The sequence below is a fragment of the Panicum hallii genome, chromosome 5 (assembly GCF_002211085.1).
Source record: "Panicum hallii strain FIL2 chromosome 5, PHallii_v3.1, whole genome shotgun sequence".
In the NCBI taxonomy this organism is placed as follows: Eukaryota; Viridiplantae; Streptophyta; class Magnoliopsida; order Poales; family Poaceae; genus Panicum; species Panicum hallii.
Genome location: NC_038046.1, coordinates 56,375,972 through 56,595,221, shown reverse-complemented (window position 1 = coordinate 56,595,221; position 219,250 = coordinate 56,375,972). Strand labels below are relative to the sequence as shown.

Genomic DNA, 219,250 nt, shown 5'->3' with positions numbered 1-219,250 from the left:
TGGGACGAGAGCAGCTGCGCGCACCGCTGCCACCGCGTCGCCATGGCCGAACTCGAGCCTTTTCCTACGAACCACTGAGCGAGTTCTTGCCGAGGACGCGAACGGCCCGCAACTCCTTATAGGCACGTAGCGATGACTCAAGTAGACCAAATTCCTCGTCACGAGTCATATTTCTCCTTCTGCTAATTTAAAACCGCGCGCCTGATCGCCCTTTCTGAAAATTCGAAGTCAAATTTGTAGGACCGTCGATTTTTTTTCTTTCTGCTAATTTTAAATCGCGCGCCTGCTCATCCTTCCTGAATTTGAAGTCAAATTTTAAGGACCATACGATCTTTACAGATACCGATGAACAGTTCGTCTTCGTCATGAGTACGGCAAATAAACTGCAGTACTTGCTGCTGGCTCTAATGAAATTCGCTCAAGCTGTGCCATGGCGTGGAATGGAAACGGGACAAGTCTGATCTCTTGTCTGCTTGCTCTGTAGCAGGGCTGTAGAAGGCAAGAAGATGAGCAGTGAGCCGGTGATTGTATCCTGTTCCTGTGACTGTAACACTGATCGTATGGTTTACCTAATCTGAAGAAAGCATGTGCGAGGATTCACATTGTTCTGCATGAACCATGGAGCGGAAAGTTCGTGTCCAGAACTCGCCAAGGATGTTCGGATCCTGTCGCTATACATGTCTCTCGTTTCTCTCCGATGAGGACACGGACTGCGAGTGTTCCGGTAGCCGTGGCGTTGACCGGGCCTAACTTTATCGAAACCTAGCTCACCGGGCCAGTTATTCCGATTTGAGGATATCTTCACAGCGGAGGAAAAAAAGGCGAGATACATGGTTGGAGGCTTGGAGTTATCGAGCCTTTTCTTTTTAAGAAGAGATGGCCACTTTATTTCTCGCGAAATAAATCATAGTATCACGGTTTAGAGCTCAATAAGAATATTCTAGCATCAGCAAGCCTAACTACCTTTTTCTCAAAAAAAAAAAAGCCTAACTACCTAACACACACTAACTTTTAACAGGTTCTTAGCTAACCCTCCCTCTTATGGGCCATTGTTTCCAAATGCGGCCCACTGGACGCCTGTGCTGGGGACTTTGAGCCCAACACCTGCCTCAGGAGTAACAAGGACCTCTTAAGTTCCTCTAACTGGAGAATGGCGAAATAGATGTGCTTTCTAGCCCAAAAACAACGACCAAAAATTTAAGCAAAACAGCTCGATAAGGTACAGAGAACCCATGTAAATTGCTCCTCGCCAGCATGGCCACGGGAAGATAAAATTGGAGGCTCCAATCGGACCAATCCCCAACGACAATCTCAATACAAGAGACGATCTCTGACACAGCGAAGCCATTTGTAACTTCTACTGCTACTACGTGCTACTGAAGCCTCTGAACAAATCGCTGTTACATTAGCAGTTCGTGCCATGCAGGTTAGTAATCAATTACAGAAGAAAAAAAGTATTTCCAAGTCCTGAAAATATTATTACACGGCAATCCATGTAGCCTAGCAGCCATGCCAATTGCCAAGCAATATGTTACAGAAACAGGCTGAAGCCACCAGGCGCCTGCAAGTCATGGCTCTCACGTCTCACCCCTAGCAAGCCTTCCCTGCGCCACGGCCCACGGGGCAGCTCGGCCGCCAGCCGCGGCGAGGCCAGCGCGCCGACGCCGTTGTCCTGCAGCGCAAAGTTGCCGGCGTAATCGTCGCCGTCGACCGTCGTCACGCGCGCAGGTCTCAGTCTCTCTCCTCTGGCCCTCTCTCTCATCCTCTTGCAGGGACACCGGTCATCAACTAGGAGGTTGAAGATTCAAATGCTGGGTCCCTGTGTTTTGGCTTTTGCTTCAGCTTCTCGGGCTCTCGAACGGCACAGGAAGGAAGCGAGGCAGCTTCTTCGAGGCTGTAAAGCTGCACAAGATCGGCTCCCTGGTCGATTGCGCGTTCTTGGAAGACTGTCAATGCAACAGCTTACTAATTAAATTAGAGAAAATTTCCCCAATACCTTTGGAAATATATAACGTATCCCTTCAATACCATCAAAATTTAAACCATCACTTCAATACTATTGAAAATTTAATTTCATCCCCTCAGTGCCATCACCGTTATATCACATACTAACACCGTTAAACCAGATCTGGCACATGTTGCTATTCCGTTTTTACCCTCTCCAAACTTATCCATGACACCGGCGACCTGCACCTCCGGGTCCCAGCGCCGACCGCGCTCCCTGCTCGCACGGACGCAGCGCTGCGTCAGGGGCACGCGCACGGCCCCTCCACACGCGAGCCGCCGCACCGCTCCAGGGAGCACGGGCGCTGGCCCTCGCATCGGGCGGCTCCATGTGGGGCAGGGGTGCCGCGGCCCTGAGGTGGAAGTGCATCATCGTTGGGGCTGAGGTGGAAGTGGAATTGATCAATCAGTTGATCCGGGTAACAGCAGAGGGTGGTGGTGTGAGGCGGTGAGGGTCAAGATGGTGGCCGGATTCTGCCGTATGATCTCCTTCCCGGCGCCTAAGTCCCCCATGCTACCTGCGACCTCCCATCCTCCCGCGAATCGCGTCCGCAGTGCACGCCGCCGCCACCGCCGACTCAACCTCTGCCGCAGTTTTCTCTAGCGTGTCCTGCTTCTCCATCGCCGCTGCCACGGCGCGCGTCGAGGTCGAGGCCACGCCGTGCTGGATGCCCTCAGCCGCGAGGTTCGGCAGCACGCCGTCCGCCATGCCCAGACACGTTATCGTCACCATCATAGAAGGGAAAGCAATGGCACGTCGTCGCCCGTTCAATGCAATGGCATAGAAGGAATAACGATATGAATATTTCATCTCTCCCCAGTAAGGGTACCATTAGCTTTTCCACCTCATTTAATAGTCATGTAACAGCGCAATCATAGCAATGACTCTGAAGGGATGATATTAAATTTCCAGTGGTACGAAGAATTTCTATTCTTTTAGGTTAGGTTTAACCCGGGATCAACATACCTAGTGTTTTGGTTGGAAAGGATGGATCCGACCCAATTTTTTATTCGGTTGCGGAGGTTGAAAGGATTAGAATGGATGGAGATTTCACACCGTTAACAAGGATCACTTGTTCAGCCAACTTGCTATTTGTAGGGCCCATCTGTCATACTCTTCTTTCTCATCTTTCTCTCTTCTCTCTCGTTCCGCTCTTCCTTCACGTGAAAACTGCTGGCTGCCCTTGGTGAAATTCATCATCCATGTTGAGTCCCAGCTCAATCAATTGCAATCGGAGCCCCTTGATGTCTTGTGAACCTATTTGACTACTCATCTTCATAAATCCATGGAGAGACGAGCTGAATCGAGGAGAGGAACAGATTGAGCAGAGAGCGGTTCATTGACAGTAGTTCTACGCGTCGCCCCACCACCCGGCTGTGGCCAGCACCGCGCCACCCCTTCCCCTATCCCGGCCGCGACCTGGCTGACCGCCGCCCCTGCGCAAGCCGTGGGCCCTGCGCCTGCCGCTAGAAGAAACCATTGTGACGGATTTTCTCACAGATATGTTAATGGCCTATCCGGGCTTGACTTTGGGCCTAGATTCTATGACAGATTTTTGTCATAATAATTATAATTGTTAATGTAACTTTGTATTTCCAAATACTAAGATAAATATAAGGTCGTGTCCAAATTTGAGGAGCATACGAGTTTGAAAATATTTGGGGACACGAAAACTATAATGTTTGAGTTGAAGTATATGAAACTATGTAAGAGATGTGTTCTATTTATGAATAATGTATACTTCAATTTTTGTAAAATATTATCAAACTTTTATGAAAAGCTTATATATTTATAAAATGATTCTATGAGAATTTACAAATTTTTCGGATGAGATTTATGTATTTTTATTATTATTTTATAATAACAGTGCATGTATAACTTTGAATTATCATAGCAGACATTTGAAATTTTCATCGATTTTCAAGATATGAGCTATAATAAAACAGAGACACTTAAAAAAATTTAAGAAAACTTTTAAATATTATTTGAGATACATATAGTTCAAATTTTAATCAGTTTCAATAAACTTGCAGAAAATCATTTAAACTGTTAAAAATAGTAAATAAGTTAGAAAATTATTGAAACTTCCAAAAGACTACTTGTGTGTAGTTGATTACATATACAAAATAAGTTGGTGTATATAAAATAATTATTTGTGTGTGTTACTTTACAGTAGTGCAATAAAATGAAAAAAGAAAATGTTTTAATGCAAATGTTTTTTAATTGAATTATTATCTTCTCCAGGCTATTCTGGTGGTCATGTGTCAACTTTTGGGTCTGTAGTTGTAGCTATTCTGGTGCTTCCTGTTTACATGTTTAGAATAAATTACTAGAACTCCTTTTCTATGGCGAGTACTGAAAAACTATACTGGTAATAACATAGTTCATATTGCATATGTGCAATATAAGTTTCAGATTATGAAGTCATATCACTATGCTTACTGTCATTATTAAGTCATATACCTATGATTATTTTACCTGCAAGTAAAGTGTTTGACGAAATGCATCGTCAGCAGGCAAAAAGATGGCAAGTCAGGAATATGCCTTGAGATCCAGGTAATACTCTCCTCTCCTTTGGTCCCTCTGCTGTCCTGAAACTCTGATATGTTCTTGTAGAGAGTAGAGATTAGAGCTCTGGAAAGCTTCTTGCAGTGCACTGTTCCTGTGAGATATATGATTTATGAGTGATTATAGATGCGGTCAGTATTTGGGATCTTCGTGGATGGATCCATGTGGGATAGATTTTGGATAATTCCATTTTGCACTTGTGCTAGTACTCTGGCATGCATTTGAGATGTTGGCAGAAGTCTTGGACAGCTTCAGCTTGGACTGAGCACTGATAATGCCATTTGTTTGTCGTATTTTGCATGGACATGCATGGTTTTTTAACATGATCTGCTCAAAGTAACTTTTTTCATGTAAAGTTGATAACTTTGAGATCCATTAGTAACTTAGAGCTATTACTTGCTGTTATAATTTGATAGTAGTCCATTGATTCACAATTCTTTTTATCGCAAATATTGCCGACCGTAAGTATTTGACATTTTGACAATGTGCTCTTTTCAGGCTAAGGATCATATGCAAGAAATAAAGATGATCTTTTATCTCCATTTTTCTATGCTTCTAAGTTTAAGTTTAAGATGTAATGCTAGATGTGTCGCTGGATGAAAACTTGTACATGATCTATTGGATTTGATTGTCTTTTTCTGTTTACAAAACTTGTACAAAATTATGAAGATGACATTATGGGGTTTTTTTTGCTAATCTTGTGCTAGAATTATAATGCTGAAATGGGCTTCGTGGGATGGAATTGTAATCTGCAATGGGCTGTGGTGGGCCAGAATTTTTATGGGCTGTGCAGTGGACTAGAAATGTGGCCACATCATCGTCCATGTATGCAGTCACGTCATCACCCGCCTAGGCATCCATGTCATCATCCACGTAGGCAGCCATGTGGCAACTGTTTGTGACTTTTATTTTCGTCACAAACACCAGGGTCTGGGCTGGGCTGCACGACCTCAAAGCCAATCTATGACTATTAAGAAACATCACAGATTGCTTCAATCTTTAAAGTTTTTTGTTAAACCGTCGATCAATTTAATCTGTGACGCTCAATCCATAATGTTTTCTAAAACCGTCACAAACATTCTTTTATGATGATTTTTCAGTGATCTATGATAAAATTATTTCGTCATAAATTAAATGGTTTCTTGTAGTGCGAACTGGTCGCGGCGTTATGTAACGCCCACGTTTTTATCTTATTTAAATTGTATTACCAATCACTAGCTTAAAAATCTTTTAAACCTTTTCCGCTGCTTGAGCTCAAGAAGCCCACCTCCCGATTTTCCGCCGTCCCGACATCGCGCGGTCTCTTCCTTTTTTCCGTGGAGCCGCCCATCCCTTTTCCTTTTCCACCGGCCCCGCCGTCCCGTCGCATCACCATCGTGTCGCGGTCGGCCGCGTACGCCTGCCCGGCCGCGATCGTCGGTGCCGCGCGCGTGTCCCCTCTTTTCTTTTCTCATATTTTGTTCAAATCCATTTTATTTCTCTCTTCTAATTCTCCCGCTTGCTTATTTAAATTGTTGAGTAACGCAACAATTTAAATTTCATATCCTTGCTTATTTATATTGTTGAGCTACTGAGTGAAAATTTAAAATAAAAAAATAATTTTTTTATTTATTTAAATGAGCACATGCGTGTTGCCTGCTCGAGCTGTGGCCCGCTCTTTGCGCGCACGCGCGGGCCAACGCACGACTCGCCGCTGCCCCGTTGCAGGCTGTGCACGCGCGCTCGCATCACGCCGCCTGCGTCACGCCAAGTCGGCGTGCGACCCGCTGCTGCGCCGGTCCGTCTCTGTCCCGTCCCCTCGCCCTCGCAGCTTGTGCCTTATCTCCGAGCATCCCGGCCACCATTAATGGTGAGATTCATGTACTGCCCGTGACCCTCCCGTGCCGGCCATCTCCCCTCTCCCTCTGGGCCTATAAATCAGCCCCCAAGCCGCCCCTCACTCCACCCACGCCGCCCCAGCACATCCCCTCCTCTACCTCGCGCTGCAGCTTGCCGCCGCCGCTCACCATTGCCGCCCACCATCCATCTCCATGGACAGCCCTCCGTAGACCGTCTCCGCATGAGGTGAGGGCCGAAATCGAACCCCCTCGGCCTCCTCTCTGTCTTCCCCTCCTCCCCGGGCATCGCCATGCACCAGGGGGCCGGCGCCCATGGCCTGGCCGCCCCCCATCCTACCGTTCCCCTCCCCCTCCTATTCTGTCTCGAGGAAGAAGAAAGACAGACTTGTGCATAACCCCTTCCACTTTTCTTTCTTATGCAGTCCGCAACCCTCCACCTCCCTCTCTCAAACATTTAATCAGAGCTCCTTCTATCTCTTTATTTCATTACAAATAGATCATCGTCCTTTTAAACCACTCCCTAAATGACCTTTAACTCATCAGTTCATGCGACATTATGTTCCGAATCATTCCAAACTCCACCACGCATCATCTCCAAATATTTTCTCCAAGCCTCGGGATCCACATCCAATAAATATAATAGTCTTCTCTATTTTTTAATCGAATCTCTCTATTTTTCTCTTTTTTTAAGCTCGTCAGCGAATTTTATTTTTATTGTGTGATTATTTGTGTGTCGTAGCCGACGGTGTGATCGAGGAGGAGCAGTACCGCGAGCCGGAGCCTGAAGATCCGTACCTCGAGGAGGAGCTTCTGGAAGGCTTTGAGGACGGCAAGTCCAATCCCATCCTTTGATGCATATTTATCCCAGTTTTATAAACACAACCTATTGGCCTGTTTTATAAATTGCATTGTTTTATTTCAAGATATGGTTGGATAGCCACCCCTTGATTGCTACGACTATTTCTTGATGACCTAGGTTAATGTCTATATAGGATTTGCTCTGTTGGAGGTTAACTACTGCTAGAGATTCTTAGGACCTTTTATTCCCTTTATTATATTTTAATTATGACCACAACGCGCTTTATCGAAAATAAAGGTGTGAGTGTTTTAAAAGATAAAATAAGATTTCGGGAAAATAAAAGAAAGATATAACCTGATGAGATGGACGGTGTTTCCTGTGTGAAATGCCACTGGTGAGCTTGTACCTTTGTGGTTGAGCATGGTTGGGAGATGTATGTCTTGTCAATGTAAGGATGAACTGAGGTGTCATCTTGCTTAACCCACTTATCGTACAACCACTCGACCGTTGTGTGGGCAACGGCTTAGCATAAACCCCACTAGTTGTTCTGCTAGCCAAAAGGAGAGCTGGTGAGTGACGGGAGTTCATGGAGAAGGAATACGATCTGTGTGAGTTATGTTCTGATTATGACTTTGTTGATAGGTCATTAACCCCATGGTTGCTTCCGTGTTGGCTAGTTAGATTCAGCTAAGGTGGGTAATGGCTTTGTTAGGATCCGCAGCGACACTAAGGTGTTCGTAGTGCGGTACCCTACTTGTGGGTAAAGTGTACAACCTCTGCAGAGTGTAAAATCTATTCGAATAGCCGTGTCCACGCTATTGGATAGGTTACGGCATGGTCACTTCAATAGACATTTTGGGATGGTTAGTTTTGTGGCGTGAATCGTTCTGAAAGTGTTCGGCAGTTGTGCCGTGAGCTACTGTGGATGTAGAGTCCGGTAGCATTAAAACTTGGATCCTTTACGTAGGATCAACCCTACTTATTATTCGATTACTACAGAAATATTTTAAGAAAACTCTTTTATCAAATGAACCCTTGCATGTGTAAAATCTTGCTTTATCGCAAACAAACCCTAGCCTTATCCTTGATATATCTTGTGCATGATCTTTATTATCCCCCTCCGTGGATGTGGTTGGACTTGTTGAGTATGTATGTACTCACTCTTACTTAGTTTTTACAGAGGAGAATCCGAACTTCATTCCTGAAGACGTCGAGTAGGTCGCCGTCCTGCACCCAACCTTGTCTGTGGTTCAGGGTCTCCACAGGAAGCTTACCATGGCGCAAGACTCTGATGTTATCTTAGATTTCGTTGGCACTTTAGTTTGACTTTTGATCCTTATGTTGTCCCTCATGATAGTGGTGCTTCATTGCTCGCTAACTCGACGGTTTTGTACGGTAATGAACCATCTGATGTAATAAATGTGTTATCAGCCTCCTGGGACTGATATTTGTATCACATTTAGTCACCTCTAATGAGGGGATGCTTCACGTTACCCCCGCCACGGCCACCGCTCGGTTCCCCGCCGCCCCTGCCGCGGTCGCCGCGCGGTTCCACGCCGCCCTGCCTCAGCTGCCGCCTAGCTCTGCATCGCCCCTCGCAGACGAACGTGAGACGGCAAATAAACATGAAAATGCCCTGCTTGGAAAGGGGATTTTAGGAAATAAATCCTTAGGATTTAGCAGAATAAACACTGGAAGTTCTAGAACATTTCCCCTCTTGCAAACCCGCATGAATTTGGAGGGATAGAATGAACCCGCATGTAGAGCGGATATTCCTCTAGAGGTCCGTCCCAACCCACCTAAATTTACATCCAAATATTGGGCTATCTGGGTTCGACCTGTTCCAACCCACTTCGACCCTCCAACCAAACGTATGCTAAAGCAATGGTCTAAATTTCGATAGCATTGAGGAATAAGTTAAATTTATAATGGCATTGAGGGTATCATGGCTTCCTTCGGTGCCATAAAATTTTACAAAATTTCCTCATTGCTACGGTTTCAAAATTTTATCCCTCCGTGCCGGTGCCAATTCCATTAGTAATCTTTTAGATTTTAACAGAACTTGAAGGGATGTAGCGTGATACCCACAGTGCCCGTATTTCAATTCCCCCACGCGCGGGGCGGGGAAGGGAAGGCCGTGTGCCGCGTGAGCTCCGCAAGCTCGCACGCATCCCATCCATGGAGCTAGCAGGGCGGGAGAGGCGGCGGAGGGGGTGCTCACCGTGGGCGGCAGAGCTTCAAGCAGCGGAGCAGCTTCGGCTATCGGAAAAACAGCGATTCGGGCTCGGGCAAGCTCGACCAGGGGCTGGGGTCGTGCGGCGAGGTCGACGGATGCAAGGGCGGAGCAGGCGGAGGTGGAGTTCGTGCGCGGCTGCTGCGCGCGCACGCTCTACCCGTGCCTCTGCCGTGCGGGGCTGGCCCCGCACGCGGCTTCCGTCCACTCCAGCCTCGCGCTGGCCTCCGCCAACCTCAAGCTCGCCGTCCTCTACCCGCTGGCCGCGCGAATCCCGCCGCCCGGCTCCACCGGGTTCTACGACTGCACCGAGGCCGTCGCGTCGGCCGCGGACCAAGCGGCGCGCGCGGCCAAGCGGCTGGGCGGGGTCGAGCAAGCCATGGGCCTTGAGGTGCTTTGGCGCGTGGACGACGCGCTCACGTGGCTCAGCGCCGCCATGACCGACGAGGACACGTGCACCGACGGCCTCTGGCCTTGGAAATCCGCGCCGGCGCCGGTGAGTGCCGAGCTGCGTGCTAGGGTGAGCCGCGCCAAGCAGTACACCAACATAGCTCTCGCGCTCGTCAACATGCTAGTTAGTAATAACCCAAGAAGTTTGCCAGATGCCGAAATCTTGGTTGCTTATCAGTTGTAACTTGCGATGTAACTTTCTCCCTTGAATGTTTTTTATAGTAGAGAATTACATTTGAGGTGCAAATGTGTCTTTTTCAGGTTACTTAACTGCAACATAACACCTTATAGACGGAATTGGTATTGAGGGGATAAAAATTTGAAGCCGTGGCATGGAGAGAATTTCGAAAAATTCTATGGCAAAAGGAAGCCATGTTAACTTCTTTGGTACTTAGGGAATTAGCTCAATTTTCTTCATTGAATGATGTGGCAATGCAATTTGCTGCTGCTTGGTGGGCTTAGATTGAGACATTGCGTGCACAAAATGTGCACGCATATTCAAAACATATGCGGCTGGCGCAAAGGCTTGTACTACAACAGTGAGTTTGGGGACTACTTCGCGCGTTGGTAACAGGTTGTTCGCTGCTCGCCGTAAAGTTTGCTAGCGGTGGCCACCGTGCCGGGGTGCCATCGGCCAGAGGGAAGTCTAAAAAGAACTGAGAGAGAGAGAGATATATATAACTCGACGGTGGCGAGCACGGCGGCGATGGCTGCTCGAGCACGGAGAACTCGATGGTAGTGAGCGCTTGCACACGGCGCCGTAGGAGGCGATGGAGAGAGGCACTGACAGACGAAATGGCGGCGGCTGCTTGATGGAAAGTTCGCTGGCGGTGGCCACTGTGACGGGGCGTTCGCGCTGAGAGAGAGAAGCAGAGCAAGATGAAAAGACAATAGAAATAGAAATATCGTTCGCTGCTCGCCGTAAAGTTCGCCGGCGGTGGCCATCATGCCGGAAAGTTCGCCGGACATGGCGGTACCATCGGCTAGAGGGAAGTCGAAGCATGTGTTTGGTTCGAAGGTTGAAATAGGTTAAGATAGGTCGGATCTAGACGAACCCGTATTTGGTTCTAAATGCACAAGGATTGAGTTCACGTGCAAGGAGAATATATCCCTCGGATGCGGGTTGAGACGATCCCTCCGAATTAGAGGGACCATCTCAACCCACTTTGACCCCGTTACGTGCCGTCTCGCGTCCGTCCTCAGGGGCATGGGCGAGGCCGAGCTCGCGGGCGGAGACACGCCGCCGCTAGCGTGTGGGGCGGGTGGAGGCGCGGGCGAGCACGCCGGCGCAGGGCCGGGCAGAAGCCGAGGCACGCCGCGGCCGGCTGAGGGGGCGGGCAGAGGCACGGGGCCGGGCGGAGCTCGCCGGCGCTGAGCGAGAAGAGGCACGGTGGCGGACGACTGCGACCGGCGCTGGGCGGGAAGAGGCATCGGGGCGGACCTCGGCGGTGCAGTGGCTCGGCAGAGGAGCGAAGCGAGGCGAGACGGAGGAGCGGGGCCCACGGTGGAGACAGGGGAGGGCGGCGTCGCGAGCGACAGCGCGGCCAGCAGGAGCTCGTGAGGGCTGCCGCGTCCTGCCCGGGAGGAGGAGCGCGGGGCGGAGCTCGCAAGGGTGGGCGGCCGTGTGGCGAGCGCGTGGGAGCGCACGAGCGGCAGCGCGGCCAGCAGCTCACGGGGGTGCGCGGCCGGTAGGGGCGAGTGCGCGCGAGGCAGGGGCGGCGAGGAGCAGGGAGCTCAAGCGGCTCTTAGGTAGAGGATGAGCACACGAAAAAAAAAAGGATGACATGTGGGGCCCGCGTATGGCTGTTGCTAGCGGTGTGAAATTAACATCCATTCCATCCCTATAAATCTCTCCAACCAAACAAAGAACTGGATTGAATTCATTCCTCTAACCACACATGGTTTGAACCCAACAATGGACCAAACCCATCTCCAAAACAACAAATACGAGCCATGTGCTCGCAAAACAACAAATACGGGCTGCCGGAAGGGAATACAAACGGTTGAAAAAGCGACGCACGAATCACGGCGCACAAACGTATGGTCCGCGGTAAAGAACGCCCGGCGCACGTGCGCTATGTGGTATTTTCGGTCCGCAGCGAGGTGTACAGTTGGAAGCCTGCCGTATGGACCAGACCAGTCAGTGCCTGCTAGCTCCCTGCTGGATGATTCTTGGCAACTTGTCTGTGACATGGATTCCTCCGAGAGCAGCGTCGTCCCGGGTTTTCAGCTCCTTCCCAGGCTTGGGGACAATTATTCACCCTTCCAGTTCCAGAAGCTTGACAGATCTCATCCCCACGCTAAGCTGTCATCCTACCGATGATGATACCACTTGCTGGTTCATGGTCAAGATGAAGCATTATTTTGATGCCGATCGAGGCCTGGGTGATTGCTGTAGACATGCACATGCATGTTGAATAACAGACTACAAGGGGTTTTGCCTACCTCAACAGCCAGCAGGATATCCAAACAAGATGGTGTGAGATGAGATCGCTATAGAAACACGACAAGGATGTTGCTACGTGCTGGTTGAGGACGTCAATTGTACACACTAGCTAGTGATCGATATATCTGATTAAATATTTGGCAGTAGTGTTGATGTAGCATTACCCTCTCGCTCTAGCTCAAGACGGCAAACCCCTCTAGTTATCCTTAGTCGTCGTCACACCCAAACAGTGAGCACAATATCAGGATCAGCTGCTGACCAACAAAAGGAAACGAGCAAAGCTCTGCTGTCCAAGTTCTACACATGCATGAGCTCAGTTAGGCACACGTAAAATTTGCACTGCATTATCACATCACGAGAACATGGATTTAAACGCAAGCTCCCCCTCCTCAGGGTCAAAATGCGCCTCAACATTCATCACCGAACTCGCTGGATTCACTTCCACAGGCCTGCTAAGCAGCTGCACTCCTTGCTTCCAGTACCTACTCTCTGAGCTCGACATCCACACGTAATGGCAGGAGGGCATCAGATTTCGTCGTGAATTCCAGGTTACATTGAATAGATATCAATGAGCGGTACCATATGGCTTTGCATAATCTTTACCTGGTCCGGTGCTTATCACAATCGAATTTTTCTCCTCAAGTACCCAGTCAATCCAAACTGCGAAACCATGACATATTCCATCATGGGCAAACTTGATCTGCAAGGTGGTATGAAAGGAGGAGTTCACAGACTGAAAAAAAGGCAGAAAAGTAGAAAATTACATATGCATTTCAGCCAAGTCTGCATCGCAGTGTATGATTAACTTGTTCAGAAAAAAAAATTGCTTCCATACTTGCCAAACAAGTGAAGAACGTCATTTATGTATCAATATGCAGCAGCAACAACAAAGCCTTTTGTCCCAAGCAAGTTGGGGTAGGCTAGAGATGAAACCCAAAAGGTTTAAGGATAAGAGAAACACAAAAGGGCACAAGACAGAAGGTAGAGTTAGGGGTAAACAGAAAAAGAAACAAAGGTCATGGTTTAGGCATGTTGATTGCTAGTCTCCAAGCGCTCCTATCCATAGCGCATTCCTTGGAGATATTCCACTCCTTAAGGTCTCTCTTAACCCACTCATCCCAAGTCAGTTTAGGTCGACCTCTACCTCTCTTTACATTATCGACCCGCTTTAGAACCCCACTACGCACCGGCCTCCGTTGGACATGTCCAAACCATCTCAACCGATGTTGAATCAATATGCATCTTTATGATTTTCTTATTATGTATCAATCCTGGTTTCACTACTAACATTGAACAGCAGAATCACACCCAAAAAGACATCAAGCGGACTGTGCATCAGGATCTAAATTACTGAAATCTCCTACACTCATTTTTCTCAATACTCACTAATTCAGCCAGAATACTCAGGCTAGTATTCAGATCTTGCAAATTTAAGTAACTAGCACAGCCAAAACAATCAATCATGATATACTTTATCCAGAAAGATTGAAATTGTACCTTTGTTTTGCCAAAGCAAGAATGAATAGGCTCAGAAAAGTTGAAGTCCATGAGAGAGTAGACTTTACTTAATTTCTGGAAATTTGACAGATTATCAGTTGCTTTTCAGTGAAACAATATTTGTTGTGTGGTTAGAATGTGGCAGTGATGGCACCTTGGTATAACCACATTGCCACACGTAATATGGCAGGCAAGGGCCTTGTTGCTCTCCAGGCAGATCACCACAGGCTCCAAAAGTATCATTAACAACCGAGTGATCAAAGCCCTCAACATCTTTAAGGCTGCAACGGCTCCTCCACAAGTCCTACAGTACAACAGTTATCAGAGAAAATAAAACTAAAAATTATTTGCCCAAGTGAAAATAATAGAGCTGAGAGAAACAAAAAGGGTGAATATATGATGGACTAACCGGAAGGGACATGGCACATAACCTTAATATTCCTTTACAAGGCATGATGAATGCATCCTCAGATATCAATGGATCAAGCAGAGTTCTTTCATTCCTAGAGTCAGGAAAACATGCTTCTTTAAAACTAGTGACAGACTGACAGTAAACAACGCAAAAACACAAAAAATAGTTTAAGATAAAATGGAAAAGCTTCAAGTTGCCCTTTGATGCGGACAGGAAAATTCCATATTGGTGAAATAAATTTGTTTCTCGACAAATCTCGTCAATATGGACGAGTGAAACTCTACAAGGTGGAGCACCCTGACTTCATCCAGTGCATACCAAGCCTCAAAATTTTGTCCTTCTCCTAAAACAGTTAACCCGGCTGGTATGGGTGGTTCTACAAGGTCGGTATATGCAACCATAACTAACCATGTGGGACTTAGACCACTACCTTAAGCCAAACATGGACCAAAATGGAAAATAAGTAAATAACAACTGGAAGCCATTAGATATGGAATGAAGCTTGATTTGATTGGTAATGATTAATAGGAGTTAAAGTATCTTACGAACCAGAAACGCAGATTTTGCCATGGCAGCATCCCTTCACTTCCATGGTAGAAAGGTTCGCCTACCACTAGATTAACCTAGAGCGATAAAGGATCAAAGGTCATTCATTATTCATAGAGACTATAATATGAATCTTGGAATTGAATGAGATGAGAAATATAGGACTTATAGCCTTTACCTTTTCATGCTTTAAGTCATTCATAGTTAGGGATGAGGCATTTTTACCAATGACTTTAATCCGGTCCATGGATAAATTATTTGCATCCGCAACAGCTCGAAGATAGTTGAAACCCTTGTCCCTAAGACCAGGAAACATACTAATAACTTTTGAAGATGGTAACAGAGAAGAAACTACGAGAGCTAGGAGCACGCTGTCATCAGCCACAATGCAGGTTGGAGAAGGCTTTCCACTCATCTGGGCAGAGAAACGTTAAACATGATAAAGTTAAGGCGAGGAGATGCACGTGATAGGATAGCTACAAATAGTTGAACGATAAAAAAGTCTACAAACTGGAAGGTTGTGTGAGCTTTTGAATGCTAGGATATCCCAATATTTCTTCCGAAGTTACATCGAGCAATCATAGCACAATGCAGAAGTTCATGGAAAAAACTAGTCGGATAAGAACATAATTACACCCAAGTAAATCGTGGGGTACTTACCGCATTTCTAACTGCACCTATCAATGCTGATCTCCAAGCTTTATCACCATAAAGTGCTATCCTTTCTGGCAACAATGTTAGATGGTCATTTTTGGGGCTTCTACTGCTTACTTGATCATTCATATTCAAGCGATATGAGATACTAGTTTGGTCATGGCTAGCTCTCAAAGAAAGAGTTTGATCTTTCATAGCAGGAGTCCCTGTCCCTTGTATAAACCAGACACACTGCTTCCAATGATCACACCAGTCGTTCATGCCTAGCAAATGAAATAAGGGGTAAAATGATGTAAAAAAAACTTAAAACATTCAAAGTACCCCCAATATATTATATTATTACCCTTCAACCAGGTTATTCAATTCCACTTCTAGAGAGATAAATGAACTAGGTGAAGTCTTGGAAGCTTCACATGGAGAAAATGCCAATTCAACAGTCTACTTCAAAAAAGATTTGTACATAAAAGAATCGAACAAAAATTGAGGAAGGAGATGTGGTGTAATGTCTACTCTAATAAAAAAACATCATATGCGAAATCACATCGTTTCTGCAAGATGATAGATTGCATCTGTACAATATGCAATACGAGTGTACCACCATGCAGACATAGTGACATGGTGCTTTTTTCAAAAAAAAATACAGGCATAGTGCCTACTGCATTTCAGCACTGTGTTGGTTTTGTGCCAATGAAAGTTAAACATCCTAAGCAGCAATAGATTACCAGCTCTACATGTTGGGCAAGGCATTCCAAGTATAAGAATCAGTCAACGGAATTCTGTTGAATAGATGCAGAACAAGAAATATCACACAAAGTGAGAACCACAATTGTTTTACAAACCATGGACACATTGTGGTAAATCCACACCACTCGATTGTCTCACCCATCGAGGAGCAGTTGAGTAAAAGACTGATCCAGCAGAATCCAGTTGAAGCACCCACCTGCAATAGAAGACAAAAAATCAGAGATATTTTAGGAGAGTAGAGAGACAACAAGATTTTGTGCTTACCATGAAATAATAGCATGAGCATGTCCATCAGCAGTAGCTTTTATCTCGATCTTTGTTTCATGATGACTATCTGGTCGTTTCCAAAAGTCAAATTCAAAAACTTTGAAGGGTTCTGACAGCTAAAGCAAATGAATTAGGAATTGGAACAACACTTTCATGCAACATGTGAAGGAAAACTGCCTACCAATCGTATTTCATCTGCCAGTGCATCACATTGCATCGCATGTTGTTGTGGCTTCACAGAAAGAATATTTTCTGTCCCGCTAGGAGTAAGCCGCACGCCATCTTCAGCATTTGCTTCACTGCTGTGCAGATCATGCATCTTCCACAAGAATGTGCTCTCAACTAACTAGGATACCAAACACCAACATGTTGACATTGATTTAACAGGAAGGAGTTATTGGGAAGAACTTATATGATATATTCAAAAGGCAGCAAGCGCTACTAACCACTCCATATGTAGTAGCTCCATACGGAACTGTCTTTGGATTTTTCACCAATAACTCGTCATGCGCGTGCTGTAGAGTAGGTATGAGACCCTCACCCAAGAGCTCAGAATCAAGAATTTCACTTACCTGCACAAACCGGAGAGGTGCTAAATCAATTGATTTCCTTAATTGTGTTTTTGCTACTATCAGAGCAGGGAAAATGGCATGACAGTTGAGCTGAGAGGGAAAAAAAGTGATTACCAGTATATCAGCTCGAGAATCAAGCTCAACCCCAACTCTGAGCTCATCTGAACGCTTGTGAAAGACTTTGACCTTGTTTTCCATGGCATTGGCTCTGAGCACCCTCCGTGTTAGTTTTCCCATTGGAAGGTAGGCCTCGCATGCCGACACGCTTCCCCTGCTGCCTTCACCTCCAACAGCTGCCAAAGCTCGCGCAGCCATCATGGACAGCAACCCAGTCCCAGCTCTGGATCCATACTTGGGGCATTAGCTTCCTTGGGAACATTTGGGGGCCGAAAGCAGTAAACGGAGGCAGACTCACCCGATGTCGAGGACGCGGGAGGTGGGGTCCATGACTGTGGCTTCGATGGCGTGGCGGTACGCGCGGTTGCGGGCGGCGTCGTTGAGCATGTCGAGGTAGGAGGTGGCGGCGAGGAGCTGCTTGTGGTGGACCGGCGCAGGCGCCTCTGACTCCGCCTCGTCGACGATGAGCCACTCGGAGTCGCCGGTGAGCGGATTGAGGCGGAGCTGGAAAGCGCGGGTGGGCTCGGAGGAGGCCATCCGGCGGCGGAGGAGCAGGCGGAGAGCGGCGGGCGGTGGGCGTGGCGCGACGCCGAGAAGGAGGCAGCTCGGCATCAGGAAGTAGTTGCTCGGCGGCGGCCTCAACTCGCGATGAGGATCAGATGGGCCTCGGCGCTCCAATCAGAGCCCAAATTAAACCAAACGAACTCCTACTCGGCCCGGTCCGGTTTGGCCCATTCACGGCCGTTCATTTTCAAACCAAGATTAGGGGCTCTCCCCTCCCGTCCTCGCATTCGCCGCCGCCGCCGCCACAACATATCTAGGGTTTCGAGAGGGAGAGATCAGCGCCATGTCGAGGGGCGTGAGATCGGAGGGGCTGGCGTGGTCTTCCTCCGAGTTGCTGAAGTTGCGCGACGAGCTTGAGGAGCAGGTGCCGGGTGACGGCGCCATGTGCCGCGTTGGCATCACCGAGCGCCCCCACAAACCCGAGCGAGCGGTGGCGGGTACCGCACCCCTCCTTAAAAATATTTTTATCCATCCTAAAAAATTTAAAATCTTTTTTGCAGTAGTGACGATTATATTTTGTGTGAGGAACACGGGTAGCCAAGTCTAATTGTCAACACTCTCCTAATCAATAGCTGTAATGTGCTCATGTCAACACTCTCCTAATCAATAGCTGTAATGTGCTCATGTGATGGTTAAAGCAAATATCTCAATTGGAAGTTGGAACAACCAATTAAATAACACATTCTGAAAATGGCAAACTGTCCAGATCAAAGATCTGAAATCAAACATGAATGTTCAGTAATCAGTACTGCATCCATTTTTTTAGTAGCCACTTCGCTTACTTTCAAATTCAGCTTTGCATTCTTACTTGGCATAGAATTTTGACCGGACATGTGCATCCATTGATAGTTTCAAGATCAACCCATTTTGTCCTATGAAAGCATTTATATATGTGGGTACGTAATTTTTACACAAAGTATTATGGAATTTTTGCATGGTGTTCTTCTATCAAAATTATGACCCATCCTAGGTTGTTTCTGCAACCAAAAAAACTGAAATGTAAAAATTCTCCTCCGATTATTTTGTTATGGAATGTGCATACTACCAAAAATCATTATTTTACAGGATCTATTAATTATGTTTCTGGCGCATTCAACAATGACATTATCTATCTTGTTGTTACACATTATTTTCAATCTCTTTAGCACATCGCCTAATTTATGGTCCTATATTTGTCAGTCCAAGAAAGATTATGTAACCTTATGCTCTGTTTGAATTATTCATAAACTCACCAGTAAGATTTTTCTAGGACAAGGTGCTTTACCTGTATAGTGCTCAAAGTACAGGAATGACATCATTCTAACATATTTTTTCCATTTTCCAGTAGGTACAACTGCACTGTACTTCCATGTCATGGTAGTAGGAACAACTGTTCAGAGTTGAGGCAGCGTTGCCTATCTTTTCACTACGGTATTAAAACCAACATCTTCCTACCCTGACTCCCTTGCTTTGCCATTCTGAATCCTCGGTTGCTTGCTGGTGTTCCTCTCCTATTTGTGAGTGTCTTCCTTCTCCACCTTTTCCTTTCTTCTGATCTTATGATTCCATTTTTTTCTTTACTCACCATTGTGAAGCAACATCTTACATGATCAGTAGCAGGTCACTATTGATTAGAGGCTTTCTGAATGAGCAGTAAATTACAGCATTGAGGAACATACTACAGGAAAGGTTAGTGCAGTAATTAGTGCAGCATCTATCTTATTTCATTCACCAGTGCTAAGTTAACATGGATTCGAATAATACTATTTCTACATGAATCTAACTCATCCCTCTCATATTTTTGGAATTTTATCCTTTTCCCCCTATTTTCTCCCATATTTTTTTTCACAATTGATGTAAACAATGGTGATCCGAGAAGTATTTTCATGGCACTAAAAGATGTAACATAACTGTTTTCCAGTAGAATGATTACTGGATAGTTTAATCATGTTGATTTTCCATACATGCACGAATTTTAGTCCTTAATCTTTATTGTTTCTAGAACCAATAAAACTATAGCGCATGGCGTCAATGATCAGTTACCATTCCAGAATAATAGTTGGCCTTTATCTTGTTGTGTTGTTCTATCAATGTGCCCTTAAATTTATTTTGCTTTGGTCACGCATGTCCTTTGGTGCAGTGCAGTTACTATCATTTTAATGTTAATTTTATGAAACATTGTAGGATAGGGCTTATACTAATGTATGTTCCAATAAAATGACATTGCAGAGGAGATATGGAGGAGGGGAATCAGGTTTTGTACAGGGATGCATACCTGGGAGAAGTTCAGAGAAATGCAAGGACACTGGAAAAAATCAGATTTCTAATGGTTGCTACTCTCTGTTGACTTGATCAAAATTTCCCTGTTTCAGCAATCAAGAGGATCTTGGAAGTTGCATATTGTGATCGAGGAGCAGTGAATGTAATTTCTCAGGGGAGCAGCAACTTTATGTTTATATTCTCCAATGACCTTGATGCAACAAATGCTTATGCAGAGCTACATGACAAGGTCATAGGTGACTTTCTAGGACCAATATTGCGGTTCAAGATATGGCACCCAGCAGATGAATTTGGATATGATGTTGCTGATCATCATGGCTACATCTCTATACAAGGGTTACCTCTCCACCTATGGAAGAAGGATGTCGAGGAACACATCTTGCATCCTTATTGTGCTGTCAGTGAAGCTGTGGATCATACAAAGACTAGGAGTGACCTTTCAACCTATGCATGCTTTGGTTGGAGTCAACAGAAAGTTGCAATTCCAAAGATCATCTCTTTAAAGGTTGTCAAGAAAATTGCTGTAGTGCAGCAGCAGCAGTTCAAGGAGGTTGCTACCTACAATATGATAATAGAAGCGGCTGGATTTCTGTGCGACCAAACAACATACTGCTTCTGCAACCTCGACAACATAAATACCAGATACTAGACTATATGATCCTGATGACGCCTAGTCATTTATCACTGAGGTGGACAGCAATCAAGATCTGCTAGAGGAAGTCAGCTATGGAATTCTTGCTACTGCATCCACAGATAACCATGGATATGGGCAGAGAGAAATGCAGGAAATAGCATCAAGCTATCTCGAATCCTATGTGAAGGTTCACAAAATTAGCAAGACACAGTTTATCATGCTGCCATCAGATAAGTGTGCTGCTCCAATTGTCAGTGGAGTTCTTCTCCAAATATCTGAATTTAAATTCCCAGCAGTAACTTTCAGTCTAGATCGATGGAGCGACAGTAATATGTCTGTTTTAGAGACCTTGCAGTTCAAAATTGATGTTACTTTAAATTGGATTCCAGCTCACCTATGTGTACCAAAAAATTTTGGTTTTCCTTTAAGACCATATTGTTCTATGGAGGTGTATGATGGTCCTCAGCCTATTCTGACAACATGTGAGAAATTTAAATGCACTGCTTGGACAAACGATGTCAAGAATTTGCCAAAGAGGATAATGACTGCTCTGTTGAGCAAATCACCGGAGAGAATTATACATCGACAGATCTTAGAACAACACAGATACTTATCGATGTTGTTATTTCATATAGGAATGAAATTGGGTAAGATCTGCTAATTACTATTCTTTACATGCAGACCTAATCTTTCGGTAGCACACCTTACAATCTTTAATTTTCAATCAATCTCCTCACGCAGCAATCTTCCAATATTCAATAATTGAGCTGGGGAACGTTGTTCTGAAAATACAAGGATCTTTTGTAGGTTAGCTAATACAATCTTTATAAATCTCATATGCAATATACCATATATTTTCATAGATTTGATAAGCAATGGCTTATGCTTTCTGAAAACAGGGATATGCCAATTATGAACAGGCAAGTAGAACTGTCAATGGCAACTTGGCTCCATGGCTTAACATCATTTGGCGAAGCAAGTGTTCGGAAATTCATTTTGATGGAATGACTGGCGGCTTGAGTTAACAGCTCACTATCATCTACTGAAAGCAGAATTCACGTGTTGATTTTGACGGAGCGACTGCAGTTTCCTCGACAGCTATGGCTTTTGTTTCATTGACTCTCTAGATGCCTGTTCTTGGAGTTTAGGAAAGAGTTATGTGTTTTCGACAATATTGTCCACTGTGTTGGCAGGTACCAGTATCCTGAGACAAAGAATGAGTAACGGTCCAATATGCCTTTTTCATATGTTATCAATTTTTCTGCTTTACAAACATCATTGACCCTTGCCATTTTACCATTTCTATGATGACGGATAGCGATGGCGGCGTGCATCAAATGTGTCATCCAGTACATCTGTGCTTTTACTTTCGTTTGGAATTTTGGCTGGCGGTTAGCGATCTATAACATGCGTGTGCAGTCACATAGAAATGTGGAAAAAAGGTCTGAAATATTTAAGGACGCTTAAACGGATAAACGGATAACTATTTAGTTGAACATTACACAACACATAAAATGATTCATGTGCATCCACCAAATGAAGGCGACGCGGATAAACGGATAACTATTTAGCTGAACATTACACGACACGTAAAATGATTCAGGCGCATCCACCAAATGATGACGGCGCGTGAGTGCACGCCCCAGCCACTAGTATCAGTTAAAGACTCCTCCGTAGAGAGCATAAAAAGTATCAAAGTCAGCATAGTCAGGGACTGAGAATAAAAACAAGACAAGTGGTGTTCTAGTTATAAGCAGATGGGGTTTTTTTTTGTCCGAGGACACCGTCAAAGCATGATTTTTGCGGAAAGCAATTTAGAGTCTGTTTGGATTCAAGTGTTAATGAATGAAAGTACTAAAGTTTAGCATCTTTATGCATTAGCACATCCAAACGGGCTAATAGGAGGGCTAAACTTTAGCCCACCTCTAAAAGTGCAAAAGGCATTAGCCAGTGGGGAGGATAAAAAGGTGGAGAGAGAAAGGAAAAAAGTTAGAAGATAAAGGATAAAAGTGATATTTTATAAACTTTAGTCTATTAGCTATGTCCCCAAATACGAGTGCTAATAGGTGCTTTAGTCTATTAGCTATGTCTCCAAACATAAGTACTGAATTTTAGCAATAGCACATTCAAATATTAACAATAGCACATCTAAACAGACCCTTGGTGCGGTGGACACTAATTTGTATTAAGAAATCAATTTTCTGACCTGGAAGGAGAGGACATCTCATGGAAGGACCAAAATACCCTCGATGCGGGTCCGCTCCCGCCCGTCTGCCCTCAGCACCCACCGCTTCTTCCTCGTCTCCATGACTCCACGGACCTTCCCGAGTCGTCGTCTACTATACAATGTGTCCATGTCCGCCGCTCCGCCATCTCCTTCGACCACCACTACGCGCTCCAATTCGACTTGTATGCCGCCACGCCATCCCTCCTCGCCGCCTCCTCCACGATGGGGGATCGATGACGGGGCGCACCTCCAGCAACTGCGGCATGCGAGCTTCTTCGAAGGCCGTGGCCTCCGGCGGCGCATGCTGCAAGAAGGCTCGCGGCCTCTGGCGGCACCCGCTCCAGGAGCACACGGACGGGCTCCGGCAGCCGCCGCCGCCGCAAGAGGACACGGGGACGGGCGGCGGCGCCCGCTGTGGGAGGGCCCTTGGGCTCCGGCAGCGCTCGTAGCAGGATATTGGGGACGGGAGATGGCGCTCACAGCTGGAGACGGAGGCCGTGTGCGAGCTTCGTCCTAGACTAGAAAGGCAGCGTTTGTTTAATAGGGACGATGTGTTTCAGAGTGTCCACCGGCCTAAAAAATCGACGAGTGCAACGTGCTCCCCGCAAAACTACGTAAAAGCAGATTTACGTAAAAGTTTTCCAGTGATTGTTAACAAGAAACCGTAACCATACAGGTATATATTGCCAGTCCACTAACCGTCCAGAGGGGAAGGGGCCGCTGACTCGCATTCGCCGCCGCCGCAACATGTCTAGGGTTTCGAGAGGGAGAGGTCAGCGCCATGTCGAGGGGCGTGAGATCGGAGGGGCTGGCGTGGTCTTCCTCCGAGTTGCTGAAGATGCGCGACGAGCTTGAGGAGCAGGTGCCGGGTGACGGCGCCATGTGCGGCGTCGGCATCACCAAGCCGCCCCACAAGCCCGACGAGATGAAGATGAAGGATACGGTGGTGGACGCCGGATCCAAGGAGGACGGGAAGAGGCGGAAGAAGATGTTCCCAGAGGTCGTCGATTTCTTTCTAAGTGACGAAATCGCCCAGTACATGTTGTGTAAGCCCTACTTCCGACCCAGAGCACTGAAAACCGCTTCGGCCTTATGAGAAAATTGCATATTCAATTTTGCTACTTCTAACATCGACTTCGCAAAAATACAACTCCAAATATGTGCAACTTACCATTAGGTGTATTTCTCTCTTTTTTATTTTTCTTTTCATATATTTGGGAGGTGAATTGACCATATTGTCCTTCTATATATTTTTTTTGCCCGCTCATCGTGTCCCGCGTCTGACACCGTCGCCGGGACCGCGTCCGCCTTCGACTTCGCGACGCTCTCGCCTCCACGCATCACCAGCGCCGCTCGCGCAGGCCACCTCGCAGGGATGCGCTCGCCAGGCTGTCGTCCGATGAATGCAGGTGCTGCTGCACCGGTGGGTCCTGCTCCGGCGAGGAAGACGAAGCCCACACGCGATCGACCAGATGGATGTCGCGTCCATTGGTTCCGTATCGACACATCAGTACCCGCCGCTCGCCGGAGCGCTGCTGCGCCCTGCGCTTGCCTACCTCGCAGTGGCATATGTTCCGTATCGACATATGTTCTGCATGTTCAGACTTCATATCGTTTGTCTCATGCATTGGAGCATTGCAGGTTTCAGGCATTCCTTTTCTGAATAGAAACCAGACCATGGGATTGTTTTGCAGGTTCAGACTTCAGATCAGCCACGCATGAGACTGCAATCGTTTTGGTTGTGGGCTGCCGTCGAGATATGAGGACAGAAATCCCTGCAAGAGTCAGTACAAATAAATCAAAATTAATCTTCCTGATTGATCGTCGTGAAGGTCGACAGGCACTCAGGCTCGTCATCTAGGATCTGGGGGAGGTCGAGGGACAAAGGGAGGCAAGAGACGCCCAGGACGCAACAGCGCTCCGGCGAGCGGTGGGTACTGATGTGTCGATACGGAACCAATGGACGCGACAGCCATCTGGTCGATCGCGTGTGGGCTTCTGACTCGCCGGAGCTGGACGCACCGGTGCAGCAGCACCTGGATTCATCGGACGACAGCCTGACGAGCGCACCCCTGCGAGGTGGCCTGCGTGAGCGGCGCTGGTGAAGCGTGGAGGTGAGAGCGTCGCGAAGTCAAAGCGGACGCGGTCCCGGCGACGGTGACAGACGCGGGACACGATGAGCGGGAAAAAAAAATATAGGAAGGCAATACGGTCAATTTATTTCCAAATACATGAAAAGAAAAATAAAAAAAAGAGAGAAAATACGTCTAATGGTAGTAGAATCAAGTTGCATAGGTTCGGAATTCTATTTTTACGAAGCCAATATTAGAAGTGGTAAAATTGCAAAGCGTGATATTTGGAATTCTAAATATGCAATTTTCTCGGCCCCGACTTAGATCGCAGAATCTCAGCTTTACTGAAGGATAGTAAGGTAATCGACGCGAACATCCTCCGGCAATACCGTACCAACGGGTCAGTGCCGGAGCTTGAGCTGATGTTAACTGGGGGCCAGCCAAGAAGTACTCAAAGCAGGGGTGGCCATTTTAATACTTAATCTGTGATTTAGCCTAATATCCAATTAGCTCTCTAAAGAATACCAAAATTTCTGGGGGTGGGGGGGGGGGGGGGGTGGGGGGGGGGGCGGCATGGCCCCGGCTGGTCCTCACTAAGCTCCGCCCCTGCAATGGGGTATGCCAATGCCCAACTGTATGCCACCGACGAGGAGGAACAAGCCGGGATGTCATCGGTGGTAGGAAGTTGATGCTGGCTTAATAAGTTATCTGTGTCTGCCTAAGTTGTAATAGAGTCTGTAATGCAGCTATCCTAAGTTCTGCTCATTTTATGATGCAATCATGTATCCTGGTGTTAATTATCGTACCCTGCTACTGGTGATTCAGATGTGTCAAAGTTCAAACTGGATGTAGCCACTCTGCTAAAGTTATATATGGTCAACTGAAATTGGTAGTTCTGTATTTTATTTAGTGTTGTTCCATACTGTACCTTGTGCTGCTTGAAGTTGAAATAAGAGATAATAGTCGCATTTTGATCGTGCATGATATGGAGGGGTGGATCCTTTATTTTTGACACAGCATTCTGTATGAGCACAAGGCTTCAGAAGTTTACCTGCTTGACTTGGAAGGGCAACACCAAAGGCAAGACTGGATGTGCTTTGTGATGCCAGTGACCTTGATCACACCCCGCTCCAACTAGTGTCACAGGCAACAGATTTCAGGTGACTAGCCTTTTTCACCTAAATTCATGATGATGTGATTGTTAGCAAACCAAAATACCTGATTTGGTGTTCAGATTTTACCACATAGCATGCATAAGAAACAAAAACAGTGTCTATCATTCAGTCCTTCATTTTGATCATATTTTCTTCTTTCTTGCATTTCATGTTTTGAATTGAAGTTGGTTGGTCAGTGACAGAAAGAGAAACTCAAGGTTTTAGTTAACATGATCAAGAGGATTTTGATTGTTTGTTTTAGGTACTTTGTAATTCTGATTATCTGATATGCTCATTTTTGCTTTGAAAGTACTAGCCATTGCTCTCTTCCTATAGCACAGGGTGACAAATTCTGAGGAAATAGCTTGAAGATGGCAAATGGTAAAGAATTTCAGGATCTATGAGGTCAGTTTTACCTCGTGCATAGTGTAGCAACTTTGTGCCGTAAGGCAATGTCTGGTAAATGAAAGTGAAATCTGTTGTGCATTGCGATAATGCTTCCCCTTGGATGCTGTACGGGGAAGCCTGTCCTCATGTGGTTCATCCTATTTGCAAGGTTTTATATAACTGGTTACATACTTTGCTATGTATTATTCTTCATTTAAATACTTAACGAGTGAATATTCAGATCTGAGAATTGAGATAATAGTAGTAGGCTGCAGAAAAGAGTAGTTGAGGATTTAGATATTTATATACCTTGCAATGATTTTGACCGTCTGAATGAAATTTGAGAGTTTCTATTTATGTGCTTTTTGCACAATCTTACTGAGCATCATTGGATGAATTGACAGAGCAAAATGGAGTTCAGTATAGCTTAATCTGGTTTGTCTCTTTTATCTCCATATCAGATGGTTATGGATCCATCCTTACCTGTGGTGTGTGCTGTTGTCTGTTGGCACTTCAGCATATATCTTTACGATAAAAGCTGTTGCTGGCTAGAAAAGTGTCACAATGTGTGATTCTGGAAGCTTGGTATAGTTCATTTTTCATGTTTCTCTTATTCCGGGAGGAAGAATATTACAAGGGCCTTTACTGGAGAGAGATGACTTTATGGAAGATTGAGGGTTGACTCCAGTTTCAGGCTGACTGTTGTTCCAAAATTTTGTGGCAAGGTCCTTATTTCTTGTGACTAATCCGTATTTACTCTCTTTTGTATGATGCCTTGAGCTCATATGATTCATCCTCTCTGAAATGGTTAGCAGGTATTGGCTGAAACCCGTGTTTAAAATAACAGGCTGTAGTGCCACTAATAGCGGTGTTATAGGTTTTGGGAAGGTGGCCACTAAGATATTGTCCATACTGCCGCTAGTCGCACTATTGCGGTGAATATCAGTGCTAAAAGATATAGCGGTGACATCTTTTTAGCAGCACTAAATGCTAGCAGGCTGAAACTTAGAGCCCAGTCAAAAAACAGCCTCCAGTCCGTTTCTATGTATACACTAGAAACCCTCTGGCGTGGCGCACCAGCTTGATTGGGCGCCTAAACTTATAATATTTCAGCCCACAGTTAATATTTTTTTAGATAATGCCACGGCTAATAATAACCTTGTTGCCTGGATTGCCTGAGCTGACCTTGCTCAGTGCTCAAGGCTTTGATAACATGTGCTCCTGCCTCCCATTTGAAAGCAAGTAGTTTAAAACTCGAAATGGAGTAGTGGAGAATATATTCAACCATTTTTGAATTCATTTGATATTTTATGCACCTCATCCATGTTCCTTAGGAAATTGTAGCTGGTATTGCAACTGGTGGTGAGCTTCTAATGGCTAATACTGCCTGCTCTTGCCTTGTGTGTTCTTTTAGTTTTAATGAACACGGTGTTGTCAACAACTTAACATTGCTACTATCCAAGGTTACAAAAAAAAAAACTATTTTGTGCTAGCTTCAGCGTGCTGAAGCGCTTGTCTCTTTGGGACTTGAGCACTCCCAAGGCGTCGCCGCCGCTTCGGCGGCGCGTGGAGGCGAAGAAAAGCGATGCGCAGCGCGAGAGCTGGAGTATGATTTGCAAGCGGCCGGGTGGGAGCTCGATTCGTGTGTGCAGGAAGATGAATAGTTGCTGCCGCCGGCAGGGAAAGGGGAATTCACTGGGCTAGGGTTAGAAAAGGAGAACAACTTGTGCAGGGCCACCGCCGCTGCTCCTGACCAAGGTCGAGCTCGTCGGCGACCTCGTCGTCTTCTTGCAGTGTCCCGTGACCCCGAGACCGGAGCTGCTCCATCCTCTGCATCTCGCCATCACCATCTGCCCGCTTGACCCCGGCACGGCAGCACCCAGCATCCTGCAAGGTGAGTTTCTTCCCTCTCCCTTCTCCCTACGCTGCTCATCCCCAGTCCCCCCTTCTCTACTTCTCAATCTGTTTTGTTGTCCAGAATGGTTGAACTCCTGATGTCTTGTCTGCTTGGTTCTTTGAGTTCTGAACTTCTGATATAGATGTGCTCATGTGCAATTGTGCAGTGCTTGTAGCTTTGTAGTTTGTGTAGTGCTGATTGGAACTGAACTGCCGAGTTGTATTTGATTATTTGTGCATCTGGATTGCAGATAACATTGTGTAATGCGATTAGTATCTTGCCTTGCCTCCGCATTGCAGCAAACTATAATATATTGCCCTTCCCTGCATATATATTGTTCCCTCTACCGATTGTTCCTCCTTGTACAGTTCAAAGATTGAATAGGATATAGCTATGCCTGATTGTATTTCTCTGAACTCTGATTATGGTATTGTTAATTGCTTTCTCTACCATTGTATGATGATTGCTTGCATGCTTTGGCTGCTTGCTTTGCACTTGTAGAATGGCAAGATCTGAGACAGGAGCCCAGTCCGCAGCAGTGGAGGAATTGTGTGTCCTCAAGAGGAAGTCTGAAGATGTAGGATGGGAGTATGGGGTTCTAGCTGATCCTACCAACATGAAAAGGCGAAGTGCTTGTTTTGTGGCCATGAGAGCACAGGAGGGATTTATCATTTTAAGTAACATGTGGCTCATGTTGGTACTGCTATGGCTAGTGCAAGAAAAGCACTACAGAAGCTAAAGAAAAGTGCAAGAAAAGCACAACAGAAACTAAAGAAAAGTGCAAGAAATCACTTGTTGATGCAACAAGGAAGTGGAGAGAAAAGACTGCTCATGAACTAAATCTTAGAGAAGTTTGTAATTGTTTCTCGGGTTGAAGGGGAGGCAGAGCAAGAATTTACTTGTGTAGGTGGCTCGAAGCCTCACAGCCAAATTGATCCTAAGTCAACACAAGCTGAAGCCTTGAAGCAACAGAAGTTAAACAAGGAACTTTGGAAACAGAAAGCACATGAGTTGCAACAATATGTTGCAAGATGGATGTGTACACGTGGTAATTAACTAATAACCTCTGCTGCCACTGCCATTTACTATTCTGTATTTCTATGTTTATTATCACTTTTCACTTTTGTTTGCCATATTTTGCAGGCATGGTAATAAACCAGCAGAAATAGGTAGGGTTATGAGTTATGACCCGTTAATTTAGCATGTGTAATGTAGCATTAGGTTTGGAGGATATAGTTTGTTAGCTTATCTCAGCGCATTGGTGGGTATGAAGCTGCTTAATTTTACTGGGTTTGATTTGTCCACTACATTGAGCAATAAACGTGTTGAGGTACTATTGTACTAATGGAAAAGTAAAAGTAACCTAGTGTGGTAATAGGTACATGTGGGGTTGGGCATGTGCATGTCCTGCAATTTTCTTTTGTTCGTGAAGTGTCTCCTTCACGTACATCCGGCTCCTAAGATGTCATGTCTCCGAAGGTGTCATGTTTCCTAAGATGTCATGTCACCTTGGAAGCTGGTGTCGAGCCGTTGTTGTCTGAGTTCCTGCATGCACTTCTCTTCTCTCTCGTTAAAACTGGTGGAGGGATGAAGGGAAGGAAATACTAGCTAGCTATGTGCCTCTGTCAATTTTCGAAATTTCTCATCTTTGCATTGAGGTTTTGTTGTCTGGGTCCCTGCAATTCTCTCTCGTTTTGAGCATGCAGAGGGGTCAACGCTTTGGAGGCTACAAATGCTAGGCTCATCCATAATTCCACACCGTCTACAAGTACAGTGTTGTCACACGGATTGGTATGAATCAAGCTGTTCGGTTGGCCAGTGGATGGCTGGGCTGCAGCTGCTACTGCAGGGCAGCCAGCAGCCGATCGGCAGCTGCAGCCAGCAAGCAGGCAGCAGCCGCATCCAGTCGAACTGCGTGATTATTATAAATTAAAGTTCGAAAATTCAAATTCTTCATTTTTTTAGTGCCTAATTCGAAATCTGCACAAAAATACAAATTTTTAATGAAACAGATATGGGCTAGATCATATATATGGCTGGCGTGGGCCAGGTATTGAAAAATGAGATGCACCAATTGTCAGTTCCTGAAGGCCTGGACCATATAGGCATATAGCCTTGGTGGCTTCTGGTCGAGGGTGGCGCCTCAATTAATCCATCATCTTGTGTTGAACAATGAGGAAAATACTTACCATCAGACCTGCAGCGGAAATAACAATCACATGCACAAGTGACATAACGATTTACGTGGAAAACCTGCTCAATGTGAGGAATGTGAGGAGTAAAAACCACGGGACCAACCGGTCCACTCCAACTTCCACTATTTGCAACAATGGGTACAATAGAGTCTTCTCTAGAACCTCTAGAGAATTACAACATCATCAACACTCTCATCAAGTTATAAACTTGGTCACAGCAACAATACTCACAACTGAAAGTAGAGCTGAAAGTAGAGGTATAACAACAGCTAGCAGAGAGAGCACAGATTCTGTCCCCTTCGGTAATCAGTCCATAACTCCCAAACTACAGCTCCACAGTGCACGAAATTTGGTGGGAAGGTGTACCACGGGTCCTCTAACTACTGACCAAATTTCAGCTCAATCCGACACCGTTTACTACCCCAAATCCTTCATCTACCACGACTGCTTTGTTTTGAACTGCAGCAACCCGAACTGACAAAATACCTCTCAAATCTGATGCTTCACTGAACCAACACCCAAACCAACTGATCAAATCGAAGTACTCTAAGTGCAGATCGAGCTCACCAAGTTTGGTGCCAATCCAAGCACATTTGATCCTCCAATCAACAGCTTGACCCCGGTAGGTTCCAAGCCACCAATCTGGACAGATTTGCCTCTCCTTCTTCTTTCTCTCTTGTCTCTTGTTGTGTGTTGTGTGTGTGTTAAAAAAAACATCCAAAGACAGCAGCTCCCCTGGTAAGAAGGTGCCAAGGGTTTTCTCTTCTCTCTTCTCTTCCAAGAAGGCATCTCAGCCATCTATTTCAGCTGAGATCAAAGGCTCACAAGTGCTGGACTCTGAGTTGTTGGGTTTCAGATTTCATCCTCCATGTGGAGGAATAACCCAACAGCGCCGCCGCCGTGGTGTTGGATGGCTGTGGCGATGCGGACGTCTAGGGCAGATCGACATGATGAGCGCCATGGATCGGACTTGACGAAAGCCAAGGTGGCAAGCTGCATGTTGTGCCAGAGGCCAGAGCTCAAGGTAAGCAGCACCAAGCAAGGCCATGCCAGCAGATTGCCAGTGCTTTGGGGGCAGCGCCATGAAACTCACGTATATAGGTTCTTGTTCATGGGGGCGTCATGGGTAGACCTCGATGATCGATCGGACGCCCAGGGCCGGTGTTATCTTGTAGCTGCTGAATCTGGCTTCGAGGAAGATCTTCTTCCACTCTTGCTCATCTCGCTCGATGCCGCTGGCGAACATGATAAACAGATCAAAGACGGCATGCATCTCCTTGTGCTTCATGTCTGACGATTGCGCTGCGCCAACTACGATGTCTATGATTATCACCTTTCCTCCTCCATCCCTCGGAGGAATAGCTTCCCTGCAATTCTTCAGTATCTTGATACATTCTTCGTCGCCCCAGTCGTGCAAGACCCACTAGGAGAGAATGGAAAAGACTTAGCTTTTTAGTACCGCTGGTCTAGAAATGATTCGTGGTTCCCAAGCATGTGCGTGTGATGTGTGTATTATTAGACACCTGAGCAGAAATGGAATAAACTCTTACTTTTATATTAAAAAAATTGTGGCACCGCAGCCCAAGGTCAAAATTAGGCCTGATTTTAAAGGCTCTGTGGAATTATTAGGCGAAACCAGACACTAGTTTTAGGCCCGAAAGAAATTGGTCCCGTTGGACTGACCCAAGCCGGTTTGGGCCGCAAAATGCTCATGTCTAGTTTAAGCCATCTTTTTACTAACTACAACTAGTTATTCACTTTTACATGAGCTTGGGATCGAGCTATAACGTGTCTTAGTTTCAAGATTAATTAATGATGTACCTTGAGCAATATTGCGGTCGCCGGTGGGACGCTCTCAAACATGTCGCCGACGACATACTGCACGCCGGTGTCACTGGGAGCCTCGGCGACGACACGGGCAACATCCAGCACACTGCATTTCACGTGCGGGAACGCCTTCGCGATGGCAAAGGCCGCCGCACCAAGTCCCCCGCCGACATCGATCAACGAGCTTAACCCCCGGAACACCTCCCCGCACTCCTCGACGGCGATGCCCATGAGGAACTCGCTGTCGGAGACCATCCCGTCGTTGACGAGCTTGTTGAAGGCCGGGTCACGGCCGCCCAGCTCCCAAAAGGCGTGGCCGTTCCTCAGCTTGAAGGCGCATGGATCCGGCAGCTCGCGCCGGAACCACCCGCCGAGCTCAAAGATGAGGAGACGACGGCCGGATGGAGCATCAGGGCGGTGATGGGGGCGAGGTTCCGCGAGCCGACGAGGAGACCAGACGTCGGCGTGAGCGTGTACACGAGCGGCTCGCCGCTGCTGCCACCGGGTGGAGCTTGCTGGGTGCCGAACACACCCGTGGCTGTGAGCACACGCATGAGGCGGCGCAAGCAGGGGATCTTGGACGGGTGGACCGCGGCCTTGGTGGCTATCTGGTCGAGCGTTGCGGCGCCGCCGTGGTGCTGGATGGCGTCGGCGATGCGGAGGTCCAGGGCGGAGTTGAGCGCCATGGACTTGACGAAAGCCAAGGTGCTGTGCCAGGGCTCAAGGTGAGCAGCAAGCAAGGCCTGGCCGGTGCTGGGGGTGAGCGCCATGGTTCGGTAGGCTGATGCACGCATCTGAGCCTTTTCCGGTCACCTCTGCGGTTGCTAAGGTACTGCATGCTTGCAGCAACCAGCCGTTGATAAAAGACGTGCGCGACATGTGCAGGTTATTGTACTTATGCTAGTACACACGTACTGCTGCCACTGACGTCTTTACACAAGCCACTGGAGGAGTAATCAGTGGGTTGTTGTGAGCTAGAATCTGCGAGCAGCGACTGCACCTTTGTTTCAGCCCAAGGCGCATCGCCGTTCTTTGGAGACACTCGTGTGGTTATTGTTTGATTGGAGGGGGTAGGTGCCGTGGGTATTTTGACCTCGAACTTGAATGCATTTTTCTCTCAAACCGTGACTCTGTTCTCGATTCCGATTGGACCACCATGCTGTTCAAAATAAATACAGGAAAATAAAGACCACGTATATATATATATATATTTTACTTCTTTCTTTAAAAAAATCAACATTCATAATATACTACCTCAACACTTTGAATATACATGTTTAGCATTCTTGGTCATTTTCATGTGTAATGTTAAACTGGTTTATAGGAATTGTTGAGCTAAGTTTGAACAAATGTTAAATCTAGTATTTTAAAATGTTGACTATCTTAGCTTAGCATTTTGAATATAATAAGTCACACAATATTTATAACAATAATGAATTGCTGAGATGATCAAAAACGAAAACAAAAAAAATCATATCCGCCACCAGGTGCACATGTAGGCTTAGGTGGACTGTGCGATGTGCCATCATAATTAAGCCAAACCTTTAGAAGAGATTGCTAAACATGAGTTGTATGATTTTTAGACTTGTTCCAAATCTCATGTAGCTAAAAGGTTATTCAAATCGCTGTTACATTCTAGTTCTACATCATCTTGTTTCAAATCTATCTCAAACTGTTATAATTTGGGCCAATGTGGATTGATAGAATTGATTATTCTTTTTTTTTGCACCAATGAACATGGTAATTTCTTACGAAAGGGTCTCAGTCTAGCCTAGTGGTTAGAGAACCTGAGTAGCATCAAGCAAATCTAGATTCAACTCTTCATGGGAGCGAATTAAAAATAGATCTGAATTAAATAAAAAGTTATATAAAAAATTATAGGTAAGAGCATCCCTTGTTGACTTCAGTTAAAAATATAGCAATTTCTTGACCTTTAGAGTGAAAGTGGCACCATTTTTAACTTTGCTTATATTAATTGTATATATGTTGCACTTTCACACGCGCTCTTTATATAGTTATTTTCTCAAGTCAAATAGAAATCAAATACTATTATATATATTATGGCAAAGTTCTTTGAAGTTAAGGACGGTGGGTGTTTCTTCGCATATTATAAAGTTCATTTCTAAAATTCATGTTGAGTGATTAATTCGATAGAAATATTGGAGGAATTCCACTTACAGTTTGGGGTTAACCTCGTAACTACTCGTGTCTATCATTTTTTTACCACATCTAACCAATGGTTTCTCTATCTTTCTCAACGATCCGTTTTCCAGCTGCATTTCTTCCAAAACCCCGTGTTTTTAATATTGACGTGTTGCTAATAATTATTTACCAAAGGGGCTCTGCGTAAACGCTTTTCATTTCTCATCTGAAAAGACGTAAACCGGTAGGAAAAGCGTAAAATGCAGACCCGTCACCGCTTTCGCTTCGCGCGGCCTGCCGCTTCCAGGAGCCAAATTTCCCGCTCGAAAAATTTCCCCAAAACAATCACACCTCCCTCGTCTCGCCCGCCCATCCCCCTCCCATTCCCAAGCTCACACTCCTGGACTCCGCCTCTCCCGCCCGAGCGGAGGCCTCTCCAATCTTCCAGGCCCTCCCCGTCCGCGAGCGATGCAGCCGCGGCGGCAGCAGCAGCAGTCGATCCTCTCGTTCCTCCAGAAGCCGCCGCGGGATCGCGCCGGCGCCGGGGAGGGCACGCCCCCCGAGAAGCCCCCGCGGCACCCCGCGGGGTCGGTTGCCGGCATCATGGAGAGGCTCGTGCGCCCACCGCCACCGCAGCCGTCTCAAGGGAGGTACGGGTTGACGATTCGTGGCTCTCGGTGCCGCTGTTGCGTCGGCAGTGGACGCGGGAGGCTAGGGTTTTGGGTTTTGGGCGTCGGTTCAGGCCCTTTAGTTGGGTTGCCGTGAGGCGCGAACTTGCTGGGCTGCGAGCTCAGGGTTTCGACCGATTCGTGTTGGTTGATGTAGATGGGGTTTTGATCAGCCCTTGCTGGGTTTACGCCAATGTGCGTTGTTCGAGTTGTTCTAGTGCGGTTGCCGAAGGATTTATCACAGTTTGGTGGTTCATCCGTTCGTTTTACTGCAGCTCTAATTGCGATTCGTTAGTGTGCTGTCCAATTGTGGGTTATGGTATACCATCTCACGCGACTCGTTTCTAATGTATACTTGCAACTTAGCTCACTTCATCTTAGCTGGGATTAGCCTTGAAGTATATCAGATTTGAGTTCACTACTGTGCTCTGTTGAGGCAGTTGTCCTCCAGTTTAGTGTCGGGCTTGCATTTTTGTAGGGCTTGCTTCAATTGGATGTCTAGTTTCTCATGGTTTAGCTCATGTTTTTTTAACGTTGGCCAGCTCATGGATTTTGATGCTGACTTGCCATTATCTGATGGATTGGATCAAGCATTTGTTTAAAAATTGCAAACACACTGCTCTGGGAATTTGTTTTGTTATCCTGATGGTGCTATTTCATCTTTCAGCAGAAATCAAGATGCTTCCCAGGTTGGACAGTTGGATGGGAAAACCTTGCCTGGGAGAAATCAAGTTCCCTCAAATTGGCGCTCAAGTGCATTGTTCTCTGGACCCTGCAATGGTCAATACAGTGGAGCAACCATGTTTCAAAAACATGGTTCGGGTATGACTCCCTCGCAGGAGCCCCAGATGTACCCATTGAGGTCCTCCACCGATGAATTTGTTCAAGCAAGCGCACTGCCAGAATTTGGGCTGAATCAAACTCCTCGTCAACAGCATCCAAAGAAGTTAGTCTCAGAGTCTCCTAATAATGGCTGCATTCAGGCTACATCCTCATTTGCAGACTTAGACTTTGACATACAAACTCCTTCACAGTTTTCCTCAAAGAAAATCTTCCTAGGGCCTGCTCATGGAGCTGATACACCTTTAACAGAATACGGTTCAGATCAAACTCATTTGCAGCATTCAGCAAAGAAGTTCTCATTGGTTTCTGCTAATGGTGAATATACTAGAGCAGCGACAACCTTTGTGCTAAATTCAAATGATATCCATACAGAGGAATCTTCAAAGAAGCTATGCCCAGAGTCTTCAGTCCCTTTGTATATTAAAGCAACAAATTTGTTTGCAGAACTTGAGGCAAATGAAAGTCCATTGAAGAATAACTCGAAAAGTTCCTCCTTTCTTATGAATGATAAACATATTGGAGCAACCGCTGCACTATTTCCAGATCTTGATTCTAGTCCTCTGAAACCAGAAACGCCAGCAACACAAGCAGTCATTCCTCGCCTGAAGCGAGTTCAAGAAGAACAAGGTGTGGCTGACAACAAACAAAGCTTTCCTTTGTGGGTCTCGAACAAGAAAATGAAATCAGCTCATTGTTCACCTGTTGAAAAGAAGGATCATGATGAAATGACAGATAGTGCGCGTAGCAAGTTTGAGTGGCTGAATCCATCTAACATCAGGGATGCAAATAGAAGGCGTCCAGACGATCCACTTTATGACAAGAGTACACTTTTTATTCCACCTGATGCATTGAGAAAGATGTCAGCATCTCAAAAGCAATACTGGAATATTAAGTGTAAATACATGGATGTTGTCCTCTTTTTCAAAGTGGTAAGATTCATCATTGATGATTCAATTCATGGCATGCTTGTTGAATACTATACTGTATTGACACATCAGAGTTTATTTCTGTGGTTAACCAATATCTCACAAAATTTGGTATCGTACTGAGCCATTGCCTGATTTTTTACGTAAGGAGTGAATTCTTTTCAGTCAAGGTTCACCATACTATTCTCCATTTGCTGAAAGTAACTTTAGCTGTTTTACTATGCATATTGACAGATATCAACATACACATTTATAGCTGACATTTTTATTATGATTATTTTTCCATGAAAGTTTCCTTGCTTTACTGTAAAGTTCTTCATTTATTCTTATACTCTCAGGCTGTCATTCCTCTGTTCAAATTTTGCCTTGCTTTGTACCAAAAAGTTACTCATATTGAGCACCCTTTTTTGTACAGCTAGAGATCACAATACCTACTTAAGTGTTTGATACCTTATTTCTAGGGAAAATTTTATGAGCTCTATGAGCTAGATGCTGAGGTTGGCCAAAAAGAACTTGACTGGAAAATGACAGCTAGTGGGGTGGGCAAGTGCCGACAGGTAAAAAACTTGTGTCCTCTATTGCTTATCATTAAATGCTTGATCTGAACGTCAGTTGTAATATTAGGCCTAAATTCTGAAGTATTTCATTTACATCCGACAGTTTTAAAATTTTTATGCTGTTCATTATGAAGTATATCACTCATATCGTGCTGTCTATATTGTTGTTTTTTTCATGATACCACGAGAAGCCTACCACAACTTACGTGGGAGTTGGACAAAAAGAATTGTCATTTTAAGAGTGCTGTGAGACTGATCAGTGTTCACATGTTAGGAACACGACCAGTTGCCTGCACTAGCCATTAGGTTTGGGTTTTGGGGGTAGGGGATAATATTTGGGTAAAACTGGGACCCTGGTTGTAGAGGGAGGGTGGGAAAGGCAGTGGCATTGCAGCACGATGAGGTATGACCAATTTGGGTTTGGAGTGTGGTGGCGGCCTGCAGCACAGCAATAGCTGTTGTGACAAGTCAGGGGTGTGTGTGTGTGGGGGGGGGGGGGCTGTGGCGACTGGCGACAGTAGTGGGTGGGAGTGTGGCGGCTGGCGGCAGTAGTGTGCCATCAGTTGCAGAAGGCAGCTGCAGGGAGTTTATGGTGTAGTTCATGTTCTGGCATGACAGGGAGGCACAAATGATTGGGCAAATGCATTCAGGCTGTAACAATGCACCATTTACTAGTGTAGTAATAGCCTTTCATGCTTTATACCACCTCATTATCATGATTATTGCCTGATGGTAATGGACATTAACTCTCTTTTTTCACATATGAAGGTTGGCATTTCAGAAAGTGGGATAGATGATGCTGTTGATAAGCTTGTAGCTCGGGGGTAAGCTCATTTTCTGTTCTGTTCTGTTCTGTTCTGTTCACTTCCAAAATGTTATAGTCCTTCAGGTTGATGATGCATTTTGTTCCCTCAAAAAAATTGTAACATTATATTGAACATCAGCAAGTTCATATTAGTCCTTAAGGTTGGTAATGTCAGGTCAATGTGTCTGTAATTTTATTGGTGTGGTAATATGAGTGACGTTCTCTGCACAATTGCCTCCTTATCGCTTTGATGTTAGTGATGTTGCTTTCAAGAAATTCAAATCCATTAATTGGTTTCTACAATGCATATAATTTTATTTTGAAGCTTATGATATGATTTGTAAAACATCTGTAATAGTGTTCCATTAATTTGTCTCTGCTTTTTTTTGGCTGATACAGTGAGGTTATCGCTCATAAGTCTGGCGTTGCTTTCCAGGTATAAAGTTGGAAGAATAGAGCAAATGGAATCTGCAAACCAGGCCAAAGCTAGAGGATCAAATTCAGTAAGTGTTATGTATTGTAACGAGCCCCAGTTTTTATTAGCTTTGAGTGTTGTATTGATTCTTCGCCCCTTAGCTAGTAGCGGAAGCAAGCATAATGTGTCTACCCTTTTAGAATCTGCCTCCAAAATTATCTGGTTATAGTTCTAGAGTGAGGGACACTCTTTTGTTTCAATGTGCATATGGTCATGTATACACTGACTCTTTGTCCTTCTATCCTTGCTGAGACAGGAAACTTTGTTTTGCTTATGACACAATTCTGGCATTCTGGATGTAATTAGTAGCTATATACCCTGCGCAACACAAGGATTGAACCTTCGCCAATTTAATTAAATTTGTGCTTATATTTGAAGGGCAATGTAAATCACTCTTACAGCCTTACAGGTGACAATATTGTAGCATATCATGTGATATTTTCTTTTTTTTTAAAAAAAAACTTCTGCTAGGTTATTGAAAGAAAGCTGCTTCACGTGTCCACACCGTCAACTGCAGTTGATAGCAACATTGGTACTGATGCTGTTCACCTTCTTGCATTGAAAGAGGTTTGCTTCTATTAACAAGTACTGCTCCTCTGATTTTTGGGCACCATCCTTTGCTGTAATACTTTGGAAGTTTAGCCGGTCCAAACAGAAAGTACTATATACTCTTGTAACACCAAATCTAACCATTTTACAGATTAAAGAACATTATTTCCTCATAAGAGAGAAAAATCTTGAGGTCTTAGAACATAATGATCCAATTATCTTTGCATATAAACTTGCAGCCAATTTGAAACCTTCTTGGCTACTACGATAAATATATTAAATCAGAAGTGCATATTGCATTTGCTGAAATAACATTGAGCTTCCTGTAAGATTTACTATTGCAACTTCTAATTTCATATTTTTCTAGAGTGTACTGACAGTTAGGTTTACTGCTGCAGTTTTTCTAAGTAGTTTGGCGTGGAATTTCAAGTAAAACTGAATTGCAAATTTGTAATTTAATCTCTTGAATTTTTCTTTAATATTCTTCATAGGTGATTTTGATATGATGTGGCCTTCCCTTTGTGGAACTTTCAGGTTACCCTATCTTCTAGTGGTTCTCGGGTCTATGGATTCGCTTTCCTAGACTACGCTGCTCTTAAAATTTGGGTTGGATCACTCCATGACGATGATTCGTCTGCAGCTTTGGGGGCTTTGTTGGTGCAGGTACTATATTGTAGCCTTTCTTGTTTGGTTAAATGGATGTGGAATCACTATTGATTATTATGCTCTTTTCAGGTTTCTCCCAGAGAAATAATCTATGAAACCTCAGGTCAGAAAATGCTTTGTTTTCAAATCCTTGTATTTGTAGGAGCTAATACCTGTTATATTTTCTTAGGCCTCTCAAAAGAAACTCATAAAGCGATAAGAAAATATGCCTCAGCAGGTAAATGCTCCTAAATGTAATTATTTTCATTTGTCTTCGTATGTTGTTTCTCTATAATAGTATTTTCTAATTAGTATGCAAGGTAACAGCCTAGCTGCCAGCGGATGATGACTTTTTTGTCAGATAGCAAGTTAATCAGACATTTGAGTTAGATAAGTTACAAACATCTTTCCTTAACTGCAGGATCTGTAAAGATGCAGCTGACCCCCCTACCTGGGATAGATTTCTCTGATATTTCACAAATTCAAATGTTAATACATTCGAAAGAGTACTTTACAGCATCAGCAGAGTCGTGGTTATCTGCTTTAGATTGTACATTGAATCGAGATGCAGTTATTTGTGCACTTGGTGGACTTATTGGTCATTTGACTAGGCTCATGGTATACTTATCTTACCTCAGTTCTTTCCTTCCCTTGATCACAGTTGTTAGTCATCCCAATTGACCATGCCATTAGTAACTGCTAGTTTTTTACTTAAGTTCATTCAAAATTATTCCATAAACTATCACATAAATTTTCCCTTCCTCCTATGTTGACCACTGAAAATGCGTTCAAGGTCTAATTCTACAATCTGAAAACAGTTACATGATGCCCTGAAAAATGGGGAAGTCTTACCATACCATGTGTACAAAACCTGTCTAAGGATGGATGGCCAGACTCTTGTGAACCTCGAGATTTTCAGCAACAACTTCGATGGCGGTTCATCAGGTAGGAGTGTCGATTCTACTTTATTTTTCACACTTGAGAACAATAGTTTTGTAAACAGGTAATTTTTTTTTTGCTGTATCTTTTCTTATAGAACATGCCATGCACGTATTTCATTAAGAATATGTATACCTTGTTGCAGGTACTTTATATAAGCACCTTAATCACTGTGTCACAGCATCTGGTAAGAGGCTGCTAAGAAGGTGGATCTGTCATCCACTTAAGGACATTGATGCTATCAATAAAAGGCTCGATGTTGTTGAGGCCTTCATCCAGAACTGTGGGCTAGGCCCTACTACACTTGTATATCTCCGCAAAATTCCTGATCTTGAGAGATTGTTAGGACAAGTTAGATCCACTGTTGGGTTACCATCTTCAGTCAAATTGCCCTTTGTTGGAGAAAGGATATTAAAGAAACGGGTTAGTGGTTGTTCTTCTGTTATCTGAGTCACAAGTTTGTTGCAGCTTTGAACTATCTTGTGCAGCCAAGTTTCAGGGTATTGTTGGAATGTAATTGTCTTAGAATATCTTGCAATACATTCAGTCTTCAGTTGGCACTTTATTATGCTGGAAAGGATCTCTTAAGTTGTTGATTATGAAACTTCTAAAATCACAGTGAATAGTTTGTGCATGCAGAAAATGTCAGTGAAGGCATGCATTTTCCGGCATGCTTTCATAACGGAATGATTCTTTGTCTTGTTCTCCTACTCTTTGTAATATGATATGAAATATTTAATGTTTATTTGTATTAGTCTAATTTCAGTGAGTCATTCTGTAATCATGAAGTTTGTATTATTTCTTTCTGTGAGCTGATTGGTTCATGCAAATTTTCATGGCGTGTTCCAGATCAAAACATTTATAATGCTTATCAACGGCCTCCGGAATGGACTTGATTTATTAAATGACTTACAAAGAGCGGATCATGGTGTCTCAGCACTTTATAAGGCTGTAGAGATTCCAGCATTGAGCTCCCTTCGTGAATTGATCCATCAATTTGAAGAGAACGTACAAAATGAATTTCCATATTACCAGGTAAAAATGCAATGAATTTCCCATGTCCATTAGTTATTTGCTGCTCACTTGTATATCTTCTGTCAGCACTCTACTTATTCTTTGATCTTGTGAGCTTTGGAAGGATCTTGATGTCAAAGATGATGATGGCAACACTTTGGCTGTTTTAGTGGAACTTTTTATTGGAAAGGCTTCGGAATGGTCTTTGGTGATCAATGCTGTGAGCACTATTGATGTGCTTAGGTCCTTTGCTGCAACGACATTGTCCTCATTTGGCGCCATGTGCAGACCACACATACTACTGAAAGACGATGTGCCTATACTTCGGATGAAGGGTCTATGGCATCCCTATGCTTTTGCAGAAAGTGCAAATGGGTTGGTACCAAATGATTTAACCCTTGGGCAGGATTTATCTGGCCTCAATCGTTTTGCGTTGTTGTTGACGGGTCCAAATATGGGTGGGAAATCTACAATCATGCGTGCCACCTGCCTTGCTATTGTACTTGCCCAGGTCTGTTTAAAAGCATTTTTTGTTCACATATGCTTCTGTCCATTCATGAGCTTATGCAGATATATAAACGAAGTTGCTTCTGCTCTGCAGCTTGGCTGTTATGTCCCCTGCGCATCATGTGAATTGACCCTTGCAGATTCCATCTTTACACGTCTTGGTGCAACAGATCGGATTATGTCTGGAGAAAGTACGTAACCATTTTAACAAATCTGTATCATGCCTAGCATGTATTACTGTTTCAAGCCATTGAGTTAGAATTGGGAATATACATCTGTATGTGGCAAAAGAGTAATATGATTTAGACATTTAGTAAATCATTGGATTATCAGTATAAAGCCTTTGGTGTATTTATTTGAATTGTTTTGACTCGTGAACTTGTTTAGTAGATCTGTTAATTTCTTTAAATTTCATGATCTAGTCCTATATATGTGCACAATTCAGTATACTTGGATGTGATAATTACCCTAATTTCATTTATTATGACATCATTTGCAGGCACATTTCTTGTTGAATGTACAGAGACTGCTTCCGTTCTTCAGAATGCAACTGAGGATTCTCTTGTATTGCTTGATGAGCTTGGCAGAGGAACTAGCACATTTGATGGATATGCAATTGCGTATGCTGTGAGTTTTTTCTTCCATAGTATCTCATCATTCATCACTATGCTTGATTTGCCTTGGTATGCTTTGACTTCATAATTTATGCTGTGGTACAAGGTAGTTTTATAGAAAACAACTTATTTCTAACATTAGATAATTCATATCACGACACCATTTCATGGCTGGTCGTGAGGTGTATGGTACAAGGTAGTTTTATAGAAAACAATTTATTTCTAACATTTGATAATTCGTAGAAGAGCCATGCTTTGTATTGTCAGTAAGATACAATATAAGTAGGTTAGGCAATAAATCCATGATCAAAGCTGCAATCTGCTCATGTTTCATGGGCATGCTTCTCTATTGCTCTATTTCTATTTTGCATCAGCTTTCCTGGCCTCAGATTCCATGTTCTTTGTCACTGGAAATTGTGGTATCTTACCACTAGACTACTTATTCTCTTTCCCCTGTTTTCACATCTCTAAGAATACACGGATCTACATTGTCTGTGATAACACTTTGTACCTTGTAACTCAGGTGTTCCGCCACCTGGTGGAGCGGGTGCAATGTCGTCTGCTCTTCGCCACTCACTACCACTCTCTGACAAAGGAGTTCGCCTCCCACCCTCACGTGAGCCTCCAGCACATGGCCTGCATGTTCAGGCCAAGGAGCGGTGCCCACGACAGCAATGGCGAGAAGGAGCTCACCTTCCTGTACCGTCTGACCTCTGGGGCCTGTCCAGAGAGCTACGGCCTGCAGGTCGCCACAATGGCAGGGATCCCAAGGTCAATAGTGGAGAAGGCATCCGTCGCAGGCCAGGCGATGAGGTCGAAGATCGCCGGCAACTTCAAGTCGAGCGAAGAGCGTGCGGAGTTCTCGACCCGCCATGAAGAGTGGCTGAGGACGGCCGTGGCGGTCATCGTGAAGGACGGGCACCTAGATGAGGACATCATGGACACGCTGTACTGCGTCTCGCAGGAGCTGAAGGCTCACTTCAAGAAAGCGAGATGAGCGTTCACCGGCACTGACCACTAATTATCGACGTTCATACCAATCTCAGTGCCATCTTTCGTATGTTAAATGTCGTATCTTTTCAATCCCTAGATGTAATATAATCTGCCTTTTTTATGGCACGAGTCTTGTACTGTCCGCTTTATATCATGTGTGCATATACATGCCTTTGTGGGTCAGCTAGTTCAGCAGGTAACCTGTGTCTTGGTCTGTGCCATTGTGTTGTGGCCTGGGTTTTTGTCAGAAATTATTAACTTTCCCACTAATTCACTGATTTTGCTGAAACTGACACCAAAGAACTGGTAAAGAACTAAATGTGAAAGTGCTGCACCGTGCTGATTTACTAGCATTGATGACGTCTCTTTCTTTTTCCTTCTAGTTTCAGCAAGCTGAAACCTGAGTTCCTATTAACTGTCCACCACAGGGTCGAACATTGTCTTGCTTAAAGTGGAAAGGGCCAGGCCGAGCCATATTACAACTTCAGAAATGCACTCTTATCCTGAAGTACTTTAGTCGGGTCTGGCTCCAGCCAGGCTGATCACACAGCTGATCCAGGCCTCCAGAAAAGTGTGCGGCTAGGACATGAACAGTCCGTGCATGGCAAGTTGTCCCCCCTCCCGTTCGCCCCAACCCAATACCCGACCATGCTTCTTCATCTTCTTCCCCCACACAGCATGCAGCCATGAATGCACCCATCCGAGCTCCGAGCACAGGTCACATGCCAAAAGGACGCAAGCCAATCCAGCGAGCTCATGCAGAGCAGGGCGGCGTCGCAGCTGCGTGCACTGCATCTGCATGCATGCGAGCCTAGCTTTGCGGCCTGGTCACGTAGATGCATGAGGAGTCCACCTCGGAAAGTCAAAAGGCTGCGCCAACCAACGCGGGCATTTAAGTCAACCCTCCCCTGCTCGCCGGCCACTCACCCGCCACACCGATTAAACCCCAAGTGGCTTGGGAGCCCCGGACGTCGCGTTTAAATACGCCCGCGCGCTCTCGCTTCCCCTGCGCACAGATCACTTGAGAGGCTTCTGTAGCTAGAGCAGGAAGCAGTAGGAGCCATGGCTAAGCTGGCTTCTTCTTCCATGGGAAACCTGCGAGCGATGGTGGTGGTGGTGGTGGTGTCCGTCGTCCTGTGGGCAGCGAGCACCGACGCGGCACGGCGTGAGCCCATGGCGTGGAGGCCCGGCATGATCGGTGCCGAGGATTGTGATAATAGGCATGGTAAGGGTGGTGGTGGCGGTGCTGGAGCTGGGATGGGAGGCGGCATTGGAGGAGCTGCTGGTGGTGGAATGGGAGGTGGTGTTGGAGGCGGTGCGGGAGGTGGTGCTGGTGGTGGACTGGGAGGTGGTGTGGGTGCAGGAGGTGGAGCAGGGGGAGGGATGGGCGGCGGCGGCGGGTTTGGAGGAGGAGGTGGTGTAGGCGGTGGTGCTGGGTTTGGAGGCGGGGCAGGTGGAGGAGGCGGTCTTGGTGGTGCCGGGGGACTTGGAGGTGGAGGTGGGGTAGGTGCAGGAGCAGGTGGAGGAGGTGGGCTTGGAGGCGGAGATGGTGTTGGAGCTGGTGGCGGCGGCGGATTTGGCGGTGGTGGGGGAGTAGGAGCCGCCGGAGGATTCGGTGTGGGTGGTGGCGCTGGTTTTGGAGTAGGAGCTGGTGCAGGAGGCGGACTTGGTGGTGGTTCGGGACTTGGAGGCGGTGGAGGAGGAGGACTTGGTGGTGGCGATGGATTAGGAAGTGGTGCTGGCGGTGGGTTTGGTGCTGGAGGTGGCGCAGGAGGCAGCCTCGGTGATGGAGCTGGAGCTGGCAGTGGGATGGGTGGTGGTGGAGGCTTTGGAGGAGGTGGTGGTTTCGGTGGTGGTGCGGGTGGAGGAATGGGTTTCGGTGGTGGGAAGGGCAGCGGCGTTGGAGGTGGAGGTAGCGGAGGGGTCGGCGGCGGCTTTGGAGGTGGCGCGGGAGCCGGTGGCGGAGCTGGAATAGGCGGAGGCATGGGTGGCAGCTTCGGAGCCGGAGGTGGCGCGGGCGGCGGGATCGGTACTAGTGGTGGCACCGGACTTGGTGGAGGAGGAGGCCTGGGCGGTGGCGGTGGGTTCGGAGGTGGAGGCGGCGCTGGTGGAGGGTTCGGTGGTGGCATGGGAGGTGGGTTCGGTGGAGGCATGGGCGGTGGCGCGGGAGGTGGGCACGGAGGAAGCGGTGGCACGGGAGGCGGGATCGGTGCAGGAGGTGGTGCAAGTGTTGGTGGAGGCATGGGCGGCGGCGCAGGAGGTGGGCACGGAGCAGGCGCCGGTGGTGGCGCAGGAGGCGGGTTCGGTGCAGGTGCCGGCGGAGGCATAGGCGGCGGCGCGGGAGGCGGCCACGGAGCAGGCGCCGGCGGAGGCATGGGCAACGGCGCGGTAGCCGGGCACGGAGCAGGTGCCGGCGGTGGCGCGGGAGGCGGGTTCGGTGCAGGTGTCGGCGGAGGCATGGGCGGCGCGCATGGAGCAAGCACAGGCACCGGCACTGGTGGTGGCGGTCATAAGGGTGGCGGGAACCACCACGGCGGGAGCAGCATTGGTATTGGCAGATCGGCAAGGGCGTTTGATCTCAACTAACAGCGCCGTGGGCAGCTTCCTTCCTTCTGCATCCGGTTTTGGAGGACTCCTAATTGATTGGTTCTTAGTTAATAATAAGAGGTGCTGATCACCATCAACCTTCTCTAGTTCTCCGTTCTTTCAGCATCCACCTCATCTCTTTCAGTTTTTTTTTTTGGTATCAGCATACCTTTCATCAATGTACTATTGCTTTATTCAATTATTTAAATCATCCTTCCTAAGTTCACATCACTTGCAACCTCTCAGTTTCGGAAACGTGGCATGGGAACGCGGCCCAGCCCAGCTGCGCGGCGGACGGCCTCTGTTGGGTGGTAAGGATATCATCGCTGTGGCCCAGATAATTATAGCAGGCCGCGCCCTGAGAGCCCAAAGAAGCGACGACGTGCGGCCCGCGCGGGCAGCCTCGATGCATCAGGGACCGGACGCATGGCCCCTTTGGCCCTTCCACGCACACGGATTGATTGCCTCGGTCCCCCCCCTTTCCTCTCTCTCCTGCGTCCAATCATCGAGCCCTGCCTGCCTGATTACCATGATGGGCCTGGGGCACGACATGATATGCCGGAATGATTAGGGTAAGCAGTGTCCGCCCTGATCCCACGGATTAAAGCCAGCACGGTCTCTGATCTGATCGACATGAACGAAAGCTACTAGATAGTACTACCACGAGTAGGTAATCGAGTGGGCATGCCTCCATTTTGACCGGTCGGCACATCAGTGATCAGTCCCGCCCCCGGCCCGCGTCTGCGAAGATTTCAGCGTGCGCAACCTTTTGGGAGTGATCGATCCCCATGAATGTACATGATCTATCATCACTGTAGTACTATCTATCGTAATCTATTAAGCTGGAGTAGAAAGTAAATTGCTCCACGATGAACACTCACTTTTGACACATGTTGCGATGTTTTCTTTTCAAAATACAGACGCAGACAGACACGTACACGACGTACACGCAGGTGTATACTCATCGCATGTGGGCTTCTTAGGTTGAATATCTTAGCAGCTCAATTTTTCCATGTAAATAAAATATTATATATATGAACGTACTCAGTGATAAATGAGTATGCGGAGATACGCACAGTGTTATACTGATGGTGAGAGTAGCTACATGTGAGTGTAAATAAAACTCATCATATATATATATATGCATGTATGCAAAAGGAAGAAGAAGAGAGAGAGGTTCAGCTACACAAAGTGTTGTTTTTTTTTCCGCTTCAAAGGAGACAGGTGTGGAAACGGAAGAAGCTACTATACAACTATACAAGTGAGGTTAAGGTCCCAACCCAAAAAATTATTCGATCGGATCGTAATGGCCCATGCTATGATTGTGACGTGGGCCTGCTTAGTACCCCACTACAAACAAATCACATAGGCTTTGGACAACATGTAGCCATTCCCATCGTCTTAAACAAAAGGGAGGCAGGGTAGGTCCAGGGTTTCTTTCCTGGCTAGTTAATTCCTGCATCAGGCTATTAGAGATTCTATGATCATAGTATAGATAGGGACGGTAAACAAGACGCAGCAGGAGGGAATATTCCACCTAAAAAACATGTTGGGTGCAATCAAAATCCAGCAATTAGATTATTCATGCGCGCCTCGTGTTAATTTAAAACCATCAGGCATTTCTTCATTTATTTCTTACACTTGCATAGATCCGTCATCTTTATCCTTTCCCCCATCTACCGTCCTTTTTATTCCCTTTGAAGCAACTACTCCATCCATTTGAAATTAAAATGCTTATTTTGTTTCACTAGGATAGTTTCTTTTTAGCAAAGATCACTTTATTAATTAATGTACATATGTTTCGACACAAAATTGATGCAACTTGTGTATTGGATAAACTCATTTATGCAATTACGCATCGCATAAGACTAGTTATCGGTCATAGCTTTATCCCAACAAATGAAATACGCCGTTCAAAAGAGAGGATGGGCACTTTGTGATCACCTCCCAAACAAAACAAAGCATGACAATTGAAAAACTCTCTAACCCAAGAATATGCCCTTGCAGGATCTTCTAAAAGTAAAAGACAAAGAAAAACGTATACCCAACTGATGCATGAGGGAACCAAAACAATGCTGCTGTTTTTTTTTTATTATTCGCACGACTTCCGAATGCAGTATAATCAAATTGGAGCATATATAAATAATACGCCATAGAATAGTGAATTTAAAATCGGCCCAACGGTGGTTGGAAACATATAGATTTTTTTTTTCCTTGCCAAAGACTTTCTTTATTATTGATGGTCGTAGTAGCTAGTAGCACAGAGTGCTCCGCCAGCAGACAAAAAAAATTACAAAGAATTGTTTACTCGTATTTTAACATCTTGCTAGAGACAAAATTATGCAAGCATCAAGAGGAGCAACGACCGACTGGCAATGGGCTCATCGGTCGCACGGCCACCACCAGCAGACACCTCGCCATTGTTTGCTTGGAACCTTGCACAGTCCAAAGCACAGTGACGTCTGGAGGCAACGCTACTTGGCAGTTCCCTTTCCCAAGGATTTTTTTTCCCTGCAAAATTACTACAATATTTGGATCCATATAGAAAAACTGCAGCACGTAAATAATTTCTCTGGCACTGTGCTCTGCCCCTGGTGCCATCATGCTACGCAGTTGCTGCGAGGCCACACCCTTCAAGTAGAATAATGGCCGCAATAAACCTCGCTGCAGCCGCGCATGGTCCACAATATTCCCCGGGAATTTTTAGTTTCTCGTGGAGCGCGCTGCACCCTCTTGCTTGCGCCACCGCAGGTCAACATTTACGGATTTACCCTCTCGTTCGAGTAAACAGTTCTCTGTAAGTCCCTGACAAGTACGAGCTCACAGGAGTAGCAAGCCTCCATCGTATAGTATGTGTTCCCATGATCTGATACGCAGTCACTTTCCGTCAAGGTCTCAGGGAGGGCAGTAATATTCTACTACTGACAGAGAGAGCCATGGACCTGTAACTCTGCAAGTGCACAGGCAGTAAAATAATTATGCACTTAAACTGCTTATATTGTCAGAAGAAGGCACCTGTTACAGTGCTGAAAACCTGAAACCTGTGGACTACAAAATTACTACTCCTCTGCTACCCTCTGATCGGGCCCCATCAGCTGCTCAACATTCCGGTGCCCTGTCCATTAGTCCACAGATACAGGCACGAGTCCACAAGACAGTGTGTGCTGTTACTCTTACTGTTACTGACTTTAAGCACCATTACGCCCTACGAATGCATGCAAGTTTAGTTGAGTTTAAGTTCACCTATGCTAGGGCGTCGTGTGACGAGCTGATACGTTAGCACGTCACGTGACAGACCCCCAGCTTTACCCGGGTAAAGCGCCTATTGCTTCCTGTGTGTTCATCTGCGTCACCTGACGGGAAAAGCGTGTACACGATCAAACATATGATCCAGGGTACCATCTACCGCTGAAGCTGCAGCAGGTCAGGAGTAAAAAGTGCTTTCAAGTTTTTCTAAAAAAAGAATATTTTTCATGCTCGCGTTGCTTTTGAGACGGAGGGTGTGGACAAACGAGCAACAGTGCGAGCTTCTCACGTGCCGCTTTCATTTTTAACACTGTTTCTGTTTTGGGTGCAGAAAACAACGCAACAACAACAGCTTAGCCTCTTATCCCAAGCAAGTTGGAGTAGACGAGAAATGAAACCCACAGAAAATAAGAATAAGAAACACAAAAAGCGTACAAACCAAAAGAAAGAGTTAGAGATTAAACAAAAAGTAATAAAGATCACGGTTTAGGTACGTTAATTGCTAATCTCCAAGCACTCCTATACACAGTTAATTTATTAGCGATATTCCACTCCTTAAGGTCTCTCTTAACCGTCTCGTCCCAAGTTAGTCTAGGTCTACCTCTACCTCTCTTTACATTATCATCCCGCTTTAAAACTCCACTACGCACCGGCGCGCCTCGGGAGGCCTCCGTTGTACATGTCCAAATCATCTCAAACGATGTTGAATCAACTTCTCCTCGGTAGGTGTAGAAAACAAAACTGATTTTTTTTTGAATGGAGAAAACAGAAGTGATTTGCTTTAGTTTCGTTCGAAAATTCCAAGACCAAACTAAATTTGTTAAAGGTGTCGTAATTAATTCTTTTTTGAAATTTACAGAAGAGCTCAAGTATTTGTACTGAGAGCCACTGGCAGGGTAGTGTGTACTCCATGCGAGTGCTGATGTCGGTAGAGGGCGCTACGTGTCGGCAGGCACGTGCGGTGGGGGCTCCGCCGTGCGGGCCGGTGCTCCCCGCCCGCCCTCGGGCCGTACGATCACCGGCGGATCTTCCTGGTAGGCCGTCAGATGGGCCTCGCGATCCGTGCGCGTGGGAGGGCCCGGCCCGTCCGGATGACGACAGGGAAAAGGACCTCGGCTGCTCACTACGAGGGCGCACACGCCCCAGCTTTTCCTTGTCCTCTTCCGATGCCGCCATGATTTCCACGAAAGCTCTCATCTCAGAAGGATGGGTTAATTCAAATCTTGTTGCAACAAAAGTCTACTTGATGAGTAATTAACGGCACGACACTACCCAAAGCTCGATTGTTTTTACGTGGAAAATTATTTTTTTCTTTGAAATGATGATGGAATGTTACAATTGGTGCAAATTTAAGCCCAACGAACTGTAGGCGACCCACTCCGGCAAGTAGATGACCTAGAAACATGCTTACCCTCCGACACAATAAAACCAAACTACTACCTCTATCCTAAACTACATTTCATTTTAATTTTTCTAAATAACTATATTTTACTATGTACAAAGACGTACGCTATGTTTAGATATATAGAAAAATTTATGTATCTGAAAAAATCAAAATAAATTATAATTTAGAACAAAGGAAGTAGTATATAATAAAAGAATCTTGCCAATTATAATCCGAAAATATTTGTATATATCCTAGGCTCCTAGCCCTCATATTGCTACGGAAAGTTCCAGAGCCTCAAGGGCAAATATGTGCATGCCCTTTTCTGTACTCATCAGTTGGAAAAGGCAGCAGGAATTTGCACACGCTTTCTTCTATCTCGTCAGTTGAAAAAAACCACGATCACACAGGAATACGTACCGGATTTTCTTTCTGAGAAATTCAACAAAAGTTGAAACCCCCAAGGAGGAAAGAGAGGAAGAAAACAAAACGGAATCCTTTCGCAGTGGGCCCCACCGGCAGGCCGGGCCTGGGCCAGTCACTCAGCTTTGTCGTCGTCAATGCCTGCCGGGCCATCCCTGTCCCTCCGCGTAAAAGCGAGACACTCCCTCTCTCTCTCCCTCGCTGCCGCGTGGGTCCCGCCCGCCGCACGGGAAAGATAGCGCTCGCCGCAGGCTACTCGGTGGGGTACGTGGCGGGTCACCGTGCCACCCGTGGTCCCGCGTATACATGACCGGGTGGAAGGATCAGATCAGGCACCATCGTGACCGTCCATCATCTGTTCTACGTCCGGAGCAGCCTGTGCTTCTGCCTTTTATTACTGAGTTTACTTCATATTAACACATATTAGCACATATTAGCAGAAAATCTGCTGTGTTTCGTGATCCCTGTTCGGAGAAGCTAAAGTTAAATGCTAAAATTCATTTAATTTTTTAAATTTTAGCTCAACTTTAAACTACCCTACTAGTACTTTTATTTAGATAAACTAGTGCTAAAGTATTTGGATCCAAACGAAACAACCCTAAATATGGCTCGGATTTTTTCAATTTTCATCCTCCCTATAACCGTGTCAGAGAAACTAGATCATGGACGGTGCTGCCGCTGCAGAAGATCCAGCTCGGAAAGCATGGGGAGGAGCAGCTGCGTCAAAACCCATCGGGATCTTCCGCGCCGGCACGCGCTCGTGACAGCAGTGGTGCTTCCCGTCGTTGCTCACTCTGAACGAAAACGATTGGGACGAATCATCCACTTCTTTGCCTGTGCAAACTACGAACCTGCAATACAAGTTCTGGAAGTTCAGAAAAAAAAAACAAGGCTCAGGTAGTACGGCCGGGACTGTGAAATGCGCACAAAGAGCCGGGCGCAGAGGATCCGGTGAGGTAACGGAGCTAACCGCCCAAGCATCGGGTGCCGAGCGTGAGGTCGAGTTGTGTGTGGCGTGGAGCTGCGCAGAGCACCTGAAAGCTTGCGCGCAGCTTGTCGGGGCCTGCGCCCACGGCCACTCGCTACAGTAAACCCAAGGCAAAACTCGATTACTTCCAGGTTTATGATTAAAAAGTGAAAAGTAAAACCACACCTCCAATTTCTCAAACCCCCAACATGATGATGCCACTCTGGGCCCCAGATTTTACAGCACCATCAGGACGGTAAAAAGAAGTTTCCAACCTAGCGTGTAAACCCCTGTCAGTTTCTGCTCTCCTCATCGCCGTCTCCGATCGCAGGCCGTACGCTGGTGGCCCCACGGAACAGTGTCCCTGAGGTGATCGCACGAGCGAAGAAATCAACCCGTCGACGGATCGAACCCGATCGACGTGCGGGCATGAATGCGCTGCGCTCAGATTCAGAGACACGGCGTCCTCCTGCTCGCCGTGCTCGAGCTCGCAACGGCAACCAGGCTACAGGGGGATGGAACCTGTGCGGCTGGCCGCGGGCCCCACCACCTCCCCCAGCACAGTGAGGCTACCACTGCCGCCCCGGTACTGTACCACCATCATACTAGGTGCAAAGACTGTAACAGTGGAACCAAAGCAAGGCCACTTTCAGAAAGTGAGCTCGCAAGAGGAACGGAAGGACTGAAGGAGGGACATGATGGGGGGGGAGTGTGAAAAAAGATGATGCCGAGTTACCGCCGGTGGATAAACTTAGAACCGACTTTTACACTTTCGTGGCAGCGACAGTAATAGTGACCGGCAAAACAAAAGCACGATCTGAATTCTGAATCAAGAACAGCTTTGAGATTCGAGGAGAAAAGCAAGTAAAGCTTACGATGCACACACACTGATCTCTCCCTTTTGCAGCTAGCTACTACAGTGGCGCGTTGGCATTGCTGAGCGCCAAGGAAAGAAGAGAAAGGCGGGTGGCGAGCCCTAAAAGTCCAATGATTGTGCGGCGTCGGATGCGTATTAGGAGTAGGTACGGTGGCTGATTGGTCCTTGATGCGGATTTATTCTCCTGCCCCCTCCAACCGCTCATGTGCGAGGCAGTGATTACGCCAACTAATAAAAGCTTGAGCCATTTTTGCAGAAGTGGTTTTGGTCAGTGGACGCAGGGATGAGCTATTGATCTGACGACGACAATGGGCAAGTCGATCATGTGTTTGGGGGAGGGTTTCAGTTCCAGGTTTTCAGCTAAGCGGAAGCATTCCGGAGTGATGAATGAAGGGCTGGGGGGTTCAGGTTGTTTGTGCGTGGAAAACGTCCAGGTTCATCGACAGGCGGAACCTACTCGCATTACTGCCACTCGCACGCCTTTGAGTTTCTGTTTCTAGCACATTCTTGGGTGGAAGCAAGATCGTCTCCGTTCAGGTCATCCGTGTCTGAGCTGCATAAATTAAAAGAGCGTGAAATGAACGCGGTCTCAGAGATCATAACATGGGCAAACAAACGCCTAGGTTCAAAGGACCTATAACATTTACAACTACGATCCTTGTTTTCTCTTTTCCTGCCGAGACTGATCAGAAATATTTATATATGCTTCCTCTTTTAAGAAAAATAAATCGATGGGAAAAGTATTTCTCTAGTACTAGACTGCTTTTTTTTTTTAAAAAAAGAAGTACTAGACTAGTAGTGGGAGTACAACAGCAGCCAGATTTTTTTTTCTTTTTTCCGAAGGACACACCAGCGTGAAACTGAAATGACAGGCCAGGGCTAGACGGGGTCCAAAGCAAGGCTACGGTATCGCAGCGCGGTATCCTACCACTGCGGTACTACACTGTACCGGCGTGGGGCCCAGAAGGGTCTCGTCGATGACGATGGGAGCTCAGCTCACGTCGTGCTGTACGTGCCAGGGCGTATATTTCTACGCGTACAGAGCGGGGCAACACAGTTAAAATGTTACATCTGCCTCCCTTTCTCTGACATCCATGAATGGCAGGCGGAGCTGGGTGGTGGTGTATTTCACAAGACAGACCCCCCCTCTCTCTCTCTGCGTCTCTGATTTTGATGCATGCAAAGGGACAGAGAGAGGAGAGAGAAGGGGGTATCGGTCGTACAAGTAGGAGTAGGACAGTGTGATTTTACTGCCACCGTGTTCCCTCCTCACTCCTCACAAGCTCGGCACCCTTTGCTTCTTCCCCTTCCCGCAGTTCCTCCTCTCCTCCCCCCTCGCACAGCGCCATTGCCGAGCGCGTGAGGAGGGAGAGAGGTGAGGTAAAGAGGCGAGGACCGGAGGAGCAAGACTGCTAAAGGCGAAAGAGGAAAAGGTAAGCGCGAGCTCGTGCGGGGGCTGCTCGCATTGCTCTGCTTGCTGCTCCCCGTTCCCTCGCCTTACTTCTTGCCGCTCGCGAGCTGGGAGCGTCGTGCTCCTCGAGAACGGGATGCCTCTCTGAGAACGGGAGGTTTCTATTGGTGGGTAGTTGTCGACAAGGGCGGTGCGATCTTGGACGTAGCGGGCGGCGAGATGCGAGAACGTTCTGTGGATTCGTCGGACGGGATGGGTTTGTGACCTTTTGCCCTCTTCTTGATCCCGGTTGCAGGAGGTTGGTTGGGTCCGCGGCGGCCGGCGATGCTGCGGAGGATGGTGTCCGACCCGGCCCCGGACTCCTCCGGCGGGGCCGGCGGCGGGGAGGCCAGGCCCCGCGCCGGCGCCGCGCTCTTCGCCGTGCCGCGGCTCTTCGTCGGGTTCGCCGCCAAGCGCCCGTCCGATGGGGAGTCGTCGAGGAGCCCGACGTCGCCGCTCGACCCCAAGGCGCTGCTGCTCCGGTCGCCGCGCTCGCCGAGGACCTGGGGCGCGCCGGGCCTCGTGGACGCCCTCGCCGGCGACGCCACCAACTGCCTCCTCAGCCCGCGCCTGCGGCTCAAATCGTACAGCTCCCTGCCCAAAGACTGCGGCGGCGGCTATTGGCACCCTGAGCTCGGCAAGACGATGTCTTGCCCCGCCCCGGACACCGCGGCCGCCGCCGGCATGTCGGTGCCGTGCAGCAGGTTCCACCACGGGGATCTGAAGTCTGGTCCTGAGGCCACCCAGTCGGATGGCGCTAACCTCAGCAACGGCAAGCGGCACTCGTTCGATCTCGGCAAGCTCCCGGGCCCGGGCTCGCTGCCGGCGTCCATCGCCGCCGGCGCCCCGCGCTTCATCGGCTCGGTCTCGGCGAGCGAGATCGAGCAGTCGGAGGACTACACCCGCATCATCGCGCGCGGACCGAACCCGAAGACGACGCACATCTTCGGCGACTGCATCTTGGAGCCCCACACAGTTGGGGACAGTGAAGAGGCCGACATGGAAGTCGAGGAAGGTGCTGCCGGGTGCTACTTCGTGGTCAAGCGCGCCGCGGGGGCTGCGCCGGCGGATTTCCTGAGGTCCTGCTTCACTTGCAAGAAGAAGCTGGAAGGCAATGACATCTACATTTACCGGTATGTCGATGCGATCACCATCTTGTTTTACGATTCTACTCAAACAACTGATGGTTCTATTTTTGCATCAGTTGGATCATTTGTGGGGAAAGCATTTCAGTTAAAAGAGATACTTTGCAGAATGCACATTTATCTGAATGGAAAAAAAATGCACCAATCGAGTCTCTGCACTGTTCATATGAGCGCACAGTTAATTCTTTTGGGAGAAGAGAAAATATTATTTTTTTGAAGATGGAATATTTAATTGAGCTGATCAACATGTCGAATCATCACTAGATTCCATTTCTTTTGGTTGGAGCTGGTTGCAAACTAGAACGATGATTAACTGAACAGATAAGCTTTGGCCCATCAATGCGCATTATTTGACTGAACTGAATAATTGTTCCCGGCATCAGAATTCAGAAAAGAACGAGCGACACTGAACAATTTTGCCGTGTGCCTTGCAGCGGCGAGAAGGCCTTCTGCAGCGCCACTTGCCGGGACCAAGAGATCCAGCTCGACGAGGAGGCCGAGAACAACACGGCGAGCATCTCCCCCCGCTCCTCCTGCTCCTCCATCCACGAGGACATCTTCATGGCCGGCATGACCGTCACGACGTGACCTCCGGTCCCCCACCCAGCCCACCGCACCGTCGCGGCGACGAACGCGCCGCCGTTTTTCCTCCTCGCACGGCGAGGGTTCAGAGACGATCGCCGGTGGCCGATCACCGGTGCGCGTCGCCGCCGTCATCATCAGCTTGTTGTTTTTGATTCAGCAACTGAAGAAACGGTGCGCTCATGGTGGGTCATCGCCGCTCGTCCTGGAAACCTTGAGAGATCTGGGCTTTTTTCGGAAAGAGAGGGGAGGGAGAGAAAGAGAGAGAGGCCGCCTGCCTGCCACTGTGGTTTTGATCCAAAGGCTGCTGGCTGGCCGGCCAGTGCCCCCATCTCACCCCTTTTCTTGCTCGCTTTTTTTTTCCTTCTTGCTTTCCTACTCGCAGCAGCAGTGACTGTGTCTGCACTCCGCGCATCGCGTTGCCACACTACCGTCTCCGAGATAATGACATTGAGCTGCTTTGAGTCATTTCCATTGCTCTTTCACTTTGTGCAGCGGTGGTACTGAAGCTGAAAGAAACCGAGAGGACGTGATGATGGTGCAACTAGAGTACTCGATTTCCATTTCCGCCTGAAATGAAAGGCATCTTCTGCAAGCCTCGGCCTAACCAAAACCAATGGGTTAAAAACTTGAAATCATGGAAACTGATGGTTCAAAAGCTTACAAGTTTTAACACTGAATTCGCCCTGGAATCAAGCTGAGTAAACTAGTAGTAGTAATAACTTGCACAAGTTACTGTTGGATTTGAAGAGCAGATTTCCACTACTGGCAAGGGCAATGGCGCAGGCCAAATTTCTCGCTGAATCACTGAATGAGAAGGAAGCGTCGCTGAAATCCACGAGAGATCCGATCCGATGATTGAATTGCAGGTACTAGCATTCAGGTGGATGGGCCCAATCTCTCCCCTGTTTTCCACAAATGGGCTCTGCTGATCGGGGAAGGCAAGCCTGGCAGAGCAGAGCAGGCGCCTGCGTTCGGAAGGCAAGGCGCGGCTCGTATTGAATTCTGAGCCGCAGGCGTCCATACCTCGCCGCCTTTTATGACGCTGCGCGCGGAGCAGCGTCCGCGCCTTTTATTTTGGATGGCAGGAGCCGTTGGATCCGTCTGTTCCTAGGCAAACCACGGGGGTCCGGGCGCGTCACTGCAGCAGCGTCTAGTAGGAAATGTCAGGCGACGGCAATTCTTACCGCAATTTTCGGCCCGTTTTGATCCACCGACTGAACTTCGATGCTTGTCACATCGGATATTTAACACTACGGATGTGATGTTTCATACTAACTACAAAACTAATTGTACAGATGGTGACTAATTCACGAGATAAATTCATTAAATCTAATTAGTTCATGATTTTATAGTGTTCTGCTACAATAAATATGTGCTAATGATGAATTAATTAGGCTTAATAGATCCATCTCGTAAATTAGTTATCATTTATGCAATTAGTTTTATAATTAATCTATATTTAATACTACTAATTGATTTCAAAACATCCGATATGATGGTAATAAACTTTAGTTGTCCGATCCAAACGGACCCTCAGTCAACAATTTGATGGCCCTTGCAATTTGTTGATGAGGACCTATTTAACATTTCAACTGGTGGCAAAATAGGAGGAGGGAAGTCGAGAGAATGGCTGCCGATTTTGCACGATAGGGTGGTGACCTTTTATTGGGTGTCGCTACCTTATATGTGACTGGAATCTGATTCATCACATAAGCCTCCCCTGGACTGACCCATGCGTCGCTGCTCCCCGTCTCTCCTTATTTTTTTTCCCTCCTGACACCGTCCCCTTGTCCACAGCCCCGGCTGACAGCGTTCACTGCCGCACCGCCAGCCTTCGACCCTGGTCTTCTTCTTGCCCCGCCGCTGCCCGCTGCCCACCGCCCACCGGGGTTCCAGCCCCACCCGCCCGTCGACGCTCCCGCGATGCCTCGCTTCCGCCACCAGCCAAACCGCCACCATCACCGGGCTACCGCCGCCCCCCAACCTCCCTCTCTATAGCCGCTGGCCATGAAAACCCTCACTCTCGAAAACCCGAAACCCTAACCTTAACCGCCGCCTCGACCACCACCCCGGCTGGCGGCGACCTCGCCGGCGGCCGCTCGCTTTGGAACACTAACCCCGGCAGCCCGAGTGGCGCGGAGCAAGCATCAACAACAGCGGGATGTCCGTGGTGGGCCTTTCTTAGACCTCTTTGTGATGGGTTGAATCGAGGTCGCGCACGTGACCTTGATTATTTCCGTACCATAGTGTGGGATTGAGCGAAAGGGAGAAGAAATCATATCTATTTCCGTTGGCGATTTGACAAACCAGTATCATCAACTGTTTAGACATCTGGCCCATAGCAGGTCAACTTTTCCCCCGTATTACATTTGCACTTATCTTACCATGGGAACATGTGAGTTTTCGTTCTTGTGGCCTCGTCAACCCGCCCGCTGTGTTCTTAAAATAAGAAAAACTCGCCCGTTCTGTAGTTTGTCCATTTTAAAAGTTAGAACCGACTGTGAGGCCCAACAGAGGCAACCGCAGGCCTAGTCTTCAACAGCCCACACTAGGTCCACTCAGAAAACAAAACAGCCTACACTGGGAAACTCTCTCAATGGCACTAGTGGGCCGGGGGCCCTCCCCGCCACGTGGCGGAATCCCATACTCACACTACGGATCAGCCTGCTCGTCGGACCTGTCCCCCTCTGGCCCTCTTTACGCCGAGGGCCGATGGCTACCCACTCGCTAACACCCCAAATCACCCCCCGACGTCCCACTTCCAGATTCCTGCGAACACTAAAGGCTGGGGGGCAGAAGAGTAACTTCACGCATCAAAATTGTCCTTCTCCAGTGGCGAGTGGCGACCCACCGGTCCACCCGTCCACCACCCGCTCGCTTTCTCCCCCCGTGCGCTTTTGCCTCCGTCTCCGGGTCTCCGAGATGGCTGACTCCTAATCCGCCTTCACCGCCACCGCTTCCGCCTCAGCCAGCCGCTTCCACCGCCTCCCCCGAAACTTCAAACGCGCCAGCACGCGGGAGGCCACCGCTGGGAGCTAGCTAGGGTTCCGTTCCTCCGACTCCGGGATGGGTTACCTCCTCCTCTCGCCGTCGCCGCCGCTCGCCTTCCAGTACCCCTGCTCCTCCTCCTCCTCCGGCGGCGCGGCCTGCCGCCGCCGCCTCCACGCGCGGCGGGGCGCGGCCTCCGTCGTCGCGTCGTCCGCCTCGACGCCCGATGGCGGCCCGTCTCCTTCGTCGTCGTCCGCGTCGGCGGACGCGTACGTGCTGGCGCGGCGAGTGGTGCTCCTCGGCGCCTCCGCCGTACCGCTCCTCCGCCTCCGCGAAGCTGCGGCCGCGCCCACGACTGGTTAGTGCCGTTATCCCTGGGACGGTTTGTGTAAATTTTCGTTTCGCGCCCAATTGCGGAATTGATCTTCTTAGCTGGGGTCCTAGTCCTATCTTACGTTGTGGAATCGTTTGCCAGTGAAATCCTTATGGAATTCTACTGATTGAGGTTAATGAATGTAAACTGTTCTGCAATATATGAGAGTATATCAAGTGATACGTGGGTTTCTGCAGAGGACATTACTATGGTGCTGCATTGTAGTCTATAGTCTTGTATGGATGCATGAGTGACGAGTTGTTCGGGTTTGGCTCGGATGTACTAGTGTACACATGCTGACGAAAATGAGGTTCTGCAACGGTTGTTCAAACAATGGGTAGAATAGTTTAGAAGATGCAGGGTATTGAGTACAACTGTAAGCAACTTTGGATGTTAGGGGCATGCATGAATGAAGAAGGAATTAGTAGATGGTAAAACAGCACCTGCAGTTGAGGTTGCTTCTGCAGAAATTCAAACTTTAAATGCAACTTTGTATCAGGTTTTACATATCAAAACCCTCAGTATTAGGTCCTCAATGGTTATCATACATCTGAGCATTGGGAGATTGGGAGAATCGCTCAGACAGTCAGACTGCTGAAAGGACCAAAAGTTTGGGAACATACACAAAAAGCTAAATCTGTCGATAAGTCCTGAAGCTAAATCCTACCCTTGTTCTATATAGCAACTACCCATTGCACCCTATCAAAGTTGGAGAGTGGATTTTGTGCATTAGAGGTTTATGTGCATAAAGCTGCTATGTTCTTAGATGGAATAGATCATGGAATTAACTGCAAAGGAATTAGAATGTTATTTTCTGTGCTGCAGAATCTAATTTTAGTAAGTTTTCAAATGGTTCCTAATAGTCATGCTCCATGTGGACTTCTTAATTTGATGTTCAGGCCCCCAGTCCTTTATATATTTTTTTTACCACGGATGTCTCGGGATATTCATAAAGCACAAACATGCAGTCTTGAATTAGTGTTTCTCTTAAAGCTTAACATTCAGATGGAAAAATTAAATCTTAAATTGGAATAGTTTACTAATTATCCACATTAATGTTCCTAGTGATTTGAGTTTGTTTATAGCATATGATCAGATGCCACCTTTTCTCACTTCCCCGCAGTTTATGGCATGTCATTATCCGAAGGGTTTATTAGAAGAAAGGGGATTGATGCCCCAAGGGTAGATCGTGAAGCTGTGAATTGCTACAAAACGCTCAAGATTGGACGTAATTCCATCATCTGTAGACCTAAGGAGGATAAGTTTGATGGTTAGAACTTCCTCTTATATGAGTAGTTTCTGTAAAAGTAGGAGTTATCACTACCACCAAATCTTTTGAAAACTGCCGCAATGTGTATCTTTTGGGTTTGTTATCTCATATGGACATTTTTTTTTGTCATACTGCACATTTCTCTTGACTGACTGTAACCGCACGAATGGGCTGAACTGTCCATCTGGGTATGTTGTATTCTTGTAAATTGGCACGGGATCACTAATGCATTTTGCTTTGAGATGAGATTGTTTGACTTAAAACTAAGTTGGCGGTGCTGCCTCATTGACATATGTGCATTACTACGTTAGTGAATGGAAACATTTTATGCATATTTGTGCTATAGTTTTTCCATGTCATTGAAGATCTTAAGATCTATTTATGAATGTGTGGTTATTAATGGTAATTGCTTTTGTCTGTAGAGACAAAGGATGTCTCAAAGCTTGATGACCCTCCATCTGAAGGGGAGAAGGGTATTCCAAAGCCTGACAACACTCAACTTGAAGGATCTCAGGCTGAAACTACTACTAATGAAGCTCGTCAGCTTGAATCATCCTTACAATCTGTGCAAGAACAGCCTCTAGGGAATCCACTGCTTGGCTTTTTGGGTACAGTTGGAGTCGCTGCCTCTGGTGTTCTTGGTGGGCTGTATGGCACTTCTCTACAAGAACAAAAGGCCCTGCAATCGATCATCTCCTCTGTAAATCATCTACAAACCTGCAATTAGTCTAATTTGTCTTTTTTGGTTCAGATATATTAATTTTTAATTTCATAGACTAAATGACAATCATCTACAAACCTGCAATTATACAAACCTGCAATTAGTCTATTTTGTCTTTTTTTGGTTCAGATATATTAATTTTAATTCCATAGGCTAAATGACAATCATGAGGCATCCCTGCTTGCACCATTTCTCCAAACCAGCGCATGATTTTATCTTCATATAGTCACCATTTTTGCATATATTTTCACTAAGTCCAATACGCTATAAATAGCTGGCATTTTCTTTATTGAACTTCTTATATTGTTAGCGTCATATGCAATGGTTTTTTATTTGTTACTTTATCTGCATCTACGTTATATGCTTGAGTGTCTTTTCTTTTTTAAATGCTCTCCATTTATTTGGCTCTTTGGAATTGCTCTACAGTATCCTTTTGTATTTAGGAAATATAAGCACTATGTCCCATGCAGTGTGCACACCATTTTTATTCCAAAATAAACATATCTGAAGTTGAGCCACTAGATTAATATGGACGTACTTCTAAATATATTCAAGAAGTCTGACGCTGCATTTCCAAACTATTTTGATCTCGGCATTGCCATTTTGTCAATGTTGTCTTTTAGTATGTCATGCTTTCATCAGCTGTTTTTTTTTTTTGTTACACATGTCTAGCTTCTTTAGTTTTGTATTGTGCGGTTTCCAACATTTGATGCCATCTCAAAGCTCTCCATTGTATATTTTGATAGCCTTAGTCAAGAAAGAAGTAAAGGAGAATTTTACACCAATTAGTCATATACACACATAAGGAAAGTTTAATGCGCCCACACTACTATTCTGCCTAAAAGTAGCAACACATAAATCTTGATCGTGTTAGTAAATGCTAATCTTGAACCACGTGAAATGAAAATTGGTTTGCTGTATTGTATCTTTAAAAATCTGAATAAGGCTTTGAGGCAAAATATTTAACCCTCTTAGCTGACCATGTTTGCCTTCCAAGTTCAAATTATGCCTCTATGATGTACCAAAATATTTTCTTTCCTTGCTCCAATGATTGGTGTTTGAGGGAAATCGGTGCATATGATATGTTTTGCAGGTTCAACTTGTATTTAATATGGGAGGTCAGAATCTTAAAGTGGATATTCAGGGAAAACTTAATGGTTATCAGTATTATCATTTCCCACCATGATTCTCAAGAAAACAGACATCTGTAAATTCTTTTGATACAACAAGCTGCCAAAAGTATTTCGAACACCTTGATGCTGATTGTTTTATTGCTAAAGTTGGTCTATAGAAAGTAGATATTTACCTAATATATTTAATGTTCTACTTTCTTCAGACGGAGAGCAAATTGGCTGAAAATGAGGCAGCACTTTCTTTGATGAGGGAAAACTATGAAAAAAGGTTACTGGAGCAGCAAGCAGCGCAAAAGAAGCAATCTTTGAAGTTCCAGGAGCAGGAAGCTTCTCTTTCAGATCAGTTGGCTTCATCAAAAAAGGCTTTGACATCCCTCAGTGAAGAATTCAGAAAGGAGAAGAAACTAGCTGAGGAACTTAGGGATGAAATACAGAGATTAGAGAGTATTATCAGGCAAGCTGGGGATGATAAAGATGCGCTTGAAAGTAGATTGGAAGAAAAGCAGGGAGAGATTAATTCTTTGCAGGAAAAAATAAGTTTGCTCAGCCAAGAAATTGATGATAAAAAGAAGCACATCAGGGAACTTAGTGCATCACTTTCCTCGAAGGAAGTTGACTACCAAAAGCTGTCCGCTTTCACTAATGAAACTAAAATGAGCCTTGAGCTTGCAAATTCTAAAATACAGCAACTTGAGGAAGAGCTCGATAGAAGTAAGAATGCTCTTGCTTCTAAGATATCTTTGATTGATTCACTCAATGCTAAACTTGAAACATTGAATTCTGAAAAGGAAGAAGCTGACAAAAAAATTAACGAGTTAATACAAGAGTATACAGACCTGAAGGCTGCTTCAGAGACAAGAGCAAGTCATGCTTCCAAGCTACTATCAGATAGAGATGATCAGATAAAACAGCTTGAAGAAAAATTGTCTGTTGCTTTAACAGACTCTAGCAAAGATCATGAAACAATTCTTGAGTTGAACAAGGAGTTGGATGCCACCAAAGCAATGCTAGAGAGTGAACTTGTGGCCACAGAAACTTTAAAAGAATCGATACAATCATCTGAAGAGGCTCTAAAGGATTCCAGAAATGAGGCTTCCAAGCTTTCCAAGGAACTTGAGGAGGCAAATAAATTGAATCAGGACCTGGTGTCACAGATTTCTGAACTCCAAGATGAGTTGAATGCAACTCAAGAAGGACTGACTATTAAACTAGGAGACGCAGAATCAGTAACTAAAGCTCTCTCAGAGGAACTGGCCTCAGTAAAGGAAATGGTTCAAAAGGGACAAGAAGAACTTGAAACCACCTCTAATGAGCTGGCATCTGTTGCTGAAGCTCGTGACAACTTAAAAAAAGAATTGCTGGATGTGTACAAGAATTTGGAGTCCACCACGCATGAGCTTGTTGAGGAAAGGAAAATTGTGACAACCTTGAATAGGGAGCTCGAAGCGTTGGCGAAACAATTGCAGGTAGATTCTGAAGCACGAAAAGCACTTGAAGCAGATCTGGATGAGGCAACGAAGTCACTAGATGAGATGAACAATAGTGCATTGTCACTGTCTAAAGAACTAGAGAGCACTCATTCTAGGAATGACACTCTTGAAGCTGAGAAAGAAATGCTATCCAAGGCTCTCGCTGAACAAATGAAAATCACAACAGAAGCTCAGGAAAACACTGAAGATGCTCAGAATCTGATCACAAGGCTTCAGACAGAGAAGGAGAGCTTTGAATTGAGATCTAGACATCTTGAAGAGGAATTGGCATTAGCGAAGGGTGAGATACTGCGCCTAAGGAGGCAGATTAGTACAAACAGGTCCCAGACACCAAGAACATCTGCCAGACCAAGAGCACCACCGGAGGCTAATGAGATCCTGAAGGAGCAAGCTGTGAATGATCATAATCAGAATACCAGTGGAGTAGTTGCTGGAACTCCACCATCTGTGAAAAGGACTGTAAGGAGAAGAAAAGGTGGCGCATCAACATGAGTGTTGGAAGCCCAAGCAAGGGCCATTTTTTTTCCCATGCGTTCCTCTTTAGTAGTCTGTTATTACTTCATTTTTTAAATCATAATCCTTTGCAAAATAGCATCAATAGTTATTCCAGTGTTATTACATTTGCCTTTTGTAGTATTTCAGTTACTTGATGTATTTTGTTCAAGCTTCTGGGAAACTGAGGGCCTGTATGTGTATAGATGAGTTACTGAACAGCCAACATAATGAATTCCAGTATCTGTAGTTATGCTGAGTGCTTCATACACCATATTATTGCTCATTTTTACACTGATCTTTATCCAAATTTTCTTTTGTCCGCAGCGAATGTTAACCTTTTGTCATCATTGATTTGAATCACAGTAGTATTACCTACGTGGCTACGTGGTACTTTGTATACTTTGGTTAACCTACTTCTTCTGATTAATCACCGCTCATTCAGTGAACCCGTTTCGGTATGCTGAAAACAGGTCTATTTGTTTCCCAGGAGATGCGAGTTCTGAAATCCGCTGTACTGCTGTAGTGGTATCACTCTTTCCAACTCTCTAAAATTAGCACACTTGTTGGCTATGCATTTAGTGTTTATGATTCTATGATTATATTCCTGGCATTGGGTCTTTAGATACTGAAATACCGAAAATAATATTATTGGCTGCTGTAGCCATGTGATTTAAAAGAGGCAAGGTGTCCCGTACTCAAAAGTCTACAGTAGGTACTTGACGGCACTTTATTGTATTCTGACAATTTAGTAGTTTTATTTGATCATTGCTTGTCCCACTTGATTTTGACACCATATATTCTCTTTTTGTTGGTTTTATTGTTAGAGTGTAAACCTTATGGAGATTCATAGAACGCTACTCCCTCCGTTCCAAATTATAGTTCATTTTGGCAAATTAAGATACATAATTTTTGCTATGTATGTAGACACAATATATATCCAGATGCATAACAAAATCTATGTATCTAGATTTTCAAAAAACGGCCTACAATTTGGAACGGAGGGTCTCTACACATTCTCAGAATATAGTATTACAAATGACTGTTTCTTCCTGCATTACATCATCAGCCATTCGTTCTCTTACCTATTTAATTAATCATGAGGACCATCTTCTTTAATTATGGCTCTACAAGCAGGACCAGGGTTTGAGATGGATGCATCACTCCATAGCAGAATTATTTTCAATTATGCACATGTTTGTTTTGTTATATGGTCCTTTCTGACACAAATCGTTATCCTACTTTCAGATCAACAAGTACAGAAGTTTTTATGATGTTCTTTGTTTTCCCCACGACTTGTAAAAAATTGACAAAGAATTCCAAAAGCTAAAATCGAACATAATTCTTGATATGCATACTGTGATATGTTCTTGCTAGCTGTAAGACAAATGTATCAAGGGAATGCAGGGATAGGGGCCCAAATCATTTGGTGCACCGTTGGGGTTGTAATTGGCTACATGGCTCTTGGGCATGGTTCATAAGCCAGTGTATTTTGGGACTGGGAATGAATAGGACAAAACAACCAAAGTACATTGAAGTGTGCTGGCCTGGCTTCAAAAATGGCTGGCACGATATGGTACATCGGTACTTTGCCAGGTTAGGTTGGATTTCTTTGCTCAATTATCCTGTTCCCCTTGGTCTCCTGTCTTGGCCTACTTTTCTTTGCTTCTAATTATTGAGCACTCGATTCCATGCCTTCATGTATCATGCATTTCATGCACACAGTCTAAGCTATATTGTTTATTAACGAACTAAGCTTACACTTTTTATGCTTTTCACTGCACCAGTTGTAGAATGTTACCAATGGTATTTTCTTTCAGTTTTGGGTAGCAATAGTCCACCCAGGCAGCTGACTTAACACTGCAAGAATGAGCATTTGCTTCAGACATGATACCTAATGTCGTAAGAACCTACCGATAAATTGTACTAGAAACTATTTCTAACTAGATCATGATGGGGTCCGAGTATTGCTGATTTCCAGTTCCTTGCCTTGGGGCTTCAGGTATTGGTTGTAGCCAAATTCATTATACTTGCTGTTAACAGGTCGTCGCTGCAGTTTTTACCCAATTTAACCACATCAGTAATCTTATGTCTTCCATAAACAGTGACATCATTTTATTTTTGATAAATAACAGTGACAGCATTGAACCTCATTTGGCTTACCAGCAAAACGAAGATTTTCTCCAATCTTGTTCAGGGCGAAGCTCAAGTGTTGCAAGTTACCCAATCCACCAGGGTTTCTCCTTAATAAGAAATTTCTTATTATATTTAAGCTAAACTTGAACATGCACCTGATTTCACGGAAACATTAACACCATGGTTGGTGGCAGGTTTATCTTAGTTTTGCATGGAAGCAGTATCGAGAGCTTCCAGTTTAAGCTGAGATTGATGGATATGTAGCACATGCATTTACCCTACGGCGACCACACTCCTGGATCAAGAAAGATACTAGAGGTAACCTTCTTTTCTTTTTGGTTATGTCACTGGGTGGATATATAACCATGATCTCTTCTCGGGCATTAGTCTTCTTTTAGGCCTATATTTGCTCCGCTGAATCTCTGAACCTGCGTCAAGGAAGATATTAGCATTATGGTGCTCCAGAATAGAGATGTGATGATCGGAGAGAATAACAAGGCAGCCGGCACTGTCACCGTGCCACGAATTTCTCACCGCGTGCTTCTTCTTCCAATTTCCAAAGCTGGCCTGATGGTAGCCCCGCGGGCTCCCCCGTTCCCCAACCAAAGCTTGCCCGGTGTGCCGGGTCCAGGGACAACAGCACGAGCCCAGCGGCCACGGCATCCAGGTCCCGATGGACCCAATCACCCAACGCGAGTTCAGGTAAGCAATGGCAGCGGTGAAGCACCAATACCTGCCATCCCAATTACTGCGGCGGAGTCCCCGTGGCTGCCTTCATTGATCGACCGGTACTAGGCCGGGCGATTGAATGAATGACGCTTCAGGCAGGGAGCGTGTACTGGTCCTGCTGTCTCCGTGGCAACTCCTCCTGCTCTGTTGTCGTAGGAAGAAACTTTCGCTTCTCGAAGAGTCAAATAATTTCAGATTTAATTAAATTTGCATTTTTTTAACGGAGGGAGCATAGTACAGTTACAGGTTTACAGCGGTGCCCGCACAAGTTTCTGTTCCTGCCCGGCTCGCCGGGGGCAGGGCAGAGGCGAGCCCCACGCCCCGTGAGGCCGTGATCCGCGCTGCCGCGCCGTGAGTCCGTGACCGAGCAGAACCAGGCTCGCCGCCACCGACGCCTGCTGGCCAGAGCCGCCGCTGCCGGTTGACGCCGCACCCCGTACCTGCTGGACCCGAATCGAGAACCTGTCGCCCTGTCCCCTTCCCCCGCGCGACGGGTCGCTGCCGCGTGCTCCAACCGCCGTGCTCCCGCCCGTCGTCGCGACGCGCGCGCGCATGTGCGCCCCGCCCGACCATTTATTTATGCACCCACCCGTCCATAGGGTTCGGACTCGTTCCGGTGCGCCGTCCCCGTCCGTCCTAGGCGCAGCGCGCCACGGCATGGCGAGAATTCCATGGCGCCTTGGAGGAGGGTGGCTGCTCCTGCCCCCGCGGATTCACTGCGACGAGAGAGGTCCTCTGCTCCTGTTCCGGATCGTTCCGTTTGCTGTAACTTTCTCAGCTGTAGCTTTCAGGCTTCAGGGTCGGGGACGCGCTGGAACGACTGTGCTGTGCCGGTGTGAAGTTCAGAGACAGGAATGGAACAGGATAGGGTAGCTGCGTTCGTTCGTCGACAGAGATGCTCCTGCGGCACGGAGAGCACGGTACGCCGCTTAAATGGCCCGCATTTGCAGCTGGGAGGAAGCCGTTGGGGCCTCCTTTTGCTCGCGCCTCCCGTGCCATGCCAAGTCGGTCAGCACTCGGTGCTCAGTGCTCCCTGTGTCCCCAGTCCCCACACACGCTCAACGGAACCCTCGTGCTCAGACGGCGGCCGGCGACGACGAAGGATTCTGTTCCAAAGGTTTCTTCCGCTCGCCGACGTGGACGGGAATCGAGTTCCGGTTCGAGCTTGGGGTGCGCAGGAGGTTACCGGATCGGATCGACATGCCGTGTCGGTATCGCGCTCGTCATCCTCGAACTTCCTGCTGGGAGCCAAGGAAATCCAGGGCAATGATGCGAGCGTGACGAGATAGGATACGATACGCGTGCCCCCCGCTCTTGAGCCTCGGCATGTCCAGCATCCGTCCGGTCGCGTATGTGGTGCTGCCAGTGCCATGCCGCCGTTGTCTTCCGATCGAAAAAGAAGATGGGAGTGTGCCCGGAGACGTACTGGAGTCTGGAGGGCGTCGCATGCGCGCCAGCGGGAGTGTGCACGCGTACAGCGTTCCAGACCTCGCGGCTCGTAAGCTGGCCCCGGCCGAATACACGGCCACCCTTCCGTCCGCAGGCGCCCTAGCTAGGCTAGGCTAGGCTCTACAGGACGTGCAAACCACCGCACGTCGAGCACAGCTACGAATATGGCCAAAAACGCAGGTACATTTTCATCCGGCTAGTATTAAAATCACTCTGTGCATCGTATTCTTCGATCCAAGGCACCAGACCGCACCGGCAACCGACTCAAGCTCTTCGATCGCACGCGCTCGCAGCCAGAGGAGCACCGACCTGCTACAACTAGAAGACGCGTAGGCGTAGGCAGGAGCGTATCTCAGCTCCCGTATACGTGCCCTGCCCGGCAGCAGTAGCATCGAACCGCGTACAGTTCAGGCCTTCTGGGGCACCCTGTCTCCACCAGTAGCAACGCGTGTACGTACGTTCCGGCCGGTGTACGCGTACGTTCCGGCCCGGGCCCACGTGCAGCGACCCAGGGAGGCCTGGCTTTCACTCGCGCCCGAGTCCCAAGGATGAAGATGATCGATGCGTGTGGGATTGGATTAGCTAGATTAGCTTTCAGCCCGCCCGGCGTCGCGTGAATGACCATACTGCCCTCGCAGGGTGGCACGCGGCACAAGCCTTCGTCTCAAAACTACCCTTTTTTTTCAGAAGTCGCATGGATAGATTAGATATGAGTAGTAGCTTTTTAAGATTTTTGTTCTAGCATCTACGGGAGAGAGAAAAAAAAATGTTGCATTTGGACGGTACAGTCTCCTCGATCCACCAGTAACGACAGCTTTGATGGCGTCTTGGTCTCGTGGGTCTGTCTCACGAGTCTCATCTGTACAGGTTGTGTATTGTATTTTGCCAATCAGTACGAGGTGTATTTTATATTTCATATCCCAACGTACTACTCCGGTTACTCGCTCTTCAAATTTAACATTTGCACGGTTACATTACACGCACGCATCAAACATTGTATTGTATCTTTAGACTAATGATTTCTTATACATGTGGAATACTCCTCTCTTTATACCAGTTTCTTGGAATTTCAAACGGAGGGATACCATAGCTTTTGTATTTGCATTCATATCCCGTATTTTGGATGATTCGGCCAGACATTTTCCTTCTCGGGGCAGACCCAACTGGGGACACGATGGTCAATCCCGTCCTGGGCCCCTGGCCTCAACTGCCCTGGCGGCCTGGCCGTCTCAGGCCGTGCCCCTCGCATCCCTCCCATTTTCGACCGCTTCCGAATTCTTTAAGCTACAGGGCGAGAGAACAAACGTACGTGCACAATAAACAAAATGCAATAGGGGCAACATCCTATGAATAAGGGTAGGTTAGTTTAGTATTGTGGTTCTTGTTTTATTTTATACTTCTGTTTCTCTATATACGTGGTTGGTTTGGGTCGTTGCATAGATGGCCTTGTTTAAGGTTCCCAATGGGCCTCTCTTAATGCCTCCTTGACCAATACGGCAATGTACTGGGTACAGTGTCAGTCCAGGCAGCAGAATCATTTACTAATATAGTACTTTTGTTTCTGTATTTGATATGCATATACACTTTGTTTTATTCATGTCACGTTTTCTGTTATTTTGTTGTACTCCCTCCATAAAAAAAATACAACTCTCGTCCCGAGAAGTCAAACAGTTTCAAATTTAACCAAATTTATATAGAAAATACTAATATTTAAATCTCTAAATAAATTTACTATAAAATATCTTACATGATCAATCTAATGATACTTATTTTATAATATAAATGGCAATGCTATTTCATATATGTGTAGTCAAATTCGAAACTGTTTAACTGCGTTCTTTTTTTTTCCGGAGGAATGGAGGGAGTAGTAATTTAGGATGCTCCACCAGCCCTAATATTTTTCTTGAGAGGATCCACCGGCCTATCCTATGGAACCATTTTGTTGCCGCGCTTTTGTCCTGATTGTTTCACAAGCATATTTTCAGCATTTCTAGTTACTTGCCAAAATATTAGCAAAGGGAGAGGAAAAAGAATCAAAGGGGCAGAATCGTATTTCCACCATCGTTTAACAGCATATTTAATGGCAACGGCACTCAAGGATAAAAAATAGAATCCAGAGCATAGAAAAAAAAGAGTCCCTAACTTTTAATGGCACGTAAGGGATGGGTGTATTTTGGATGGAATTTTCTCTAGATGCAACATCGGTTTAAGATTGGAGCTCTATCTTTAGTTGACTAATTCAATTTAACTGATTTTATAGAAAAATATGCTAGGATATGAAATACCAAAGAACTATATCATCAAGATATGTTTCATGATGCATATGATGAAGCTAGTTTAATGTTGTAGATATATGTGCATTTCAATATGCTTGGCCATGGCCAGATACGAGACAAACAAAAAACGACTTGTGAAATATTATATATCAAACAAATTAGTTGAGGATTTTGGTCGTAATCTTCACGGGAGATGCTCCATGCATGCATGCTGGCCCGGCCCCATGCACACCGGAATATTCCGTGCAATTAGCACCTTTTTCACTTTCCTACTAATCCTCTTTTCCCCCACGCGCTGTGACAGACGGTCGCTCTCTCTCGACCTCCCAAGTTTGAACTGGACTCGCGGATCTTTTGACACTGGCCATCCCCACGCGGCCACGCCTCGCGCTGGCACGATTTCTCGGACGCGAACCCGGAGACGAACGCGGGGGACCCCTAGCCGCTCACTGCCTCGTCCCGCCTCTCATAAACCCCCCGCCGCGCCAGCCTCTGCCACCCCTTCCCCACCCGCTACGCGTACGCGCCCACACGTACACTCCTCCTCGCTTGTCTTCTTCTCCTCCCCCCTCTCCTCTGACCACGGCCGCTGCGCGTGTTTATAGCTGTCTCCTTCCCACCTCCACCTCTCCCTCCTCTCTCTCTACGCCTCTCTCTCTCTAGTCTCTGCTCGAGTACGCGTCACTGCGCCGCACAGAGACAGGGAGATCGCCGCTGCGCCGGGGAGATGAGATGAGAGGAGCCGTGTTCCTGGCGGTCCTCGTCGCCGCCGCGGCCCTCGGCGCGGCGGCGGCGGCGGGGGAGGGGCGGCCGGCGGCGGTGGAGGTGGACCCGCGGTGGCGGTTCCCGAGCCGGCGGCTGCGGGACGCGTACGTCGCGCTGCAGACGTGGAAGCGGCAGGCCATCTTCTCCGACCCCCGGAACCTCACGGCCGACTGGGTGGGGCCCGGGGTCTGCAACTACACGGGCGTCTACTGCGCGCCGCTCCCCACGGCACCCCGCAGCCACGGCGGCGGGGAGCTCGCCGTGGCCGGGGTCGACCTCAACCACGGCGACATCGCGGGGTTCCTCCCGCCGGAGCTCGGCCTGCTCGCCGACCTTGCGCTGCTCCACCTCAACTCCAACCGCTTCTGCGGCGTCCTCCCACCCACGCTGCGCCGCCTCCGCATCCTCCACGAGCTCGACCTCAGCAACAACCGCTTCGTCGGCCCGTTCCCTGACGTCGTCCTCGACCTCCCCGCGCTCCGCTTCCTCGACCTACGGTTCAACGACTTCGAGGGCTCCGTGCCGGCGCGCCTCTTCGACCGCCCGCTCGACGCCATCTTCCTCAACCACAACCGCCTCCGCTTCCAGCTCCCGGACAACATCGGCAACTCGCCGGCCTCCGTCGTCGTCCTCGCGCACAACAGCTTCGGTGGGTGCCTCCCGGCGAGCATCGCCAACATGTCCGGCACGCTCAACGAGATCCTGCTCATCAACAACGGGCTGAGCTCCTGCTTCCCGGCGGAGCTCGGGCTGCTGCGGGAGCTCACGGTGCTCGACGTCAGCTTCAACGAGCTCGAGGGCCCGCTGCCGCCGGAGCTGGCCCTGATGAGGAAGCTGGAGCAGCTGGACGTCGCGCACAACCGGCTCACCGGCGCGATACCGCCGGGGATTTGCGAGCTGCCGCGCCTCAAGAACTTCACCTTTACCTACAACTACTTCACCGGCGAGCCGCCGGCGTGCGCGCGCGTCGTGCCGCGGGACAGCGACCGGAGCAACTGCCTGCCCAACCGCCCGGCGCAGCGGACGTCGCAGCAGTGCGCCGCGTTCAACGCCCGCCCGCCCGTCAAATGCGCCGCGTTCCAGTGCAAGCCGTTCGTCCCGCCACTGCCCCCGCCGCGGCTTCCATCACCGCCGCCGCCCGCGCCACCTCCACCATCACCTCCGCTGCCGTCACCGCCCCCGCCATCGCCGTCTCTTCCTCCAGCATCGCCACCGCCGCCATCTCCACCACCACCATCACCGCCGCCGCCGTCTACACCGCCATCACCACCGCCGCATTCCCCGCCTCCTCCCGCGCCTGTTCACCGCCCACCGCCACCCCCGGCCGCTCCACATTGCCCACCATGCCCCATTCTGCCCCCACAGCCACCCTGCACACCAACGCATCCATGGCCGCCGCCGCCACCGTCTTACCCCGGTCCATTGCCACCCACAGATCCTGTTCGATACGCATCACCACCACCGCCACCGCATTACCCCGGCCCATTGCCACATGCAGACCCTGTTCGATACCCGTCACCACCGCCTCCACCGCATCACCAAAACCCATGGCCATCAGTACACCCAGTTCAATATGGATCGCCGCCGCCCCCTCCACTGCATTGATAGAATCTCGAAGGAATGAAATTTGATGGATAGATGGTTTGGTTTAGCTCTTGCCCCTCGCCTCCTGCAATGGCTAACGGCTGCCAGATTTACCGATGTACGTGGTCATTGTCATGCTTAGCTAATGGTGTTCTTGGTTGATGACGACGTATGTGAAGAGAGTGTGGTAAGCTGGTTACAATTTTCTGAATTATGGTTTGTCGGTGTCAGTCCAGCCGTTGTTGCTGAAAGGGATTGGATTGAAGGCGATGGGTGGGACTTTGGAGCATTTAGGCTTGGAATTGGTGGTTAATTGGCTGTGAATAAAGAAGAGTTTGAGTGGGACAGAAGAGGATTGTAGCCTTGTAGGTGCAGGGATATCATATATCTGGGTGTATAGAGAACTTCAGTTCAGTTCAGTCAGACATAAAGTTTAGAACAAGAAAATTCAAGTGCTATTTGTTCCTTTTGTATCACAGCTATTATTGGTTTTTTATTCTTATATTATTTACTTCGATTCTTTTAACATTATCGTTTCTACTTATCTTTGTTTTCTGGGTTGTGTTTATTGTCTGCTGGATTTTTTGCGCCCCCCCCCCCCCCCCCCCCCCCCCCCCCCCCCTGACTTTCTGAAGGTGGTTCATTGCATACTGCGGAACCAAATCCTGAGTAGTTGAAGGAGGACCTGGTCCGCCCATTTAGTTTGAATGGCTTTTAAAACCTTCTGTTTCTTTCTCTTGTCGATCTGAATGTGATGGGTGTTGTAATGGGTTTATTCTAGGTCATGCTATTCTCTCAAATCAAACTGGTTCCAAGTCCTGCTACGTAGTAGTGCCATCTGATCTTGCTCCTGTTTTCTTTGAACAGCTTCCAGTGCATGCTAGAAACCTGATTATTAATTGGGTGTGCCCCATTGTTGTTCTGGTGAAAGAAAATCCATTCAACATCTGTGCTACTATAGATACCTCAATCACGCAGCAGACTTTTGAACTTTTCAGTTCAACAATAGGATTTTAAACTAATACTATATGTATTGTGAAATGGCATGTATGTTATCTTTCAAGTAGGTACGTGGATGAGAATCTGACAGACAACAAAAAATGTAATGACCCGTGCAACTTTCTTCAGGATTTGGTGTCTTTGTCTCGGTAAGGCATGGTCGAGGTGCTGAAATCCTGGCTTTCCTGCCATGTGCTTTGCTTGCTTGCTTCTGAAGTATCCTGGTCAGGAATACGATTTTTTTCCCCTCCCAAGAACAACACTTCCTGATCTTGTCGATAATTGTTGAAGAAGCAATATTTTGCCTGGCCTTCAGCTCCTGCTACTACCATTTGTTATCATGATGCTTGCTGCTACTGCAGAGCAAGCTTGGACTGTGAATCTTCTTTCAGCAGCACTGTATCAATCAGTCCTTTTTTTAACAGTTTTTAAATTACTTGTTCGACTTGATTTGACCCGCTGGTTGGAATATCTGCCGGTCATGAACTGCAAGTCTTGCAAGTGGCAGTTGCAGACATTGTTTATCTACCCATGTTCCCTTTAACCCAGAAAGCTTGTGACTGCATGTTGTTTAACTATAACTAACCCTTTGCTTTTGAGGGACTGTGGGAGAGCTGTCCTACAAGTAGTGCTCACTTGGGTTAAAATAGAACTAACCAGGCAGAAACTACCCCGGCGAGCTTGACAGCCAAGCGGATGTGATTGGAGAGTGCCAGCCTTGGGTTCTTTTGAGGGAAAAAGGGGAGATAAATCTGATCTCGGTTTGCTTTTGTGGTGCTTGTGCCCCAGATGACCGTTATGCCCGTTGGTTCTTCACCTTTTGCTGCTGGAATCGGCGTGCCTGATGTTTTTGCATAGCCCTTTTCTTTTTACATCTACGATTTTTTTGGGAAAAAAATGGTCAAACTACTGCATGTCCAGAAAAAAAAATCTTTTTCACTGTTCGGTCTTGAAGGTGGCACTGTTTGTGCAACTGGGGTCGTGGTGGACCGTCTGTGCCACGGTCTTTCTCCCATGTTAGTCACTGTAGCTGCAGAGCTTTGGAGGCCCATCTCCACCGGCGGAAATGTTGCAGTGGACGGCGGGGGTCTCCCACTTCCGCGCCGCCATGTGTGGGCTTGGAAGACGATGGAACGCCGCAGGAAGAAAACAAAAGCTTCTCCTCATCTTTTCGAGAAGAGGAAGGAAACTCTACCAATCCCACTAGTCCACTGCTGATCCTTGGTCGCATGGGATGAGCCTGGTGGTGCTGGGTCCGGTCCCCTCGTTGATCCTCGCATTTCCCTCGCCGTGATTGTCGCCTAAGTACACGAGTCAATGCTGTAGCTGCCGAATGGGCCACGAGTCAGTAATGAGCAGCTGAGAACCTGTCCTTTCCTTCTCATGGATGCGCACAAGCACAACTGTACAAGGGCACCGCGTATCAGCATGGCACCGTGCAGGTGCAGATGTAGGGTGCGTGACATTTTTTTAAAAAAAAAGCTCCCAAGATCAGAGCAATTTTTTTTTTTTAAAAAGCTATAGCAATGTGAAGATGAAATTTCACTCTTTGGTTTTCAGATGCTTTCAACGTCCAACCACTCTCGAGCCCGAGCAGTCGAGGCCGTAGGAAGTCCCATCATTTTCGCGACGAGAAATGCCATATGCTTAGAGCATCTCCAGCAGATTAATTATCTCTTGCTCAGAGCATCTCCATTTGTGGTATAGCAGATTACTCAGTGGATAAGGTGAAGGGAAAATTTCCCTACATTTAAGCAAGAGGGAAGTATATTTTGACGATGACCAAAAATATTTTGGTATTGGTGATAGATTTGATAATCTACTGGAGCACTTACTATTAATAAAAGAATAGTTTTTTTTATTGAGGAGAGGCATGAGTAATCTCCTCAGCTTGTGATCCCGGGGAAGAGGGGAAATGGAGTACTTATGTGATAATTATGTGATAAGTGTCGGCGTATCAATCAAAAGATAAAAAAGGGTGAGTTTTAACTTTTCAAAAAAAAAAGTTGAGTTTTGGAGGAAGTGTCGGTGGTTTCTTTGAAGTCCACAGGGGTTCTGCACTTCCGCCTGTTCCTCTGTTCTGGTGGTCCAGCCTGTGAGACTCCTCCTTTCTTAACTGCAGTTTATTGGGCTGCCTCTGTATCTGCAGGCTTGGGCTTGTTGCCTAAACAAGAAGGCCCGTTCATGTGTGTTTCCTTTCCTTTTCTTTTTCTTTTTGAATAAAATGTGTTTCCCAAAATTTTGCCTGTCAGACTTGGGCTTCTTACCTAAGCAGGAACTTTCCAGAGCTTAAACATAATTATTTTTCCTCATCAAAGCATTCGCACAGACAAAAGGCCGAGCAACACGCGCGTGGCCGAGAAGTGCACGTCACCATGTGTGCGGCAAGCCCGCAACCATGATCTCGAGCATGGAATTCGGGGTTTTTTTTTGGTTTTTTAAAAAGGACATTTCCTTGCAAGTGATGCTGGTTGTTGCTTGCTTGCTCACGGGCCATGCGGATTTCTGTTCTGGCTGCACTTGCACACTTGTGCATCAACACTCTCACTGATATCATCAGTAACTAGTGGCGCCACCATCATTCTCTGCTCCAGTGCTCCTCCAGTCCTCTTGCTTCTCCTGGCTGCAGGGGCCAACTTTTTTTTTCTTTTTTGATAAGGATGTAGGGGCCAACTTGGGTGGCACTTGGCCACAACACTCGGCATCAACCCATGCCAAGGCTAGTAGCATCTGATCCTCTGGCTGGAACAGTAGTGTCACAGTGGGGATGCCACGGATTCGTGATCGTCCTCTGAAGCTACTCCACGTACATGTAGTGGTATAGTAGAACGTACACCCATCTTAATCTAAAAAAAAACGTACACCCACAACCTGGACGTTACTGATTTCCCGTATGTGGTTAAGTTCCCAAAAAGAGACCGTGCAAGGTTTCGAGCACGACACAATGATCCCTGGCTGCAAGTTTATTAACTCTACTACTCCCAGAACCTGCACCAGAAGCAACCCATTTTCAAGTTCCAATCTCCTACTGCGTGTTATGCATCTCTGCACTAGAAAAGGTATAGTTCATGCACCAGTGGAAAAATAAATTGTTGTTCACACACCGGCCCAAAATACAATTTGGCCCAAGTAGCCCAACAAGGGGGTTTACTTGGCTGCTTTGAGGTAGACCGTTAGGGTATGAACATTGGTATCAGAGACGAAGTTAGGATCTCAAGATGGCGGGCAGCTAAGTTAATTCATGATATTAAACATCTAGCTATTTTTTCTTAATCAAAAGAGCTTTAATAGGAAAAAAATTTGGGGGGGGGGGGGGGGGGGGGCGGCGGGAGGCAATGGGTCCATTTGCCGTCTCAGATCCAAATCCATGAAAAATATATGAACCCATTAAAAGATTCGTACTCGTGACGGGTTTAGAATTTTGCCCAGAATCCATCGGCTTAACGAGTACCCACGGGTCTACACTTTACCATACTAGTTTTTATCATGATCAACAAGTTTAATATAGTAAGCATCAAATTTATAGCGTATAGAGATACATGATGAGTAAAAAGTCCATTGTTCATTAAAAATTACTAAAGGAAATAAAAAATATAAATAACAACTTCTACATTCAAATGATCATAACACCATACAAAATTATAAATCCATCATATGTATATGCAAACACTACAACTGCAAAGCAGCAACACTCCTACCCGCTACCAAAACATTCAAGGTTCACCAAAATAAGAAGTGAAGAGAAGGGATGTTAAGTTTATTATAAATTCACAAAATAAAATGGCAATTGCACTAGGTTGGATCTGGTTTAAAAAATCCACGGGTTTACGGGTTTGTGTATTGTAGGAACAAACCCATACCCATAAACCCAACGGTAGGATTTTTATGTCCATCAATAAATCCACGGGTCTAAAAGTTAACCTAAACTCATGCTCTGATGGAGTAAAAGTTTATCGGATTTCCGGTTTTGGGTACCCATTGCCATCCCTAGGCAGGGACTCCCTGTTTTAGCACGGGATATAGTCTCTAAGCTTAGCTTGTGTCGACCTAGATTTACCGACCGTCACCCGTACATCGCCGCGGTCGTTCTCCTCACCGTGATTCTGATGGCACGCACGGTTACATCATGCGATGCAATGGGAGAGCCGGGGCATATGTCCCCGTACCACTTTGCATCGCCGAGATGCTGGTACGCTCAGAAATTCGGACCATACATGGATGCGAGCTGATCCATCCCTCTGCACGGCCGCTCGTCGAATTTCGCCGGACTTATTCCCAGACGGCTGCGATACGCACTCCCAGCAGGTGATACGCACGCAGGTTCTGATACGCAAGTTGTGAGCTTGCGTGCGTGGATGCATGTGCCGCCGCGTATCACAACTCGCCCGCGAGACGACGGATCGCAGCCGTGTTCCAGAACGCGTGTGCCGGGACCGACGGCCTGAGCTCTCATGGGCGCTTGGACGCTTCTCGCGCCGTCCACTTTTTTTTCTTTGGACCCCGTTGGGGCTGAGACCAGAGACCAGAGGTCGATCGCCCGCTTTTAATTTATTGTGGCGCTCGTGTCCAACAGCGTCCGGACGCCACGGGCCTGAAAAGATCCGGATGCGCAGCACGTGTGTGGCTTTTCTACCATTCAGGCCATTTAAAATTTTTGGACACGCCTTCAGGCTATTCCTGCCTTTTCTGAGCACAACCTGCATGCCCGGCCGGACTACTCTATTTTGGCACACGTAGAAACAAACAAATAGAGGAGCTGGCGCCGTCGTAGACGACACGAGCTGACGACGACAAAAAAATCCAGGCGGTTAGCTGTGGGCTTGTGGCTGAGACGGCGCCCGCAGCGAGATCCACAGCTCCCGGCGCCGCTCGCCGCTCGTCGTCGCTTGCCGTCTCGGTGTAGGAAGCTGGTGCCCACCCCGACGTGCCACGGCCCTGCCCGAACCGGCGGCCGCACGCTGTCCAGCCAGATCCCGCGCACTCGGTGCCAGTCTTGGCCGCACCTGAGTTGGTGCGGACTCGGTAGCAACCCATGATCCCAGTGCCGTGCGCTGTGGTCGTCACCGACGGAGAGGAAAATGATCCGGCTCCAAACCGGAAAAAGATTCACTCGAAAATGATCCATGCCCTACCAGTAGCAGAGGGTGTCTCAGTGTCTACCCCTTCGGGCGGAGCAGTAGACAAACATGGTGAATTACCATGGTAATTTTTGTTTTTGTTGCCAGGAGCTCTGAATTTCTTTAAACTTTTAACAATAACCTGCCTGCAACTAGCTGGAGTTCCACAACAAATTTTCTCCCGGGACGCGTGTCAAGTCCAGCCAAGTAAACTTCGTCGGAGCTCGGAACATCTCGCCGGCGCCACACGTTTGAGGTTTGAACCCGGTGGGAAATTCGGGACGGCGCGCCAGGCGTCGCTCGTTTCCAGTGGAGGGGCGATTCGCTAAAGCAACGGGTGCGCGGCTTAAAGCCGCGCGTGCTCTCGCAGGGGGAGATGCCGCGCGCGACAGGGACGGCCACGCACGCAGACAACGCTACCTCGCCGTCGCAGCGGGGAGGGGGCGGTCTCGCGAGTTGTGATACGCAGCGGCACACGCCGCCTCGGGCCTCAGCTCGCCGCCACCGGCAGTACAAAACAAGCCGGCGGCAGCGCCCGCCCGCCCGCCTGAGGCGGGGAAAAAACGGGCAACCGCCGCCACCGCCTCCTCCCTTAGCTTGCTCGCCCCCGGCCATAGCCTCCTCCGACTCCAGAAAAATAATATAAGCTAGCTAGCCCTCTCCGGTGAACGCCATCGGCGAAGTTACGCTCGGTGGCGGCCTTGGATGCCTCCTGGTAGCTTAACCATAGCTTTGCTGGGAGGACGACGACGATCGACGACGACAAGAGCTAGCTACTAGCTACTAGCTAGCAGTCTTCTCCGTCCGTTGCTGACCTAGGTGAGTCGCTCCTCGGATCTATCCTTGCTCCTCCTTTAGCTGCTGCATGCTCATGATCTTGGCGCCGCGAGATCGTTTGCTGTTGCGTTCAAGTGAGCCTGCCCCCTTGTCGGCCCCGTCGTTACTGCGGTACGTACGTGCACGCAAGCGCCATCATTTCTCTAATGGTTTTCGCTTTCCGTGGTCGGGGCTCCAAGCTACGCGGCGTGCATAGATGTGTTTCTTGTCTTGCATGATAATCTCTCTCTCTCTCTCTCTCTCTCTCTCTCTCTCTCTCTCTTGCTGCTTCCATTTCTTCCCCGTTCATGCACCATAGATCATTGCTTGTTCTTCGTTGTTGTGCTGTTTTCAGGAAGACGGTTGGCTCTAGGTTAGAACTGAAGATGAACTGAATTAGTATATGTTTCCTGAATCCTGATCGATCGTTGTGTTATCTCTTCTTGATGTTCTAGGGAAGAACGAAGTTCTGTAGGTTTTATACATAGTTTCTTTTGATTATACGATTAGCCGGATAAGAGTGGACGTCATGTTCCTTTGGGGGGCTAATGGAGTTCAGGATATGCTCCAGAAAAGGAAAAGCGGTTCGATTTGTGCGATGGCAATTGCCCGAATCAGACATGAGCACCTCTCCTGTTCTCATCTCATACAGTAGCTGAACCGTACAAACTTTTTTTTTCAGTTGGTGAATTCTAATTAACGGTAGTCAGTAAAAACGCATCCAGATAACGTCGGTTCCGTTCTGGATTAGAAGATGAAGTGAACTGATATATTCCTTATCCTTGTTATTGAATTTGTTCTGGGATGTTTTAGGAGAGAGGTTATGTTGGTTTCACACGTGGTTGTCTCTTGGTTCGACGATTATAACTGAATTATTAGTACGGACGTCATGTTCCTTTTGCCAACATAAAGTTCAGGATATGCTCCAGAAAAGGAAAAGCAGTCCGATATGTGCGATGAACCATTACCCAAATTAGACATGAACTCCTCTTCTGTTCATACATACTAGCTACATGAAAAGTTCCAGGATAACTCTGTCTGCATGAGTGAGAAATTAAAGAGACAAAACAATCCAAACACGGCTAGTACAAGTCCTCAAGGAATTCAGGCATCCTTCATGATCACCGCCCCTTTGCTTTATTCCCTTCTACAACCATCATCCAAGTGCTTTAGTTTGCCTTGCTGCTGCTGCTTTGCTCTTTTTTTTTTCCTTCCAACAAACATCCAAAAGCCCTGTGTGACAGTCATAGAAAAGCCATGCGCATCCTCTCCAGCAGTCCATGGAGCTTTCGTCACCGCCTCTCTTTTACCCTAATCCTTCTTTAAAGCCAAGCTTTGTTGTATTACACACCGGTCGCGTTGCTTTTCAGATGCCTTTCACCTCTTTATACATGTATCCCCTGTCCCTGTCATGGCAGTCAATCCAGACTCCATAAACTACATGTGCTGCACGCTTTTGCAGCGGTTGCAAGGCTAGCGTCTGAATTTTGAACACACAATACTCGTAACTGTCTCAAGGAAGAGGATGAGTGCTAAATTGGGGGGGGGGGGGGGGGGGGGGGCAACACTGTTTCTTGCAAGCTGCAACTGCCAGCCAGCACTCAGCACGACGGATTTAGCACTAGGTGTTAATGGCAGTTAGTTATGGGCTGCCACAGATTGGCATCACAAATCTGATCAATGCGAGTGAAACAGTAGCAGAGCACAGTGTCGAAACCGGCGGTCATCTTGCCCACAAAGCAAGGCAAGAACAAAGCACGCCTTTAGGGCGATGCTTTGGGGCAAAGAAACACATCGTTTTCGATCGAGGATGTCAGTCGAGCGAGACGTACGTAACGAACTGCAGAAGCTCGGCCGCATCACGACTTGCGTGTGAGCAACTCTGCTGATGCGTCTGTTTTTTCCTTGATTTTTTTCTTTGGCTATGTGTCCGTGTGTGCAGGAAGCTGCAGCCAGCTCGCCGCGGCGTTCTTGGGTGTAGATGACGCTTGGTAGCGGCGTCGACATGGAGGCCGGTGGCGCGGCGGCAGGGGCCGGCGGCGCGGCCGCGGCCGGGTCCTCCGACGATGAGGGGCGGTGCGGCGGGCGGTTCGTGGAGGACTGGTGCTGCGCGTGCGCGGGGCTCTTCGCCGGGCCCAACCCGATGATGGCGCGGTACCTGTACGCGCTCATCTTCCTCGTCACCAACCTCCTCGCCTGGACCCTCCGCGACTACGGCAACTCCGCCCTCGACGAGCTCCAGCGTGCGTGCTATACTATACCTAACCTACACACCCGTGCACGAGCACCGGCAGGCTAGCTCGTGTTCAAGCAAGTCTCGCACGCGTTGCCGCCGACCACTCGTCACTGACCGCCGGCGTGCTCGTCCCGTGTGCGTGCAGGGCTCAAGGTCTGCCAGGGCGCGCGCTACTGCCTGGGAGCGGAAGGCGTGCTGCGGGTCAGCCTCGGCTGCTTTGTATCCTTGTCGCAATCGATGGATCGATCGAAAATGTTCCCGTTCTGATTGATCATCACGGCCGTGTTCTTGGACGATCACGCTGATGCAGGGCATGTTATTGTTATCCTTGACCATGGATGAACTTGTTCCAGCTCTTCTTCTTCGTGATGTTCCTGTCCACCGTGAACACGAGGAAGGTGCACGAGTGCCGGAACTCGTGGCACTCTGAGTGGTGGCCGGCCAAGGTCGTCCTCTGGCTGGGCCTCACGGCCGTCACCTTCCTTGCGCCGTCGCCGCTCGTCCAGCTCTACGGTCAGTCCCCGGTCGATCACCTCGAGGACGACCTTGTTGTCTCCAGTTGCAGATTTTTTCTCATGGTGTGTTGCTGACGACGCTGGTGCTCGATCCTCTGATCTTTGCAGGGAAGGTCGCGCATTTCGGAGCAGGGTATGTGCCTGCATTTTTTTCTTGGTTCAAACGTTTCGTGTTCTTCAGTTTAGGATCCAGATTCCATAGAACATGTGTTCTAAGTAATCAAACCCGAGCAGGGCGTTCCTGGTGATCCAGCTCATCAGCGTGACCAAGTTCATCATGTGGCTCAACGACTGCTGCCAGTCGGAGATCACCCGGAAGAGATGGTAGGTTCGCTCGCTCGCTTTTGCTTCCTGGTGACTGCTCACCGACCGACCGATGCTGTGATCTGACGGTTGAGGTTCCCTGCGAATGCAGCCACCTGCAGATCCAGGTGGTGTCCATCGTCACCTACGTCGGGTCGCTGCTGGGGATCGTGCTCATGTACGTGTGGTACGCGCCGAGCCTGGCCTGCAAGCTCAACATCCTCTTCATCACCGTCACGCTGGTGCTCGTGCAGCTCATGACCTTCGTCTCCATGAGCTCCAAGGTTAGTAGGCGCATGCTCCGAACAATGGCGGCCATTAGTGGGGTTTGGAAATGTAGGCTGAGTGGTCTGATGGAATCGCCCCTGAAATCCAGGTGAAGGCAGGGTACCTGGCGCCGGGGCTGATGGGCATCTACGTCGTGTTCCTGTGCTGGTCGGCGATCAGAAGGTGAGATGGGGAACCCAAACCTGAAATTCGGAACAACGTGACTGATTGCACATTTGCATCTCAAAGTTGTCCATTTCACAGTAAGATTTACTTCCTTTTCTCTTGCTGAAACAGTGAGCCTCACACGGAGATCTGCAACAAGAAGGCAGCAGTTGCAACAAGCGCAGACTGGGTGAACATCGCGGTAGAGTTGCTAGCTCTATTTCCTTTTCCTTAAACAAAAGCTCTGTTTGGTGATTGATTGTTCATTGTTCAGTAGCGATCATAGAAGTTCAGTAGAAATGTAAGCTCTGCACTAGTCTGACGATGAATCGGCGTCTATCTGACAAGAGCTTATATGTCTCTGGCAGAGCTTTGTCATCGCGGTCATCGTCATCGTGGCGGCGACCTTCTCGACCGGAATCGACTCCAAGTGCCTCCAGGTATGTTCTCTCATCTGGACTGAAGGGGCGTGTCACACTGAAACTGAAAGTCTGAAACGCCTGAACCGCTGCAACGTCTGCAGTTCAAGAAGGCGGAAGGGGAGTCGGAGGAGGACGACATCCCCTACGGGTTCGGCTTCTTCCACCTGGTGTTCGCCATGGGCGCCATGTACTTCGCCATGATCTTCGTCGGCTGGAACGCCAACCAGACCATGGAGAAGTAAGCTCAGAAAAAAAAAACCTCCCACTCTCTCTGCATCCGTATGAAGAAACAATTACCTTCACCTTGTTAATCTGACACCATGATCGATCATCTGTCGCCTCAGGTGGACGATCGACGTCGGGTGGGCGAGCACGTGGGTGCGCATCGGCAACGAGTGGCTGGCGGCGATCGTGTACAGTGAGTGAACCGACTGACCACATGTATCCAGTGAGCTGAGTCTGAGCAAACGCTGTCAGAACGTTTGGTCAGAGCGGCGCAGAATTTCAGCTGTGCTTCCTGCATGTCAGCCATGCTATGTGTTCTCTGACGGGCGAATGCTTGCTTGCAATTGCAGTATGGATGATGATCGCGCCCATCATCTGGAAGACGCGGCAGGTGGGATCATCGGCGGAGACATGAACTGATGAACAGTCAATCACTCACTCACTAATGTGACATGTCATCAGAAAACAAAAATTGAAAAAGAGGAGGTCTGATCAAGAAGAGTTCAAGACGCACTGCTGGTCAGCTAATTTTTGCTAAGCAGACGAGGTGAAGAGAAGGCAACTAGTAGTATCAGTAGTAACACCCAAGTAACCAAGGTGGCGTGGTGAAGCTCGGTTGAGGAAGCGCTCCTCATCGATGGATCGCTGTACAAAACTGAAAGCGTCATCTTTTGCCTGCCGCTGATTCTCGCTGTTGCGGGCCGGGTTAATTGTGTTGGGCCCTGAATTGATGCCCTGACAAAGGAGAGGCGTTCGTTAAAAGGAAGCCAGCATGTTTGCATACTAAATACTACGATCGTTGTACAAGCAAACACGAGCAAGTTCAGTAACTGCAGAGGCCGGAATAAAGACTTCCCTTCGCAAAAGTGAATGGGTCCAGTAGTCCAGAAATCAGGCTCTTCCTGTTCCAAACCGCAGACCGAAGAGAGCTTCTCCCCAGAGCAATCGATCCTGATATTGGGCAGCACCCCGCCGTGCGCGGTGGTCACGCCGGCAGCAGCGTCCCGAGATCCTCGCCGGCTATCCGCCGGAGAAGAAACAAGCTCGGCCGGCATAAGGCGACACACTCGCCACGCCGGAGGGGCCGCCGGTAGCGGCGTGGTGGGTTGGCGGCGGCGAAGCTGCGGGGGGAGCTGTCCGCGAGGGCCGCAGCCGATGCAGGTTTTTTTTTTTGTTGCGCGGGTGGTTGCGGGCTTCCCGGTTAAGCCCACGAGCCTTTGCAGGCTGGGCAGTTTAAGCCCATATCACGAAATGCCGGTGTTTGGTGGTGGACCCATTAAGACTTCATTGCGGGACGGGCCTCCAAATACCCTATATATTAGCTAGCAGTTCGGCGTGCGTGTTGCTTTTTTTTTTTTTGCTAAAACACACACGGGGGATTTTCAGGCTTCCAGAAGCTTTTTGGAAACAATCCGATTTGATCAGTACTTGCACTTCCTTTGCATAATCTTCGTCTCCATACCCACCGCCCTAATCACGCAAGATGCTAGAAGCAGCCAAGCAGGGAGGAGCGCTAAGCCATCTGTCAGAAACCACAAGGGCTCGTGTCTGACAATGATTTCTGAGTCGTGAGCACGAGCAACAAACTGCAGGTACAAGATAGAAGCTGGCGTTTCAGTATGGTTTGCCCTTTGGAGGATGTCTGATACGTTACCAGGAAGGACAGAGCGTGCAACCGCTGGATCGACGCTGACAGATGCGTACTGTACCATACAGACTCTGCAACGACTCTTCTACATGGGAGCATGGGACGGGATGATTAGTAGAAGCTTCCAGTTCATCCTGCATCTCTGCTAGGTTTTCAAGGCTTCTAGAAGCTTAGGAGAGAAGCCGACTTTGGTCGGTCCTTCCTGGACGAGAACATATCTAGCGTTACCTTACCCCACCCCCCCCCCCCCCCCCAATCATGCAAGATAAGATACGTACAAGAAACAGGGGAAGAGCGCTAAGCCATCCCTCACCAGAAACAGCTGGGACAAGAACAAAACAATTGCCCCCAATTAATCAATATATATTCAGTGTCAGTGTCAGCAAGAACAGCAACATGTTGCCGCTGAGATGGAGAAGCTGCCCGGGAAGGTCGCCGGCCATGCGGCCCTTGCTGGGCTCTCGACGCCGCACGGAGATCCGACCAGACCTGACGGAGGTCCTTCAGGCGACCCCACCGGTTCCCGTAGGGCCAGAGGGCGCCGCCGCTCCGGCGTGATCCAACTATCCAAGCCTGCCCGCGCCGCCGCGCTCGGCGCGTGCGTGGCGTGGCGGCCTCTTGGTCTTGGGTTGGATGGGGACCAAATGGCGGCAAGCTTCGGCCTGCAGATTGATGGCGGTTTGCCAAATCGAACTCGGTCCGCGGCCGAGGACGACGACGTCATCGGCGGCCGATCGACCGCCCGGTACGGCACGTCCCGCCCCCGCGGATCGGCCCGGAGATCACGCGACCGAACACCAGTCACATCGCCGCCGCCGCCGGGGCGGTGAACGGCAAGCCGTACGTGTACGCGCTCCATCTCCGTCTCTCGCGGCCCGGCTTCATCGTCACGGCGCACGTCACCGGCGACGTGCCTGCCCCGATCGATCACGCTAGGGGCCACGTGCGGGCTCCTGTTGTTGGCGCGCAAGTTGCAACCGGCTGGGCCGCCGTCGCCATCGGCCGTATCCCTCGCCGTCCACCGTAGGGTCCCTGTTGCCCTGTTCTTGCCAGGCAGCGACCTCTCCTTGTATGTTTGCACACGCCTTCTAGAACCTGGCCGGCCGTTGCGGGATGGTCGGCACTTCTTGGGGGAACCAAATTAGATTCCACCAGCCAGTCAACTGGTTAATTCCCAATGCACTTCTCTCTCTCTCTCTCTCTCTCTCTCACGCACACACAGGATCATCGTCACAAGTTTTCACCTGCTCAGCGATTTACACTGAATAAAAACTGGAATTCATGGTTCTCTATGTGTTCCTGCTGCTGGTAATGGTTTGAGGTACAGATCCGTAACTAACTGTGTCCTTAGCTCATGATGCATGCATGTATGAAGATGGAAGTCAGAGGCTCAACTTGCATGCGTGCATCTCCTCAGCAAACATACCAGAAAACAGAAAGGCAAAGGCCAACACAAACACTGCTTGGACCCTACCCTCAGCTGATCTCTCTCTCTCCATCCAGGGCCAGGGCGTCACGCTACGGGCTCCGCCGCCGCGGGACTTTCGACAGTTCAGCGCTCCCGACACGGCACCATGTTCCAGGATTCAACCCCCCAACCGTTTGGCTGGTGATTTGGGCTGGAGCTGTCGGCTGTAGCCTGTAGCAATGGATATCTCGCTGGCATCTTGCGCCAGGCAGCCAGGCGCCACACATGCGCCCGGAGCCCCTGACCCAGCTCGGCACGGCCGCGCCGACGGCGGGCCTTATCCGCTGACCGCACGGCCCTGCGGCGGGCGGGCGGGGCCGGCGCTGCTCCCCTCACCGCTTGCGTCACCGGCGTCGCCTCCGGCCCTCCCACGCCGTATAAATGGGTGGCAGGCCGCCCCCAGTCCTCTCCACGAACACATCCCTCGCTCACTGCCTCACTCTCGCTTGCCACAGCCTGACAGCCACCAGCCAATCAGCCTCGCTCGCTAGGCATCTGCCTTGTCGTGTGCTCCGTGGTGGTTTCTTGACTCGCATCTGCGGCGCGCACAATGCCGGCCATGGTGGAGGAGGTCCCGGCGGAGGCGGCGGCGGGGGCGGCCGAGCCGCACTTCCTGGTGGTGACCTACCCGGCGCAGGGCCACATCAACCCGGCGCGCCACCTCGCGCGCCGCCTGCTGCGCGCCACGGGGGCGCGGGTCACCATCTCCACCGCCGTGTCCGCGTTCCGCAAGATGTTCCCGGGCGACGAGGAGGGGGCGGCGGCGGCCGGCGAGGGCCACCGCGACGCCGCGGGGGTGTGGTACGTGCCCTACTCCGACGGCTACGACGCCGGCTTCGACCGTGACGTGCACGACCCCACGCACTACATGAGCCAGGTCAAGGTCGTCGGCTCCCGCACGCTCGGGGCCGTCCTCGAACGCCTCCGTGCCGCGGGGCGGCCCGTCACGCTCGTCGTCTACACGCTGCTTCTGTCGTGGGTCGCTGACGTGGCCCGTGGCCACGGCGTGCCCGTCGCGCTCTACTGGATCCAGCCGGCCACCGTGCTCGCCGCCTACCTCCACTTCTTCCGCGGCACCGACGGCGTCGACAGGGCCATCGCCGCGGCGGGCGGCGACCCCATGGCCACCGTCCGCGTCCCGGGCCTCCCGCCGCTCCGCATCCGCGACCTGCCGTCGTTCATCACCAACACCTCCGAGGACGACCCGTACGCGTTCGTGGCCGACATGTTCCGCGAGCTCGTCGACATGCTCGGCCGCGACGACAGCCCCAGCGTGCTCGCCAACACCTTCGACGCCATGGAGCCTGAGGCGGTGGCGTCGCTGCGCGAGCACGGCGTCGACATCGTCCCCGTCGGCCCCGTGCTCTCCTTCCTCGATGAGGCGCCGGCGCCCGGGTCCGTCGCCAAGAACGGCAGCAACGACCTGTTCAGGCAGGACGGCACGGGCTACCTCGAGTGGCTGGACGCGCAGGCGCCCGGCTCGGTGGTGTACATCTCGTTCGGTAGCCTGTCGATGATGAGCAAGCGGCAGATCGAGGAGGTGGCGCGCGGCATGTCGGAGAGCGGGCGGCCGTTCCTGTGGGTGCTGCGGAAGGACAACCGCATGAGCGAGGGCGCCGGCGACGCCGCGTCGCTCGGCGGCGAGCGCGGCATGGTGGTGGAGTGGTGCGACCAGGTGCGGGTGCTGTCGCACCCGGCCGTGGGGTGCTTCGTCACGCACTGCGGCTGGAACTCGACGCTGGAGAGCGTGGCGTGCGGCGTGCCGGCCGTGGGGGTGCCCCAGTGGACGGACCAGGGCACCAACGCGTGGCTGGTGGAGCGGCTCGGCACCGGGGTCAGGGCCGCCGTCAGCGACAAGGACGGCGTGCTGGAGGCCGGCGAGCTGCGGAGGTGCCTCGGCTTCGCCACGTCCGAGATGGTGCGCGCCAAGGCCACCGTGTGGAGGGAGAAGGCGCGCGCCGCGGCGGCGGAGGGCGGCTCGTCGGAGCGGAACCTCAGGGCGTTCGTCGGGAAGCAGCTCGCCGGCGGTAATTAGGCTGTCCTCGCTCTCTCGGTCGCGTCGATGCATTGATCTATGCCAAAAAGGATGGCACAGTAGGATGGATGGAGTCTACAAGAACTTAGAAGACACCTATTAGCATACACCAAGTAATGTACTGTACTGTACTTACATTGCTGTATCAGCTGGTTCTACTCAAGTAAGCATCAAAATTATCGCCATGTTCTTGGGAAATATCAAAGGCAACATCGGTGTGTTCGTGGTGGATTTTAGGTTGTGTCTCGACGCATCAATATATGTTTATTGAAGTAAATTATTGACTGGCCGGAGTCGGAGCTCAGTTTCAACGGGATAATTCTTGCATGTCAATGGCATCCAGCCATCCAGTCCATGGTCAGCAATATGTCCATGACGACATGTCTGCAGTTGTTGTCACATGGCAAAGAGCATCCACAAACTTTGGGCTGAACTGTGGTATACGGTCAGGAGGTCCATTGGTGATTAGATATGCAGAGATCTTGTTTCACCTTACGACGAAAAATGGTTTTCATTCTTGTGAAAATTTCTAGAAAATTTCCTTAAAACCTCTCTAGTGGTTACTAAGGGAGCAGGAACGTTCAACTGCCCAGCAAAGAGCAAACCAACACCAATGGCCAGTAGTTCTATTGTATTTCACTCACCTTGATAGGCTGCACATTCCAGTCCTACAAACTCTACATGTTTATTGTATATATTACAAACCCGCGTCTCGAAATAATTGACAATTTTGACTTTAATTGTAAAGTTTTAACTAATAGTTTTTGTTCGGGTATTAGTTATGTAAAGCAAGAAAACTACTTACATTAGGTTTCTAACTGAAGGTGCTTTAATCATGTCATACGTTTCAAGATATTTAAATTACTATTTGCATAAAAGACGAATGGTCAAACATTGAATAAAAAGAACTAAAAGAAAATGACCCGATTGATGTTTCGACCAAAGATTCAGGATCCGCAATGCTTGATTTTTCAAGTTGAATTGTCTTCTTTCCCTGAATAATGGAGCACAGTACGTTAAGTCTCACTTGATAAGAGCATTATTGTCTGGAATAACCCAGCTGTAACCGTAAGAGACTAGTCTCGGACTTTAGGGGTGGTATCAAGGTTCCAGTGGTCTTTTCATAATTCAAATTCAACTTAACTTAGTTCTTATATATTTTTAGCTCAAAATTGTATAAGATTAGAGCCTGATCTTTAGATTATTTAGGCTAAATTTAAATTTTAAGTCCCTTTAGCACCCGTAGATCACTCGAGAGTCAAACCGATTGCCTAATATGCTGTCATTTTCATGTCATGTTCTAGATGAGGCTGAAGACTACACGAATGAGACACATTTTTGCGGATTACTCTGGCCCAGAGGGATCTCCCAAGCTTGGGTTTGACACGAGGCTTATCGCTACATAGAAGCTATTCCGTGCTCCAGTAATCAGCAAGTCGCTACTTTTCTTTGGTAGAGAGATATAGCTCTATGGTCTGTGGTTCTCTACACACCTCCGTTTGGGAAAAAGAAAAGTTTCACATGGCAAGTAACGGATAAGAAACCATCATAAGTTCTCATCGTACTTCAAGTGCATCTCCTAATACAAGTTTGCAGGGTAGGGTTATGAAAACCGACAAGCAACTGGACGAATTGAAGCCCGTCAAGCTGTGAAAACAATTTCTTGGTAACGGGAAAAAGGGATGGTTCAATGTGGTAACGAGGAAGTTGAATTAGCAAGTTCTCACTCCGTTCCAAATTGTACGTCGTTTTGATGTATTACTAGATACACAGTAAAAATTATAAATCTAAAAAAACCAAAATAACCTATAATTTGGAACAGCGCGAGAAATTAAGCTTCTTTATTAATTAAATGAGTGGAAATTTCACATTTTCAATCACCATTTTATCCATTAGATCTACAACTAACCGTCCTTGCCACTCTCCTTCCATCTCATTCCAATATTCCATATGTATATACACAAGCAACGCACATCCTATGATGCATTGTTTTTTATGGACACATCGCCTGCCGCTTAAAAGAATAACACCATAAATTCTAGATAAGTCTAAAAGAATATGTGCACCATACTAAATTGAGGATTTGACCTATGTCTAGGAGAATAAGTGCTACCGAATAGGGAACAAAAAACAAAATACTTGGTTCTGAAAGGTCGGTATTGATAGATGCACGCTCGCAAAGTAGCAGGTGTGGCCGCGCCGCCCCCGTTGTGTGGCGTGCAGTAGCACTTCTTCACCAGCCACGCACTCACGACCATGGTAGACAAGGTTAGAATCCGTTCTGAAGCCACATGTATGTGGATTTCCTCAAATTCATCGGTGCCGCACGTAGCTTGAGCACGGTTTACCTTGTTTTGCGCGGAGATTAAAATTGGGCGACATGTGGTATGAATTCCGTGTTCGTGTCCTCGTTCACACCACTCTATAGTGTATTCTTTGAGCTTGCAGCATTCTTGAAAGAAAGAAAGAAACAGACAGGCAGATGTAGATACACCAGATGGGCAACATGTCAGTTTCAGAGGCACCTCACCCTGTACTGTGCCTTTCATTCATCTCTCCATTGTTTTTGTATGATAGCGGCTTGAATGCCCCAAAGACCCAAACAGTCACATTCTATGGAGTGACTCAACCATGAGACAACATAGCCACCATGCGGACAACACGCCAAGATTGTACCAACAGATAGCTGACCTACCATTCTGGCCCATTCTTCACCGGGCAACATGTTAACCGGGAGGTCTAAAAAAGGAGGGGGGAAAAAGAACAATGAAAAACTATGTACAGGAGGTGCAAAGAGGGGAAAAAGAGAGGAGATGCTATCTACTGAGTCGGTCGACTGGAGCAAACAAGCTCCCTTCATCAGCGAAAGATCCAGCGAGTTCAAGTTGCATGTATGCACCAAGAGCTCGTGGCAAAAAGGAGAAAAGAAAAAGATGTCAGCGTTCCTCATCCCTTGAATCCCTTCTACTATCCCGGGAGGTGTCCCTGTTGGAGGATTTGATCGCATCGGCCATCATGAGTGCCACCGTGGCCTTATGGAGGGCAAGATCAGCCTTGCGCATCAGGCAATGAGCCTTTTCCCTCTTGAGCTTCGCCACAGCAGCTGCATGCTGCGCTGCGCTCGCAGCATCACGCAGTTTGAGCTCCTCGATATCAACGCGGGATGAACCTGGGAAGAGGTGCTTCGAGTTCTGCCATTCATGAATGACATTGTTCCAGTGGTCAGGCGCACCTCGCTTTACTTTCTGATGGCGGAAGGAAGGTGATGGCTGGTGATCATCAGAGAATGCAAAGCTTGCAGTCCTTTTGACACTATTGGTCCTGAAAAATCTTGGTGTAGAGCTTCTTTCTGAGGCATCAAATGCCCGAGGAGATTCTGTTCTTGTAGAGAACCTGGGAGAATACCCTGTTGGGGAATAAAGAGAACCACTGTCGTATGATTCACCTATCCTCCCATCCCCAAAGTATTCATTGTATTTCCTGCCTGACACTGGACACGAGGAATACACATCAGCAAACAGGAAAAGGCAAAATAATCATTAGATTGGTAGCCATTAAGGAAGAGTACCTTGTCGGTAAAAGCTGTCATGCTCTCTTGAAAAGCTATGGTAGCCTGTGGACATAAGCTTCTTATGAGAACGCTGCTTCGGTCCCTTGTGTGGTACATGGAGTCCGCGAGGCCTCAAACAGAAGGCAAACAATGCAGGTTTGGGAGGTAATTTCTTTTCTTGGTACCCATTTGATGAACCCTGCATTCTGTATACTGTTGATTCCCATTCATGTAGCTGCTGCTCATATATCTTCCACAAAGCAGACTGAAAAATGAAAATGATGTAAAAGTTAGAATAAGCGTGTACCCAATTCTCAGCCATTATTTGGACCATAGCGATCTGTTTGGTAAGAAAGATATGTCATAACCATAGCTCAGGAAAAACATATAATTGTTTCCCAGGAAGCACCACACCGCTCATGTCACCTTGTTTTTATAAAAAAAAATAAATAGAAAAGAAGACAACTATTAACAAACAATTTGCTTATTGCCATTATTTACAACCGTTCAAAAAGAAGAATTTCATATCTAGTTATGCAACAAATATAAAAATATCCCAAGAGGATCTAGCCCTATAAGTGGTCAGAACAATACTCAGGAAAACAATGGATTTGCAACCAAATGTAAAGAGCTTCAAAACCCTTTCTACTCACAGTATGGTGTTCACTTGATTGACAGTATCAAAGTTAAGAACAAAGAAAGTAAAATTTTGTTTGCAAATAAGGTCAAGCATGCTTCAGTACTAAGCATTACATGAAACATAATAACAGAGCTAGATAACAAATATCCAATGTTCATCTGCTTTCCATATAAATACATAAATATGTCCACAAGTATATGCACGTGTACTGCAGCTATATTTATATTAAGTTGAAGCTTGGGACCATGAAGAAGCCCAGACCCCTTACTAAACATTACATGAAACATGATAAACAAAGCTAGCAACAATTATCAAATGTTCACCTGCTTTCTGTATTACATAAACCAGAGAATCACTAAAACAATAACAATCTCAAGGCAACAGGCCCAAAAGGAAAAATGTTAAAATATATGCTCACCTGAAAATGTCGAATAAGTGGCATTCCCCTTTTCTGCCTCTTATCTTGCCAATATGCATGTATCACTTCAATAATGTCCAGTGGTACATTATCAATATCAAGTTCCTTCATCTGATCAATGCTGAGCTCATTGCAGTTATGGCTATATGCAAACTTCTCTAATTTGTCCATAACCCTCTCAAACAAATCTTCTGCCAATTCATGTGCAGTGATGTCATCTCCTACTAAAAATTTCCTCCAATTTGATATCCACTCTTCATCATCACTGTCCATGTCATATACCACACGGGATTCATCAAGAGCAATTTCAACATCTGTTCCAATGTGGCCAAGATAATCTTCAGATCGCACAAAGGATACAACATCGTTATCATCATGGACTTCAACCAAACGGACACCAGGGATTGGAATATTTCTGACAGACGCTGCTCTGATGTTATGGCTATAACATTCATCATGCATTTGCTTGAAAATCAACCACTGGCTTCTGTCAGGAAATTCTAGGCACCATTCAGCCCCACCTTTCCACATCATAGCATGTGTATAGCGGTTCGTGGCCCCAGGCTGCAAAACTTGGCAGACCTTGTGAGCATACTTCATTCCTTCTGCAAGCTTAACACATATCCGCCGTTCCCTCTGACCATCAGAGTCCATTGTGATCTGGGTATCATACTCCCTCCAACCTCTATCACCCACTGTAACCAGAACATTTGCAACGCAAGTCAATGACTCCGGACTGCTATGCCCACTTCTAGAACTATCAGGAAGTTTCTTTGCATCATTTATCTTAGCACTGCTATGAGATTGTATCTTGCGAAAATGGCCTTTGTGTTTTATGCCAAATTCCTCACTTCTAGGAGAAATTGAGTATGAAACCTGACTTCGTGGCTTCTTAGAACCACCAGAAAAGCCCGTCAACATGAGGTCTTCTGGCAGTAATTTTGAACCATCTCCAAAAGCGCGTGATATAGATGTGAACCGATTCCGATGGTAGGTTGTCCTGGGGGCAGTTGGTGTAGCACGACCAATTGGATGTTCATTCAGTTCCTGGACCAAGTTAGATACTGCTTGCTTGTCTTTTTCATCTATGTTAAGAGGTTTGTCATTCGGCGCATCAATCACCTTATCTTGAGGAATATTGATGGAAAGATGGCTCTCAGAAGACTTCTGTGAAGAGCAAATAACATTAAGGTTGTAGGAACATGGTTTGTCAGCACCAACATAAGGCCCATTTTGATCTTGAAACTTTCTGCACATTATGTTTGCATCACCAGTATTGCCACCATTACATTCTGTGCTTACAGTGCTTTCAGCAGTCTTGGATTCCCTACTAGCTGAGCTAGTTTGGTCTGTACAACTAGTAGAAGCCATATCCAATGGACTATCAGGTGACGAACCAAGATTAAGCAAACAAACTCTTGGAGGCGCATGACGAACTGTACCAGATACATGTTCTGTTACCAACTCCTGATTCTCATCCAAAGCAAATGAAATGGATTGTTGAGAACCATTAATCGAACTGATTTCAGTTAGCGATTTTAAGTGGTGGCAAAGAAGTAGTGAAGGTGCAGTTGTCACATCCAGCATATTGTGAGAAAATTTACACTGCTCATCAAGACAATAAATGACAGGACCAATATCTGAATAATTTGATTCTGAAAGAAAGTCAGCCTCCTGAACATCAAAACCCTGTTTAACGGAAAACATGGAACAATGTAAGTTGATTTTCTACAAATATAGAACTTTAGCACAATGTTTTATAGCAATACATTAGATGATGCTAACAACTATGTGTAGGACATGAATGACAAAATAATGATTGCTCGGAAAAGAGTAGACAAACAAACAGCAGTTAAAATGTGTATTTCCACTGAAAACAGCAATTCAAAATTCATATATAAATCACAGGAGGCATAAGCACAAGCAGAATATAAGGTGTTGAAGGATTACTGAGGCATAAATAACTTGACAAGAAATAATAAGTTGGAGGCATGATCAAGACAGAAGGATAATATAGAGACCATACATACTAAATCACTAATCATTGACATGAGTAGAAAACAAAGAGCACACACGTTTCAATTACATTAAGAAATTCCAGTGCCCTGGAGTTTTAATGTAAATTACATTTTACATAGGCAAGTATATAGATTCAATTGAATTGTAACACAACAGATCTGGCAAAGCAACATTTTTGCAGAATTTAAACAATGCTAGCTGCCTAACTATTCTAGTAAGAGTAAAAAACAAGTATATAGCATAATCATATATACTTTTTTCCTCTTTTTTTCAAAAAAAATAATCATATGCACAGTAAGAGAAAGATGACTGTCCATCACTTGGCCAGGTAGCAGTTCAACTTCCTCAAATAACCAAAAACTGATTACGGACAACCTCAAATAAATTCTAGGAGTACTTCCAAAAAGATGAAGCCATTTTAATGCTATTCTAAAAAAAACCATCAGAACATGTTTTGCTTCATACAACCAGAACTAAGCCTTAACAGCCCCATAAGGGTGTCCTGCTGCATACGGAGTGATATTAATGCCTCTATTTGTTAATGAGGTCAGTGCTCACAATGTGAAAAGCATGCAAGGTTGTTTACATCCTTTAGGGAATGCAATTAAGATAGTCAGTGCAAATATCACTTAAAACTGCATCCGAAAAGTGGGAATGGTACCTTAGAGAAGAGATCAATTGAAGAAAGTCCTTTCTGAACGGAACCATTTGTGCAATCTTTAGAGAACTCCCTATTTGAACAGTGGTACTGCAACTTTCCTTGCAGGTGTTTCCATTTTGATTTATCTACCCCCACAAAGCTGAATAGCATAAACACTACTTGGCTTCTACCATGCATGCCAGATATCTGAAATCTGATTAAGGTGCTTGGCATTGTCAATGCGTTGGTAGTTTTCTGCCTAGAATACCGCTTGATGCTTCCAACAAGTAAACAAAAAAGAGATACTGCTGATCTCAAGCATGTGTCAAGAAGGATGTGTTTGAAGCCTAAAACATTATCGGCAAGAAGTATGTCTAGATGAACAACAGGCCATAAGGCAACCAATGTACCATGCTGAAGGAGGAAGAGGGCATTGGAAATCCAAACACAACAGGCTTCTCGAATCAACTTATAAACAGGTTTAAGTGGGAGGCTCAATAGCAGTATGACATATGTCACCGAAGCACCAGTTTCAGTACATTGCATACAAGCAAGTGTGCTAATAACTGTGGCAGGACTCACACTTCTTCGGGAATTAGAATTCTGTTCTGACATGTTGAGAAAACCATTCTTTTTTCTGCAAAATCGCTTCCTAGAATAAACAAAGCGAAACCTCCTGTCCTCGGGTGGGATCCCATCCTGCTTGGCAACAGAACTGTGGCACTGCTTTTGGTCAAATAAAATTGGAACGTCAGAATGAGGGTGATCTTGCTTGCTGATGTTAATAAGTGTTGCAGATTTTGCTTGGTTTGATCGAGCCAACCATGAGCTGATAGGACCTGACTCAGAACTCTCCGTATTTCTTCCATCCATGTCTTCTCGGTCACCCTGTTCATACTTCGGTTTAAACACTGACCTTGAATTGTTGCATTTAGATCTACTGCGAGCTTCAGCAGGCAAAAACAGCAGCTTAATCCTCTCATTTTGAAGATTGATCCATTCTTCGTCCTTATCATCATACCTGACATGATGCAACTTTTTAACTGGATCATATTCCTTGACCAGGCCAAAGTACCAAGTTTCATCAAGAGGCCAAAACACCCTAATCCTCTCTTTTACAATGCAAAATGGATCCACATCACGAGGGCTGACTTCATAAAAATGCCGCCGTGGACGACGCTTCCTGAATGGAACTTTATCATCACGCTTCCTCAGCAACCTAGCTGGACCAGGTACATCCTTGTTCTTTTTGTAAGAATTCTTGAAATGATTTGAATGCTGAGGAAAAGGTCTCTTTGATGACCTATCAGGTGATTTCATTCTCTTCCTTGGTGATCCTGCACATCTGTTATCTGATAGAGAACAGAGCATCCTGGCAGCATTTTCTTCCAAATTAACACCATCATCATCTTTTACACAGCCACAGCTACCCTTGTCAACATGAACAGCTTGAGGGGGTTCACCTGAAAGATGAGACTGTTTTTGAACTGAGTATTCAGTTTCGGAACAGAACTTTGCACCAGTATCATGATTGCAAGTACCATTCTCAGTTCTCAAGCAACTGATAGGGTCATCACCACCAACTCTGTTTCCCTTGAGCTCAATCGATTCCGCTCTCCTGTTCCTACTCGGGAATTGGGTAGATCTAGGAACTCCATTGGCTTGCGGAATATTATGACCACCAGTCCAACTCTCGGCACTGACATTTTGGGGCAGCTTCCTCAACCTCAAGACACCACGAGGCTGCCTGATCACTGTAACTCCAGCAGAAGTAACTGAATGCTCAGAGTGGTCATTCTTATTTCTCGACAATGAGGGTTGGCGACGGTCATCCAAACTATCTATACTCCATGTGGAATCACCTGAACTGGAGCTCGGAGTCCCTGGTTCATTGAGTTCCATTTGATTAGAACCCAAGTTGTTCCGCTTCCTCTTACTCCCCGCAGATGAACTGCTTGAAGGAGCCTCCTTTCCACCCCCATTAGGCAAGCCAGGGACTTGCCTCGCTCCAACAGATTCCCTCTCAGACAAAGTCTCCTCACCATCTAAACCCAACACTGACTCAGTAGCATCTGTTGCAGTGGGCTTGTCACCACCACTGGATTCCATTCACGAGCCCACGGATCAAAAGAACAGATTTTCGCAGAATTTCTGCTCCCATCATACGTAAAGTTTCGCTCCCAGATCAGGGGCGGACTTGGCGTGGAGCATGGGGGTTCAATTGAATCCAAAGCAAGTTCACAGAAAAAGTTTCAATCATATCCTTTCATCTGCAATCCTACACCATCAATTCATCCACAATCACCTCATCAACCCGTTTTGCCATCCAAACATTAAAAGAAATAGCAGATCTGTGGACGGAAAAATGCTTTACCTTAGAGGCATATGTCAGCGTCAGACGTCGGTGGCGGACCAGCGAGGGCAACTTGCCTCCGGGTACCCGCGGCGTCGGGTGGGGCGGCGGAGGGTTGACGAGCGGCGGAGTGCTTATAGTGTTTCGCAGACGGATCGAGAGAAAGGGGAGCGGGAGAGGCGGCGGGCGGCGAGAAGATCCAGCCACGGATCGGCGCCAAATTGAGCTTCCGAATCGAATCCGGGGACGGGGGAGCGCCGATCTGCGGCAAAAGCCCCTTGCCTGGGCCGATCCAACGCGGCGAATTAGGATTTCGTCGGCGCCACGGGAGCCTAGGGTTTGCTCTTCTCGAGCTTTTTTCTTTTTTTCCTCCTTTTCTCGGGGTTTGTTTTTTTTTGTTTTTGCCGATTGAAAGCGGGGAATGGTGGGGTACAGCTACCTGGCGAGTGAGAGAAGGTGAGGGGTGCGGGAGTTGTGGGAACACGTGCCGTCCGATCTCGACTGGACGGAGATGATGAGGGGTCGCCGCTTCCGGGGTTTGGGCGGGCTTCGAGGCGCGCGTCAGTGAGCGAAGCAAACTTTGCAAAGGGGATTTGGAGTTAGCCAGGTTTATTTATCTGTTCTTTTTCTGCAATTTCTTCTATGAGAAGGGAACCCCTCCTTTTTGTGTATGATTTTTTCCCCCATGAAGAAAAGCAACGGTGTGGAATTGCAGTACCTCTAAGGGATTAAATTGCCTGTGTCTGGTGGGCTTTCTTCTCCCTATTAATTTAGAAAGATAAACCAACCACTTTTATTTTTTTACCAGGATTTATGAAATGTGAGGTAATTAGTTGAAAAGGTGCATGTGCGTTTGAATCTTCCTTTGTGACACCTAAGAGTAGAATATTCGTCGCCGCTCTTGGTTGGTGACGAGCATTCAAGTCCTTCTAGAGATGACATCACCATATGTTGATATGCATTTATACATACATACTTTTTATATTTTAGGTAATTGAACATTATTTTTTTTTCAGTCGTGGAGCTCGAATGTGATTAACGGTCAGGATTTACTAAAAGGTTGCATGGCCGCTGGATTTTATGGGAGGCATCAATAGGTATGTTTGTCCGCAACATCTTTTTTGACCGTGCATGTCAAAGTGCTTGCCAAAAGCATGACTTGTCCCTACTCCCAATTGCTCACAACATGCACAGTTACGACATCTATGACATTAATCCAATTCCCACTGATTGTCTTCTTTGACAACACATTTTCAAGCACTTCTTTATGTCTTGTTTCTTTATGTATTCCTCTTCCAGCTGTTTATTCTCACAATTCTCTCTCCATTACACTCCCTACAGATCTTCAAGATCTGATCCCTTGCTAGTGATTTAGTGAAGCAATCACCGTAGTTCCCCTTCCTCTCTCTCAATGGATGACATGTGGTGGCTATCACCGACATCTTTCTATCATCTATGTTTCTCTTCTTCTTCTTCTTTTAAAAAAACCGTTTTAGTGATACAAGTTGAGTTTTTTCATTTTTACTAAGCAATGTGAATTATTTATACACTGTCAAAGTGGCCAAAGTTTTTGCGATTTTTTTTGGTTTACATGGAAATTTTAGTCAAAATTTATATTGAATCTTCTCTTTTGAAGTTTTCATCAAAACACTTTAAGAAAATTTGGACAAGACATTTTTCTCAAAAATATTTTGCAAAAGCATTTTATCAAATCTTTCCCAAAATTTTGTTTGTACAGCATTCTACCTGTTCTTGCAATAGGAAATTTTCTTGAGCTGTTGTTATGGGCAACGGTACTTCGCATCACTTTTAAGAGGGTGCTCCGTGGGAGAAAGTGCACTTTTGGATAGAGTAAGAAGAACGTTTACCTAGCCTGAACCTGAACAGTTGACAACAATAGGTCGTTAAGAGTATACAATGGGATAGCCAAACTAGTTAGCATTTTTACTGATATGGTGTACTTTAGCTCTCATGCAAGTAACAAGCTTAGCGCGAGCTCAGTGGCCCAAAGGTGCAAGTGGATGTAACGGAGAATAAGAAAAAGAATTAAGGTATGAGTAAGAAGTAGCATCATCATAATAATAAACAAAATAAGTATGTTGCAGACAAATAAAAGATCACTATTGTAGGACATGTTTGTTGCATCTTGACTTATAGCCAAACAATTGGATCTATATATTGGACTTGCTCTAATCATACTGCGATCGACTATAGGTAAGTCAGAGAATTGATTGATGGTGGTGGCCATCGTCGCGAGCCAGCCACCTAGGAGACGTCATTGTTGGAACTTGGCGTTGTTGCCTTTGCCAGAAACTCGCCAACAGAATGTGGCTTGTGGCCATATCGCCTCAGTACTCTTTGCTTGATGTAATGATGTGAGTACATGGCAGAGGGAAGGACATTAGTGGGCTTCAGAAGAGATGGATTTGTGCCGGAGCTGCAGTGCCGTGGCACTGGCAATGGAATCAACAGATAATGATGATAGCAAGGGACAGAAAACAACTAGAGAAGGGGGATGCGGGGGAGAGGGAAGAGTTCTGTATCTGATACAGAACTACACCAAATTCATACCATGATAAATATCCACACTTCCACATGTCAAGCCACAGGCACACAAGCACATTTTGTAAGCCGAGTCCATAACAAAAGCCAATTTTACATATGGACGGCGATGCAGCAAAGACCGGGCAAGTTAATTCATTTATACATGTGTTTCTTTACATCCGACGCTAAGATCGCTTCCTATTATTTACAGCCTCAGAAACTTTGTTTCCGAGAAAGAATTTAACTACCACAGAGCAGATGTACACGCACAACTCCCTTGTCACAGCCTCAGAAACTTTGTTTCCGAGAAAGAATTTAACTACCACAGAGCAGATGTACACGCACAACTCCCTTGTCAAAACTTGCATATCTACAAAAACAATTAATCAGGGCACCTAATCTTCGTATAGCACAACAGCTGCTATGCCCGGTTCCTGCTGTGGTGGCAATGGCAAAAAATGAATCAATCCTGCGATGTTGCTGAGTACTCGAAGAGAAGCCTATTGGATGGGGTAGACTGGAAGAGAACACGGAGCCTACTAGTTAGCTGATATATCAGCGTCCACTGCATCGCCATTTCTGAATCTTTCATTTGCCTGACAACAGAGGCCTGCACATTGACCACAGCAATTAGGTCAGTTCCAGTGTTACAACACATTGCAGCTTATCTGGCTGAAAGGTCTAACTATTTCCTTTTTAAGAGAAGTTATACCTGAAGGCGTTTTCCAAGCTGCACTTCCACCTCTGTGGCAAAAGAGATATTGTTTGCCAGTGATTTTAGCGGATCAACTGTTGGGTCCACAGATAGTAAACTTGGGATCTGCGGAGCATAAACCAGCCGCCACCGTGCCTGTCCAAACTCACCCTTGCCTTCAATCCTTGGCATCAAAGTCTCAAGCGTTGCAGTTGCAAGCTTCTTGAATGCAAGCTGTCCGTCACCTTCTAATAGTGATTCTGCAAGCTGTGACTCAAAAACCTTTGCAGCCTAAAAGACAAAGAAAGCGGGTTTAAGAACTGCATATTAATATATGATAGGAAAATAATGCAGCAAACCAATTCTTTAATGACTAATCTTCATGCGATCGTCTCAAATGGATTGAGCAAACACCCAGAAAGAGGTTATTGTATATAAACATAAGCAGTTTCAGCTGATTGTACTGTAGTTGAAAATTGAAACTAAAGCAAGGTGTTAAAGTCCTACAGTAAAGTCACTCGGTTATTATTACTCATTGTAGACTCACCTCACTAGGTGACAGAACATCCTGGTCCACAGAGCGTGTTGATGTTACCACCAGATTGTCTTGCCACATGCTTGCTCGACTTTGGATTTTGAATTGCCATTCAGATCCAACAAGAACAAGATCAAGAACAGGATCCAAACCAAGATCAGGTTCAAATTTTGCCCCATTTAAATGATCATTTTTTAGTCTAACCTGCAATTGAGTACAGAGTGTAAAGCCATTATAACCATATCAAATCGGCTGTATACTTCAATAAAATATAGATATGCTAAACAAGGGCTTAGGGCAGTTAGGCTTACTTGAGTAGCTACCAGGTTGACCTCACCATTTTCAAATGTTAAGATACCCTTAGGTCTTATGTACTTTGGATGAACCATCCCGCTAAGTTCTAGATCACCACTGACAGCAAAATTCAGAATTAGAGGATAAACAATCCTTAATTCTGGTCCCAAGGTAAGCTTTAGGTCATTTAGCCGGGCATCAATGTTTGGCTTAAAGCTTCCATGCTCAAGAGCCCTTTCTGTGTCCGATTGTTCCCCTAGACATATTAAGAGAAGATGAACAACTTCAGTTGGCTCATGAAGTCATGAAGGAAACAGCACCAGTACTGAGAAAAATGGCACATAAGTAAACAATATGCCACTTATTCATGCCAAAACCGGATTGCACTGGTTGTGGTGTACTTATGTGCAACTCAGTTAAGCAAAATATTATTTTTTTTGAACAAAAGTTTAGCAAAATATTATAGCCAAGAATATTTGGTTGCAAAATAAGTAAAGCTTAAATTTAACGGAATACTTACTCTCTGGCGATGCTGACAGTGAACCCAGAATGCGTGAGACATCCTGCGAAGTGGTTGATTGGTCAAAACCAGAAGCAAGATAGCTCGACTTCTTTGAAGCCAGCCTAGTGGCAGCAGCACCATTGCCTTTATCATGAGGCAAATATGCTTCACCATGACTCAACCGGATCATCCCAGAGACATCTGGTCGCAAAATTGAGCCTGTAACTTGCAGCTGGCTGTCTACTTGGCCACTACATAAGTCAACACAAAAACAACAAAACAAATGTTAAGGCGCCATAACTCCACGGTGTTGGGTCCTACATATTACTCCCTCCAGTCACAAATAAGTAATGTTTTGGAGTTGTCTTGAAGTCAACCATTTTCAAACTTTGGTTACAAATTACATTTATTTGTTAGTTTGAATATTCAAAATATATATTTTTGCTATGTTTATAAATGCACTGTAACAAAAAATATTAGTCAAAGTTGTGGTTTGGAGGACCATGTCGATGTCCAAAACATCACTTATTTGTGACAAGAGGAAGTATTCTCCAGTCAGCATCGATTTACCCTGTCCATTTATGAGATGCATGTAAGGTCAGCATACTATTGCAAATGCTATAAATTGATCTTGGAAGACAGTACCGGTTACACTATTGTTATGTCATCCCAGGATCCTGAAAACCGCCTAGGCTGAAAAGCCCAATCTCGACTTAAGTAACTACTGAATGTATACCCCTCTCTTTAATGCCAGTGCCAGTACATCAAAAATTACATATATATTCTAACCAAAATTCATCTTCCAAATGATACTCTGTCCAATTGCAAAAGTAAGATGCATTAATCCTCTCAACTATTCTCTATGTTCAAGTCATCCTAGAATTACAGGTTTTTTTTTTCTATTTTCTTCCTCCATTGCCCTTGCTTAATAAATGCTACCACTCTCCTAAATAAAGCACCCATCTTTCCCAAGGTAGTGTAAATAAAGGGCAATAAGATCATTGACCTACTTTCATAATCCTTGTGCACGAGTCTAAAACGACCTAAATTTGCAATCAGAGGGAGTGTCTATTTTAGACTGAAGCATATACCCTATGAAACAATTACTAGTATGCAATCCTGTATAAACAAAAGGATAAAGAAACAACAATGACCTCAAAATATTTTTTGCTCGTATGTCCAGAACTTCACATTTCAAATCAATCTTGTCGTTGGCAGAAGGCTCACTGTTCTTCAGAGGTAGGGTCCCTTTGATTGACAATCTCCCTTTCCTCCCAACCCTGCTTTCCAGGGAATTGATGCATAGTCTGTTGGATATGACATGAATGGTACCAGCAAAATTCGTCAATGGTGTCCGAAGGAAAGGAGAATCCACAATCGCTCGGTTAAATGTTGCAGACCCATCAACAACAGGCTGATCAACTGTGCCTTTAACCTTGATAAAGAAAAGACAAGGGCAAAACATCAACAACATTGTTCCACATTAGATTAGAAAAAAAATATTCTAAAGGTTTCACAAGTACAACAAAAGAATCAATATATAAATACAATACTTATGCTTGAATATTGTCACTAATTGAATAAGGGCCCGTTTGGATCCTCTCATTTTGGAGGAATTGAAATCTACTTAATAAACTAGGCTATTTGGCTTGGAATTTGACATCCCACCACTTTCCAACCACTTTCCAAAGTTTAGATATAAGGCTATCCTAAATTCATAGGATGGGAAATGGAAATTGATTCTATACACCATCAAGCTATGTTTCTATTCCGTAAATTATAGCACGCTCTTTGGCTCACTACTCTATAGTAGAAATATTGCACATAAGTATCTCCCTCGTATGGCCAACAATAGTATACAATATATTCCGTATATAATAATATTAGCTTAATAAATTTGTGTCTAAATTATGATTGTTAGAATGGAATTCAATTCCAAGTTTCCAAATGGGGCCTAATAGTAATAAAAAAAGAATGATCTACCTGGAGGAGAACATCAGCATAGCCTTGAAGCCAGTTTGCATAAGGACTCAAAGCAGTTATCAACATCATACCCCCATCCTTTATATCTGCATTTATCCTCACTTCACCTGGTTCTAGCATGTTCCAACTTAAACCTTTAAGGCTTTCAGCTAATTGAAATTCCCATCCCTCCTCCGTCTTGTCTCTCACAATTCTTGTTTCACTGATCTCATTAGATGGTCCTCTGTCTTTTGCCCAAACAGGGATTCTTATGATACCTTGTTTCCCATCTTCCTCCTCCAGACTTTCCTCTGTTGAGCTGCTGTCTACATAAGTGACCGGGATACTACCTTGAATGTTTACATGTCCACTTTGTATGGTTGGTTCAAAATTAGCATCAAATACAAAACGGCTTGTAGGGGTAACAGAAGCTAATACTTCTGCTCTTCCAAGATCGATGCCTCCAATAGTGCCATCAAGCAGCCTTATTTGAACATCACATTCTGGTTTTGCAAGAGTACCTTTCAAATCTCCCTCCATGTGCAAAATACCTTTAATGGGTGTCAACCATTGCCTCAGAAAATGAATTGAGTCTGTGGTTGATGATTCTATAGCCTGAACTAAAGCTGGTATAAGACCAACTGGGAAGTTAAGCACAGCAAAGTGAAGATTTGTTAGTGGTCCAAGAATCGACCCATCAGCATGAAGGGTGGCATTATCTTTCTGAATAAACAATTTATCAAGACGCAGGCCATCATTATTGCTGAATGAACCAGATGCGAGAACACGCTGGGTCTTGTAAGTTCCCCATTCCCAATCTTCACCGTTGAAATCAAAATCAGCCTGTGGTACATAAGTGTGTTATGAATCATGTATATGTACATGCATCCCATATTCAACCATAATTCTAGGAAAATTATCCTGTCGCAAGTCACTAACACATACAAAACAAATGCTTGGAAGGAAACAAATGGAAAACAAAATTGAACAGTAAAGTACAAGTACAATCATGCTTCTTTTCAATTGTTATAGAAATCCTAACAGAAAGACCACTACATGGAGTCAATTTCTGAACATGCTCACCATAGTATCCCCATTACCACCTCCACTGGCATCAAGAGAGCCACGCCAATAGCCTCTCAGTTCAGCTAAGCCAGGAAGTGTTATATCTTCCATTGTGTCGTCATCCAACCAATCATGATACATTTCTAATGCCTGGAGCAAGTATCATGAAAAAGTTTACTATAAAGAATCAGTGTCATCATGAGACATAGATTTGGACAAGACATCAACCCCTATGCCTGTGAATCCACTCGGCTAAAATCACTAGCTTTAGTACAATACCTTTAGCTGATCACGAAGACTTTCAGCATTGAACCCAACAGAATGCAGACATTGCATAAAAAGTTCCTGAAAACAAGTGGAGGGTTACATGTCCATGGGCCATCTAATTGATCATAAACACCAACAAGTATTTTGTCCAACCAAAGAAAGAGGGGGAATTCAGGGACAATGTGTACCTTTGATCTAGAACGAATAACTGGGTCTGTACTTCGTGAAAGAAGCCTTGCTAAAGGAAGCATTTCAGCTACTTCAGCGCCAGGAACCTCTAGTCTCATCCTCCACCTGCCCATCGAAGACATTATGCTACCAAGATGCCCACCCATTGCTTTCTCTATGAATCCATTACTCTGACTTTCCACAGGAAATCTATCACGTGTTCCGGGGAAAACATACTCCCCTTGAAGCTCATACTTGCTATTAGCTTGCTCCAAGATAGATTTTTCCATAGTAATCTGTGTATTAAAAATACAAAAAAAGAAGGCTAGTGAGAGAAAGAAAGAGAGATGGTTCCAAAACAGTGATTAAAATCAAATACAAACCTCACTAGAAATGGATAAATGATGTCAGGAAAAACCTAGGGATGCAGAATAGATTTACACTATATACCACTTTGTGCTAACTGCTGCACATTACTATGACACAGAGATCAAAGCAGAGTACAACTAATGATAATTGCTGCAAGTAATACAGGTCTAAAGAAGAGTATGGTCAGAGGTTTAAAGCATAATGTGAGTTGTTTCTTAGGTGCATACCCAGTATACACTCTACCAAGGATATAATAGTGTCTCCAGCCTGATGCATTAAACTAGATATCAATATATACACTAGGCTGACGCATTAATGCCTTACGCATCATTAATGCCAGTATACCCAGTATACCCAATGTATACTCTACCAAGGATATCATTTTATATCCCAGTATACCCAGTATTAATGCCCGACACATCATTCTAGATATCAATATATCAAACGTTTTGTAAAGGGACAATAAACAACATATGATAGTAACAGACTAGGCTTGGGAAATGAAGAAAAAATTGGAAAGGAATACTCACAACATCACCACTCCATCGTGCAGCTATATCGAGTGCTTCACCAAGCATGCCACTAAATTTGGGACGAATTACTGATAACAAACCATGACCTCTTCTTTTCTGGAAATTAAGCTGAAGTTCTGCCTGCAATAAAAAAATTGATGCGTCAGGCATTAATCGTGGATTGCCCAGTAACACAGGTTAGTGATTTGAAGCTTCCGGATTCAACCTGTATGTCCACAATATATCCTATTAAAAAGCAAGGGCAGAAAAACAGACTGAAACTGGATGGTAGTAAAAGAAAAATTGTTATGCTAGTAACCAAAAAATACGTTCCAAAAGTAACGAAATGAACACATATGTTGTGAACAATAGGCAATATAAGTAGCAGTAAACCAGAAAGTTACAGCACTGTAAATAACCACACCCCAAATTTAAAGCTCAACAACTAAACTTTGTTAACACAATCATAGCACAAAATTATTATAGTACCACATACTATTGATGATTCAAGTGGTTCTCTAGCCTGTCTATAACAACATGCTTGCAATTAAAAGCTGTGTTGTCGTCAAAGATGTATCCAAACTTGGATATGCTAGTAATTTAGTTATAGGTACATGATACAGAGCAGCACCAACCAAAGCGATCAAGACAAACACAACACAAAGATCATAGTACAAAACCTGCCATTGCATTATCCCAAAAGGAAAAAAAATCATAATAGGTCATATATTATTATCTAAAAACAACATTACCTTCTGAACAAATCCACGCAATGAAGCAAATTCCAGCTCATCAAGTGGCAAATTCCGAACCTTTTAAACCATGAAACAAGGCTCAAAAAAAATGTGACATTAAAATTCAAAAAGATCTACTGGCCAGCAAAATACAAACATGTCAATATTGTACCTCTAGACTGGACAAATTCTCAGGATGATAACAGATATTAGATCTCAGCTGCCCCTTTTGGAGGAAAATTGACAGAAGCCTTACATCTTGAATAGCCTCGTTCGTAGTGAAAAACAATGGTCCATTCACTTCTATGGAAAAATTTTCATCAGGCCTGCCAGTAGCATTCAACTGCTTGACCAGGGAATAGAGATTGTAAGGGGAAGATGGACAGGAACCATAGTGAAGTTCATACAGATACAATACTAAAAATGATATATGACAAGCAGGATTGCATGCTCTATCCAATTTTTTAGAGCAATACTTCATGTGGAAAACCATCCAACTCATATGCTTCCAATTATGGCTTGACGGGGAAAAGGTTGGTAACAAGAAATCTAGAAGCAAAAGAAGTTGAATATGGAGTATGATAACAAGAAAACAAACAATTTGATAAGTAATTACCATCACAGAATCCCGTGAGATGGAAAGGAAACCAGTAGACTGTGGCGCTAGCATGAGTTGGTTGAGTTTTATTCCAGATAGAGATATGTTGCCAGCAAGCCTTGACGCATTGGTCTCAAGCTTATTTTGGTCAATGTTACTTTGCAGAACACCCTTGATCTTGTCATCAGCAACATTGCTAGATTTCATGATTTTACCTTGAAATTTGACCCTTCCAGATGCTTTCAAATGTAGTGGTCGTGGTGAATCAAAAGGTATTGAGGAGGCTATATGAGCAAACTCAAAGCCTCGCATACGTAAATCTAAATCAACACCCTCCACAATTATTTTTTTCATTTGATATGTCCCCTTGTTCAGCAAGTAATCATCAATATATGATGTTTGAACTCGAGTATTTAAATCGAAGGCAACAGATGATGAGTTGACCATAATATAATCATGTGCAATAACAATATTCCCACGCGCATCTGAAAAAGAGTCTTCTGCATTTGGTGCAGCCCACTTGATGTCAAACTTCCTATAATAGATTTATTGTTGTTAGATAAAAAAAGAAATACTAAGCCTCATTGGACATAGGACAGCAGACACTACATTTAAGATACTCACGGTCTAATAAGGGAACCAGAAAGTCTAGTCTCTCCATTGAGCTCTCCAATCTTGAGTGGAATCAGCTGGATTCCTCCAGGAATGTAACGATGCAAAACTTTATCAAGTAAAATGGTCCCAGACAAATTAATATCCATTGCAGAATCATCAACTTCCCCCTGTAAATATTGAAATCTATAAATATATTTTTGCATAATGTGATTACTTGTATTGATGAGAAATACTAGGTTATCCATAATGGACTAAAGTTGCAGTGCAACTTTATGCTTGCCTTCATAGGAGCACATTGCTATATTCTAGCTGTAAGGAACTCCAACAGAAAGAAGGAAAGGCTGTAGTTTGATGTTGTTTTCTAGGCACTTAACAATGAACATTCACTACAACCCCAGGGAAATGAGCAGTATAATGACTTTGCTGGGCGCCAACCACATTTGTAGAATGTCAAAAGTTGTGAACATCATATGGACCTAGTGAACGCCCTTTGCGAATATATTTAATTCTATTATTCCATACACATTTTCATGATTTGGGTGGTCATTATATCATAATCTATTCATCATAATCCAAAATCGTTCACTTTTTTCTAAGTATAGAGTGTGCAATGGTTAGATGCTTTGCCGCAAACTGAAGCCACTGCGGTAGAAGTAGAAAGAAGTTAGTCTGACTAGGTCACAGAAATATGAGTGACTGGAAGAGTAGGACACTGTATAACAATAATACCTCTGGGCATATCCATGCATTACCAGCCCCTCGAATTTCTCCGCCATCCAATAGGCAAGCTCTAATACCATATAAATCAGCCACCTGCATCCAGGGATTATAACTAAGCGAGAGAAAAAAAATGGTCGCTAACTCCTAAACTTCCCACATAGCAAGAATTATGGCTATATTTGTACTCACACAGTTGTCAAGGTTGAATGTGAAATTAGCAGATACATGAGAGAACGGAATATGGTCAAATGCAGCAACTGCACCAGCCTCTTTGTTTTGCATCACAGCTTCAGAAGCTGCAGATGGTGGCATACCAGATATTGAAATAGACTTCCTTGAGACAATCCCACTTCCAACAAAAACAGGAGCATCAAGGGGTCCTTGACAGTTAAATACAGCAGTAACAGCACCAGCCAACTGAAAAGATTAGGTTATTGTATCATAAGTCCGTCTTAAAAAGGGAAAACAGAAACATAAGGCATAAATGAGCTCAAACACATTACACCATAATTAGGGACGATTCCAAATTATTTTTTTACAACAAAAATGTCAAACCCATAGCCCATAATGATAATTTAAACTAATCACTTTGACTCATCCAGAGGCTATTGCTTTTTATCCTAAGAACCAATTTAATGTTATTTTTTTCTCCATACGATGAGGACAGTACAAATAAAGAATATATCAAAATCTATTTATCTTTACTCACTCTACAAGACATGTTGGTTAAATTAGTGAATTCCATATATGACCTTCAAAAGTTAAATTCCCACATTCAATAAAGCAGCGCAAAACTAATTTGTAATATGATATTCTTCTTTTTACAAAACTAATCAATAATATCCTTGCCTTATTTGTCTTAGTTGACACTAGTATATTTAAATTTTATTTCTAGCATACTATAGTTGAAACATCTACTACATTTCCATATATTACCATGCAACTGAGTAAAAAGAGATCAATCCAGCTGCATGCAGAACTCAAATAATCATACCAAAGAAATCATGCAGCATCAGAGAGGGAGGGAGGGTATGTTGTACCGGGAACATAAGAGGTTTCATTTTCATTGTCCTCATAAGTGCATTAACTTCGACAGATGGAACCTGGTACAAGAATCAAAAACCAAAAAGATTTAAGCATTGCTGTTTAGAAACTGTGTATGACATAAACATTTATATGCAGACAGGACATTTTACAGAACCTGGCACATTAGATGGAACTCTCCATCCTCAGGATTTAGTCCGAAATCTCCAGAAGCTTCAACTGGAGCATCACCAAACCATCCACTTGCATTGTGTAAAAATACTCTTTGACCACGAAATGAAAGTTTTGCCACTATATCCTGAATGTATTCAGGCTTACTATTAAGAAGTGGTAACTGCACTTTGCAAATTTTCCAGCACTAACATTTCTATATTCTATAGAGCACATGAGATTAAGAGTAAACATACTGAAAATGATGATGGGGCATCTAATATCTGAAAAGCCAGGCCTTTCACATCAATCTGACCATGAATGCTCGGGAAACTATCACCCTTTGACATGCAGATATGCACCTGTAAGAGGAAAAGTCAAAAATGCTCTTGTAAGCATATTGAAAGGTCAAGCAAGGCATAAGAAAGCTTCCATGAGATATGGATGTCTTGGCGTAGCTAACAGTAAACCCTATTAAGTTCAGCCACTCTCCTCCAGTGCATGTGAAAATCACATCTCAAAACTTGTCTTCAAAAATACGAAGGTCTATCAACGAAAGCAGTGGGAAAAAGGGAAGTACCTCACCAGTAGCTCTTCCTTTGTGCCAAACAACAGGTATTTCTAAAATCCTTTCAAACAGCTGCACATGAAAACTCCATTTCAACACAGAAACTAAACTTCCAACATCCAACATTTTTTTTGTCCAGCAGAGAATATAAGATAATAAAATTACGATCAAACAGAAATCATAAAAGTAGATGCATTACCGGAGCAAATGCATCGACTACATTGAGATTAGCATGCCATGTTTCCTCAGCTATGTCAACGAAAACATCTGTAGAAAGATAACCCCCTCCTTGAGAAGTCCGGTCTTGCCTCCACTCCATGCAGTTCCCAGTTACATGCACGTGTACACGATTATAACTGTTTTTAAACTTAACATGTCCAGTAGCATGCTTCATTTCTCTACAGTACACAGGCTGTCAGTCCAAACTAAGTAGTGGGATCATTTAAAATGTTAATAATGGATAAGATCAAAGTTGTAGCACTTCAAGCTGTATTTAGTTACAAAGTATAAAAATCTACGTCCAATGTTGGCAAAATTTACATTTCAAAAGCCTACAAATTGTGTTAACAGACTAATGTATGATAAATTACAGCGCATTCTGCATACTCTACCACAACTCTGTGCTATGCTTTAGCAACTTTATTGTGGAATGGTAACACCAGGTTATAAGATATATTAATATGAATACGAAAGCCTAAATTGAGAATATTTACTGTTCACAATGTTGAAAGTTTATTCGAAACAATGTGCCAGAAAGGGGGAATAATAACTACAGAAGAGCACATATTTGAAATGAGATGGCAGATAAAGTGGGTCATACCTGGGTTCCTGATCACCATACCCAAGAAGCATCAAATTCCCTCCATTGAAATAAACTGAATCAAGGGTAATGGGAAGGGCATTCTGAACACCACCAGTATGGATCTGACTAACCCCTTCTGTAAGTTCAGCAGAGGTATCTCCAGGACCAATAGCAAATTGTGACTTCAATTTCTGAATTTGAACATCCAGAGATGCACACGGTGCATTAAAACTGGCAGGGAACCCCTTTAGTTGGAAAGGCCAAAATGGCACCCAGTTGTGACCATGCGTACATGAACTAAAATTCCCGAAAATAGTTTCTCGCTGAGGAACAAATTTTTTTTCAGAAGGTATCTCAAATTTCTCCAGTATAGGGCCTTGAGGGAAGTTGGCCTGACCTATCTGCAGATCTTCCAAATTGAGGCCTACTAACACGTTATCCAAATTACATGATCTAAACTGACTAGATAGTTGATTATCCGATGGTGATTCAGCCAAACTTGTTGAGGCAGTCCCAAAGCTGCCAACAGTTCCATCATTTGAAACGGTTTCACTGCCACCAACATTGGTGGGACCTCCATCCGATGAGCTTTTTCCTGGGCCAGGGGTTGAATCATCAATGTTACTGCAACCTGTGCTCTGAAAATATGCTACAGCAGCACCCGCACTGCGTCTAAGAATCCTTTGCTGAGAAGAATTATCAGCATCTGGCACCACCCTACTGTGAGCCTTTCTCCTGTATCTGAGCCTACTAGGGCTTGAAATCATCCTAGACCAGAGGTTGATCCCTGGAATCCGTGATTTGACACCAAAAGATTTCTCTAAATCCGCATGCTTCGAACCAGAGTCGATGCCCGTTGCCAAGTGATGATCCTTCTTGTGCATCTCATCAGCGCAAAGGGGCGGACTGGACTTCCCAGTCGCGGTAGGCCCATCAACCTCCAGCATCTCATCAGTGGACGGAGAAACAAATTGGCCACTTGGAATGATGTACCCCTTTTCGGCGGCTTCCCTTGCAGCCTTATCCCTCTTCTCATTCCATTGCTCCGCGGCCTTCTCCCTGGCGAGCCTCCTCGTCTTGGTGCGGTAGTCTATGCCCTCCTCGCCAGAATGCCTCTTGATGGTGCCCTCGGACGGCCCGGGAATCCCAAGCCACGAGAAGTCCTTCTTCTGCGCCACCAGCGCGGAGGGCTCGGACAGCACGGCGTCGACGACGACCCTCCCCCTCCTGAGGCTGGCGAAGGGGCGTACCCTAATCTTCATGACGGGCACCTCGGCGCAGGAGAACTCCTCCGCGTGCGGGCCGATGGAGCAGGTCTGCAGCGTGATCCCGAGCGGCGAGATGCTGCGCACCTTGCCGAGGCGGACCTCCCGCTGGAGGTACTCGCCGAGCGCGGCGCAGGCCGCGGGCAGGAGGCGCGCCTCGACGAAGGAGCGGGCCCGGAGCTGCGCGACCCACGAGAGCGCGGCGGCGACGGAGACCACGGCGGCGAAGACGGAGCAGCGCACGAGGAAGAGCCCCTCCCGCCATACGGGCGCGAGCGAGCCGATCAGGCCCCGCGGCTCCGGGAGCAGCGGCGGCGCGTGGCTGTGGCTGTTGCTGTGGTGCGCGTGGGCGTGGGCAGCGTCGGCGGGGGAGTCGCTGGAGTCGGAGACCTTGAGGCGGAGCAGCGGCGGCTGGTCGAAGCGGGCGAGGGTGAGGAGGGGCCGCGAGGCCAAGCGGCCGCGGGGGCGCCGGCGCCAGCGAGGGGACGAGAGGCGCGGGAAGAGGAGGGGCGGCGGCGGCGCGAGGAAGGCCGAGGCGCGGGGGCAGTGCGACATTGCGGCGCGGCGGCCTCGCGCGCCTAGGTGACCATTTGCGTGCGGCGAGAGGAAGAGGGGAGGAGGGGCAGGGAGGGAGAGGAGAGGAGGTGGGTGCCCACAGGCGCGGGGGGAGACGCCAAGAGAGAGATGCTTGGCTTACGCTGGGGCCGTTTCGCCGCCGTGCCGCTTCCGACTTGCCACATTGCTTGCTTGGCTGCACAATTCCTTCTTCTCGGTTCTCTGGCGAAAGCGCAGCAGAGCTTTTCGAAGTTTCGCTTCCTCGCCTCCAGCCTCTATATCTGGGTTCTGATTCCTGAATTCACAAGGTTTGATGTTGTTCTTTCGCCTCGCAATTATTCGAATTCTCGCTGCAGTGCTGCACCTTAGCGAGTTGCGAGTGATCGCTTGTCCCTACGCAACAGGTTGCAGCAGCTTGCACAAGGCAAGAAAATGCTGTTGTCAACTTGTCAAGAAAATGCTGTTGTCACAAGAATTCCGACAAACTTGACGGCAACTTTTCAGTATAAACGGAAAAGGGTAAAGCACAGCATCAGCACAGTTATCCTCTGACGGAAACATGTCCTATGAACAAGACTAGGAAGTGAGCGATTATGAGTAGCAAGTACCTGAATACCAGATGCCTCCCCGAGCATCATCTGCCACTGGTATAGTGATGCAGCAGCAGTTCGCCCACATCCTTGACCCACTGACCCACTTGTGAGATCAAATGCTACTGTTATATTAGCAGTACAGTAATAAAGAGATTACACCATCTGTTACACTCAGTAAGCTGCAAAACAGAGCACGTGCTACCATCCTGCTGATGATTACAGGGTATGTTTATAAAAATAGAAAAGGTACTATGGTAAAAGAAAGCAAGCTGAGGATAATTTCGACAAGCCTAGCCCAATACAAGAGTAGGGTTACAGGACTACAGGAGGCAGCACGATATAACCCTGACTGGCCATGTTGTCCATGAAGTTCCATTGGATGAACAATTCAAAACACAATTACACAACTGTTTTGTGACCACAAAGGCCATTCATGAATTCTGAAATGGAACTCAGAAAGGCTTCACAGTCATAAAGACGACAAACTCAAAAAAGTTTTATTGTGAGTCCAAAACGAACAAGGGGATATCAAACTCAGCATTTCAAAACTTTTTGCCCATTTACCGCACGGGCTGCTGGTTGTAATGACTCTTCTCTTTCTTCTTAGCTGCCGCGAGCCTTGCACTCCTTGCTGCGGCCTCAGCAGCAGCAATTTTGGCAGCGGTGTCCGTCTCTTTGCTCGATTTCTTCTTCTTCATAGAAGCCATCTTCTTTAGGCGCTCCTTCACGTCCACAGCTGCAGTGTCTTCATCAGGTTCTGCACTGGCAGTCTCCTCTGACCCGTCCGCTGCTTCTTGTGTTTCTTTTGCCTCCTTGGAACTCTTGTCTTTCTTTTTCTTCTTCTTGGAGGTCTTGCTCTCAAAAGGGGCTGGAGCATCTTCCTTTTTCTCTCCATCACCAGTTTGGTTCGCACCTTTCTTCTCAGCTGCAAGAAAATACAACATGAGAAACCAAAATTCATACAAACACCCAACCACACAGAGATATTGGAATCAGGAATTTAGGCTCTCTTCAATCCATAGTGATCATACAAGCATGATTCAAGAACCATAAAACACAAGAGGGGAAACATAATGTATTGTAGCATTTACCATTCTTATCATCCTGTGCGGCATTGCTTGAATTCCCAGAAAGTCCCAGCTCAGCCAATACCGCATCAAGTTCTGCTAATTCCTTCTTTTTCAACTCCTTTTTAGAGAGCTGCCTTTCTGTGTCTTTGGGGGGTGCAGGGGGTGCGACTGTCTTCATAGGAGGTTCAGCTGGGGCATCTTCCAATTCATGCTCAGGTTCATCCTCAGCACCATCATCAACCTCATCAAGGTCCTCATCATCACTCTCAATGTCCTGCAGCACGAAGAAGCAAATACATCTAAGAATACCATCACTGAGGCCCATCATTAAGACAAACAATCAAACATGTTATATGCTAAAGCTGTAAGAGACGAAACAAATTTGCTTGTCGTTGGATTATATGCTTATTTAGACTTAAATAGACTTAAAACCGTAATAGAGAAAATAAATTTGCCCGCACTATATGCCTTAGTGCCTCTGTAACTATTTACTGCTAATCTTCTATATATACCCTTCCAGGACACATAACACCCTCGCACTCACTGCTGAAAAACATCATTAATTGCCAAAAACTAAAAGAGACAGGCATTAATACACTAATTCTCCAATTCCATATATACAGTTACGTCATGTCGAAAAAAAGATTTGTCAGCTAAGCATATCCCGTACAACAAGAGAATCATTCAATGAAAATATAAAATCATCAGTTCATCACACAGACATATCTATAACAGCATTTTCCCATGGCAAATTACCGTTTCCACTACACTAGAAACTGATTGCTGCAGTGAATACTTGCATCCGTTACCAGCATTAATCAAACGGCACAATAATCATAAGCCTACAGGACTTTTCATGCCTGAGTCCAAAATTCCATGTATGCAGCTACGTCGTGTCGTTTTGTCAGCTAAGCATGTGCTGTGCAACAAGATAATCATTCAATCAGAGGACAAACACGTGGCCATACTATGCACCTATAGAATTTTGCAGCGGAAATTTAGTGTTTCCATACCTACACTGAACTGATTACCAAACTGAGCATGCATTGCACAACTAAACTGAATTCATGCATCCGTTACTGACAGCAATCAAACAGCATAACACACACGTGCACGTACACCTACAGAACTTTGCATGCCTCACTCCAACAAGTCCGCGCCAACACTCCACTAACCAACCAACCGGTGAGCATAGATTAAACATCAACAACATTTCAAAGGTATTAACACATTTCCAAGCACATTTCATCACCCAAATAGAGCCGCATAGAGGAGGATGGGAAATAGACCTCCTGAAGGGCGGCGCGAACAGCAGCCTCGACGTCCTCCTCGTCCTTCCCCGCCTCGTCGCCCTGTCCGGCCGTGCCCCAGACGGGGCGCGGGGGCGCGGTGGTGGCGAAGTAGTCGTCGTCGTCGTCGTCCTCGACGTCCGCCCAGGACTTTGTGGTGAGCGGCGCGGGCGCCCAGAAGACCTCCTTCTGCGGCGGCTCCTGCTGCTGGGCCGCCCCGTCGCCGTGCTTCTTCCTGGAGGACGAGGACCCGGCCGCCTTGCCCTTGTCGCCCTTCTTCTTCTTCTTGAGGGACTCGAGCGCCGCGAACACGTTGCCGGTGTTGAGCTTCACCTCGTCCGCCGCCCCGCCCCGCCTCCCGCCCCCCACCATGCTCCCCGACCGCCGCGGTGGGACCCCGACGAGGCGCCCCGGCGCGAACCCGAATCTGAACCCGCCCCGCCCGCGGCCCGGCCGCCGATCTGCGGAGGCGAATCGGCGCGGGGGTCCGTCGCCGCCGGGGATCGGGTCGGGGATTGGGATTTGGGTGGGGATGGAGGCGCGGGCGCTAGGGTTTTGAGATGGGGTGGAGGTAGAGCGGAGGAGACGCGTGCCGCGGCCTTGCCTGGCGTTTGTTTAAGCAGCGGCGCAGGGCGAGAGAGAGGAGGGTGGTTCGCTCGCGTGCCGCGCTTGGTTTATCGCCAGCTACAACTCTATCCACCCGCATTACGCATTGCCAGATTGCACACGCCACGCGCTGGGGTGCCGTGCCGTGCCACGGGCGCCCCCCTCGTCTAGAGTCTAGGCGTCTAGCACAGTGCGAGTGTGACGTCGTGAGAACTCGACTGTACTGCATCCGGGCAACGTTTTCCTGCAGAATTGTGAGCTAGAGGACCTGGCAGAAATGGAGGTTGCAGAGAGCTGGTGCCTGAATGATCTTGCTATCACTGCGACAGTGTAAGGTCACCTTATTTTTGCCGTGCCAAAAGCGCATGAAAAACTAAAAAAGCATAATTAGTAGTCTAGTTCTAAGATTCCAGTATTCATCCATATTTATCGTGAAGACTGATATTCGAGGTGAACATGCCTCGGCCCTGAAGGATCAGCGGATCGTAAAGACTAGTAACTGGGAGAAGATATCCAAAATTACTGGAAAGATGCAGCAGAGGCCGCAGGAACAATCAGAAAGCAGATGGCACAAACGCGCGATCTAATAATGATGAGCAGCTATTCTGAAACATTGCTATCACCTATTATTGTTTGGTTTGGTCCCGCGATAATACATCAAACATATTGTGGAAACATCGCCACTCAGGAGTCAAGAGTAAAAGATCAGTGCAGGAGCTTGTCCCAATTTACATGACCACAGAAGGGTGAACGGTTGCTTATCATCCGGGGTGAAAATTGTGTACACGGTGTAGTAGTATGAGCAAAAATTAAAGAATACTTCGCATAGCAACCATCTACGTATAGCATGGGTGGTGAGATGGTGCAGAAGGAATCATGCAACGAAGAATATGAAGATCATGAGGAACACCATCAGTACAAAGAATATCTTCATCATCAGCCACCTGTTCGATGAGATGCTGTTGAGGTACTTCAGGAGCTGGCCCTGTGCTCCCTCAACGTTAGCCAGCGTGTCATCCATGTTCTCATCAATTCTGTCATAGACAAGGCAACATTAAGAAAATACATAGCCAACAGCCCACTAGAAAGCATGAATTGTCAATGTAACATCAATCGTAAATTTTGATTTTGGACTTCTAATGACTGTTATAGGGATGGTGAAAACTAGTGATACAGTAGCTGTTTGCGGGTAAAGCTCCCAGGACGAGGTAGTGTGACATCACTCTCTTTGACACCAGGCTTGATCCCAACCGGCAACCGCAACCAGAATCTTATATCCAGGTTCCGCACTTGTTTTATGTCTTCTAGATCATAATGGGATAAATGCTATCCCTTTTATTGGAAAGACTTTTTGCCCGTGCTACAGAACCAAGGTCCTGTTTGCATGTGCAAAGAATAGCTTGGCCCTTCAGAAAACATCCACATTCCTAATAAACCATCCCTTGCCAACTACATGGATAACCTAACAAACTAAAAAGGAGGTAGCAATCAACTTATTCTTATCCTCAGGGTCTAATCAATTTGCGGGCACTGCTCATATGCCAACCAGCTACACCAAATAACAGCTAGGCACTAGGCTGCCGACTAATGCTCAGATTCAATGCTAACGTTTCAGACGATGTTCATCTCTGATAAGGCCAGCATATTCTCTAGGTGAGGTCATTCTTTACACTTTGATGGCGTTAACACTTCTACAAAGATGAAGTTACATATTTAATTCAAGCGCAAGCTTATTCTCCAGATAATAAGATATTTAAAATAAATTTCGGGTGAAGGTTCACCTGATTGCTAGCTCTCCCTGTTGAGAAACCATGGTTGCCAACTGTGTAAATATATTGCTCAGTTCATGGATGGTTGATTCTACATTTTGTAGCGCTTCAGCTCTGCTCTGCATGTAACTGTCCTGCTGTACTGCCAGTTGCTGCTGCTGCATGAAAGGCTGGGATGATGATGATGCTCCATGGTCTCCATTAGTCTTCTTCCTGATGATCAGGAGCACAAATTGTGAGTAGAACTCTTAAAGCACACTGACAATATGTTACATGGTTGAGCAACAGATGTATTCTGCCAAAAAAAATTATTGTAGCCAATTTTATTCTTTAACATGAGCACGGCTATACAGAACAAACTGAAAAGAAATAGCTTGTTTCAACATAAACAGGTATGAGTGTGACAGCAATCATGCCCCCGAAACAACAATAAAGACAGTAAGATGAACCCCACTGGACTAGCCCGTGTCTGGCATAATATTATTCGATAAATTTTGCGAGTATGCATTGAGGCTGTTCCATCACAATGGCAACATAGAAAATATTCACTCAAGTAGATGCATCTGATAACATGGAATCGTGTAAACAGGGCTAATGCAAAGGCTGCTATGCCTCTGGTCATGATGGGTAGGGATGTGCAGGGATTGGGTTGGGATGGGGACATGGTTGTTGGCTGGCACAAAATAGTTTTCCAAGCCCAGATTGGTTTACTAAAGCTTCCTGGCCAGTAGCTAGTGGTGCTATGTACTCGGACAGATGTGAGGACTTCTATAGAAAAGTATCTCTTTTGTACCACATCACCTCCAAGATAGCAGACACTACAGAATATAAATACCAAGTGAACTAGAGGGAAACTAAGATAATTATGAATGGACTCAAGTGTGACATTAGAAGCCTTATTGCCAACCTACAGCTAGAATAAAATTTGACAGAACTAAAATAAAGTGATTTTGAATGGCTGCTGAAATATGAAAGTACGAAAACATCTAGTTTTGCATGGCAACAGTACCTCTGGAACAATGGGGTAGATGCAGAGTCGCTGGCCCATGGTGCTGGGGGCACAGAAGACTCGGATGGATCCCTAGCAACAAGAGGACGTTGACGAATGAATGGATTTGACGCATCCTTTCCAGCTGACGAGGAGAACATCTGCCTTCTATTTTCATGAACCTTCAAATTCTGCACATCATGGGAAGAAAGGCTTTAAGCAACCATGTGTACTATAGACTTTAAAAGGGGGGGAATGAGCAGTATAATTGAGGGGGGGGGGGTTTATCTGACCTCTGTTCGCATGGTAAGAACTTCTTTAAATTCTTTTGTCGCACTCATCAGACGGTTTTTTAGGTTGTCCACGACCGTAGTGGAATGATTCGTTGTGTCCTTGGATAGATTCCCACTCTCATTTTGTGAATTGCAGAGAGCTTGTAGGTCTACAACAGCAGTATTCAAAGCAGTGATATCCTTCTTGATAACTGCAGTCAGCTCTTGGATCTCCACGGTAGGGTCATCAAAAACCGACGTCCTCTTTGCCACTGCAAACATTCATTTGATAATAATCATAGAAATAGCAAAATCTTTACAAATGCATAGCATATTAGTATTCATGATAAACGGCTTGTAGCATGAGGTCACCGATGATGTTTTGTGGTGATATGTAATGCCACTAGAACTAATGTACATAATTAGATCTGACGGTAGCACCATACCACCATAGCATGGAATACTGTAGATCATATGATCAAGGACTTGGTAACATATGAATATATAATGTCAGATTCAACTGACGTAATTAGAAAATAAGTCTATTCACAAAAGGAGTCAACAACCAGATACACTTGCACCCACCACATAACAAGCACACATCTCAGAAGCATGTAAATAGACCAGGATAAAAGAATGGACATCTTGGCTTGCTTCACGGCAACATGATTCTAATGTCATCACTAGAAGAGTAACATCACCACAACACAAGCACATCACACCCATCCTGACCCTCATAGGAAATAGCACAAGTAGGAACTAATAGGCAAATGAGCACCCAGAGGATCAACCAGGTTACAGCCGACATCTGCACCAAACAATCAAACATCACGGAAACACTGAGAAGTGAGAACGAACACTCTCACAGCAACCTCGAGCAAAGACACGTATCAATTATCCGCAACCACAAAGTAAATCACTATTCATAACCAACTATCGCATCTGGAGATCTCGCTGATCGTAGCGCTCTACCAATTCAACTTGTCTTCAACGACGCAAGAATCAGGAGGTACGAGGGGGAGCAGGAGGCGGAGCATACATTTGGCTAGGCGGGCTAGCTTCTGAGAGGTCTGGTGGATCCCGAGCCCGATCTTGGACGCGCGGTTGTTGAACTCCGAGCGCGCCGACGTGGCCGCGATCGACCCGTCGAGGGGCCCGGCTCCGCCGCTCCCGCTGCTGCTCGCCGCGGCGGCCACGGAGGAGGAGGAAGGGACGGCGTGGCGGCGCGCGCTCTCGACGGCGGCGCGGAACTCGTTGGTGCGGTCGCGAAACGACGCCTGCGCGGGCCGCGTCGGGTTCATGGCGGCCGCCGGCGGTGGATCTGGGGCCCCGGATCTGGATCTCGCCCTCGCCCTCCGCCTCGGTGGGTGGGAGGGGGAGGGGGGAGGAGCACGCGGTGGGAGGGGGAGGGGGAGGGGGAGGAGCACGCGGTCGGTCGGTTCGGGGGTGGGCGGCGATGGGGAATCGAGCTGGAAATTGGGGGAGATTCTTGTCAGATCGCAACCTCGCAGGAGGTGTTGGGTTGGAGAATGGGGTTAACGGCGTTACCGCGGGGAGGGGCGGGCGTCCCCACCAGGCTGCTGTGCTGTCTGGGAACGTCTTCACCGTCTGACCGCGAAGCAACGGCTTCGATAAAAGTTAGCCGGCGGCTGCAGCGGGACGTCGGCTGCGGGACAGGGTAGTGGCGGCGGCGGGAGGCGGCATGGGCAGGGTCGGGCGGGGATGGCCGGATGGGGACTGAGGGAGAGGGAGCAGAGAGCACGGGAGGACAACGCCCCTCGCTTGCTCGGGAACGCGTAGGAGAAAATCGGCCTTAATATTGTTCCGTGATTCTTAGCGAAAATTTAATCGACGTGTTTGGGTGGAATTTTGGCTTACTTCCGTTGATAAGCGGCTTATAATCATATCCAAATATATTAGCCCCACACTTAATTTCAACACTTGTTGGCCCTGACTGGTTCTGCTTATAAGCAGCTTATAGGTGAAAAAAAAAGCGAACCCAAACGTTTTGCTTATTTTTCACTTACCGCAGAATCCACTTAGCACAAAAGCAGGAAAACAACTAGTGCCCTGCTTATCTCTTAAGCGGGTCGAAATCTAAATCTCCAATAAGCAAAAATAATCATGTTGCCAGACACCCAGCGTACCAAGGCAGCGGATTCTCCGGATAGCAGCTTATCAGAAAAGAGTACTTCTCACATAAGTGAATTCTAGAAAGAAAAGAATACTTCTCACATAAGTGAATTCTAGAAAAGCAGAACCAAACAAGACCTTATTAGTTCAATGCATCTATTGTTGTATGGTCGGATGGAATTCTACATTTGTTTTGGCCATAGCAACACACGAGCCTTTAACTAGTCACATCTAAATATGACACATTATCCAAGCCGGCTTTTGTCTCGTTAGAGAGTGAGCGAAGAAATTTTAGTTCCAGTCAAGCAGGAGGGAAATCAACAGCGTAGTTGGGCCTGCAGCAGGAAGTGAATCCAGAGTTATCCAATCCTAAAACCGAACATTTTCATGTTCAACCACAAAATTTTCATGTCCAGTTGTGACCACAAAACCCCCTTGACCAAAATTTTCATGTCCAACATAACATGATCAACCCGAACATACAAGTTACAACTGACATCAACTCTTGAACCGAACACTGCGGCTGACGTTCGGGTTGATGCCAGACATTTCACCTCCATACGGACCAGAGGGCTTCTTGATATCACGCACTTGGCCTTTCCGCTTGACAAGCTTGTTTTTATGCTTATCCTGAAAAGAGGGTGGACACAGAAGAAATGAGCTAATAATTTTGAATTATCACCCAGGCAGTTTAACTGACTCGCATATAATTTAATGTTAATTACCCTGTAATTCTTTCGTGGATTCTTCTTTTTCTTATTTCTGGATCGTGTCAACCCCCTGTTCTTCTCGATCTGCAGGAGTTTGGATTTACTTAGAAACATGTAATGAGAAATCAAAATTTATAATAGGTTGTATGATACACCAGGGTGAGGATTAACCTGATATGAAATCTTCCTCTTGCCATCTCCATCCGTTTCTTCCTCCACAGGTTGAATGCCAGGAGTTCTGTCATACGGGAAAAGAAATAAGCACCAGTATAGCATTTACCAAGAGCACCCCATTACCTGACATATGAATGGAGCTTACGTTAAGTACTTCTCATTCTTGATCAACAGTTTTTCAGTTCTCAGTCTTTTCACATCCTGATAGAAGTCCTCTTCAGAATAGTCAATATCTTCTGGCAACTCATGATCATCTTCAAGTGAGTTAGCTCCTACTCTTGATAGGATGTGAAGCTCATGTTTCCTCCGCCTTTCACCGATATTATCTCGCTTTGGAAGGTCATCATCACCAGACACAAACTTTGAAGATAAAGAAACAAGGGATTAGACACAGATACGACCATAACCTTGTAGCTACGAATAAAATTCAAAGTCATGTCATAGCTTATACTGAACATATGCAGTTTTCCTTCCCAAGCCTATACTAAAAAAAACTGAAACATATGTACAATATTGTGCAATCAGAATTTAAAATTCACCATGGATTTCAAATTCAATAAACAAATTCCTTTGGAAATATAAATATTCTGGATATTACAGTGCCAAAGATATTACCACATGAAATTGTTTTCAACCAAGATGACTAAGACCTAGTAGTTGATGCATGGCATGGTATAAGGATTTACATATTGTCCCATTCCAAACCCTTAAGGACGACGAGAAACAATTAGAGATAAACTAATACAGCGAAAACTGAAAACCTGCAGTATATCATACCTTGCTTTTATTTGATTTAGCAGCAGCTGCCACAAGCTTGCTAGGTTTCATCATTTGATTATTCTTCTCCACTTCATCATCAAAGTCATCCAATGTCTGCAGGTCTCTTCTGTATATCAAAGACAAAATTACTAAAATCACAAAGAAATAAAAACATTATTATGTAACAAGAATGTCTAATAACTCACTGATTACTAGTTGTCCTAGTTTTTGACAACTTCTCTGGCTTTGATCTTGTCAAATTATAGAGCCCTTTTTTCTTTAATCTTTCCTCAAGGTTGGCTCTTACTTTCAACATTTCCAGGCTTTGCAACCCCATTTGCTCATCCTGTCATTTTTAGATTTCACATGCAAGTCCATTTGCTCACTGTCACTTTTAGATTTGATTCTACAGGAAAATAACAAAAACTACACGTTCATAGCAGATTTACCTTGTTCTTCTCTTTGTTAACTTCATGCCGATCACTATTAGAAGGCTCACTCTTCCTCAATTCAGAGATATCAGAGCCCTGAATTATAAACAATCATGAGATATTTGGAGTGTCTAGATAATAAAGTAATAAACACAACAAAGAAGAAACAGTACTTGTTTCACTTTATCAAGTGCTTGTACATTGCTACATTTACCCTCCCCTTTGTCCAGTGAGATCATCTTATCAGCTTGGATGGGGCTGCTATCCATGTTATGGTCATCAGTGCTCCCCTTTTGCCTCTCTAGATTCATGGTAACTTGCTTAATCTGCAAAAGAGAGGAAATCTTTTGACATAGTCCAAATAACATTCTAATCAATTCATAAAGAGGATTAACTAACAAGTGATAAAATAATGATATCCAATAATGGAAGAATTCTTACATGCTACTTCTACTCAACTTATTTTCGGTCTGTAAGACTGATTAGAATACTAACCCAGAGAATGCAAAGAAAAGAAGTTTAAAATGTGTCATCTGGCAGATACTGTGCAGCATGGCTGTGCCTTCAGAATCAGTATAAGGTTTACTAAAAACAAACCTTGTCTACCATATTCTTGGTCTCTACAAGGCGAGAAATTACAGGATGATCATGCACGGACAACCCCTCAGCTTTCATAAGGAGGTAGAAGGTAATAGCTTGACAATAAGCCAGCAAACAAGCTTTCTTCACTTCCAAAGGTTGCATTCTACCTTTAGCTTTGCCTGGGCCAGCTGTAACCTGCAGAAATGATATTCAGTTATCACAGAGGAAAAGAGGAGGAGGGGGAACCTATGGTCTGTCCCAAATCACAAAATTGGGCCCTTGTCGTATATGGCTAAAGTCGCAATCAAGGAATCGTTTATGCCACTCCATAACACATTAATATTAAATGTGCTGTCGATCTTGTGGGCTCTGTATGACCGGAGTTCATAGTTGAGTCAAATGTGAACAATCTGCTTTTATCAGGAAGTTAAATTGTGTTCAATTTGGTTTTTGCAAAGGATATGGTATTGCTAAGCCATTAGTCAAGTTACATGTACTGCATAGCCAATAACAACAAAACCTTTAGTCCCAAGAAAGTTAACAGAAGGGAGTAGGATATGCCTCGCATGGCTTCTGTTCCTGAAGTAACCAATTTGCAGCAGATGGGTTCGAAACATTTGGTATCTGAATCACTCTCCATGAATTCTGTTGCTGAAGTGCACAACTACAATGCTATGATGAGCTAGACATGGCATGGATGTGACAATAAGCCTTAACAACTATTCATGTTTCAAGTCTCAGAGTTCTCCCGCACATGTTAATTTTTCAAGTTACGCAATAATTCTGTGAATGCTATTTGAATAAGAAACAAAAAAATGGATCCTGTAGTGAGTTCAGCAGAAATTTACCGCATTGCTGAGCTGTCCTATGGCATTGAGTTCTTCATGGGCCTCCTTCAATTCAGACAACAAGCTAACGAGTTCAGGAGAAGAACTGCATAAATTTAATATATAGATGTAATCACGGATTGCACTTAAGCATATAATAATAGTGTCACTTCTACTATTTCATAATTTAGATGCTCCAAGGCCAAGCACTACAAATCTGAAAAAATTGGAATTGGGCATGCCTATGCAAGGCTGATTTGAGTGGAACTACCAGTCAACATGATTATTCCTGAATGGCCAAAAAAGTTTCTCATGCACTGTGATTTTTACACTGAACAGAGACACATATCGCCTTGAGGATAGGCTTTGTGAAGGAACTGAAAATAATATTAATTGTACAGAGTAAAATAACAGACCTGTATAACACATCCATTTTGTCATTGCCTGATGAGACAGCAAACTCTTGTTTTAGTACAGTTTCATGGTTGGATGCCTGCTAATCAATGGATAAACAATTGTATAAAGGTATTCTGTCAGATTCATACTAATATAGCATCAAAGAACATACTCTAAAATTTGTCTTTAATTTGCATTCACATTGATTAGCAGAATTGAGCATGTAGAAGATATTATTTTACTAGCAACATGAAATGAGCAACATGAAATAATTTCTTTCTGTAAGCAACACATTGTCTTTAATTTGCATTCAGAAATGAGCATGTAGAAGATAAAGGATATCAGAATTTTTATTGTCGAACAAAGCAACGATAGTGACCTTAAAATAAAGGAATGAACCATTTTACAACCGTCAAGTGCTACGGAGTAGTTATAAACTAATTGTTCGCATGCTGATTGAAGTTAAAATCACCTCACACGAAATTGGTTTAGATTATAAACATTCTCGGCTGCACCTCTTGCGTATTTAGAACTTTAATCAATTTGGTTCAAAAGAAATTAAAGCTTAATCAGCACCTGAAAAAATGGTTTTATTTAGTATTATCTTCTGCAGGCCTTTGATACTTTATTTCAATCATACACATCAAATGCAAGTTAATGATACTCCATATCGCGAGTGAGAATAATTCCAGAATTATTCGAAGTTATTTACCAACTTTGAACCCAAATGCTATTTTGGCCTATACCAGAATTATTCAAAGTTATTTACCAACTTTAAACCCAAAAGCTATTTTGTCCTATACATTGTCACATCAACACCACGTCAGCTAAAACCACTCTAAATACGATGGTTCAAAAGTGAACGTTTTTAATAATCGAGGATTGTAAAAAGAACGGTTTCAGAATTGGGGGTTGGAAACATGGACTTTACCCCCATGAAAACAAAATTGTGTACATGTGGTATAACTTCTAGCAATAAGATAAGAAGATATCCTGAAGTAAGTTTAGACAGTACTCAAAGCCATCTCCTAGTAAAAGCAAACAAGAGAAAGTAACAATCACCTTTGTGGCATCATTCTCTTCATCACTTTCACCATCTTCTAATCCAAAATCTTTCATAGAAAGCTTTTTTTCCCTCTCTTTCTGGATCCTTTGTGCCTCCTCATAATCCACCTCATCATCACCAGACTGTTCACCATCATCATAATATGCCTTTTTACCTCTGCCCCAAACGTCTGTGTTCTTTTCATCTTCCTCTTGCTCATCCATGCTATCATCACCTCCAGCAATTTGTTTGGCAGCCCTCTCCGCTCTTTTTACTATACAAACAGATTAACTTATGAATATGCAAACACCTCATATCAGAAGAAACAGGAACAGCTAAATAAGTGGTCCAGTATTACTCTTATTATGATTTCACTAACAAGGCAATTTAAATGATAACAATTGAGGTAAATCTTGCATTGAGACACTACATGAATTCTCAAAGTAGAAGAGACCAAAATAACACTAGCATAGCATCTAACATAGCAACGGATTTATTCACACTGAAGAGGTAAGGCAGCATTACCTATCACCTAAAGCTGCATTACATCATACATAAATATGATTAATTCTTAAAAATAGTTTCAACTAGAAGTTCTGTTGGCGACTAAAACATTAGTTCAGTAATGTCAATACGTGAAATTAATTATTTAAGCCACAGAAACATATTGCTCAACAGCAACTAAGAAATATAGGGCATCTTTGGCAAAGAGCTCTCACAGCAGCTTCCAAGCTTCTAGGCTGAATCCAAGAGGAGCTCTGCCAAACAGAGAAGTGATTCTAGACCAAATCCATGAAGTGATTCTCTAAAATGAACTAAGGTGCTAGGAGCTGAAAAAAGTAGCTTCTTCTCGCTCAGAATCACTTCATACTTAAAATTTAACCTAGAGAATCATATAGAATCACTTTCAGACACAAAATCACTTCTCTCAGAGAGTGAATCATAAGCAAGAGAAGCTCTACCAAACAGGCCCATACTAAACGCGCAGTACTATGCCCATATATATGATGTAAGAGCTATCACAAACTTACATTTTGCAATATACCCTTTGTCCCATTCTTCGTAATTTGCTTCATCCATGTCAATGTTCTCTTCTCCTCCGCTGCCATCAGTTTCACTATCAGAAACACCCTAAAATAATTGAGATAATAAAAACAAGTCAAATAGATAGAATATAGGAATAATATAAACTAGTACACAACTGCAAGTTTAGGCTGAATGAATAAAACAAATGATTGAGTTATCAAAGTTGTACTCTTCGGCCAAATGTAGCTTCTTGTTGCGTTTAATCAGTCAGACCATGTCTAACCATTGAAAGTTGACACATGATTTGTAGCTCGAGGTCAATATGGGGTAAAAATTTTACCTCGAGGCCAAACACGGGCTGCTCCATTTCGTCATCCTCCGACTCCCTTGCTGAAATCCAGCAAAAAAGAAGAATTGAAACGTCTTAGGAAAGTGCAGGTAGATGGATGAAGCAAAACGTAGATCTCCATGGCATGAAAACTAGAGCGCTGACCATCATTGGCGTCGAAGGGGATCATGTCCCGCTTCTTGTGGACTGCAAAACAGATACCAGAGACAAATAATAACAAAGCACGCATCAGCCAGCAGGAACCACAAAAACCACACATGTGCTCTTCAGAAACGATGGGAGGGAGCCTTCCATCCCCTTTATCTTACAGGCATCAATTTCGTCGTAGTCGGAGTTGGACATCGCCGCCAGCTCGTCGGTCCGCTTGGACTTTGCAGGGCCCCGTGCCGGGGGGCGCCGCGGAGTATAGGACATGCCAATAACTGTTGCAAAAAGATCGAATTTAGTAGGTAAAATCATGGTCAGATCCGAATACAAATCATGGTCGAATTTAGTAGGGGTTTGGGTGTTTGATTTCGCGCAGCAGGACGGGAAGGGAGGGGAATAGGCAGGCATACCCCTGTCGGATGTTCGTCGCCGGCGAAGCGCCCGTCGCTCGACGAAGAATGGGCAGCGCAACTCGCCCTGTCGTCGCCGCTAGGAAAGGAAGACCGAGGCCGAGAGAAAGAACAGAGAAATCGTGGGAAGGGAGGGTGCTGCCGCACCAGCCGGACTCGAGCTGCAGCTGGGCAGGGGAGTGTGGAAAGCGGCGCACCGGCCGACCGCGTGGAAAGCGGCGGGCGCTTGGGGGGGGGGGGGGGGGGGGCGCAAAGGAGAGGGCACTGCTGCTCCGCCGCCGATGAGAGAGACGAGAAGAGTGGCGGCTAGGGTATTTCGGCGGAAAAGTTTCCTTTCCTTCGGGCTAAATTTGGGAATTATTTCGTAATGGGCCAAGATTCCCCATGGCCGGGCCTGAAGAAAAAGAAGAAGGCCCAGGAAGCATACATATGAGCATAGTAGAGCACAGTCACAGTAGCCCAACTGAGATTCACAACGAAGGCCCAAAACTGAAAAGAACTGCACAATCCATCCCCACTTGACCTTGAGAATCCGCCAGTCACACGGTCTTCTTTTTCTTCTTATTCCAAATGTAGCCTCGTTAGTCAAAGATTTTGTTTCTCTTCTATTTGCTTCTCTTTGAAGATTTTGTTTCTCTTCTATTTGCTTCTCTTTGAAGATTTTGTCCTCTTCTGTTTGAATTTTTGTCAGCCGAATTTCAAAGGGACGATGTACTGAAACTACAAAAGTGAAAATCTGTAATTGCAGGTAACGTACAGACTCACATTTTTGTCGGCTAAATTGTTTAACTTACAGATATGTATGCAAGTTTGCTGAAGAAACTGCGCAAACTTCACACATACTCTTCTTCCTCAGGAAAAAAAAGAGAGATGAAAAGCACATCTTTGTCAATCCAACTTAGCAGAGAGAGTCTGTGGGTCTTCTTGGTTCCAGAACCTAGCCATTTCAGTCTTTTTGTATTCCTAGTCCTTTACTTTAGGAGTGCAACTTTGTTCTCTGAATTTCATTCAGCAAACTGGTATGCAGTCACGGTCTGATATTAGTCTACCCTGTACCTGAACCTTTTCAGACTAGCCATGGAAGTCAGGTACGTTGCCCCGTACGTGTGTACAAAAATGTTACGACGACTAGATAGTAGATACACACTCACAAGTGCATAACGCAACAGCGACGAAACGCTGAAACTTTTGACCGCGTGCGCCCGCAGTCGTTGGCCTTCGTATATCAGTTAGCCGACAGCGCTGCAGAAGGTGAAGGATGGAGGCGTCAGTTGGGTAGGCAGCAACCCATCCAAGTTTCAGGCACCACGAGAGCGCGGACTTCGGTTGGCAGAAGCAATCGCTCGTCAGACTGTACAAATGCAAAAGCTGGTGGTCGTTGCTTGAAGGCTGCTAGTTCTCCACTTCCACCTGATGTTCATGCATTCCTGGCGCTATCCCCATGGATCGATCTCTAGCTGCATGGATGAATGGAACAGATATGTTTGTATGCAGCCGTGTAGGCCATCTGCTAGGAAAGGCAGCAGCCATATGCAGATTATTCAGACAGAGCATTGAAAACATGCCTGAATACCAGATGCATGCACTGGGCCTGGGAGCATGCATAGTAACTTTTGAACTTCTGCACCGCGAGCTAAGATGAGTGGAATCTCTGATGATTGTTTTTTTGCTCCACTTGGGCTGATCGATCTTTGTGTATGCATGCATGCATGTGCGCCAAGACAAGTGGTAGCTCCGTTAGTATCTTCCTCCTCACCCGTGGATGAGTTTAACTGGAGAAACGATTAGGTAGTGGGTTGAGCAAAGGCTGTAAGAGGGACTGGGTAGCTAACCTTTTTTCGAGTGGGAGCTAGGCTGATTGAGACCACTTTCTTGACGATTACTTCTCTGCGCAAGACAAACTAATTGTTAGATTGCCTGTCCAAATCACAATTCCCTCGAGGTCGTTTCAGGCAGCAGTTAACTACGAGAAAGTATGCTGAAAGGCGTTGAGAGTAGGAATCCAGCATGATGTTGGTTTTTCAACTGTCCTGAACAGAGACACTGACATACAATAGTCGCATCACAAACGAACACAGGTGCACTAAAATGCATAGCAAAATCAAAGAAGTGCTGAGTTCATACACGCAAAAAAAATCTGCCAGCGTCAGCTAAGCCTAACCCTAGCTAGCAGCCCACTGGCCAACTAGTCGGCCATACTAATGGATGGATTAGATGAATTATCTTTCATTCAGATGCGGCATTACAGGGAAAGCATACATCGGCATGATGCTTGCCATCTCAACGACTAACTTTTCCGTATTCGGTTCATGTGTTAAGTATGATTGAATGATCGGCATCTCTGACTCCTGTAGCTGGCCAGCTATAGCTTATAATGGAGCAGCCATTGAGGAAGATGCGTGGGCTTTTGGCTGTTTGCGTTGACATCATCGTCATCATCACAGAAAAGTTGGTTGCTCGTGCTATATATCAATACGAACAGCTTAACAATTAGCTATTGCCTTTGCGTTTATATATAATACATGCTTCTCAGAAAACACATGTCCCTATGAAACAAATCTTCGCAAAACTCAAAATTTAGCTTCAAATTAAACCGTCAAAAAAAGTTGTTGCTACTGCGTTAATTTATTTCTGGTCAGTACAATAATTGTTAAAAGTTTTTTTTTCTGTTAATCATCCGCAGGGTTGACGACAAGGGTCACCCGCGGCTACTACTACTATACTGGTACTAATTAGTAAACGACCGTTTGAACCAGGAAAAGGCGTGTGGGTTCTGACGAAATGAGCGCGAAGTGCAGGGCAAGCTAACGCATATTTCTTTCGGTTTCTTTAGCTTCATCTTTTCTTATCACACACACATTCTGCATGCTTGTAAGTTGCAGCTCTTGTGTCTTCAAACTAAGCTATCATCTTAATTTGTTGTTTGCGATTATCGTATCTCAAAAAGATGAGCGAACTGCCTATCCACCCACCCAGTGAACCTCCTGAAAATTAAAAGCTGACGATGCCCCACACACAGGCAGACATAGTTGGCGTATAAAAGAAAAGACAAAAGCGGAAACGCAAAGGCTCCATGAGTCCATGACCTCCATCTACGCAAGCTCCCGTGCGCGCATATGAACTGCGTGCTCAAAGCTCCGGCTGCTGCCGCGCGGGCTTACCGTGCTCGCACCCACCCAGCATTCCAGCAATAAACAACTGCATCCATGGTGCCCTGCTACTTTATACCAGCGCTCGATCACGCGTAATCCTTTTCGTTTTATAAACTGGCTCGGCGCCTGCTGCCTCCATCTCGCTACGCTGATTAATTATTAGTTTTCTTTTTGTGTGCTGATGGTTTTGCAATTAACCAATCATAAATTTCTGAAGAGTTTAGCACATATGTGTTGTATGTATGCTAATTTCGTATGGCTGTGGGCATATCTCACATCCATCTCTCAAATTGGATCTGCTAGAGATGTGGAAATTAACTCAGCTAATGAAATCTGTGAAATGTTTTGCCAACTGACCCCTCTTGTTTCCTGTCACGCTCCGCCACTGGTTAATTGACCGCTCGCTTCTGCAACCGGAGGAAGCAAGCATGAGAAGAGAGCGAGCGTGACTTCGCATTGGTTAATTAATTTTCATTTCAGGTTAATTAACGACGACGCGCCTTCGTCTGGACCGTGTCCATGGACGACCCGGTAGATTTCGTCTCGTGCCTTGCTTGGAGGAAGCAAGCAAGCAAGCATGAGATGAGAGCGTGACTTCACATTGGAACGCGTCGTCGTGCGCCTCAGCTCTGAGTCATTTGCTGCTGGGAAATCTCTTTCGGAGGAACGCGTGCCGACGGTGAAAGAGACGCGTGCAGTATGTACCGCGACTTCAGGGATCAGGATCGGAGCGCAGCAAACTCCGAGAAACTCGGAGAAGCGTGGATCGTCTCTGAAACTTTTGCTCCCGGCCGGCTTCCCTGTCACTGTGGCATCATAGACAGGCAGATGACAAATCAGTTCCAGGCTTCTTTCAGCAACCGCCAAGAATCGTATCTACAGAAATGGAGTAACCAGTAATCCACCATAGCATTGGTTATTATACTGATTACCTGACCAATCTTAAGGCCAACAAAGCCCAAGCTAATTCAGGAACAAACTGAACCAATGCGAGGGCTTGCACCCTGCTATGGTAACGCTAGCTTGGCTGCAAATGCCATCTACAAACTAACACAATACTGACAGTATAGATAAATGGGGTGGACCAATGCAGGTCCGGAAGTAGGAATGGGCGGCTGCATGGAGACGAAGAAGATGACTAGCCGAGCATCACGAGGTGAGGGCACAGTGTCCGGACTCCGGAGTACGAGGCTGGGATTGGATAGAGCCGGGAAACCCCCCCAGCTCGGCTCCACCGTGGCTGGCAGCTGGCACCTCGCCTTTGACCCCGACGTAGCAACTAGCAACCCCGCCGCCGGAGCAGAAAGGCCCGAGCGCGTGGGCCCCTGCGGACGCCTTCCATCCGACTCTCATCCTCGTCACCATGCCCCGGTCCACGCACCTATAAATTCGCAACCTCCCTTCCATTCCGAGCCAGGTCAAGCCAGCAACCAAATCAAAATCAGAGCCAAGCAGGGAGAGCAGAGCACCCGCAGCCACCAGCTCCAGCTACCGGGTCCTCCCTCCGCCTCCCTCTCCATCCTTCCTTGGCCTCCAGCAACTCCATTCCGCGATTCATGGCGGCGCCCAAGTCCATCGACCGGGTCGCGGCGCGGCGGGTGGTCCCGGCCGAGCCCACGCCGGCCGGGCCTCTCCGCCTCTCGTGGTTGGACCGGTACCCCACGCAGATGGCGCTCATCGAGTCGCTCCATGTGTTCAAGCCGGCCCCTGACCGCGTCGCTGCCGGCGGCGACGTCGATGCCTCCGCCACCGGCCCGGCCAGGACGATCGAGCGCGCCCTGGCCCGGGCATTGGTCAGCTACTACCCGCTGGCCGGCCGGCTGGTGCTCTCGGAGGACGGCGCGCAGCAGGCGGTGGACTGCAGCAACGCGGGCGTGTGGTTCACGGAGGCCGCGGCGGCGTGCAGCCTCGAGGACGTGGACTACCTGGAGGCCCCGCTGATGATCCCCAAGGACGAGCTCCTCCCGCCCACGCCCGCCGGCGAGGATGAGCGCGCGCTCGTCCTGCTCGTCCAGGTCACCGCCTTCGCGTGCGGCGGCTTCGTCGTCGGGTTCCGGTTCAGCCACGCGGTCGCCGACGGGCCCGGCGCCGCGCAGTTCATGAACGCCGTCGGGGAGCTGGCGCGCGGCGCGGGGGCCGCGCCGGCGGAGCCGCAGTGGGGCCGCGACGCGATCCCGGACCCCGCGGCCGCCCTGGTCGGCAGCCTCCCGCGCCCCGACGGCGCCAAGCGGCTCGAGTACCTCGCCATCGACATCTCCGCCGACTACATCAACCACTTCAAGGGCCAGTACAGCGCGGCGCACGGCGGCGCCGCCTGGTGCTCGGCGTTCGAGGTGCTGATAGCCAAGGCGTGGCAGAGCCGCACCCGGGCCGCCGGGTTCGAGCCGGACTCCCCCGTCCACCTCTGCTTCGCCATGAACGCGCGGCCCATGCTGCACGCCTCCCTCCCGCGCGGCGGCGCCGGGTTCTACGGCAACTGCTACTACATCATGCGGGTGTCGGCGCCGGCGGGCAAGGTGGCCGGGTCGTCGGTCACGGAGGTGGTCAAGATCATCAAGGACGGGAAGCGGCGCATGCCCGCGGAGTTCGCGCGGTGGGCGGCGGGGGAGATGGGCGCCGACGACGGCGTCGACCCGTACCAGATCACGTCCGACTACCGGACGCTGCTGGTGTCCGACTGGACGCGGCTCGGGTTCGCGGAGGTGGACTACGGGTGGGGCCCGCCCGCGCACGTCGTGCCGCTGACGAACCTGGACTACATCGCCACGTGTATCCTGGTGAAGCCGTGGGCCCACAAGCCAGGGGCGCGGCTCATCACGCAGTGCGTCACCCCGGACCGCGTCGCCGCCTTCCACGAGGGCATGCTCGACATGAACTGAACAAGTCTGATGGTCTGATGGAGGAGAGCGAGCCAGTCAGGGAAGCCGAAGGCGAGAAGGAAGCTCGTGGTTAAGGTTAATGACGTGATTAGGTGGGTAATTAGAGATGGTTGTTGGTGTCATGTGGGGATTGGTATCGGATTAGCTAACTGGTGGGGGTTGATGAGTGTTGCTGGTTGGTGAATGTGTGCGTAGCACCTGAATAACCGAACTCCTGAATTCAAGAAGGTTTTGGGGGAACTGAACTGTATTGCATTGCATTTGGTGGGAAGCCACCACCTGCTTACACCGATATTGGATTATTTCATCTTTGATCATACTAGTACCTGGCAATTTGTTAATTATGAGTCTGCTGTTTTTTTAGGTACCTCAGTTCTTGTTCCGTTAAGAGCTCCAGGTTTTATGTTCAATGCTTGTAGCCTTGTACTGTAGTATGAGTGAGTGCTCACTCCTCAGCAAATCAATGGTGGCATCAGAAAAACACACTTGGCACAGTCTCTTTCTTTCCATCCATTTATGATCTCCATAGCAGGACTTGTTTAATTGTTCCCTATCGCTCGTATTTTCGGGAACAAGCTTAACAAACAGGTACAGGCAAGCAGAAATTCCCCAGTGACATCCAGACAAAGCATCTGATGCTGCAGTTGCCCAGTTGCAACGCAGAGCCGACAGACAGGGTAGCTGCAATGACCGACGCAGATCCAGCAGAGAACGAACTGATGGGCCGGATTTCAAATCGTTTCCCCATCAGGGAACCGTATTATGGTATCTTCTAAGTCAGTATAATGTTTCAGACAGACAGAAATAATGCTCCAGCCCATTGATAACATAACGTGTTCTGTTCTGGATTCTTCGGTCGGATCTGACTCCAGTGAGTCACAGATCAGTGATCAGTCAGTATGCAGAGACCAGACTAATAAAAACCTGGCTGGAAAAAAAGATTCAGTATGCGAGCCGAGCAGTTGGCACGGAATCAAATCTGACTGAACCCTTCTCCAGCCTATCCGCTCCTTGTTTATCAGCTTGCCTGTCTGCTTGCTTAATCTTTCACCAAGTGGACGCGAGAAATAAGCAAGCGAGGCGGCAGCGTGCCGTCGCCATTGGTGTCCTCCACTGAAGCACGCGGGCGCCGCCATTCTTTAGAGTCCTGCCACGCTCCCACACTCAAAAGTTCTCAGCAGACGAGTCCTAGTACTGCACATCTGCTAGTCAAGACTGTTTGCAGGAACCAGATCTCTATGGATCCATGCTCCTCACAAGTCATGCCTAGTTGACCACGCTTTGCAACTTGCGATCTTCTTGCACCCCTCTCACCCAAACTCTGGCAGTGTTTCGATGTTCCTCTGCATCAAAAGATCAAAAGAAATGTTCGTGAAAAATGCTGTCCAGAAATCCAACAGTCCATATTCAACTGAGAGGACAGAAACATTTCATCGAAAGTTCACTTCAACTTTTTCCCAAAAGAGATCAAACAACTAGAGAAATAGCAATGCCCTACTGGATTCAAACACCACCATTGGCTGTTTAAACTACGACCACAACACCCATGGCCTAATCAGAAAGTCCCTTAGAATTAAATATATCCAGCATGGTACTTCTCGGTTCTAAACAAATGTTTCTAGCATATAAAATGATCTTTTTCCCTCCAAAAAAATGATCTTACCTAGTTGCTCATTGTCCCTATAATCACTGATAGTGTGCAGCCTTTGTGGTTGGTTGTTCCGGTCTATCTTATAGCGTCCAGCTTGCGGTTGGTTAATCCTTCTGACTATCTGCAAGGTCTCCCAACCATTTGATCCGCCACGAGAAACGGATCAAGATTCCAAGAACTAGGCTAACGAAAACATATCCAAGTAGCGCCAAGTTGCACCGAGCCACCAACCCCGATGGCTTCAGGAATCAATCATCAACTAAAGGATGTTAGCACATGATCATCACTGCTAGGACCATCAGCAGGAACTCCAAACAACTGTAGCAAGGCACAGATCGAAACATATAAATCAATCATGAATTCGAGTGTAGCAAGATTAACTGCTGTAATAACAAGTCAGCTCTTTTGTTTCAAAACGTATGTATGACTACTGCAAAAAAATTATACGCAGAATCTGACAAATTTGTGGACCTGTTTAACTAAACATCACACTGAACATAACCGAAATACCGATGAGCATATGCTCGATGCCTGAATATCAGTCAATGCAGAACCTGCTGCGACTGCAACCATAAGGTTATCAGTCACCCAGTCATATGCCTATCAAAATGTTTGAAGGAACCCATTCTCCACAGCCAGCCTGTTAAGCCCAAACTTGTCAGTGTGTTTGCTATCTCAATACTGCTCTGCATTATCCAAAAATAAATAAATTTGCTGCTCTGTGTGGAAAGAAATAGTAGTACAAAACTGCTGCGTTTCCTATATGAACATCTCCTGTGTTTATCAGAGAACTCAATCGATTCTTTTCACTGTTGCTTGCGTGAGAGCTTAATTCAACAGAGCGTCGAATTTTGGCCCAAATTTTGCGCTATTAAAATGCAGACTAACCATAGCAGTCGCACCACCATCTCTACGCGATGTGTATTCAGACATCCAGAGCGATAGAGACGACCGCGACGCCGACGCGGGTGCTTCGCCGGCCACCAATACCGCGCGGGGGCACAGTCAGGCGATAAGGGGAGGGAACGTTGGTGTGCGGGAGGAAGACGACAGCGAGGTGAGCCCCTAGCCTGTGCGCAGGCCAGCGCGGCGCCGGCGCGTCGTGCGACAGACATCCGCTCGCAACATGGGGTCCCCCGCCGTCTCCGGCGACACCGCTCCCGTCGCTCCGCCGCGACGGCAACTGGGGAGGGTCTGGAAAATGCGAGCGGCGCGCGGGGAGCCTGGCTCCTTATGGGCGGTGAGTAGCGACAGAAGATCGCCGGGATGCGAGGCTACGCGACTAGCGGAGGTCGCCGGCGGCGCCGCGGGCGCGCCTGCTACTCCGGCGCGGCCGTGGAGTATTTGAGAACCGCCTGGATATTAGGGGTGCTTTTGTAAAATTTTCGATCGGATATTGATCAGGTACTTTTAGAAAACACCCTGATTTGGATCGTTATTAATAATCGCGATCCGAGTCAGGGGTCCATATGTAAAATGTATATCACATGTTTTCAATAAACCCCTCGGACGGCTCCACCTTCGGCCTGGCCAACAACGGCCGCCGCCGCCGCCATCCTTCCCCGCGGAAGCACAAAGCCATTCCTCGCTCAGCCTCTTCCCTATCACAGGATCTCCACGGCGCTGTTCCCGCAACAAGCCGCGCGTCCGAGCCGAGCGAGAATGCTAGATGCCGTGCGCTTGAGCTTTCACCGGCGGGCGCGGCGCAGACATCTCTCGCCATGAGAGGCGCAACGGAGCTTTTCCCCATGAAATGTCTTCCGTTTGCCTCTCGGTCCGGCTGCTCTACTGAAGCGAATGGGATTTCTGATGGATTAAACAAACCATCGCCGGAGCCAAGCGCGCTGTCGGTCGCGATCGCCTCTCAGTTGCGGCGGCGCGCGACGCACAGGCTCGTCAGTCGCCGTAGCGGTCGAAGCCGCTCCGCGAATCCGAGGTCAAAGAGGATTTAAAATCTCAGAACTGAAGGCGTGGGCGATCGGGCATCTCGCGATTCAGCAATCAAGTTTCTGCTTGCGTGATGATGTTCTGCATTCACTGGCTACCGCAGCCGAAGCTCGCAGGATTCACCATTTTTGTCCATGAAACAGCGAAGCTCGAACTGTCTGATTGCGCGGCAACACAGTTGTTTGTTGCGAATTGCTTTTTTAATTTAGACGGAAATTGGAATGCCGCTAACAATGGAGTGGCATCAAATAGGCCATTTGATTAGATGGAGTAAACATGTCATGTCTAATGGGAGACGTTCGACACCTTTGCTCTGCCTCCGCCTCGTTCGATAAAATTGCAAATTTAAGTACTCCAAATATCATGCTTCGCAGTTTTATCATTACTAATATTAACATCGTAAAATTAGGATTTCAAATATATGCAACTTGATTCTATTGCCATTGGATGTATTTCCTTTTTTCCTTTTTCTTTTTCGTATATTTGGCAGGATGAAAAGACTGTATTGCCTTTCTATTACGGTGTTACCGTATTGCACCACGTCACTTTGTTTCGTCCGATCATCTCTCTTCTCGATCGATCTTTCACCGTTTATGATCTAGGGCGGCGCCGGCCGGCGGCGTGCATCCGCCCGACGAGCAGCTGCTGGCCGGCTGCTGCTGCAGCGGCAGCCTCTGCAGCTGCAGCGCTGCAGCCGAGCACCTAACAACAATCCATATACGAGGTCTCCGTAGAAACAGCTAGAGATTGCGACATGCAAATTGCTCTCGCTATCGAATGCTAGCATGCAATTATTTGAACTGAAAATAGAAATTTCCATAAAACCAAATTAAAATTCAGTGCAGGATTGCGAGGAATTGAGACAAAATTCAGTGCAGGATTGCGAGGAATTGAGACAAGAGCGAGACTACGCGGGTGAGGGGATGGGCACATCACCTGAATTTTGGCAATGTACTCCTCCTGGGCTGTACATAGCCATCTTCTTGGACACGCATGCGAGCGAGACGCCCCCAGCGGCGGCCTGCGAGAGCAGCACGCAGACCTCGAATTCATCGCAGGCAATGCGGCGGCCGCGGCACGGGGAGAGCGCGACGGCCACGGCGAGCGCGGAAGTGGCGGCGGCCACGTTGAGGTGGGTCGACGCCGCCAGCCCCACCGATTAGAGGAAGGCGGTGGCCAGCCAGTAGCGTCGTCGGCCCAACCTTGCGCATACCAGGTTTAACAACCCGTCGACTCGCACGCATATCAGACTCCTTGGTCCGTGTTTCAAGACGGGTCGGATGGGGAGCCCGCAGGCCGTTGCAGCGCAGCATCCCGAGGGACACGCTGTTAGGCGCGCAAGAACCGGCCGTGCCGACGACGGCTACCGGAGGCACCTAAGACCCCAGGCTTAGGCCGCCGGCGCAGCCGATAACAGTCCACGCCCCGAGCCGATCGGCGGACCAGCAGAAGCCGTTCCGCATACGACCAGGGCGCATCGCCGGCCCCCATCCGCTTCCCTCCCGGCAATTTCAAGCACTCTTTGACTCTCTTTTCAAAGTCCTTTTCATCTTTCCCTCGCGGTACTTGTTCGCTATCGGTCTCTCGCCTGTATTTAGCCTTGGACGGAGTTTATCGCCCGATTTGGGCTGCATTCCCAAACAACCCGACTCGTTGACGGCGCCTCGTGGTGAGACAGGGTCCGGGCCGGACGGGGCTCTCACCCTCCCAGGCGTCCCTTTCCAGGAAACTTGGGCCCGGTCCGTCTCTGACGACGCCTCTCCAGACTACAATTCGGGTAGTGAGGCTACCCGATTCTCAAGCTGGGTTACTCCCGGTTCGCTCGCCGTTACTAGGGGAATCCTTGTAAGTTTCTTCTCCTCTGCTTATTTATATGCTTAAACTCAGCGGGTAGTCCCGTCTGACCTGGGGTCGCGGTCCGAGCACCAAGACGCTACGGTCGTGAATGGGTCCTTTAGGCCAAGGAGCTAGCTGCGTGTCGGGACACTACACCGAGAACAACTTATGTCGCCCACCATATGCAGGTGCCCGACACGGTATGCCAGCAACCACAACTTCAGCCCACCACACCATTAGACGCGGGGAGCCAAACACCACGTCCGTACCCATCACCTGAATTTTACGAAATATAGTCTTTTCATCATGCTAAATATATGAAAAAGAAAAAGAAAAGAGAGAAAATATATCCAATGGTAGTAGAATCAAGTGGCATATTTGAGAGTTCTAATTTTACGATGTCAATATTAATAGTGATAAAACTGCGAAGCGCACGATGTTTAAAGTGCCAAATTTTCAATTTTCTCGCCTCGTTCGTTGGACTGTTGGTCAGCACCGTCGTCCTGGTCCGTGGGCTAAGCTCTCTGCGGCTCCGCTCAGAGGCCGCCGAGCAGGTAGCGGCGGAGCGCCCCCGCAAGAGCGGCGCCGGCGGCCGCGAGCCCGGGAAACCGCGCGGCGACGAGCGACAGCGTCGCGAGCCCCGCGCCGAGCAGCCAGAGGAGGAAGCCGGCGGGCGCGTGCTCGGCGTTGCAGCGAGCGAGGCGGCGCCACGTGAGGACGAGCGCGCCGAGCATCGTGAAGGCGCGGCCGGAGTCGAGGAGCTGCCGCGCCGCTGGTACTAGGAGGTTCCCGCCGTCGCCGTTGGCGCGGCGGGGATAGCCCATCTCCGGCGGAGCGGCGGCCGCCATTCGGCTCCCCAGGCGCACCACGCGACTGCCACGACGCACCGGTGCTGCAGAGCGTCAGTTGAGGTGCTCGGCGCCTTTGCCGGGGATGCGGGCGCCTTTATATAGGAGCAGCAGCGCCGTTCCATCCGTGGTGCTTGTGCTTCCCGGCGAGCAGTCGTCAGTGTCAAGCCGACGCTTTTTCGGAGACTTACTCGGCGGGAACGTGTCGTCAACGTCCAGGGTCCATCCGGCCGAAAATTTCGGGGCGGCGGACTATCGGCGGGCAATTAATCGGTGATCGAGACTCCGGAATGGGATGGGATGGAGGGGATTAGCGTCTGAATCCGTACGCAGTTTATTTGAACTCTGACTCTGAAGGACGCATGTCACACTCGGAATAGACGCTTGGCCACTGGCGTCCCGGCAAGCTGGACAGACAGGCACAGCTCGCAAGTTACCCGAGACGAAAGCAACCGCAGTAGTGACCCTTGCCACTGGTCGGCGCGGTAATAAGGATTAGGCTTTTTCCCTGTCACTATGGCACTACCTTCGTGCAGGCGGCGATGGATCCAATCCGAGACCCAACTTCGCATAGCCTCGGTTGGTTTATCTCGGAAGGATCTATACCCAATAATGTCTGCACACTTTGGTGTCATCCGATGCAGGATAAAGCACCAAGCTGTGAACCTGTGAAGCAGGTATAATTGTCTTACCATGTCTGTCCACTACTAATTTTTAATAGTTTAGCCTTACTTCAACATGTATGTTCCAAGAGACCAGAGTTTGCAACGATTGGACCTTTCGTAGGATCTATGCCTTTAACTCGAAATTAAAAAGAATAAGAATAATCTATCTGAATCATATGTCAAAATCTGGTCCAAAATTCAGTTAAAAGCTTATCAACTCTTAGAGCAAATGCTCAAACAACAAACATAGCTGGCTCAAATTGTAGGCATACTCTAAGAACAAAACATAGACGTACAGGAGGTTGATCACCTAGCAAGGAATCTCTTTCCTGATTTATTCAATGTGTACTCTGTATCCCACACAAAATTTGCATTTGAAATTATTTCTTTTTGCATCATTTTGCTTATTGGTTGTGATCTGTTGGTGTCCTTGGTTGTTGCACTAACGCAACCTCCGTTCAGTTTGCTGACTCAACGAGGTCCTGACCAATTTTATTCTATGTAGTCTGGGAGCATGTGCACGAGGCTATTCTTTAAGATTATTAACTGTTTTCTTGGGATGGTTCTTTCAGTCTGAACTGGTGCAGATTCAAAACATAATCTGTTTGCTCTGTAGTGTATACTGTATAGCTATTTTCGAAGGGCTAAATGTGCCTACAAGAATAGCCGTTGCAATCTTTTACTAATTTAGCGGCTTTGAGAGCGCCGAGCGCCACGTAGTTCATATGTTAGACTTGTTTCTTGTTGAGTTTGTATGTTTCCTGTTTTATGTAATAGTTTTTTAGTGAACTGTAAAACTCTACTTCTTCTTCTTAAATGATTTGGCAGCGCTCCTGCGGTTTTCTTCAAAAAAAATATTTTTATGTATGAATTGACTACATTTTCAATTCTCAGGCTGCATTTTGATTAGTTTTGCCAGTCAACTTTACGTTATGTGAATCTGTACTTTTCTAACACTGAAGTTTCTTCATAAGCACAAGAAATAGATTGGTTATGCATTTCATCACTCACTCACTATGAGGTCATGTTCTCACACTAGTAGGGGTGCATCTAAAGGGGGGCCAAAGGGCTCAAGCCTCCATACATCTCCAAGATCAAAGATACCTCTCTAAGCCCCCTTCCATTTTTGGGAAGAAAGAACGAAGAAGAATGGTAGGAAGAAGAAGAAGAGAAGGAAGATAAGCTCCCTCTTTGTACGTTGGCTAGATTCGCCACTGAACACTAGGCTATAACTGTTTCGTTTTTTAGCTGATGTTCTCAAATTCTACTGATCAAGTGTAGCTACAGATGTTGCTTGTCTGATAAAAGACCTATTCATTGTATTCCTACTGGTGGCGTTGATGGACGGCGGCGGCGGCGGCCTCCGCGAGGAGTGCTGCACTCTGGGGTGGACGGTACCGTCCACCCCTTGGCCTTTCCCGGTTGTTCGATCAGCCTCCTGCGGCCAGGATCGACCTGAATAGCTGCCGGCAGCGCCAGGTCTGCACGGTCATCAAGCGCTGGGGAGCCGTTCCGCTGGACGAAGTGCTGCGCGGAGCTTCATCGAGTGAGCCGAGCCCTGGCACCGTCCAGCAATGGCAGCCGCCGGCTTCAGAGTTTCGTCGATGATGCCGGCTGATGTGCGCCCGGCCGCGCCTAAACGGGCCGGAGCCATCAGGGACGAGCTGCGGTCTGGAATCCGCCGATGCGTGCGCTGATGATCCATGGCCCGCGCCGCCATCCAGCCTCACGGCCGCCGTGCCCCGTGCACGCCTGGAACACGAGCGGCTTCTGCCGTCCGGCGTCCGTTGATAGCACGCCGCCGAGCGCGGTTTGGCAAGGGCTCCAGGAGAGGATTTCGCTGCCCACAGTGCCGTGGACGCGCACGTACGTCGTCGTAGCACGCAGCTGTAGCGCCGGCTCCTGGACGGTTCGTCGCGTGAGTTGCATTGCCCGTGCGCCACAGAGCAACGGTCTTTAATTTCCTAGCTGTGGCTTCTGGCAGAGGTGAGGAAGCAACGGTCTTTGTCATCACTGCTTGGAATATTTGGGAGGCAAGCAAGATCGATTCGAGTAGTTGCCGGGAAAAAGAAGTTTCCACGGCTCTCGCGCGCTGGCCAGTCCGCTGGGCTGTCGCTTCCTCCGGTGAGTCCCGGCGCCGCCCAGGAAGCACACCGCACCGGTAGCTCGTGGTAGCCTGCGCTAGTAGTATCACTGTCAGAAGCAGAAGACGAGGCTCGTCGACTCTGATCGTCCTGGGAGCCCATGCCTGCCGCGTCTTGAACGCCTCCATCATCTCCGCCACACACTGACACGCTCCTCGGCACCCACCCGCGTGCCACAACCTGCACCACCGGACGGCCTCGCTAAAGAGCTCCATTGCCGTCGCAGAGCTGGAGCGTCCCGCGGCACGCACACGCATGACGCCGGTGGCGCGCCACGCCGGGTGGCATGCATGCTGGCCCGCTCCGCTAAGCGGGCAGGGACTCCCATCAGCGACGCCACCGGAACGCCGCACCCGGGCGGCTGTGGGAACATGTAGGTCCGGTCGCCGGACACGCAGAACGGGAACTGTCGCTCGCCGGCGCCTCCGCTAAGCTGCGCGACGCGAGACGAGAGAGGGCGGACTCCGGGGAGGACGGTATTTGATTTCCCGTCCGGGGGTGGACGGCAAATGAAATACCGCCCACCCCTTGGCCTTTCCTGGTCGTTCGATCAGCATCGTGCGGTCAGGATCGACGTGAGTAGTTGCCGGCAGCGCCAGGTTTCGCGGTTCTCGCGCGCTGGGCCGCCGTTCGCCTGGACAACGCGCGGCGCGGAGCTTCGTTCGGTGCGCCCTGGTGGCGGGCGCCCGCCGCCCAGCAAGGCCGCACAAGTTCGTCACCATGATCTTGCGCACGTTGCCGGCGTGGCTCGCCATCGTGAGCACGCGCACATTGCCAGGGCGAGCAGAGCGACAGAGCGCGAGCTGCCCCCTAGCGCGGCCGGCGCCGGAGGTGGCCGTTGAACAGCGCGTTCACGACGCACTCGCTGGCGCTGCATGGCCGGCACTTGCCGTGCTACGCGTAACGGCGCTCCCAGCGATGCCAGCGACCAGCGCCACGGAGCACGCGGGCGTCGGAGCTGACGCCGAACCGCGCGGGCGCGACGATGAGCACGCGTGCATCGCCCCCGCATCGAGCACGCGGGCGCCGGAAGAGCTGACGCCGAACCGCCCGCGCGGCCGCGACGTACGGGTACGGCGTCGAGCCGGAACGATCTCGCCGCGCACCGTAACATCCTGCCGGGGCTCTCGCCGAGGATATAGACCGTTGTTCGGAACGCATCTGCAGTTCTGCACAGACAGCCGACGCGCCATTGCATTGTCATGCCTAGGGAGGGACCGAGGGACAAGACTAGGTGCTTTACAGGTTCAGGAGAACAAGGAGAATCACAGCACGCTGCAGCCATTGCACACTGCGACGAGTTCAGGCGGCGGGAGCCGGGAGACAAGCTAAGAGATGAAGAAGACAACGACGGCATCGTCTGGCTTTTCTCCTAGCTTAAAACATGAATCGAAATCAAAGGCGCCGTCGTGTCCTTCAATCCACATCACACCACACAGCAGTCTGAAAGAAGAAGGAATGAGACGCAAAGCTGAATGAGAAGGGAAGCTCCACCGGCCGGAGAAAGGAATCCACAAACACGATGGACCGCACTGTGATAGCCAGGTAGTTAGATAACTAGATACTAAATAAGGGTATAATTGTAAATTATGAGTTTTATAATTCTCATGTGCAAGTGTGTGAAAATGTTCTTAAGTGTCAAATTTCAGATGGCTATAGAAAAGAAAAGATCAAAAGTTAAATAAACACTAAGGGGAATAGACTTTATATGAAATTAAGGACCTTTATGTAATTAATACAAACATATAAGGACTTACATGTGAAATGGTAAAAAGATAAAAGTAAAACTTAGTTTTACCTAAGGACTAAAGTGTAAAAAGAGCTAGTCATGATTACTGCAGAAAAACTTACAAAAGGACCCCAAACATTAGGGCATTTTGTTTTAATTAACACATAAAGATTAAAATTTGAATTGTGTTCAAAAACTCAAAATAAAACCGTACCCTTTAAGATTTTAAACCCAAGCCTTAAAGAAATATTGTAGAGTTTAAAAAACTCTACAACTTTCATGTTGAGCACTTTTCCATTTGACCTTTGTAGCAGTGGGAAAATTTTAGTTTACAGAGGGGTCCCTGAACTCTTTGGAAATTACGAACAAGTCCCCCTGACACCCCCTGCTTCGTCTTCCTCTGGCACGCGCCGCTTCCCTCTCTGCGCCGCTCCTGCCACCGCCGCTCGCCGCCGATACCGCGCCCCGAGCTCCACCTCTTGCTGGCATAACCTCCCACGCGTCATCCTCTCCCGGTCTCGACTTCTTTCCTCTCTCTTCCTGGCCTCACGCGCGCGCGCCACGGCAACCCGAGGCTACCGCCGGCCGCCACCTCCTGGTCATCGTGGACAGGCCACCCCAGAGCCTTAACCTCCTCCCTCTCGCGCGCAGCAGCACCACATCAACACTTACATGCTGTTCTGCTACTCCCAGCGTCCAATTTCCAGTACTCAAGCTGCATTCCGCCGCCGCCGTCCCCTTCCACTCCGGCCGCACACGGCACGCCCGTGGGCAGCCCACACCGGACCTCCTCCGCCTCAACCAACACCGGCACAAGCTTTCCCGTAGTCCACTGGTGCTCCTCAACCACTCGTGGCCCTCCAATTTCCATTGAAAACTCGTCGCCGACGATCACCATCCGCCGCCGCCCTCGGCCTCACCGTGGGCAGCACCACTCAAGCAGTCCCGAGCCACCACATCACCATAAACAGCACCACATCATCATCCTGAAGCTATTCGACCCATCCATTGACCCTCTGGTGCATCACAGTGCCTCCCCGACGCTCGCCGGCGTTCTTCCTCGCCGCCGCCGCATCGGTCTCCGTCGAATTCCCTCGATCCAGCATGTTTTCATCCAATTGATGGCACGTACACATTCCCCACGACTCACTGGTTCTCGTGCGCAGGTTACTTGCCGACGTTCGCCACCGGAGCTCCGCCGTCGACAGTGACCCCTCCGCCGTCACCTCGGGCTCAAGTCGAATCCCACTGTTCCGGCCATCCCCGTCCACGACACGTAGCGCAACGAGACCATAGTAAGCTCCTGACCCGATTCCTGCACTTGGACCTCGCCGCCGGTGACCGCCGTTGTCGGAACATGGCCGCCTCGCCTTGCTCTGTCTCGGTTCCCAGACCAAGGGCTTCGGGTTAGAAGAAATAGAACTTCAGGGGGTTTTGTGCAAAGGAATAGACTCAGAGGAATAGTGCCGAGGGACCTCCTTATGTAATTTTTGCTGTCAACTTAGAAATACCATATCTCTTCAAGGAAAAATCATAAAATAGTAAACTAAATTTTGTTGGAATCTTTAGACAAAGATCTGCAACTTTGCTTAAAGGGTCGACTTCAGTTTTTGAATATTTGATGACCTAATTTAAATGTCAAAGTTAATCGCTTGTAGGCTCAAGAAATACATAGTAATTCATAGAAAAATGATAAATTAGTAAAACCAGTGCTGATAATTTTCTTTTAGCATGTAGAATTGAAGAAAAAAATATTTAGCCTTGTACTCTAGTATTATTTTCTTGTTGTATAAATTTTGTTAGGAATAAGGAGTAGTTTCCTTAGTATAACTAATAAATATAGTTTTAAATATCCTAAAATCATGAAAATAGATTAAAGGTTCTGTTTTGTAATGTTATAACATGATATTAAATTTTCAATCAAAGATTAAGTATTAAATAAAATGGATATAATATAATTGATTTTAATGCAATGGTAACTTAGAGTTCATATAAATTGTGAGGTCAATATGTAAAGCTTTTTAATACAAATGTTAAAAACCACCCCACTTGTTGCTCCATGCTACTAGTTAGTTAATTAATGTAATCAACCCCGTTGTCTAATAGAGTTAGATAAAATAATTAATACTCGATAAATGACTGCCCAGTGCAGGGTAATTAACTTATTATCATAATGTAATTTTTCTTAGGATTGGATTGCAACTTTATTGTGAATCATTATAAAAATATCTATACAATATCATAACTGGTAACCTTGCATCTCATATAGACTCGACCACGCTCGCTGACGGGGATTATCAGCTGATCCCGGAACAAGAAGAAGGTTATTCTGAAGACCCCGGGACTCTTGTCGCGGATTTCTCTGAAGCCCCGAACCAAAGTTCGGAAGAAAATAGTTTGACTAACCCCAACCCTACCAGCGAAGGCAAGCCCCGGACATAACCCCTACTTTGTTACACTGCAACCTATACTATTTATTTATGCATCATTTTATGCATTACGTTCTTAGGAGTTGTTTGAAAACTTAGTTGCATTATTCCAGGAACCAATGTAATGAACACTAGAATTGGAGTCCGACTAGCTGCTCTGCTTATAGGACCGGTAGAAGTCGAGTGATTTCCTATCACTCGCGCGATATAGGAATTGTAATGTTTACATTCCTGTTATCACTATAAGGATACCGGACGGGAGTTTTATGAGGTATCATGGTCAAGATGATACCCCGTCTGTGTTGTGGAATTTGATAAGGTCGCAGTGTGTGGTAGCGGTGGTTAAGCGTTTGAAAGTACTAGCCACATGCCGTGAAATATGGTAAGCGGTAAGCCTAGTAACCGATCGGCCCGAGGAGTGGACATACCTCCCACCACATGTATTTGCTTCTTTTTGTTACTCAGTTCGACGTGTAGGCATACGTGTTGCTGGGCAACCAGGAGTACGGGTTTTGTAGTCGCGCTACAGACGTACGTCCTGCACTTTGGATGTGCGTATGACCTGCAGTCGCTTGTGGTGGATCTGATCCACGAGTCGGAATGAAAGGCAAACGGTTGCTTCGGAACGACCCCGTGGTGTTCCGAGCGTGTGTGTTAGGTTTACCTTGCAAGGGTTGAATCTCGATTCAGAATCGTCCGCCTCTCACGATGTATGAGACTGCTTATCCCCTTTATCACATAGAGTAACAAGAGTAATTATGTGATTATCAAAGATGTTGTTTGAGTAAAGATTCTACCATGTTTGAATAGTTATAGGTGCTTACCTAGAATGGTTAATCAACTAGAACCTGAAAGCTAAAAGTTGAAAATAAGGATCTACTCTTTGTTGCTTTTCAGCTGAAAACCCTACCTAAAGCTAAAAGCCATCATGAGTCTAGTTATGGGCTAAGATATACCCAATTCCGGGTAAGTCTTGCTGAGTATTAGTATACTCAGCCTTGCTGTTGTTAATTTACTTCAGGTAATCCTTCTGATGAGCCAGCATTCATTACACCGTGGCCCTACCCCTTGCCTGATGGTTGGTCTGTGGAATGGGATCCGTCCCCGGCCAACACAGATTCCGCCGAGTGATATTATGCCAGGGCTAGCATAATATCTGTAATGACGACGTGTTTAAATGGCTACGCTTTTCAAACTCCGCTGCTTTGACTAGAAACTAAAACTCTGTCTTGTAATAATCTCTCCTCTGTGGGAGCTAATGATGCTTTGTACATTTTTGTAATACAACTGCCTGTGCTGTATTATATTTTGGCATTATATCTCTGGACTCACCTTCGTGTGAGGTACCTTGTTGGATCCTGAGTTCGGTGGTTTATCGGGACGTTATCCGACAGACCAATAGTATTATACCGTTTGAAGTACGAGGTAGCCCTCCAGTGAGGACTAGCGTACTTGAGTCGGTATAATTCAGGTTGGTTCTGCCACACGCACCACCCTGGTGGCACGACTAAGGAGTCCACGACACTGCGGAGACAAAGCAATCAGGCACAGTCCTACGCGGCAGCCAAGGCCGTCCCAGCGCGGGCTAAGCGTGATGCAAAAGGCTGCCCCTCTGGCGCCTTGCCGGCTGAAATTGTTGATCTGGCCAAAGAAACGAAGGAGCCAATTTCAAGGGAAGATGCTTTGGTTTGGATCTCGCGGCTGCCTGCGGCGTGGATGAAGAAGAGCTTCTGAAGGGTGTGCCGATGATGGAGGCGCCAGTGGAGAATAGCGTGGAAGCATGATGCACTCTCCTCGTCGTCAACAATTCGGGTCTCGCGTCTTTTGCCATGCCTGCGTGCAAGCCTATCTTTTATTCTGTTGGTATGTTAATTTTCTGCTACTCCTTTGGCTTGCATAGCCGGTTGTCGAACCTTAGTCTGAATTATTTGGTGCTGCTGCTTTTGTTTCGCTATGTCAGTTAACTTTCGTTCCCTAAAGATCGCTTCTTGGAATGTTAGAGGCTTAATTAGGACGAAAAGAGAAATGTCGTGATGTTAAGCGTGCAATCTCTGCCTGCAATACCGATCTGATTGCTATTCAGGAAACCAAACTGCAGACTGTTTCCCATTTCAAAGCTCTGTCTTTGCTGCCCCAGAATTTACTTAACTATTCGCTTAAGCCCTCTGTGGGGGCCTCTGGAGGAATTTTGTCGGCTTGGACTGAGAATTCTGTTGAGCTGCTTTCCTCCGTCAATGGACCTTTTTTTGTTCACTCCATTTTTTCGCACCTAATGATGGATGTAACTTTCAGCGTTACGAATGTTTATGGACCTTGTGATCATGGCAGCAAACAGCTCTTTTTGGACTCTTTGAAAAATATTGCTGATTCTGTTCAGGGAGCTTGGCTCATCTTAGGTGACTTTAATTTAATAAGGTTTGCCAATGAGAAGTCTAGCGATAACTTTAATGCTGTAGAAGCTGACTGGTTTAATGATTTTATTAATGATCTTGTTCTCCAGGAAATTCCTCTCCTTGATAGACTTTTTACATGGTCAAATAATCAGGATTCTCCCAACTTGTGTCGATTGGATCGTGCTTTGGTTAACTTGGATTGGAGTACCTTTTTTCCTGACACCACTCTCTCTTCTAGTACTTGTGTTACTTCTGACCACGTTCCCATTATTCTGCACGCCTCTACCTCTGTACCCAAACCGTCCGTTTTCAGATTTAAGAACCATTGGCTGAACACTCCCTCTTTCCCCCCTCTTGCGCTGCAGCAGTGGGAGAGTGTTATTCATTTGGAACACAATGCTGTGGCTTCAATTTGCCTCAGACTCAAGAGAACTAGAGAAGCTACAAAAAAAAAACGGTCAGATTGTTATTGACTTTCTTGATCAACTAGAGGAACGGCGCCCTCTGTCTCCGATTGAAACTAGCCTTAGATTTTTGGTCAAAAAATCCTTGAGTATCAATACCTCTCTTCTTGCTGAGTATTGGAAGCAACGTGGCAAAATAAAAGAATGTGGTCTGGGTGATGATAATACCAAATATTTCCAAGAATTTTTTTTGAAGGGAACGGCGAGAGCTTTGCCGTAATTTTTATTAGAAGAAGAAATTTAAAGAAATACAAACAACTTCAAACCCCCACACGACTGAAGCCTTTCCAGGCTTAAACGACTACAAGAGAACAAACAGAGAACAAGAAAAATACCAAAAGAGATCCAGCAGCAACTATGCTAGAAAAAAACCACAAGCAAAATTTAGGGCGATGGTCCCGAGCTCCCTCTCAGATTTGTGGCCACTTGCGTAAGAATCAGGTTAGAGTTCTAGAAGTTGATGGTTCTCCAGTCCATTCCCACTCTGGTAAAGAAAATATTTTTCATGATTTCTATCATAATCTTCTTGGCGTTGCAACTGCTAAGAGCCCCATCGTGCACTTGTCTTCCCTACTTGCACCAACTGCCCTCGACACCTTCCAAAGCTCCTGTCTGGTGACAAGTTTCTCCCTGCCTGAAATTAAGAATGCTCTTTGGAACATGAGAAATGACTCTAGCCCGGGCCCGGATGGCTTTGGACCTGCCTTCTTTAAATTCTTTTGGAACCAAACTAGCCCTTGCCTCATGGCTCTTTTGGAGGAATTTTACAACAATAAAGCTGAGCTACAGAGAATCAACAAATCCCACATTGTCCTCATTCCAAAAAAAGTTGGTGTCACTAGGCCTGATCAGTTCATGCCTATATCTCTGCAAAACTGTCCTCTGAAAATCGTTTCTAAAGCCCTTACATCCCGGCTCCAGCCCCTCATCCCTTTCCTTGTCCATCCTGACCAAACCGGCTTCATTAAAGGTCGTAGCATTTCAGAAAATTTTATTTATGCTGCTGAGCTTACCCAAACGTGCTACAAACGACGAGTCCCTGCTGTGGCACTAAAGCTTGATTTCAGAAAAGCCTTCGATTCTATTGAATGGCCGGCGCTCGATGTTATACTTGAAGCTAAAAACTTTCCTTTGAAATGGAGGCAGTGGGTTCAAGATATTTTGACTTCTAGCCAAACGGCTGTTCTACTAATTGATACCCCCGGCAAGTGGATAAACTGTAAAAAAGGATTGCGCCAAGGTAATCCCTTATTACCTTACCTTTTTATTTTGGTTGCTGATGTGCTTCAGCAATTAATCACCGCTGCTTCTACAAATGGTGTGTTTGAACATCCTATCTGTCCTAGTGCTCCTCGCCCTGTGTTTGCAATATGCTGACGACACATAATTATCCTCAAAGCTGATGAAAACCAACTTCTTGCGCTGAAAGACACCCTGCAAGCCTTCTCTGCAGCTACTGGTTTGCACATAAATTTTGAAAAAAGCACTTTCCTTCCCATTTGTGTTGATACTGATGTTACTGCCTCTCTTGCTTCCATTTTTGGGTGTCCAGTCTCCTCTTTCCCCCAACCTTATCTTGGTTTGCTCCTGTCCACCACCAAGCTAAGTGTTAGATAAAAAGGTATTTTCGGGTACATTTTAATGCTGAAATTACACATACAACCCGAGGTGGGTCCAGTGCTGGAGGCACCGTTACCAGCTGGAGCAGACATGCTCGACTGGCCTGCTTGAAGTAGTCGAATGAATTCAGTGCAGTGTAGATTGCCTTCAGAAAATAGTCGTACGAGTTGTTGAAGTAGTCGATCGAGACACTGAGTGGTTGCACTTGTTGATGAAGTAGTCGTACGAGTTGTTGAAGTAGTCGATCGAGGCACCGAGTGGTCGTACTTGTTGAGGAAGTAGTCGCACAGTTGTTGAAGTAGTCGCACAGCTTCAGAAAGCAATCTATCGAGGCACCAAGTGGTTATACTTATTGATGAAATAGTCGTACTCGTTGGGAAGTAGTCGCTCAGAGCTTTAGGAAGTAGTCCGGGCGGCGATGTCGGCGGTCGGAGTTGGTGCGCAAGGACAGATGGTGAACAGTACACCAGTGAAGACGTCACGGTTCTGAGTGAGCAGTCGCGTGAAGACGCTCCCTAAAAACCTGATTGCCCCACTATCCCGTGTAGGACCTTCAATGGGCAATGGTTCCGGAGGCACCTGCTCTCGTCGGAGATGTGCACGCAGCACCGGCGATGGGAATGTAGAAAAGCAGAAGAGGGAGGAAGAGAGGTATATTCGCGTGCTTGAAAGAGGAGAAGACACCAGGTGATATACATGAGAGTCTGGGGACGAGAGGATGCACTTGGACATCATCAACGCTATCAAAGAGAGTAACAGCAATTAACTCACGCAGAATCAATAACAAGAATGAATCGTTGTGAATGAATCGTGGTCATAATATCCATTACTTGGTTCAAAACATCCGCTCCACATCACAGCACTTCATGGTCGAAATACTCTTCCTCTTTCATTACGGAATTACACAGTAACTCGGTACCATTTAATGGTGGGCTTTTGATTCTTTAATTGCAAATATTGAGTCAAAGGCTCACATATTCCAACACTAAGTACCACTGATTTTCTCCCCATGATTGCTGCTTCTGACAAGTATTTGGCTGGGTGGCGAGGCCATCTTCTAAGTGAAATGGGAAGAACAACCCTTGTGACCTCTGTCCTTGCTTCTAGCTCGGTCTATTCCATGAGCTCGCTTCTCCTCTTTAAAGGAACTGATGATGCGCTTGTCAAGAAGCAAAGGGCCTTCCTGTGGACTGGAGAAAACAAATGCCATGGAGGCCAATGTAAAGTTGCATGGGAAGATGTTTGCCTCCCATAAGAAAAAGGCTGCGAAAAATAAGAGTCTGCTCAAGAAGTTGTTGTTCAAATTCCATTGCGCCCCATCTGCTCCTTGGATTGATTGGCTTCGTCAGCAATATGGTCGGACTGATAGCTTTGATTTTGGTGATGATCACCCGGCGATAACCCCTATTTGGAAGGACATATATGCTCAGCTGCCCTCTCTAAGGGATGAGACCAAGGTGCTCGTCGGGAATGGACAGATGACAGCTTTTTGAAATGATCTGTGGTGGGGAACTGAAACCCTCGCCAAAACTTTCCCTGCTCTTTTCTCACACACTCTTCGGCCAAATGCATCTGTAGCCAAAGTGCTATCAATGCAGGAACCTCTTCTCACCCTCAGGTCTCGGTTGACACATGCTGCAACAGGAGAATTGTTGGAGCTCCAGTCGTTGATGGCATCCGTCGAGTTAAACACTGAACTTATGGACAAACGGGTTCTCCGATGTAATGGGAAAGTGCCCACGTCTAGAGATAACTATTTCCTCTCCTTCAAGGACTGTCTCGATGATCCATTTGCTCAGGCCATTTAGCGTAGTTTCGCTACTCAGAAATGCAAGTTCTTTCTTTGGCTTCTACACCGAGAGAGATTGAGCACGAATTCCAGATTACATCACTGCAACATGCAGCCATCAGGGCAATGTCCTTCTTGTCTAGATGAGGAAGATTGCTTTCACCTATTCATCACTTGTCCCCGCAGTGTCAGCTTCTGGAATTACTATGGCCTGGATGTGAGCTCGCTAGCACAATCTTTTGGAGTTGAACAACTTTGGTTGGTGAACCCCCTACAGGAAGTAAGCTCAAGGATTAACAGTACCGTCTTGACATGCATTCTATGGAATATTTGGAAATGCAGAAATATGAAGGTCTTTCGCCATGAAGATGAAACAAATTTAGTGATCTCTAAATGCTGCAGTGAAGATTTAGCTCTCTGCTCTCATAGGTGCTCTTCTTCTTCTGATAAGATGAAGCTTGTAGTATGGAGTAGTTTTTCCCCTTCTTAGCAAGGCTTACAGCAGTAGCTAGGTTCTCTCTCGTTTCTCCCCCTTCTCAAGCCAGTTCACTGGCTTCTTGTAATCTTTGTAAAGTGTGTTATCTTCCTTGCAATAAAGTTCAGGCACCCTAAGGGGTGCCGTAGTTTTCTTCAAAAGAAAGAAAGTGATCTGAAGTTCTGAACACCCAGAGGAACAGCAAACCAGAGCTAGTTCAGTTCAGCGGGTGTTTGAACAGCAGAAACTCTGCATAAGGTTCCTGAGTTACAAAACCATTTCGCCCTGTTTGGAACCTTGGAATTGAATTCCATTCTAATAATAATAATTTAGGCACAAATCTATTAAGCTAATATGATTATATGCGCAATATATTTGTATACTATTGTTGACCCTACCAGCGAGATACTTGTATGCTATATTTCTATTACAGATGAGTGAGCCAAAGAGCGTGGTATAAGTTACGAAATAGAAACATAACTTAGTGGTGTATAGAATCAATTTTCATCTCCCATCCTATAAATTTAGGATAGGTTTATATCTAAATTTTAGAAAGTAGTTGGAAAATGATGGGATATCAAATTATAAGCCGAATAATCTAATTTATTGAGTAGATTTTAATTCCTCCAAAACGAGAGGATCCAAACAGGCCCTTATGGATAGTTTAGAAAAACTTTGGAATCAAAGCAATGCTAAGGGGATTCCACTGCATGGAACAGTAGAACTTTTTCAGAAATCGTCTGAAATACAGAGCGTCTCTGCACACAGACTACTAAGGTAGACTGCATGGAACAGGTTCAGAGAATCGCAGCAAGCCGCGGCGACTGCACTCTACACAGTCACTGTCTTCCAATCCAAGCCATTATCAAAGGCAAAAGCTTCTGCAAATGCATGCACGGTGTTGGTGAGAGGGAGCAGGTGAATTCCGTCAAGGACACTGCTGTCTGGCCATTGGCATACCAATACGGTAACACGGTTTGCAGGATAGGGTTGATCTGTAATTCTGTATGGCACATTAGCACATCATGACTGCATACATGCATGATGCATGAGGGAGACTGAGCTGAGCTGAGCTGAGACACAGCCAGCTGCTGTCTGTAGTAGCATTCTAGTATGACACATCTCAAGTTCTCAACAACCACTCCATCAAGTAGACAAGTACTACAAAAACATGACGAAAAACTAAGTTTATTTAATTTACTGGAATTGCAGAGAGAGAGAGAGAGAGAGAGAGAGAAATACTGACACGATGGATGAAACAAAATCTAGTCAAATTAAATCCTGCTTGACATATAATTGCAAACTAGACAGATACTAGCATGCATGACGCATCTACTATCTAATGCTGTGGATAAAGGCAGCTGATTTACAAGTCGAAACCAATAAAATACTTTTTTTTGAACGTAAGAAACCAATAAAATACTAGCAGTTTCAAGAAAGGATAAGCGAGATATTTGGTGATGCTCCGGACGCCGGAGTGGACAGCCGGAACTCGTGATCTTCAGGGTGGCGACAAGTTCAATCAGAAGTTCAGAATGGTGTCACAGATACACTTGAAGCGACGGTAAGGATGCGCTCGGGCGGAGCCGGAGCAGCAAATCCCGCAAGGCCGGCGGGCTGCTTTGCTAGAGTCCGATCCGTCGACGAAGACGAACGAAGGTTTCCATGATCGGGGCGGTGGATCGGGACGAGTCCCGTACTCCCGTCTCCTTGCTTCTCCTCATTCGAGTGCGGGCGGGGATCCTGGGGACGGGGAAACGACGCTCTTTCCGGCGGGGACAGAAGTAGCGGCGGCTCGAGCACGAGGCGGCGGGTTCGGGGAGCTCGGGGCCGGCCATGGCGACAGGGACGGCGATGTATTTTTCAGAAAACCGAATATTTTCATAAACCCCCTTACCAATTTTCATTTATCCCCCTGAAACGGATCGCGGTTAGTAACCGCGATCCGATTCAGAGGGTTATGTGTAAAAGAGACCTAACTTATTTGCAAAATAGCCCCTCCTGCGATCCTGCCTCCCAATAGCGGCCTTTCCCGCCCGGCTCCGGCGACGGCTGCCTGGCCTGGACGTCGGTAATGGGCTCTCGGTCCTCCTCCGGATCTCCGCTCGTCCCCCTCGCCCGCCGTGACCCCCTGCCGCGTCCGTTGCTCCATGGCCGACCGACCCTCTGCTTCGACACTGCCACGTCCTTGCAGCGCCGAGCCTCCACCCGGCCTCGGCGCCATCCTCGAAGCTGCTGCAGGTGGCCGGCCGGATCTGCGGCGAGCACTCCCCGTTGCGGCACAAGCGGGAAGGCAAGTCCATGGCACCATTGCTCCATCTGTTGTTGCAGAAGCGAGCGAGAGGGCGAGGGCCTGGCTGGACTCGCTGGCGGCAGGAAGCTCAACACCGGCCGCAAAAATCGGGGCGCTGCTGTGACGGTTGCAACTTGCAGCTATGATTCTTCTCATCTCCTTCAAGCAGGCATTCTCTCAGAGCATCTCCAAAAGGCTAGGTATATCCCTAGCTAAAAATAGAGATTTGGAGGGCTGCTAAAAAATAAAAAGCTTCCTAACATGTCGGCGTCGCAGAAGGAGCTGGGCGACGAGGACGCGCGGGTGGTGCGCGTGGGCGACGCCGCGCGCACCAACGAGCGCCTCGACTTCGCGGGCAACGCCGTGCGCACCGCCAAGTACTCGCCGCTCACCTTCCTGCCGCGGAACCTCTTCGAGCAGTTCCACCGCCTCGCCTACGTCTACTTCCCTCGTCATCGCCGTGCTCAACCAGCTGCCCCAGCTCGCCGTCTTCGGCCGTGGGGGCGTGGGGCCTCCGTCATGCCGCTCGCCTTCGTCCTCATCGTCACCGCCGTCAAGGACGCGTACGAGGACTGGCGGCGCCACCGCTCCGACCGCGCCGAGAACGGCCGCCTCGCCGCCGTCCTCTCCCCGGACGCCACCGGGGGCGCCCAGTTCCTCCCGACCAAGTGGAAGCACGTCCGCGTCGGCGACGTCGGCGCCACGGCGGGAGGGCGCGCGGGAAAGAGGCGAGCGGCGCGGGAAATAGGCGGGGCGCGCGGGGAGTCGCGAGATGCAGAGCGGCGGCGGCTCGGCAAAGATGACGAGCGAGGGGGGCGGTATCGCGAGCCGGATGGCCAGGGGCACTGGATGCCGAGTGTATTGGATCGAAGTTTTTGGACTGTGTCCCAATTTTTACCTATCCAGACTCTTTTACAGAGCCTTCTGGAGATGCTCTCACGGGGACGTACGGATCGTGCTTGAAATGAGGATTTCAGATAATCAAGTGACGATGAGAAGCTAGAATCGTCGTCGCAGCAAGTCCAGATGATTAATTCGTGAACTCTGTCGATCGTTTTTTTTTCGAGTCTGAGGGCAGATCACAGAAGGAGCTTCATTCAATCACGGCTGGATTATATAGAATCCCTGGTAACTACCTCCTTTAACCAGTGTGGAGTGTGCTTAATCCAGGAGCACACAGGATTACTAACTGAAGTCATTCTCGCACAACGATGTGCTGCTGAGTTTGCTTCTCTACCAACAAAAGAAAATGAACAATAACCTGCCTAACTCTTGGATCTCATGCCAGGCATAAGCCAACAATGGATGATCTTAGGGTGTTTTCCAGCCCAAATAAAGTGCAAAATGCCACTCATATGGGACACCAACTGTGTGACACCATCCCATAAAAAAAAACTGTGTGACACCACAAAATCATGCACACGACATGACTCGAGCGATGATGGAGAAGCACAAGAAAATGATCACCTCAGTATATATGTATATTCCATTCATTTACACTTCTGGACTTTTCATCGCCACCTATAATCAGTCCAATTTACCAACCGGTTTACTGTATCACACCGCGTTGCTGTTTCGCATTAGTCTCTACAGTATTTCAAGCCCCTCCGGCAAGCTCGCGCGGCGGCCGGCCGGGGTCAGTCGGCGTCGTGGTCGCGCCAGCACACGAGCATGGAGACGCACCTGCCGAGGATGTACAGCCTCGTCTTGTGCTGCTTCAGCACGGCGTTGCACCGCCCAGCGAGGCCGCCCACGGGCCTCGTCGTCCGCCGCCGCCGCCGGTAAGCCGAGCACATCGGCTCCATGGAGGAGACGATGCTCAACGATGACGTTGGCCAAGGCCCAAGAGGTGCAGAGAATGTTTGCAGGCTTGCAGCTCGTAATGTGATGCAGAGAAGAGATGGGTGTGGAGAGTTGGAGCAGCTTGGTTGAGCGCCGGAGAGTGGGGGACGCCCGGTGTTTAAATAGGGCCGGGCCGGGGGGTCACGACACGTGTGTCGATTGGCAGCTCTACCCTCAGCAGCTGTAGCACCCGTAGACGCACCAGGAGCAAGGGCAGGACAGACCATCCAGCCGCGGGAGACCCAGCTCAGATCGGTCAAACATGGCCGCGCCCGCGCCCGTTCGACCAGCCACCGCACGACACGACGCGTGCAGGTGCAGTGCCATGGCCGGCCCCACCGGCGCTCAATCACCGTCTTGCCCACACGAGTCTCTCCGGGGAGGGCCACGCCCCACCGCCGGCCGCATGGTGGCACAACGCGCGCGGTGAGTGACGACGAGCCGCCGCCGGCGCTGGCCCGCGCAGGCTAGCCAGCTAAACAGAAGAAATCTCGTGGGGAAAAGTTCTCTTGGCCTCTCATGGCGGAGTCTGCGCCGCGCAGCGCCAGCCAGAGTGAGCTCGAGAGCACGGCTTCTCGCTCGGCTCGGACGCCCGGATTGTTGCGGGAGAAGCGGCGCAGCGTGACTGGGAAGACGGAGGACGGCGCGGCTTCTCGCTCGGCGAGGATTGCTGCGGCGGCCATTGTTCGGCGGGCCGGAGGTGGAGCCGTCCGAGGGGTTTATTGAAAATCAGAGGGTTCTCTAGAAATACCCGATCTTATCTTTACATAAAACCCTCTTAATAGGATCGAGATTATTAATCATGATCCGAATCAGGGGAGCTTATGAAATATCCAACACTAAATTTTACAAATATACCCCTAATTCGGATCGATCCGAATCAGGGGGTTTATGAAAATATCCGATCAGAAATTTTACAAAACGACCTCTAATATCCAGGCGGTTCACAAATACTCCACGGCGGCGCCGGAGTAGCCGGCGAGCCCGCGCCGCCGCCGGCGACCTCCGCTAGTTCCGTAGCCTCGCATCCCGGAGATCTTCTGTCGCTACTCGCCGCCCATATGGTGCCAGGATCCCCGCGCGCGCAGCTCGCGTTCCCACACCCTCCCCAGTTGCCGTCGCGGCGGCAAGACGGGAGCGGTGTCACCAGAGACGGCGGTGGACCCTGTTGCGAGCGGATGGCTGTCGCACGACGCGCGCGGCGAGTGACGACGCGCAGGCGCCGCGCTGGCCCGCGCACAGGCTAGCCAGAAGCACGCGCATGCGCGCGGGGCGGGCCTCACACCTCGCCGTCGTCTTCCTCCGGCACACCACGTTCCCTCCCCTTATCGCCTGACTGTGCCCCCGCGCCCACACGTACGCGCCAGCAGATAGCTGGGGCGCGACGCCGCCGCCGCGTGCCCGCGCGTCCGGCCAATCTGGCTGCCTGCCTTGTGCCGCCTTCGCTCGACAACGCCAGGCTACAGGGAGCCCGAGGCCGGCCGGCAGAATGAGAGCGAGAGCGAGAGAGAGAGATGGACGGACGCGAACCAACCCATCATCTACACCTACTACAAAAAGTGCTCATGCTTCAGCATGATTACAGGCCCGTCGGTCATGAGGTGGGCTGGCCCGGCGGCACGTGGAATCGGACCCATCGCCGGCGCACGGACAGATTGAGAGGGGTGTCTCCGATTCTTGACCGGATTCAGGTATCTAGGATGCCGTTCAGTACTTCAGTAGATAGTGCTTTGCTTGGCTGGATCACTGCATGCCTAAGCAAAGTGATCAACACGTTTTTATGCTGCAGCCACACAATCCAGAGCTCAATCATTACTAATACCAATCTGTTAATCCATTCCACCTTGACGGCAATAAGATGGTTTCATTCAATAATCATGAGAGGTTAATTCTAAGCTACAGAGATAAGGAAGCTAGCAAGAGTAGATGAAAGAAATCGGTACGCTTGTAGCCTAGGAGAGAGAGAAGTGAATTAGATAATTCTAAAATGTTAACCTATGACTCAAACTAGTTTGCATAAAACATAATCTAGAATCTGCTATCTACATGTGCAACTATGGTTACTCTAGTGTGAAACCCTCATCTCGAATAAGTTTTGCAACCTATAGCCAATCCTAACAAGATATTACACTAAAGGCACGTGAGTTGCAAGAGTAATGTGGAAACATAAAGGGGATGAGAGAAAGCAAACTCTTTACACAAGGATTTATCATGTGGTATCGGTAGGCACTAAGCTACGTCCACGTTGTTGAACCACTCACAAAGAGTATCGTTTTCCGGTCATCAAGTCTCTTCCGAGGCTCCTCTTGACTTGCCACAAAGGCTCGGCCACTAAGCTCCACGCCAAGTCTCCCGATCACCTTGATGCCGCCTTCACTACGAAGCTTCCTACGAAGGAGGGGGTCTCCTCATCCTCCGTATAAAGCCGACGTCACCGCTCCACACCAAGCTAAAGGGTGAAGACTTGCCGACGAGCCACGAAGACTCCAAAGGGCCGGCACACCAAGATACAAGCTTGAGGTTCACTCAAGAACTATCACAAGGTCACAATACCTTGCTCTAATACTCTCTCTAGAGCTAGTCTAACACTACACCTCACAAAGCTTGTGCTAAACCTAAGGATTTGATCAATGAGCTCTTTGGTTGGCTTGGAGAACTTCAGCAGAGTTTGTGTAGCTTCTCACGTACTCCAACAGCTTCAAATGACCCAGGGTAAGGCCTTATATAGGCTAGAGGGCAGCTTATAGCCGTTGCTTGCTTTTATCCAGAAAAGCATAAAACGATGGTTAAACCGGTCGCCACCGTCGGTTCAATCAGTCACACTGACCCTTACTAGCCGTTGAACTTCAACTGTCTTCTTCTGCTGACATCATTACACCGACGCCTTGCACCGATGGGTGTCGGTTCAACCGGTGCTGAAGACTTTCAGACTTCTCTAACTTCAATCGCTTCTGTATCAATAGACTACGAATGCATCAACGCTTCCACTTATGCCGTCAGTTCAACAGGTGCTAAAAACTCCTTCTGGAGCCAAGAATGCTCTCTGAGTAATCTCAGCACTAATGCACCGACGTATCTATTATGTTCGTCGGTTTAACCGGTGTTACTGAGTCTTTTTGCACTTGGTTGCCTTATCAACTCACCAATGCACCAGTCAGTTCAAATATAATGTTGTCGGTTTAACGAACGCATATATTTATGCTGCACCTTGTCCACGTTGCTGCGGTCTCACTATAACTTGGGCATCTTGACTACAATTTGGACCATCTTGTATATGAATTGGACTCTATCCATGAGATCTTGGACTCACAAACTTATTAGTTCCATTAACTATGTTATAACACAATCACCAAAATTACAATCATAGCCCAATAGGGCTATATTTCTTACAGCAGTAGAAGTAGACCAGTAGAGTGGTCAGTGCAGCATAGCTTGACTGTCTGCCCGCACACCGTATCATCAGAACTAACCAAGAAAGGGACCAATAATTGGAGATATTCTTCTTCTCCTCTCTCTCTCTTTCTTTCTGGGGATGCAAGGACAAGCACTAGTTGACAGTGCGGCTTTCATGGTCCAATGCAGGGGAATAGGGGATGGATAAGCTTTTGCAGCTTAATTATGTGTAGGAGCATCAGGTTGTTGGATCTGCATTTGTGCTGGTATCTCTCTAAATAAACGTGGGGAAAGTGAGAAATGCTGATGGATACTTCATGGATAGATCTGCGCCTTTCTCTTCTATCATGGACACATCTGTTATTGCACTTGCTGTCACCCAGTGATTCCAGGGACTTGCATACATGGAGTTGGAATAAACTGAAGTGTACCATACACATGCATTCAGGGGTAAAGTACAGGCATGCTCCAGCGAATGGGTTTGGTGAATTTTGCCTTTCATTGATACCAATATATGTCTACCTAGTACCCAGCATTTCTGGGTTTATACAATGTACAGGATCAACCATACAGGAGCTGCAGTACTGGTGCAGGCTGACCAGATACAAATGAGATGTCCACTTTTTCTGTACAAGGACATTGGTGCAAAGTGTAGACTAATTCACTAACAATTTTCTATACAGGAGATAGGGCAACTGCTGCTAACAGCAAGGAGGTTAACATCAACAACCCACAGAGTATGGTCATCTTAGGTTGCCACCATCATCAGCTCCAAGTGCAGCTAGGAAGCCATGGTAGGTGCGCGAAAATGTTGCTTCAGAAATGCACGAGAAAATCTCAGACAACACTGCTCTGCACTGTAAGCAGGAAATACTATATTGGCGATACGAAACAAGTCCACCAGAAAAAAGGACTTGCTGTGGGATCATAGTGTGTATAACCTTCCTACTTGTAGTTGGTTATGTTAACAAGCTTAGGCAGCATCAAAAGCACGTCATCCATCATCCTCATGCTCATGTGAGAGAGCAGTCAGCAGTTATCGTTGTGACTCAACGTCGTTGCCTACTCTGTTATCGTCCCGAGGCCCCTCGGAGCCAGTTTCTGCAATATTTTTTGAGCCCCCTATTTCAGCCTTGCAAAGAGGGCACAATGCATTTATCTGGAGCCATTTATCTATGCATTCCATGTGGAAGACATGCGCGCAGGGAAGTTCTCGTAGATCTTCGTTGTTCGAGAACTTTGACAAGCAGATGCAGCAGATCTGCAGAGCCCAGACAAGTAAATATGTCAACAACAAATGCGCAATGTGCAGCACAGTCGACCAGATGTTGAAAGGAACATGAGGAGGGAACTCACAGCATCTTCTGCAGAGATCGTTCGCTCCTTGTCAGTTCCAGCTGCCAAGACTCCACCGCCGTCTTCTCCCACATCCCCATCATGAACTCTTTTCGATTTGAACTTGTACGCCACCAAGGCATTGATTGTGTCCGTGGTAGCGCCTCTGTTTGGATCCAAATCCTCGTGGACGCCCAGAATTGAGATTATGCAGGGCAGGCAGCAACATATCATTGTACAGAGAATGAAAGGCAATGCATAGCCAATGAAGCCGAATGCAAGGAATACTATGCATATCCTGAAAATGGTTACAAACAAAAGATGACATATCTAAGTTGCGAATGTGAGTAAGCTATTAAAAATTGAAAACAAGCAGCACATACCTGTACAAGTTAGGAGCATCTTGGGCAGAAGAACGGCTGCCAAATATCCACACATTCCCCACAACAAACCACACGGCAAAGAAACAATCCAGCAACAATTTAAAGCAAGCGACCAATGCATAGAACCTACAAAACATTAATTACACTATTAGTACTTAGTATTTCATGAGGACCGAAATGTTAGGCAGAGGAAACACTTCAAATGGTCACGTCATTATATGATGCGTCTCAACTACCACATCCGGAGTTCAAAGAAAAGTCATAGGAAGTACTGAATCGTAATAGTCAGCATAGACAAAATGCTCAGGACCATGTGATGCATCCCGTTGGAGATAACCTATACGATTGCGCAGGTATAACACACATATTTATTCAATGGAAGAAATGTTACCTTGGACTTGCCAATGGTAAGTTACTTCTTGAGACTCCAGTTCGGTTGGCACCGTCCACAGCTTCCGATGCATGAGATGAAGCGGTTGCAAAAGAATTAGTCTCAGATATATTTCTTTCTGATGAACTTTGGGTCAGCAGTTCCTGCTCCGTGTTCTGGCGATTGCGCTGAACGTACCGCCAATAAAGATGTGGAAGAATAGCAATACAACCTATTGTATAGCCAAGAAGCCACACAAATAATGGAGCATGTGGGTGCTCGTTCCTTGATACTGATAGAACAGAAATAGCCGCTATAATCTGGGTAAGATTTACAATAAGCTCAATTGAGATCCAGAAGCCAGAATTCAAAGGATTCTGCTGACGATGGCCTCGATCTCTCCTGGCAGAGGATGCGTTTTGAGAGTCAGATACATCATACGTGACAGAAGAACTTTCTGGGACTGCAGGCACTTCATCCGGAGCACTTCTGGTGTCGTGAAACTCATCCAAGCTGTCGAGATCGTCCTGGTGAGATGCTGATGGGGAGGTAACATCATTCCTTGGTATGTCAATTGTGTGATCATGATGGCTTAAGTTCCCAGTGTGATCCATCAAAAAAGGACAACTACGTGATTGACCTTCACCTTTTGATTTGGCAGGAGCAAGAGCCACGAAACTAGACAGCCATACAACACGTTAGTTTGATAGCCTCCCTTGATATCAAGTGATCTCCAACTTGATTCTATATCCTTAAAACAAACTAAGGTACTTATTTTTCTTCCCAGCAGAGCACCTAAGGTAACTTTTAGTGTACCTGAAGAAAAGTAAAGTCAATACCAAGAGTCAAATAACTGCCAACCTGCCTACTTAATTTATGAAAGACTTCGTCTAAGGTAAGCACGATATGTCACTAGAACAGAATTAGACTAGAAGGCAAAATCGCAGCCAGGTTATATGAAGTGTTTTGGAAGATCAGAGACATTGTCGTAGGTAAACCTCATTTTCCATTACCAAATCTCATCTGTTCTTCTAAGGTTGGCATTACGTTTCTTTATAATAAAATACTCCCTCCATCCCAAATTATTAGTCGTTTTGGCTTTTCTAGATTCATAGTTTTTACTATACATCTACATATATATTATGTCTAGATGCATTGCAAAGTCTATGAATCTAGAAAAGCCAAACCGACTAATAATTTGGGACGGAGGGAGTAGTATACATAACCAACTGCTCTTCATCTTATTTTCCTGCAATACTAGAGCTTGACAGCAAATCAACCATGCAAGAAAACTTTATCGTTTTCTTTTGCAAAAACGAAAAGAATGGTGCTGAGGCAAACGAGGTGTCAATATACCATTCCTTTTTCAGTGCTATGGAGCCAGTTATCCCAACAAAATACCACTCCCACAAAATTGGAAGGAACGGGGAATGATTTGCTACACTAAAACAACGTAATAATAAATCGTTGGTCACACCTCGGGCATGATTTGGCAGGGAGGCGTTGCAATGTAGTAGTGTAAACATTGCAATGTAGTAGAGTAAACAAAATATATCCTAAGTTCCTAACACACTGATCCTAGAAATGAAGCACACAACAACCTGACCCCTCCAAATGTTGGTCGAAAAGAAGAATGCAGCTACGAGGGAGCATGATACAGCATACCTCCATAGAATGGCGAAACAGAAGCTCGTTCGTTCGTTCTCCCAAACACCTGGGGAAAAAAAACAGCCAACAAGACGTGAGGATAAACAGTGCCTCCAGCTACAGGAAACCCAATCACAGGAGCACCTCAATCCCGCAAGCCACCAATCGACGCCAGCAACGCGCGGCGAGACGAGACGTACGCTAGACTGAACGGGACGAACGGCACGGGCCCCATTCCGATGATCGGAGAAGACAAGAGAGGATCCGTGAAACGTACCTAGGAGGAACCGGGGCTCCGATTCAGGCCGCTCCCACCCCCGAGCGAGCGGATTGACCCCCCTGGCCCTGCCCCTCCCTGTTCCTTTCCCCCTCGGCTCGCCTGTCCTTTTGCCGCCGTCGCTTTTGTAGGAACCCCCGCGGGTCAGCGGTCGGGGTCGTCCCTCTCGGGGGAAAGGGCCAGGGGGACGAAGCTAACGACCAGGCGGAGAGAGGAGAAGAAGAAGAAGCCAAGGGGCAGCCCGGTAAATTTAGGCAGCGCGCATCGTGGCCGCTCGGGTGGCGGGATCCCGCAGATCCGACGGCCGCAGAGGGCGCTCCGCTCGGTCATCGCTGGCGCGGGCGGGATTAGGGGCCCCTCCCTTGTTTGACTAGCTTCGGTGGCAGCCCAGGTTAAGGCTCGTGTCGTCTAGACTCTTTTGGCTAATGTTAGAGGGCAGTGTGGAATCACATTTCGCGCGTTGCTCCCGTGGGGAGTCCGTTGCGCAAACCTTCGGCGGAAACGTGGCGGTGCGTGGCTAAAATTGGCATTTCGATCCTGCAGTGTGCAGTGAGTCAGCAGCAGCAGCTTCAGCAGCCATGGCTTCTAGCATCACCTGGTGCTAAGACCTAAAGTTCATCCAACACACGAACAGGATGGCACGAACGTATCAAAAGCCTGTTTTTTTTCTCTCAGATGATTTATTTTCCAATTGTGTGGCTAGATACACAGCAGGGGCGGCCATGCAGGTTATTTCGTCAGCTGGAGGCCGACGGCGACGAGCGGGCGCAGTCGGCGGGGGCGAAGGTGACGGTGCGCGCGTCGAGGTCGTACCCGACGTGGAAGTTCTGCTGCGCGACGTTCCCCAGGATCGCCACCGGCTGCGACTCGGACACTGGCACCAGCGCCAGGCACAGCGTCCCCTCCTGCACCAGCACGAACGTGTTCTCCGGCCGGAGCGTCACGTCCCCGCCGCCGCCACCGAACCGCAGCGCCACGTCGGGGACCCCCCACTCCTCCTGCGCCCTCCCGCTCACGTCGTAGCACACCTCCAGCAGCTGCTCCGGCGGCTGCGCCCGGGTCAGGTTGATCCGCCGCCCCAGCTCCGCCACTAGCGGCCGCAGCAGCGCGGGGTCCAGGAACGTCAGCGTCGTGCCGGAGTCCACGATGATGGCGGAGCTGCGGGACGCGACCGTCCGCCCGCCGACAGCGACGGACTCGAGGGCCACGGTGTAGTACGCGGCCACCTCCCCGGGCACCAGCGGCGTCGTCGCCGCGCCGGGCTCCGACACGACGGCCCGGGACCCGAAGTTGAGCGTGGACGACGAGTTGGCGGCGTAGGACGGCATCAGGCAGTAGGAGAACCTGCGCCCGAACGGCGTCGCGGACCCGAGCTGCGACACGAGGGAGAAGGCGCCGCCGCCGAGCCCGACGAGCCCGTCCGCGCGGAAATTGCCGGCCATGTACGTCGAGCACCCGAAGTCGACGTGGGGAACGCGCACCTGGGGCGCGCTGCTGCCGCCGCCGCCGTCGGCGAAGCTGAACGTCTCGGTGGACAGGACCCCGACCGTGCGGGACCCGTCGCCGTACGCGTACTGGTACTGGCAGTTGGAGTCGGCGTCGCAGGAGGCCTGGTTCAGCCCCTGGCACGCGTCGGACTGGCACCCCACGACGTTGTACGTCGACGAGCTCGACGGCTCGAACACGACGCCTCCCGCGGCGGCGGGCGCGCCGCTGCCGTTCCTGCAGTCGACCCACACGAGGTCGCTGCCGGTGTCGGCGATCGCGAGCATCTGCGTCGGCGGCGTGCCGACGTTCACCGCCATCAGGTACTCGAACGAACGGGAGATGATCTTGGACTCGACGCCGCCGCTGTCGGCCGCGGGCGCGGGCGCCGAGCCCCCGGGCACCTGGCCGTGGAGCGAGCGGCGCGCGGCCGCGAGCACCCGGCCGTGCGGGGACAGCGCCGGGTCGTGGAACGGCGACCTCGGCGAGTCGCGGTGGATGAACTCCACGCTGAACCCGGCGCCGGGCGCCGCGCAGGCCCGCTGCCCGGCGAGGAGCACGAGGAGCCCGGAGAGGACGAGCACCGTCGCTTCCATGGCGTCCTGAACGCGCTACCCACTCCTGTACTGGAAGTCTGGAACACGGTAACTCGGCAGTAATTTCTGCCAGGGCTGATGATACTCGCCGATACTAATAGGCGAATCACCGTAACGTAGATGGTAACTTTCGGGGAATGCCAAAGGATGAGTGGGGATGGTGTGCTCGTCATGGGCTGTAAATCCGGCCGCAACCTTGATTACTTGCCATTAATCCTAAATGGCATGCTGCGCTGTGGTGATCCTGCCGGCAACATGGCCAGATTCGACAGGTTGGAGAAGAGACGCGTGCGTTTTCACTGTGGGAAAGCTGAAGGTTTGGGGGGAGGTAATTTAATGAGAAAACGATTGCGTATCAGTGCAGGCAAGCCATGATTAACCGCTGCTCGTTTTGGTTTGGTGGGTAGTAAAAGCTGGATCTGGAGGGGCCGGCCATTTGGATGCCCAGTAGGCTACAGTAATTACCATCCTACACAACTAAAAGCCTTCTAGTATACTCGTAGTAAAGAAATCCGTTGAATTGGGAAGGAGTAATGTTAGTGGAAAATAATTCCAATGCCTGCCAACTCTGTTGTTTCCTCTTCGTCTTCTGGAGAAGAACTGTGGCGCGAAACGAAACAGAATGTTCGTCCTCCGACGTCCACGAAGTTTCTTTCCCTACGGCCCAGCAATTATGATCGGCCGGCGAGGAAAAGTTTCGACGCCTGCGAGGCCCGTCAGTCCGTCGGGCCGGTTGTCGGTCGCAGGCCCAGCTTAAACGACCCATGAGGCTACCAGCCTAGTGGGCCTGCGTGCACGGTTGTCCCGGGAAGGTTTCTGCTTCCTGCCGTGCAGCTGAAAGCCCAGGGGGCGTTCGGATCTGAGACTAACCCCGTCCCGTCAAATGTTTAAAAACTAACTAACCAGGAGTATTAAATATATTTTAATTATAAAATTAATTATATAAATGGAGACTAATTTGTGAGACGAATCTATTAAATTTAATAAATCTATGGTTCGATAATATTACGCTACAGTAAATATATGTTAATAATTAATTAATCAGACTTAATAGGTTCATCTCGTAAATTAATCTATACTTATACAATTAATTTTATAATTATCTCGTATTTAGTCTGTCTAATTATTATCAAACATTGGATAATATTGGATGATCCGGGCTAAAATTAGTTCTGAAACTACTGTAGTGACCGGGCGTGACAGTGACAGACCGCTGTTCAGGAGGACGGCGATATCCGTTTGCACTGTTACGCACTGTTTGGTCGGGCCAGGTGGAGGTGGATCGCCACCATTGTCAAGCGTGAGCAGTTGACTGACAGCGAGAGCAGCAAAGGCAGCACTGCAGCAACGGCATGGTTCATCTCCGATCCTCTCTGCAGCCCACTAGCCCGTGTTCCCCTGACCTCCATGCTGACGTGTAGTCCTGCCACGTAGCTTAACGCTTACTGCTCCTCCAGTTTTTCCACCACTCCCGCTACCCTAATTCTGGAATGAAACTGGCACCGTTTCAGTTTCAGATGGTCTCCGGTTCAGACGAAGATGGCAATGGCATCGACAAGGTTTTTGGCAGGTCAGGCTACTACACGAGAGCTCTTCTTATTTAATGGAGCAGAGACATTTTTGTTGGAAGAAAATAATGGAGCGGACACTGGTAGTGGTCTAGTACAGACTTTTCTTTTCAAGTGGTGGCGTCGCTAGCAAATCGGCATCGGATGCTCCTCCCTGAGCCGACAGGATGCGCGTTGACTAACCGAGCTCGGCCCGGGCTTGCTCCGGCAGCTGCAGCTTCGTGGACAAGTCAGTCGGTGCCAACTGCCAAAGACGGGAAAATCCCCGTCCGCCTCTCTCTCCTCTCTCTCTCTCTCTCTCTCTCTCTCTCTCTCTCTCTCTCTCTCTCTCTCTCTCTCTCTCTCTCTCTCTCTCTCTCTCTCTCTCTCTCTCTCTCTCTCTCTCTTTTCCACGGCGAATCGCCCGGCGCCTCCGCCCGTGCTGGCTGAATGGCTGCCAAGCAATACGCTTTGACCGGGGCGAGCGTGTTTCGCCGCGGTGGGCACCGGGCAGGCAGGCCAAAAGCAACCCGACCTCAAAGCAAGCCAGATCCTGCTTTTGACCTGACGGCTGATGCGCGATTGCCCATTTTGCCGGCCAACTAGTAGTGATCTTGTGCTCCGGCTCGGTAGGCAGGTAGGAAAGAGCCATTACGAAGAGGTATTTAGGGTTTGGGAACGAAGAGCTGAGTGGTAACAAAGTATGACAGGTTGTGATCTTCTTTCTTTTGTTTTTGGTCTTTGCAAACGACAAAAGGAGAGGCGGGAATAATGGCTTCTCCTCCTGCGGTGACCGTCAGAATAATGGCTCGAGCAGGAAGCGCCAAAAGAGAAGCTGCGCCAGGCAGCTTTACCACGCGATCGATTCGGTGTTATTCTACCGAGCTCCCTGCTCCCTGCCTGATTTCTTGGCACTCGCTCGTGACTCACGCCTACATGGAGTAGGACACCGCAGCTTTCTTGGAAGAAATCGAAACGCTACCGGTCCACAGGCCATGCACCAAGCATGCATGTGCCCTGGCCCTGCAACCATGTTCACCTCTGAAAGACTGAAACTTCATTTTTTTTTTGAAAGAACACTGAAAGACCTCGAATCGTGAGGGAGCAGAAACGAGGATACGATTCAGAGAAGGACACTGCGGTTCACTTGTCGACGTGCACGGTCCTACTGAGCCCAGCCCGGCCTCTGATACAGTCACAGAGATGCTGAGATGCACACTCACTAGCCGCAACCCCTGATCCGTCAAGATCACGCTGCGCCTCTCACTGCCAGTCTGCCTGCCGTGCCGTGGTCGATTCGTTGAACAGAGGCAAGGCGTTGGTGTGCGTGCTGCAGAAGCGGAGGCTGTCGCGCCTGAACTGGACAGGAAAAGGCGTCGAGATCTCCAGCCATCTCGAGCTGCCACTGGGAGATCACTGCTCGCCGGCGCGCTCCTCCACGCACCGGCCACTGGCTCTGCCCCTCTGCAGCCTCCTTTACTTGCCTCCCACGGCTGCCGGCGACCAGCACGATCTCGGCCCACTCCTGCCTCCTGCGTGCTTGCCTACTTGGCTTGGCCAGTTGGCCGCGCGTACGCCCGCCGCGGCCGGCCGGCAACGGACTGAAACCAGCGGCCGCACTTTCGCGGTGGCTTGGTTTGGACGCGGCGGAGATGGAGGAGGGGAACGGCGGTGACCCGCATGCGACGGCACGGCGGCGGACGGGCACAGGCGCACGGCGAGGCGGAGACGCGAATGGCCCAACCGCACGGAACGGAACGGGCGGCGGTGAATGAACGCACGGAGCAGCGGGTGGGGGGACGGGACGGGAGGGGGACAAGCGGCCGACAGCACGGCACGTTCACATGCGTGCGCCCCCCGCCTTTATGGCCCGACGGGTACGCGTCCGTTCCGTCCGCCACTCCCCCCACCCGTTTCGTTCCAAACTCCGGCGAGTCCCTGGCAGCTAGCAGCTGTAAAAGTTTTGGAGGTACAAATCGTGCCCAAATCCTCTCCACGCGTTTCAAATCCGTGCGCTCTCTATTTCAAAAGAAAAAAACAGAGGGAAACAAAAATTCTTTTTATTGAGGAAAAAAAGAAAGAGAAATCGTGTGCTAGAATTTTATGAAACGGGCTCGGGCTTGTTGTCCGTACTGGATGTATCCATTGTCAACACCCGACGACCGGGGAAAGTGCGGGCGTGTGCGTCTCTTTCGGCGTGCCGTGATGCCGCCCTGGGTGGTTGGGCTGGCCGCCGCCGTCGGTCGGGGATCCGACGGCCGGGCCGGCGTGGGGGCCCGCTTGCCGATTCCGGGGCCGCTGCAGGGCGCCCAACCGGCAGCAGGGGCCCACCGGTGGGGCCACACGCGCGCGGAGTGCTCTCCCGCGATTTCCCTAGTTTATTCCACTTTTGGGAACTCTCGAGCCTCGCTCGCTCGACGCCCCTCCTCTCTTGCGCTTCGCACCCTCGGTCGGTTCCGTATTCGCACAGCTCCTTCACCGACGTTAAAGCGGAGTGCAGACGGAGCTTTGTACGAATTGGTGCAAAGGTAGGGGCTCATGCGCAAAACTCCGCGCAACATGGCCAGCGACCCCGGCCCACCCACTATAACCAAACCGTCTCCGCTTTCCCTTCCTCCTCACCCCCTCCCGTCTCTCTCGCCCGCACGCGGAACGGCAGCCCCACCCTCGCCGCCGGCCATGTCGGTGGAGACGGAGCGGAGCTCCACCGAGTCCTCCGCCGCCTCGGGCCTCGACTTCGAGGACACCGCGCTCACGCTCACCCTGCGCCTCCCGGGCTCCGCGTCCTCGTCCTCGTCCTCCTCCGCCTTCCCCGACCCCGACCGCAAGCGCGCCTCCTCCGACGCCGATGCCGACCGCTCCTCCCCGCTCGCCGCCGCGTCCTCAGATGCTCCCCCGGCGCCCAAGTACGGCCTCCTTTCCCCTGATAATCTTAGGCCGCCTACCTTTTTTGGCCCCCCAGGAAGGTGGTTCATTTGGCGCGAGGTTGGCGTGAGCCTGATTGTTGCTTGCTTGCCTCTGCCTCTGCCTCTCTTTTGGTGGCCAGGGCGCGGGTGGTGGGGTGGCCGCCGGTGAGGTCGTACCGCAAGAACGCGCTCGCCGACGTCGCGGGCTCCAGCAAGGCCAAGCAGGCCGCCAAGTTCGTCAAGGTGGCCGTCGACGGCGCGCCCTACCTGCGGAAGGTGGACCTCGAGGCCTACGCCGGATACGACCAGCTCCTCCGCGCGCTCCAGGACAAGTTCTTCTCCCACTTCACCATCCGTGAGTACCACCCCTCTGCCTCGCGCGCTTCTGGTTACCGCAGCAGCACTTTGCTCTGTTTGGTTGAGCGTTCCAGCTGACGAGGGTGGTTTGCCTGGACGGCGCGCAGGGAAGTTCGCCGACGACGAGAGGAAGCTGGTGGACGCGGTGAACGGGACGGAGTACGTGCCCACGTACGAGGACAAGGACGGCGACTGGATGCTCGTTGGCGACGTCCCCTGGAAGTGAGCTCCTTCAAACCGTTCTCCTACTTCCCCTAATTCGTCGATTATTACCACTGCAGTTCGTGCTCGAGAATACTGTAGTTCCTAGCTTATGATTAATGATTAGGATCTTGAACTGATCACCAAATTATCGCGGTGGCTTTGGTTTGAGAGTTTCTTCAGAGTCCTGCAATGAACTGCTTTTTGTTGGAATTAGATTGCGCCAAGTAGTTTTGCAATCAACATGATTGGTATGAATTGAAATTGGGTAGGAAGGAAACAAATCCTAAGGGGTTGTTTTGGTAAATAGTGATGGGTAAGGGATTTGGCCCAATTGCCTTGGATTGGCACTGAAATTGCTTCATCTTCCCCATCCATACGAAGTGATTAATTTAATTGAAGAAAGACCAAATTGTGCTTTTCATGATTTTTTTATTTTTTTACTTTTTTCTTACAGTGTTGCTTTGTTTTTAAGTCAGATTCATCATAGGTACCCTTGGTTGTTAGCAATACATGCGTGTAGCATAACTGCAATTAAGGAGGACTTGCTTCTCTGATTGTGCATGTACTGATCTATAGTGTTGTTGGGAGTAGAGGGTGTCTCATGGAAGGAGACTTAAGAGCACACCCCTTTGTTTTTGCTATTTGTAGACAAGCTTTGACATTTCCTTGCCACCTTGTAGTTTGATGTGATCATATCATCATACTGATCACAAAGGCTTGCCCCTCCTTTTGGTCAAGTTTTAACTTAGATAGCCAACAGGGGAAATTGAATCTAGTTATGCACACCTCTTGTGCCTTCATGATATTTTGATCTTATATATCATCCAGAAACATCTATTACGTGGATCAATCGCAATAATTTCTTTGTTTTTTCTTTGAGGTTTCTTGTACCATATGTGTGGCTATTGTTGTTTCTAGCTTTTAGGAGATTAATCAACTCTGGTGTATTGTTTGCTCCACAACAGAGCAATTCTTGTGGCCTATGTATGAAAAGATTGACTTTATCAGTGGGACTACTTTGGATAAGGTTTTCTTTCTTGTTTTGTTCTCCACTACTGGATTGCACATTGTTCACAGACGTATGGGCTCTGCTATGGAGCAAATTGCTTCTTGATCCTTCTAGGAAATATATTAACTTGAGCTTTGAGATGGTTTGGTCAGTGTTATTTTGTTCTGCATCTTCTTTCTTGGCATACTGCAATGAACTAGAATAGTTCTTCATAGGGAGCTGCAAGTTCATAGTAGATTGTTCCCATTAGACTTCAATTTATCAAGTTTCTAACTAATGCTTATGCAGGATGTTTGTGGAAACCTGCCAGCGCCTTCGTCTGATGAAAAGTTCAGAGGCTGTTAACTTAGGTACATTTTTTCTGAAGCTTTTCTTCCAGTGCTACAATTGTCAGCTCACGCTCACAACCATTTTGATTCATTCCTTTTCTTTTGTGTAACTCACAGCACCAAGAGCTGCCCGATGAAGCACGCTCACGCTCGATTCGCGTGGACGTCTTGAAGGAAAGATGGAACCTTGCTCTCCTGAGGATCTTCACGTGAGATAGAAATGTGTACAGTTGTCGCCCACCCCGCTTTTGGTCCCCTTATGCTATTGAGCTGAGAAAAGGTTGTAGTTGCATTACTTGTCTGTAGTTTCTACATATAGATCCGAAGCTTGAAATACACACGCCTACAGTTTGTCTCTCGATGAATAAGACCAGACACACAGAACTCATGTTTTTCGACGCTTGTCGCCTGCTTTCCGTTTTGATGTTAGGTGGTTATATTGTGTGGTACTCACTACAGGTGTGAGGCTGATGGCATTGCTGTCATATATACATCTTATTGTGCTGAGCTATGGTTTTGTTTGAAGTTCATGGTTATCAGTCCTTTGAGACGTCATCAGCTTGTTCTGTTGCTGACATATTCTGATTTCTCAATGGCACGTTGATTCTGGGTATTAAATGACGAGCTGGGTCCTGGAAGGTCTGAAGGTATCAGCCGGGTTGAGATTCAGATTTCAGACGACTGATGTTTCACCATCGTTCATGTGCAGTAGGTTGCTCCCATGGGTTCTGGAAGGTCTGAAATGAATAGTCATTCTGAACTTCCGTAGTGAATGGTAGTCAATGGTTGATTTTTTTAAGAGAAAAAACAATGCCACGCTGATGCCAAATGAAACAGTCATTGAAAATGAATTCATGCTCCAGTAGTAAACACGCAGAGATCGCTGATGTGCTGGCTACCTGACCATGTGCCATTGACCGGCTGAGATCAGTTTTCCTCTCCCAGGGTAAACCAATGCTTCCGTCGAGGACCATGATCTCTCCCCCATGTTCTTCCAGCATCTCTCTGAAGCCTGAACCGGAGCCGACACGATCAAATGAAGGGTCCTTTTCTTTCCTTTTTTCCGCGGGTGCGGTGGGGCTGCGAGAGGCGCCCGTTCTGGGCGCTCCGGAGCCCAGGATGATTGATCGGCGCCGTGATCTCGCCGAGCGGGCCCCTGAATCCTGATGGGCGCATGGTGCGCGGAACATGGGTGGAGGATGGCGACGGCGACGCGCGGCGGCAGCTTTGGCGAGAGTTTGGCCGGGGCTTGTGACCGGCGTGGTCTCGTCGCCGCTGAATGAGGTGGTGTCGCGGCGACGGATCAGGCTGGTGGCGCTTCCCTTTTCAGAGTGAGAACGACCGCCTTATCCGTGTCAGGTCATCGTAGGGCTTGTCACCTGCCATGTCAATTTCTCGGTCTTCTTCCCTTTTCTGAAAGATTTGTTCTGGGAAAGTGACATAAGAATGGAGCCTTGGTAAGCTAAGATTAACGAGCTAGGCTTCAGTTGAAAGCATGAGCAGATCCATCAGGTTGTGGTAGAAGACTACTCTATGGCACCATGGGTTTCATGAGCATGATCAACGTTCTGAGGTCTTGGGGTGAGCAAAAGTTCGGACTTCATGGCTACTGAAACCACAGTTTGAGACTGAAACGAAATGATTAGGTGTTGGGATGTCAAACGAAGGCATCATTAGCTTTTGGATCGGATGAACAACGACTCATCACTCACTTGTTAGAAAAACCCAACTAAATACATGAAAAAGATCGTTACAGTAAGTAATATCTTCTGAACAGTTGAATAATTGAATTGCATCCCTATTCGTATCCATCGAAGATCACATAACACTGATTTGTTTTATCTTTCAACATTTAACGATCCTTGAGCCACACCTGTATAGATTTATATGAACTGAGGATCAAAGATAGACTACAAAGCAGAAAATGGCAAATCATAAAAGAAGTTAACCAATTAAACAACTCCAGGCACCAAAGGAAACAACTGAATGATATTTCTCCGACCGTTACAACCGATCCCCCATTATCCAATCACCATCATGCAGTTCATACCCGTATGCCTTTCTAGAGCTAAACAAAGAAAGCAACCATAAAAAAAAAGGGGGCGAAAACAACCGCCCACGGATCCGACGGTCGGGGCAGCTCCACCGCCCGATCCGACGGCCCGCGCGTGCCGAGCGGGCGATCCACCCATCGTCCTTGCGTCGCTCCACTGCCCAGGCAGCTCGCTCTCTCGCAGTGTCCTCTCACCTCTCCTCGCCTCGCCTCGCCTCGCCTCCAGCGGCTGCCCTGCCCTGCCACCACCCCCTCCTCAAAACGCCAAAATTTCCCCCACCTCTCCACGCCCCTTTCCCTCCCCCCGAGATCCCATCCATGGCCGCCTCCCGCCCCCGGATCTGGCGCTGAGCCCGCCATTGCCGGATCCCTGCCAGGCCTCCGCCCCGCCGTCGCTCGCGCTCCAGGCTCCGGTTAATTCGCGCGGCGTGTCGTCCCCTTATCCGGAGGGTGGTGGTCGATCTGTGCCGGCGGCTGCAGCTCGCCCCTGCGATCTCTTTCGGTTGTTGCTGGAGGATCGGCCGCTCGCTGCCGTCGCCAAAGCGCGGTCTTTTACGGTCCCGTGATTCGCGCCGCCGAGTTGTCGAGAGGAGGCTGCGCTTGTCGGAATGGTTGTTTAATTGGGGAGGTTGGATGTGGTGTTGGTGCCTCCGGATCTCGCCGCCATGTGGAAGCAATTTATTGGCAAGCTCTCGTGGAAGGCGATGAAATCCAGCTCTGGCGGTGGCGGTGGCGGTGGCGCGGGCTCGCTGCTTGCGAAGACCCCGCCGGCGCTGCCGTCTTCGCGGGAGAATGGGGCCGCGGGGAAGCCCAGCGCCTCGCCTCCGTCCCCCTTGGCGGGAGCCGGGGCCGAGGTGAGGTCCAGGGAGGAGGCCTTCATCCAGAAGGTGAACATTTGCTGCGCGGTGTACGACTTCTCCGACCGGGGCAAGGACTCGCCGGAGAAGGAGCGCAAGCGGCAGATGCTCATGTCCCTGGTCGACTGCATTGGCGCCGCCGAGGAGCCCCTCACGGAGACGATGATTGCGGCGTGCGTGCGCATGTTCGCCGCCAACCTCTTCAGGGTCTTCCCGCCCAAGGTCCGGTCGGGCACCACGGCTTCAGAGACCGAGGAGGACGAGCCGTTCTTCGATCCGTCCTGGTACCACCTCCAAGTCGTGTATGAGTTTCTCCTTCGTTTTGTGACCTCGTCGCTTGTCGATGCCAAGGTAGCTAGGAAGTATGTGGATAGTTCTTTCGTCTCGAAGCTGCTCGATCTGTTTGATTCCGACGACCCGAGAGAGAGGGACTGCTTGAAGACGATATTGCATAGGATTTATGGCAAGTTCATGGGAAACCGCCCATTCATCCGTAAGGCTGTGAGCAATATCTTTTATAGGTTTGTGTTCGAGACTGATCATCACAATGGGATCGCTGAGCTGTTGGAGGTCTTTGGCAGTGTAATAAGTGGGTTTGCAAAGCCATTGAAGGAGGAACATAAGTTGTTCTTATGGAAAGCATTGATTCCGCTTCATAAGCCGAAATCAGTGGGAGTTTATCTGCCGCAGCTGACGTATTGCATCACACAATTTATTGAGAAGGAACCGAAGCTTGCCGGGACTGTGATTAGAGGCCTGTTGAAGTATTGGCCAGTTACGAACAGTCAGAAGGAAATGATGTTCTTGGGCGAGTTGGAGGAGGTGCTGGAGTTGACTGATATGGCTGAATTTCAGAAGTGCATGGTTCCCTTATTCCGGAGGATAGCGAGTTGCCTGAATAGCTCTCATTTTCAGGTGAATTTCTTTCTGAAATCAGTAATTAAAGTAATCCTTGGTTAATGTTTTCACTTGAATTGTGTCTTCTCTGTGTATTCTGCCATGCTCTTCTGCTTATAACAATTGGCATAGTAACAAATACCAATAGGAAATATATGCTTGTGTAATGTTAGTTCCTCTAATTAAAGGTTTTGAGCAAATCTTCTTTATTATCAAGTAGTAGTTGCAAAGTTGTTTTCCAGCTGAATCTTTTGCTTATGTTAATCCAAGAATCTGTTTGACTCCTTTCCTTTTCCCGTTACTTTTCTGATTTATTAGTGTTCCTTTACATGGTCCCCTGCGCCTTTATGACATAGTGCTTGCTAATTAATTACAAGAATTTCATCAGTGGCTAAAATCTTTTCTTGTTGGCTAAAGTGAGACCACGCTCTTATGTTATTGGCTCAGGTGCAGTTGGTGGTCACTTTCTAGCCCTGTGAGGCTTCAGGCCATTTGTTTTTTAACATAGGATTGGAAAATGACCTATAATTCTCTAGTTACGCCTTATATTGGTCTCACTGTACTCTAGAAGTCTAGGCCACAGAAGATCAAATCCTTGGTCCAAAGGCAGGTGAAGAGGAATCATTGGGGGTGTTGATGTGTGGCGAACTGGCGATCATCAAAGTCTGCTGCTATTTTATATACTCCAGTCATGTTATGAATGCAAATGCTCTGATTCCTTAATAAGTAGAAGTTGTTGCCTTGTTGGCATTTGCACTTTGTGGAGCTTGACAATCAATAAGGTAGAATTGTGATTTTTCCATTTGAGCTGTCTACTGATTTTGTGCACTAATGTGGATTGGTCGCACTGACTCCTATTTTCTTATATGCATAGCATATTGTATACATCTGTCTCACTGTTGATTAAAAAAAAACATAAATGTAGGATTATGACCGGTGGGACACTACTGTCCGCTTTGTTCATGTCACTTGCATGTTCTACGATACATACATATTGCAGTGTTGCATAACGAACTTAGCCTTTGAAACTCAAGCACTGCTGCTTTCTTTGGCATGTTTTTTGTAGGTTGCTGAGAGAGCTTTGTTCCTATGGAACAACGAGCACCTGTTCGATATGATCTCCCAAAATCGTCAAGTGATCCTGCCGATAATATATCCAGCTCTGGAGCGGAACACCCGTTGTCACTGGAACCAATCGGTCCTCAATGTAACAATGAACGTGCGGAAAATGTTCCATGACATGGACGAGAGGTTGCTCCTAACTTGTCAGAACAATTTCGAAGAGGAAGAAGAGAAGCGAGCCGCAACCGAGGAGCGGCGGAGGCTCATGTGGGAGCAGCTGGAGCGGAGCGCCGCGCATGGGTACCACCAGCCGGTGATCGCCACTGACGTGAGCTTTCCGCCACCTCCTTCATCAGCCCGTCTGGTAGCCCCAACTGTGACATGAGGTTGGAACCAACTGCATTCCATTTTCACCATTGGTAGCTAAATTAGATGAAGTTGCTTGCTTCACTGGGGGTGCACAAAGGCATTTTGTTACCTTTTGTATTCGCCCCCTCTGTCAAAGTCTGTAATTAATAGATGGTTTGAGGACCAAGGGACATTTTGATTTTTGCATGGCGTATTCTTGGAATGGGGTGTTTCTTGTCTAAATCTTGTCTGATTCAAATTATATCAGAATGCGTTCTGTGTTGTCTGGACAGCGTGCATTGCATGAGAGGACGACAAGTTTGCAGCCTTCCTTTTTGCTGTTTTTTTCATGGTGGTCAGGTCGAAAGGAAACAAGAGCAGCTGAAGCTAGCTGATATATAAACGTCTCTTTAAAATGTTGTCCTTTAGGTTATCTACTACTTGCTAATTGCTAGCGATTTTTTTCTATTATAAGCAGGATCCTGTTTGCATGACCTCAGTGTCTTCCACTAAACCAAGAGCTGGCCTAATTCCTACCTAATATTCTAGGAATTATTTGGATCCAGATGTGGAGCTGGAGAGCCTTCAAAACATACATTGCTACTTTAGCTATATGGGATACATTGTGTCTACAACGAGAGAAGAAATGAAATACTGCCCTGTATATTGTGTGTGTCTCTTTGTATGGCTATATCGTCTGAATCCTGGACCAGTTCTCACCAGATGTTTGCATGCCACGGCGTCTCTTGAGAAAACAGTTCACGCATGTGTATACCATATACTGCCAGAAAAGATTAACTAATAGCACGGTCCTTTCAGATAGCGCTAATCACAGCTAATACATTATATTTCGTAAATTAACGAAGATGATAACAAAATAATTATGTTTGTTTTCTCTTGCGAGGGCATAAATAAATATGTTACAGGGAACTAACTTTAAGGGATAGCTTCAAGTGTTTTTTTTCTCTATTCGAAAGATCTAAGATCCCATCCAATGTTGAAAATACTTGATGCTAAAACAGCAATAGTGTCTACTTTTACATGTATCAAACTGATTAATGGCACTGCTACACATTTTGCTGTTCTAATTCATCAATCGGTTTTCTATGTCTTCAGTAATGTGGTCCTACCATTACTCTCCGTAGCTAGACCTCAGAAGATGTATCTGCAAGCCACTGCGGTAAGAACAGTTGTCAAGGTTACAGAAACTACATTGACCCCATTGTTATCCAGTATGTTCATTCCTGAAATCCTCGTTACGGTTGGACCATCTACTCCCACCACCTAAGCAAAGCAAACATACACAGCAGAGAAATAATCAGCTTATGAATCAGAGGATGAATGTGTAGACATTTGCAGATTTCAAATAGTCGAGGATGAAATACCTTTTTACGAACACTGCAGAACCCACTGTACTGAACCGTTGCGCCCAAGATTGAATCAATCAGGCTTCCACATAGGCCAGCAGCTGTAGCCAAGGGTATAACTAGCAGCTGCCTCCAGAATATATCAGAAGCACACTGTGTGGTTAAGAATCCTATCAGCACAAACGCAAGCCCAATCGAGAATCCAGCTGCTGCTGCTGCGAGAAGTCCATCTATGGTTACACCACCATTGGTACCTTTTTGCACTCTCTGATCAAATTTAACGTTGAAAGCAAACAATGAAATTATATGGTTGCGAGTTAATTGCGCGATTGCAGAAAAGCCTAAAGCATACCTTGAATGTTGTGATAATTCGTGGCTCAGCTTTGCTAAGAATGCCAAGCTCAGAAGACCATGTATCACCATTGCAGCAAGCATAATGTCCTATAACACCACCGATAAGAGCAGTTACAAGAGTCGACTCTTTTGAATCCAGACACCTATCTGTCCCTCCAGTAACTGATGCTATCAAAACAACCAAGATACTTGCAATGCCGCTATTTGACAAAACTTGCTTCCTGCCAATAAGAGTGGGGTGCACCTGCATTAGAAAGATTTAGAAGGGAACTTTCTGAAATCCAAATATATCCATCTCAGCAATGGCGATGTCAACATTTTCAAAATTAGAAAACACAAAAATACAGCCACATTGGTTGCACACCATTTGCATCCAGATCAAGAGTTTTTGTTTGACTCATTAAATCTGAAAAATTGGATAGATGTGGGTGGTGGATAATATTACATCAAGATAAGAAACTGTTCGTTGTTTTTGTACTTTTCTTGTATTCTAGAAAGCAGCAACACTTTGAGTAAGACTAAACATAATATAATAATCAATGACATAGCTCCTGAGCTGAAGAAAGTAGGCACGCTCCGTGGCAAGAAATATCAATTTACATCAGTTTACAGAAAGAGTAAGGTATTCAAAATGTCTATCAGACAGTAGACATGATGAGTTCTTAACAGAAGAAAGGCAATCTAATTCACCACGAACTTTCACATCCATGGCAGTCGTCCTTACGAAAAGTTAGGTCATCTAGTCATTTCAAGACTTAGGCTCAAAAGCATATCAAGCCCTTGATTTCTCCTTTGGGCCACAAAACTACAGAATCACTGTAGGAAAGCGGGAAAGGCTTCTCTATACTTGCAGAAAACCTACTCAGAGATAAACTATTCCACCAAATTAACTCATTATCCTACTAAACCACTAAAAAACCGAAAATCTGAAGCTTCTACAGAGCTAATAATGTAGACAATCAAAATTATTTATCATTCCTCATTCGCAGAACCTCCTTGTTCCTCATTTTATAACATCATCCACCGAACATATAGAATCAAGGGACTTAACATTCAGTTTTCATGCCTTATTTTTTTTAAAAAAAAAATACCACACCATTATACCCCAACACTGAAAGTCTGAAACCATGCCCTCCCTCAGTTAACATCATTCCATATAACTCTTGGTTGTAAAGTGGGTCTTGGCAGAGAGGTAAGAACAACAGAAGGCAGCACTTTAACTCACCAGTTACGCTGCCCGCCCTCCTTAAACTCGGGATCGAGAGCACGCTTCCTCGCCTCGCCGACCCTCGTCACCCGCGACGACGTGAAGAAGAACACCAGCAGCAGCCCAGCGAACCTGCGAGGCACAAACTCCAGATCTCGTCACGAATTCACGGGCAAGCCCTTCCGCTGGAAACGAAGAGGGGCGCCTCTCTAACCTGTACCCGGCGACGGTATGAGCCACCATGGCAGGGACTCCGACGAACACGGCGCTGAAGTCAACGGACTTGCGCCGGACCGCGCGAGCCGCGATGGCGCCTCCCGCCGCCACCGCCACCGCCGCGCGGATCCAGATGCCGCCGTCGCCGCCTTGACCCATTGCGGCGACCTCGTCGCCCTGAGATCCAACCAATACCAACGAAGCAAATTGGCAGTCTTAATGCTTGCGAGATCGTTTGATCTCGAGGATTTGGAAGAGCGATCGTCGCGAGGTGCCCGATGGCTTGCTGCTCTGTATTTCTCGGCTGCTGCTCTGAGATTTCTTCAGGTTTAAGAAGTCGTTATTATGTTTGGCAACTTTTGCACGGAACCCCTTGCATTTGTTCAGAGTTGCAGTTTCTGCCCCATGTTCCTGTAACTGCTAAGCCCACAAAGCATTGACTTGCATTTTCGCAAGCAAAATACCAGAATGAAGAGGGAACACAATATCCAAAGCATACAGCAACAGGTCCGGTGGATGCACTAGTAGCCATCAAATAAACAGAAGATCAAGTATCATGGAAAATTTGGACTTGAATTCGTTCTCCAACCATGTATCTATTCCCTGCATCTAAGAATAGAACAAAATTTCCAGGGAAGTGTGTACAGATTGTTGATGACCCATAAGGCTAGAGAAGATGAGAACATGATTTGAAAACATCATCATACCTCTGTTACCCCTACACACAACAAACCTACAATTCTGTTATTGGACTAAAATCTTCCCCTGCCCCAGCCCCGGCCTCGGCCTCTGCCCCTTCCCCTGCCCCGTCCCCATCCTCCAAAATCTCTTCTACCACCACCTGCTTCATCAGGGCCATTGAAGCTGAACATGCTCATCCGTAAACGTTCAGCATCCGAACTCTCCGCCCCACCATGGAAAACATCTGCCCCACCCTGAAAACATCATATTTACATTGAAATCAACATTTGACGGTAGTGTTATCAGAAGCCTGGGAAAACACATGATCATAATAGGGGATCGAACTAACATGCATATCTTCTAGGTCTAGTTGTTCCTGCAGTTGCCTTGCCAACTCCTCATCTCGGCTAGTGTCTTGCAAATAACTTTCTGCAGTGGACTTTGAACCAATGGCCTTCTTCTTCTCCCATTCATCAAGGGTAAAAACCCGAGCATCTTCTTCCCTACCTTTGCCCTTGAATCTATGACCCCGACCACGCCTGTCTTCAGGCACAGCCTGCGACATTTTCTGCAGTAGCTTCTGTGCAGCAGCTTGGTTTTGAACAGGAACAGTTTCGCTGACTGCATGTTGCAAGGAAATAAGTTCTAGCTGCCCTTGAAAATTTATGCTGAGTAAATTGATATGAAATATATGTTTTGGAGGCTGACCTTCTTTTGGTCTGCTATCTTGAGTAATTTGCTTAGATTCAACCTTGCTTTTTGGTGTGTCTTTGTTCACATCGTTTGAAACCTCATTCATTGGTTTGCCACCAGAATTAACTGGCGCATGGTCATGAGTAACTGCCAACTTCCTAGCTTTATGAAAGGAAGACAGCTCACAAGTCACAAACACATCACAAAGCCTTAAAATTTTGCAAACATGCAATAATTGCGTGTAACAGCTAACAGGTGAGAATAATGTAGGTATACAAAACAAGTGTGTGTCTATACAAGTGTGCATCTTGCAAGCATGTGAGAACCTGAGAAGGCTCAGTTAGCCATGTTTTTCAGAAATGACAGAACCAGTCTGCTATCCAACTAATGGTGCTTATTCAGATTTACAGGACTTGACAGTGACTTCCTATTAAATTTCAACAAAATCATGTATATATTTCTAGCGACAAATGTAATACTATACCATACGTTATAACACCTTTTAATGAAGGAATAATCCTGAACATCAATATGCCATCCATGTGGATTACCACCCGAACCATGCAAATTTTTATTGACTTCCAGTGCTGTGTGTATTTTACTGAATGATATTTTTCATGAGTTTTTTCCTTTTTGCTGGTGCCTCGTGTTGGTTTTCATCTCTAGCCTACCCCAACTGGCTTGGGAGTTGGGACTAAAAGACTTTGTTGTCGTTTTTGGTGTTGCTGCTGCTGCTGCTGCTGCTGCTGCTGTATTTTACTGAAAGTAAGCAACTCTACAACTTCCAGCTCTTCAGTGAACAGCATGAGGGGAAACAACAAAATAGGGTATGAATGGTTACCAGGATATGCTTGAACTTTGGTTGTCCTGCCGGGATGTGCTTCAATATCTAACTTCTCAAATGGTGGAGGTCCAGCTCCATCATCACTTTGAGACAACCTCAAGGATGGACGAGATAAGCCGGAGTATTTCTGGTTCATCTGCCATTCTTCATACAGTGATTGGACAGTCCCCCCAATGACACTCACATTTTTTGCACTTAAGCACAATATGCCATTATTGATCGGAATCTTATTCTCAAGGCGAATCTATAAAGTGGCAAGAAAGGAGGAAAAATGCATGTCAAAATGCTATTTTTCAATAAACTGCAAAAGCATGTAAGCTGCAGTATCGCACAACAGCTCAACTAGTGTAGCATTGAGGAAGTGCAAATATTCAGTTCAGACAGGTACCACATGCCAGTTCAGCTTCAAATGATCACAGAGAAGAGAGAACCATAATGTACAACAGTAGTCTGTATGAACCTCTATATGCTTTCTATAAAATCTGTAATAGCATGTTTAGTCAAAAAACATAAGGAAATTCAGACAGTGCAGACAGCCAATGGGAACAAAGAATGTTATCTCCCAACCCCATCTCAGTGCCACATCACAATATATACATCATCTCAAATAAGTGTTCTTACACCATTCTTAAATAGAAATATTAGCGTGCCTACATTATCTTTCCAAAGGTAGTTTTCATGCTGACAGATGGAATAGCATAACAATAAGAGCTACCTGAACATTCCTGTTCTCTTATCCATGTTGAACATGCTCAGAGCTCATTCAAGTACTGTTAAGCTAAATTCTGATCTCTGGTTCCGATGGCATAGATATTCAGGATTGAACTAGAAATTTCGGACCCAGACAGGCAGGCAAGCTTAAACTCTGTACACATAATGGGCACAAAATGCGCCACTCCACAACAAGAATTAGAGGCAGAAGCAGAACACAGTCAACTGACCTTGGTACCTGGAGCTATCTCTTCAGTGATGAATGGGATATGAGAAAACTCTATGGCAACAGCTTCACATTTCCCATCAGTGAGACCAAAGCGCAGAAGACGACGCTGCTGAGGGTTCTTGAAGGAGGCATCAATGCTGCTGTGATATATATCTCTTATAGAGACTACCTGTATCGAAACAACAGTTTCATCGAAATAGTTAGGAATAACGACAGGATTAAAACAACCAAAAACATCATAAACATACGAAAAAACAGTTGTCTCCCACAATAACATGAGAATGCACACTCAAATCACAAGTGCTGAAGCTGAACAAACGCGATTATCATTTGTTTCATCGTCTGAAACACACATCAATGTTTCGCCCAAGCTTGGTTCAGAGAACGGGCATTTCCAATGCTCTTTCCCCTCTTATTGACTACATCCACTGCCCCGTTGCACCCGTAATAACTCACAAATGCAAATATGCAATGTCCACCCTCCATCCGAATCGAGCCACGGATTAAGTAGTACCTAAGGCATTTTCCCCCCGCATTGGATACAAATTCTTAGCGGGTGTAGAAGCTTGGGACTTGGTGGCCTTGAGATTTCTGACAGTACCTGCAGGACGATGGGGCCGTGGAGGTACGAGAGCCGCTTCGCCGTGGCGGCGGTGGTGGCACGGTCCGGTAGGGACTTGCCGCCGAACGTCCTCAAGTCCATGTCAACGAGCTCTGCCTCCATGGCCTCCGGCGACGGCGCGGGGGAGGCGAGGAGCAGGGCCTGGATGGCCTCGTCGGTGGGGTCGCGGAAGCGCCACCCCCGGTCCGCGAGGGACTGCAGGAGCCTGCTCTCCGCGGAAGAGGCTGATGCGGTCGGTGCTTCCGCCGCCGCCGCCATCGCAGTCGGTGTGTTCTCCGGCGGCGAGGTCAGAGAGGCCGGCTTCTGCGTTACGGCTTTACGGAAGTTTGGCTATTGCCAACGCGCATTGAAGGCGGGTTTTTACGAATCTGTGATAGCAACAAGAAAACGGAAGTGTTGTTTGTTGATTGTTTTTACCAAGGCAAAATTTGAAAAGGACCAAATCTCGCTTTGATTTTGTATTCCACCCCATATTTTTGTTGCACTCGCTCCCTCAGCCCCGATGCGATTTTATTTCCCGTACCGGGTACGCGCTTAGTTGAGTCCGTCTCATTTCCGCTAATATAGATGGAGCTACAAAGTTTTTCATACTAAAGATGAAGTCAATGTGAAGATATGGAGCCACAAAGTTTTTCATACCAAAGATCAAGTTAGTGTGAAGAATGAAGATATGGAGGCACAAAGTTTTTCATACAAAGATGAAGTCAATGTAAGATATGCAAAGTGATAGTTGATGGTTGATGGTGGTAGCTGTTAAAATTTAGCTAGCAAAGAGACGATAGGCTGAAGTTTTTTGACACCATCACCCACCATGTTCGATGATTGGGCTGAACGCATTTTTGTGCTGAAAATTGCAATTTCAGATTGGGGATTCTTGTGACAGTAGCTGGGTGCGATTTGCATTAGTAACCGCCTGCATCTTACCGTTGGGAAGTTAGGTTGGATTCGGTGCACAGTACTTCCTCGATTCCAAATTATTAGTTGTTTTGACTTTCTAGGTGCATAGATTTTACTATGCATCTAGGTATATATTATATTTAGTTACATAGCAAAATCTATAGTATGCAGGAAGTAATATACATGCAACCTGATACAATTGGCAGGTCCGGCGGTGGGAAGACATTGACACTGGTGTATCTTGGGAGCAATTGGCAGCACGACCGGCGACGATGTCCAACGCAGCCGAACCATGGCCCGCGGCTTTAGGCTCGTCGTAAGTCGACGCCATGGTTCACGACTCCTCCGTGGCAACGCAGCTCATGCACGCCCATGGCGCGCGACGCGCCAGCAAGAAAAGGGCCGCGTGCCAGCGCTCGCCGATCGGCACAAAACCTCCTCGTCGTCCTCGAACTCGAAGGGCGCCGAGCAGATCGAGCCGAACCGGCGGCATCCGCGGTGCCAGGCCTGGGTGTCGCGCTGCTGGGTTGCGTCGCCATCGCGATCCAAAGTAATGGAGGCTCCAGCTCTCCGCTAAGCATAGGTCCGAGCATTATCTGCCTCTCTGTCAGTCTTGTCACTCATCTCCACGGCTCCACGCCGTCGTCCCCTTCTCTTGCTTGCAGCTTGCGCACCTGGGTTGGTGGTAAATCTGCTCCAGAGTTTTTCAAAATCTTCTCTGAAGATTGTTTGTTTTCTGAACTTGAAAAATAAAGATTTGTCGCCGCCGTACAAACGCTAGTTTTCCTTTCTGAAATTACAAACGCTGTGTGCAGGGGACCGTGAGATCCTGATCAGATTTGTGCTTCTCTCTCACAGGGGACAGTGTGAGCACGGATGAAGACAAGTGTGCTACAGGTTTGTTAAGGTTTGTCTGGCCCTAACGAGCAGAGTACGGAGCAAACTTGTCCTCATCCACCCATGGGATTCTAGCTCCTGCACTGAATTCCGCAACAAAAACAATTCGATTTTTATCCATCACATGTTATTGTTTATACCGTCTACCCCTCCAATTCAAACATGAGTCCATCTAGTTTTTCCTAGATGCACCAAATATAAATCCACGGTGATACCCAATATATGCATCATTTTGAGGGTAAAGTTCCTGTTACATTAAATATTTGATTATATAATTAGGAGTATTAAATATAGACTAATTATAAAACTAATTGCACAGATAGAGACTAATTTGCGAGATGAATCTATTGAACCTAATTAGTCTATAATTTGACAATATGATGCTATAATAAATATATGCTAATGATGGATTAATTAGATTTAATAGATTTATTTCGCGAGTTAGCCTTCATCTATGTAATTAGTTTTATAATTATCTTATATTTAGTCCTTTAAATTAGCATCCGAAAATTCGATATGATAAGAACTAAATGGAACCAAACACCTCCTTTTGTCTTGTTCTTGTAGGTCCATACCATTTTAATTCTAGAAATAACTGATAGGAAATATACTAGTAACTATCATAATCCTCACCTTAAGGGTGTTTCATTCTCCTAGGGTTTATTTTAAACCCTATCACATCGGATATTATTAAATATATAATAATAATAAAATAAATTTCAAAATCTATGCTTATTCGCGAGATGAATCTATTAAGCCTAATTAGCCTGTGATTAATCCATATGATTCTAACATTATAAATTAATTAGATTTAATAGATTCATCTCGTGAATAAATCTAGACTTATGCAATTAGTTTTATAATTAGTTTATATTTAATCTTTTAAATTAGCACGAAATATTTACGTAGCTTAAAATAAGCCTCAAACAAACAAACACTTCCTTAATCCTTTTGTCCAAGTCTGCTGAATTTCACGGAATCTTCTCCCCATCACTTGGTCGCGACATTCTGGCGATTTCCCTGTGGACTGATGACACACACCACTGCATTTAGAAAATTTAAATGCAATCTTTTTGTCCCCTTTTTACCGTAAAGCTCCCACCTTTCTTGACCCTTCTTACCCTGAAACGCACGCAGGGCGCAGTTGAGCTTGGATTATTATCCACGGCACCCCCACCACTCCCGCAACGTAAGCCAAAAGATCAGAGAAAGAGACAGACAAGATTAAAAGAGTGATAGGAAACCGAAAAAGAAGTAAGAAACCCCCCTCGAATCTTTCAGTTTTTTTTCTGTCTTGATGTGTCTTTGTTTAGATGTTGCCTGGTTGGGGCAGGAGACTTGGGACCAGAGGGGTGGGGAGTTGGTGAGCGAGCTCGGGATCAGCGGGTGACCCCAAAGGTTGTTGTCTCGGGGGAATTCTTTAACCCCCATCTTCTTCCACGGCTCCTTGGAGTCGCTGCTGTTCCTTGGTTGGTTTCCTTGGATCTCTGACTCCAGCCTTTCTCCCCCACAATCTCCAGTTCTTGGCTTTTCTACTTGGAAGGGGGGGTGCAGGGGAGAGGAGAGGAGGAAGCATGGGTAGCTTCGCGAAGCTGGCTAGGAGGGCGGTGGAGACGGACGCGCCGGTCATGGTGAAGGTGATGAATTTCTCCTGCCTCGTCGAAATCGCCTTTGATTCCGAGTTTCTTGGTCTTCTGTGCTGACTTCTTCCCGATGACGTCCCTTTTTCAGATACAAGAACTGCTTCGAGGGGCCACGGACGTGATGTCGCTTGCCCAGGTATCTGATCGTAGCTCTTGATTTGGCTGTGCAATGAATTGATGCGTTGTGAGGGAGATGCAAGGTTAATGGCACAAGCACGTGGGGGTGTTTGCATTGCTTAAGAAATGGAAGTCAAATGGAGGCATGGGAAGCGATCACCTGTATAGCAATTCGCTCCCCATATTATTTATGTCAGTTGTTCAAGTCGTTTGTAGTTGGGTAAAGATCGTTTCCTATGTTTCATGGAACACATAATACATTTTTTACTTGCTATTCCTGAAAATGGTTCTTATGTTGCCAAAGTGGGACACATTTGTATGTAATCCTCTCCTTTTTTTGGCCAAGTGTATGCAATCTAATTAGTGACAAGCATGTCCTAGAAATTAGTTTCTGTTTTTAACCTTTGTAAATCTTGAATGCAGGGAGTTGTTTACTGGCAACCTCCTGAGTCAGCTATGAATAAGATTGAAAAAATCATCAGGGAACCAGCAGTCAGTAGATATGGTTCTGATGATGGACTTCCTGAACTTCGTGAAGCACTTCTCGAAAAGGTAAATTCTTTTCATCATGGGATATACAATATATTCCCCCCCATAAGTCTCACTGCACTGCAATTAACATTCGAGACTCAAGATCCTGGTTTCTAGCCCACGACATTGAAAGCAAAATTTAATTGAAATATGTGATCCCAACGCCAAGGGTTGCATTGGCAAATGGCAATCACAAGTGACTGCTGAGTGTTTCAGAAATTATTTTTTTTTTCCAAAGAGAAGGTTCTGAAAAGTCTTTCTGTTCTCAGAGTTATGTTCCCCGGAAGCATCTAATTTTTCTGAAAAGGCAACGAGTTTGCAAAACTCTTTATTTATCAACCCAGAAATGAGAACAAGATTCATTTGCGTGACTTCTGGAAATTTGGAAGGAAAAATCATGATGCAAGGAACTGCAAATTGTCTCTGCAATTTTGCTGAGTAACAATAAAAAAATCATGAGATCATTTGGGTACTCTCTGTAATACTATTAGCCTAATTATTCCATGGCACACAGTTATCTTCAGAATTTATTCCACTGTTTCATCACCTCTTGTGCTAAGATGTTTATAACTCGTAGGAGCACCATGTAGTAAAACTCATACTGTGTTATGTTAACCTGCACCTTGACTTCATTCCTTCATGTTGCATATCTTTTCTGATGTTTACTGTATCTTTTGCAGCTACGCAGAGAGAATAAGCTTACCAAGTCATCAGTTATGGTCACTGCTGGTGCAAATCAGGTAAAACTCATGTTTCATCTACATTGCTATATGTTTTGTGTGCCACTTATTTTGCCTTGTAAAGTTGTCAGGTTATGTTCCCCAATTTGTTTCTGTTCATTAATTCTTTGGACCCATTCCTCCTTTCCTGCCCAACCAGGTCTTTTCTTACACCTATATTTTCAGGCTTTTGTGAACTTGGTCCTCACTCTTTGTGATGCTGGTGATTCCGTTGTCATGTTTGCACCATATTATTTCAACGCCTACATGTCATTCCAGATGACAGGTGTTACTGACATATTAGTTGGTGCTTGCGACCCCAAGACACTTCATCCTGATGTTGGTAAGATAACTATCCTCTTGTAAGTCCGTGTTATCTTTTAGCTGATGAGAGGAATATGCTTTTGAAATGCAATACCAATGCATTTAGTATAAGAAATTATGTATTGGATATAATTGCTAATATTTAAGTCTGGAAGCTTACATTACCATTATGTCTAAAAATGCAGATTGGTTGGAGAAGGTTCTGAAAGAAAATGGCCCTATCCCTAAACTTGTTACTGTTGTGAATCCGGGGAATCCCTCAGGAGCTTTTATTCCCAGGCCTATGCTTGAGGTCATCTCTCTCCACAAACACTTGTGTTTTAGTAATAACTATCGAGTATTTCCTAACATTGCATTGTCATTCCAGAGAATTTCAGATCTTTGCAAAAATGCTGGTGCATGGCTTGTTGTTGACAATACCTATGAGTAAGTTAATACTGATAGTGATACTTTTTTTACAAGCAATTCTATAACCTTTTGTGGTATGTATTATGAGAGATTGGAAAAAAACCTTGAATTATAGTTGTAGTCAAAAGGACAGATCATATAACTCATTCCAACTCTGCTTCCTACTCTTGAATTTGTGTCCAGATGACATCCATCTTAATAGCTTATACAGAGGAGTTCTTTAATACATCTTCTGTGTCCCCCAATTCAGACTTTTTAGCTATTGTCAGAAGGAAACCAGAATCAATATGCAAAATGCCATTCACCAATGATCACACACAAATGCTTATCAAATTAAGTAGTCATTGTATTGGTGAAGTCTTTGTGCAAAGATCATGCTGAAGAAGCTCTAAGAGAAGTGAAGCTATAACATTCAGTGTTGTGTCAGAGCTCTTTTTTTTTGGTTGGGTTGTGATAAATCCTATTTTGTTCAAACTCAGTCCAGCTTCTAAGCCTTTTGAAGAACCTTTTAGGCTCTCAACTCGTTCTCGTTGGTGTAAAAATAAGCCTCCGAACGCTGTTACTGTTTTCACGCATGGTTTATGTTTGGCTGAAAGAGGCACTTGAAAAACTTGGGGATTAAGGAGTTGAGGCCCAGTGTAAGGGACTAATAATTAATGAAGGAATTTCACCTCTTAGCTACATAAACCTATAGTCGAGAAAAAACTACATAAACATATCTGTTTTTAAAATAAGTTTGTGTCTTGCAGCTGTGTGTGACCATTTGCATTTGAAAAGATAGCATAAAGAACGGAGTCCAACCAAGTCTGACTTGATGAAACACAGAAAGTGGCTTATCTTTTACTCCCTCTAAATTAATTCTGTTTTCTATTGTTATTCAGTTGTGATCCTGATTCTTTGCGCTTTGTATGACTTGACCTTGAGATCATTTTTCGTTCGATATTTGTGGGTGTTTTGTAGATACTTTATGTATGATGGAATGGAGCACTATTGCTTAGAAGATAATCATATTGTCAACCTCTTCTCATTCTCGAAGGCTTATGGAATGATGGGGTGGCGTGTGGGATACGTGAGTGCATCATATTCACCCTTTATATTTTTCTTATTGTTTACTATCATGATGCCTAGCCCAACCTGCTCACGACTAAAAGGCTTAGTTCGCTGCTGTTAATTGCCATTGTGCCAGCTAGTCATGCATGAGCTGTCTACTGCAGATTGCATTTCCAAATGAAGCTGATGGCTTCCATGATCAGCTTCTCAAAGTGCAAGATAACATACCTATCTGCGCTTCCATCATCGGGCAGCGTCTGGCACTCTACTCACTTGAGGCTGGACCTGCGTGGATCAAAGAAAGGGTGAAAGACTTGGTGAGAAACCGAGAGCTGCTCGTGGAGGCGCTGTCTCCGCTTGGCGAGGACAATGTCAAGGGTGGGGAGGGCGCCATTTACCTCTGGGCAAAGCTACCGGACAACTGCTCGGATGATTTTGAAGTTGTCAGGTGGCTCGCAAACAAGCACGGGGTCGCTGTGATCCCCGGGAGCGCCAGTGGAGGTCCTGGATACATCCGCGTCTCCTTTGGTGGGCTCAAGGAGGAAGATACCAGGCTTGCTGCAGAGAGGCTGAGGCGCGGCTTGCAGGAGCTGGTGGCGGATGGAATGGTACAGTAACCGCCCATTGGTGTAAGTAAAAGCTTAACATTCAAGTTTTACAGGACTCCGATTTTCCAATGGTATAAAAATTCGTCTGGGATTAATCCGAGAGAAGAAAAGGACCTATTTTCAAGAATACAATGTTGTTCACAAGGGCAATTGGTGGAACGAGAACTGGGACAGAATAAAAGGCATCCAGCCTGCAGAGTAACCTATGTTATAAATAGCATATCACCATTGAGTACTTGTTGCTGTTTGACTTCCAGTTTTACATTTTACTGATGACAGCAATTGTACACAAACCTAAGTACAAGACTATAAGAGTTATGAGCTGTTCTTGACATGCTTCCCTCTGATGAGCTGTTCGTTGGTAATTTGTTTGGCCTAGCTTGCGGTTTTCGTCATGCTTGAAAACTCAAAGCAGCTGCTTTTCTTATGTATAGCTATTTGCAGCGTTTGGCTAAATATTTGCTGACCATGTGATGCTGAACCTGAATCTGAATGTTCAGGACACCAATACTAACGTCAGCTTCAGCCTGCTGAATCACCATCACATGCCCTGCAAATTTCAGTCCAAACAAAATGTGACGCAAATTGCATGCAGTTCCTGAAACACAGAGAGATTGAAGTCTACTCAGTGGTTGTAACTCCAGTTTTCTCTCATGATGGCGACCGGCGAGGCATGGCATCAGAGTTTCGAACAGTATCTCTGGCCATTTCATTGCCCCTCTCTGGTGACATTTCTCCCGTCCTCCTCCAACCGGACCGGGTCCCTTTCATCGTACACCGGCCACAGCGATACGCGATCGGCTTCCCATAAAACCATTTTGTTTTTGTCTCACCCCTTTCGTTTCTGTTCAGAGAAAAAGACGGAGAAATTAAAAGCGACAGATGAGAGAAGCTTGAGAGGGATGTGCCAAGTGCAGAAGCGGCGCATCAATGGCCTCCCAAACGTGGCCAAGTACACGCGAAAACGACTCCTGCATCGACGACGCACTGAACGAAACGTAGTGCGAGAACAGAAAAAGGTTTAGAAAAAAAAAGCAGCACGAAATGCTCAAGCAAACCAGGATGCAGCAGGTAAGGAATTGAGCATCATTTTTTTAAAACGAATTGAGCATCATTTTTGCAAGCCGTGAGTGAAGACAAATCGCAGCTAGTATCAGTGGCAGAACGGATGAACAGGTCGTCAAGGAAAACGGCGTTCATTTCTTGGGGAGGAACGGACTGTCCCGTCCCGTTCCGTTAGCGTGCCACGTGAGGACGGCCCAGTGCGTTCGGCTGAGTGGCGAGTGGGGAGTGAATGGCTGCCGGAGAAAGCAGGTGCAGCACTAGGGCTGCGATTCAATGCCGAGCACTATTCAAGTCCCTGAATCATGGAGCAGTGCTGTATGCTCGTGTAAATGCGTGATCAAGCCGGGGGCTTTCTTGGTTAGGCGTCCTGTCATGGACTCATGGCACCCAGGACGCAACTCCAATTCCTGGGCAGAGTTTTATGGATGGCCGGTGCAGGGTACTGCACTGCTGCTGCAGCGGCAATGGGGCATGCAGGTGCAGCAAGGTCAAACGCCCCGGCACCAAACCGAAGTACCATCAGGCTAGTCAAGCCCCCAGCTAACGACTTTTGCTTAAAAAGATCTACAATTGATGACTAAAATCAACTCCTGACACTGTCAGGTTTCACTCTTCCCCCCGTTAAACAAACAGAAACAGTTTCAGTTTCTAGGGTGAAACAGGAGTGCAAGTGGCTGAGGAAGCAACAACAACCAATGTCGCCGACAGTTACTGCTGGGGCCGGGAGTTGGACTCCCCTTCCTGGTTTCCCTAAAGCGAAAATCGTTGCCAATCATCTCGGGTAAATCCGTAGATGGATCGGATCAAACAGTGGCTCACCGGCACGAAGCCACGAACAGTCGAACACGGGAGAGGTCCATCTTCAGAAACAGGATCTGTTGATCTGGCCACATCCAGCACGGCATTGACGCTCGCGGCCAGGACTGCCTGCTCACAGTACACACTCGTGCTCTGCCAATCTCTTCTTCCCCGATCGAGTCTACAGGCCGCGGCCGCAGCAGCGGTGGGTGGCCAGAGTCCATGTGAGCGTGCAGCAGCGACCGATCGTCGCCGTCGATATGGTCCCGGAGATATCATCTCATTCATCTCATGACGCACGCTAGCTTCGGGCGCCATAACTGCCAACCTCGCAGGCACGCGGCAACGGGCGCCCGTGGTAAAGTGGATACGGGATCAATGCTGCTGCTTCCTTCTTCAGAGTTTGTTGGGCGTGCCGGAGGGGGGTTGAAGGCCTGACCGCCTGATGCAGTTGCAGGCTTGCAGGTTGCAGCTGCCGGTCGAGCTGTTAGCGTGAGCACGGTGAGCAGGGGAAACTTGTGGCACCACGCATCCATCCGCCGGCTCATGATCTGATCTGGTAACCCTGTTGCTAAAACAAGTACGGCGACAAAAAGCCAGCAAGTGAACACGAAGTGGACCGGGATTCAGGAACAGCCAGTCAGCTGCTAATGCGGCCACGGGCAGTGCTCCAGAACGACTGAGACCTTCAGATACGGTGATGATCTGATGTCTGCTGCTCTGCTCGCATTGCACTATCGCAGCTCGCACATACACACTCCCGACTGGCTCCACTGTCAGAACTCAGAACCCCATACCTCTCCTGATCTCCTCTGCGACGCGGTATCGACAGGCCGACAGGCAGATCGACCGGAGATCTGAGAGGCCGCGACGTGGTTCTGCACGGCGGCGCGTGCACCACGACAAACCAACTCCGGCGTACTACGACATGGCAGCGCCCGACGCCATGTCAGCCACTGCCACCGGGATGGCAGTGCCAGTACTCCTCCCTGCAGTAACTAACCCTGGCGATTTTTCTGGTTTCTTGTTGGGTTCAGTTTGGGCTGTTGCGTGCGAGATCGATCCTTGCGGAGCTCCTGCGCGCTCCGCTCCAATCCGGGGCTGGACGACGGCGAGGTGATTATTAACTGCAGCACGCAATTGCGGTTGGCAGGAGCCATGAATGCCGACGAGCAGACACCGCAGTTATTGCGTGCGAGCTGTGTAGGGCCACTGGCCATGGCGGTTTCCTGGCCCGACGCCTCCCTCCCCGCCCCGGTCCCCCACCGAGAAGGAAGAAGCTGTAACGGTGGGGCTCCCGTTCTGCATCTGAGAGGCTCTGACCTGAACCCCCTCTCCGTTGGCTCCATCGTGATCTCCCTGCACGCCGCGCCGTGCCCCTACCCTGCTCGCCGTCGGTACAGTGAGCACGATGCGATCCGAGCTGGTACTGTCGCGAATCATTCGGGAGGGCATCGTGCTGTCCCTCGGCTAGTTTTAGGCCATCAACGACGAGCCCCCGCTGGTTTGGTTTGCAGCCTGACGCTCTCCGTTCTCACCTCACCGCACAGCAGCCTGAAGACCACCGGAGGAAATGTCCCGACCTTGAGCCCAATTGATTACGGCGACCAAACCGCCAGGACAGTCTGCGGCCAAGCTAGCTCCAAGGTAGGCATGCGGTAGCAGCTAGCAGTGCAGCGCTGTTCTGCTACAGCAGCACGGGCGGCTTTCACGTGCGGACCGCCGGCCGGCCGGCCGCCGGCCATCGATCATGCCAGCCTGTCGCCGCTGGCAACCAGCTCGCCGTGAGAGCGCAGCCAGCCACGGCAGCCGCCCGTGTCCTTGCTCGCTCGTGCCGCTGCCGTGCCATGCAACGCCAAGGCTTGCAACCGCAGCAAACGGCTGGGACACCATCATCATCAATTCATCATCATTTCGAACGGAAGAATTCGAAGAAGTACGTTGTTAATTTTGGAAAAATTGAATTATGAAATAACCAGGTTTGAGTTACCATGGGCCGGTAAAAAGGTGAAATTAAAGGAGCGGGGGAATGGGAGGCTATTAGATGGGCATGGGCCCTCCAACAGGCCCAGAAGAACCCGGACTGGGGGAATCTGAAGTTCTGAACTGGAAAGTCGGTGCCCGGCCTCCCCATTTCCCTCCCTTTTTCCGGTGGCTGTCAGCTTCCACTAAAACCCCGAGGATTAGGAGGCGCAAAGCAGAGGGAGGGAGGGAGGGAAGGAGAGAGAGAAACCACGAGGCGATCGATCGATCAAGCGAGCGAGGAGAGAGAAGGCGGCCATGGCCGCGCGCCCCATAAATGCGGGCGAGTCGGTGGATCCAACCCCTCCCTCCCACCCCGCCATTACCACCGCTGCCAGTGCCAGCACGCCCTCCTTAAATCCCCTGCGCTTCTGCGTCACCCACTCGGCGGAAGGGATCGATCAGAGCGTTGCGTGGGGGCGCCCAGCTAGGGTTCGGGCGGCGGCGGCGGCGGAGGAGGAGGAGGCCGAGCGCGAGCGGGGGCGATGTGGGCGGCGGAGGCGGCGTTCTCGCGCTCGGGGTCGTGGCGGGAGGCGGAGGACGAGCGGGAGGCGCTGCGGTGGGCCGCGCTGCAGCGGCTCCCCACCGTCGCCCGCGCGCGCCGGGGCCTGATCCGGTCCCCGGCGCCCGACGGCGCCGCGGCCGTCGAGGGGGACGACGTGCTCTGCGAGGTCGACGTCGCGGGGCTCTCCTCCGGCGACCGCACCGCGCTCGTCGACCGCCTCCTCGCCGACTCCGGCGATGCGGAGCACTTCTTCCGGCGCATACGCAGCCGCTTCGACGCGTGAGTTCACGCTCTCGCATCATCATCATATCATCCGTCATCCTCGTCTCTCTCGGTTTACTTGCGCTGCACTCCGCCCGCCGCCTCCGCAGTCCCGCAAGCTCACGCGGCGCGCCGACACTGGGAGCTTCTAGAAGCTCTCGCTCAGTCCAGCGTGGAGCGTCGAAGGGGCCCACGTGCGCATTGGCTGACGTGCGGGCCGAACAGACACATCCGCTCGTGCTGCGGAAAGGCTTCCATTCCAGATGCGCGAGTTCAGAGCAACTGGCCCGCGGGCCCCAGAGCTCTCTATCGCAGAGAGCCCAGGAGGCGTTTGGATTTGGACTTGTCTCGTGGCCCATGGCCGTCGCCCCGCAGCAGCGTGTTCCCCTCGTAGATTTCTTCTAGAATCTTCCAGGACGTGCTGCTCAGAAGCTTCGATGGCATGGCCCACCGATGCGTGGCTTTGTTTGGGCTCATGGGCGGGTGGCAGGCAAGCGCACCAGATCGCCAGTAACAGGCAGTAGCGCCAGTAGATGGTTCGTGCGTGCTCGTATGTGCCCGCTTGTGTCACGTAGTAATTTGGATCATTCTCTCTGAAGCAAATAATTTGTGTGTCTCTATACTTCGTAGTAATGCTGAACTTTCCAAGGTACTGAAACTCTTCGTTTCCGGTCTCCCATTCATGCAGTGTGAACATAGAGTTCCCCAAGATCGAAGTGAGGTATGAGGATCTGACGGTGGACGCGTACGTGCACGTCGGGAGCAGGGCGCTGCCGACCATCCCAAACTTCATATGCAACATGACTGAGGTTACCCCGTGATCCTTGGCTGCAATATCTCTTTTCGGTTTTCGTTATCCATCTGCTGTCCAGTATACTAATTCTCCTGGCGAAAGTTTTGTGGAAACGATTCTGCTACATCAACAATCAGAATTAGGCATCAGTGTTATTGATCTTGAAATGCTTGTTGTCTTCTCTCTTTAAAAGGCGTTCCTGAGGCATCTGAGGATCTACCGAGGAGGAAGAGTGAAATTGCCGATTTTGGACAACATCAGTGGGATAATTCGCCCATCAAGGTGCGTATGGAGACTATTTCCCTCCTCAATCGCATATAGGAAGACTGTATATCATTCTGTTTTTATGTTGCACAAAATCAAGCTTTGCTGAACTAGTACGTGTGTTGGTTCATGCTGCAGAATGACACTGCTTTTGGGTCCTCCGAGCTCCGGGAAGACCACATTGCTTCTGGCTCTTGCTGGACGGCTCGGCCCTGGACTAAAGGTTCGGATAATCACGTCAATCAGCTTTATTTCTATATATTCTTGCTCCTCAAAGTTGAGAGGTAAAATATTTGTTACCTAGTTTCGTCAGATCAGAAGAGTATTGGCATCTTCTGCTGCCTGAAAATTAATTCCCATCAGCAAGCAAAATTAGCCTTTCAAGCCCAGCTTCTTGTTACTAACATGCAGCACCCAAATTCGCTGTAGATGTCTGGGAACATTACATACAACGGCCACCATTTAAATGAGTTCGTGCCTCAGCGAACATCTGCTTATGTCAGTCAGCAAGACTGGCATGCTTCAGAGATGACAGTCAGAGAAACTCTAGAGTTTGCTGGGCGCTGTCAGGGTGTTGGAATAAAGTATGGTAGGTCACTGCATCACCATTTTATCAAGTTTTGTCGTTTCTCAGGTTTCTTTGTTCTTTGACATAAACCAACCTGCAGATATGCTTGTTGAATTACTGAGGAGAGAAAAGAATGCGGGGATAAAACCTGATGAGGACCTTGATGTGTTCATGAAGGTATACTACATCTAGATAGCTTTGCCAGCTTTGCACACAGAATATATACTTATTTTTATTGTTGTCTCATATATCTTGTTATTAATTTTTCAGGCGTTGGCACTTGAGGGAAAGCAGACAAGCCTTGTGGCAGAGTATATAATGAAGGTATGTGATGTATCTCTTTCAGCTGTTTGTTTATTTTCTTTGGACAGTCTTAAAAAACTATTTCTTTTGTGTTTGTCCATTTATTCTTTCTGCTGGCCTCATTAATTTTACGTAATTTTTTATCCTGTTATTGTACAACATGTTAGTTGTTCCACTCCCTTTTTTAAATGTTCTTTGCTTTCATTTATGCTGGAGTTATTGTTATTTCTCTTATTGTTTTTAAATAATAGTTGTTAACATAATTTTTTCTTGTAACTTCTTAATTATTTTACTGTGCCAAGATTTCTGAATTGCTAATTTTGATCTAGCCAAGATTTTAGGGCTGGACATCTGTGCTGATACCATTGTTGGAGATGAAATGATCAAAGGGATCTCCGGCGGGCAAAAGAAACGCTTGACAACAGGTTGCCACATATTACGGCTAATGCTGTTAGCTGAAGAATTTGGGCTATTGCAAGATTTGTGTGCTGCTTTCAGTCTGCGAGTTGTGCTCATATTCATTGCTCTTGCAGGTGAACTGCTAGTTGGGTCTGCCCGTGTGCTGTTCATGGATGAGATATCTACAGGCCTTGACAGTGCAACGACATATCAGATTATTAAGTATCTAAGGCATTCTACACATGCTCTTGATGGCACTACAATCATATCCTTGCTGCAGCCGGCTCCAGAAACTTATGAACTATTCGATGATGTCATTCTCATAGCCGAAGGTCAAATTGTATACCAGGGCCCTCGTGAATATGCTGTTGATTTTTTTGCTGCTATGGGATTCAGGTGTCCAGAAAGAAAAAACGTGGCAGATTTTTTGCAAGAAGTATGCACCTCCACACTTACTAGTTTTATCTATCAACTGGATTTTCTTGTATTCACGTTTCTTTCATTGCAGGTTTTGTCCAAGAAAGATCAGCAACAGTACTGGTGCCACTACAATTATCCATACCAGTTTGTTTCTGTGTCAAAATTTGCTGAAGCCTTTAAAACATTTATTATTGGTAAGAGATTGCAGGAGGAATTAGCTGTGCCATACAACAGACATCGCAATCATCCTGCAGCTCTTTGTACGTCAAGTTACGGTGTCAAGAGGCTTGAGCTTCTCAAGTCCAACTACCAGTGGCAGCGTCTCCTCATGAAAAGGAACTCATTCATCTACGTCTTCAAATTCATTCAGGTATTGTCAATTAGGATATGCATCTATCAAACTGATAAATAAATGCATTCACAAGGCCACTGTTGAAGGTTAATACAAGAAAAAGTATGCATACTGTAATAGCTAAAACTTGCATGATAGCTTGAGTAAAGAAGAAACAAAAATTACATTGCCCTCACTAACTCATTCGATGCCTTTTCTGCTTGAAAGCTTCTCCTCATGCTGAAATAACAAATGTGAAGTTGTCGTAATTGACTAATTGCTCATATAACTATTATGCATTTTGTGGAAAAAGGTCATCCTATCGTGCTTAAATAATATATGTCAGACTATCACTAGTTTGATGAGCACAGAGCCACAGACTCTTACATATTTGTGTTTTAATCGGATGCTGTGAGTTTGATATGAATCGTGTATTTTACTTTATGTTGTCCATTCCAATCAATGAAAGATGTTTTAACATTTTCTCTCTTTTTGGCAGCTTCTACTTGTTGCTCTTATCACAATGACAGTGTTTTTCAGATCAACAATGCACCATGATTCAGTTGATGATGGAATCATTTATCTAGGAGCCCTTTACTTTGCAATAGTGATGATTCTGTTCAATGGCTTCACTGAAGTCTCAATGTTGGTCACAAAGCTTCCTGTTCTTTACAAGCACAGGGACCTGCACTTCTACCCACCATGGGCTTATACACTTCCTTCTTGGCTCTTGAGCATCCCAACCTCACTTTATGAATCAGGAATGTGGGTACTTGTAACATATTATGTAGTTGGCTATGATCCCCAGTTCACAAGGTAGTTGGCATTACTCTGTTCATTTTTATTTCTGCTGAGAGCATCAGAGATGTTTACATTTAATGATTGATCTTTTTTCCATTTGCAGATTTTTGGGACAATTTTTGTTGCTTTTCTTTCTGCACCAAACATCTTTGGCTCTTTTCCGGGTCATGGCATCTTTGGGCCGTAATATGATAGTTGCTAACACCTTTGGATCATTTGCTTTGTTGGTTGTTATGATTCTTGGAGGATTCATCATAACCAAAGGTTGAACCTCTCTCTGTTAGCTTGTTTATAGTAGCTTCAAGATTATATATCTGATGTTTCCTTGATAACCAACAGAAAGCATACCAGTCTGGTGGATTTGGGGTTATTGGGTCTCTCCTATGATGTATGCACAAAATGCTATTTCCGTCAACGAATTCCATGGGCATTCTTGGAGCAAGGTAGCACTTGATTTTAATACCCAATCTCATGTCAGAAACGCAAAATGGCACCATTCTGTTACGGTTACATTTTTGTTGCACACAACACAAAACATGAATGCACATGAATAGTTCCAATGCATAATACCAAATGACCTAAGGTATACCAATTTTGTGCTTATGATACTATAATGGCTTTTTACCGATACATACTTGCTTTATTTCAGCAATTTGCAAACCAGAACATCACAATGGGCGAAGCAATACTCACTGGATATGGGTTATTCAAGGAAAAATACTGGTTCTGGATTGGTGTTGGAGCATTGTTTGGTTATGCAGTTGTTTTGAACATCTTGTTCACAATATTCTTGACGATTCTCAACCGTAAGTTTATGTTTCCCTTTGAAGGCCAAAACAACTTCAACTTATTTGTAATAGTTTTCTCACTCTCACACTTATTGCTTCTTCACAGCTATTGGTAATCTGCAAGCTGTTGTGTCCAAAGATGAAATTCGTCACAAGGATTCTAGGAGGAAGAATGACAGGGTAGCCCTGGAGCTAAGATCTTATCTGCACTCGAATTCATTAAGTGGTAATTTTAGAAAGAATGAAATATCTTTACATAACTCACATAAGAAGAACGTTCTTCTTCTTGGTAAGCGTGTGACTCCTATTCATGCATACTGACTGCGGTTGACTTGCAGGTAATCTCAAGGAACAGAAGGGGATGGTGTTACCTTTTCAACCCCTTTCTATGTGCTTTAGGAATATCAACTACTACGTTGATGTACCAGAGGTATGTCAGAGGTGGATCATTTGTATGACTGAGGTTACTCAGAAAAGAAAAGATATGTATTTATTCATTCATAATCCAGTTTTGCTAGCAGGAATTGAAAAAGCAAGGCATAGCAGAAGACCGACTACAGCTGCTTGTTGATGTCACGGGAGCATTCAGGCCAGGGATACTGACAGCACTTGTTGGAGTTAGTGGAGCTGGCAAAACTACCCTCATGGATGTTTTAGCTGGCCGGAAGACTGGAGGTCTCATAGAAGGAAGCATTACTATATCTGGGTATCCTAAGAACCAAGAGACCTTCACTAGGATCTCTGGGTATTGTGAACAGAATGATGTCCATTCACCTTGCTTGACTGTGATTGAGTCTTTGTTATACTCAGCATGCCTCCGGTTGCCTTCTCATGTTGATGCTGACACTCAAAGGGTATGCTTTTTCTGAATGCTTTTTTTTTTCCGGTTAGCTATATGTTGCATGCCCTTTTTGTCCTCATTATCCTTGGTGTTCACTTTCATAGGCTTTTGTTGAAGAGGTTATGGAACTCGTTGAGTTGAATCCCTTAAGTGGTGCTCTTGTTGGCCTGCCTGGGGTAAATGGTCTATCTACTGAACAACGTAAAAGGTTGACAATTGCTGTGGAGCTAGTTGCAAATCCTTCTATTGTTTTCATGGACGAACCCACATCGGGATTGGATGCTAGATCTGCAGCCATTGTGATGAGGACTGTGCGAAATATTGTTAATACAGGACGGACCATTGTCTGCACCATCCATCAACCAAGTATTGACATATTCGAATCATTTGATGAGGTACAAGAAATAATTGAGATGTCGCTATATAAGCTATCCATTTCATAGGCATGAGAAATGATTAATACCAATCTAAACATTCCAAAGATCTTATATCCTCTGATGAAATGTCTGCTAATTAGTATGTATATACTGAGTTCCAATTTCACTATGAAAGAAAAAAAATGATGTTACATCTAATTTAGCAATCATTGTGACGATAAATTGCAATGCGAACCCTGTTTATTAGAAGTTTTATTGGTCTCGTTTATTGAATCTATTGTTTCCCCCCTGCTATTACCATCTATAAAGATTGCAAAGTTGTCCTCTCCTAACTTATATGCGTATGGTGTTCAGCTTCTGTTTATGAAGCGTGGAGGGCAACTTATATATGCTGGCCCCTTAGGCGCCAAATCACGCAATCTGGTTGACTTTTTTGAGGTATATCCTTCAGTATGTGTTTTCTCACTGATGCAAACTTACACAAAGCCTCTGTCCTCACATCCTCATATGTGCGTACAGGCAATTCCAGGAGTGCCCAAAATCAGGGATGGCTATAATCCTGCTGCATGGATGTTGGAAGTCACAAGTACTCAAATGGAGCAGATTCTTGGAGTGGATTTTGCTGAATACTATCGACAATCAAAATTATTTCAGTAAATACATATGCCCTTCTAAAATTCTCTTTAAGTTTTTGGATTCAACTTTTCCTCACTCATCTGGTAATGCTTCTGTATTTCAGGCAGACCAGAGAAATTGTCGAGGTCCTAAGCAGACCGAGCAGTGAATCGAAAGAACTTACTTTCGCGACAAAGTATGCCCAACCATTTTGTGCTCAATATATCTCTTGCTTATGGAAGCAAAACCTATCATACTGGAGGAACCCTCAATATACCGCAGTTCGATTCTTCTACACAGTTATCATTTCCTTGATGTTTGGAACTATTTGCTGGAAATTCGGTTCTAGAAGGTATGTCCACGGATTGTTGCGAAATTACATACACACAGCTCCCAAACTGGCAACCTGAACTTAGCACCATTTTGTTGCTTTGTAATTGCCAGGGAGACCCAACATGACATATTCAATGCCATGGGTGCCATGTACGCAGCAGTGCTGTTCATAGGAATTACCAACGCGACTTCTGTTCAGCCTGTGATCTCCATCGAAAGATTCGTATCGTACAGAGAGCGAGCTGCTGGGATGTATTCAGCATTGCCTTTTGCATTTTCTCTGGTAATTTCAGTCAGAACTCTTTTACTTGCTTGCGACTAAGAATTTGTTGTTATTCTTCATATCATATATGGTGCTCATAGCATGGACTAACAATTGCTCTTTGACAGGTCACAGTGGAGTTCCCTTACATCCTTGTGCAGTCCCTTATCTATGGTACAATCTTCTACAGTTTGGGATCATTTGAGTGGACAGCAGCTAAGTTCCTGTGGTACCTGTTCTTCATGTACTTCACGTTGCTGTACTTCACCTTCTACGGCATGATGACGACGGCGATCACTCCAAACCATACGGTTGCGCCTATTATTGCTGCTCCGTTCTACACGCTGTGGAATCTCTTCTGCGGATTCATGATCCCGAGAAAGGTATGGGATAAACTTGCACCCCCATAATTCGCACCTAACGTCCTCTAGCCAGTTTCTCTGCCATAGCCTACCAATAATTGTGAATTTTGCATGTGACATGTCATCTAAAAAGTTGCACCGGACAGAATGATATGATAAAAAATCTTAGATATTTTTTAAAATGTTTTTTCTTCACCGCATTTCAGAGTGATTGGTTATCAGTCATCGCCATGTCAAGGAATAAAAAATAAGTTATACACTAGTTACTTGAAGTGACTGGAATGTTGTTCTGAACATCAGAGTTAGCCGAATCAGAATAAATTTTTAGCTTTTTTTTGAGATTGGAATAAATTTTTAGCTATCCTCCAATAGAAGAAACCAATTGCAAAATGAATTACCAACGCGACTTCTGTTCAGACTGGAGGGTTGCTTTAACTCAGATTGACTGTCCTAGGTGGGCCCATATTTTGTTTGAGTTGGGCTTTAGCTGCGCTAATGCTCTATCTCTCTCATGGGCCCAATAGTCTAGTTATTAGGTTCTTGGGCAAAAATTCCACACCGGAGGACTTGTCAGGAGTTTTAGAAAGACACGTTCTTAGTCCAAGTACTTCTAAAGTTTAAACCCCTTTCCCATCAAATTTCTACCTCTAGAAAGCCTTGAATGGTGTAGCCTCATGTTGACATTTGCTAATGAACAGTGCACGATGTGCCAATGCTACCTGCACATCAGCCATCTGTTTTCTCCATAGCGGCAGCACTGACCAATTTTGACGCGCGCAGCGCATCCCCGTGTGGTGGCGGTGGTACTACTGGGCCAACCCGGTGTCGTGGACGCTCTACGGCCTCCTGACGTCGCAGTTCGGCGATCTGGACCAGCCCCTGCTGCTCGCCGACGGCGCCACCTCCACCACCGTGGTGGCGTTCCTGCAGGAGCACTTCGGGTTCCGCCATGACTTCCTCGGCGTCGTCGCCGCCATGGTCGCCGGCTTCTGCGTCCTCTTCGCCGTCGTCTTCGCCCTCGCCATCAAGTACCTCAACTTCCAACGAAGATAAAAAGTACCACACTACCATTGTACCACACAACCACCATCACCAACGTTATTCTGTCCAACATTTTCGCCGGTAAATAATCGACCTTCCCGTCGGTCACGGGAGTGATGAGAGAGTGAAAAGGTAAAAACTGTATAGCCAGGCCAGCTTTCTTTCACCCCTACCCCTGCCGGCGTGCCGGCGTGTGTGTTCATGTACTGCCATGGCCTCTCCATCGTTATACGGTGCCGTCGCTTCGAGCGCAGGCTGTTTTTTTTTTACTGCGCCTTTTTCTTCCGGGCGGACGGCGCCCAGGAGCGGCTGCCGCGGCGCCAGTGGGCGGTCGACACCTGCGCCCCCCTTTTGACCGCTTTGGCATGTAGGCGTCGTCCTCCCCGATGCTCCCTTTTGGATGCGTAGCGAGCGGGTAGCTTGCAGGCGCGGTGCTTCCAAGCGCTGCACAAGCACAGCGGCAGCGTCGTCTTGGTAGCGTCCCCGCTCGCCATCTATCAGTCAGTCGAGGTGAGGTGAGGTGACGGCCGATGGGGCGCGAGCGAGCGGTGACTGTGATCGATCCCCTTGTGCTAGAGGACGACGAGCATCTCTCTCTCTCTCTGCAGGTACGTGGAACAGATCGAGGCCAGGCCAGGCCAAGCTTTATGCGCGTGTACGTGCTGTACCTTGCCTGCCCGGCACCGGACTGGACACATCTGCAGGCGCACAGCTCCCTCCATCGAAAGGGATGGCAGCTGCTACACTTACTACATGGCAGCATCAAGGCTAACACCGGGCAGTGACTGGATCACTGGAGTGAAACGGCCTGATCTGTAGTTTGTTTGTCCCCATCCGCCGCGTGCTAACGCGTTAGTGTTACCTACGGCGCGCCGTCGTCGTCAGCGTCGCAGGGCTGGGCCAGCGCGAGGCGAGCAACGAGCCAAACCGAAGGCCAGGGCGCGGTTGTCCCTTTGCCTGGGCGTTCCCGCGGCGCGTCTCGACGCCGCGGCGTGTCCGCTGGCTCGCTCGCTTGCCTCACGGCTCGCGTCACGGCCGCTGCAACTTGCGCGAGCTTTACTAGGTTCGTGGGCGGCACGGAGCAGGCCGGCCGTGTAGGCTGGCGCGTACCCTATGGTGGCCGGTACTGTGCCGCCGCCTCGTCCTCGCTAGCTGGATCTGCGGCGGCATGTGGACGCCGATCGCCGATCGTTGGACCACTTGATCGGCCGCCGATGTGATCGCGGCCAGCCCGCCCGGGCACGGAGGCGTGGCGCGCCGCAGCAGGCCGCGTGCGCGCACGCACACGGATCCGCATCGCATGCTGCCTAGTCCGCGGTCAAGCATGGACAGCTCGATCCGGTCGGTCTGTCGAAGTGTCGATCGAGGCCAGGTCCGGCTCCGGCTAGCTTGCTTGCATTGCTCGGCCGAGGTCGCCGTGTTCTCCTTCCATTCCTGTCACACTGATGACCGAAGCATGCACGAGCACTAGCTGGGCCTCTGCGCTGGATCCACCGTCCATGCCCGGCTGCCGGGCATGGTGACGCATGATCTCCGAGCAGCATGGACCGGATTATTCCTGCAACGCCCCGATCGATTGGTCTCGCATCAGATCGATCAGATCCATCCGATCCCCATTGCTGCGGCGGCAAGAGCAAGTGACTGGCCACGCATGTAGCTGACACCAACGCTGCAGGCGAACATGCTGCTTGCTTGCTACAGCCTGCAGCTAGCTGCTGCTCCTTCTTCCAGCTTAGCGATCGGGCAGCTGGAGCTGGTGGTAAACTAATGGCAGGGCTAATCATGAGCCCGTCCTGGTTTGGTAGGTGTTCGATCGAGTAGATTTTTGACGCCATGCGTGCAGCCTTAAGGCAGCTCGGGAATGCAGCAGATGGAGACAAAGATTGATATGCTGATCTCACCCACTGCGAAGGGATCGAGGATGCGGCCAAAACGGCCGCGGGGAAAAATAGTAACGTAGCCTACCAACCAACCAATCACTCCTACGGGCGTAGGGAGATGAGTACGTAGGAGTGTACTAGGTGACGACGCATGCTCCATGGGAAACGACCAAAGAACGACGACGCTAACGCCAAAGCGTGATCCTTTAAATCGCTCCGGCGGTCACACAGGCTCGCCATAAACTAAGCACCAGTTAGGTAAAGATGTTAGTGTGTGTGTTTCGCTCATTTAGTTTTTAAATACATGACCTAATTATCTTGCCAGTACTTTCAAAACAAAGGAAATACTAGAGGTAGGAATGTATGTAGGATTAAGGGTGGTAGCGGATCACGGCCGCTCTCTTCACGATTCAACTTGGCTCTTAAATATTTTTAGCTTAAAATTATATTAGATTAGAATCCGATCCTTTCAGGGTTCGGCCCTTAGATTATTTAGACTAAAATTTAAGACCCTTTACCACCCCACGTAGGATGAACTGCAATTGCAAAGTCGTTCACAATACGAAGGGTTTAAAAATCGCACCTTAAAAGGTTTCCCCTCCTCTTAGCGTACAATGGTTGTGATGGCCCCAATAAAATAAAGAGAAGGTACCTCAACATGAATCATCTGTAATGACTATTGTCAACAGAACCTCATTAGATAACTAAAGCATCAGTTAGTTATCACAAAAATCCATACCATAGTCAAGTCTGTTTAGTATAGCTCTCCGAGCAGCTCCCAGGACAGTTTTTAGAAAAGCGGTTTTCTAAAACGAACTAAGATGCTAAGAGCTGGGGGGAAAAACTAGCTTCTCATTGTTCAGTTCCAGTAATCATTTCCTTCGAACATAATCATCTTCAATCAGGTAATCACTTCTCGCAAATAACTTCAGTTTATGACATCATGTCTGCTTTGTGGCATTTAATCTATCGCGAAAGTTATGCATGGTTGGCTGAAGAAATCAGACATTAGTATGCATGGTCATTAAAAAAAAGATGTCCAGTGTGTGTAGGGAGAGAGTATAATAAGGCGAAAATTACAGTAGCAAAACGTTTCCATGACCACAATAACAACCACTCCATTTTTTTCGGCCTCCGAACGCACATAGAGACACGCAAGCAAGGGCGTTTGTGCGTACTGCTAAGGCACCACACGCAAGCAAGGTGAATGGCGCAGCAGCAAAATCTCTGCGCCGGCCTGCCACGTGTCGAAGTATGATCACTGCGTCAACTTGCCTTTCGTCCCTTCGAAAGATTCGTTGTTTTTTCGTGCCATGAAGGAACAGGCAGCCCACTTTTTTTAATGAGAGATTCTGCAGTACGGCAGAGTACACTTCATTCTTGGCAGATACTGAAGGAGAGGATCAGATCAGCTGGACGTAATTTGACCATAGAAGTGGAGTACCCATCAGTTCAATAAAACCTAGTAATACATATGTTGAAAAAGAAAATTTTGCCCCTCTTTTGAGTCACGTAAATCCTCAACAACGCAGATTTTAGAAGAACACAGTTGGCATCATATAAATCAATACAAATGATCGAGTTTTGGTCAATAATCATGATACACATTAGAAGTAGAAACGATGTCTCGAGTGTACGATCGAGCTGATCAATCATGATGATTGATATTCATAGAAGTGCGTGTAAGTGAGCATCATGCGGTAGTAGTGTGTTTTGAAAAAGAAAAAAAAGTCTGCGATCCCACCGTAAGGGACATGTGCATGCGTATGTTAAAATTCAAGCTAGCTAGGCTTCTTGAGCCGTCAGCACGAAGGCACGTGATGAGAGCCAGCGCACTCATACTCAACCACAGTCCAGCTTGGTGACTTTTAGGTTTTGGGAGTGAATGCGATGTGTTCTTTTGACTACTCTACTAAGATAATAAATATATGACATGGAAATGCTATGATCTATATGAAAGATAGGCATTTTGCAACGACGCTAAAAAATGATGTATATAGCTGCATTAATATTGCGAAAAAGGACAGGTATTATTTTACATAGACACCTGTGCATCTGTGATGTTATTTGAGAGTACAAAATATTTATATATTATTGAACTCAAGTGATGTATGCGTAAAGCAACGCATTATTATATATCCTAATTATAATAGCCCCAACAAGATGTTGTCGAATCCACTTTTATGCTTATCTGCTTAGTGATCAATTCACACCGTATTTTAGCTAAGATTTGGCCATTGAATCATGTTCCTTTGTCCACTTCATGGGTTAGCACAAAAGGGAGTAAAAGGGGACCCAAATTTGTGCTTATGGGCCCCCCCTGCTTGACGAAGTAGCTACAAGGGGATAAGAGTGATGGAGGCTGTGTATACAACATTAAGCATGGTTTGGCTTATATGGCTGAATCAGTGGACAAATGGGACACTTGGCGATTTGAGCATGTCATTTTGCCTCCCTGGTTCAATGAACTTGAATGTGACAGGGAGTGGGATTTATTTCTCTTAATTCTAACTGTATTTATTTTTTATTCCCCTCATAAAATTTCTATGATAGATGCAGGTCATCATGACAAATATACTGCAATCATTTTCTGAGCTACTCTACTATTAATAGCTTTGGCCCGATAAAAGGTTTATAGAACTGGGTTATGTTGTGTAATAGATAATCAAACCGTTCCTAGCTTAGTTGGGGACGACACTTTTTTTGTGATTACAAAGGATGACACTCACAAACACACATCACCACACATGACACCACATTCACATACCCACAAATTAATGTGCCTCATATCTCACACTTATAAATAAATCGTCGAGAATACTTGTGTGTCCATAATTTGTGGGCACTGGAATTTAAACCCGGTGAGTTGAATTGTACCCTCATGCCTCTACCACCACAATAAGAGGTGATTCTGTCCTAGGTAGCAACTTAATTTGGCTAAAATATATTGCTCAGAAATAAGTCAGGTTTATTGATCAAACTTCTTAAATTGATAAAATATATGGTAAACTCTATATAAATGCATCGACCACCACAATAGTTACGTTAAAACAAACTTGTAAAATTGATCAATCTTTATATATAAAAACCAAAATATTATTTGAAAATTTTGAATGAGTGTTTATTAATTCAATTTTCTATGAACAACAATCTTTATACACCATTAATTACGAATTTTGACGTTTATCTTAATATATGATGGAATGTAGGTTAGGGAGTAAAATATTTTATTATGTCCTGAGTCCTGAAGATTCCATCATGGAAACCGGCCCACAATTTTTGTAAAGACAGACAGACAGACATACATACATGCATACATACGTACGTACGTACGTACCTACATACATACATTTCAGAAAGATCGACAAACCTTGTTCTTCCAACCAACAGTGCAGTCATGCACGATTGATTGTGCTTGAGAAACAATAAAGCGGGCCCCAAATTTTTGCTATGAAAAGGGATCTATACCATTGTTCATATGCATATATGCTTTTCCACTGAGCTCTCAGTGCTCCTTGTCCTGTCAGCTAGGAGCCACTACACTCCATCCCTTCCCTATTCTCTTTTGCAGCTACCAACCAGCACCCTGGCAGCCTCACCAAGGGACATCACATTACCCCTCACCACCCACCGCCCTCATAAACTTTGTCCTAATGTGTCCTAGTGTTTACACCCTATCTACATATGGATGTACGCAAGCGCAACACGTACAAATACTTCCATTGCTTAGAGTTTTCTGCATGGACCATCCATGCATGATTAGTGCAATCACATAGATAGGCCACATGCACCATGCATGTATATATACATCTATCTATCTGTCCTTTTGGCCACATGATCATCAACAATGTTTCTGATCGTTGAGCTGCATGCATCGACCAGACCAGCTAGCTCGTATGCTGAAAGGCAAGCTGATGGAAAAGAGCGACCAGTGTCGATCACTCACTCTCCTCGCCACTGTTTATTATGTGCTGTAATTTTTAGGTAGGTTTCCCCCACGTCATGTGGCATCCACATGGAAGACAGGGCTCCTAATTCCAATTTAGCCTGTCATATTTGGCCGCCCCAGGCCTGACAGTGTCCCTAGACAAAATGTGTTGGAGGCTTGGAATGCCCACATGGTGAGCCAACATATGTTCCATCGATGTTTTTCTCCTTGCTAGCTAGCTACTTGATCCATCGATCCACTGATTGCCCTGACATCTGGTTCGCCGTCGTCGCAGCATAAATGTGCCTCATTCGTTGGCACATGATTGCCAACAACTAAACATGGAGAAAGTAATCAAACTTTATACACGCTACTATATTATTCAGGTCTACTACATATGAAAAGTCAAATTCATCAGCAGATAAACAACTTTCTTGCATCTACTACATGCAAACTCTCACACCCTCACACTACCAGTGGAGATGGACACTGGTGCCTTCCATGCTTACAACAACTACTTTCCATACGTTACTAGTACTGCTATCAATCTGCTGTCATTCTAGCCATGTAGGACGCGAAAGTGCCGTGTGCAAAAAGACCGGATCGCTATGTATGCATGCGCTTGTTGGAGCCTGCCATGTTCGTGTGTGGGCGGTGACCTTTCAGTGATTCATCTAGTCACCCCCTGTATCCCAGCGTTGGAGCCTAGCGCGCGCGCGGCGATGAGCGTGACAGGAGGATCCGACGGATGAGATCGATCGATCGATCCAAGAGATAAAAGGTGGGCAGCCACCGACACTACGATCCTACGTGCATGGTGCTCGGCCCTGTTGCATCGCCTCGCCGCCTGCACGTACTGTCGCCTAGCCACATCTACCAAGCTGACGCTTACCCTAAAATTAAAGCCTGTGCCCCAGCTGGTGGCCGGCCGGCCGGTCAGCCGGTCAGGCCAGCAGCCATCGAGTAGTGGCAGCTGTGTGGTCGATGCTATGGTTAACAAATAACAAGCCATGTTAGAGGCACTACATGTTGTAGGATCTAACGTGGTTGGATGGCAGTGTTGCGTGTAGATATATTCGCTCTCGTACGGCAGATAAAGGTGATGCCTCGTTGATCGATTTGTCAGGACGCGAGAGAGCGAGTGAGTGGCCGACGTGTCCTGCAACATTTTCCATGGCCTGTGAATGATCGATGTCAGCTCAGTAGCTCATCAGCACCTCACCCTATAAGTTTAGGTTTAACCAAAAGAAGAAAAAGTTAGATGCATGGTTGACCGCAATAACCAGCTTGAAAATTCTTTGAAACCGCCCGACAGGGTCAGGTCACATCTGCTGGTTGGAAGAAGCATGGAGAGATGGGCTCACCCTCATATATATGTATGGGAGCATATATTAGATTAGACGCGCCACGTATCATGCTGATGTATCAGGTTATGCAGCCCATGGATCGGAGGATAATAATAGATGGGGCCACAAATAGAGTATTATCCAGTCGTATTATATTGCTAATATTTTTGTTTGAACAGATCAGCACGAGATGATATCTATTTTATTGCCAAAGAAGAATGTATATGGTGTTCTTGCTACTAGTGCGAGACTTGCTGCAAATTTAAACGTCCTTCGATCTTGAAAACGTTTTAATCAATTGTGCGCACGGCGCATCCTGGCTTGGTATGCAGAACGTACGGTGCCGATTAGTCACCAACCAAGTGCTCCTATATTAATTTGGTCCTGATTTAATTTGACCAAGAAAATCAAGGGAGTAGATTTGTAAAATATTCCTGATTATTTTTTTAATCAAGAATAATATTTTTAATTTCTCATAAAAATATTCTTGATTAGTTGGTGGGGTGTGCATGGTTGTTCCCTGATTAGGTAGGATATATATATCTGCAGCATCAAGAGCAAGCTTTTCCCTAAGTCTGATGAGATGTCACTAATATATATATATATTAATATTCATATGCTAGCTGCGAGACTACGTGCTTAAACGACAAACACAAAACAAAAGCCATGAGCTGCGCTAATGTGAGGACGTGTGATGAGACAAAGCGCAAATCTTTTCTTGTCGCCGTGCGTGCGCGTACGCGACAAACATCAATGCTTCTCTCTCAGCGTCGCTTTACAACCTTGGTTCCGTGCCAAAAATAATGCCACCGTTTTTTCCCTCTTTCTTTTCTCTTTTGTTGCAGTGGGAATATTCGTAAAGATCGACGTCACTATATGTACATAAATGGGCCTCAACAATCAACCGACTCTTGGAGAATAAAATAGGCTACTGGCTAACGAACTTCTCTGTTCATCAAAATAAAGACGATGATGTTGTGTATGTAACTATGGAGTTGTTGGATGGATATATGAACGTTGGTACTATCTGTTATTGTAATAAGAATAACTTAATCTGATAGATAGAGTCAACATTGTGATATTCTCAATGCTCCACCTTTGCAATTTTAAACAGTATGCAATGTTGGTAAAAAAAGAATCAAGTCAAAGGTTTTATCCGATCTTTCATTCGATTAGGTATGTCAGTAGAGATTTTGCTCTGTATTTAAACACTTTAAGATTCATAAGCTTTTCTAGAAGGAGGTCCCAATGAAACCCTTTCCAATTTTATAGTTTTAGCTTGCGAATAATGTTAGTTTTTTTCTTTGGTTGGGGGGGGGGGGTCCAAGGAACCATCCTTTTCACTTTGAAAGGTCAAAATAATAATCCCACTTTTTTTGTTGGAAGGAGCAAGATGATGAATAGTGAGCGAATTGGTCTATCTTGTTCATGTCTTTCTTTTTTCAGATTCCAACATGTAAAGATTCGTTTTCTTTTCAGCTGAGTGCATGGCTCCAAACGTAGAGGTCAGCCCAAGGCTAGGGAGTCCATAGGATGCCTTCTACTAGCTCTCTCAGCCATGGACAAGGGATACCCCAAAAGAACCACACCACACTGTGCATTTTCTATTATTAGCTGGTGTACTGTTGTCTGGTGATAGATTTGCTGTCGCCATGCTGTTGGTTAGCATTATTGTGTCAGTACAACGGTATGTATAGCAGCATGTATGTAACAATTTGGGAATTTAATTGACCTGTCAACGAGCAGTAGCATCAACGAACTACTCTCAGAAAATTGTACAGTGCTGCTTTTGTTTATATAAAAAGAAGAAGAAATTGTACGTTGCGGATGACCGTGCGTACGTCAGTAGTACGTGCTGCCAAGTGACCAAAATCTTACGGCAACATCTTCAAATACATGGAGGTTATGGTTGGCCTCTCCACCAAGCAAGGTTACACAAAACCATTTTATTTTTAAAAAATATACAAACACTAGCTTCATCTTAAATCCTAGTTGGACACAGACACTAGACAGTCTCCATCATCAAGACATCCTGGACAACTCCATCATCAGTGTATTTCCTATGTAAATGTTTCTATAGCTTAACTACTTATGTGCTTTCTCATCCCCTCTTTTTTTATATCGTGTAGGATG

At 47.2% G+C, this 219,250-nt stretch overlaps 24 protein-coding genes, 3 long non-coding RNA genes and 2 pseudogenes across 39 annotated transcripts; 15 read left to right on the top strand and 14 right to left on the bottom strand.

The window, feature by feature from the left end:
• The first annotated feature begins 8,690 nt into the window (after positions 1–8,690).
• Positions 8,691–10,077, top strand: LOC112892847 (21 kDa protein-like). Its single transcript, XM_025959955.1, has 2 exons — positions 8,691–8,817; positions 9,371–10,077. Exons 1-2 carry the CDS (start codon positions 8,691–8,693, stop codon positions 10,075–10,077), a joined length of 834 nt encoding a protein of 277 aa, XP_025815740.1.
• Positions 10,078–12,438: 2,361 nt separating this feature from the next.
• Positions 12,439–17,850, bottom strand: LOC112893952 (protein arginine N-methyltransferase 7-like). 2 transcript variants are annotated; one of them, XM_025961491.1, is made up of 14 exons: positions 17,447–17,850; positions 17,146–17,371; positions 16,906–17,031; positions 16,641–16,805; positions 16,457–16,575; positions 16,288–16,388; positions 15,455–15,711; positions 14,973–15,209; positions 14,798–14,871; positions 14,246–14,339; positions 13,991–14,140; positions 13,837–13,911; positions 12,943–13,072; positions 12,439–12,828 (listed from the first exon to the last, which is right to left on the bottom strand). In XM_025961491.1, exons 1-14 carry the CDS (start codon positions 17,758–17,760, stop codon positions 12,692–12,694), a joined length of 2,205 nt encoding a protein of 734 aa, XP_025817276.1. In that variant the 5' UTR covers positions 17,761–17,850; the 3' UTR covers positions 12,439–12,691. The 2 variants fall into 2 exon arrangements, with proteins under 2 accessions (XP_025817276.1, XP_025817277.1); XM_025961492.1 differs by having other exon boundaries at positions 12,570–12,828; positions 12,943–13,039; positions 17,447–17,760.
• A 96-nt stretch (positions 17,851–17,946) lies between these two features.
• Positions 17,947–21,881, top strand: LOC112893953. The gene is made up of 5 exons (XR_003228923.1): positions 17,947–18,149; positions 19,037–19,380; positions 19,921–21,252; positions 21,347–21,412; positions 21,505–21,881. It is a non-coding gene; the product is annotated as an uncharacterized LOC112893953 (long non-coding RNA).
• Positions 21,882–27,774: 5,893 nt separating this feature from the next.
• Positions 27,775–29,936, top strand: LOC112891700. Its single transcript, XR_003228601.1, has 3 exons — positions 27,775–28,339; positions 28,844–29,390; positions 29,486–29,936. It is a non-coding gene; the product is annotated as an uncharacterized LOC112891700 (long non-coding RNA).
• A 1,496-nt stretch (positions 29,937–31,432) lies between these two features.
• LOC112891698 lies at positions 31,433–33,201 on the bottom strand (annotated as a pseudogene).
• Positions 33,202–34,974: 1,773 nt separating this feature from the next.
• Positions 34,975–44,283, top strand: LOC112894307 (DNA mismatch repair protein MSH7). Its single transcript, XM_025961970.1, has 17 exons — positions 34,975–35,156; positions 35,845–36,946; positions 37,405–37,500; positions 38,269–38,324; positions 38,742–38,808; positions 39,252–39,347; positions 39,864–39,992; positions 40,065–40,098; positions 40,165–40,212; positions 40,396–40,592; positions 40,793–40,919; positions 41,059–41,336; positions 41,763–41,948; positions 42,052–42,438; positions 42,529–42,625; positions 42,934–43,061; positions 43,572–44,283. The coding sequence occupies exons 1-17, from the start codon at positions 34,975–34,977 to the stop codon at positions 44,043–44,045; spliced, it is 3,684 nt and encodes a 1,227-aa protein (XP_025817755.1). The 3' UTR covers positions 44,046–44,283.
• Positions 44,284–45,018: 735 nt separating this feature from the next.
• Positions 45,019–46,416, bottom strand: LOC112892846 (basic proline-rich protein-like). Its single transcript, XM_025959954.1, has one exon. It carries the CDS (start codon positions 46,414–46,416, stop codon positions 45,019–45,021), a length of 1,398 nt encoding a protein of 465 aa, XP_025815739.1.
• An 8,265-nt stretch (positions 46,417–54,681) lies between these two features.
• Positions 54,682–57,186, top strand: LOC112891547. The gene is made up of 3 exons (XM_025958436.1): positions 54,682–54,957; positions 55,231–56,107; positions 56,554–57,186. Exons 2-3 carry the CDS (start codon positions 55,260–55,262, stop codon positions 56,705–56,707), a joined length of 1,002 nt encoding a protein of 333 aa, XP_025814221.1. The 5' UTR covers positions 54,682–54,957; positions 55,231–55,259; the 3' UTR covers positions 56,708–57,186.
• Positions 57,187–59,574: 2,388 nt separating this feature from the next.
• On the top strand, positions 59,575–65,442 carry LOC112893943 (MAR-binding filament-like protein 1). 2 transcript variants are annotated; one of them, XM_025961479.1, is made up of 4 exons: positions 59,575–60,050; positions 61,189–61,335; positions 61,758–62,035; positions 63,393–65,442. In XM_025961479.1, the coding sequence occupies exons 1-4, from the start codon at positions 59,771–59,773 to the stop codon at positions 65,169–65,171; spliced, it is 2,484 nt and encodes an 827-aa protein (XP_025817264.1). In that variant the 5' UTR covers positions 59,575–59,770; the 3' UTR covers positions 65,172–65,442. The 2 variants fall into 2 exon arrangements, with proteins under 2 accessions (XP_025817264.1, XP_025817265.1); XM_025961480.1 differs by lacking the exon at positions 61,189–61,335.
• A 7,051-nt stretch (positions 65,443–72,493) lies between these two features.
• LOC112894311 (leucine-rich repeat extensin-like protein 3) lies at positions 72,494–74,636 on the top strand. Its single transcript, XM_025961975.1, has one exon. It carries the CDS (start codon positions 72,494–72,496, stop codon positions 74,129–74,131), a length of 1,638 nt encoding a protein of 545 aa, XP_025817760.1. The 3' UTR covers positions 74,132–74,636.
• Positions 74,637–80,627: 5,991 nt separating this feature from the next.
• Positions 80,628–86,041, top strand: LOC112892197 (probable serine incorporator). The gene is made up of 13 exons (XM_025959325.1): positions 80,628–81,045; positions 82,985–83,285; positions 83,424–83,497; positions 83,632–83,791; positions 83,902–83,926; positions 84,028–84,117; positions 84,209–84,380; positions 84,473–84,546; positions 84,661–84,730; positions 84,897–84,968; positions 85,052–85,188; positions 85,295–85,368; positions 85,526–86,041. Exons 2-13 carry the CDS (start codon positions 83,024–83,026, stop codon positions 85,588–85,590), a joined length of 1,275 nt encoding a protein of 424 aa, XP_025815110.1. The 5' UTR covers positions 80,628–81,045; positions 82,985–83,023; the 3' UTR covers positions 85,591–86,041.
• Positions 86,042–88,490: 2,449 nt separating this feature from the next.
• LOC112892196 (cyanidin 3-O-rutinoside 5-O-glucosyltransferase-like) lies at positions 88,491–90,610 on the top strand. The gene has a single exon (XM_025959324.1). The coding sequence runs from the start codon at positions 88,842–88,844 to the stop codon at positions 90,324–90,326; it is 1,485 nt and encodes a 494-aa protein (XP_025815109.1). The 5' UTR covers positions 88,491–88,841; the 3' UTR covers positions 90,327–90,610.
• A 2,214-nt stretch (positions 90,611–92,824) lies between these two features.
• LOC112891990 lies at positions 92,825–100,371 on the bottom strand. Of its 2 annotated transcripts, none has more exons than XM_025959025.1 (5): positions 99,968–100,371; positions 97,615–99,871; positions 94,935–96,623; positions 93,895–94,141; positions 92,825–93,816 (listed from the first exon to the last, which is right to left on the bottom strand). In XM_025959025.1, the coding sequence occupies exons 2-5, from the start codon at positions 99,700–99,702 to the stop codon at positions 93,263–93,265; spliced, it is 4,578 nt and encodes a 1,525-aa protein (XP_025814810.1). In that variant the 5' UTR covers positions 99,703–99,871; positions 99,968–100,371; the 3' UTR covers positions 92,825–93,262. The 2 variants fall into 2 exon arrangements, with proteins under 2 accessions (XP_025814810.1, XP_025814811.1); XM_025959026.1 differs by having other exon boundaries at positions 97,615–99,863.
• A 2,197-nt stretch (positions 100,372–102,568) lies between these two features.
• Positions 102,569–116,363, bottom strand: LOC112893131. 2 transcript variants are annotated; one of them, XM_025960300.1, is made up of 23 exons: positions 114,108–116,348; positions 113,487–113,685; positions 113,300–113,359; positions 112,977–113,081; positions 112,727–112,867; positions 112,566–112,628; positions 111,715–111,942; positions 111,535–111,618; positions 110,815–110,972; positions 110,209–110,725; positions 109,765–109,935; positions 109,611–109,670; positions 108,877–108,999; positions 107,998–108,273; positions 107,822–107,887; positions 107,561–107,692; positions 106,499–107,320; positions 105,670–105,950; positions 104,534–104,766; positions 104,031–104,269; positions 103,732–103,923; positions 103,203–103,475; positions 102,569–103,100 (listed from the first exon to the last, which is right to left on the bottom strand). In XM_025960300.1, exons 1-23 carry the CDS (start codon positions 115,907–115,909, stop codon positions 102,954–102,956), a joined length of 6,372 nt encoding a protein of 2,123 aa, XP_025816085.1. In that variant the 5' UTR covers positions 115,910–116,348; the 3' UTR covers positions 102,569–102,953. The 2 variants fall into 2 exon arrangements, with proteins under 2 accessions (XP_025816085.1, XP_025816086.1); XM_025960301.1 differs by lacking the exons at positions 102,569–103,100; positions 103,203–103,475; positions 103,732–103,923; positions 104,031–104,269; positions 104,534–104,766 and adding an exon at positions 104,782–105,086 and having other exon boundaries at positions 114,108–116,363.
• A 389-nt stretch (positions 116,364–116,752) lies between these two features.
• LOC112893133 (brain acid soluble protein 1 homolog) lies at positions 116,753–119,527 on the bottom strand. Its single transcript, XM_025960304.1, has 3 exons — positions 118,862–119,527; positions 117,594–117,846; positions 116,753–117,427 (listed from the first exon to the last, which is right to left on the bottom strand). Exons 1-3 carry the CDS (start codon positions 119,231–119,233, stop codon positions 117,063–117,065), a joined length of 990 nt encoding a protein of 329 aa, XP_025816089.1. The 5' UTR covers positions 119,234–119,527; the 3' UTR covers positions 116,753–117,062.
• Positions 119,528–120,051: 524 nt separating this feature from the next.
• Positions 120,052–124,146, bottom strand: LOC112893132 (syntaxin-32). Its single transcript, XM_025960302.1, has 5 exons — positions 123,536–124,146; positions 122,518–122,768; positions 122,246–122,415; positions 121,249–121,449; positions 120,052–120,501 (listed from the first exon to the last, which is right to left on the bottom strand). The coding sequence occupies exons 1-5, from the start codon at positions 123,795–123,797 to the stop codon at positions 120,342–120,344; spliced, it is 1,044 nt and encodes a 347-aa protein (XP_025816087.1). The 5' UTR covers positions 123,798–124,146; the 3' UTR covers positions 120,052–120,341.
• Positions 124,147–124,924: 778 nt separating this feature from the next.
• LOC112894833 (something about silencing protein 10-like) lies at positions 124,925–131,728 on the bottom strand. Of its 4 annotated transcripts, none has more exons than XM_025962657.1 (17): positions 131,486–131,728; positions 131,237–131,350; positions 131,073–131,114; positions 130,920–130,969; positions 130,585–130,684; positions 129,571–129,827; positions 128,529–128,608; positions 128,134–128,218; positions 127,301–127,480; positions 126,877–127,029; positions 126,722–126,799; positions 126,479–126,618; positions 126,291–126,399; positions 125,659–125,873; positions 125,511–125,577; positions 125,355–125,423; positions 124,925–125,259 (listed from the first exon to the last, which is right to left on the bottom strand). In XM_025962657.1, exons 2-17 carry the CDS (start codon positions 131,340–131,342, stop codon positions 125,128–125,130), a joined length of 1,863 nt encoding a protein of 620 aa, XP_025818442.1. In that variant the 5' UTR covers positions 131,343–131,350; positions 131,486–131,728; the 3' UTR covers positions 124,925–125,127. The 4 variants fall into 4 exon arrangements, with proteins under 4 accessions (XP_025818442.1, XP_025818444.1, XP_025818443.1 ...); XM_025962659.1 differs by having other exon boundaries at positions 126,291–126,396; XM_025962658.1 differs by having other exon boundaries at positions 128,529–128,605.
• A 4,332-nt stretch (positions 131,729–136,060) lies between these two features.
• Positions 136,061–137,857, top strand: LOC112895717 (acyl transferase 7-like). Of its 4 annotated transcripts, none has more exons than XM_025963712.1 (2): positions 136,062–136,202; positions 136,369–137,857. In XM_025963712.1, the coding sequence occupies exon 2, from the start codon at positions 136,578–136,580 to the stop codon at positions 137,514–137,516; it is 939 nt and encodes a 312-aa protein (XP_025819497.1). In that variant the 5' UTR covers positions 136,062–136,202; positions 136,369–136,577; the 3' UTR covers positions 137,517–137,857. The 4 variants fall into 4 exon arrangements, with proteins under 4 accessions (XP_025819495.1, XP_025819497.1, XP_025819498.1 ...); XM_025963713.1 differs by having other exon boundaries at positions 136,067–136,195; positions 136,362–137,857; XM_025963714.1 differs by having other exon boundaries at positions 136,077–136,195; positions 136,365–137,857.
• Positions 137,858–138,302: 445 nt separating this feature from the next.
• LOC112895716 lies at positions 138,303–140,514 on the bottom strand. Its single transcript, XR_003229246.1, has 3 exons — positions 140,056–140,514; positions 139,180–139,807; positions 138,303–138,859 (listed from the first exon to the last, which is right to left on the bottom strand). It is a non-coding gene; the product is annotated as an uncharacterized LOC112895716 (long non-coding RNA).
• Positions 140,515–142,037: 1,523 nt separating this feature from the next.
• LOC112892845 lies at positions 142,038–142,995 on the top strand (annotated as a pseudogene).
• Positions 142,996–143,420: 425 nt separating this feature from the next.
• Positions 143,421–143,922, bottom strand: LOC112891435. Its single transcript, XM_025958289.1, has one exon. It carries the CDS (start codon positions 143,796–143,798, stop codon positions 143,487–143,489), a length of 312 nt encoding a protein of 103 aa, XP_025814074.1. The 5' UTR covers positions 143,799–143,922; the 3' UTR covers positions 143,421–143,486.
• A 21,588-nt stretch (positions 143,923–165,510) lies between these two features.
• LOC112895678 (E3 ubiquitin-protein ligase At1g12760-like) lies at positions 165,511–169,224 on the bottom strand. The gene is made up of 6 exons (XM_025963659.1): positions 169,047–169,224; positions 168,788–168,836; positions 167,144–167,938; positions 166,753–166,878; positions 166,391–166,667; positions 165,511–166,295 (listed from the first exon to the last, which is right to left on the bottom strand). Exons 3-6 carry the CDS (start codon positions 167,734–167,736, stop codon positions 166,071–166,073), a joined length of 1,221 nt encoding a protein of 406 aa, XP_025819444.1. The 5' UTR covers positions 167,737–167,938; positions 168,788–168,836; positions 169,047–169,224; the 3' UTR covers positions 165,511–166,070.
• Positions 169,225–169,783: 559 nt separating this feature from the next.
• LOC112892844 (aspartic proteinase CDR1-like) lies at positions 169,784–171,127 on the bottom strand. Its single transcript, XM_025959953.1, has one exon. The coding sequence runs from the start codon at positions 171,125–171,127 to the stop codon at positions 169,784–169,786; it is 1,344 nt and encodes a 447-aa protein (XP_025815738.1).
• Positions 171,128–175,267: 4,140 nt separating this feature from the next.
• On the top strand, positions 175,268–178,004 carry LOC112894945 (auxin-responsive protein IAA1-like). The gene is made up of 5 exons (XM_025962798.1): positions 175,268–175,580; positions 175,721–175,935; positions 176,045–176,159; positions 177,439–177,500; positions 177,597–178,004. The coding sequence occupies exons 1-5, from the start codon at positions 175,354–175,356 to the stop codon at positions 177,614–177,616; spliced, it is 639 nt and encodes a 212-aa protein (XP_025818583.1). The 5' UTR covers positions 175,268–175,353; the 3' UTR covers positions 177,617–178,004.
• Positions 178,005–179,730: 1,726 nt separating this feature from the next.
• LOC112895367 (serine/threonine protein phosphatase 2A 57 kDa regulatory subunit B' kappa isoform-like) lies at positions 179,731–182,982 on the top strand. The gene is made up of 2 exons (XM_025963320.1): positions 179,731–181,304; positions 182,353–182,982. The coding sequence occupies exons 1-2, from the start codon at positions 180,198–180,200 to the stop codon at positions 182,731–182,733; spliced, it is 1,488 nt and encodes a 495-aa protein (XP_025819105.1). The 5' UTR covers positions 179,731–180,197; the 3' UTR covers positions 182,734–182,982.
• Positions 182,983–183,553: 571 nt separating this feature from the next.
• LOC112895462 (protein PGR-like) lies at positions 183,554–186,165 on the bottom strand. Its single transcript, XM_025963415.1, has 5 exons — positions 185,839–186,165; positions 185,643–185,756; positions 184,416–184,638; positions 184,082–184,330; positions 183,554–183,980 (listed from the first exon to the last, which is right to left on the bottom strand). The coding sequence occupies exons 1-5, from the start codon at positions 185,997–185,999 to the stop codon at positions 183,849–183,851; spliced, it is 879 nt and encodes a 292-aa protein (XP_025819200.1). The 5' UTR covers positions 186,000–186,165; the 3' UTR covers positions 183,554–183,848.
• Positions 186,166–186,306: 141 nt separating this feature from the next.
• Positions 186,307–189,946, bottom strand: LOC112895461 (tudor domain-containing protein 3). 2 transcript variants are annotated; one of them, XM_025963414.1, is made up of 7 exons: positions 189,600–189,946; positions 189,000–189,167; positions 188,056–188,302; positions 187,230–187,376; positions 186,871–187,142; positions 186,548–186,775; positions 186,307–186,449 (listed from the first exon to the last, which is right to left on the bottom strand). In XM_025963414.1, the coding sequence occupies exons 1-6, from the start codon at positions 189,876–189,878 to the stop codon at positions 186,593–186,595; spliced, it is 1,296 nt and encodes a 431-aa protein (XP_025819199.1). In that variant the 5' UTR covers positions 189,879–189,946; the 3' UTR covers positions 186,307–186,449; positions 186,548–186,592. The 2 variants fall into 2 exon arrangements, with proteins under 2 accessions (XP_025819199.1, XP_025819198.1); XM_025963413.1 differs by having other exon boundaries at positions 186,377–186,775.
• A 2,608-nt stretch (positions 189,947–192,554) lies between these two features.
• On the top strand, positions 192,555–197,158 carry LOC112894449 (aromatic aminotransferase ISS1). Of its 2 annotated transcripts, XM_025962171.1 has the most exons (11): positions 192,555–192,668; positions 192,748–192,812; positions 192,935–193,051; positions 193,146–193,193; positions 193,598–193,726; positions 194,386–194,445; positions 194,611–194,767; positions 194,934–195,040; positions 195,116–195,174; positions 196,117–196,225; positions 196,371–196,823. In XM_025962171.1, exons 3-11 carry the CDS (start codon positions 192,989–192,991, stop codon positions 196,821–196,823), a joined length of 1,185 nt encoding a protein of 394 aa, XP_025817956.1. In that variant the 5' UTR covers positions 192,555–192,668; positions 192,748–192,812; positions 192,935–192,988. The 2 variants fall into 2 exon arrangements, with proteins under 2 accessions (XP_025817956.1, XP_025817957.1); XM_025962172.1 differs by lacking the exon at positions 192,555–192,668 and having other exon boundaries at positions 192,677–192,812; positions 196,371–197,158.
• Positions 197,159–201,169: 4,011 nt separating this feature from the next.
• On the top strand, positions 201,170–210,228 carry LOC112894728 (ABC transporter G family member 31). The gene is made up of 24 exons (XM_025962530.1): positions 201,170–201,483; positions 202,154–202,274; positions 202,452–202,540; positions 202,661–202,745; positions 202,952–203,111; positions 203,191–203,267; positions 203,361–203,414; positions 203,728–203,818; positions 203,927–204,228; positions 204,301–204,582; positions 205,043–205,359; positions 205,448–205,608; positions 205,684–205,787; positions 205,994–206,150; positions 206,239–206,358; positions 206,471–206,562; positions 206,654–206,986; positions 207,078–207,368; positions 207,705–207,788; positions 207,870–208,003; positions 208,090–208,317; positions 208,410–208,581; positions 208,689–208,943; positions 209,703–210,228. Exons 1-24 carry the CDS (start codon positions 201,185–201,187, stop codon positions 209,973–209,975), a joined length of 4,281 nt encoding a protein of 1,426 aa, XP_025818315.1. The 5' UTR covers positions 201,170–201,184; the 3' UTR covers positions 209,976–210,228.
• The last annotated feature ends 9,022 nt before the right edge of the window (positions 210,229–219,250 follow it).

Coding starts and splice junctions, on each gene's coding strand:
- LOC112892847 (XM_025959955.1), top strand. CDS start 8,691: ATGCTTCACGTTACCCCCGCCACGGCCACCGCTCGGTTCCCCGCCGCC. Junction 8,818..9,370: donor ATCGCCCCTCGCAGACGAAC/GTGAGACGGCAA, acceptor GAGCTCCGCAAG/CTCGCACGCATCCCATCCAT.
- LOC112893952 (XM_025961491.1), bottom strand. CDS start 17,760: ATGCCGAGCTGCCTCCTTCTCGGCGTCGCGCCACGCCCACCGCCCGCC. Junction 16,389..16,456: donor GCTCATGCTATTATTTCATG/GTAAGCACAAAA, acceptor CTTCTATTGCAG/GTGGGTGCTTCAACTGGATT. Junction 12,829..12,942: donor TGTGATAAGCACCGGACCAG/GTAAAGATTATG, acceptor TGTCGAGCTCAG/AGAGTAGGTACTGGAAGCAA.
- LOC112894307 (XM_025961970.1), top strand. CDS start 34,975: ATGCAGCCGCGGCGGCAGCAGCAGCAGTCGATCCTCTCGTTCCTCCAG. Junction 36,947..37,404: donor TTGTCCTCTTTTTCAAAGTG/GTAAGATTCATC, acceptor CCTTATTTCTAG/GGAAAATTTTATGAGCTCTA. Junction 37,501..38,268: donor GGGTGGGCAAGTGCCGACAG/GTAAAAAACTTG, acceptor TCACATATGAAG/GTTGGCATTTCAGAAAGTGG.
- LOC112892846 (XM_025959954.1), bottom strand. CDS start 46,416: ATGCCTCCGCCGGCGCCTGCTCCGTGGCCGCCTCCCGCGCCGCCGCCT.
- LOC112891547 (XM_025958436.1), top strand. CDS start 55,260: ATGCTGCGGAGGATGGTGTCCGACCCGGCCCCGGACTCCTCCGGCGGG. Junction 56,108..56,553: donor AATGACATCTACATTTACCG/GTATGTCGATGC, acceptor TGTGCCTTGCAG/CGGCGAGAAGGCCTTCTGCA.
- LOC112893943 (XM_025961479.1), top strand. CDS start 59,771: ATGGGTTACCTCCTCCTCTCGCCGTCGCCGCCGCTCGCCTTCCAGTAC. Junction 60,051..61,188: donor TGCGGCCGCGCCCACGACTG/GTTAGTGCCGTT, acceptor ACTTCCCCGCAG/TTTATGGCATGTCATTATCC. Junction 62,036..63,392: donor TGCAATCGATCATCTCCTCT/GTAAATCATCTA, acceptor TACTTTCTTCAG/ACGGAGAGCAAATTGGCTGA.
- LOC112894311 (XM_025961975.1), top strand. CDS start 72,494: ATGAGAGGAGCCGTGTTCCTGGCGGTCCTCGTCGCCGCCGCGGCCCTC.
- LOC112892197 (XM_025959325.1), top strand. CDS start 83,024: ATGACGCTTGGTAGCGGCGTCGACATGGAGGCCGGTGGCGCGGCGGCA. Junction 84,547..84,660: donor TGCTGGTCGGCGATCAGAAG/GTGAGATGGGGA, acceptor TTGCTGAAACAG/TGAGCCTCACACGGAGATCT. Junction 85,369..85,525: donor GCTGGCGGCGATCGTGTACA/GTGAGTGAACCG, acceptor TTGCAATTGCAG/TATGGATGATGATCGCGCCC.
- LOC112892196 (XM_025959324.1), top strand. CDS start 88,842: ATGCCGGCCATGGTGGAGGAGGTCCCGGCGGAGGCGGCGGCGGGGGCG.
- LOC112891990 (XM_025959025.1), bottom strand. CDS start 99,702: ATGGAATCCAGTGGTGGTGACAAGCCCACTGCAACAGATGCTACTGAG. Junction 94,142..94,934: donor CACTTATTCGACATTTTCAG/GTGAGCATATAT, acceptor TTCATTTTTCAG/TCTGCTTTGTGGAAGATATA. Junction 93,817..93,894: donor TGACAGCTTTTACCGACAAG/GTACTCTTCCTT, acceptor CCTCGTGTCCAG/TGTCAGGCAGGAAATACAAT.
- LOC112893131 (XM_025960300.1), bottom strand. CDS start 115,909: ATGTCGCACTGCCCCCGCGCCTCGGCCTTCCTCGCGCCGCCGCCGCCC. Junction 108,274..108,876: donor CACGATGGAGTGGTGATGTT/GTGAGTATTCCT, acceptor TTTAATACACAG/ATTACTATGGAAAAATCTAT. Junction 107,321..107,560: donor GTGGTAATGGGGATACTATG/GTGAGCATGTTC, acceptor TATGTACCACAG/GCTGATTTTGATTTCAACGG.
- LOC112893133 (XM_025960304.1), bottom strand. CDS start 119,233: ATGGTGGGGGGCGGGAGGCGGGGCGGGGCGGCGGACGAGGTGAAGCTC. Junction 117,847..118,861: donor TTCGCGCCGCCCTTCAGGAG/GTCTATTTCCCA, acceptor TTCGTGCTGCAG/GACATTGAGAGTGATGATGA. Junction 117,428..117,593: donor CGCACAGGATGATAAGAATG/GTAAATGCTACA, acceptor ATTTTCTTGCAG/CTGAGAAGAAAGGTGCGAAC.
- LOC112893132 (XM_025960302.1), bottom strand. CDS start 123,797: ATGAACCCGACGCGGCCCGCGCAGGCGTCGTTTCGCGACCGCACCAAC. Junction 122,416..122,517: donor TTCTTACCATGCGAACAGAG/GTCAGATAAACC, acceptor CATGATGTGCAG/AATTTGAAGGTTCATGAAAA. Junction 121,450..122,245: donor TCTACCCCATTGTTCCAGAG/GTACTGTTGCCA, acceptor CCTGATCATCAG/GAAGAAGACTAATGGAGACC.
- LOC112894833 (XM_025962657.1), bottom strand. CDS start 131,342: ATGTCCTATACTCCGCGGCGCCCCCCGGCACGGGGCCCTGCAAAGTCC. Junction 128,609..129,570: donor AAGAGAATGATGCCACAAAG/GTGATTGTTACT, acceptor TCCATTGATTAG/CAGGCATCCAACCATGAAAC. Junction 127,030..127,300: donor CCAAGAATATGGTAGACAAG/GTTTGTTTTTAG, acceptor TCTCTTTTGCAG/ATTAAGCAAGTTACCATGAA.
- LOC112895717 (XM_025963710.1), top strand. CDS start 136,194: ATGGCGGCGCCCAAGTCCATCGACCGGGTCGCGGCGCGGCGGGTGGTC.
- LOC112891435 (XM_025958289.1), bottom strand. CDS start 143,798: ATGGCGGCCGCCGCTCCGCCGGAGATGGGCTATCCCCGCCGCGCCAAC.
- LOC112895678 (XM_025963659.1), bottom strand. CDS start 167,736: ATGGATCACACTGGGAACTTAAGCCATCATGATCACACAATTGACATA. Junction 166,879..167,143: donor TTACCATTGGCAAGTCCAAG/GTAACATTTCTT, acceptor AATGTTTTGTAG/GTTCTATGCATTGGTCGCTT. Junction 166,668..166,752: donor GATGCTCCTAACTTGTACAG/GTATGTGCTGCT, acceptor AACCATTTTCAG/GATATGCATAGTATTCCTTG.
- LOC112892844 (XM_025959953.1), bottom strand. CDS start 171,127: ATGGAAGCGACGGTGCTCGTCCTCTCCGGGCTCCTCGTGCTCCTCGCC.
- LOC112894945 (XM_025962798.1), top strand. CDS start 175,354: ATGTCGGTGGAGACGGAGCGGAGCTCCACCGAGTCCTCCGCCGCCTCG. Junction 175,581..175,720: donor GATGCTCCCCCGGCGCCCAA/GTACGGCCTCCT, acceptor TTTGGTGGCCAG/GGCGCGGGTGGTGGGGTGGC. Junction 175,936..176,044: donor CTTCTCCCACTTCACCATCC/GTGAGTACCACC, acceptor GACGGCGCGCAG/GGAAGTTCGCCGACGACGAG.
- LOC112895367 (XM_025963320.1), top strand. CDS start 180,198: ATGTGGAAGCAATTTATTGGCAAGCTCTCGTGGAAGGCGATGAAATCC. Junction 181,305..182,352: donor TGAATAGCTCTCATTTTCAG/GTGAATTTCTTT, acceptor TGTTTTTTGTAG/GTTGCTGAGAGAGCTTTGTT.
- LOC112895462 (XM_025963415.1), bottom strand. CDS start 185,999: ATGGGTCAAGGCGGCGACGGCGGCATCTGGATCCGCGCGGCGGTGGCG. Junction 184,639..185,642: donor GAGGGCGGGCAGCGTAACTG/GTGAGTTAAAGT, acceptor TCTTATTGGCAG/GAAGCAAGTTTTGTCAAATA. Junction 184,331..184,415: donor GAATTATCACAACATTCAAG/GTATGCTTTAGG, acceptor AAATTTGATCAG/AGAGTGCAAAAAGGTACCAA.
- LOC112895461 (XM_025963414.1), bottom strand. CDS start 189,878: ATGGCGGCGGCGGCGGAAGCACCGACCGCATCAGCCTCTTCCGCGGAG. Junction 187,377..188,055: donor CAAAGTTCAAGCATATCCTG/GTAACCATTCAT, acceptor CCTTTCATAAAG/CTAGGAAGTTGGCAGTTACT. Junction 186,776..186,870: donor TAGACCTAGAAGATATGCAT/GTTAGTTCGATC, acceptor TGATGTTTTCAG/GGTGGGGCAGATGTTTTCCA.
- LOC112894449 (XM_025962172.1), top strand. CDS start 192,989: ATGGGTAGCTTCGCGAAGCTGGCTAGGAGGGCGGTGGAGACGGACGCG. Junction 193,052..193,145: donor ACGCGCCGGTCATGGTGAAG/GTGATGAATTTC, acceptor TCCCTTTTTCAG/ATACAAGAACTGCTTCGAGG. Junction 193,727..194,385: donor GTGAAGCACTTCTCGAAAAG/GTAAATTCTTTT, acceptor TATCTTTTGCAG/CTACGCAGAGAGAATAAGCT.
- LOC112894728 (XM_025962530.1), top strand. CDS start 201,185: ATGTGGGCGGCGGAGGCGGCGTTCTCGCGCTCGGGGTCGTGGCGGGAG. Junction 205,360..205,447: donor TATGATCCCCAGTTCACAAG/GTAGTTGGCATT, acceptor TTCCATTTGCAG/ATTTTTGGGACAATTTTTGT. Junction 208,944..209,702: donor GATTCATGATCCCGAGAAAG/GTATGGGATAAA, acceptor TGACGCGCGCAG/CGCATCCCCGTGTGGTGGCG.